This window comes from Gavia stellata, chromosome 25, assembly GCF_030936135.1.
Source record: "Gavia stellata isolate bGavSte3 chromosome 25, bGavSte3.hap2, whole genome shotgun sequence".
NCBI lineage: Eukaryota > Metazoa > Chordata > Aves > Gaviiformes > Gaviidae > Gavia > Gavia stellata.
This window is the reverse complement of record NC_082618.1, coordinates 659,782-904,171: the sequence shown is the minus strand read 5'-3', so window position 1 is coordinate 904,171 and position 244,390 is coordinate 659,782. Positions and strand designations below refer to the sequence as shown.

General features: G+C 52.5%; 10 protein-coding genes and 2 non-coding genes across 13 annotated transcripts; 7 read left to right on the top strand and 5 right to left on the bottom strand.

The window, feature by feature from the left end:
- The first annotated feature begins 5,081 nt into the window (after positions 1 to 5,081).
- TSPOAP1 (TSPO associated protein 1) lies at positions 5,082 to 75,853 on the top strand. The gene is made up of 31 exons (XM_059829472.1): positions 5,082 to 5,138; positions 17,649 to 17,756; positions 19,379 to 19,507; positions 21,600 to 21,776; positions 25,078 to 25,347; positions 30,861 to 30,968; positions 31,841 to 31,924; positions 33,352 to 33,441; positions 34,760 to 34,882; positions 35,288 to 35,392; positions 35,752 to 35,802; positions 38,472 to 38,492; positions 42,136 to 42,319; positions 42,661 to 42,881; positions 45,231 to 45,340; positions 46,936 to 47,045; positions 48,488 to 49,303; positions 49,836 to 49,987; positions 51,015 to 51,608; positions 53,561 to 53,863; positions 54,154 to 54,333; positions 57,609 to 58,736; positions 59,336 to 59,462; positions 59,619 to 59,770; positions 59,946 to 60,114; positions 62,214 to 62,285; positions 62,663 to 62,698; positions 63,739 to 63,842; positions 65,809 to 65,880; positions 67,040 to 67,168; positions 74,536 to 75,853. Exons 1-31 carry the CDS (start codon positions 5,097 to 5,099, stop codon positions 74,746 to 74,748), a joined length of 6,180 nt encoding a protein of 2,059 aa, XP_059685455.1. The 5' UTR covers positions 5,082 to 5,096; the 3' UTR covers positions 74,749 to 75,853.
- A 6,694-nt stretch (positions 75,854 to 82,547) lies between these two features.
- LOC104256813 (eosinophil peroxidase-like) lies at positions 82,548 to 102,631 on the top strand. Its single transcript, XM_059829249.1, has 13 exons — positions 82,548 to 82,638; positions 84,260 to 84,344; positions 85,226 to 85,401; positions 86,953 to 87,076; positions 88,491 to 88,620; positions 89,742 to 89,948; positions 90,953 to 91,268; positions 93,733 to 93,893; positions 95,733 to 95,979; positions 96,373 to 96,543; positions 98,796 to 99,033; positions 100,682 to 100,905; positions 102,609 to 102,631. The coding sequence occupies exons 1-13, from the start codon at positions 82,548 to 82,550 to the stop codon at positions 102,629 to 102,631; spliced, it is 2,193 nt and encodes a 730-aa protein (XP_059685232.1).
- Positions 102,632 to 109,613: 6,982 nt separating this feature from the next.
- Positions 109,614 to 115,513, top strand: AGPAT1 (1-acylglycerol-3-phosphate O-acyltransferase 1). Its single transcript, XM_009807486.2, has 6 exons — positions 109,614 to 109,798; positions 111,155 to 111,288; positions 111,740 to 111,915; positions 112,196 to 112,291; positions 112,798 to 112,870; positions 115,368 to 115,513. Exons 1-6 carry the CDS (start codon positions 109,614 to 109,616, stop codon positions 115,511 to 115,513), a joined length of 810 nt encoding a protein of 269 aa, XP_009805788.1.
- A 3,480-nt stretch (positions 115,514 to 118,993) lies between these two features.
- Positions 118,994 to 130,398, bottom strand: LOC104253887 (myeloperoxidase). The gene is made up of 12 exons (XM_059829270.1): positions 130,298 to 130,398; positions 129,621 to 129,713; positions 128,580 to 128,749; positions 127,827 to 127,950; positions 125,758 to 125,887; positions 124,949 to 125,149; positions 124,540 to 124,855; positions 123,187 to 123,347; positions 122,552 to 122,804; positions 120,812 to 120,982; positions 119,722 to 119,959; positions 118,994 to 119,192 (listed from the first exon to the last, which is right to left on the bottom strand). Exons 1-12 carry the CDS (start codon positions 130,396 to 130,398, stop codon positions 118,994 to 118,996), a joined length of 2,157 nt encoding a protein of 718 aa, XP_059685253.1.
- An 8,094-nt stretch (positions 130,399 to 138,492) lies between these two features.
- On the top strand, positions 138,493 to 138,574 carry TRNAS-UGA (transfer RNA serine (anticodon UGA)). The gene has a single exon. It is a non-coding gene; the product is annotated as a tRNA-Ser (tRNA).
- Positions 138,575 to 139,364: 790 nt separating this feature from the next.
- On the bottom strand, positions 139,365 to 139,436 carry TRNAE-CUC (transfer RNA glutamic acid (anticodon CUC)). Its single transcript has one exon. It is a non-coding gene; the product is annotated as a tRNA-Glu (tRNA).
- Positions 139,437 to 143,973: 4,537 nt separating this feature from the next.
- On the top strand, positions 143,974 to 145,353 carry LOC104252481 (C-C motif chemokine 5). Its single transcript, XM_009807258.2, has 3 exons — positions 143,974 to 144,049; positions 144,537 to 144,648; positions 145,266 to 145,353. The coding sequence occupies exons 1-3, from the start codon at positions 143,977 to 143,979 to the stop codon at positions 145,351 to 145,353; spliced, it is 273 nt and encodes a 90-aa protein (XP_009805560.1). The 5' UTR covers positions 143,974 to 143,976.
- Positions 145,354 to 156,738: 11,385 nt separating this feature from the next.
- On the bottom strand, positions 156,739 to 157,876 carry LOC104258534 (C-C motif chemokine 4). Its single transcript, XM_009813668.2, has 3 exons — positions 157,804 to 157,876; positions 157,212 to 157,323; positions 156,739 to 156,826 (listed from the first exon to the last, which is right to left on the bottom strand). The coding sequence occupies exons 1-3, from the start codon at positions 157,874 to 157,876 to the stop codon at positions 156,739 to 156,741; spliced, it is 273 nt and encodes a 90-aa protein (XP_009811970.2).
- Positions 157,877 to 167,253: 9,377 nt separating this feature from the next.
- LOC104264740 (C-C motif chemokine 4 homolog) lies at positions 167,254 to 168,201 on the top strand. Of its 2 annotated transcripts, none has more exons than XM_009821929.2 (3): positions 167,254 to 167,323; positions 167,679 to 167,793; positions 168,126 to 168,201. In XM_009821929.2, exons 1-3 carry the CDS (start codon positions 167,254 to 167,256, stop codon positions 168,199 to 168,201), a joined length of 261 nt encoding a protein of 86 aa, XP_009820231.2. The 2 variants fall into 2 exon arrangements, with proteins under 2 accessions (XP_009820231.2, XP_009820230.2); XM_009821928.2 differs by having other exon boundaries at positions 168,114 to 168,201.
- A 6,402-nt stretch (positions 168,202 to 174,603) lies between these two features.
- LOC104264739 (E3 ubiquitin-protein ligase TRIM39-like) lies at positions 174,604 to 180,050 on the bottom strand. The gene is made up of 6 exons (XM_059829112.1): positions 179,613 to 180,050; positions 178,839 to 178,934; positions 176,941 to 177,171; positions 176,781 to 176,803; positions 175,955 to 176,067; positions 174,604 to 175,428 (listed from the first exon to the last, which is right to left on the bottom strand). The coding sequence occupies exons 1-6, from the start codon at positions 180,048 to 180,050 to the stop codon at positions 174,857 to 174,859; spliced, it is 1,473 nt and encodes a 490-aa protein (XP_059685095.1). The 3' UTR covers positions 174,604 to 174,856.
- Positions 180,051 to 180,865: 815 nt separating this feature from the next.
- On the bottom strand, positions 180,866 to 182,612 carry LOC104261462 (C-C motif chemokine 4 homolog). Its single transcript, XM_009817493.1, has 3 exons — positions 182,540 to 182,612; positions 182,145 to 182,259; positions 180,866 to 180,965 (listed from the first exon to the last, which is right to left on the bottom strand). The coding sequence occupies exons 1-3, from the start codon at positions 182,610 to 182,612 to the stop codon at positions 180,866 to 180,868; spliced, it is 288 nt and encodes a 95-aa protein (XP_009815795.1).
- Positions 182,613 to 191,508: 8,896 nt separating this feature from the next.
- On the top strand, positions 191,509 to 244,085 carry HIP1 (huntingtin interacting protein 1). The gene is made up of 31 exons (XM_059829110.1): positions 191,509 to 191,625; positions 226,136 to 226,199; positions 226,854 to 226,996; positions 227,263 to 227,319; positions 227,808 to 227,888; positions 230,185 to 230,261; positions 230,539 to 230,600; positions 232,000 to 232,140; positions 232,657 to 232,714; positions 236,085 to 236,160; positions 236,573 to 236,704; positions 237,358 to 237,455; positions 237,659 to 237,731; positions 238,147 to 238,330; positions 238,426 to 238,514; positions 238,606 to 238,722; positions 238,807 to 238,908; positions 239,719 to 239,844; positions 240,065 to 240,212; positions 240,372 to 240,458; positions 240,578 to 240,685; positions 240,891 to 241,027; positions 241,134 to 241,244; positions 241,358 to 241,416; positions 241,551 to 241,644; positions 242,031 to 242,131; positions 242,249 to 242,354; positions 242,595 to 242,718; positions 242,950 to 243,011; positions 243,598 to 243,709; positions 244,050 to 244,085. Exons 1-31 carry the CDS (start codon positions 191,509 to 191,511, stop codon positions 244,058 to 244,060), a joined length of 3,057 nt encoding a protein of 1,018 aa, XP_059685093.1. The 3' UTR covers positions 244,061 to 244,085.
- Positions 244,086 to 244,390: the final 305 nt, after the last annotated feature.

Genomic DNA, 244,390 nt, shown 5'->3' with positions numbered 1-244,390 from the left:
AGTTCACCTCCTAAGAATGAATATTCAAGTATTAGGAAGGATAAATACTGAGTGTTTTTGATTGAGGACTATTGTGGTTATGAATATTACAGGAACTCACCGTTCACTGCTGGGAGAGACGTTTCGAAAGGTGTTTGTTGCTGAGCGCAGCAAAACAGAAACTGCTACTTTTTCTTTTTTTTAAAAAAAAACAACTCCATTTTTGGTGCCTTCCCTCCGTACTGAATGCATTTTGGCAGGTTCCCGCAAGGAAACATGTCTTCTCCCTATTGGCTGAGGTCTCCGAAGGACCTCGGCTCGTTTATCCTTGACCCTGTTTGATGCCGCAGAGGCGGGCGGGCTGTGCGGTCCCTGGTCCCTGCTGCTTTGCAGACCCAGAAATACCCCAAGCGGGGCAGGGGCTGGGGCTGAGACCCCTCCGGGTGCTGCGGAGGGTGCGGGTGCCCGTTCCAGTGCTGTGGGGTCAGCTCTGGGGAGGGCTGTAGGCACCGACAGCCACCCGGCCAGGCTCTGCCGGCATCCAGGGTAAGAGCCAGGCTCTCCCACACCAGCCCCGGTGCACGTAATGGTGTTTCCACGCTGCGCGGTGCTGGGCCACCACGACTGGGGCTGCACCGTGACCCCCGGCAGGGCCAGCCCATCACATCCCCTTCTCTGCTAGGTTATTTTTAACCGGGGTTGGGTCGCCACACTGCTCCATGGCATGGTCCCACCAGCAGCCGTGTACTGTTGGGGGTGGCAGAATCAGCGGGAAGAGCGAGTGTGGGCAACGCGGCCACTCGCTTTTCCTCCTTGGAGCTGCACCAGGCTGAGCAACCCCTTTGCCACAGGGTGGGTGCACGGAGGTGGGAAGCAGGAGCTGAAGGACTGCTGGGAGAGCAGGCGCCCACTCGTGTCACTGCCAGTTCCTGCAGTCACCAGTGTGAGCTCATGCACAGAGGCAGGAGGGGCCGTCTCACTGGGGCCATCCCCAGGGATCTGCTGGAAAGAAGGTGGAAATGGGTTGGCACCCACCGGTCACCTCAGTCTGGAGGTGCCCATCAGTGCTGATACGTGTGACCGTCCCTGCACCCATGCGCAGGTCCCCCAGGGCTGGCATGGCCCTGGGTGCTCATCTTCATGCTTCCTTCCCCAGCTGAGACCACAGTGGAGCTCCCATGAACCCCTCCTGGTCCCTTCCAAATGCCAGAGCCAGAGGAGAAGCTCAACAGGACCCAGAAGGCACTAACGGGTCCTAATTGCCCTGAGCAGCCCCACCTGGGGCCCCACCACCGTGGACCTGCTGCCCCTGCGCCAGGAGCATTATTTAAGCTCAGCCCTGGGTCTTCAGCCCTTGTTTGGACTTTCATGCAGGTAAACTTTTGGTCTTATCTCCTAGATGGCCCCTGGATCTATATTGTAAGAAGCTTGTCTCCAGCCTGGTCTTCTGGATGGACCCTAGGTCTGCGTTGCAGGTAGGTTGCCTCTGGCCCCGTGCCCTGCATGGACCCACACCTAGGCTGTAGCCTTGTCTGTAGTCCTGGCTCTGCCTCCTCTTGCTCCTGGCTGGGGTCCCTGGTCCTGGTTCATCTTATCTTGTCTGGGGCTGCCAAAGGACCCTGTTACCAGTGTCCTGCTCAAAAGCTCTGGGATGCCTCCCTGGTTTTTGAGGACCCTGTGTGTGCTGGGGTCACACTTGGCTTCTCATTTGTTACCCACTGCGGAGCAGCTCAATCCTTGCTGCTCCCTGACAGGAGAGGGCAGGAGGCCCTGGGGGACCATGCACTGTACCCCTGTCCCCGCACCGCTGGGCACAGGCCTGGCTCCTTGGAGGCCTTTGGAGAGCAGTGGGTGCTGCTGGAGGGCTCTGCTGGGATCCTTTTTCATCTCTCCAGACTTCAGCTGTTGATATGGAGCTCTCCAACATCGCCCATTTTTCATCGGTTGCTGTGTATCATCACCTCTTTCCCCTGAGCCTGTAGTTTCCCCTGTCCTGGGAGAGCTCCAAGGATCTTTCTAGGAAGCGCTTTGGCCATCTCCTCCACAGGGAGCACTGCCCCACAGCAGATCCTTGGGTGACTTGGAGGACCGGGATTGCCTCTAGCACCCCATCCCCATAGCTCTCATGAAGACTGCATTGACTTGCAGCTCAGGGAGCTCCTGAGCCACTAAGTCTTTTTTTAATAGCCCAGATTAATTTATCTTCTCTCTTTTCTAAGGCTGGTCTGTAGCCATGATTTATCCAGCTGGCTAAATAGCTGTAGGCTGGCCAAGGCGTGAAAGACCATCTCCAGCTTCCCAAGCTCTGGGCCCCAGGAGACATCCTTTCCCCAGGGTTGGTGGCGGGGGGGTGAGTGTGGACATCCCCTCCAGGGCCTTCACCTCACCTAACTGGGGCCTTCAGTGAAGGCTGTGGGAGATCCAAAATTGAGCCTGGGTTGGCCGGGGGGGTGTCCCTGGCCCCTCTTTCTCCAGGGCAGCAGGTCCTGGGAGAGCCATGGAGCCACGTGGGTCGGGAGAAGCAGAAAGCTGCCCGGGGGGGGCTGTGGTGGCAGCACGTCCCAGATGAGACGAGCAGAGACCGTGAGCAGCACGTGGCAGTGGAAGCGTAAAACAAGACGTGTTGGAGCAGGGTTTCCAAGGAGGATGTGCTGCGAGCGGCGTGCGCGCTGCTCGCAACCACGCGATCTTATCAGCACTGTGTTTCCCTTCCCGCTGCTGGCTCTCGCCTCCTGATAATTAAACCCTCTTGTTCTGTCTTGTCAGGGAGCTGCGCAGCGCCTGCCTTGTTCCATGCTTGGGCAGCACCCGGAGATCCTGCCTGGTGTCTGCCCAGGGGGGAAACAGTCATGGGCAGGGAGTGGGGGGATCCCGGTAGGAACCGGGGGGATCCCAGCAGTGGGAGGTGGTGGGACTCATCCTGAGCTGTTCCTGGAGGGGAAGGGGGCACTTAAGCTGCTGTTTTGAAGGTAGACAAGTACCAGAAAATGCAGGAAGGGGGGATCAGTTGTCTGGAATCTTCCTTCTGGTCTGCTGGCTGCATTTGCTGCTCATCACCAGCTTAGTGCTTCCCCCCCCCCCCCCCCCCCACGCACACACATTCCTTAAAAACGGGTAACTCGGAGATCTGGGATTCGGGTGGGATGGCAGGCTCCTGCGTGCTGGGAGATGTAAGACTGTTGGGCCTGGTGGTAACTTCCCCACAGTGCAGGACTCCCATCTAAGTGGGTCATCTACACCTTTTGCGTTCAGTGGTGAGAAACAGCTCTCTTACTGGTGATTTGCCTGCGCCGTCTCTGCTCAGGCAGACGTGACGCATAGCCATGGCATCTGTTTCAAGAGCTGACACATCTGCACAGTACACATCTGGATGTGCTGATGAAGCTCTGAAAGGAGGCGCTCACAAAGCGGTGTCTGAAAGGGGCACCGAAGAACCCCTGCATGTACCTCCCCTGGAGCAGGAGGCCCAGAGCAGGCTCTCCTGCTGCGGGAGCTGTGACCACAACGGGAGCAACACGCTCTGACATGCCAAATGCTGTTCCCACCCTGCGGTGGGGAGGCACCGGCAGCGGGACCGGGAGTTGTTGTCACACATGAGGGTGTGGGAAGGCAGGACCTGTCCCCAGCCGCTCAGCAGTGGTATGAGGTCTGTGCCACCCATCTCCCTTTTGGGATCGTCAAACTTTGCTCTGCACCGGGTCAAGCTTTGACCAGGGCTGGGGAGCAAGGACAGACTGATGTCCCCAGGGTGGCTTTTCCCTGAGCATCACTAACACTGCGCAGCCTGATGAATGAGGTGATCTTCATCAAAGACGCAGCAAGGCAGGGAGAGACGGCACACGTCTGCCCGCTCTTTGTGCGTCCGCTCGGCGATGGCAGTGCCCCGCTTTGCCCTAGCTGCTGGCTCCTGGATCACATCAATCCTCTCCCCCCCTCCCTCCCTGCTCACACCCCCCCTCAGCTCTTGCCCACGCTGCGGGCAGGGCCCAGCCTGCCTGTTCAGCAGCGGGCAGTTTCCCGCACGCTGGGCCGGGGGGGTCCGAGGTTTTGCCCGCCCGGAGGGAAGGTGTGCGAGCACCCCCGGGGCAGAGCCGAGCACCCCCGGGGCAGAGCCGAGCTGCCCCTTCTCGGGAGGGAGGGAAGGGGAGGAACCCGCTGCCGTTCCCGGGAGCGGACCCGCTCGCCCTGCGGGCCGGTGCTGTCCCCAAAAACCCCATCCCGGCGGGGTGCGGGGCCCGGAGCGGGGATGCGATGCGGGGTCACCCCGGTGCCGTCCCCCCCCCCCCGATCCCCCCCGCTGCCTCATCAATAGGCAGCAAGCCCCATTCCCGCACCGTTGCCATGGAAACCGGCGGAGCCGCCGCTATTGGCGGCCCGGGGCGCGGCGCGGCCCCCCCGGGGTGCACGGCCCGGCTTAATATTGATGACTCGGCAGCGTCTGCGCCGGGGGCTGCCCGAAGCCACGGTGAGGGGCTGGCAGCTCCCCCGGACCCTCCGCTACGTCATCCCGGTCCGGGCGGGCGGCGGGCATGGGGCCGGGGTCGGCGGGGGGCTGAGGGCAGCGGGCAGCGGCCTTTGTACGGGGGGGGGGGCGCGGCAGCCGCCCGCCCGCCGAGCCGGCGGATCCAGGCGGGGATGGAGCCTCCCCCGGCGCAGGGATGCTGCTGCTGCCGCTGCCGCCGCCTCCGTCCCCGCCGGGAGGGAGTGCGGCCCGGGCTGCTCCCGCCGCCGCGGCTCTGATGCGTTCGGGTTTTCCGTGCCGGCTCCCGGAGCCGCGGGGAGCCCTCGCCGCCAGCGGGTGAGCCCAGCGCCCTGCTCCAGCCATGCAGGAGCCGGAGCGGGGGGTGCCCGGCGCGGAGCCGCCGCAGCCGGCAGCGGGGCAGAGCGGTGCCCCGGCAGCGGGCGATGCCGTCCCCGCGGCCTCCGCCTGCCCAGACCTGGCCACGCGTAAAGGCGTGCGGGGTGACAGCGACGGGGTGAGCCGCCAGCTGTCCCCAGGGCCGGAGGGGACCGGAGCACCCCAGTCCCAGGCAGAGGCCCCGGGGACCCTCCGCGGCCCCGCTCCGGACCCCCAGCGGGTTCGCTCCGCACCGGAGCTCGTTAGGCCGCTGCGAGTGATGGACGGGCTCGGACACGACCGGACAGACAGACCCCCCCAGGTAAGGCGGCTGCCGGGGTGCGTTGGCTGGCAGGTGGGGTGTGGCGGTGCGCGATTTGGGGGGAGAGGTGTCGGGGCATCGGGGGGATGCTACCCTGGTATGAGACGGGCATGGGAAATAGCTGCGCTTGGCTGTGGCTGAGCCACCCACAAAACCTTCCCCGTGGGGCTGGGAGCTGCCAGAGCCGCCGCCACGCACCGGCATGCAAGAGAAGGAGCTGCTGCCTTCGCTGCCCTTCCGCAGGGATTCCAGCCGCCTCTCCCCTGGCTGGTGCTGGAGCTGGTGCGGGGTCTCACCGGAGCCCTTACGGGGCCAGCGCTGGGCAGAGCCCACCTGGTGCAGACACAGACCCTGCACCAGCAAAGGCTGAGCCGTCCCTGCGGCGTCTACTCGCTCCGGCAGCACCAATGGCTCTGCAGGTAGTGACAGGGACATGATTCACTGCCACCCCCTTCCAGAGCATCCCCTCTCTGCTCAGGGTAGCCCAGGAGGGCTTGGGGCACCTGCACTGCAGGGGGAACCTGTCCCTGCAGTCAGCACCAGGACACGCCGAGGCAATGCAATGCCCAGCCCCTTGCAGCATCTTTCTAAAAACAGCCCAAAATGCTTCCTCAGAGTCTCACCTCCTCAATCCAGGCCACAAAAGTTCATCAGCTCATCCTGCTTAGGACACCTTGCCCTCCCTTCCCATGGTAAAATCAGCCATCTTCCTGGGATCCCCTGGGGTCCAGGATAGCTCTGTTGTGCTTTTAAAATAGGGGAGCTTTTGGTCTGTTCTTGAGCACGGGGAAGAAGAGCTGAGCAGAGCTGATGGGGGTTTAGCAGGAGGTTTTTGAGCCAAGCCTGTGCCGTGCTGCTGAGCCCGGCTGGAGAGCAGGCTGGACCGGCCCACGGGAGAAACGGTGCTGCTGGAAACCCACCAAGAGAGAAAATGGTTTCACTCAAGCACAGTTTCTTATGGGTCTTTTTTGAAAGACTGTTTATCGTGATGCTTAGGGAAAGGCCACGTTGAACCATGCAGTCCTTGGTCTGCCTCTGACCACAGCCCCTGGCCGTTCCAGAAGCACCCTAGCCAAAAAATGGGGCAGAAGAATGGGAAGGATTTCTGTTCCCATCCCTCTTTTCTATCCATCCCGGTTGTGCCAACCTTACTGCCTTCTCTCCCATTGGGAGAGCTGGCGGGCAGGCACTGTGTCTTGGTGGGGGAGCCTGGGTGGGAAGGCTGGGAGTGGTGGGGGGGCAGGGGGCTGGTTCAAAGGGGTGTTTGTGGGTGCTCCAGCAGCCAAACAGCATCCTTTGGGGTGGGGGCCGTGCACCCAGCTCTAGCTGATCCCTGCAGTGGGTCCCCCATGCACCAGCTGTGCACATAGGTGGTGGTGGAAGGGGTGATGACCCCGCTTGGTTTCTGTGGCGGTGGCTGCTGAGCACCTGCCATCCAGTTTCCCTTGGTCCTTGGGCTGCTTGGAGTGTTCCCCCATGATCCCAGAGGCTCCTGGCTTGGTGGGTGACTAATATTTCCCTTCCCACTCCTGTGGGGTTGTGGCAGCACCATGGTAGTATCATCATCGTACCAGTGTACCAGGGCAGTACCATGGTGGTACTTGATGGTACCGATGGTGCTGTGGTACCTGGTGGTACTCTGTTGTATTGTGGTAGTGCCACAGTAGTACCGTGATGTTATTGTGGTGGTGCCATGGCGGTACCATCCTTAACATAGATGTTGAGCTCCCGAAAGGTTAACTTGTCTTTTCCTGGGAAAAAAAAAATCCAGCATTTCCCTCTGAAGTCACTTCGCTTTAGTGATGCGAAAGGCTTCCAGTTCAGACCCAGGAGGGAGCTCAGCACTGCTGTCCTCGGCAGAGCAAGTGCTGTTGCTGCTGGGCTGTGGAAGCCACATCCTCAAACCCACTTCCTAGGGAGCAAGGGTGTTACAGCTGGGGACGAGGGGATGCTTACATAGCTCCCCTCCAAAAGCATGGCTTTTCCTGGCCAGGCTGGGACAAGTGCTACGGATGCTGTGTGTCCTGCTGCCAGAGCTGGGCTTCCTTTAGGACATTTGTCCTTGGGATGTCAGAGCTGTATTATGCAAACAGGACAGGTGCCTCCAGGGAGTAATATCCTAGCGTGGGGAAGAGCCTCCTGAGGGCTCATCACTGACAGAGTTGATTAAAGATGTTGATTTTATAATGAAGCTCTTGCCGTGTGTCCCAGCCTCCGCCACTATTGCTCTGCTATTCCCTCAGGGACAGTCTATGGGCAGATGTTGAGACTATCCATAGGTCAAGTTAATCTCAGCTTTCTTGCTCAGGTCCCTCCTGAGTGCCGAGGGTGAAGAGCTTTGCCCTTCTCCCATTTGGGAGCTGGCAAGGGGTCTCTGGAGTTAGGGAGGTGGGTTGGGGGACACGCCTGGAGCCTCCTGTCCAGCCCCTGCCCCGAGCAGGGCTGGCTCCAGAGCTGGAAGAGGTTGCTCAGCACCTGTCTAGGCGAGTGTTGAGTATCTCCAAGGGCTGGGGCATCTCAAACCCTGTCCCGAAGCTGCAGCACTCACATAGAGAAGAACGTTCTCCACAGGGCTGGTGGGAATTTCACTTGTTGTAATTCATGCCCGTGTCTTCCCATCCATTTGTTGCGTGTCTTTGCGTCCTGCAATGCGCTGCAGGGTTTCCTAGCTCCTCTGTAGAGTAATGGCACAGACGTGTGTCCCACCGTGTTACCAGTGCTGCTTGGGGGGGCTTGCTCTCACGAACGTATTCTTGGTCCTGGGCCTTTGAAATTGCTCTGGTCTTGCTTTCCAGAAGTTGTGTGGACACAGGAGGTAAGAAATTACTTTCCTGCTGAGAATCTCCAGGCACTGCAGGTGTAGGATCCCAATCAGAATAATGAATATCAGAGAAGGAGAAAAATGTTGTCTGTGTAGGAAGAATGGGGTTAAAGTGGCACAGATACAATCTGGCTGGAAGTTGGAAAGTTCCCATAATGCTGTCAGACAGATTTTAGAGCACTTCCCACAAGAGCTCAGTTGTCTGCATCTCTTATGGGATGCTGTTCCAGTGGGATCTGTTTTGGCCCTGGAAACTCAGGATGGTTTGGGAGCGGGCTGCTGAAGTGAAGGCTCTCTGCTGGTGCCCTTAACTGGAAGAGGGGAGAGGAGCAAGGTCATTTACTTTCTGCGTATTCCCTGCATCCTTCCCTTCCAGGATTACTCGTACCCCCAGCCTCTCCACCTGCACTTACAGAAGGGATGAGCTCAGTGGCTGACCACATCCCTGTTCTGGCATCCCATGAACTGCACAAGCAAGAAGCAGGTCTAGGGTGCTCAGAGTTGGCTATCGTGACTTCTTCTCAATCTCAAGAGGTTGCTTTGGATCTGAATTTCTTAAAAGCCAAGCCTTAGCTTCCCTTGAGGTCATATGGAGCTGAGAATATTCAATAAATCTGTAAAACCCAACTGAAAATGCTTAAACCAAGGAGCCCCCCAATCAGTAGGAATTTAAATACCCACAAAAGAATCTGTTGCTCCCAGTGGACCTTAATAACACAAGGCACAGATACAGTAAGAATTATAAAATGCTGGTAGAGATCCTCCACATCAAGTGTTCGGGCCAAGCTGCGTTTAACAAGCAGCTTAGTGCCTTTTGCAGGAATTCGTGGCATTTCAAGAGCTTCAAATTTTCCATTGGCAAAGGTGGAAAACTATTAATTTAATGTCTGAGGGTGCGCAGAGCTGTACCCTTGACTAGAAAGAGTAGGTCAGCAGAATAAAAGATGGCAATGAAGGGCAATGAAGCCAGTTCTTGCTGTTACAGACACCATTTCCTGCAATCCCAATTAGAACTCCATCTTCTTCAAAACCTGAGTAAATTAATTTTTCTTGCCTTGGCAATGCTCAGCCTCATGCAAATGACTTAGTGCTGTTTTCTGCAAGCACTATGAATGTACGGCCAACCTCTGCTGCCCGCCATGAAGAGCCAGTGAGACTTTATTTGTAGGAATGAATGGAGGAAAAGGCAAAGCAAGACTGCATGAAGGGGAAGGTAATTTTCATTTTAACTGTCTTTCTAAGGAAGTTCATACTGTCTGTACAAAGGCATGTCCAAATGGCTTGGCCACATCACTTGTGTGGGACATGGAGGACGAGGGACACCAGCCATTGCCTCCTCACCGTGTCCTTGGCTCCTCTGGACTGGTGATGACCGACTGGTTTTGGGACAGGGCTGTCACACCGTGTTGGTGTTGGTCATTTCTGCACCCTGATCTTTCACCTCAGCATCTTTCTCATTTCACCCTCTGTACATTTTCGGTAAGGGGACTCACCAATGTCTTTGCTTCCTTGTTTGTTTTGGGTGTCCTACGGCTGTAGTCTTCCTTCCTGCTGGAATAACATGAAAAGAAATCGCATGTGACATGCCGGCAGCCTTGTTGCCCTCCTGCTGTGAGTGCAGACTTTCTGCATCCCAGCCACCTGCTTAGCAGTTCTCAGAAAATACCCTTTTGAGCATCAGTTCATAGGTCTTCTGCTGCTCACATACCAATATTGACCACTAAACAGCACCTCTGGCTCTTATGAGTGGTGCAAGGGGATGATTTTTTTCCCTCCATCTCTTAGCTACTTGTTAAAGCCATTGGAGACTTGGGGCTTCTCAGCCCAGGACCAACTCCTATAATTGCCCCAAATGAGTTCTTGATTTACTGAGACGAGCAAGGAATGCTGTTCCCGACATAGAATCACAGAATCATTAAGGTTGGAAAAGACCTGTAAGATCGTCAAGTCCAACCATCAACCCAACACCACCATGCCCACTAAACCATGTCCCGCAGTGCCACATCCACACGTTCCTTGAACCCCTCCAGGGATGGTGACTCCACCACCTCCCTGGGCAGCCTGTTCTGATGCTTCACCACCCCCTCAGTAAAGACATTTTTCCTAATATCCAGCCTAAACCTCTCCTGGCGCAACTTGAGGCCATTTTCTCTCATCCTCTTGACATGCCAGAGTCTGGGCAACTAGAAAAGGTTTTAAGCCAATGTGACCCAAGCACAAAAGGTGCTCTTGGCCCCTGGGAAACTGCAAGCAATTTGGAAAACAGGAACAGGATGGGGGAGAACTGTGGAGCAGATATCTGGGCAAAAACTGAGCTGTGCATACAAAATCTGCCGCTTTAGCTCCTTGATGTATCTTCCAAGGTGGAAGAGCGCATCTGCCTCTTCAGAGCTGAACGTGGTAGGTTATCCAGTCTCTCCACTCAATAAAAGCAAACTTGTGGGACCACAAATACTGTTGCTGAGGCTCGGAGGTGGGAAGAACACCTGGTGTTAACTTTTCAAGCTATGATCTGTTAGAGGGCAGTGGCACTTCTGTATGGGTAGGGCATTTACTGACCTGCAGCTCAGTGGCTTCCCAGGGTGAAGCCCTGACACAGCCTGGGGCCACGCACTGTGGACAGGCGCTTTGTTCCCAAGTGCGTTCATCAGTACCGAAGTCTCACGCCTTTCTAGGGAGTGTTTCTTTGGATTAGAGTTTCTGTTACAAGAAAGATGAGATATCAGAGAACAATCGTCCCTGCTCCAGCCATTAAAATACCAAACCTGGAAAGAGCTAAATTTTATCATTCTTCCCCAGGGTTTTTAGTTTTTGCATGCTTACAAAATAGAATTATCTGACGCGTGGCATCCAAAAAGAGTCCAGATGCTCCACAAAGGCCTTGGAGTTGTCTGGGCCTGAGCCTGCAGTGCTGGGAGCTCCAGGCTGACCTTTGCTCAGAGCTAAACAACAAAAAGCCCCCAAAATTTCTATAGGAAGCCAATACCCATGGTTTAGCTCAAATGATTGGCAACACGCATGAGTATGCAAGAAGCAGAGGTTGTGAAGTCTTTCTGTGTTTGCGCTGAAGATGTTAACACATTTACTTCCCACTTCTACGTTTTGCTTTTTTTCTAGTGGAAATACTGTTGCTCGAGCCTACTTCTCTGCAGGTTTAATGACTTGCTCAGCAGCTCCCAGAAAAATCTGCAACGGGGGAAAAAGCTGTCCTGGCTCCTGATCAGGCACCTGAATTTTATGACCAAACTAGGTTTTATGGCGCATAGCCCGGCTTTCACACATTTCCAAGCTGTGCAATGAAACAGAGATGCCGTTAGTGTCCCCTGATTGTGGTGGGGATGGAGCACATTCCTGCTTTACCAGAGTGGGGCAAGGCCAAATCTTTCTGAAAGCTGATAAGGGACAAGGGAGAAGCTTGTACATCAGTGTTAAAATGGTAGTTGGTAGAACAGGCTTTGTACGTGTTTCTCGTCCTATGAAAAGCAGACATCTTTTTCACAAGGTGTGTAGGTGGGAAAAGACCCTACAAGGGACACAGGGGGGCCCAGGGGTCACAGAGTGACCCAAGGGCAGGAAGGTGATGATGTTGTCTTACTTGAGGAGCTTGCTTTGCACAACCCTGTGCTGCAGGTTATCTGGTAACCAAGATGGATCATATCCCAGCAATCATCAGCTGCAGTTTCTGGCTGCATACACCCTGGGTTTGCAAAATGATTTGTGGTTAACATGGGGAGAGGTTGGGTCACAGCTGGGGAAAGCCCGTCCGGGGTCACACACGCCTTGTCATGCTTCTGCTTTAGGCAGGTAACGGCCAGCTGGAAGGAGTATGGGTTACAGGCCTCCGTACCACGCTGGAGAGCAGGGCGAGGAGCAAATTGAGGACTGGTGATTCTGGCAGTTGTTCGGCCAGATGAGCACCTGTACCCTGAGCAGGACCTTTTCCCTGTGAGAGTCCCCACTGGGTCCATCCCTGGAAGGACTGCTTGCTGTGGGTGTCTGTGCTGGGCTCCGTGGCGTGGGGACAGGCTGGCCTTTGGGGAAAGGAAAGGGTTTCTCCCAATCCTTTGTCCCTCTCAACTGACTGCCCTGTTTTATGTCTGATTGTGAAAGTTTTATGTCTGATTGTGAAAGATGAAGAAATGCATGCGCAGTACGTCAGGAGCGGTTCAGAGCTGCCTTTCCAGCAGCTGTGCGGTATTTTGGTGTCATTTTCTCTCGTCTGCTTGCAAAACCTCTTGTGTTTTGGATTTGCTGTTAAAGGTGAGAAATCGTGCCACATTGCACGCTGGACCCGCCTGCAGCCTTGGATTTTGGAGCGCTGACGCTCTGCCTCTGCCCTGAGAGTTTATTTTCCACTTGCATTCCTCCTTGTCTCAGTTTTGCAGGAACATTAATTTCTTCCTGGTTGGGGAGACTGGAGAAGCTGAGCTCATCAAAGGACAGTGAGCCAGGGCGGTCAGGGCTATTGAGCTGATTTTTCTCCTCCTGGAATAGCTGGGTTTCTTTTCCTGGGACCGATGATGGTGCTTTCATAAGAGGCTTTAAAGACAGAGAGGACCAGAATTTGTAAGACTCCAATTTTAGCTGCATATCTCATTTTAAACACACTGCGAGGAGTATATGAAGAGCTGGCTGTGGTCAGAGGGTGTGCAGGAGACGATGCCTGGGGAAGCGTAAGAAAGCACAAATATATAGTGAATGTTCCCTTGAATATTCTCTTAATATCTTGCAATTTGCGGCTCCAGCGCTTCCCATGCTGGAGGCAGTATCTTTGAAGTTAATAGCCTCGGATGGATTTTTTCTTCCGTGAATTTGTTACATGGGGTGATAACAATCAGATAAATGAGGAAATCACATAAATAAGGGCAAGTAGAAGGCTGGAAGAGGGATGGGCGGTGGGAGAAAATGCTGACTCATGGAAACAGGAGTTGGCAATGTGCAGGGCGAGGAGCTGGTGGGGAAGTGCCATGAAGTCAAAGGAAGAAGAGAGATGTTTGTGTCTGAAACCAGGAACCCGGCGCAAAATGAAGGAAGCAGAACAAGTGCTGTGGGACACAGACTGCCTATCAAAGGAGTGGCAGAATAACCACGACTGCATCCCAGGCATGTCTCTTACTTCTCTCATACCTTTAACAAAAATATCCCTTTTACCCCCGCTGGGATGATGCTCGCCGCGGTGCGAGGCGTGCTCGCTGTGCCGCCAGCAGCAGCGGATGGGTTTTGCTCTCGCTCACTGACCGAACAGGAGGTGATGCTATTTTTGTCTTGCTTTTGACATGCAGCGAGTGCACTGCAGAAGAGCAGCCTATGGAAAATAACTTTGTTCTGCGAGGGAGCTGATTCCCTGGAAACTGGATGGAAGAGGAGAAAATGGATTGGCAATGACAGGTTTCATTTCCAAGTGGCGAGGAGGGAGAAGTTAAGCAAACTAATTACCAAAGTCAGCTGGAACGAACAGCTAAAGGGCTTTGACATGGTGGAGGCTTGGTGACAATGATTTCAAATGAAGGAGAAGTGAGGGGTTTAATACATCCAAGATAGCAGGAGAGCTGGTGGCATTTCACCTAGGAAATAGGTCTGCAACGTGTCTGCAACAGCGGGGTTGGCTTTCGGAGACGGCTTTTGTGAAGCAAACCCGCAACCGGACCCATATCTGCTGGAGATGGGGAAGTCGCTGCAGGGACATCTTGAAATTGTGTATGTTTTATATATCTTGAAATTATATATGTTTTAAAATCAGTCATGAGGCCTCCTGCATGTGGGGCCACCTGGGAAATTCCTCCGCCCCGTCTGGCTCTCGGCAGGGATTTTAAAACAAGGCTGGGCTTAGTCTTTGGCAGGTTCCCCGGGGCTGGCGCGGGGGAAGCCCTCCTGGCCCGTCCGTGCCAGGCCGTGCTGCGAGACACCGGCAGCCCGAGCCGCATTGCAGAGCAGCCGCTGCAGGCAGCGTCTGTCGTCCTCGCTGTGGTTTGATTTACTGTCCCCCAAATGGCTTCCTGCAAGTTTTCCGCAGGACTTTAAAGACTGTGCTGGATGCTGGGTGCTCCAGGGGGATTTTGACTGCGTGACCCATTTAGCAGCTCCGCTGGGCACCTCTTCCTGCAAAAGCTGCTGCATCTCTCTGTTGTGTTTTGAAGTTTTCAGGTGAAACAGCAGCAGCTTTCTTGCAGCTGCCCTGCTGAGGCTTTTCTTTGCTCGTTCTCAATGCATCCTGAAGAAGCTGTATTTTGGGTTCTACCTGCCAAAAGAGGCGACAGATGATGATGATTTCCCTGTAACAGGAGGCTTCAAAGCTCAAATGCTCTCCTCCCCCAGCATCCCTGCTGCTCTTCTCCTGCCTTGCTCTGGTTTTAGAAAATTTCCCCCATGGCTGAAGAACATGTCACTTGGGTTAATTTTTTAGTGGCCAAGGATGCTGTTGATCTGGGGAACGTGACTTCTCGGAGACCCTCCCCACCGCCCCGCGGTGTCAGCTCTGCCCCAGTTCCTGACGACTCCAGCTCACTGAAAACCTCCCTGACTGCGGGATGCTTTTGGATTTCGGCTCCTGCCGGCACTTCTGCTTGTCTTTATCAAGAAGAGTCACTTTTGGGGGCAGCCTCTGTGCCTCTTCTCCCTAACGAGTTCCTCAGCTCCCTTTGAAAAGCACCGTCCATGGGGCCACGAGTGTGGCCTGCAGCAAGGCTGCACCGTGCAGCGCAGGAACCTTGAGGAACAGCGGAGCGGTTAATAAATTAAAAGCTATTTCATTATAGGAAATGAATGTTTAATGAGCATGGGATGACGTCTAGACAGTCCTTCAGTTCCAGGCTCTACGCGGTCTTGGAGGAGGGTTCAGCCGATGCAGCCGGCGCCGGCTCAGCGCCGGGGGAAGGTCTGGCAAAGCTTTCCTGGGCAGTGAGGTCCCTGCATGGGACAGACGTCCTGGCATGGCAAGGATCTCCTGCCTCCACGTCTCCTCACTGCAGATGCCCCTTGTGCCTCTCTGGGCAAAGCCCCAAGGAGCTGCGGCCGCAGTGGGACGTGCTGGAAGAGGGGAGGCTTGGCTGTGTGCCTGGCCCCAGCCTGGAGCACACAGCCACGCTCTCCTGCTCCATGGCACCTCGCCCAGTGGTCCTGCAACACCCAGGGAACTGGAAAGGTCTCTACGTGGCCTAGGACATCCCAGCCTTTGCCATGTCATGGGCTCTGGAGTTGTGGCAAGAACGATGGGCTGAACTGGGGACAGCCTGGTAGGGTAAGGGTGAGTGGGTGTGAGTCTTTGCATCCTGCCCCAATGAAGATGTTGTTTTGTAACTACAGAAAAGGTGTTTCAAATACAGAAATTTGGATGTAAGTCCCCAAAAGATCCCCCTGCCATGCTGGAAGTGCTAATTGTCCCCTGCAGAAACCCGGTGCTGATGATGTCGAAAGTCCTGGCTGCCTGACGGGGAGAGGCAGGAGCACATCAGCTCCTCTGCAAAAGCTCTCCGGCTCCTATCCCAAGCGCAGAGGTTGCTGGCTGAGTTCGCTTGGCCTATCCCAGTGCAAGCAAGCACAGACAAGAAGCTTGAGGCCTCTTGGCAGCAGCAAGAAGATGGAAATAATGCATTTTGACTTCATCCCAGGGGCTGTCTGCTTGGCTCTGGGGATGGCGGCAGTGAACCAGCCCAAGGCGCTGCCGTGCACGGCATGGGAGATGTTGGTAGGACCCCCCCACCCGAGCACCCACCCTGCTCTTTTTCCCCATCAGTACCCGCAGTATCCCCTGCATGGGTGCCCAGCCCAAGGAAGTGCTTTGGTGTTCCTGGAGCCAGCGATAGGGAAATATTCTCGGGGACACCTCGCTGTCCCTGTAAAGCAGCAGGGATAAGACCGATGCCACAGGATCTGGTACTGGGTCTCGGCCCAGAGCACTGCACCGGGCAGGGTGCTTGGCTCTCAGGGGAGCTGCTTGGCTCCCCCAGGCCGCTGAGTTTGGGGAGTTCCTTGGTTCCTGGGCCTGCTTTGACCACCCTTGGGAGCAGCCCCGAGTCATTGGAGAGCGGGAGAGGGCACCCAGGTGCCTGGGGGCTGCTGTGGTGCGATGTCCTCGGGGACTGCGGTAGTAACTGCGCCTTCGTTTCCCAGGGGAGGAAAAATAAAAGAATCGAGGAAAATAAATACATTTTTGCTTTTCCACAAGTGGAAAGCGGTACAATCCCTTCCCATGTGGCATTTCACTCTGGCTTTCTCAAACCCTGGGATTTCTGCAGGGTGGACACCTGCAAACCGCTCTGCCCAAGGCCTGTCAACTCGTGGCACCTACCATCCCCTTCTGGTGGCTCAGAGGGCTGGTGGGACCTGGGGACACTGCGTGAGGCCAGTAGGGAGGGCTGGGTGTTATCTTTTGAGGGTGGTTTTATTTTGTTGTCAATCTCTTTCATTTGTGTTTTCCCTCCCCACTCTGCCAAGGCATTTCCATACAGGCACGAGAGGTTGGGAGAGCCACGGCATGGGCACAGCAGCCACGCCAGGGCGCTCGATGGGGTGGACTTTGTGGCACTGGTCTCCTGCCCTTTTTCTCCAATGGCTGTGATTGAAAAGCCAAAATATAGTATCTGTCAAAAGTGTAGTGAGTTTTAGCCAGTCTCAGACTTCCTAGAGCTTACCAGCACCGGAGTGCTGTGAGCTGCTTGTCTGACTTGCTACCAAAAAAACTTGGGCAGCATTTCTTTGGTAGCCGAGGGATGTTTCACTCAGCCTTGGCTTGCAAACTGCAGAAGCAGAGCTGTGCACTGGGAAGGTCGCAGCCGTTCAGCAGCACCAGCAAAGACTTGCCAGGCACCGGAGCGGGTCCTGCAAGACCTGCCTGGCTGCTGGAAAAACATCTGGCCAGGCCTTCCCGAGGTGAGCGGCTTGCTGCTGCCATATGGCAGCTGTGAAGCAATAGCTTGGCTACGAGTTTTGCTAACACACAAAAATACTTTCTGGGAGCCTGCTTCGGCAGCGAGCCTGCGGCGAGCTGCTCTGAGCAGGAAGCAGTAACCACAAAGCTATATATACAGCTCCCGGCAGAGCTGCTGCTGCTTTTGATGTGACAAAATTAAGGTAGTGTTTTGCAAAGAAATCCGGTATGTCCCCTTCTTCCGGAGCTGAGGCTGACACAGAGAGGGCAGAGCCCGGGGCCTGGCCCCGGGGCAGGCTCCTGGGCCAAACCGGGAGAGCTGGCACAGGGAGATGGGCGAGGAGCTCTCGCTGTTTCCAAAAGCCGTGCGGTGCTGGAGGCCACCGGGTCCCTGAGCCGTGGGGAGCAGCGCACGTGTCCAGGGTGTTATGGCTTGTGCTCTGCCCGGCTGGCTCTGGCTGGCTCTTGAGCTGGTTCAGATGGTACCATGGCAAAATGCAAGTGGCTGAGGACGACACGAGGGTCTGGGCAAGTTGAAAGCATCCTTAAAGCTATGGAGACAGTAGCTGTCACCCACCGGTGATGTAGCCTGGCCCTGAAGGCCACTCATCTCCCAAAGGACGTGCAGCACCTCGCCTCCTCCTAAAATGAGCCTCTGCATTCCACCCTGCCCCTTCGTGGCCCGCACCCTGATCCTGCCAGCCTCCCTGCACAGCCAGGCTGGGCACGCTGCGGGGCCAGGGTGGGCATGCGTCTGCGGTCCCCCTGCCCCTCGGCCCGCGCAGGTGAAGCCCTGCCTTGCCTCTCTCGCACTGTTTTGCAGTGCGGGGCTGACTACGGCTTCCTCGTGAGCCAGAACACGAAGCTCCTGAGCGCGCTGGAGGACCTGCGGCACCGCTGCTCCAGCCTGGCCGAGGAGAACAGCTTGCTGGTGAGCAGAGGATGCAGCCCCGTCCCACGCCCTGGCCGGGTGCTGGGCTGGCTGCTGGCATGGGATGCTTTGTGGGGAGGGAGTCCCGGCCGGGGCGAGCTGCCGTCTGCTGCCAACTCCAAGAGATGCCGGCACACGGGATCGGCTGGGCAGGGCCAGCGGGGAAAGGGGTCTGGGTGCTTTGGGTCCCCTGGGTGCCTTCGCAATGCAGCCATCGTTGACTCGAGCAGGACCCCTTCCTCGCCACGCAGAGCGGATCCGGGACCCCCTGCTGCCCTCTCTGCCATCTTTGTCTGGTGCTACTTGACTGCTGGAAACCACAAGAGGCTTTAACGCAGCTGCCCGCGAGAGCAGGCAGCGAGCAAGGCAGCAGCGAGCTGACGGCAGGGGAGGGGGAACTCGCCCTTGTTTCCTCTTTAATTGGAAAAGCAGAAACACTGATTCACTAGGCCTCGGCTTTGGGTGACAGTGCAGCACTGCCCCCTGCTCCCACGGGAGCTCGGCACCCGGTTCCTCCCCAGCTGCACCCCCAGCACCCAAAGCCAAGCCAGGCTGCCCCAGGCTGCCCCGCGGCGTGGGGACGTGGCCACCCCGGGCTCCTGAAAGTTTGATTGCTCAGCATTTCAGATTTATATCACCAAATTCAAAACACATATTTTAGATAATTTTCTTACACTAAAAGCATAAATCCAGTATGACCTGCATGCTGGGGGGTTAACCCTTATCAGTCATCTGGATTTTAGCAAAGCACTATCGTGTAAGCTCTCATCAAATCTTGCTCTCAAAAATCAGCCTCGATCTTCCAGCTGAAGAAAAGCAGTGAAAGCAGCAAGCACCCATGGTGGCATCTCACAGGGGCAGGGAGGAAAATAATGGAAAGGATCAGCTGACCTGACATTTTTGCTGATGGGAAAAGACAGCACAACACATCTGGGTACGACCTTGAGAGAATGAGCCATCGGCAAGGGGCAGCTTATGGAAACAGGCAGATAACAAATAAAAGGGGATTAAGAGCGGACAGAATCAATAGGCAGAAAAAGGAAATTTGCTTTGCAAACATCAGAAGGTCCTTTGCTGCATTCTCCCTGTTCCCCCAACTCATGCTTCGGTGTCGTGAGAAAAAGGACAACCGCGAAGCTTGCAGTGGCAGTGCAGCACAAATCCGCAGCAATGTGTTGAGTCCTGTAACCCCAGGGAAATAAACTGGGAAGACTTTGGAAGAGAAAGCCCAAAGGGTGGGTGGCCAGGCCAGACTGATGCTGGAGACTTGCCGAGTCCCAGCCGGCAAAGGCAGAGCCTGCAACGAGCGCGTTGCGGATGGAGAGGGACCTTGCAGGATGGCCTGGAGTGGGGTGAGGGGCATCTCATGGGGGCCAAGTGGTCACTAACAAAAAACTGGGAAAAACACAGGTTTCAGTGGCTGGAGAGGCGACAAGAGCAGAGGTCGGTGTTTAACGGTTGGGACAGCCATAGGAGAACAGGCCAAGCCCTGGCTGGGAAAAGCCCTGTGGGCACAGAGTGGGTCAGGCAGGGATGGGGACCTTGCGTCCCCTAACCCCCTCGGTGCGCAGCTTCCCTCTGAGCGGGGGGCTTCACCTCGAACCTCTCCTTCTGTTACCTAGCGCAGGAGCTGCTTCCCCCAAACGGAGGAGAAGGTGAAGCACCTGAAGAGGAAGAATGCGGAGCTGGCGGTGATCGCCAAGCGCCTGGAGGAGAGAGCCCGGAAACTCCAGGAGGCAAACCTCAAAGTCGTGAGTGCGGGGGCTTGCCGCTGCTGGGCACGGCTGGGACGGGAAGCTGAGCTAGGAGAGCACCCCATCGCTGGGACTTCTCCTTTGCTACTTCTATTGAGCTAGAAAGGCCTTTTCTTTCCCTTTTCTTAAACCTACAGCAAACGTGCTTTGCACATCAGCAGCACGGCAAGAATCACGAAACCCAGCCATCGCCAGCTGCTTCTCCTGGTGTGTGGGGAGCTGGCGTTGAGCAATTTCCTCCTGTTTGGTGTCTTGCTGTAAATGTGCTGACCTACCTCAAGGTGTTAATTTAAGGTAACTAGCTCAGCTTTCCCTGGGCAAGTCGTGAAAATAATTCATCTGACTTCACCGAAAAGAAACAGGAAGTATTTGAATAAGAGAAGGAGTGTGGTAAAGCAAAACAGGAAGGGGTGAGAGACTCCGCTCTGCCCCATCCACACCTCGCTTGCGTTGCTGTGCAAGCCGCATCGGTTTTGCTTTCTCCAACCCAACAGCAGCTTGCTGCAAACCCTGTAGTATCTGGCACGGTGCAGGAGTGGTGGGAGATGGCCGTAGGATGTGGGATCTTGGGGACAAGCACTTGCATGAGCTTCCTGATTGCAGTGGAGTAAGGGAAAACTTTTCTTCCATTGGAAGGAAACCAGGGATTGTGATGGGGAATTCAAGGCCTTTAGGATAGAAAGGAGGAAGTGAAAGATTTGCTGAAGAGAAGGTAGGGGGTTTTCCTGGCACTGCCTGTCCTCTCTGTCCCCAGGCACTGTGCCGCCCATCTGTCACGGGGTTTTGGTACTTGCAGGGTGACAGTTGCTGCCAAATGGACTTATAAGATATTATGTTAAGAGAAATCATTTGACATACATCCAACAGCTATACAGACCCTCCAGCAACTATACAAATACTGGGCTTTTTTCCCAAGTGAAACTTTGGGGTGGTGACAGTTTAAGACCTGCGCGAGCCCTGGGAGAACCAAGCTGCTGGGCTCCTGGGCTGGCCCAGGTCTCCCAAGAGCAGAAAGTGCTTGGACAGCGGAGGCTTGTGGAGGGTGGGCTGGAGGCACGACCAGGCAGCTGCATGCCCAGAGCAGGGACCCTGAGGAGCTGGGGTTAAGCTGGCAGCGGTTGCCTTCAGTGCCTGGTACGCAGGTCCTGTGGAGCCAGGGCCCATCATGCAGCTTCTGCACATGGGCGAGAAGCTCGGGAAGACCCAGGGAGGAAAAGTTTGCACAGAGGATGCCATGTTCCCGGTCAGGCAGGGGAGACAGTCCCCCCTCGCCAAATTATCAGGCTTTGTGCAGACAAAAACCGCTGGACAGGGAGAGGCAGGGTTTGATAAACCCAGGGACTGGATGTGGCCTCACTGCCCAGAGGGTTGGGATGAGCAGGGGGGTGTGAGCCGCCCCTTCGTCCAGCTCCACAGTGCTGGTAGCCAGTGGGATAGCCGGCCCCAGGGATGGGGGTGCATGTTGAGCACAGGAATCGCAGGGAGACTGCAGCCAGGAAGCCTCAGCTCCTGCCCGATGCCTCTGCCCAGAGCCTGTGCCCAGCCGGCTGCCTCTCCCTGTCTGCCCTGCTTCCCCTGTAGCACACTGCCATCCCCACCCTCGCTCTTCCCTCCCAGTCCTCCCCTGGCCACGCTGGCCCTTGCTGGGCTCTCTCTTGCCTCCCCCTTTCCCTGTATCTTCCACCCATCCGTGCTCAAGCCCTCTTTCCCGCTGCCTAGAAACCCACAGAAGCTCCATTTCTCTTCCTGGTTTGGCCACCTCCATTCTTGCTCCCGTGCTCATCTTTCCTGCCATCCTCCCCTCCTCTTCTCTGCTGCCTTCTCCTGCCCTTGTTATGTTTTTCTCTCCTCTCCCCACCCACTGTTCCCCTGCCTGCATCCCCTCTTCTCTGATCCACTTCTCCATCCAGGCCTTCATCTTTCCTCCCACTTTTTCGTACATCATCTCTCATGCTCCTCTGTCCGCTTGTCTGTCCTTTGGGGCTAGGCTGCATCTCTGGACAGCGTTCCCTATCTGATGGCTGTTGGGGTGATGGTTAACAAACACCAACGCATGTGGCTTTCTCACTTACTGCTCTCTCCGGTGTAGGTAACTGCTCCGGTGCCTCTGAAGGGCTCCAGCCTGGAGCTGTGTAAAAAAGCATTTGCCCGCCAGCGTGCCAAGGACCTGTCGGAGCAAGCCAGTGCTCTCCTGGCGAAAGACAAGCAGATCGAAGCTCTGCAGCAGGAGTGCCGGGAGCTGCAGGCTAAACTCATTGCAGGGAAGGTGAGACACTTTCTGGGACATCACTCAGTGGCTGGGGACGAGCAGTGCACCAACAGTGATGGGAACCAGGCTCCAGGAAGGGGTGTGAGGGCAATTAGTCCCAAGTGCAGACCGAAAACAGAGGGCATTTGATGTGTGATTTGAATGGGGGACATTGGGTGAGTGTGTGGCAGAGATGGTGTCCAGACTCCTCCAGAATAGTGTGTAGGGGGACACCCCGCTTGTCCCTCTGTGAATTCATGGGTCTGAGCTGCCATTTTCAGCAGTGACTAAAACTCTCCCCCTGGAAAACCCCAAGAAGCCACAAATACAGGATGACTTTTCACAGTGCTGAGCTTCAAGCAAGATGTAGAAGCAGTACCTCCTTTTAAAGCGTTTCTTTAAAAAGTAAACAAGCTAAGCATGTTCCTAAGAACCAGTCTAAATCCCATGTCTTGAGCTGCAGCTTTCTGAGCGCTCACAGCCACCACGAGACTGGTGATAACTAGGTGCATCCTTGTACGACTGTGACTAAGGGTACAAATCATTAGACAGGGGTGGGTGTTCATGAAACCATCTACAATGCTGATGCCTGCACCTGGGCTGGTGACCTGCATTCCCCTCAGCACCAGCACAGAACTTGCTGATATAAATGATGGGATAAAAGGGATAATTCAGCTTATCCCAAGACAGATGTCTAAAACTGGTTGGATATGTCGCTCCCTCAAAGCACTGCTTCTCTGCGGTGACTCTGAAAGGAGCCTCTGCCGACATCTGAAGCTAGGTGACATGATTCCCACTCAAGGTGACTAAAGCAACCTGTTCTGGGCATATCAGATACATCTTTTGTTCACAAGCTGGACGTTTTCAGTTTCGGTCAGTTAAAGTCTCATGAGAAGCTCAGCAATGCTAGGGCTCGCACTGGATTCCCCCCGTTTTGCTAATGCAGATGTGGTCAAGTGCAACCCTACGTTCCTGCACCCAGCTGAGCTGAGTGAATACTTACATTTCTACCTACCCTACTTACATGATATTTAGGTGACAAATACTTCCTCGCTGAAAGCACCTTTATTTCTGTCCCTGACCTCCCCATATGTTCATTTTAACTATGGGTTTGAGGGTAGATTCTCAGTCTCTCCCTGATGTAGATCTCATCAGGACAAGAATGATCGGGGGTTTGCTGTTTGTACAGGTTGCCTCACTGATCCCTTCTGGCATTAAACCACACGAGAAAGTTATCCAGGTCTGACTGTGCTCTACGGTGTCACCAAGAAGAAATTCCCTTCCTGTCCCCTTGATTTCTCACCGCAGCCCCCCCCAGAAGTGGGAACAGACCCTTTCCAGAGCAGGCTGATTTTCCTAGCAGAGCATGCTGGGCAACCTGAATCTGCCAGGGACAGGAGAGTGACAAATTGTAGAGAAATGTGACAAAGGCGGGTGAGCAAGATTCATTACTGGCCAAGGAAATACACACGGGTGCAATCCTCAGGGCTGATGAATTCAGCCGCTGCCTTGCTAGGGCGTGGGTGACCACGCTGGCTCAGGCGGTGAGGCCGTCTGTTTGTGTAACTGCCGAGGAACCAGTAACGGGGGGTATCGATACACGAACAGGGAATCCACAGAGAAGAGAGCAAGAGAGGAGATCATTCTGTCTGATCTTGGTTTTCCCATTTCTTTTCCAAGCAAGCCGCTCATTAAATTTTAATTTTCAGCTAGTTAAAATTCAAAATTCACGTAATCTGTCTGCAGCATGCAAAACGCATTATGCCAATGAAGGGGTTTATATGCAGAGAGATATTATGTGCACGCTCAGAGTTTGTAACCAAATCAATTTTAATCTAGGGTATTTAAATCAGCACAAATTTTTCGGTAGCTATGAAATGGATCTACTCAGTACCTTTCCAGTGGCAGGACAGACACCCTGCATGCCGGGCTGCAAAAGCATTGGCCTTGTTTTGCAAAGTCAGGGCTCTTAGGGTAGGATAAAATGATTTCCTGAGATCATGCTCCAGTGACGGGCTTCCAACCAAACCCCAGCTCCAGCTAAAACCAGGCTGCAATTTCTTGCAGCATGGATTCTTGGAAGCTGGGGATTGCGGGGAACAGCAAGGCAGCTGCAGGGGATGTGTATAATAGAAACTGTGAGTGGAGGACTGAGCTTTTTTTCTACTCCCTTGTTCCCCCAGGCTTCGAAGGCTGTCTGTTGGGAATAGCTGCCTTTTTTTGGTGGGGGAAGGGAGATTTTATACAGAGCCACAGCCAATTTTGTTTAAAGAACTACTACCCTGATAGCCTGAACGTGGGTCTGGCACAGAGGAGGCCCAGCTGCTCAATTCTTGAATCTGTAATCAGTTCCCATTAATGCTGCCTCAGTTTCCCCCTTGTAGTGTGAGAGTAACCATGGTTTTCTACACAAATTGTATTTAAAAAGCACACGCTATTTTTAGGGTGAATAAGAAGTGAAGGGGGAAACAGATTAAATTTGTCCTGGATACCAATTACGTGTTGAATTCACTGGCTTAGGAGCTTTCCAGGGGAATGAGCAACGTCTCCTCCAGCAGCATATTTGTAAAGACAGGTTTTCATAACCAGCTTTTGTACGTATGTACAGACATGCAGGTACGTGTTTCTTCAGCTTCCTGAAATCTGAAAACCTTTGAAGAATTAAACAAGCTGGTGACATATTCTCACCGTGTTTCTGAGAGTAAGATTGCACTGGTTTCCTTCAAAAGCTGCTGGTTTTGGGTCCGGAGCGGATGGGAGTGACCCCTTGTGCTAATGATAGGGGCCCATCCACACGTACTGTCTCTGAAAAGGTTAGAAATCAAGAATGTTTGAAAACCAAACATTATCCTGAGCGAGAACTGAACAGATCCCAGACGTTCTTCATTCTTTCCAGCATTTAAAGCCCTAACCACTGCTAGGGCTGCAGAGAATGCCAGCGCCCACATCAAGGAAGTAAACCAGCTCAGGCTCTCACTTGGCTGGGAAATAAATTATCCTGACACGCTCTCTGCTGGCAAGCACTGAGAAAGCACACACTTAGAAAAGCCCTTTTGCTTTGCGCTGGGAGAGCGGCAGAAGCATTACAGGCTAGTTTTTCTCTGTGGGAGGAATAACGTAATTGCGTAAGAGATGCAAAGTGACTGCTTTTGAGGCTTTGGAGACCCAGGAAACAGAAATCTTTGTATGGCACATTGCCTGGTTTTTGCCAGTGTCTCCTCAGTAAGGCTTTTGGAGTTTGCATGTTAAATCACCATCCTGACCTGTTCCACCTTTTTAGAGCTTGTCAGCGACACGATGCCGTTTGCGTTTCCCGCAGGATGACCCTCGCTGCTTGAACGTCATTGAGTTTGATCGCCTGTTGCGGGAATCCCAGAGAGAGGTGTTACGGCTGCAGCGACAGATCGCGCTGAAGAATTTCAAGGAGTGTCTACGTTCCTCTAAAATCAGTTCAGGCGGCGCTTTGCCAAGTGCTGCCGCACGCTTGGGACCACCCGTACCAACGCTAAATACCTGCATCAAAGGTTCACCTCTACCAAAGGAGGCCTGCTTGGGAGACCCGGCGCTTGGAGGGGAAGCACACAGGGAGGTGAGACAAGTGGGTCAGCGATCTAGAAGTTTTGCTGTTTAATTACTCAATTAATTACTGTTCTTAGGAAAGTTCTTAAGAGTACATGAGCGCTGTGGTTCGCATCCGCTGCGAACAGGTGCTGTGCTGGTTTCGAAAACGAGTGATTTAAGCGCCAGGTCTCACCGGGTGAGGGGACGCTGAGCCACGCCGGGGGCTCGGTCCCGCTCATCCTCCCCGGCACGGGTCTCCCGCACTGCGTTTTCCAGCCCAGGATACCAGGCGACCCCTCTTTTTAGCCTCGTTTGCTGAAAACACACTTTTTTGGTGTTTGCAGAGGTTCAGACGTTGGCTCCCAGTGGGTGAGCGATGGGCACCCACGGCCATGGAGGCGGTGGCGGGGAGGCCTCTGCTCCGTGAGGGCCTTCCCCATCCCCTGCCAGGGGCTGGCTCGTCCCCCGCAGCGCCCCGTCCCCCGCACGGCCCCTGCGCCGTCCCCCACCTCCGCCGGCGCAGTGGCTCCAGCCGGGGCGAGCCCCCGAGGCGGGCCGGGCCTCACGCCCAGCCCGCGCTGAGGAGCAGGGCCGCGGCCTGGCCGCCGTCCGGGCCCGGGTCTCGGCCCAGCCCGGCCCCGGCCGCCCCTCCGCGGCCGCAGTGGTACAGCCCGGCAAATCCGGGCCGCCTCAGGGCGCCGCCTCCCCGCTGGCGGGCCGCGCAGCCGGCAGGTAAGGCCGTGCCCTCCCGCGGCGCCCCTCGCCGGGCCGGGCCGGGCCGGGGGCGGCTGCGGCGCCGCCTCCGCCGGGGGCCGGGCCCGAGGCACCGCCGGGGAGCGCCTTTCCCGCTGGAGGGGCCGAGCCGCTCCCGGGCCGCCGGGACAGGCCCGCTGGGGCCTCCGCTGGCAGCGGGTTGGGGCAGCGGGGCTTTTCCTCAGCGCTCGGGGCTGAAATCCTCCGCAAAGGAGGTCCAAGCCGCGGTAAGAGGGCCGGGGCCGGCCGAGGGGCTCAGCCCGCCGTGGGGGCCGAGCTCTGGGTCAGTCCTGGTGGGTGCCTGCGGCGAGGGCCGCCGGGCCGGGGGCGAGGGGCCGGGAGGGGCCTGCAGGGCTGCCCGCAGGCCGGGCTGGCCGGCGGGTGGGTGCGTGAGGCCGGGCCTCGGGTGCCAGATGCGCCCCGGTGCCCCCCAGCTCCGGCGGTTTGTGGGTGTCCGGAGCCCGGGGCGGCACCGCGGGGCCCGCTGGCTCCTGGGGGGGTTTGTCTTGTGTGGGTTCACCCGGTTTCTTTCCGAAGTCTCCAGTTCCCACAGTGTCCCCTGGCAGAATTTCACGGCTGTAGGCTGTGCAAGGACGGGCTACCCACCTTCCCTCCAAACTCCCACCAGCTGCTCCCATTTATTGCTCCCCAGCTGTTACAGAAGATGTATTGAATATTCATTCCTTGTTCGTCTTTTCCAAGTCACTTGTGAGTTTATAGGCCTCTCTCCTTCAGCCATTTTTTTTGTTTCTAGCCTCTTCCATTATTCAGTGTTAATCATCTTTGTATCCTTCCTTTGTACATTTTGTCTCGCATTTTTGTGTTGGGGGAAGCAGTGCTGCACGCAGTATTCCAGACGCTGTGTCATTGATTTATGTGGTGGCATAATGAAGTTTTCTCTCCCTTTCCCAATAGATCTCTTTGCCTTTTTGTCTAAGCATTGGGTTCTATTAAAACATCATTTGTCTGACGGCCCTCTGTAATCTCTCAGTGTCACGAGGCCCTCTTCACCATTTGTCTTTTTGCTGCATCAGTACTTGGAGACCACGGTTCCTGCTGCCTCTCTTTTAGTCCTCTCATTTTTACCAGATATTTACCCAGAGAAAGCCTTTACCCTCATCCCGTGGTGGCTCTGTGTCTGCGGAAGCCTTTCAATGCACCGTAGCTGAATGTGTTTGGACTACCCACGCAGATTGTACCTACTGGATCTCACCCACCCGTTTGCTTGCTAACACCTTAGAAAAACTCTTTATAGATTTGTGAATGTGGGGTTTTTTTTCCCAATATACGTTTGTTTGGGGTTTTTTTTAAGTATCTGCCTAATCTTTGCTGCAATTTCTATCAGTTTGCCCAGAACAGGTGTCAAATGTACTGGTCTTTGTTTCCCCAGATCTCCACTGGAATACTCTTAAAACAAGACATTTGCCACCTTCCAGTTATTTCATATTAAGCCGCTGTCGGAGAAGTGACACACTGCACATCTTGATGCAGTTACTGCTGAAGTGAGAGATTCAGTTCATGCCAAAGGGGGTTTTTGAACTCTTGGGTGAATATTGTCTAATCTTGGTGATTTGTTACTGTTTATTTTGTTGACTTCCACAGTTGTTCTTATAGACAGTTCAGTTTGAGAGAGATCCTCAGCTCTCTTCTTCATAGTTTGAGATTTCTGCCCTGGTGACCCTTCACCCCCCCAAATTCCTCCATGATGACAAAGGGATGCACAGACTTCTTTTTTTTTCCCCTCTGCTCTGCTTTTGTCTTCCTTGAATGGCTCTTCCATACCTTGATTTTCAACTGACCCTGCAGATTCTGTCAGACAAGAACATGTATTATGGTCTTTCTCATGGACGCTCTTTAGTTCTCTGATTCAGGAGAGTCTGTCCTCATTTTCTGGCTGATAAATAGCAATAAGACTAAGCCCAGCAGCAGTAGTGAAGGGGGAGCAAGGAGGCTGTTGCCAGTCTCAGCTGAAACCTGTAGCGCAGACTACCCCGGGCTCACCGGGCTGTATTCATGCGGGCGCAGTGGTGCCATGCTGAGGATGAAGTCAGCTCTCAGGGCAGCAACCGCAGTTATCGCAATTAAAGGAAATTACTTTGCTCTTCTATCCTGCTCCCCAGCACAGTGCGTCAGTGCAGTATTCCCCAGCTTTCAAAGAACTTCCTCAGAGTATAAAGAGCAAGCTTCTCCTCTAAGTGTCCTTGGAAAACCCCATTTCTCTGTTCTTCTTTTGATTTCTCTACTTCTTTATTTAGGGTTTTGGGGTGATGCTTATCTCTGTAATGACGAATCACCGTTTAGCAGGGATTTCTTTCAGTGGTGGTGCTGGCTTAAACAGCCTCCTGTTCCCCACTGCTTGTTCCTGCTGCCCCTTCAGTTGTGTCGGTGCAACTCATATTGAGCAGCAGGATGTGACAGATCTGAGTGAAAGACAACCTAGCAAACCCAGCCTGCCTCCCCCCTTGTCCTGAAACCGGCATCAGTTTTCTGGTCCAGCTCTGCCTGACCCTGCACAGAGCTGCCCTGGCACAGCTGAGAGAGTGGGTCATGGTTAGGCGGAAAATGCTGTAGCGATTCTTTTGGGGCAGGATTGCAATGACGCTTTCTGGGTGCCAAGGGCAGAGCTTTCTAGAAAGTCTACAACATTTTTAATTTACTCTGCTGCGTGCTTTAAACTTGCTGGTCATTTGCCAAAACGCAGGTACTTCTGTGCTTGCTGTCTCTTCGCCTTTAGCTGATGCAGCCTGGGCGTGCTGATCAGTCGTACAGCCCCATCCTGCTCTCTCGGCAGGGTCCCTGCCAACGTCGGTGCACACTGCGGATAGCGCTGGGGCTGGAAAGCAGCTGGTTTACAGTGATTTTTAACTGTATGGTTGAACAGATTCCTTGCATCTGGCTCATTCATTGAGCCATCTTCCAGGCCCTGCTGTGAATGAGGTGGCACAGCTCCAGGTCACAGCTGTCCTCGTGATGTGTGCCAGTCTCATCTATCAGTTGTTTAATACGTGATGAGTCTGGGTTCTGTAGAAAAATAACAGTATATGAGCATGTGGCTGCAGGCATGTCTTTGTTCTTGGGGGGAAATTAGGCCCATGTGGGCAAATTTGTAATTTTTGTAAGTTGTCTGTAATTAGAAATGTCATCATTTTGTTTAGCTTTTTGCTGGGAAATGATCACAAACAAGCAAATTTTTCTTGCATATCTATTTGCAAGAGAGCATGACTTGTGAAGCATAGTGCATGGTACTGTGCAGTGACTAACCTTAGCTGGCATCCACCAGCATTGCTTGGGACCTGATTTCATTAAAGTTGATTAAAATGCAACATTTTCAGCTTGTGAGGAAGCATAATCTTGGAGGGGAGGTGTGAAATACAGATTTGAAACTTAGTATGTGCCGGGTGGATTAAAAAAAAAAAAAGTCTCAGAAACATATATGCATGGATATTCCAGAGTTAATTACTGCTTTCGCAGCATGTCTAAAAGCTCCCAAGGGATGGGGCTTGTAAGGTACTGTGGCTTGGGTGGAGGATCTCAAGATTTTCAGCTGCTGGTTGATGCTCAGACTGCCAGACTCCCAAGTGAACCTTATTCCGTGGGTGGTAGGGCATAAGGTTCACGTGGGAGGTGGTTTCAGAATTTTCCTTGTAGCAGAAAATGTGAAAACCTTGCTAGCCTGGGCTTGAGTGTAGCCTCTTAGAGTTTTCTGGCTTTCAGCAGTGGAGCCACGAATATAGACATAGTTAAAACCGGTGGCTTTCAAGCCTAAAATAGGTAAAAGAAATCACATTTTAGGTATAGTGCTTAGACACTGTCCTAATGACTCACTGTAAAGGGAGCTCAGACTTAGTAACGTCAGTCCCTCAGCACTGTAGGTGTTCAAAGTGAAATAAGAAATTCCACTTCTGACGAGAGGTCAGCCGAAGGTTAAAGGCTGAAATGGAGTCACAAAATCCTGCTGTTTGTTCACTGTGCAAGTTGGCTTTGGGGATCTTAAAGATTTCCCAGCCCTAAAATCTATTTATCAAAAATAACTTTAAATTCAATGTTTAAAACGTTATCAAAGCCCTCTTCTGTTTATCTCAGGACTTGCCCTGCTGTCAGGGATTACTCTAGGTAGACATTGTCAAGTCATGTATCAGTTGAGAGTGAAAATTCAGAGGATTAAAGATGTGTTTGTCTGTAGCCCAAATTAAAAGGCATTTTGTTACAAACTTGTGTACAAACCTGTCCTGAAAAGTGTCTCCTTTCATCTGGTTTGGTGGTGGCACATAAGCCATAGCACGTCTGCTGCCATTTCGGTCCTTCTCAGCTACCAGCTGAGGTGGGATGCTCCAGTTCTTGGTTTTTTTTGTCTGCTCTTCCCTGTCTTTAGATTCTGACATCGTCACTGATTTCTACTTTCTGCTGTTTATGAGGGTTGTGTTCTCCCTTCTGACCATCTTCCATGAAAGGTGTTGCTGATGCCTCTCATGGAAACCTTAGATGAGGCACAAATGGGAACTTGGATCTCAGCTTTCTGGAGCCCGTTGTTGCATGTGGGTGGTTTAGTCAAGCTGGATTGATGGGCGCTGGGCTCCAGAAGGCTCCTGGCACAGGTCTCTGGTGGCTGAGAGGTCCCTGACATGGTGTTCGCCTTTCTCCACGTCCAGTGGTGCAGTTCAGGGATCAGGGTTTTTCATGTGGAGCGTTGCTTTCCCAGGCGGTGCTGCCAGGAGAGCCTCTTGTCCCTCGGTGTGCTCTGTGGTCCTGGCTGTTCCTGAGCTCCCTGGCATCTCGCTTGCTTTCCAGGTGGAACCAGGTGTGCAGCCGCTGGGACCTGCTTCTGAAGGACATGAAAATTTCCCTCCCAAAAATGCAATAACAGACCAAGAGAGCAGCCAACAGATACAGCAGCTGGTGAGTTGTGAACCTGGTTTTGAGTGAAGGTGTGCTATGCTTTTTCTTGGGGTTTTCACCCGTGCAATCCAGGCAGAGATTTTGGGGACTGCAGTCTTTTTAGGTGCAGCTGCTCTGCAAAAGTGGGAAGCTTGTGGAATCAGTGGGAAAACACAGGCCGTCTGCATGGAGAGTGTTGCTGGGTGGCAGCTGTAGGTATTGGGCTGGTGGGGGAATATGTCACACTAAAATGAGAGGGAAGCATGCCACAGGATTCTGTGCTGTGTTTGGTTTAGTCTTATTTGAACTGGGAAGAGATATGACTGACCTGGGACAGATGTGCATGAGGAATATGTCCCTTGTGAATTATTCCAGCGAACTAGGACAGTTCACAGTGAGGTTTAGCAGTTCTTACCTCTCTGAGGAAGCAAAAGCGGTAGCAAATAACTGCAGATAAAGGTACATAACTACAGGATGTCTGCTCTCTGTTAGATGTCATTTGGATTAGAATAGGAGCTAAAATAGCACAGCTAGTGTTTCAAGCTGAATATTTTGCACAGCTCTGTCTTTTTGTCCCCCGCATCCTGTCCTCCTTAGTATTCTATACAAATAGGAACAATCTGTGCAAATGGGAAACAAGAGAACTGTTTCCAGAAGATGAAAGTCTTGGGGAAGAGAGGAATAGCTGTTTTGCTTGAAAAGTTTTTTGGTTTTACTACCTTTTAAAAAAACAATCTTCCTTGGTTTCTATATCGTTTATGTTCGTCACACAAAGATTTTCTTAAGAAAATAAAAATAGCTAATACAGCATTGGGTCTGAGAAGCTGGGCTTGAATTTCTTATGCATTGTAAGAATGTGGACTTGCTGATCTACTTATGCTTGTTTCATGCAGGAATTTGAACTCAAGAAAAAGCGCAAAAAATGTGAAAACCTTGAGCATGAAGTGAGGAAAAAGCATAAAAGATGCAAAGAACTGGTGAGTGTTCTTGTTGCCTACTGTTGTGAGCATAATGGTAGAAGAGGAGCTAGGTTGTTGCGTGCCTCTCCTGCATTCTCTTCAGTTTATCTTAATAAGGAATCACCAGTCTTTCTCTTAATTTGAACAGTGTCACAAATTTTGGGCTCCAGCCCTTGAGGCTGGAATTATTTATTTAGTCTTTCAGCTAGCTATGGGTTGAATATAGCTACATAAATCACTGGATGAAACTCCATGACCTTTGCTTGTTTGAGGAGATACCATTTTCACATGCACTCCAGACAAGTATCAAAGGATTTCTGCATCTTGAGATGATAATTACACAAACCCATGGTCATTTTCTTGTGTTTCTTATTCGTTGGATGGAATCTCGCCTCTGTTTAATTTCATAGAGGTTTTGCTGGTCATATCACAGCGTCTGGATTTCTCCCTTCTGTTTCTACTTTGCTGAGCAGCACTGGTGGCATTAGTGACTATGACAATGTATAGTTTCACCCAAGAGTCCTTACCTTCTGCATAGATGTTTTATGTCTTGCATAAATCTCAGTTCAGGTCAGTTTTAATGCATAGCTCAGACTCGTTGTCTGGGTTAGAATGGGACTTTTAAGGAGTAAGTTGGTCATTGTATGTTGTTAGACAGTAGCTTTTCAAGGTCTAGGAGGGACCAACTCACCTTGAAGTACTGGGACTTAGACTGCGTGCACAGGGAATTAGCTCTTGGGATAGCCGGAAAATATTTGATGATCTGTAAAACGTTGGGGTGGGGAAATGTTTGTGTGTCTATGTGGAATCATGTGATTATGCAACTATTAAATTCCTCTAATGCTGTACAGAGTTGCTGCAGGTGGACTGGACCTGACAAATTCGGTCAGTGTCTCTCCATATGTCAGTGGTCTCCTGTCTGCTCAGAGACAGTGTTCTCTAAGGCAGAGTGATAGCTGGCTCATGTTGCTTTCTTAACTCTGGACTGAATCCTGGTTTCAGAGTCAGCTGTTTAAAACTCTTGAGTTTGCAGTCTAGAACTCTTTAGTATCATTCTTCCAAATAATTTTTCTTCCTTAACTGAAATTTGTCAAGAAGACACTGATCTTGAACCAGCAGTGAAACTTGAAGGTAGGTGGAGATGGAGTTCTAGACAGGAGCATGTAAATAATGTGACACTGGAGCTGTGAAGTAGACAAGGAAATGTCTTTCTCATTCTGGGCTTTGAGGCTACGTAAATGGGAAAAGAAACTTAAGAGATCGTCTGGCACAGGCCTGGTATCTGCTTGAGCAGTGCTGCGTGCTGTTGCCTTTCACCTCGCGAGCAGCATCCCGTCAGCATCCTGCACCATCAGTCAACAGGAGCAGTGGAGCTGCTCTGCAGAATAATTTGGGGGAGTTAGACTGAGTGCCTTGGTGTAGTAATGCCTGCTCTTTCTGGACAGGAGATCCAGCTGCAGGAGGTACAAAGTGAAAATGCACGACTGGCCGAAGAGAACTTGCAGCTGAACGAGAAGGCTGGATGGGCAGGACAGGTAAAAAGCAGTATCTTTGTTTGTCAGGTGGAGCATTAGCTTCTGGAAAATGTTGCTGAGAAGAACTTGCTAGCATGCTAGGTTTTCAAGTTGCCAGCTGAGTAATGGTCGCGTGCCCATCTGTGTACCTCTCTGTCCTGCGTATCCCATGGTAACTGCAAGCGGAGCAGTTAACTGCCCTATTTTTATTACAGAGTTTCCCAAGACTTGAGTGAGATGCTTTGTCCTTACTTAAGTTCATACTTGGTTTACCTGTGGTAACTAGTTAATGAGTTCATAACGAAAGATGGACAGTGTTTGGTGGGGAGCAGTGTGCACCGGTTAGAGTGGTAGTAGGGCAGAACACGTTGCTGCAAGTGGTGCAAGCATATGGTGTGTTTGAAAGTCCTCAGTCACCTCTGGCATTTTTTTGTTATCCTTGAAGAGGGGTTTTGGTGGCTGATGATGGGGCGGGGGAGAAAGCCACCCCTGCGATTCAGAGCTGCCCTTGACAGATGGAAAACCCAAAAGCTTCAGGTCTTGGGACAAAGGCAGGATACTTGCATTGTTCAGTTTGCAGAGCGGATTTTGGGGGAGGGTGGCTGCACTGCGGAGGGTTGTATTCTAGGAACATGTTGTTGCGTGTGAGAATGGTGGAAGAGTTGGTACTGCAGTGAAGATCCTCTATGGGTTTCTGTTCTGTTCCAAGCTGCTCCTCTGGACAACTGTAATGCACAAGAGTTAGAAAGTCACTTGTCTGTCCCATACATCAATGTTGCCACCATGCATAAGGCTTCCCACATATTTAATAACTCTGTTCTAAGTGGAAATGTTCATCTTTGCTTGATAATCTGCATTGCTGATAGTCATCAAGCCATAGTGCATTAAAATATGTTGCTGGAACTTTCTGTAGTAAGTGGAGGAGGTAAACACGATTTCAGCAGGCTACTGAACTTTCTGTACCATTCTCTGTGTTTAATCCTACCATCTAGGATTAAAAAAGCTTGTAGACCTTTGTGCTTTTTTCGTATCTCTTCAGCATGTAGCCTGTTCATACCCCAGTCCCTTCCTCCTTGCAAATGGGGAGGGAAGATGAGTCTAGTGGGAGAAGCAGTACGTGCAAATAAAGTGTTCATCACATTGAGGATGGATACAAATGCTTGTGTATTTGTTTTGCGTGAAAGCCAGGGGGAGAGGAGGTTCATGATTTTGGTTTCATTACAAGTAGAAAGCAGGTCTGCAAAACAACGTATTGAGATACATAAACAAATTGTCCTCCCTTATTTATACAAGGTATACCTAGGGCTACTTGTGCTAATTGAAAATACTTTCTCTTCAGGTTGAATCTGAGAATGCTGACCTGAAATTGCAGGTTGTTTTGGTTACTAAGGAACGGGATTCAGTAATTCAAACGAATCAAGGACTCCAAACCAAGCTGGAGAATCTAGAGCAGGTGCTGAAGGTCAGTAGAATCCACATGGCTGGAAGGGCTGCCCAGACACCTAGTGCTGCTTTTGGATGGCACATGTTGTTTCTTTGCTTTTTTTTGTCCATTCTTTTTTCTCTGTGCTTCCATTGGGAATTCTTCTTCTGCGGGATCCAGGAACATGGCCTTCCAGAGTGGGCAGAGGTGCTTTAGAAAGGCTGCTTCAGGGATTTGGGTGGGAAGGGAAATAAGGTGGCCATCACTGATTTAAGGATTTTCTTTGACTGTGTTGCTCTGGCTTGTGGTGAGAGTTTCTTACTTTCTCTTGTGTTTAATGATGACATGAAATACAGGCCATGTTTTGACTTCATGGCCCATGGTAGGACACAGGACAGTATTTCAGTAATGTCGCCCTTCAGCTGTCTGTGAATTGTTCTGCAGCACATGAGAAATGTGGCTGAGCGAAGGCAGCAGCTGGAAGTTGAGCACAAGGAAGCGCTGCTAGTCCTGCAGGAGAAGCAAGAGGAAGTCAGACGGTTGCAGCAGGTATGCAGTGTGTGAGAGGATGGATATTTTACTCTCTGAATCCCTGGAAAGTGATAGGACTCCTGCACCTTGTTTCCTTGGAAGTGCGGTGTATGGAGGAGGTATATGCGAGTTTACAGGGTGAAGTAAACCAGGGAAGAGTGGCTGTGTCTAGGCGAACTCTGGTACCTGAGCAAAGTGAAGGGCTTTTCTCATGAATGGCAGTTCTGATCTCTCACTGCTGTTTGTCCAAAGACCAAAGATGCTTTGAGTCTGTAGAGTGTTTTAAATCTGTAATGGTCGGTCAAGGTGGTGATGATAGCAGAAGTTAACTTAGGTGGGCTGCTTTCTTATTTACTCCATTTCTTATTTCTTTTTAGGCACAGGCAGAGGCAAAAAGAGAACATGAAGGAGCAGTACAGCTTCTAGAGGTAAGACAAAAGAAATCAAGATGGATTAGTGGCTGCAGATGTGGTATCTTTTGCTCTTAATGTCAGCTTTCTTGATGCCCTGGGTTTTGTTGGTTCTTGAGCAAACCGCTTTAACGTCTTGATCGGACACAGCATGTTGCTGCCGTGAACAGGTATCGGTTGCGCTGGCAGAGTACTCTCTGGGGTCAAAGTTTTCGGGGATTAAATCCTGGCCTGCTCAGTCCTCAGTAGGTTACTTCATCAGATTGTGCCCAACAACTCTTTCAGGGATGCATTAAGTAACCAACCTCAGATCTGCCTGCTCCATTTTCCAGGATTATCTGCAGGGAGGAAGAATACTTGTGTCCACGTGATTTGCAGTTTCTTTTGTGTATGTGTGCTCTATGCTTTTTATTAGGGGGAAAAAAGGAGAAATGTGACCTTTGCCTGAGCATAATGAGTGAGGAAGTCTGAGGCAGCTCCCTTGTCCCATTTGCTAGGCTGGGACCAACTGTGTGAGCGCTCTGACATCCACACAGAACACGCTTTGCTGTGGTGGCAGTCAGCTTAACGGTGCAGCCTCGCAGATGTGATGAGCACTGTTTTGGTTTTGATTTGCATTGTCTCAGTGTTTATCAGGATGACTTTGGAGAAAACCTTGGCTGTGGATTCCTGGAGCTGCAAAGGCAAAGCACCAAACCCTGGAACTTGGTGTGGTGGTGTAGTAGCTGCCAGAGAGTTGGGTTAGCTGTGGTGGCAAATGGGGCAGCTTCTGCTCTCTCAGTCCACTGAGGTTTTCTGAGTACTAAAACATCTGAGACCAAGAAGAATGCCTCACTGTACAACACCTGGACAGTGAAATCTCATGCTAATTAATGAGGCCATAGCCTTGTCTTCAGTGGTGACATACAGTCAGAGATGGCAGGCTGAATTGCCTGTGTCCACTGTTGTGCTGCAGCTCGGTGACTGTTAGGAGCCCAGGAGAGCTGAATGAGATGGTAGGTGTCCTTGATGTAGGAGATTGCTCCATGGCTGCAAATAGCATCTCCTTTGAAGGGGGCCTGACCTATATCTGAATGGGAAAGCCTGAGAGTGCTGGGCTCCTACTGAATGGGACTGAAACTGTTGCAGGCTGGGGGAATATCATGGGGAAGTGACATTATGTACTGCCCCACTTCCACGTCCTTTCTAGGACATCTGCTTTTGGCTGTAGAGACACAGGATCAGAGCTGATATGGGTGCTGCTTTTATGTCAGTTGATATTTAGCTCACTTCCTAGCAGCCTTTAAGGGAAGGGAGGTTAGATGCTTGCCAAATTTTTTCTGAACTAATTCATTGAAGGATGGGAGAAGCTACTTAGGTTTAAACTAGACATCTACCTGTGGAAAGGAAGAAGGGGACAGTCATTTTGTTCTATGTTTTGAGAGGCTGGCCGTGTTCTTCTGCAAGGGCCTCATCAGTTAAATATTCTTGCTTTCATGTTACTGGTACAGAGATGTTTTATAAGTCAGTGACACCAGGTGGACCAAAATAAGAGAAATTGTCATTAAAAGCTAGTTTAATGTGGAGCAACAATCATTTAAACGACTTAACTATAATCATAGTCATTCCAGAATACCAGTGTAGGGCAAAATTAGGGGATTTGGGGTGCCTACACTGCATATTGTCATTTTTACATGTGTTTGGATTGCTTTTTGATGTAATATTAATGAAGAATGAGTGTGATCCATTTCTCTGTTGGAAGAGTTCAGTCACATGATGGATGTAAGTGGAGTCTCCCTCCTTGGAGATGTTCAAAACTGAACCAGCCAAAGCTCTCGACAACCTGCTCTACCTGACCCTGCTTTGAGCTGAGGGAGTTGGACTAGGCGATCTCCAGAGCTGCCTTCCAACCTCAGCTATTCTGTAGTTCTGTGATAAGGCAGTTATGGGGGTGAGTAGAGGTATGGGATGCTTTCTGCGTGCAGAGATGCCGTGGATAGAAAGACTGTCTCAGCTTGGAAAGAAAACCTTGAGGGTTATCATCATGGGAATGAAGGAGTTCAGTAGTGGTTCCAAAGTACATGAGACGGGATTCTGAACTGCCTTTTGCACTGCATAGATGCAAAAGATGACAGCCTGATTTCAGGAATCCAGCGTAGAATTTTGTTGGGAAATACGGTGAATAGAGCTTAACTTTGCTTGTTTTCCCTGAGCGAGGAGCAGGGTGCGTGACTGAGCAGGCTGTTAGCAGCTTGAAATCATGTCAAAGCCAGGTTCTGAGCTGTGCCTTGATTCCCAGCACTCCATGGTCTCAGACCTGGGGAAAGGTCTGGACACAACGTGTCCATTCTGTTGATTTTGTGGGTGGTTGCAAAGTGCTGGGAAAAGAGGGCTTGAAACTTAGCACTGACACTCAAAACGTATTGTGATCTGGCTCAAAGCATACTGTGATTTGGAGGCCCTCAGACAGTGTATGATTATCTTATTCGTGCATTTGGTATGTGGGATTTGGCTTTTGTTTAGCAAGCAGATGCTTGTGGGAATGAGGTGGGAATCTCAGTATGGAGCAAGGCAGACACTGTAAGTCAGTGAGAAAACAATTTCATTCAAACTGAGGGTTGGGTTATCTTTGGCAGATTGTTGATTTTTGGCTAGTGTAACTGCTGATGTGGTTTTATATCTCTTTTTGCTTTTCTTCTTGCTACCAGAGTACTCTGGATTGCATGCAGGTACTGCTATAATCCTGTCAAACAGGACATTTTTCTCCTCTGTCCTGACTTTGACAGTTGCTTGATATTCTTGTTTAACTATACTCTGGAAAAGATTGCAAGAGTGTCACCTCCAAGCAATAAATGTAATTAAACGAGCTAGCACTATGAGTTTGATGGAGCAGCTGCTCCACTGTTTAAATGTTTTGCTTTCACGACTAATTAGAATTAGAAGGTTTATTTTTTTGGCATGCCCAGATTTTTAGATTTGTCCAACTGTGCACCTCCTCCACGTGTCACATACATTTGAAGGTCTTTTGGGAGCTACTTGCAGTCCAAGAGTGAAGTGTTTCCTTCAAAACTCAGAAGCAATGGCGATACCATTGCAAATGAAAGTGCCGCAGAGAAAAAGAGAGATCCTGCTGTCTTTGTAATTGGTTGGAAGATGGGAAGCAGAGATTGTGAATAATAGTTTTCACAGAAGAGGTAGAAAATAATGAAGTTACAGTCTGGGAGCTGTGCTAGCCTGCCTATCCACAAATGATTTGGAAAGAAGGCTTATATGGAGGTGATGGGATTTGTAGCTGATAGAAAACTGCTTTCAGCAGTCACCTTCAGATCTGACTGCAAAGAGCTGTGAGAAGATCTCATGAGTAACGGGGAGATTAAGTGACAGGTAACACTGACTGTGCAAAGGCATGCACCTGGAGGAGAAGCAGCTGTGACTAAACGTGCACAGTGGTGGGCTCTGAATTAGCTGTTGTGGCAGGAAATGCAGTGTTTGAGGTCGGGTGTTTTTTTTAAAATGTCAGCTTAATTCACAAGTCTGGTCAAAAAGGTAAGTAAAGTGTTTGGAACTTTTAGGAAAGCAATTGGCAACAGCCCAAGGACATTATTAGGGTATGCCCACATCCTGTAGAAGTAGCACGCACATCTATGTGGTGTTATGGAAGTTCCTTTAATCCCTTTGGTGTTAGCCCTGCTTTGAGCAGGAATTTGGACTGCAGACCTGTAGAGTTCCCTTCCAGCAAAATCATGATTCTCTGATCTCAAAAACGTATGTCAGAAGATACAGAGAAAGGTAACAAGGGACATCTGGATGGGGAACGTCATCTGTAGGAGAAGTGTAATAGACCAGCTAAGAAGGAGAGAGTCTAAGAGGACAGGGCTGAGCTGGTGGTGTTTGGATCTAGCTTGGTGTGGAAAATCAGAGTAAGTTCCTGAATTGGTGGTTAAACTGACCCCACCAAGCTCTGCTCCCTGCTCTTGCAACCTCTTCTGGTAATCATGCTACTCAATCTCAGTTGGTGTGAGGCACCTCTTTCTCCCCCTTTTGGGTTGGGCATAGACACAAAAGTCTCCTCTCTTTTCTATGTCTGGGGCTTGATTCCTGCTGGTTCCCTGAAGCTCCTGGCTGTGTCCTTAGGCTCCTTTTCCTTATCCCCCTGCCCCCTAGCACTGCTCTGGAAACTTGCTGCTTGCCCAGCTGCGTGTAAATCTCTGCAAGTAGTCTGCTAGAAGTACGCATTGTGTATGGTGTGGCAGTAATACTTAAGGGCTGTTTGTACATTGTTTTGAGTAACACAAGATCTAAAAGACACCTGACTAGTTAGGTATCTCAGCATTAAACTGTGGATTAGCCATGTTATTGGCTTGGTCACCAGTATAAATGGATTTAAACTGTGATTAATAAATTTACAGAACCAAGGTACTATGATGATGCTATTAAACACAATATCCAGGTGCATCTGCTGGCTCAGGTCTCCAGACAAGATGAGAAAACCCTCTCTGGTCCTGCAGTCATTCTGTACCTTTCTCTTGTCATAGGCTGCATCCCAAGGTGGGGTCGGGGACAGATGTTGGTCTAGATGAAGCCCTACTTTGATCCAGTGCAACTGTTCCTACTGTTCATGGTTTCTTTTCTCTATTAAGTTGTAATGCGTAGGGGAGAAGCGTTTATGTGAAAAATCTTAACTGTAAGTAGATTCAAACACTCATGCTTGCAGAGGAATCCCGTACAACATGACATAGTGAACAAGGAGTTGACTCTGAGCAAGTGGAGAATGGGGACACTTCTGGAAGTTGCTCATGGCATCTGATATTCTCTTTCAGTTCACAGACAGTTACTTCTTGCCAGACTGCAGAGACTTCACCAGGCTTCTCTTAAAGACTGAGAGCACCTAGCTAGCTGTGGAGAAAACAAGTGATAAACTTGTTTAAAACAGATATGTCACAAGAAAATAAAAATGCATGCACCCTCGTAAGTTGGTAGGGAGTGGGCTAGAAAGATTTTATGGTACTCTGAGACCAGAAAGAAAACTTTTTCTAGGTCAGATGTGTTATTTTTAGAGCTGCTTAAAACCCAGACTTTCTGTCTCACATAATATTTCAAGGCGTCATTTATTTTTTGGGTTGAAAGGAGAAAAAGACACTTCAAAAACATTTTGTAGAATGGAAAATTTTGAAGAGCACAATGCAGTCACCTGTTTTGATGCATCTTACCTACGCAAAATGAGTGACTACAAAGCCTGGTGTGATCTCAGCCCAAAGAGAAAAAAGGGAACAAACGTCATTTCTTGCAAGGGAGAGCCTGCACCTCAGCCAGATGCACTAATGCCAAATTAAATATCGTCTGCATTAACTCAGCTGAAGAACTGCTGATTAGATGATATATTCCCATCCAGCACTAATGTTTTTTGTTTGCTTATTACCTGAAGTGCATGAGCAGGGTCCACACAGGCTATCTGTCTAGGAAGCCGGAGTAACCTGTTGCATGGTGGAAGAGTGAGAAGAGGGAAAGGGGCAGTTGCATTCTCCTGGGAATTGATTTACCTACAACTATGGAGTAGGTGGGGATGTGTAAGGACAGCCAGGACTCAGCAATATTTTGGAAGGGGAAGGGCTAGAGATGGTAGAAAGAGAATACTCAAAAATACAAGTGGTTCTCTAGTAGGAATGTGTCCTTCCCTCTCTCTAGTATTTCCCCAAGGCTCCCTTGCATCTCATCTTGCTGACATGTAGCTTTCTTGTGCTCAGCATGCATTTCCCTGGAGCAGGTCATCCCTGAAGGACCTGGTGGCAAAGTGTATGGGCTTCCTGCATCAAAGAAATGTCCTGCAACATGGGCCAGGGTGCTGATGCTCTCTGCCCTGGAGGAGCCAAGATCTGGAGGGACAATCGGGGGTCCTGCCCAGAATGGTAGGGAGGCCAGGGTAAATTTTTGGGAGCTTGCTGGAGTCTCTGGAGTGATGGACGAGATAGAGCATTGGGAGAGCAATTCCTTTTGGAGACGTGATTTTAATGCTCCAATAAACATGCAAAGCCTTTTCAATCTTTTTCTTTTCCAGGCTTATTTATCTTTGACTTACCTCATCTGGTCTTGTGCAGGGCTTGGATAGGATATTGAAGTTCAAACCCAGCATTTCAGGGATAATTCCTAATTGAGCTTGCAGTCAGTCTCCTAACAGATGATGAGTCTTAGGTTTTCAAAGATACTATAGGTGCGGAGCTGCCAGTTCCTATTGACCATTCCTGGGCAGGGCACACCTTTAGGTTCTTGGACTCTGAGACCCACTGAAAAGATGCAGCAAAGGCAAATGCTGTTTGGAGCCTCACTGGTGGTTTTGATGTGGGTTTGTGCCTCATGTTGTGTCTCTCCTGTCAGGCCCGGGTGAAGGACCTAGAAGACCAGTGTCGCAGTCAAACAGAGCAGTTCAGCCTCCTGTCTCAGGAACTCAAACAATTCCGGCTTCAAACAGGAAAAATCGACCTTCTCACCTCCACGCTGGTGACTTCTGAGCTTCCTCTTGCTCTGTGCAGCTCTACCCCACAGCCCCACTGGGAGAAGGGTAATTGCTGGAAATGCCTGCAAGTGTTTTGACAAATGAGTTGTTGTTTGTGTAAATGGAAAGGTGTAATGGAAATAATGCAAATGTTTAGTTAACTTTTGGGATCTCTGTCTCTATCGCTCTCTTTTGTAAATACCTTTGGTTTATTTTGTAGTCATAAAGAGAACTTGGCATTTCTCTGACCAAAGAGAGCACAGGGTGTCCCATCTGTTGCGCTGTTAAATGAGTCATATTTTTAGAGATTTGAGCTGCTCTAAAGACTGTTTGCTCACTGTGATGCTCACTGCTGATCTTGTATTCTGCCTGTGGCTAAAAGTAATGGACAGATTATTTCATTTCAGAATCGACTGTTCCTGGATTGCTCACTCACCAGAGCGCAAAGAAGGTTCACAATGAAGAGGCAGATGAGTTGGAGTCATCACAGCGGGCGCCTGATGCCACTGTTGGCTCCCCAGTTGCTGCTACCAGTTCTCAGAAACAACCCAAGAAAGTGGAATCTCAGTCAAACTCTTCAAAATCAGAATCCATGCAGAACAGTCCAAAATCCTGCCCAACTCCAGAGGTCAGTATGGGAGTCCCCTCTGCGGCCTGTGCTTTCTAGCCTCAAGGGAATAAATGCATTACTGAGAGCACCAGTAATGTCGCATTCATTGCCTCCTGGCTGCCTGAAGAAAACGGGGGAAAAACAAGAGAAAAGCTGTAGGAGAAAATTGAAAAGACCTTGGATGCCCATGTCTGTAATGCTCACTTGAACATATTGCAGTGCTCCAGGAAGGAAACAATTGGCTAGACAGAGTGCTGGGAGCTTGGAGAAGGAGTGGGGTAGGGAGCTCGATTGGTGGGAGGTGTGGGGAAGCTCTTGCTAAGCTTCCTTGTGACATCTCAGCTACCATTAAAATACACAAAGGCTAGGAACTGTTATTTTTAGCATGCTGAGGAACTGTGTCCAGACTATTTTTGGCCTTGAGCTGTGGATGAGGGGCTCAAACTTCTTTGCTGGTGCTTTTAGGTATTAACGTTTTACTTGGTGAAAGAAACAATGGAAAGATGCTGAGTTTGTGCCAGCAGAGGGATGAAATTAATAGGCTTTACTTGTTTGTGTCACCAAGATCTCATAGACGGTTGTTGCTTCTCCTCTCCAGGAGCTCTTACATAGTATCATAAGGTTCACTTAAGCAGTCTTTCATGCTCCCTGCTGTACATGACTTGATGTGACAATTTAGGGTAAAGTGCTGCTGTAGGTGGGGCTGGGTGTGATGGCATAGGAGGCAGTGTTTGCTCTTTTGGTCCACTGATGTTTCCTGAGCGCTAAAACCTTTGAGGCCACATGGGGTGCCTCATTGTATGTGTGGAGGACACTGAATTCTTGAGCTACCGAGGCCAGGGCACTAATAAAGGGATGCTGCTGTGGCAGGCAGTGCCTGCCACTGTGTCAGAGCTCTGAGAAGCTGTCATGTTCAGAGGTAAAGTGAAGGTCATACCTGAGGACGAACAGGTATGTGACTGCTATCAATTCTGTAGTGGGGAAAAATTACTATTTTTTAGTTCAAGAGAAGGCTTGGAAGCCACCATGCCTCCATGGAGAGATAAGGCCAGTAGTGAGATCAGTGTGGGATCCTTGGAAAAGAGCCAGTGTGTAGAGCATTTGGCTTCAGCAACACATGGTTATGGGAACACTCCAGAGTGTTAGCCAGGCTACTAAAAGCTACTCCTTTTGTGTCTGCCTTTAGGTGTTAGAGGGTGCAGTTGTTTGTTATCCTAGGATATGATGCGAGATTGCATTACAGGGAGTACGCTACCTTGAAAAGGTGCTCTGGACTCTTTCAAAGATCAACTTTGGCAGTTCATATACTAGAAAAAATACCCACTTTGTGTTCTGGTGCCTACAATGGGTCTTCCCCAAAAGCATGTTTGCCTTGAGGTCTGCTTTAAAAAGGCAGCTTGAATTGGTTCATTGGCACCATTTCAGACAAACACAAGGGAAGTGCGGTTCCTCAAGAAGTGTGATTGCATTACATAACTCATTGCCACTGGATGTAAAATTCCAAAATGTCACTGGGACCAAAAAGACTGAGACAAATTTCTCAAAGGTGCTTCTGCCAGTAGCCACCAAATGCATTCAGGGTGCAGGCTCCAGCTTAGGAGGAGTAGCTGATTGCTAGAAAGCGAGAGGCTATACCAGGCAGATGAGTTTCGTGCTTGCCCTGTCTCTTCTACGCTTTCCTTCACCATGTGCTGCTGGCTGTTATCAGAGCCAGCTGTTTGGACTAGATGGCCCTACCAGTTCCAACCAAAGCTCTATCTAATGTTCTGAAAGTACATAAACATCATGTTGAAGTATTTACAGGTGCTGGAGGGGAATTGCCTGAACAAAAGCGCTTAGAGACTTGGACATCTATTAGAGCTGTAAGGTCTCCTTTGTTCAGATTACCATTTATGTTGCGCACAGGGACAACTACCATTTAGAGGTAGCAAGAAATTAATATACTGAATTATGGATATGTAGGGTGGAAGGGGCCTCCAGAGTCTCTAGTCCAATCTCCTACTCCAGTGGGACTATCACCAACACTAGACCAGCGTGGCCATGGCTTTGCCTAGCTGGTGCTCTAAGTTCTTCAAGAATGGAGATCCCGCACTTCAGTGGGAACTTGTTGCAAGGCTGCATCACCCACCCGGGCAAGGAGTTTTTCCTGATGTCTGACTGGAACCCCTGAAGCTGCAAGTTGGAGCTGTTGCCTCTTATTATTACTTCTTCACCTTAAAAGTCATTCTTCCAGATGGTCCTTAGCCCAGTGGCCAGACTGGCACCATACATGAGCTTAGAGGACTTGTTCACTGATGTTCGAACCTTTTGAGTGCTCCTTTACTCTGATTTGGGCCATATCATATCCTTCATCTTTAATGTTTTTAGGTGGACACTGCAAGTGAAATGGAAGAACTGGATGTTGACAGCATCTCTCTAATGCCAGACCCAGGCAGCCAAGGCCCTGCAAAGCTCCAGGTGTTCTTAGCTCGATACAGGTACGGGGTCATTTCTTGTGGTATATGAGATCAGACAGGTTATCTCATAGTTGCCTACTTCACACTCTTCTCTAGGATTCACCACTGTTAGGGGTGGGTATTAGGTTAGACCATGTATCTTATTCCTCCATGGGATTTTTTGAGACCTGTTATTTCCTGCACAAGCAAATCCAGTGTGCTTAGCTTAACCAAAACATAGTAAGCTCATCAGTTGTTCAGTGAACAGCACTGTGTGAAACTTTTTTTTTAAATATGATACTGGATGGAAAATTGAGTTTGAATTGACACTTTTCTTGAAATGTCTGATTTCTCCAGAATAGTTGAAGAAATTTTCTCCAAGAAATCTTATTCCAGCAATTAAGAAAATTTCAGCCCAGAATTTCTGAAGCTTTTGGCCAAAATCTTTCTGGCTGTAATTTTAAAAGGACGAAAAAAAAATGCACAGAATAAACCCAGATTTTTCTGCTAACTGTTGCTATCCACTGAGCCATCATGGTCAAACCCAAATCACTATTTACAGTTCAAAGAGTATTGACATATTCTTTAGCTTTTACACTGTGGATTGGGAGGAAGAGAACTGGGATGATTCTGTGCTTGTGAGAAGCAGATCAAACGTGATCTGTGTCTTCATGTCAGACTTTTGGGCCCATAAGGTCTTGCTCAGCCTATAGAGAGGATAACATTGCTTTGACATGTTGAAATCCCTTTTAAAGACTAAACAGCAGGAATTGGCAGCAGGTGCTTGCAAAGATAAAGGTTTTTCATGAGGCATTTTCCTGTGATAGGTGCTTTGATCAGCTTGAGGATCACTGGGTAGGCAGGTTGGAACTACCTGGAGTCCACATCCTATCATCAGTGTATTTATTGTTGTCATGATAGTGAAGCTTTTGGGCTGCTCGTTAAAATGTGGAGTTACAGCACTGAGAGTTTAATAACTTGGAACCTGAGGGCTGGATAATTATGAAGAAAAAGACTAGAAACCTTTTTTTTTTTTTTCCACTCATGTAACATTCTTCTTGCACAGATCAGCTCATTCTTAGAGTTTTAAATTGGGAATTAAACATGGGAATTTTGAGATTCTGTGCTGTGCTTGTCCATGACAGTCATATGGCAAGTGAAGTGTACCTTACAAGTTTGGGGCATTTTTTATTCCCCCCCCCCAAACTATTAAATGCATGAAATGTAGAGAGCTATCTACATAAAATAGTTAAGGGTGCAGGTGAATTTAAGGATGTCTATTTTAGAAATGCAGAGTCTTACAATGGTACACTCAGAAACACAGCAGGCGCTCAGGTAATTCAAGTCTATTCTCAAAGATTTTCTTGAGTCGCTCGGATCTGTTCCTTCAGATGTCACAAGACATCTGTTCTGCTACTCAGAAAATTATTCCTACCTACTCTTTCAACATGGAGCAGTATGTTATTAGTTATATATAAAACAGTAAACTAGAGTCTCCACCCTTGTCTGTGGAATTTGCTGCTTGCAAAAAGTGGATGCAGTCCCAGTGAATTGTAAGCTGATCTAACATCACAGCTTGAATGTGTTGCTGTGGAAGTTCCTATACAAAGTAAGTCTTCGTATTGTAAATATTTCAGCTACAATCCTTTTGATGGACCTAATGAAAATCCAGAGGCAGAGCTTCCGCTTACTGCTGGAGAATATATTTACATCTATGGAGACATGGATGAAGATGGCTTCTTTGAAGGTGTGTTTTAGTAGAATGAAATGTGACCGAACTGCTGTGGAGAGTTGATCTCTCTTAAAAAAGCAAGAGAGGAATTTAGTGACTCTTGAAACTTCAAGGTAAAGGTTTCCTGCCCAAAGGTAGTTTGTTAGAGGGAAGAGCAGATTCTGTTGGAAAAAGGTTTATTTATGTCATGATTAAATTAAGTCTAAAACATGAAATCCTGGTCTAGTGATTTCAGTGGGAATTTTGCCACTGCTTTCAGCAGAGCTCCAGGTTTCATCCCCATATGGTTCCCCCCTAGCCACAGAGAGGAACATGTTCAGCCCTGGGCACCTTCTGCAGATGGTCTGTTTCCCTGTTTCCAGTGACTGCAGAGTCAACCAGAGACTGTAGGCAGTTGATGGTCTAGATTACCTCTTGCTCTTATGGCAGAGTAGGGTATAAGATAAACAGTCCAAACTACAGTTGTTAGCCTATGTGGTGTCATACAATGTGTTTCTCTTTTGGCACCTTTGAAAACATGATCCTCGTTGACTAATAGGCAGATGGAATTGAAACAAAGAATTGTGGACTGTAAATTTGTAGTGAAGTTTCTTTGTGGAGCTGGCTTACTTAATGGGATGAAGGATTCTAATTTACTGAGGTGCTTTGCAAGAGCTGAGGCAAATGCATGCCATGTTGCGCTGCTTGCTCCTTGACTGTTCTGGCTTTCTTTCTTTCTATTTCCAAGCTTCTCATGTATTTATTTGTTTGTTTGCTTGTTTATTGTTTAAAGAATAAAAAGGTTATTCTTTACTAATGTTTTCTGCTTTCCCTGCTTTCAACTGATTTGCTGTAGGTAGAGTTTGAAAGGGGAAAGTAAGTGCAATCCCTACGCACTGCTCATTTGACTGTGATTCGGTGGTTCTTGCACGTACCAAGAGTCCCCAGTCATCCCCATGGGTCCTTTTGGGACATCTGTATTACAGAAGCTAGCATAACAAAGGAGGGAACTAAAAAGAAGGCCAGAGCCGAATACAGAGCTGGAAGGATGAACTTTCTTGAGGAAGTACTGCAAAACCCAAATCTGTATGGCTGGGAGAAGATGTAAAATCATCAATCTGCATAGTTTTGGAAGGCTAGAAAAAGACACTTAAGTTAGTGCAAGAGCTGTGATGAGGAATGATGGGATAATGAAGAAGGAAAAACCCTTACGCTAATTACACCAAACAACTTTCTAGTTAGTTGGCTCTGGAATGTGTGGAGCAGTGAGTCTTCTCACTGTGGCCATTAGGATCTAACTAGGGAAGCCCTAGGAAATGCAGGAAACTTTGCCAGGAATAACCTGCCAGAGGGTTTCTTTCATTCCTGCCTGCAGTGCAGTTATGACCTAGCATAGATGTTGTCACGTTGTCTTCACAGATGGGTTGGAAGGCTGAACAGTAGGTGCAGTGGTAACAGGTTTCCTGTTTTTTGTTTAGGGGAGCTGATGGATGGCCGGCGAGGGCTGGTCCCCTCCAATTTTGTTGAGCGAGTTTCAGATGATGACCTCATGACGTTTCTGCCTTCGGAGCTGAACGATCTCACCCATAGTTCATACCAGGAGAAAAGTTTTGTCAGTGCAAGCACCAGCAGTGGAGATAAGAGTGATTTCTCCATTGAAGAGAGTAGCATCAGTCCCTTGGCCAGTAGAGCAGAAGGAGACCAGGAGGAACCTGTTAGTCATACAGCAGTGCCTTACCCAAGAAAATTGACTTTGATCAAGCAGCTTGCCAGAAGCATAGTTGTAGGCTGGGAACCACCACTTTTGCCAGCTGGCTGCCCAGACATACAAAGCTACAACATCTATGTGGATGAAGAGCTACGTCAAAATGTGAAGAGTGGCTTTCAGACCAAAGCAGTGATTGAAAAGCTGGATTTAAAGACAAAGGCTTACCGAGTATCTGTGCAGACTGTGACAGAGCAAGGCAGTTCTGATAAACTGCGATGCACTTTCTTTGTGGGGCAAGATTTTTGTGTGGCACCAACTATGCTGAAAGTCAGAAGCGTCACTGCCACATCAGCAGAGGTCATGTGGCTTCCCTGCAACAGCAATTACAGTCACACGGTGTATCTCAATGGGGAGGAACGTGACATAACAAAACCTGGGGTCTACTGGTACACCTTCCGCAACCTGCAGCCAAGCACTCAGTATGTTGCCAAGCTGGAGGCCCAGCCCTTGAAAACACCTTGGGAAGAAGTCCCAGAGGGGCAGGAGCAGAACTCAGCTGTGATACACTTCACTACCCCACTAGCAGGTATCAGAGCAGTCATGCCCGTTGCCACTGTGCCTGGAGTGCTTGTAACAGTGTGCTCTGTCATTACTTTGCTACGAAGCCTTGGGGCGAAGGGAAGCAAGGTTTATTAGGTCCCAAAGCCTGAGGTGCTGTACTGTTTTGTCTTAATGTTTTTCTTCCTTTATTTTAAAAATTTATTCTCTCTTCTGTTTTCATTTGCTCTGAGAAGACATCCCCTTTGCTGATTTGAGCAGCATGCCTCTCAGGGCATGGAAGATCTGGTTTGCCATGACCTTGCTCTAAGGGTTGCTGCATCTTGGCCTCAGCTACTTTTGCAAAGTTCTGTTTACTGTATGTTAAAGCTTTCACAGAACAAGAGCACCTGATTTTCTCTGGTTCGGTCTATCATTGCCCAAGACTAGCCTGGCTGTTCTAGTACGGTTCTGCAGTGGCAAGTCTGGCATGGGAGTTTTCTCTTTGATTCTAACCAGGGTTTAGTTTAGCTTTATGCTGTAGTCAAGTAAGCAAGAGGAAAATCTGTTTGGTCTCGCAGGCACACCTGACGCTCCTTTGGATGTCCAGGTAGAAGCTGGTCCCTCGCCAGGTATCCTCGTTATCAGCTGGTTACCTGTCACCATTGATGCTGAAGGATCTTCCAATGGAGTTCGAGTCACTGGTTACGCTGTGTATGCAGATGGACAGAAGGTATTGTGCTGATGCTGTGCAAGGCTGACGTTTGTGCAGGTGGGTGGCTGGAGGCTGGTGCAGGGGTAGCGGCCAGTTGCAGAGCTTCACTGGAAAGCTTGATAAGTAAGCATGCCATGAGGAGGCTCTGACAGTCCTTGGTCTGGAAAGGAATGTTATCGGAGAAGGGACAATGCCTGGGCTGTTTGTTTTGACTGATGCACACCAAAAAAGACATCTGTCCAGATTTTTGATGCGTTCTTGATATAACTAAGTTAGGAGAGTTCCTGTGGCAGCACCCTTCACTAGCAAAACAGGACAATTAGTGTCAGCCTCCTCTGTCTCACCCTAGGCACCAGCTTGATCCTTGGGGAAGCAATGAGCTCAATGAACAATGAGTCCACAGGGCATGGACAGAGTACAAGTACACAACCTTGCCACCACTTGGGGCTTGTCTCTGGACTATGAGCAGTGAGGTGTAGCTCTCCAGCCCTTTCTTAAATTAGAGACAGGTGAAGGGAGAGGTGCACAAACACCCCAGGGTCCAGTACGAATACTGATAAAGAACCTCCAAGTGGCCTATGATCTTCTGCACACATGATGTTGTGCCATTGGCCATGGGAGAGGCAAGCCACAGCTGTTTAAAGGAGCACAGTGCAAAACAGAGTGGTGCTTTGTTGGATGATTGCTCTTTTATCATGGAAATGCTTTTTCCTCTACACAGGTCAAAAAAGGAGTCTGGGAGGGTAGGCAAAAGGGAGGCCAAAAAAAGGGATAGCCTTTTAAAGCATAGGGAACAAGGAGAGTTAAAACCTGGAGTAGGAGAGAATATAGTAATATTTTATAGAATATCCAGTTTCTCAAATAGTTATGATAACAATTTCTCTCTACTGTTCATTCTTCGCGGATATTGTGCGGAAGGGTGAGAATTCTGCATGCTTGCTCAGAGCTTTGGAGTCTGTCGTTAACTTTGGGTTCAGAAATTGTCATTCTCACAAGGGCTGAGCTGTGCACAATAAATAATTGTTCCTTGTTTTTTTGCTTCCAGGCGATAGAAGTTACTTCTCCAACAGCTGGGAGTGTCCTGGTAGACTTGTCCCAGCTTCAGATGTTCCAGGTGTGCCGGGAGGTTTCTGTGAGAACGATGTCTCTGTATGGGGAGTCGGTGGATTCAGTTCCAGCCCAGATTTCCTCAGTGTTGCTGCGAGCCTCTCACTGCTCATCACCTTCAGATTCTGCTGTTTCTACCACTTTTACCTCTAGACTGCCCCGTGGAGAACCCAGGGGGTCTCTGCCTGCACGCAGCCCACCCACGCACCAGACGGCTGCACGCCTACTTCGACAAAATGTTCCCACTGATAGCTCAGATGCCAAATTGACTGATCTCTCCTCCAGCCACGACGGCTCGGCGCGATCTCTGCCAGAGAAAGCCTCTTCACCGCTGCACCTCTCCTCTCCCAGTGCTTCCTTGGTGCAGGTTTTAGGCACATCCCCACAGGGATCGGACACTGCACAAGACAAGAAATGCCTGACTGTGCCTCCTCAGCAAGCTGGCAGCACAGTGCTCCCCGGTGAGGGCACGGAGCCTTTCCCTTCAAGGGAAGAAGAATTGCAAGGCCTGGGTGAAGGGACGGAGGTGCAGGTAAGTGTTTACATCTCCTGCCCAGTACCATGTGTGCTGGGAAGGAGAATGGATCATTTTGGGGAATGGAATGAAATGCCACTGAGCATCTTTCTGTGCCACACTGTTGCCTTTGGGCCATTGTCCAGTGGTCAGCAAATTGGCAGGGAGTATTGGCTGATGTTGTGTACCTCGAAGAGCAGATGAAGCTCACCACTTGATCGCATGTGTGCAAACATCAGGAATAGAGTCAGGGAAGCAAGAATTAACCAGAGATAGAAGGTGAAAAGGATGTTCCCACTGATGATGATGTCAATGGTAGTCTGGCATTGCTGTGCTCTCTGACTTGAAGGGGTCTTCCCCAGTCTAGAGGGTTTGTGCAAAGCAGAGTAGGCACTCTAGCACGGTGGAGCACCTTAGTGGACTGCACAGCAAGGCAGCCATGTCTGGAGAAGAACTGGCAAGCTGTCGTGACACTGGGTATTTGGAATCCTGTATGGTGGGTGAATGCTTTCAGGGCTTTTTTAGGACAGTGGTGAGGACGTCTGAGAGCCCCATAAGAAAACAGGTAAATGATCTATAAGGTGCTCACTCTGTGACAAGAGGGAAGTGGGTCATGTTGGTGTGTGATTTATTATATCAGGAAAAAGGACCATTTTCCCATTCTGGCCTTTGACATCGGGGACTCAGGGGAGTGCTTCAAACTGTTAAATTCAGCATGAATAGTAATCATGGCAGTGTGAGCCTGCAAAGGCTCAGAGTTAGACAAAAGTGGGGAAGACTTCTGATAATTGCTGGAGCATCAGCAGCTGTGTGCGCCCAAGACCAAAGGCCAGGTAAATACGCAGAAGAATTGAGATGTTAAGTCCAAAATTTCTATCATCGTTCTTCAACCCCTGGTTATTTGCTGCTCACAGTACCTCAGGTCAATTGTTGTGATTCATTTGCCTGCATTTAGATGTCTAGTGTAGATGGCTACACGTGGGTGGGTCGCTTTGCCTCCTTTGTAGTCAGCGGAGTGAAATGGGTGCTTCCAGGATGCAAATTGTCCTTCTTGCTTGACATGTGTGTCTTCACTTGGCTGTTGACAAAGAGAAACAGGGCAGAAGGACCTGGCTGTCAGATTAAACATGAGATCTAGACCTGTCTGGCTTTTGCCTGAGCCCAGGGGACATTCAGAAACTAGGCACTGCAGTGTCTAAATGTCCCTAGGGGTCTGATCCTGTAAAGTGTGTCTAGTACGTAAGGACAAGGTTGTGCTCATTGTAAAATACAGTGGAGGCTGCCTTATTTTAGAGGGAGAGTTAGAGAAAGGGGTGGTTGAAGGCCCAACTGCCTTACTCTCCTCATTCCTAGGGTTCCGCTCCTCTGTCTTCCAAGCGTTTTCTTAAACACCAGACTGAACTGACTGGAAAACAGACGAAAACTTAAAATTTCTGTATTCCAACTAGGTGACCTAACCACAAGTCTGTGCAGTTTTACTATCTGTGTATATTCTTCTTCATTAATTCCCCTTTTTTCACAGCCCTTACCAGCTCCAAGAAGCGCTGGAGTAGTGTCCTCACTTCCAGCTCAAGCTAACCTGCAAGCTGGTGTGTAGGACATTCCTGTGGCAGAAGAGAGTGGGAAATGACCGTGTTGTATAGCCTGGGCTCTTCTTGCTGCTCTAAAAGTAGTTATTGTCAATACATTTCTGTGGTTTACATGGTCCACGTGTGGTGGCCAAAGCTGCAGCAGTGGAAGGACTGTGTCTACTTGCAGCTATTGTCAGGGAAGGGTCTGATCCAGGGCTGGCCAACCTTCCCAGCTGCAAATTGCCTGCCAGAATATTCATATGCCAACAGCGCAGAACGCATAGAGTTTGTGTCAGAGAGTTTGGGGTGGTAAGGACCCCCTTTTGGCGCACAAGTATTGCATGATATCTCCCCCAAGTTTCATTGTTTGGCATGACCTTTTTATGGTTTGTTTCCCAGATGGAGCAATCTGTAACCGAAGCGCCAGAGCTGGAAAGCCCGTCTAACGGTAGTCTGAAGATACGTATGGAGACCTGCCATGCGTGCTCTGTGGAAGAGTCACCAAAAGGTCCCAATGCTGAAAGAGAGAAAGAGGCAAAGGAGAAGCACTTGAGCCCAGAGCCTCTGCCCTCCCCCAGCCAGGCTGAGGGAGCAGAGGGCACCTTCCGAGATGCAAGTGCGGGTGGGAGCAGCTGCCAGGAGTTCCTGAGGTTGTCCCCTGGCAAGGAGGTGATGAAAGAAATATCCAGAGTGAAAAGAGAGGTTTGTTTAACCTTGGTTGAATGTCTCTGCCCATGGAGGGATGTGGATTGTATTTGACACCCCTAGGTTTTACAATCTCGTGCAGTACTGTTCTTCTGCAGGCTATAAAACGTGTTTGCCAGTTTTGTGTGTCTGTGTGTACCCACCTGCCAATTTCTGCATTGGGTGCTGCCCAATTTATTTCCTGCCACTCTTTAGCTGGATGTGTACTAGAGAAAGGTAAAATGCTATTTCATTGCTGAAATAGAGTGCCTGAGAGGATTGAGGAAATCTGTTTTGCTTTTCAACAGCAAGAAGAAAAAATGTCTGAAATGGGAAGACGACAGCTGACCCTTTTTGCTGAGCACAACCGTAGCTCTGACCTTTCAGATATTTTGGAAGAGGAGGAAGAAGATGAACTGTCTTCAGAAGCTCTGGAAGAGAAGAAGTGGGAACAGAAAGAGCCATGTTACCGGGAGAATGGGGAAAAGGTAACTTGTAGCGAAGTAATGCTTGCGGGGAGTGCCAGTGCAGCCATCCCATGTCATCAGCTCACAGAAGGAGGTGCTGGTCTGAGCCCAGCACTCTCAACAGTGCTTGGCTAAGTTCCTGCCTGCTCTGCTTTTACTCCCAGTGTTGTCTTAAGCTAGTAAAAATGCGGGTTCTTTGTGAGAGGGAAGGGTGTTCATATGTAGTGAATGTACCCAGGGTTTAATTAGTTGGAAAACCACGCAATGTGATGTGAACTTTAGAACCCAGGGTTAAAAATCAATCCTATTGATTAAATTCTTAATATAGATATAAACAGGAGTCTGTGAAGTCCACCCATTTGTAGATCCTGTACCAACCCACCTTCCCTCCTAAGGCAAAACAGGCATGTGTAATATTTTGGCCTCAGTCCTGCAAGCACTCCAGAATGTGAATAACTTAGTGCAGATTATTTTGCTTAGACCTTGATGCGCTCTGTAGGAATGGATGGTTCATAGGAGCGGAGCCGTGGCGTTGCAGTTCAAATGTTGCAAGTGAGGAAATACTGATTGAGCTGAACTGTGAGTGATGATGTTAATTCATGTTACAAGTTCAAACAGTTAAAGCAAGTTAGTGTGTTATAACGCATCTGTGACAGGTAATGTGCTTGAAACTGCATGACTGGAAAGCGGTATGAAATCATACAAATTACGGCAGTTGAGATGAATGTTCATGAGGGAAAGTCTTAAGGTTGAATGACTGAGAAATTAGAAAGATTTGCAGGAAATGTGATATGCGTGTATAGCAAGAAAGCACCCTCATTTTTTTCTCCTGTGACCAAAGAACATCTGTAGTTTGTTGATGCTGAGCTGTGTGGCTGCTAGCCTGCAGCACAGATGGGACAGGTCTGGTGAGCATTAAATGATCAGTAGCAGACAGTGTAATGATTCTGGAGTAAATTTGCTGCTGCTCGTTTTCTCCTTCTGAAGGGCATTCTGCTTCCTGGGTGGGGAGGTTGGACGTCAGTGCAGCGTTTCAGGAGCCCCAGGAGAGCCTGGTGGCTGGAGATGCTGGGGCTGCCTGGGAAGGAGTTGTTGAAAGGGCTTCCAGTTGTTCCCCGGGCTTCCAAGGGATTGCACTGGGAAAAAATGGAAGAAAAACAGTTTTCCTGGAAGGAAAAAAGAGGAAATAAGAACAGTCAAGAACGTCATTCTTTGTCTCTTTTTCCTGGATGTTTTATTGGCCTGAATGTTTTTTGTTTTGGGTTTTTCTTTCCGAAAAAGAAACACTGAACCCACCCCCCCCACCCCCCCCCCATCCTGTTGCATTGAGCAAACTGGTGCTTCTTGACCTGATAAAGTGATTGTTTTCTGTTCTGGCTGTGGCAAGTTGAGGGTGTGAGCATGACAAGATGCTGAATGGGGAGAGGGCATCTGGGGCAGGAAGCTTCAGGGCACAGAGCTTGCAACACTGCTTTATAGAGTGAAGGAAAATGGTGACTGAAGCAGGCTAGGCCTCAGCAGGGCTGTTTTCTAGGATTCTGCGTATTTAGTAACGTTTTGGGTTATCTCAAGACTCCTCAGCCAACTGGGATGAAAGAATGGAGGGGTGCTGCTTTTAAAATGTTTAACCTCAAGTAAGTTGTTTAATTTCTGAAAGCATTTATTATATTAAAACTCAAAAGCAAAAGCCACAACTTTGTACACAGCTAAAATAAGTCTTACTGGACTTATTTTATGGTTGCATTTATAAATTCTGCATATTCCTAATTGGTGCTAACAAGGTAGGAGCCTAGAGCGCATGTTCTGTAAAGAGAGTTTGAGGAAGCTGAGCTTGTTTGGTCTGGCAAAGAGGAGGCTAGCAGGAGATCTTGTAGCTGCCTACAACTACTTGAAGGATGGCTAAAAGGATAAGAAAGCCAAAGGTGCCTTGTTTGTGGCAGATAATATAAAAAGAGGCAGCAGTCATGAGTTGCTGTTTTGAGAGGTTCATGTTGGAGATGAGTACAAACTTCTCTCCCAGGAGGGTGGTGCAGGCTTGGGACAGGTCCCCAGAGAGGTGGGGGATCTCCATTCTTTGGCGTTTTCAAGCTTCAGCTAAGCAAAGATGTGGATTTGCCGTTGGCAAGAGTCCTGCTGCAATTAGGAGACTGAACTGGAGACCTCTGGATGTCCCTTCAAGCAATTCTAAATATAATTCAAGACCAACTTTTGCTTGGACAAAGTTATGGAGGTTAGAATAATCAATAGGCAGCTTACAGCTGCCTTTTTTTTTCCCCCACTGTGGTTCAGTTTTTAATTCTCTCTGAACAGGCCTGCTCATGCCTGTAGCTTAAAATATCAATAGCTACATATGCTTTGTAAACTATTTGTAAATGTTTTTAGAACATGTCATGGTATAAATTGTCAGGGAATTTGAACAAGAGCCTTCCAGAGGTACCTTCCAACCTAAATTATGCTGTGCATTAGGGATTCTACCTTTTTATTTTAATATGAATGTATTAAGAGACAAAACATAAATTCTACAGTTGGTCCAAGACACATTTTAAAAATCAGCAGTGTTTTCCCAAAAGTTTTATGTAACCTGATAGACCTTTACCCAGCTGCAAGTGAAATACAGATCTGTGTGACCCCTTTGAGGTAAAAGGTTTTCACGCGTATTTGTGGCAACTCTGTTCACCCGGATTTGCAGGCAGTAAACTGCTGTAGAGCTGGACCTTGACAGATGATGGGAAGGGCTTGAGGGAAGGTCCTCCCATAGCAGCAACACCTCCAAGGGGTGTCTTGCTGCACAGGGTCACTTCCTTCTGTTCCAGTGCGAGGACAGAGAGGTAAGGGAGGACTGCGGGTCCTTGTGTGAGCACAGGCTGTGAGACTCGTCCCCGCGGAGGGAGGAACCCAATGAGCTCTAACGTGCAGTGAACAGCCGTGGAGGAAGTGTGCCTCTCCTGCCCCGTCATCCCAGGCTGGGGATGCTGAGGCTGTGGGGAATCAAGTGGGCAGGATGAAAGGTGCTGCAGATAGTTGTGTGTGTAGAGGCAGAGGCTGGGAGGGAGCTCTTCCATGCATTGGCCTTTCTTGCTTTCCGCTGCATTGCTAGTTCATCTGATTGTTTTGCCAGAAGACCCATTGCTCTCTTTTGCTTCCTACCCTTGCTTCGCTGCAGACCACAGTCGCCGCTCCATACTGCTGTGCTGGGAGGGAATCAGCTTTAACTTTGCCTCTCTTTTTAATGTTTATTTCCTCTCTTTTTTCTTTTGCTTGTCCTGGCTGTGGCTTTTCTCGGGGGCTGGGTACAGATGGATCTTTGTGATACTGACAGCGATGAGGAGATTCTGGAGAGGATACTAGAGCTCCCGCTTCAGAAGAACCACAGCAAGAAATTGTTTAGCATCCCTGAAGTGACTGAGGATGAGGATGAAGATGAAGATGAGAAGTGTGTTATGGAGGAAAAGGCAGACCCTCAAGACTCCTTGGAAACACTTACCTACCATCCAGGAAGGACAGAGGAGCCGCTCAACATCAAGGAGCCATTTCTAAAGGCAGATGGTAGTAATACCTCCACAGATCTGTCTGCTCAGACTCCGCGGGAGGAGCATGGTATTAAGGGGAGTAGAGGGGATGCTGACCATGCAAATCCTGCCTTTGTCCAGCTGGCCTGGAGTCATAAGAAGGCAAACTGGAACTGGGGCTACCGGGAGAACGATCCCAAGTCTGGGACTGGGGCAAGTCCCACTTGGAGCAAGAAGAAGGGAAATAATTATCGAGAGAAGATGCGGAGTCGGCCTGAGATGAGTAGGAAGAGACAGAATGATTTAACAGAGCACTGCAGTCGTCTGCTGGGCAACTGCAGCCAGATGGGAGGCGGGTTATACAGAGCTCCTAGCCTCAGGGAAGAGCTGAACATTGTCAGCAGTGCTGGTGGTAAGGAAGGGTTTGATATCTACAGTCGTGCCAGACAAGGCACCTTACAAAAAAACCACATGAAAGCAGTGGTTTCAGGATTTGCAGAACCTGCTGTGATGGCAACACGCTGCTCCAGCCCCAGGAGCCTGGAAATAGACATCGAATATGACTCCGAAGATGATCAGGATTCGACCTGTGCATCACCCCCTGAGAGCAGGCTGTGGCCAGAAAGGTCCCAGAGCTGTCAGGGGGACTGGAGTGATTGCTCCAGTCAATCTGAGCTTGCCCACGCGGATGGCAGAAGGGACCTGACCAGACTGGAGATGATGGAAGAGCAGAGTATGGAGTGGGCTGGGTCTCCGAGCCGGCGCCTGCAATTCTTCTGCCGGGAGAAGGAAGCACTGAGATGTGAGAGCAGTTCTGAGGAGCAGGGCTGGGAGCTGGACTGTAAGTCACCTGGCTGGAGAAGGAGGCTCGAACATCCTTCGAAGGGGATACGTAGCACCTCCTTGCACAAAAGGGTTGGGTGACTTTTCCTATTCTGGCTTTGAAGCAGCTTGCAGTGGCGTTAGCTTCCCTCTGCTTCCCTGGCCTGCCTGTATCTTGCTTTGTTCGGTGTTGTCCAGGGAAAGGACCCTCCTCTAGGATTTTCTGGAAGAATATCTGAGAGATTCTGTAGTTCTGTGCTGCTCCGTGGCTTTTCTTGTATTAGCTGCTTCTGCTTTTCCTGCGTCGCCGATGCAGTATTCCTTTTCGCACTGGGTCTTCCTCCCCATGGCAGGAGGCTGTGGGACCCAAATGAAAATCCCTGGTGATTTGTGAAGCTGATTTGTGAAAGCTTTGTGTAGATGATGACTGTAATGTCATTGCCTCCCTTCGAAATGCTCTTTCCTGCATCCTCACACTCACCAAGGGGATCATCACTGGTGCCTGGCAGGGTGCCTGCCTGTACTTAGTTCTGGTTTCCAACTCCCTTGGTATTTTCAGCTCTAGAGTGTCCCTGAAGAGGAATGTTGCATTTGGATGCACTGCTCTTTGTGGAGTGCGTTTGGGCTGAGCGCTGTTCATGCGAGTTGGAAGGCAGAGGCTGCTACTAACTCTCTGGTGGTTCCTGTTGCAGGCGTCTGGAAATAAAGATCCTAGGGGCCAGGAGCTGCCTGGCACAGCCGCCTGGCAGGCTCCCAGCAGAAGAGCGAACAAGAGCGTGAGAAGAAGCCAAGTGCAGAAACCTTTGCTCTCTAGTCCAGGTGAGTGTGCAAGCGGGAGAGAGTTGGGCAGCGGGAGGGAGGGAGGCTATTGGAAATGGCAGGGGAGAGGCTAGCAGGCAGTATTTGAGCCATGAAGAGCTATGGCAGGGGAATGGTGCTGACGTTATCTCTGGCATGTCCCCTGTCTGTGCACAGGTCCTCCAAGGAGCACCGCTTCAGAAACCTCTGTTAAAGATGATGGCATTAGAATATTTGTGGCTCTCTTCGACTATGATCCCGTTTCTATGTCTCCTAACCCTGATGCAGCAGAAGAGGAGCTCCCATTTAAGGAGGGACAGATCCTGAAAGTAAGAGCACACCTTAGTGAACGTCTCCTGCTCTGTATGGATCCAGGGATGGCGTAAACCTTGGGAGGCAGAGCCTCCTTCATCTTGGGAGTTTCCTTAGCTTCCCTTTCTCCTTTTTCTGTGCATCTCAGTCCCTGTAGCATAAAGAGACTCTGACCTGTTTTTTCCCTTGCAGGTATGTGGAGACAAGGATGCTGATGGCTTTTACAGGGGTGAATGTGCAGGAAGGGAGGGGTACATTCCCTGCAACATGGTATCAGAAGTCCAGGTGGAGAATAATGAAATCAAGAAGCAGCTCCTAAAGCAAGGGTTCCTGCCTGCTGACACACCAATGGAGAGCATAGGTACTGTGTCTCCTTTATGTGTGTGCTTGTGCTATTGTCAGCACGTTTCTTTGCTGAAATGTGGAAAGCTCAGTCGTGCTGTCAAGCTCTGTGGCCAGCGCAGCCCACCAAAACAATCTCTAGGGCTGGTCCCCAGGATCTGAAGGCCTGTTTAGTGGCTGTTGCAGTAGCAACATCGATGGATGAGGGAGGCAGGTGTTCTGAGGTCTCAGTTCATACCTGACTCTACTGCAGCACAGCGCTGCCCAAGGCTGCATTTGCAGCTGCTGGAGCTGCGCCTGTGCTTGAGGTGTTGTGTCCGTGAACTCAGCATGGAGTGTGAGTGAGGCTGATCCTCGCTAGAGAAGGGAAAGCAAAGTTTGAAGAGCAGCTGAAGGATGTGAACAAGAGTTTGCACTTCTGTGTTCTCTCCTTTGTTTTGTGAGTCTGTATTTGAGCCCATAAGGGTGACCCTGCTTTTGGGTGAGAGAATCTGTGACTTGGGAATGGAGGAAGATGGGGAGAGATTCATGGGGAAGGAAGGATGTGAAACAGCAAGGTAGGCAGTCAGGAATGTACAAGGAGCAGATGTGGTCCTTGGGCTCCTCCTTACTCACTCCCTGAATTACATGGTTCAGTGCTTTATGCACTGCAGAGGCTTTCCTGTTCCTTCCCACTCCTGTACTCAGAGTGAGGAGGGGAACCTTCCCTGGGATGTGCAGCCATCACAGCTTGGGCTGAGTTAGGCTGTGAGCTGCCCCAAGACTGCTGTCAACATACTGGTGTCCCAATGCCTGTCCCCCTTATCCCTCCCATCTCTTATCCTGCACCTCTTTGTGTACTCTCTGCTACCAGAGGCAATTGTTTGACGTACTCCACTTGTTAAAACAAGAGGAAGTTCTTTTTTCCCTAGCAGTTCAGCAGGGTAAAAGAGCACAAGTGTGGACCTGATGGCAAAGGTAAGCCTTGGTATTGACTGAGCTGTTCCACTGCCTCTCACAGGCAGAGGAGGAAAAAAACCAACCAACCCCCCAAAAAATAAAAAACACCCAAGAAAAAAAGAAGCAATCCAACTTGTTTCCATTTCCCTGCAGTGAGACCCAGCATCCATCCCTAGAGGCTAAAAGGGCTGGCAGTGCCCAGCTCCTGAATGTGGGTCTCTGGAAGGTTGGTCCTGAGGAGCACAGGGGTCGAAGGAGCCTGTTGCTTTCACTTTATGGCTATGTGGTTTTTTGCTATGTTTGTGTCCTTTGGCCTCTGTCATGTCTAGGGAGAGGAGAGATTCTTTTGAACTTGGGACATTCATAATGTTTCTCCTGCCTGTATCCTCTGGTGCCCAGAGATGGCTAGATGCCTGTGGTGGCCTTTGTCCCTATGCGGATACACAAGGCTCTCTGTCCCCTGCCCCACTGTGTGCTCTTGGAAGAATAAAGGAACTTAATAGCTCCGAGACGTCATGAAACGTAGTGGGTTTGAACATTTTCAGGAGGGTGGTGGTGGTGAAAAAGACATACCTTATGCGTGCATGCAGAGAGTAAACCTTGTTTCCTTAGGCAGCCGGGCTGTATGTACCTCTGTTGTTTTCCTGCTGCCATAAACCCATATTACAGCCTTGTAACTAAGAAAATGCCTTGGAGGGGTTGGTCTGGGAACTCCTTCGGCAGGCTCGTATGGGGACTCATCTAGTACTGACCCTGCTCAGTGCAGAAGCTTTAGCTAGAGACCTCCCCAGATCCCTTCCCACCTGAGTGAGTTGATGGGGTGCACCTCACCTGGCATTTTTCAGGTGTTAATGGTACAAGGTTTTATTTTATCCTTATGATGCTGCTTCTGAAAGATAAAGTGCAGCGAAGTTTGTCTGATGTGTACTGTGGTATGGCTAATGGGCATAAATATAATGTGGATTTCTGTGCTTATTTGGGATGTGGATCGTGCCTCATCTGCGTCCACATATGAGAAATGGACATTTGGGCTTTGCCCGTGGAAGTCACGGTGTCTGCTTCCCAGGGGAGGCATGTCATGCTACTCTGTTGCCTGTTCACTCTTCAAGATGCTTTTCACTTTCCATTCACCGTCTGTTTCTCTTGTCTATTTATTTGCTTTTTTGGATTTTTATTAAGGAAATGGCACATTTTCTCCACCTCCACGCCGCCAAACCGTCCCTCCTCCAAAACCCAGACGCTCCAAGAAAGGTCTGTGTCACCCACTGCTTCCTCTTTGATTTTTGCAATAGGATTACAGACTGCATTGAATTTTTACTACTTGCTTACAGGACCCTCAGATGTTTGTCTCTGTACGACTGCTAGGAAGTGGAAAGAGAGCCCATCCCTGTGCTGGTGTTAAGTTTTTAACAGCAGCAATGTCTTTTATAGTTTTGGAGCTTGACCTCTGCTTCTTGTTACGTCCCTGAGTCATGATTACTGGCATAGTGTTTGAGCTGCATGAATGGTTTGCTTCTGTTGTTTGCTGCCTTGGTCTTTGTTCTTTTTATTGTTGTTTGTCCATTGTGTTGTGTGGTCACTGTTGAAAGATGAACTCTCACTGATGAGACATTTTCTTCCTCCAGCAGGGCTGGATAAACAGGAGAAGTACAAGTCTCATCCAGGTGAGACTTGCTCTTTCTTACTGTGAGTAGATAATGCATGATCATAATACCGACGTGTTTTGCGGTCAAGGCCAATGCAAGTGCTGCTTCAGAGCACTGTAAGAAAATGGTCATTCTCACAAAAGAAGAGTTTTAGTTCTTTTGATTTAGTAGTGGGTGCAGTGGCCTTTGACTGAACAGGGAGTGTTTGAAGGGGCAGGGCATGCATGGCTGTGCTTTGGAGGAGCAGGGAAATGTCTTACTTATCTGATGCCACGGTCCTTAAAATCCAAGGTCCCTTGAGGGTGCTCACTCTGCTTAGGTGCGCAGTCATCTGTTGATGTCCAAAGGCCAAACCTGCAAACCCCTTGCTAGCCCATCCAGTGTTGACCTGAAGCAGGGTTTAAATCCATAAGATGAAGGACTGGACAGTGTGTGTTTTCTGTAACACCAGACTTTGCTTTTATAGACTCAGAGCCAGTCTATAAGGTTTGGGGCTGAGCAGGCAGGTGGTTGTGAAAGTGCAGTGTCTTCCCTGGGTGATGAGGCCTGCGCTTCCCTTTGTGCTGAGCTCTGTGCTGCTGTGGCTCGGCTGCTGGTCGATGCTGTCCAGGGCCCTTGCTGTTCCCCTGACACTTGGAGGATAAATTTTGTAGCTCAATAGCAGATCATTGCATGGAGGGAGGAGAAATGTCCATTTGAGACACTATAATGACACTGCTGTCCTCTGTGTGTGTGTGTATATATATACATATACACATATATATGTGTGTGTATAAATAGAAAACATAAAATAAAACCTCCCTGTATATATAGGCAGGACACCAGGATGCTGGAATGGGGACATGTCCCCACTTTTGTGCTTGTGAGGTGATACAGGAGATCAGAAAACTGCTTTACCAAATGTCTCTAGGGCCTCTAAGATTTCTCTCCCGTTCAGTTTCCTCCTAGTATTCTTTTTGCTCAGTCCAGTCCCAAGAATGGTGAAGGAGCTGCTGTGATTTGGGATTTTGTCCTAGAACTTCCAGGTCAGGAAATTTTGTTTTATTTTTGTCCTGCAGGACAGAAGCATAAAGACTTTGAAGCTGAACTGCTGACTCCTCAAAGTATGGTGGCTGTCTTTGACTATAACCCTAAGGAGAGCTCTCCAAATGCAGATGTAGAGGTAACCACCAGCTGCTCACTTCTTTTATGGGTTTCTTTTTCCTCTCTCTTTTTTTCTTCTATCGCAAGACAGTTAGCACTTTGGTCAAAACAGAGACGATTATAGCTTGGCAATATTACTGCTGAAAAGGGGTTGTCTGAAGTCATAAAATGTAGAGTTTGCTGATATGTTCTCTCATGCATTCTCTGATAACAGTGTTCTGTGAAGAATATGAAGCAATATACCCCTACTGATTTTCGGTATGTGTCTCAGTGAAACTATATGAGGACCTCATGGCCTCGTAGCATCCTCTAGTGATTAGACAGGACTAAGCAGATCTAGGGCAGGAGGAAGCAGCCCCTGCTGTTAGCAACTGATCCAGGGCGCACTCTGGTAAAGGGAAAGACCTGCTTAAGGGTTTGAATGGACTTCTGATACTTAAGATGAGCATGTCTTGGAGCATGTCTTCTGTGTTAAAGACCTGTGTAGGTCTTTGTTCAAGCAAGAAGACTTAGATCCAATTTAATGGATCAGTCTTCTAAGTTCTTGCTTTTCAAGCAGTCTCTACATAGAATCCAAACTTTTTTTTTGTGGCTAAGGCTGTTTCAGGTGGAAAGATTGCAATGCAGAATCCTTTCTGCAAAAAAACCTTTCTAAATTAGAACATGCTCTGTTCTCTGTTCCTCCATAGCAGTGTTAGTCTACTCTGAGCAAACATAAACATGGGGTTTGGTTTCAGATTTTTTCCATGCATCCGGAAAGGACCGTATGGCCAAGAGGTGGCACAGTTCACGTAATGCTTGCCTCCCAAACTGAGTGTCTCATGAGCAAGACAGACTGCTTCTGAGGACAGAGTGTTTTGGGGATGGTGGATTATCTTGGGAGAGATACAATGAGAGCGTGTATCTGGCCAAAGAACTCTTTCGAGCCCTTGTCAACAGAAAGATGACTATTTTTTGCAGTGATTTGGTCTTCCTGGAACCTTCCCTGGGGACAGAGCTCAAATTATTGAAACAAGCTGGTGCAGTTCTGTTGCATTGTTGGAGATGCTTCCCGTTCGCACTCATAGAAAATTTCGTCACCTGTTCCACTAGAAGGCTGCATCTGCTGTTTGTGAACTTGCACCGAGACATAGTAGGATCAGCTGTGCCATTCTGTATGTCTGTGGGTGAAGTTCCCCACAAGTGTCTTTCTGCTAGAACAAAGTAATTCACAGCCAACAGGAGGACGCTGCAGCCTCCAGAGATAGATTGAGTACTAGGGATATAATAAGGTAAATACATTAGAGGTAGGTCCCTTCCAGCTAACAATTCTGTGAAGTGCATATAAAGCCAGTGTGTCTTGAGTGGGACACAGCCTGTTTGGAGACTCCACCTTTTCTATCTTAGAGCAGCTTTTTTGCTGTAACTGGGCAGTTTCTTCAATTAGAAGAGACTGCTTACACCTTTGTCTTTGGTCTTGTGCTCCATGCAGCGCATGCTGGGGTGGCTGACAGGACAGACGGATGTGATGGTGAAGGGTCACGTGTGTTGTGCAGTAATGTTCTGTTTCCAGGTCAAATCTTCCCATTTATATGCATTCCTGCTAGTGACTAATCCCTGAGCACTGCATACAGAACAGGCTCATCCAAGGGAGTGGGATTTAGTACTTGTATTTAAAGAAATGAAAGGTATTTTTGGTGCTTGTTCAGCTTGTTCTCAACACACCTTTCCAGAACAGGTGGTAGGTACTATTTTGAAGCCTTATTAAAAGTAGTTCAAGAAGCAGGCTTTGCTCTTGTCTTAATTTATGAAATGCTTCCTTAGCACTGAATTCCACAGTTACCCACTTCAGTTGCTCTTCTGCATCCTGGTCCTGCAAGTCTTAACACAGTGGCCTCCCTCCCTCAGGGTGAGATTGTGCAAGAAGCCCAGGGCGACCTTGTGTTTCCAGTGAGAAATTCAAGGCAGTGCTTCTCCTGTGACCGTTGTTCTCTTGCTCTTTGCAGGCTGAACTGACTTTCAGTGCTGGGGACATTATCACTGTGTTTGGGTCCATGGATGATGATGGATTCTATTATGTAAGTACAGGGGTTGGGAAGTTCCTGTGGCTACATCTGAAATCGTTGGAGTCCATCTAGTGGCAGGAGAGAAGAAATCAGGGAACAAAATATTCTGCTTTTGGAAAAAAGATACAGCCATATCTGCTTAGTGCAGAGCAGATTGTTTCTGGCAGTCCATGCTCCTCCTGTAAACCCAATATCCAAATGGCTCTGAGTTTATTTCTTGGCATAACTTGACTGCAGGTTTCCCAAAGCCTAGGATGCATTTTTCTGTACAAACATCAGCTGAATCAGCATCTGCTATAAGCTGATTTGTCACCAGGTGCTCAGACACATGGTCTCATCCAGGGCAGGAGGCTAAAATGGTAACGTAAGAATAAAAATGTATGATGACACCCATCTGGCCATACTTCAACGTATCAACTTCACCAAGCGCTGGTATCTGTTTAGTTTACTGTGCGTACCTGGGGACTGTGCCTGCCAACGAGCTGTGTGCTAGACATGATCCTTGGCCCTTGGATCATCCACCTTTTCCTGCACAGAAAGCAGCGTGTCTTCACACATCAAAGTTGATGTTCAGCTCCAGGTAGAGTCTGGAGGGGATCACTGTGAATATTTTGTTTGAATTCTTTTGTAGTGTTGGCCGAACAACATTGCTGGGGTTGTTTTTGTCTCACCCAGCCACCTGCTGTTGAACTGGAGACAAGTTTTTAGGAATACAGCCAGGCTTGGTTTGCAGCTCTGGACCTCAGTGAACATTGAGGCAATGCCTACAGGACATTGTACCAGTGGTACCTCATTCTTTAAAAAAATAAATACTGGAGCAAATCAAAGGCCCTTAGAAAGCTTGTGGCACAGTCATATTCCAGTCACTTCCAGGATAGCAGTGGAAATTTTTTGTGTTTGTAGAAGTGACCATGTTGCTGGAATACGTTTGTCACAGCTTGCTGCCATCTTTTCTTCCTTCATTGTCTGCTGTGTTTTTGTGCTCTGAATTGTTCCACAACTAAGCAAGAATGTGAGTCATGAAATTTGCTGAGGATCCTTCCAACATGAGTGTGTTCCTGGGCTTCTCTCAGACCACAGCCTAGCCTTCTCTGCATGGGACTGCTCCTCTATTTACTCTTTCTCCATCAGCCAGGAAACCTGATGTGAGAACTGAATGTTGATGTTGCAGGGAGAGCTGAACCAGCAGAGAGGGCTTGTCCCGTCTAACTTCTTGGAAGCTGTAACTTCAGATGGAGGCACAGTCGAGGAACTTCATTCAAAAGATAAAGAAGCTTTTCCGCTGAGTGCTGAGAGCCAGGTAAGACTATGTGACTCTGCATAGTACAGATATCCAAACTGTGAGGTGGCTGGAGATTGGTCATTGTGCAGCATGCAGCATCTGATGGAATCATTTAAATTATTGCATGCAGCTCAGTTCATCCCATGGGAGATACTCAAAAGTTTAGAAGGGACTGCTAGGAGCTCTTCTTGAAGACTTAACCTGTAGTGAAAAAGAGGCACAAAGCAACAGCATCCACTGGGGCCTCAGTCTCATTATGGTCAGGTGAGCAAAGAGCATCCCAGATCCCACCAGAAAATTCTTTAGATCCATAAAAGGGTCAGTGGTGAAATCCTGCTGCAGGCAAAGCTGTTCAGCCAGCTCCCCAGACACATAAAATTGCTCAGATATGCTCATATCCATGCCAGAGAGTTCCGACACCCAAACGCCAATGCTTTTCCACCCATCCTGAGTTAGATGTATCAATCCTGTCTGAGGCGCTTCCAGATAAATTCAAAACACACTGGGGAATTTCCCAAACACATCTGTGAAATGGATCCTAAGGCTTTGAAAGCATCCCACAGATGCAGGGAATTCAAAGGCTGAGCTAACCCCTTGCATTATATTGCTGATACTCTTGAAACAAATGCTTAAGCGGGAGATTTGGGTCATTTGCCAGATTCAGTCAGTCGTCAGTGAGGCCAAAAGTTTAGCACCTCCCTGGTCACTCCTGGACCTCATATGCTGTGTCATTCTAGAGGGTGGGAGGCAGGGAGGGACATAGCTTGGTCCCAGCTCATATGTACTCAACCTTCAGTTCTTCTTGGGAGGTTATTGGCACTGTCAACTGGTGCCAGACCCTTAAAAGTGTGTAAGAGCAGGCCCAGATTGGCTTTGAGCCAGTCCTTAAGGAAGTATGTGGCCCTAAATCCTCCTCTGTTGAACTCTCCACTGGTGCCACCCTAGCTTTCCCGCTCTCTGCAGCATTCCTTGTCCTGTTTTTCATGCTCAGCTCTTCCTTTTCTCTGTACCCACCTCCCATTTCTATCTTCAAATGCTGCCTGATCTCCCTTAAGCTTCACCTGCAGCCCCATCTCTTGCTTCCAGGCATTTCAAGCTTCGTGGGTACAGGGTCTGCACTACAGCCTCAATGCCTTCTTACAAAGAGCAGGTGACTCAGAAATAAAGTTTGTGGGTAGCTTGCTGGATCATCTTCTAAACTCAGAAATTGTCTGGGTCTCTTCTGCTTACCTGTTTAAGATCAGTCCCTTTCCTCCCAGCCCATAAGTGCTGGTCCATGCTGGGGCAAAACAGGTTAATAAGCTGTTACTACCAGGGTTTAAGAGCCCTGAGGTTACACAAGTCTAACTTTCCTGGGGGGAAACAAGCATTCAGAGTGGGTTTCCTTCTTCAGTTTCCCTCTCGAAATGATTTACTCTTCCCAAATTAGTCATCTATTGGAATAGAGGGTGCCAAAGGAGACCTGAACCAGTAAAATTAGAACAGCTTGAATTCATAGTGTAGCTTATTACACATCTAATCCTCCTGTCTGGCATCAACCAGCAGCAACAAGGGCCCGTTTCAGATGCCAGGGGTCATTATTCCAGCCCCAGCCTGGGTCTTCCCAGAAACCATGGGGAAATTCAGGTAACCTTCAGGGGTCAGAGAGCTGATCTGCTACTTGCAGATGTGAAGCGTTCGGCTTAGCTGATGGTGTTTTGTCAAGAGCAAGTAAGAGAGAGGAACTTGGCTGATAAACAGGGTAACATATACAACAAATCTGCCCTTATTTCAAGTATTCCTATTTGCATCCCTCTTTTCTGTTTTATTGGTGAGGAAACTGTGACACCAGTTTGACCTGCTGTGTCCCAGGCTTTGTCACGGGCCTTAGAGGGTAACAAGGTCCTGTCTGCTCTGCTGCTGAGCAGGCAGCATGAACTGCTCCTGCTTGCTGCCCTGCAGCTTGCTGCTGCTCCACTTTCCTCTCCACTTTCCACTGGTGCTGGGTTCAGCAGTGGGTGGCTGTTCCCCTGGACACAGCAGTTTAGCCCAGATATCCCTGCATATGGTCAAGGCTGTAAGCTACGGTTCATGACACCTTTTCTTTTTTTAACAGAAGTGCCTTTCAATGTGATAAAAACAACCCATATAAAATAGATATGTTTCAGGCTTGCCTGCCCTTCAGACCTTTCGATTTGTCTCCACTTGTCTCTGCCAGAGATCCAACAGAGCTTCCCCTTGCATAGGCTCTGACTTTGGGTCTGCAGAGTGGGAAGCTGTTGCCTTAGGTCAGGATCGATTTGGTAGTTTTGGTACTCGGCCGATCCATGAGCTCCTGTTCTTCAGAGCCTGAAGTCTGGGGACTTGGAAAATTCAGTTGATGATGGTTAAGCCAATTTTATTTCAGTGGGAATCCACGTTAACTATGTAGGCATGACTTTGTGTTGGCTGCTTCTGTGTAGTACAGACTGCCTCCTGTCCTGCTGCCTCCCTGCTTCACCAGGATTCCTGTCCTGGGTGATTCTGGCTTAGCGCTCTTTAACAATGTGCAGTCCTGCCTCCTGCTTGTGCTCTGCAATCCAGATCTATCTAAACAGCTTCCAAATATGAAGGGCATGTTTGGCCCCTGTTAAAAGTGGTACATTTACCTTGCTCATAACCAAACTTGTAGTAGTTAACTACATTTAAGTATGTTTAGTCATTACCAAGGAGAGACAGAACCTGACCCCTCTGAGTTTTTGGCTCTGTCACAGCAATTGCAGCATCCCTATCTATGGGCAGAACACCTGAAGGGTAAAGCAGAAGAAATACCTCCTCCTGTAAAACATACGTATTCTAAGGGCCATCCCTGAGCTAGAATGAACTTTCACAATGATACAGCCGTGCCTGGTGCTTTCCAAACTGCAGCAACATCTTCGCTCCATAGAGTTAAGCAACTTGCTTGTTAAAGTGTGTTGTTGGTGTATACAACACAAACAGAATCACCTTTGCTGCTGCTGTTTGGGATGGAGGGAGTGGGGGCTATGCAAAAAGTCACCAAAGGCAAAAGGTGCATGGCAGCCTCTGGAGAAGTATTGTTTGAATCTTCTGACAGACAGCATGGCAAAACAGATTCCCATCAAATTTGCCAGTCCCAGCTTGAGACCTAACACGTCAGGGGGTGTGCACCGTGATATTATAGCAGAGCTTTGGGCTTGTATTAAAGCTAGTTCCAATCTTAACCGAAGCTTCTCCAGCATGATCATGAGTGATTTTTAAATTGCTTGTAACTTCTTGGATTTGATGTTTTCACCCTGTCTGTTCTTCACACTTCCCTTCTCCCTGCTGCTATGCCAAAGGCCTGAGAATAAGGACAATTTACTTTCCAAATTGAACTGGGGAAGGTGGATCATTTTGAATTATTTGTGAGTAAATCTTCGAATGCTGGCAGCTGAAAAAGATGAAGCAGTTTAGCTTTCAAACTGACAACACTGGGGATTAGATTAAGCAATAAAAAATACAGCACAAAGAGGAGTATCCAAGAAGTTATGGTCACAAGCTAGGGCCCTGAAACACTCATGCTCACCAACTTAGAGCAGTTGCTTTAATGCTGCGGCTGTTGAATGAATATTTTTGCATCAGTAATATGCAGTTTCTGTCAAAGACTGATTGTAAAGCACCTTCAGAAAGTGTTTGATTCTAATTGATTTCATGTATTTATTTCTGCCTGTATTATGCACCCGTGATGGTTCTTTTCTTCAGAGAATGAGGAAGAGGAGAGTCCAGTGATAGATATGAATGATACATAGAGAGAGAGAGCAACCATGTAAGTTTGTGTGAGAAGACCTCTTCAATCTCCTACCCAGCCTAGCATATTAAAGGGTCCTACACCTGTGGTTTACTCCTTTTCTTGCTTGCAGTTTGACAGGCTGGTTTGGGGCTCTGCTAGCAAGTCCACCTTCAAATCCTCTGGTGGCAGACCTTTACCTGCCAGATTGGTTCTATATTAAAGACAAGCCGTGGTCTGTTTAGCACATGAAGTGCAATTGTTTGGAACAATTATCTGCTGGTTTTGGGGACCGTGATGGGACTGTGCTGGATATTCAGGTTTTAGAAAAGACCTGCTTTGTAATTCAGCCTGGCCCTTCTACCACTGTTCAAGCACGTCAACAGCCAAAGCTTCGTTTAGCCTTTGCAAGATCCTGCTCAGGCTGAGCACACCCCATAGTCAGCATGTTGTTCTTTTCTTCTTGATTTTATTCCTTCCTGAGTACAGTCCTGAAAACCCCCTGCACATCATCAACTCAAGAAAGTAGTAACATTTAGTCCCTAAAACCAACCTTGTGTGGATAATTGTTCTGTCTGACAACACTTAAAGAAACAATTTTGGGGGTGGGGGGGTGAGACCCCTGGTTCCTGGGGGGCAGTGGGAGCAGATCTGTGTTTTTCTTAGTTTCAAACGTTGTTTTCCTGAAACTGTGCAAATCAGTAATACCTGAGACAGCACTGAAAAACGTCCCCCTGAAAACTAACGTGACTCTTCTGTATACAATATATAACCCTAATAGCTTTTATCAGGATCTTGACAGAGCAATTTTTCCTTCATGTTTCTCTTAGAGAAGAAACCCTAATTTTAGTATCATTTCTCTCTTACCAGATGAATCTGTGAACTGGTTCTGTTGCTTTTCTGCCATATAGAGACCTCTCAGAATATCTGCACATGCTTGTGTGCGAGAGTGCCTCTGGGTGTGGAAATCTGCCTGGACATCGTATACCACAGCTGGGAATCAGCAGGCCTTTCAGCCACAAAGACAGGAAACTGCTAGTCACTTCCTTTTAACTGTTCGATATTTGATAATGACATTGATACTGCACTATCCTTATTACAGTAAATAATTGTGACATTTGTGAGCTGGTCTGGATACTTACCTCTCATTTTGCATCCAGTCTTTCATGCACAGCTCTACAGGAGAAATTGTGTAAGGTTTGTCGGGCGACTAAAACTATCCCACCTTTGCCAGAAAAATGGTTTCCAGTGGTGCATGGGCACAAAGCCTCCGCTGCCCTGGCTGCACAGGGGCCTTTTACATCACTCCCACATCCTTTGGGGCTGCTGAGCCAGGTCTGAGCTTCATAGGGGACATCACTCCCTGCATGTTGGTGAGACCCCTTCTGATGTTAGCCCAATGCTTTTGTGCATTTTATCCAAGGATTCTTTGTTGCACAACACATAGTTTCTGGAGCAGAACCCAGAAATTCTTACTTTTGCACACAGCTAACCCAGTAGGCTGCCAAATTAGCCCTCATTTGACTTATTTTTTCTCTTTGCCTCCCTAAATCTTGCATTACTGGCTGAAAATGGTTCATCTAGATTCATTCAGATTTATTTCCAGACTTCTCAGACCTGACTATCACTTGAGCCATCAACACCAAGCATTGCACCATGCATGTGCGTGCTGCCAGGAGATACAAAGATTGCAGCTGATGCTGCAGCATCAGTTGGAGGAGCAGACCTTGCAGGCAAATGGCAGCTTTCACAAGGGCCAGGCTGTGCCATCAAGCCCTCTGCAGCACGTCCTTAGCAGTAGCTGGCCTTTCAACACAGTGCTGCGTATCTGGAGAGTTGCAGAAGTGCCTCTGAAACCGTGTGGAACAAGATTTCCAGGTGAAAATAGAGTGTGAGTTCAGGAAAAATCAGCCACTGTGTTGTTTACTGTAATGGAGGGAGGTGGAGAGGAGTTAGGTCTCTGTCCCTGTAGCCAGAGACCTTAGTTCAGATAAGAGAGAGTCTGATGGCACTGTCACTTGGGACAGTTTAAAGCGATTGCTGCAAGACAGTAGTTGACTCAACTTTCTGGAGTTGGGAGGGGTTGTATATTCACACCAAGAGAGGGCTCTCTAAAAGTCCTGTACTCCTGTCTGCTCGGGGTTGACTTGAGAGGTATTGCACGTACTGAGTCTGACTCTAGAGAAGATGTTTCTGCTCGTCTTGTACCAAAAGTGCTTCTTCCTGCAGCAGAGTGAAGCGACTGGAATACAGCAGCGTAACTTCAACCTGTGAGGGGAGGAGAGGTCACAGCCACTTTTTGTGCTCTTTATCACACAGGAGGTGGGGTGCTGAAACAGCAGTAGGGTGATAGAGCAGTGCTGCTTTGGCTTTTGACCCCAGGAAACTTTAACTAAACTAACCCACAGCCCATAAAGCGCAGCTGTGCTGTAGCTATGGCAGTAATGTTACATCTGTGCATCTGCTTGATTCAGCGGCTTTCCCCAGGCACAGTGTGGGACCAGGACCAAAGCACATCTTCTCCTGCCAGTGAACTGCATGCCAAGGTAGGATGTACAGTTGGGAGCTTGGAAGATGCTGGTTTGTGAAAGCTGTGTGGAAGAGAAGGCAGCGGGACAAGTGCTCTCCTAGGCCTCGGAAACCCAGAGCCTCTTCCCTGGTGAACTTTGCAGCTTCTTGGGAAAGCTTGCCCTGCCAGATCAGAAATGGTCACTCTCCGGACACCTAAACCCAGTGAGAGGAGATCATGGAAAGAAGGTTGCTGCTGGGAACTGACCTGCCATTAGTATTTTGTGAAGAGGAAACTGAGCCCAGGACTAGGGCACTTTCTGATTTCTCAAAGCCCTTTCCAAAAGGAGCAGCATACAGTGCATCATTTGGGACTCTGGATCCCAGTTAACATTCTGAAATGCTCAGGTGACTTAGGAACACATCAGTTGCTCTGTGCCACTTGATCCAAGACTTCTCCATGTCCTGCACCATCATGAACTTTTTCTCGATTATTGGTGCCCCTGCAGAGCATCAGACTTTGCTTTCAGCCCCTCCTGCGACTAGATCTCATGGATGCTGAGCAGCCTTGCAAGACGCCAAATTTCTCTTTGTACCATAACTGTTGCAGAAGCCTCCCAGCTTAGCCAGCCTCCTTGAACTTCTGAAGGTCTTGCACAGCCCTTGTTCTTATTAGGTTGATTTTTTTCTTAATGTCTTGCCTTCTGTCCTGGAGTGTGCTGGGAGCCCACCAGGCTGCCCAGGCAGCCAGCAGGCATATGTGGATGCATCAGTATCTACCCATCCGTGCTCTCGGGAGGTGCTTCATTTACAGCGTCTTTAGCTGTGAAGCAGCATCTTTCACCAAGTCCTCAGTGGGGCTTTTCTGCTGTCCTATTCTTAGCCCAAAGTTAAGGAATTTCAGAATGTCTGAGCTCAGGCAGGGTCTGGGTAGCAGGTACAAAAAAGTTTAAATCCACTGGAAACTTTCTAACTGGATCTGCAACTGCATAGAGGAGCTGAGCCTTGCAGGGTGAGGGACAGACTGGCGGGGAGAAGGCAGGGTTCTCTGGCTGAGGTTTATGTTGGTGTGATGTCCTTCATCAGCTCTAACTTCTGCTTTTTTCTTTTGTTTTCTCTTTTTCCCACTCAGTTAAATCCAGATGGGTCTGTTGATCAGAGCGACTCCTCACCAACTCCTCCTCTACCACCTTCCTGCCTTGTCATGGGCGAGCAGTGTCCAGAGCAGGCATCGCTGGCCGTTCTCAAATGCCGTGATGTACCTGGTCAGAGTAAAAAGAAGAGAGGCTTCTTCTTCAAAGGAAAAAAGCTCTTCAAAAAACTTGGGTCCAGTAAGAAAAATTAACAAGGGATTTATTGTTCTGTAAAGACTGCGTGTGTAGTCCACACAGGGACTGAAAATTCAGGAGAAGCCCTCTGCAATAAGCTGATTAGAGTATTTTCATAGGGGAAAAAGTGTATGTTGAATAGAGAAAACTCTTCAGTGGGTCTGTGAGCTGTGGTCTCTGCTGAGAGCCCAGCCGTGGGTGCCCACCCAGCGTGGGCAGCGGCTCTGAACACTGTCATGGCACTGGGGTGTGTGAGGCCTCAGCTCTAGGATACAGCTACCTCCACAGTAGTGTGTCCTGCTCCATGCAGCCCTCAATGCACCAGTTCCCTGTAAATATTTTAATTTTAAAATTATATTCTGGCTGTAAGTTAGCTAAATGGCTTTTCCCAGCAAAGCCCCAGCCCCTTAGGAAGAGATCCCTTGTACTACACACCCTGGTATTTCTCTGGTCCAAAGGAGGTTGTGTCAACTCCTTCACTTCCTGCAAAGAACATTTGCACTTTTCTGTTCCCATGAATCCCCTTCGCTGTCTCTGGGCTGACGAGTGAGTTATTTGTACTGTAAACCTGTAAATATGCAGCTGTGCCTAGGAGCATCCCACACTGCCTCAGTCATGTTTCGGCACGAGGATTCCCATGGAGGAAGGAGCGATACCCTCAAGGGGGTCGATACTTCTGCCTATAGGGGTGGGCTGCTGTAAGCTGCTCTTGGCTGGTTCACCTTGACCACACACTGGCTGGGGACTCCGCCTTATTTATTTATTTATCTAGCTATTTATTTATTTATTTTCCGTCTGCCTCTTCCGCAGTTTTATTTGGCTGTTTCAGTGGGCTGCTCCTGACTTGGAGCATTTGGAGAGCAGAGCTGGGGATGGAGAGTTTGCAGCTATTTTCATATGAGATGATGTGTTCCTTCAGTTAAGACACATCCCTTTCTAAGCCACGGAGAGTTTTGTACTACATGGTTTCTATCCTTTTCAGTGTCTCTTTCTTTGCATGTTTCAGTGGGTACTTGTTTTGAGAAGGACAGTTATGCGAGGTATGTGAATGATGCCAGCACAGTGTCCATGAGTGTTGGTGATAACGGTATGTTTTTATTTAATATCAAATTTTATTATAATAAAGTCTATTTTCACAAAAATACATTTTCCTTAAAAAAGCAAAAGGTTCAGTGATGCCGCTTCTTGGGGGGGTGCGCAGAGGGGAAAATGATACCAATCACTTGCACTTTGAGGATGCTCCGCAGCACTTCATATAGGAGCCCGCCTTTCCTGTGATCATGGTGCAAGCTACCTTCTCTGGGAGTGAAAAGTCTTTGCCTCTTCTGTTGCAGAGACCTAATCCTGGAGGAGAAAGTACCGAGGTGCGGTTACACAGCGTTATACTGTGCCTGAGCGCAGTTACACCATGGCCAGACCTCAGCTGGACATGCATGTAGCCCTGCTGCACTGCCTGCGTGGCTTCATGCGGCATTAGTCCCTGAATCTGGGCACTGGATCCCTTCACTGTGGGTGCCACCAAGCCCAGGGGGACCTGCACAGCCAGATTTCTTCCCGCAGTTCTGTCCTCTGCTCTTCGGTGTTACCTGTGTGTGCGTGCTCCTGGATATGAAGTGAAGGGCATCGGGGTGAAGTGGCCATGTCGCTGTAGCAGAGCAGTGAAAGCAGCATCAGGTGTGGTGGCTACATCCAGACCACAGTGTTTCATTCCCTGATGATTTCATTTTTAGAATAGGGAAAAAGTAAGAGGTCAATGATGGGTTTTGTGGGAAGAACAGCTTTTCCTTTTTAAATTTCAGATGCTTAGGCGTTCTCAATTTTTTAATCGGCTTCTCTACAGCGAGCCACCTTCAAGCCAGGCTGGGAGCACATACCTGTGGAGATCTGCGTATCCCTTGCAGATGTTGGCTTCTTTTCACGCTGTGCTGACAGGGCAGGTTGGCTGGGATAGAGCAACTCTCTGCAGTTACTGTGTCTTCTGACACAGCCACTGCTGTGCTCGGGTGATGGGCTGAGATGATAATCTGCTTTGTCAGGACAAATGGCCCCAACAGAGACCAGCCCCACCACAACAATCTTGTTGGTGGAATCCACAGTCCACTTGCAGGCTTCCCGAACATCTGATCCAACTTCCAGAGCATCCAGGCACATCTTGTGCCAGCAGTGACTGGTCCTGTCCAGCCAGCAGGACCTGTCCAAGCACCACCAGCAGCTGCTCAGAGGTTGTTGCAAGGGTCTTCTCCCATGTTTTTTATCCAAGAGATTAACAGCCTACTGCTAGGAGCCCTGAATCAGTGCTGTGCCTAGAGGAGAGGCTTTGCTGCCTTTGTGTCTCCCAGTTTGGGGTTGTTCTGGGGACTGCTGCCCTATGCAAAAGTCTAAATAGGTATTATCAAAAATGCTGTTGCTATTGGTGTTGATTTTTGTAGTGCCACCACAGCAGACACGAGTCTCGTGCTACTCAATGTCCAGTCCTGTGTGGACCTGCTCTAGCTGCTCAGTTCTGCAGGGCTTCAACCCTGTGTGGTCTCTCTGATGTGGCAAGAGAGGAGTGGAGATGCTGGAGGCAGACTGAGCTTTCCTCCAGTCTTGCTATGAGTTGCTGTTTTTCTGCCTGTTTGCCTAGAAGACATCCGGAACTAAGCAAAGCTGCTGTCTGTGGCATCTGATCCCAAGAAAGGAGAAGAAAAAAGGTTGTTTTCCCCTCTCATCCAGCTGGACCAGTTCAGCTGGATGATGCTCTTCATATGCTTCGATATACTTCGGCTAAAAGAGGGAAAAATAGGGAAACCCAAAAGCTCTGGGGTCAGACCGCAGGTCTTGGGTCTGTACCTTGCTCTTACGACTCAGTAGCTGATGCCTTATAGTCCCATCAGTGGAAATGTGAGCACTTGAAACTGCGATCTGCAGTGTTCTGTGGGGCTCTGCGAAGGCCACTGGTGTGTAAATGTTGGGTCAGTTGTGTGGAGAGGCAGTTCTGTACCTTGGTCCTCTGGGAATTCAGCCAAGGTGGCAAAAGTCACTGTGGGCTTTTCTGGGGATTTTGCAAGATTCCCCTGGCAGGAGGGACTCAGTTAAGAAGCTGCTGCACCTTTTAGAGAAATGTTTCAGGAGGATCTTGATCACAGATTCATTAAGGTTGGAAAAGACCTGTAAGATCATCAGGTCCAACCATCACCCCAACCCCACCATGCCCACTAAACCATGTCCCGCAGTGCCACGTCCACACGTTCCTTGAACCCCTCCAGGGATGGTGACTCCACCACCTCCCTGGGCAGCCTCTTCCAATGTCTGACAACCCTTTCAGTGAAGAAGTTTTTCCTGATATCCAGCCTAAACCTCCCCTGGAGCAACCTGAGGCCATTTCCTCTCATTCTATTGCTAGTTACGTGGGAGAAGAGACCAACACCCACCTCCCCACAACCCCCTTTCAGGTGGTTGGAGAGAGTGATGAGGTCTCCCCTCACCCTCCTCTTCTCCAGACTGAACAACCCCAGCTCCGTCAGCCGCTCCTCATCAGACTTGTGCTCCAGACCCCTCACCAGCTCCGTCGCCCTTCTCTGGACACGCTCCAGCACCTCAACTGACACTGCAGTGAACCACTGTTTCCTGTGGTGGACAGGAGTCAGGGCAAGGACAGACTGAAAGCTTTGAAGTAATAAAGTTGCTGCAGCTATGAATGCTGGAAGGAGTTTCCATGGCTTCTGAAGCAGACTTAAACAAAGAAAGTCATCAGCGACCCAGTAATTTATCTTCAGCTTGCCCTGCCACGGAGGAAGTTCGTTGCCGTTCTAACCGAATTTACCAGCTGGAGTTTCCTAAGTGAGTTGTTTAAGGTCTTTTGAAAGAAACTATCGTTGCTTTTATCAGTTCATCGGGGATGAACTGAAGAGCAAAACCCTTAGGAAGAAAAGCAGCAGCTGTAACGTTTTGGGGTCTGCCCAGAGCTGGAGGCCGTGTCTGCAGCCGGTGCCTGCAGGATGGCTCCCTTGCTCCTGGTGTTTCCTCCCTCCTCAGCTGAGTCCTTGTGACCAGAAGGTGCATGTTGTCTCTCCGCTCCCCAGGCATGTGCTGGGCTGCCTCCTGGCAAATTTTGCTGTGATAGACACAGACTCTCATAATTTAGCAAAGTCACCCTATTTCAGTTGGTTCCCCAACACCAGGCAGGCTTTACAGCAAAGCTGGGAGAAGTCTTCTTGAGAAGGGTTTAAGACCTTCAGGCTTTGGTAGCTAAATGCAAAAGGCTACAAGAAACAAAAAAATAAGATAAAATGCAAATATAATCTAGATGTTCTGCTTTGCATCCTCTGCTTTTAATTGCTGTGCTGTATCCCAGGTGTTGATGGCATGTCTCTGCTCTGAGGCACTGTTGCTTCCATCGACACATTCTTGTTTCCTTACTCTAGAGGAGCAGCGCATGGTCTCTCCTTTGCTCTGAAGGTGTTGAGCATGAGGGCTTGGCATTTGTGTTGATGCTCAGTGGAAGGCTCACCCAGACGCATGGCCTTTCCTGCACACCGTTATCTGGGAGCAGGGTCATGGTCTCTGGGGAAAGTGAACATTCACGAGCAAAGCATCTCTCAAAACCTCCCACTTTCATGGTTTCTAAAGCAGTTCTGAGAGCAATTAAGTAAGTTCCTAATTGTGAAATGCAATTATCAGCACAGATATGCACTAACTGTCTCGCTAGCCTTTGAAAAATCCTTATCCTTTTCTAACGGTGAGCTGCGTGACACAGCAGAGGAAGCCCGCAGATAATGGCTTCGAAAATCTGCCAGCTCTGCCCCTTTGCACAAGAGCAGTGCTGTGCTCACCGTTGTGCAAGCAGCTGGTGGTGATGGCAGCTCGGGCAGATACTTGGCTGTCTCAAACACGCTGAGCTCGCAGGATCACAGAAGGGTGTGGGGTGGGGGCACCTCCTGAGTCTCTGGTTGCCCCCCGGCCCGCAGCAGGGCTAACTGGAAGGCCAGGGGAGGTTGCTCAGGGGCTTGTTCAAGTGAGTGCTATCTCCAAGGATGCAGATCTCACCCCTTTTCTGGGCCCCGTCCCAACACTGCACCACTCTCATGGGTGTTTTTCTTAACGTCTAATGGGAATTTTCTTTGCAGCACCACGTGCCCATTGCCTCTTGTCCTTTCACTGTGCACTTCAGAAAAGACTCTGGCTCTATCTGCTCTACAGCCCTCCCACGAGACAGTCGAAACCAACAGCGAGGCTCCCCTGAGCCTTCTCCCCTCCAGGCTGACCAAACCCAGCTTTCTCATATGTCCTGTGCTCTAGGTGGATTCCCTCCAGTTTGTCAAAACCCGTCTTGGACTGGGGCTCTGCAAAGAGGACCTGTGCTGCAGGTGCAGCCTCACCTGTGACTCACTGCAAGATTTGCAATTTGCTTTGCAGATTTTCTTTAAAGCACTGAAGGACCAAGACAGTGCGTCAAAAGGAACGGCTCCACCTGCAAGTAGCCCAGCTTCGGGTACGGGGACTGGAACATCTTTCTTATGAGGACAGGCTGAGGGACTTGGGTCTTTTTACTCTGGAGATGAGAAGACTGAGGAGGGATCTTATCAATGCTTATAAATACTGAAGGGGTGGGTGCCAGGAGGATGGGGCCAGTCTTTTTTCAGCGGTGCCCAGTGACAGGACGAGAGGTACTGAGCACAAACTTGGTCATAGGAAGTTCCACCTAAACATGAGGAGGAACTTCTTTACTTTGAGGGTGGCAGAGCACCGGAACAGACTGCCCAGAGAGGTTGTGGGGTCTCCTTCTCCGGAGATATTCAAGACATATTCCTGTGCAACCTGCTCTAGGTGACCCTGCTCTGGTGGGGGGGTTGGACTAGGTGATCTCCAGAGGTCCCTTCCAACCCCCGTCATTCTGTGATTCTGTGATTCTGTGACACCTGCAGAGTCACTGCTAGAGGCACTGTACAACCACTGCGGTCCCTGGAGTGCCCCACGCAAGGAAGAGTTCAGCTAATAGATGTTCATTTAGCCAACCCTGGGGGAACACCGCCAGAGACTTGGCTGCTCTCAGTCTGTGCTGCTAAACCAGGGAGTGTCTGTTACAGAAGGAAAAACACAATTGCAATGCGCAATTAGGAGCGAGCTGAAGAGCTGCGCTGGTGAGCAGCTCTTTTGCTTCTCTGTACTCCAGCTTGTTCAAGCACATCATTCGCCTGATCCAGCAGTATTCCACTGCCCTGCCTCATCGGCACAGCTGTAACATGCTCAGGATTTGTCCGTCAGCTAGATTAGCACTCAGACAAGGAGAGGGGCTTTGGCCGGGGGAAGAGGTGGTGCTTTGCCAGATGAGCTCCCGGTGCAGCAGCAGTTTGGGCAAGGGCAAGACCCTACCTGAGCTGCCCTGTGCTCAAGGCCAGCAGCTGAAGGTTGGTGAAGCCGGTTCGAACTATCATCCAGGTGCCTCCTCCTGGTGCTCCTGTCTATGCAGGGAGGTGCACAAGGAGCAGCATTTGTGGACCCTTCCAGACCACCACAGGGACATGGGGCAGGGCGGGTTAGGGAGGTGAGATGGGGAGTGCTGCTGCTCAGCAGCACCCTTTAGAGCTGGTGCCTCCGTAGGTGGATATGAAGACATCTTTTTCGACCTTTAAGAGCAGCAAAGGTTGAAGAGCACCATGGGGGAAGGAACCCTGTCCCTGTAAGACATCCCCAGGACTCAAGACTCTCAAACCATGGCAAAGTGCTGCTTTCCATCTCCCCTGCAAAAAAACTGGGGAAGCTCTGCTTGAGCATCACATCAGGCTGTGTCTCCAGGTGAGTGCAGAGGAGCCTCCCTGCTAGGCAGCTGGGGTGGGAGGTGGGTGCTGCGCTGCCTTGGCCCCATGCACCCGTGGGGGCGTTCCCAAGCCCCGTGGGTCAGCCCCGCTGGGGCACCTCCTGCAGATAACGCGCTGCTGCAGATAAAAGTGCAGGCGCGGAGGGGGCCGTGGTGAGGACAGCAGAAGATCGCAGGTGAGAGCCTGGCCCCATTGCACACTTGTTTTTGCTTTCGTGGAGCACTTGTTTCTGTACTGGGGGTGGGGGACTGGGGGGCTGGGGCTGTGCTTGGAGCATTCAGCATCCCGTGATGGCTTCCCCCACCTTGCTCCAGGGCTGGCAGAGCCTCTCTCCGCCTGGCACCAAGCACAGCTGGAGCACAGCAAGGATGTGGCTGGACCACATTGCTGCTGTCACCGGGGCCTCCTCCACAGGGAATGGGTTTAGCTTGGCAATTTAGGGTGGACTCTGGGCTACCTTTGCCGGTAGCTCCGTGGTGGGTGCTAAGTAATGTGCAGTAGGCACAGCCCACAGCTCTGGGCTCATTCTGAGAAAGCTGATTGCTTTGGAGGTGAGTGGGTCAGCTTTGGGCAAAAACATCCCAAATGTCTATGTGTAGAGGACCTCCCATGCTGCCCTGGCTGATCCCTCTTCCCCTGCAGCTCTTCTAACCCCAGGCACCAACTCTACCTGCACGCTCAGTGTTGCTGCCTGGGCTCCCTGGCAAGCTGCCTGCCTGCAGTGCTGGCAGTGTGTTCTGCCCCCTGCTCCCTTTTGTGTTGCCCCCGTAGTCCCAAAGCGGTGTGTTCCCACCAGTGCCTGAGGTCCCTGGGACAGGAGGCAGCTCCCTTTCCATGTGCCACTGCAAGGACCTGCCAGGCAGCACACTCGCTCTTGGGCAGCATTGCATTGGGAAGGGGACACGTCATGAGCTCCCTTAACACGTGCCATCAGCAGTGTGGGCACTGACCTTCCCAATGCACGGTGAGATCCACAGATCCCTGGTTTTCTTCACTTCTTGCATTTCTTTGCAGGGATGAAGGCAGAAATCTTCCTGGGGTTGCTGGTGATCCTCAGCCTGTTCCAGGCATCTGTATCTTCTTCCTATGGTATTGCCCTTTTCTTAGGTTTTGCAGATCAGGGGCTTTTCTGAGTAGGAAAGATAAAGTTAAGTCTAGAAGAGCCTGAATTATTCTATTGTAAGCAGCAAAGTGCTGAAGAGGTGTCAGAAGGAGCATAGTCAGTTTGTATCTACCATGGCAGCAATCCTGGCTGTTTCACGTTTTCATCAGTTAATCTCCTATCTGATTTCTTAAAATTATGTTAAAGGGGAGGGGGGGGTCAGGTCTCAGAACCGCTCCATCCCCATGGTACAATGGTCTCCCTCCCTGCACGCTGTGCAAAGCGGCGAGCGCAGACTCTCCAGGGAGCGCGCAGATCAGCCCTGGGGGCTGCAGTGCCGGCAGCGGGCAGCTCCCTTACTGCGTTCATGCTATTTTTTATGGAGGCTGAAAACTGAAATCCCCTCTTCTCGCGGGGGGAGGGGGGCTGGTTCCTGCGCTCAAAGTGAGGAATGAATTATTGTCTCTTTCTGGAGTGAACTTGCTTCAGCTGCCGCAGCATTTGGTGAATTGGAGCTACCAGGGACTGTGGAGTTTGGGGATGCAGCAGTCACTCGGCTCTCTTCCAGCCCTAAATCACTGCTCCAAACCTTATAGAGACCTCTGCCTGTTAATTTACAATGTAAAATCCTTATGGAAATCACATGCCTGGCCTTTCATTTGTCTCAAATGGTGGTCCAGGCAATAATTTTTCTCACCAAGGTTGTCAAAGTGGTGAACTCTGGGTTGATCAGGGAAGATATTTTAAAGAATCTGGGGAGAATTTGGAGATATTTATCCCCTTTGTGCTGATTTCTGAAGTTTTCTTCTTCCCTAGAAGCTGTAGGAAAATGCTGTCACTCAGAGAAGCCCACCAGGGGCCGTCCCCTCCTGTTCTGTGTCCCGCAGGCAGCAGATGATGGGGACACAATTCATTTTTGGGAGCTCCCCCGAGCAGGAGCGGGAGCTGTGAGGGCGGCAGGAGGCTGCAGAACGGACTGGGGAAAGCAGTGGGGAAATCGGGCTGCCCATCCTTCTGCCTTGAGGTGTAGGGGGATATTTATGAGCTTTGGCCAGCTGGTGCCATGGGGAAGGACACAAACTCACCACAGGTGTATTGGCAACATGGCTATAACCAACCTAGGATAAAAATGGGGGGAGTAAACACAGTGATGAGAAAAAACAGCAGACAAAAGCTCTTAATGCTGGGCTCTTAATGCTTGTCATGGCAGCCAGCAGTACCTGTTCAGGGTCTCTGAAGGCAACTACGGCTGGAGGCGTAGAAATAAGATGAATCACATTAAATGGGGTGGCAAAATATCTTTAAGAAATAGCAATGTTTCCTCTGTGAAATGGCAGGAGGGATGATGCCTACATCTCTCACGTTGGCTATTTGAAGCCTCCATTGATGGAGATACCCTTTTCGTGCCTGGGAGTGACTCTCCCAGACTCCCCTGAGGAATATATGTATATACAGATCTCTCTCTCTCTAGAGAGTGAGCAGCAGCAATTACTTCCAGCACTGCTGTGCTGATATCCCTGGGTGCTGGAGGCACGAAGATAACCCCACTGCAGCACAGGAATGCTCCCAAGAGGGAGACAGCACTCTCATCTCTGCTCTTTCCTTTCCCTTACCGAAATCTGCCAGAGGAGCTGTTGGACGCGTCCCTCCTGAGCAGCGTGGATGAGGCCAAGCAGCTGGTGGATGCAGCCTACAAGCGCACACGCGACCGGTGAGAGTTGGGGCTGGGTTTGGCTGCTGGCATATGCTGCGTGTCCCGCCTGCATCACCGGCTTTTCCTCCTCAATCCGGCAGAGCAGGCAAGGGTGCGAGGTCCTCCAGGAGCGCGGTGGGCTGTAATCCAGGATTTTACCTGCCTTCACCCTGTTTTCACACCACGTCTCTGGTCTGTTGGGTCACTAAGAGCTGTAACTCTGCCCCCTTCCATGCGTGCCATTCCTCCCTGCTCAGTATTGCTTGGCTCTGTTTCATCCCTCAGGGATACTCTGGGGAGGACTGGAGTCAGCGCAGGCTCCTGCTGATTTCTAGTGGTTCTCTCCTACGGAGGGAGCAAAGCGCTGTAGGCTGCAGTGAGGACAGTTTGTGGGATCTGACAGGAGAGCCCAGCTTTTGCCACCACGGCTTGGGAGTGTACAGCTTCCTACCAGCCCATCCATATCCTCCTTCAGTAGCCATCCTCTGAAGCCCCTCATGGCTTGGGGCCCCCTCCATCCAAGAGGAGGCTCCAGCAGCGTTAAGACAGGGTGACTTGGAGACGTTTGGGACCTCTGGATGGAGACTGGCACCTGCAGACATTGATGAGCTGGGTAACAGTTGAGTGAGGTTTGGTTGCCTCAAGGATGTAAAGACCTAAGATTTGTCTTCTGGCAGGTGGAGCTGGGCAATTGAAGAGATTGCCTTCCTGCAACTCACTCTGCTCCTCTGCGGAGGGTGGCAGGAGCAGCCCTGGTCTCTTCCAGCTTCCTTTGTTTGCAATTCAGACCAGTAAGACACCAGGAGAGCCGGAGTCCCGACGCTCAGGTGTGTAACCTGCAGGACTCTTGGCTTTGCCCCATTTCAGTCCTGCAGATTTTGTTTTATTCTCCCTTGCAGCATAAAGGAGCACCTGCAGAATGATGCCTTGACCCCAGTAGAGCTTCTGGGATATTTCAAACAGCCGGTGGCGGGGACTCGGGCTGCCGTTCGGGCTGCAGATTACATGGAAACCACCCTGTCCCTCCTCAAGGAGAAGCTGCAATGGGCTGTGAGGGGGGACTTTAATGTCACAGGTAGGGATGTCACTTTGCTGGGAGGAAGGCAGAGGAGGAAGATATGGGGCTTGATCACTGGGGCTTTGTGGGGCTTGGGAGGAGGGAATGAAAGGGGATTATGATGGGCCATGACTCAAATCCCTCCCACGCGACTGCAGTGAGGCAAAGCTGAGTTATTTTTCTGTACTCTCTTTCCATCTTAAAAAATTACTTGGGGGTTTATCAGTTAATGAAAGTTCTTTGTGCACACCCCTGGCTCTTTCTGCAATAGAGGGGTTAATGTATCAATGGGTCAAAGCTTGTAAGACTTTGATAGATAACATTCTTTCGCTTGAGTAGGGAATGAGCAAACACAGAGGACGTGACTCACAATAGGTCAACCCCAAGGTAAGTAGTTTTTCTGCCAGACTTTAGCCAGCAATAGTCAAAGCCACTGCCAGATTGTTCTGCATCGGGAACAGGATGCTGCGAGAAAGGCACAAATAGAGAACGAGAACAGAGAATTGTGAAAAGACATTTCAGCATGTGTCTTGAAGGAGCAATGTCCTCCATGAGGTGGCAGTCCTGGCCTCCCGGCACCACCAGTTTGCCGAGAGCAGAAGGCAAGTTAGGGGCAGTGAGAGAAACAGTTCAGGGAGGCACAGGGAGGGCTCCTGCGATGTAAAGATGAACTCACGGGGATCCCCAGCATTACAGCAAAGCGCTGGCAGGCCAAGACACACATCATGGGTGCTCCAGCATCGCTCCAGCACGGGCTGAGCGGGAAGAGGGAGGCAGGGCTGGCTGTGCTCCGCTCCAGTCTCTCCATCCAGGAGTGGTGTTCCAGCACCGCTCCAGAGACTTGCCAGACCACCCGGCTGCCCCCTCTCATCCGCCTGCCCAGGAGGCAGCAGTGGCTTCTTGAACCATCCTGTGACCCAAACTGGTGGTGGCAGCAGTGACTAGGAAACCTCCAAGGGACTCAGGACCTGGTGTGCTAGCAGCAAATAGCCAAGAAGGCTTTGCTGGTTCAACTCTGCCACTTATCTCCCGCGCATGGGGAAATCTGCACGGTGGAAACGCAAAGCCAGCGTCCCCTCGTGCTGCTCAGCCACCTGATGGTTTCTTCTCCAGGCAGCTCTGGACAGTGGTGATGATACACACCGGTGGCTGCTTCACAGGGGGAAGAAACTTGTAACACACCCCTGGGATGACTGTAGGTGGTCACAGTTTATGGTGGAGGTAAAAAGGGAGGGGAGAGAAAGGAAAAAGGATTGCTCATGCTAGAAAATCATTCCGCCGCTGCACGGGCCTAACGTGTAATTATAAACAAGATTTGACCACAACTTCGTTGGGTTTAATCCTTTCCAAACCAGAAAAAGCAATCTGCTGCTCTAGAGAGCATCCTCAGCACGTCTTTGAGCAGGAAGACCTTAAAAGACAGCCCTTTGTGCTTTCCTGGATGATACCGTGATAAGAAACCATTTCAAGGGTACAAGAAGGAAAACTTTTTCCTGAGCCTGGGAGGTACTGCAAACCCAGCAGGGCCAGTATGTTCCTGCATGTTTATTCTCTGTTGTTACCTGCCAGACTTGCTGACACCAGCTCAGCTGGGGATGATTTTCAAGGCAAGCGGATGTGACCAGCAGGATAAGAAAATAAATTGTGACGCTTCTCACCGCTACCGAACGATCACTGGCGAGTGCAACAACAGGTGAGGAGGCTGTGTCAACAGGAGGACGGATGGAGGGGTCCTCTATCAGTAGAATTAGACCCACGTCCCCAAGGATGGTCCATGTAGGATGCCTTCTTTAGGGTTTTTACACCCCACAGTGTTGTTTCCTAGGTGTGTGGAGCTTTTAATTACAGTCTTGCTTCGAGGGTTCTTGGTGATGTACATGAACTAGCTCTTTAGCCAAAATGCGAACAGATCTGTGTTGGGGACTGACTCTCCAGCCCAGGGTCTCTGTCATCAGGCTGCATCTTTCTTCTTTCTACCGGGCTTCATCTGGCTCTGCCCCTTTGCAGGGTCTCAAAGGCCTTCCTTTGAGACCCAAACCCGTACTGGGGCACGATCTGGCTGTCTCCCTGCCTCACATTGTGCGTAGGAGGAAATCTGGGCACACGGGCTGGGAGAGAGCACCTTCTGCATGTCCCATGGGTGGACAAATGGAGAGGCAGGACTGTAATGTGAGAGACAAGGGAAGCTGTGCTAAACAGCGGAGTGTTTTAAAAGGGACAGTATAGGAGCCTTCCCCATCCCTCCCCTGTTACCAAGAACCTGGTAGGCAGACCATCTCCTGGGAGCACCTCAGGCAGAGGTTCAGACAGCTCTGCCTGCCTAGGGGATGCTTTAGCCTTCAGCTGTCCGTATAAGAGGTAGGGAGAGAGCTACCTGCCTCCTTTCATTTTCAGACAACAGTGTCTTCATTCAGGAGAGGGCTCTGGGCTCTGGGATAAGGACAGGTCCATCACACCTGACCCAGACCCTGAAGCCCTGGAGAAGGTGGGCTCAGCTGTGCCCTGTGCTCGGTGTCTCTCCATTGCTTGGCCCTAGACCAAGTGTTAGGCCCATGGTGTATGACAGGCAACCAGAGAACACATCTTATATACATGCACTCCAAAATTAAATGTATTATTAGTCTAATTAAGGCTTTAACGGTCTAATCAAGCTATAATAACCACTTACTCCAATTACAGCATAGTAACACCCACAATCCAAATCACCCCATTTCTATTGAAGATCACTGGTAATACCATTAAATGAATGGGCATAAGTCTCTGCCCCTTTTCCCTGACTTTAAGCTTTCGCCTTTGTTTTCCACCCATGGTCTGAGGCTGAGGGTTCTTCTTCAGGCTGGATGACACAAGGAGTCACCAGCAACCTGAATTCTTGCCTGGGAGAAGCTGAGGCTTGGTTTGTATTATTATTATTGTTGTTGTTATTATTAAACCTGAGGCTTATTGATAGCACCAAACCCACATGGCTGCAGCAGCTCCCTGACTGTTGTACATCGCTGTGTGGTCCCATTCCCAGGTTCCTGCCTCTCTCCACATCCATGAGCTCTTGGCCCTGCCACAATCCTAATGTCACTAATAGTTTGCTGTTCTGCTATTCACTCTGACAGGAGAAACCCATCCCTAGGAAGTTCAAACAGAGCCCTGGTCAGATGGTTGCCAGCAGAATATGAGGATGGCGTGTCAGTCCCCCACGGGTGGACAGAAGGAAAGCGTTTCTCTGGATTCCCCTTTCCACTGGTAATGTTTGTAACAGTCATCTGAAAATGTCGTATCAGGTCTTAGGGATTGCCAGTCCTTGGATAGACCACAGGTGTCAACGTGCACGTCCACCAACTGGCGTGGTGGTGATCAGGAGGAGGAAGTTAAATTCACCAAATATAGGTTGATCATATGAGAATCTCTAGGGTGATCTAACAGAAATGCTTTCTAACTCCCATGCTTTCAGGAAAAACAAAGGAAAATTAATCTGATTACTGCAGAAGCATTGGTTAAAGAAAGAATTATGCAATGCATTCTTTTAAATTAAGTGCATTTAAGCCAAAGTATTTTATTCACCCTTTTTGATTTGGTTTGTGGAAGCTGGTTGTCTCCTGAAAAGCAATATGCCAGAAGATAAAATGAACAAGTGAATCCCCAGCATAAAAATATCCGGCTAGAAATTCTGTGTGTGGGTCCATGGGTGGGGTAATCTGTGAGGGGGTGTGTGGTTCTCATGGCGCCTGGACACTGTGATGTGGCTTCTGGTCACTTGGGCTTGGTGCAACAACAGCACTAATGAGGAGCTCTGCAAATTTCTGGGTTGTGTGCCTTATGCTCGTGCTTTTATTGTACTTCCTAACTGTGCTCTACAGCAGTGTCAGGGCTTGAGCAGAGTTTTGACCACTTTTTCTGTAGTAATACATGAAGGAAGAACTGGTGGGGGCATTGTCATGGAAGGGGAAGGGATGAGAAGGGAGGAGGGCTTTGGGACAGTGTCCTGCTAGAAGGAGTTTAATGAGATAACTTTCAGAAATTCCCAAAGACTATTTTTTTCCACACTTCTATTTCAAAGGGGTCTTTTAAAATCTTTTGCCTCCCGTTCCTAGGCTATTCAGTATGGCTCTTGCTTAGCTGCTTCCACATGCCCATCAAGAGATACTCTTGGCCTAGAGGCTCAGAAAACTGGTTAGAGCCAGAACAACACAATGCTCAGTGAAGGGGGCACTCAGTAATGCCTTCCAACTCAGAGAGAGATTTGGGGTTTTTTCTGTGAAGTACAAGCAAAGCCTTGTGAATTTTTGCTGATGACCCTATGAACTGATGCACCCATTCGTACAAGTCATTTCCTAACACACGTGTTCTGCCTTCGTCCCCTGCAGGTTCGAAAAGTGTCAAATGAGATTGTCCGCTTCCCGCCCGGGCAGCTCAGGATGGACCAACAGAGATCACTCATGTTCATGCAGTGGGGCCAGTTTATTGACCACGACCTGGATTTCAGTCCGGACACCCCAGCCAGAGTCACCTTCAGTGGCAAAGTGGACTGTGACACCAGCTGTGCCAAGCAGCCCCCTTGCTTTCCCATCAAGGTACAGCCAGCCACCTTCTTGCAGGGAAGAGGGGGAGAGGGTATCTACCGTCCAACCAGGAGATGTTGGTGGCTCTCCCGGCCCTTGGCCATGGAGGGACATCCCCCCAGAGCAGGCCAAGGGGCTCAGACCGCTCTCTGTAAGGTGGCGGTGCTGTGTCCCAAGGGCTGTCCCCAGATGTCACAGTCACAGCCTGTCTTTCCCCCCTTTCCAACCATTTACCCATCTCCCTTAATGATATGGCTTTGCTTTGGAGGTATGGTGCAAAGGCAACACGGGTGATGCCTGGGTTGTAGTAAATGTGTCAGAGACAGGAGCTGACGGGTGTCAACACCCCAGCAAATCCATCCCATTTGATGGTTAAATGCTCAGCAGTGCATGGGGCAAGGAAATGATGAGCATCTCTCAATAGTGGCTAAGGCATTAGCACGATAGTCACATCGCAGTCTCTGATCCAGTAAATGCTTGATGAGGTACATGTCCACCCTGCAGCCCTGCTCTCCTGCCTTTGAAGATGTACTGCAGTTCTGGTTCTCCCACGTACCCATATTTCCTGAAAGGAAACATGTGAAGGGATGGAGCATCACTGAGTATTTGCCCAACATGCATTTGAGAATGCAGGCAGGGTCACAAGTTCTGGATGACAACTGTCCACAATGTAGATATGGACACTAGACTCCAACCTGAAATAGAAACACCTGAGCTTTAAAGATTCAATCCCATATGTATATTTTCAGGGGAAAAAGTTTAGGTATGCATAGAACTTCATGGAAATTTAGGCATCTCCAGGCTTTCATGCATATTTGGGACTTGGACTCCTAAAATAGCATCTCTGCTATCAATCTGACCCTTCATATCTGGGATTTATGACTGATCTCCACGCTATCTAGCATGGGGACTGTCTTTGAAATGGCTCCTGCCTGGCTTTTCTTATGGCTGTAGTATCACAGTGCAGTTTCTGCATCCCTGAACTGGTGATGAATTATTCTTTTATCTTTCTGCAGATCCCTCCCAATGACCCACGAATTAAAAACCTGAGAGACTGCCTTCCTTTCTTCCGCTCAGCTCCTGCTTGTACCAGCGGCAGAGCAATTCGAGATCAGATCAATGCGCTCACCTCCTTTCTTGATGGCAGCGTGGTGTATGGCAGTGAAGTGCCTTTGGCCAACAAACTGAGGGATCGGACCAACCAGCTGGGCTTCCTGGCTGTTAACCAGAATTTCACTGATAGGGGGAAGGCATATATGCCCTTTGACCGCATGCAGAAGGACCCCTGTCTTATAGTCAGCAGGGGAGCTAAAATCCCTTGCTTTCTTGCAGGTAAGTTGGGTGCTGGCACCCCTAACCCTGAAATCCAGACAGAACAATTCCACCAGCTCCGGTTCATTTCTTTAATTTTTTGGTTTTCTTACTTAAGTAGAAAATGGAGCAAAGTAAAACAACATGAAAGACTGAGACAGGCTGTGCAAGGTAGGAGAAAGGTCTTCACCGTCTCCAAGTCTCCTTTGTGACTATATCCCTGGAGTGAAACTTTCATATCTGTGCTCAGCGGCTCCGGTGTAGGGCCTAGAGAGCGCACGGGGCTGCTGGAGGTGACCTGGGAAGCAGTGCCATGATGGAGCCGAGCAAACACAGCAATAGCAGACTGGCCTGAAGGCAATGGCTTGTCCATACTTGTCATTCGGTGGCTGTCTCTCTTCTGTCAGGATGGGTACAGCTGTGTTGGTGCTAGGCTGGGTCACCGCCATGAAGTATTTGCCTGTGCTGCTGCACATCAGTGCATCTGCTGCACTGTGAGAGGAGCTTAGATCCCAGCTGGATTGAGAATGAGGTTAGCCACAGTGACCTTTTAAGATGTGTCCCCGTCACTGAGAAGGCTGGGGGTGCACTGGCTGCACACCGTCCAGGACATCAGCACAGGCCTTCAGTCCATCAAGGCAGCCTCCTGCTCCATTTATCCTTTGTCACGCTTTTGGTATCCTCTTGACCACTTCTTCAACCCCAAATAACTCCTTTTTTCCTGGGCACAGCCTCCCAAAGCCGTGCCTCCCCTCCAGCCAAAACACTGCACTGCCACCACAACCTTCCCATCTGCTGCCATTTGCTGTCTTCTCCTGTCCCCAGTACACAGAGACAAAATTACTGACCTCCTGGAGCCCTGAGCTTTGCTCCCTTCTCCCTGGCCTCTGCTGGTGAGGACCGGGATGTTGCCACCAGCCTGCAGGACCCCAGAGAGGGATGTTTCTGATATACCTTGTGAATTAGTGTCTCACTCCCTTGCCCTTTTCTTTTGGTGAGCAGGAACTCCTGGGTAACTCCTGCTGGCTCTGGCCATTCTGGGCTGCTCATGGCATTGCCGGAGAAAGCTTGAGGGCACAACAGCTGTGGAGCTGATTTCTATTCCCTACACATCTGGCCCAAGCTCCTCTGGACAATATCCCCGTGATCCTTGGATACCATCAGGACCTGGTGGTGGGAGCAGTGCGAGAGCTCTGCTTGGTGTCATCCTCCAGCACCCTCCTTTTAAGCTTTTGGTGTTTTATGTTTCCTTCAGCCTCTCACACCTGTCCCATCCATTGTTCCATGTCTTCAGCTGCTTCCCCGGCTCTGTGCAGGTCTCTCCTTGGTGAGGACCACTCAGGACCTGTGGCCAAAGGCAGATGCCCAGTGAGGAGCAGAACGGGCAGGCGTAGCGGATGCTTCCCAGGGAGGGTTTCCAGTCCCCAGGACTGTGCAGCCAGGGCTGCTGGAGCAGTTGCCGTTCCGTAGCTGGGTACATAGCCATCAATGAATTTATAGTGAACAGTTCAGGCTGGCTCGGAAGCTCCTTTGAAAATTCAGTGTCTTATTTGTGACTTTTCCGGTCCCTGAGAACTGGGGAAATTTTATGTGTGCAGTTGCCTAACAGGGTTCAGTGATTTCCTACTGGAGCTCTGTTGGAAGCCCTGGGTGGATGCATTCTGCTCGAGGAAACCTCACAGTGCTTCTTTTGTTTCTTCTTCTGCAGTCTCTTACAGACAGCCTTTGACAGTAAATGAAAAGGGCTCTGTGCTGAATGCAAGAGCAAATCCCTCTATTTACTAGGGGACTAGGGGACTAAATACGACATATTTACTTTTCTCTGAGTGTCTCTTTATACTCTCATCACCTGCTTGCTCTTGGGTTTCCTGCCCTAGATGTTTGAAGAAGGATTTAATATTTCATTGTGATGCCATTTGTAATTTATTCCTTCAAGTTGTGACTCATTTTGCTTTTACTTTTACTCACCAGAGAGCTTGACTGTGACTGTCATCTTGCTTTGGCCATAGTTTCAGCTGGTTTGAAGGATGCCTTCTGACTTTCAGAGCTCTCTTGGCCATACTGACTTCCCTCTGCCCATTTTAATTTCTCTTTTGAGCTGTGAGACTGCCTCTCTGATATGGGAGCCTGGAGAACACCTACTTGTATGTAGCTTCTTAAGTTAATGCTCCTAGCCCTTATTTGAAAAAAACCTTCCCCATCTCTCTGTGATGCTGAGCACAGCCATGGTGGCATCTTGGCTTTTGCTGTCTCAGCAGAAATTTGGCTTTTCACTGGTGCTCTCCAACCCTCAGGGCCCAGACCCTGGTTTCCTTCTCCTCTTGTGTGTTTCTTACCCATCTGTTTCACGAGGCAGATATCGAGACATCTAAACATTTCTCTGTGCTTGGTTCCCAAATGTGAGATTCGCCTCCTGCCAGCGGGAAGCAGCCAAGCACAGGCAGGTCACTGGCGGTACAGGTCTGCTCACTTGTGATACTCCTAGGTGATTCCCGAGCAAACGAGATGCTGGAGCTGGCATGCATGCACACGCTCTTTGTGCGGGAGCACAACCGCCTGGCGAGAGGGCTGAAGAGGCTAAATCCCCACTGGAATGGAGAGAAACTCTACCAGGAGGCACGAAAGATCCTGGGTGCCATGATCCAGGTACCAGCCACCATGTTGTATGTCCCGGCTCCGCTGTCTCATCCTGCAGTCTGACAGAATTAATGTGATGGGCCTTGTTAGTGTGGGGTGTCCGAAAGGTGCAATATTTTGGGGTGCAAATGACCAAATTCTTTCCACCAGCCCCTTTCATCCAAAGCAAAATCACACAGAGATACCTGAAATAACAAGCACAGAGGGGTCCCCCTGAATCTTTGATGTCCCTCTACTGTTAAATTTCCAAATTGCTTGCTGGGTTTTTAACTGCACATTTTTGTTTGAGAAACATGGAGACAGAAAGTCAGAGGAAAAGTTTGTCTAACCAGAGTTTGGTACAGGAAAAAAATGGTACTGCAGATTTGGATTAAAATTCCTCTGGGTTGTGAGTCTCCTCCTCTCAAGAAGCCCCATGTGCTGGTGGGTGCAACCAGCCATGGCATTCCTCTGTCCTTCCTGCTTTGGGGCAAAGAGCCCCTTGGGACTGTGCTGCACCACAGACTTCACCCTGAATGAGATCGTAAGGTCACAGAAATATTTCTGTGCTTGGAAGGGACCTCTCAAGGTCTCTTGTCCAGCCTTCACTTTGGAGCAGGACCAGCTTCAAAGCCAGATGAAGTTTCACAGCCAATAGAAAAGACCGGCTCCTGTGAGAGAAGACGACATGGGGTTTCCAAAGGTAGTGCTTGGTCATACCTAATTGCAAACCTGTCTTCTGAGTTGGCTCAACAAACAAGCAAACAAGCAGAGAGCAGGAATATAAAAAGGTTTAAGTTTTTAAAACTGTCAATTTAAATGCTGTAGTATTGTTGAACAAACATGTTGGGTAAGCCAATGTGGAGAGACTCAAAGAATTGTACTAAAAGCATTGTCTCCACATCATGTTTAGATCAATGGTTTCATCTTTTTGCAATTTTCAGACAATTAAGACACTTTCACCTGTTGACAAAGAATGTGGGTTTTTTCAAATTATATTGTGCAACCTCCTCAATATCCCAAAGAGATGTGGGCGCAGGGTTGGAAACCTCTGCTATGGGAGGCCTAATACAGCTGCCCATGGGTGGTAATATCATCTGTGCCAACACTGTTGACTTTGTCATCTGAAGCATGTAGAGTGGGCGGGAGGAGGAAACGCAGTTCTACCTGGCTGATGGGAATGGCCTCTACCTATAGGACAAGGAGGGAATATTTGGGAGGATAGGCTCTGATCTGCCAAGCTGTTGAGGCAGGGAGGAGCATGTCTGGGGACACCTGAGTGCCAAGTCCTCAGCACCAAACGGCAGAGGATCCCAGGGCACAGGCAGAGGATGAGTGTGGGTCAGGCACTAGCAATGTTTGTGCTTCCTGATGTTCCTGGAGCAGTTATGTCCACTTTGCATTTTCATGCAAATGACTGCATGCTTATGCAAATCTCATCACTGCTAGAGAGTGCAGAGCTCCCACCATGCATGGCTGGAGAAACCAGGAGCCAGGGCAGTGGCCTGCAATGCCTGTGTCTGTGCCTGGAGCTGCACCATCTGTGGCATGGTTCAATGGCCAGGTGCAGAAGAGGCTTTGAACCAAGGCCACAGAGCTGAAGAGACAAAAATGTCACTCAGCAGTGCCAGAAAGGATCCACACCGGACTGCCAGAGCAGCTGGCTGAAGGTCTGATGAGGTGAAAGAAACATAGGACCTGGCGAGTCTCTCTGCTCCACATCTGTGCTAGCAAAATCTCCTACATAAACCCCATCAAAGATGTTCAGTGTGACAGCACCTGTAGTCTGAGACATGAACAATATCTTTGCTTCCAAGGAAACTGATGGCCAAGCAACTAATGATTCACACTTTCCTTGTTTCCCCCGAGATTATAACCTACAGGGACTACCTGCCTCTTCTGTTGGGAACCCATTTCCAGAGATTGATTCCTCGCTACCAGGGCTACAATGAGTCTGTGGATCCTCGAATATCCAATGTCTTCACCCTGGCTTTTCGTTTTGCTCATGCTTCAGTTCCCCCAACCATTGACCGCTTAAATCAAAATTACAAGCCCATAGGTCCCAAAATTCAGCTCAGAAATGCCTTCTTTGCTGTCTGGAGGATTGTTAAAGAAGGTAAAGCCTTTCTTGCACCTCTGCAGTGTAAGTTTATTTCTGCCTTTTCTGCCCTCTCTGGATGAGCTCCTGCTTCAGCCAAACTTAAAAGCCGTTTGCATTAAATGCATTAAATGACCTTTATACCAGCCAGAGTTTTTCCCAACATAGCTGTTCTCTGCAGTCAAATGCGGCCCATCGTATTATAAAGCATGCAGCCTGATTGCTTAATTGCTGTAGTCTCTAAGAACGTTATTCAAAGTATTTTCTTTTTAATGCTTTAAGTGCAGGAAAATTGATTCTCTTGTAGTAGAAGCTTATAATTAAATATAAGCAGTGTTCAGCTTTCCTGAGCCTCTTACACGCGCACTTGCCACCCTGCACTGCTGACAAGTCCCTGTGTAACCCTTGCAGGTGGTATTGACCCCTTTCTCCGGAGCCTGATGGCTAATCAGGCCAAGCTGATGACACAGCAGCAAATGGTCGTAGATGAGCTCCGGGATCGGATGTTTGAGCAGGTTGAAAGGATTGGGTTTGATTTACCCGCGCTTAACATGCAACGTAGCAGAGATCATGGCCTCCCAGGTAAGTTGGCTGCAGGAGCAGAGCTTCCAAAGAAAAACAAGTGGAAATCAGGCACTCTTGTGACTGAACATTGAGAAACATCTCCAGCCCATGCTTGGCACAAATTACTCTTTCCCAAACCTTTTCATCATTTCTGTAAGTGGGTAGGAGGTTGAGCAATGAAGTCAGAGCCTGGCTGGAGCTGGAGGAGATGCATGGAGGCACACGGCCAGAAGAACACGGGGCATTGCACAGACCGGAGTCAAGTGTTCAATAACTGACTGATTTGTATTGTTGTTCAAATGGCAGAATTGGGAAAGTAGTTCAGCAACAAGTTTGCAGAAATGGAATTAGGGCCAGAAGTCCCCTGTGGCTTCTCTCCAAGCATCTGTAGTCGTCCAGCCCAGCCACACATGACTGGAAGAGCAGATCACAGTATGTGAGGAAAATCTCATCGTAATTTCTCTATAAAGACTGTGTCCCAGAAAAAAAAGCATGTCAGAACCACTCTCAGGGCTCTGCAAGATGCAAAACCAGTGTAATGGCATTGCAAGATGGTCTTGGGAAATAGATTGTTGATAGGACTTTACAACTGGCTCGTGGGTGTGTCGTTGCCTAACAGTGTTATTAGGCTGATGTAAGTGCCTGGAGCTGCTGTGTCAGTAACGTCCTGGGAGAGGCAATAGGGCTCACTTTGAAACTGTGATGAAAAGCATGCTTGATTCATAGGTTTTAAGCCCGGACAGAGGCTTTGCAATACAGCCAGGTTCATGGGCAGCTCACAGGGTTGCTCTGCCTTTGCTGCAACAGAAGGTTGCAATTTTGCCAAGCCTCATCTAGAAACACTATTGTGCAGAACCTGATCTGAATCCTGAATTTATAGCTCTGACTGCTGATCTGCTGCAGCGGAACTGACATGTATTTCTAGCGTGAATCTGTGTTTAGCTCCTAGCCTTTAGGTCTCAGCCCACCCCTGAGTGCTACTTTACTCCTTGATGTTAGACAACCTATGAAGGTGATGACAGTATAGCAAGATCAAAAATCTTCCTAATTCTTTTTCTGATAAAGCAAATTCTCGGTCTCCTTGAATTGTTTGATAGTGGTGTCACCCAGGCACTATATGCTGTATCTTTTTCTCTGAATTCTCCCCAGTTTTTAGACATCCTGCTCACAGCAGAGATGTATGCTGCAGCATCATCTCTTCTCTGCACCTAACAGTTCACTGAGTTGGCAGGTAGGAGGGCGCATTAGGGTTCCATAGACTTTTCCTCTACGTAAGCGGTTGTTTGATAAGACACTGAGTCGCAAATTGCCTTTTGCTGGGTACGTGCCCTGTCCACCAAGATGCAGAATTATGCACCAGTTGTGGTGCAGTGTATTTTCAGCTGTTTGCAGTATAGAAAAATCGGTCCAGCTGGCAAAGTCCGGTGGCTCTCTCCCACCTGAAGTAACTTGGGCTGTGTAGAGCTCTCTTTGCAGCGTGGGGTGGCTTGTCCCTGTGGCTAGACAGGGACACAAGTGAGACCGGCCATGGGGAAGTACTTGGCCCCTGTCCTGTTGTACAGAAAGAGGTAGCATCAACATCTTGTCCAGATTCACTTTCAATGAAGGCAACATCAACGAGTTTTGTGAGGACCTCTCTCCTGTGGCTCTGTCTGAAGGTATCCGAGACTGTATGCTCACTGAGCTCCCTTAGGGTTCCTGGGTCACAGTGAAGGTGAGGCAGCCATTAGGCATGCCCAGACCCTTCACCCAAGCACCCACAGCACGGGGTTAGGAGCAGTCACAGCACACGCAGGACCAGGTGCCTGAACACAGGTCTCCTTTGCCATTTGAAATGCCCTGGGGTCGCTCCTCTGGCTCTCTGCTGCAGCTTCAGCAGGGCATGGGTCTCCCGTAGTTCCTCGGTCACATCACCAGGAGGTTGTTTCAGACACACCACGGCTCTGCAGCCAGTGCAGAGGCACCTGTGTTGCCGCTGAGTGGAATAGCAAAATGGGGCTGGAAGGTGGTGGAGCAACTCCCACTAGCAGAGATCACTTGCAAAGACACGGCCCTTCCACAAACAGCATTGAAATGCCAGGCAGGATGAACTGGCTCTGGGGGAGTGGAAAGTCAATGGCATTAACACAAATATAGAAAAATTTAGAGAAATGTTTTAAACATATTGGGACCTTACTTGTGCCCTGGCTTTGGGAAAGAGAGGATAAAATCATTCCAGGAGGGGGAAACACATTACTGATCTGTCTGCTCTGATACCCAACTACTTGCAGGTTATAACTCCTGGAGACAATTCTGTGGGCTTTCACAGCCTTCCGGATTGAAGGCACTTGCTCAAGTGTTGAGGAATCATGGTCTGGCGAAGAAGTTCATACAGCTGTATGGGACACCAAAGAATATTGACATTTGGATTGGGGCACTTGCAGAGCCCTTTGTGAATGGAGGCAGAGTTGGGCCTCTCATGGCTTGTCTCATTGGCAAACAATTCAGGAACGTTCGTGATGGGGACAGGTAAGAGAGGAGCTGGGTATTCAAACCCCAAAGGACAGAGGGAGACTGGAGTTTACGCGGATTTCTTTATGCAGATTTGGAAACTGTTCCAGTTGTTGCTTTTTTTTCATTACTCCTCCAAATGTTTCCTTCCCTTTCTGGTGATGTTCTTATTCCCTGTCTAGATGATGGTTGAGGTCCTAGGCTAAGATCCCTTCCCAGCCATTTGTTTTCACTCTCAGCCCATTCACTGGCAATCACTACTTGTGCAAATTGAATTGTCCTTCTCCATGCTGATGGTTCACACCAGTGTGAATATTTGAGCTCTTTTTCTCCTTCAGATAAGTGGTTTCAAGGAGGCCCATGTTACTGTGTGTTCAAACAGCAGCTCAATCCAGCAAAAGGAAACGTATAAGTACCTTAACAAGAAAAATAGGTACAGGTCTAAAGATGGGAAAACCAGGATATAGATGGATTGACTTCACCAATTAGAAAAGAATCTGTCATGTTTAATTGGCCTAAATGGCTGGCACTGACAGCAGATGCTCAGCATCTGTCGATATGGTGGTTCGTGCTTTGCGTAGTTTTGAAAATTTGCCTGGAGATCAAGGGATGTTGCTGAAGGACTAACACACTTTCAGGCTTTGCAGGGAGTAAAAGAGATTAATTGTTCTCTCTTGGTTAAGTCCCAGCTCAGCCCAAGCTGCCTATCCGGCACTGGCAGTATCCCTGTCCCCTCTTTGTGGAACTGCTCCTTCTGGGCTGCTGTGCCCTGCAAAAGTCAAACATCTGTCCGCCTTCCCATCTCCTGAGTTTGCAATACACAGCTTTGCACCATTGCAGTGCCTTATGCACTTCTCAGGGGTCTTAGAGATTATTTTTCACTATTTCTCCTTTCCACCCCAGTTCTGAGTTGGAACCCTGTGGCCTGACATGTAGCAGTGTTTGGGCTTCGCTTGCACCAGGATATGGGTGGGTTGGGGTTTGCTTGCCAGCCAAAATCATTTGAGCAGTGTTGTGCTTTCAACACACCTGAAGTCCTCCTCCCCCTTGAAGTTGCTCAGAGGCATCAGGTGCAGAAGTGAGTTATGTGCTCCATTTTAAGCTGCATTTCTGAATCAAGGTCCCTGTACTTGCTGGCAATATTGCCTGAAAATGGCCGATCCTATTTCCCAGAAACCAGTGTTTCTGGGAAACTTTTCTGCCTAAACAGACTTACTATGAGCTCAAAGCCCAGTATTGGGAGCTTAAAGGCAGTCTACTGCACATCTAGAAATCCTATTCTTATGGCAGGATACAAGAACCCATTTTTTTTTAAGAGAGTAATTATAGGGCTGGTTCCAGGATGGCAATCATGTGGATGTAACCACAGCCTGTGTACAGTATGTGCAGACTTTTCTATTTGAAAGAGGGTGCCTGTGCCTCATCTGAGGGAACACAGAGCAACGCTTTAATTCAGTTGCATCTTTATTATATGTCCATGGCATAAAAGCAAGTTAAATTGTCCAGCTGGTGAGTCAGGGGTCTTGATTTAAAAACCAGAAATTTAAATTTGTTCTTGGCAAAAGGAATGCATTATTGGTGTTAATGGGAAATAATGTTGCAGAAGTCCTGAACGTGAAGAAGGCAAAAAGCAAAAATCTGTTGCGTCGTCTTCTTTCTCCTGCAGGTTTTGGTGGGAGAACAGAGAGGTTTTTACTCCTCAGCAGCGCTCTTCACTGGCCAAAATCTCCTTGTCACGAATAATATGTGACAACACCCACATCTCTAAAGTACCAAGACATATCTTCCGGGCTAACAGATACCCTTGTGGCTTTGTGAGCTGCAGCCGGATCCCAAAGCTGGACCTCAGAGCCTGGAAGTCAAAGAGGACCGAGGAAGCTACGGAGCAAGGTATAAGCTTCAAACAGCAGACAGTTCCTGCCTGCAAAAGTGAGAAATTCAGACCCTGAGGCTCTAAAACAGAGCTGCCTATCACAGGTCTGAACATATGTGCCAGGAACATATGTAGCACATGTTTATATACACAATTTCATCAGGTCCACTGTGAGTAGATCCTCCAGCACGCCGATTTTCAGGCATTGGCATTGCAAGACCAAGCTAAGTGCACTGCTCTGGGATTTTTCTGATTAACAGACTTTTCAGTTCATCTCTTTGCTGTTGATACTCTTGCTTTTCTGCATGGGAAGTGATGCCTGGACCAGCAAGGCTGGTCTTTCTGTCTAGGTGGTTGGTCTGTCTTTTGCACAGCTCTGAGCAGGCTGTCAGCACATCCTGGTCAGGCCAAAAGCAGCTCTGCACTTGAATAGAAATTCCCACTTTATGGAAAAGATTGTGGTGGTTGATTTCTGCTAGGAAAGTTTTTGTCTATATTTACAGGATTTCCCTCAGCTGCCTTCAGGATTTGTAAAATTCTTGAGGTTTAATGCTTTTCTTCCAAAATGCTCTCTGAAATCCCTGGGAAGTAGATGTAGGGAAGAGTGGCTCTCTTCTGGGAAAGGTAGGCTTCCTCAGTGCTTAGGGCCATGCCTTTTCCTAACAAAATCACAGAATCACTATGAAAGAGACCTGTAAGATCATCAAGTCCAACCACCAACCCAACACCACCATGCCCACTAAACCATGTCCTGCAGTGCCACGTCCACACATTCCTTGAACCCCTCCAGGGATGGTGACTCCCGCACCTCCCTGGGCAGCCTCTTCCAGTGCTTCACCACTCTCTCAGGAAAGACATTTTTCCTAATATCCAGCCTCAACCTCCCCTGGAGCAACTTGAGGCCATTTCCTCTTGTCCTGTCACTTGTCACTTGGGAGAAGAGACCAACACCCACCTCCCCACAACCCCCTTTCAGGTGGTTGGAGAGAGTGATGAGGTCTCCCCTCAGCCCCCTCTTCTCCAGACTGAACAACCCCAGCTCCCTCAGCTGCTCCTCATCAGACTTGTGTTCCAGACCCCTCAACAGCTTCGTCACCCTTCTCTGGACACGCTCCAGCAGCTCAATGTCCTTCTTGTCATGAGGGGCCCAAAACCAAACATAGGATTTGAGGTGCGGCCTCACCAGCACCGAGTACAGGGGCACGATCCCCTCCCTACTCCTGCTGCCACACCATTTCTGATACAGGCCAGGATGCCGTTGGCCTTCTTGGCCACCTGGGCACACTGCCGGCTCATCTTTCCTTTGCTCTGGCAGTCAGGCCCTGCCACGCTCTCATGACGATATCCAGGCTGTGAGAAGGAGCAAATCTCTGCAGCTAACAGCAATCATTAAGAGCTCAGACAACTCCATCTGCAGTCAGCTCCCACTTCCCATGAGGATGGTTCATCATATTCTCTGCAGGGCTATGGGATTATCAGCTTGAAAGTGTGGCAGGGTACGACCATAAATGTCATCTTCATGGTGCCAGGAAAAGTGAGACTGTAGGATCCTGTAGTCAAGGAGAGATCACTGGAGGTCTTTAGAGCGATCAGGACTAATACCACAGTTATTGGTCCCTCTTTTCCAACTTAAGCTGTGGAAATAAATCACACAAGATAATGGGGAGCTATGGCATGTTCTTTTCTCTTTTGTTAATGCATTGCTTTTTATGTCCTGTAGAAGAAGCATCTGGTGACTTTTAATGCTGAACGTTGAGAATTCCCCAGAAGTCTGGACTTGGGAAGCTGCTGAAATTGAATTTTTTTTTTTACTGTGTGTATGCTTTTACTGCCTGAAATGTTTGGGCATGATTGCTGTCATTTGCTCAATTTAGTTTGCATGAAGCCTCTTCAGTGAGATGGAGTCCAGAGATAAAAGAACTTAATGAAAAGATGTCCCAGACCTGTGCAGATCACTCAATATCACAAAGCAAAGCAAAATGAGTTATCCAGAGACTGACTCCCAATCAAACCAACTTAGGCAGCTTCACATACACTGTGTTTCAGTAAGCTTTACTGTCAAAAAACACGTTTTGGACCCTCCTTTCAAAGTTTCCAACCGACACAGAAAGATTGGGGCATTGGAATGACTGCTTCTTCTTGCTCTCCAATTTTTTTTGCTTAAAAAAGTACGTACTTCAGTTTCCAGAGAAAATCTACTAATTTCATGGTGCCTTTGAGTGAAGCAGTAATAGCTGTCATGTACCCCAAACAGACTTGTTTAAATGCCCTGTTTCAGGTTTTGCTTGAATATGGAATGAAGAAATTGTGCACATGGAAGAAAGCTGTTCTCTCAACATTTTTTGCCCTTAGTCCAGAATGCCTAAGGCATCATCTAGTGTGATGGAAAACTGTGACAAGTTATTCCTGCAGTTACTCAGCTGGAGGCGATGGAATGTGTCCTGGCAAAGATAAGAACAGTCTTAAAGCACAAGAAAGTAAAAGCTAATCTAGTCTTACTCCAACTTTGTCCCCTCAATATCTTTTCTTGAAAGGGATCAAAACCGCTTTCTCCTTCTCTGTAGTTTGCTGTGTTACTGCTATCGATCAATAAATTGCAATTTTGAGCTGAGGCCAAAATGTTCCTTGCACTTTGTAAAAGGTGTGGTAATCACAGGTCAGTGGAGGATGGTGGTAGGTTTTGCATGGGGATATTGGACCATGGTGGTTCAAGAACCCGTGTATTTTTAATGAAAGAAGATATTTCTTGCTGAAGTCTCTGACCCATACTCCTGTGTCGTGTGGCACTCTGAAATAGTCCTCAGAGAAAGGGGCTGGTGCAGGATTTAGTTCCAACAAACATTTGACAATAATCTCCTCCTTATCACCCCTAAAATGGGAAGAGTCCCCAGATCCTCAGAGAAAAAGGACAGTCACAGGTACCGACTTCTGCCAGCACTTGATCAGGGTGGAGGGGCCACGCTGGGGCTGCGTAACACCCTGGGTGTGTAGGCTGATAAACATAAGCCTGGACATGTTTTGAAGGCAGAAAGCATGCAAGCTTGCCCCAAGAGTGTGTTGAAGCCCACTGTTTCTTGGGTAAGTTCCTGGTGCTGAGAGCTTCAAGGGAGTCAATAGATTTGATGGTTGTGAGATGCCTGACTACATGGGGGATGTGTGTCTCGGTCTCTCTAGCTTTAGTTCTCTAGTATTAGTTGTGTAACTCTTAATGTCTGCACCTCCAGCATCTGTTCAGCCCCTTGGTGGCAGAGGAGGTCTCATTCATTATCTTTTGACTTCAGCAATTAACTTAAAGGGGAGGAAATGACTGGCTCGAAATCACCCACAATCTTTCTGTGTGGACTAAGCACAGAGAACCTGTGTTTTCAATTTTAGCTGAGCACAAGGCTGAAATTTGGAAATTTTAATCAAGCTCATCATCAGTTTGATCAAACTGCCTAATCAAACTCATGGAAATGCGCGTACGGCAGGATGGGGGCTGTTGCAATAGGAGTGCCCGGAGCACGCCAGCCCTGGCGGGGGTTGTCGCTGAGACGGGGAATGCAGCCTGCAGGATTCGTTTGCCCGGGATCGTTTGCCCTGCTCCGACACAGCTGCTGATTTCAGAAACGCAGCTCTCCCTCCCAGCTCTGTTGGGGCCTCTTATACACTTTCTTTGCCACCTGCAGCCTCCCCGCCTGTTTCAGCTCTGGGAACGGATGTCCAGCCTGAGTCCGTCTTGCTCAGGACCTTCTCCCAGTGACGACTACACTTCACCTGAGCGGAGGCCTACCAAGGCGGTCAGTCAGTGGGCACGCGATGTACAAAGAAAGACTGAGGAAGGTGGATTTGCTCAGTCTGCAGAAGAGAAGGGGAGAGGGGGCTGATTTTTTTTTTTTCAGTCCTTGAGTTCCTGATGAGTAGCTATGAGGCCAGACGCTTCTCAGAGGCACGCGGTGAAAGGATAACAGCTAATAGACACAGGTCACAACATTCCCATTAGACAAAGTAAAACATTATTCCCCATGATAGTGGTGCAATGCGGACACAGGGATCAGAGAGCCAGTGGGATCTCCATCCTTGGAGATTCTCCAAACTTGCCTAGACAAGGCCCTGGGCGAGCTAATCTGGTTTTGGACTTAACCCTGCTCTGGGTAGCTGGTTGGACTGCAGACCTCCAGGGGTCCCTTCCCACCTCAATTTTTCTGTGATTTACAGCAATAAACTGATTTATTTTCCAGCCCACAGTTCGCCAGGCTGTACTGTGCACTGCCTCCTTGGAGGCAAGTCCTATAGCACAAGCTATTCTAGCCTGTGGCATTACATTTCTGTCAGGGCTGTCTGGATGCCACAGAAATCTTCATGAGTTGGGAGATGCTTTCTTGTAGAAACTCTTCTCCCATCATTACGAAAATTTCCAGCTATGTCTTTGCTCATAAGTAGATATCCAAAGCTAATCTGTGCCTTGTAAAACTGAATTATGCATGGATTAATCATGCAGCTGCAGCCAGAGCATGATAAATACAGTTTCCTCAGTCTTGATGACCTGTCTCTAATATATTTACCCCGGAATCCCTCTGAAGTTTTTAATATCAATGTTAATGCCTCTATTTAACTGAGTAGTAACTGCGTGCACTAGATGAGTTCCCTTTAGTACTGTTCTCCTTTTGAAGACTGGGTGGCTGATGTGGTCCTTGGCACTGAGCAGTCCCAACACTTTGCCCTTTGATAGCTTGTTCTAGTCTGTTCCAGTGGAGCTATTTCTGCCAGCAGTTTCCAGTGGGAATTGCTCCCATTTTAGAATCCTGTCCTCTTATTTTGTCCTGAAATCACTGCTTTCACACTTTCGCACTCAAAGTCAATTGTGATCTTTAACTTAAGCAACTCTTCTCTCTCTCTGGCATTGCTGTATTGACAGTCACTTTTCTTCTGAGCCTTCATTTGCTTAACATGAATAAGATAATTTTCTTAGCCTTTTCCCATTAGATTAGATCACCTTCCCTGCCTCCATCTCTCTCTTCTGGCCAATGTGTGGCTTAGCAGAGTTGGTGAGTAGGAGACTCATTAAAGCTGCATGATGAAAGCTCATGATATGAGCCAGCCCCTCCTCTCCCTATCTCAGATTCACTTAAATTGGGCCAGGCTCTGAAAACGGTGCAAAGACCCAGGGGCAAAAGGGAGTCAACTGAGCACAGATGCATTTAGTCTGGAAACTGGGAGCTTCATTAGAGCTATAGTTTCTGAAAACGCCTTGCAGGTTAGGCAAGACCTGACTGCTTTTGAAATGGAAGCATGATGGATCTAGGTGCTAAGGATCCTTGCAACAGAAGAAAATTATAGCTGAGGGTTTCAATATCTGGGGGTTTGGAGCCTAAGTGTTTTGTTAGATCTGAACTGACTCTCTCTGTGGTGAGTTGGGAATGACATAATTTTTATTATCTCTTTATGTCCTTGCCCTTTCTCAAATCCATCAGAGATACTTACCAGCTGTTGAAAGCCCCAAATAACCATTAGCCTAGCTTCAAACTCTTACGTATCTGATGTCTTCTGGAAACCATGACTGTCCTCAGTGCTCTGAATGTGTGGAGTTACCTTTCTGCATGGAGTAGCTCGGTGATGCCCAGCTGATGTTGGTTATTCCTCAGTTTGGTGGTGCTGTGGAGAAGCAATCCTCTCATAAACTGGCCACGCCAAGGGTCTAACAGATCCTCACGCTTGTAAATCTGCTTATGTGGGTCCTTCTCTGATTACACTTTGTTTTGACCATGTGGAGACCACCATTTGTGCTGGAGACTTTTTTCTGTCTTTCCCTCAGGTTCAGGATCATGTATTCTTGTAGATCAGCTGTATTTTAAGGTTGTTGTGTTCCTTTGGGTAAGTCATCAACTTGCTACAGCTTAGTAGCTGTTTGGTAGTGCACTGTATGCTGCAGGAACATAATTTTCTTACAGTCTTGATGAAAGCATTTGTAAATTACTGTCAGTGACTTAAAAATAAAGCTCGTCAGTGATTTGTGATGATTTCCTATTTGCACGCTTCCCTGTCCCTAGACGTTCTGGATGAGTTTTCATGTGCAGAGTTGTGTAAGATGGAGCCTGACAACGGCAGGCTTGATTTGAAAGCTACGGGTGTCCTTGCAGGACAGCCATTCAAAGTGCTTTTCACTGGCATTACGTTTTAGGAACCTCTCTTCTGGTAGGTCAGGATGAACCAGTTACATGTCAAATCAACCTCCACCCTGCTGTGAAAGGCCATAATAGATACTGTTGAGATATTAAGGAGGTTAATAGGCATTGGGAGAGTAACTGTTTGCTGGATCAGACCTTGGATAAGCACAAAGCAGCCATGTCTCTATGAATTGGCTCCAAAAGGGAGCTAGTCTCTGCAGCGCCAGTGCAGAGGGGTCACAGTGCCTGGGTCCAATGTGCGTACATGAGGTGCTTGTCTTTTCCATGTGCTGGTGCCGGGACAGTGAGGAGGCTGTGGAGGAAGCTCTTTGCTTTGACTCTCTCTGGTTGCAGGGAAACCTTGGGAGAGCTGAGCAGCAAGGCCTGCCGTCACTTCTCTCCAGTCTTCCCATGGAAGACAGGAGAAGATGGGTCCCTGGCTAAGTCAAGGGAGCAAGAAGCATGGCCAATATCTTTCTTTATTATCATGCCTTTCCTCAGTTTCTTCATGAAATATTGCTAAGCCTTGTCCATTTTACTGTTCTCAGGGATTTGGTCTTGTTCTTTAGGTTGCAGGCGACAATGTGGTTTTGTGGGTCCTCGGACCTCCCCATTCCCTTTTGAGTATCTGCAGCTTTCAGTCCTGGCCTGGAACAGGCTGCCCAGGGAAGCGGTGGAGTCACCATCCATGGAGGGGTTCAAGGAACGTGTGGACATGGCACTGTGGGACATGGTTTAATGGGCATGGTGGTGTTGGTTGATGGTTGGACTTGATGATCTTACAGGTCTTTTCCAGCCGTAGTGATTCTGTGATTCTGTGATTCTGTGAATTTAGTATCGTTACTCGTCTTAAGTGATAGCTGCTTGAGCAAGGCCTGTCATGCAGATGATGAAACATGAAGCTTTTGTTTTTCAGCCTAGGCATTGTACTTGTTGCAAAGATCCTTTTCATGCAGTGGTTTTAGGAGATGAAATGCAGCTGGAGCACTCCCAGGTTATACTTGTGTTTTCCTGATTTACTTCTTACATATGCAGATGCTGTCTAAACATGTGCCTGCCTCTGGCCATGAAAACATCGGGAGTAGCTTCTCTTGCTTTGTTTATCTTTTTGTCTAGACAGTGGCACTTTTTCCACTTTTCCCACTCTCCTTGAGGAATATCATAGAATCATAGAATGAATCATAGAATGGTTAGGGTTGGAAGGGACCTTAAAGATCACCTAGTTCCAACCCCCCTGCCATGGGCAGGGAGACCTTCCACTAGACCAGGTTGCTCAAAGCCCCGTCCAACCTGTCCTTGAACAATTCCAGGGTTGGGACATCCACAACTTCTCTGGGCATCCTGTGCCAGTGCCTCACCACCCTCATGGTGAAGAATTTCTTCCTTACATCTAATCTAAATCTACCCTCTTTCAGTTTAAAGCCATTACCCCTTCTCCTATCACTACATGTCCTTGTAAAAAGTCCCTCTCCAGCTTTCTTGTAGGTCCCTTCAGGTACCAGCAGGCTGCTCTAAGTTCTCCCAGGAGCCTTCTCTTCTCCAGGCTGAACAACCCCAGCTCTCTCAGCCTGTCTTCATAGGAGAGGTGCTCCAGCCCTCTGATCATCTCCGTGGCCCTCCTCTGGACTCACTCCAACAGGTCCATGTCCTTCTTATGTTGGGGGTCCTTAAGCTGAACACAGTACTCCAGGTGGGGTCTCACGAGAGTGGAGTAGAGGTGGAGAATCACCTCCCTCAACTGGCTGGTCACGCTTCTTTTGATGCAGCCCAGGATATGGTTGGTTTTCTGGGCTGCAAGCACACATTGCTGGATCATGTTGAGCTTCTCATCAACCAACACCCCCAAGTCCTTCTTCTCAGGGCTGCTCTCAATCCATTCTCCGCCCAGCCTGTATTTGTACTTGGGATTGCCCTGACCTATATGCAGGACCTTGCACTTGGCTTTGTTGAACTTTATGAGGTTTGCATGGGCCCACCTCTAATGTCCAGTTGCTCAACTTAGTCCCTCCAATGCCTAGATGTATGGGGCAGGAGCTGGCTGCTAGGATCACTGGTTTTCTCTTTCCTCCATAATACTAATTTCTGATTTCCTGGACATCTTGCAGCCAGCTCACTTGTTGGTGAAGTTCAATGCTTGCACAGAGAGTGAGATAGCCTGGTGTCTGCGCTGTCCTACAGATCCCACCCCCTCCCATTAAAGATTTTCTAAGAAGTTCTCAGGGCTCCTATGCCCAGAGCCCCCCTGAAGGGGGGCTGTCTCTCCGTTGCTCTACCAGCCCAGGGCCACACACACCCTGCACATAGGCAGCCTTGCTATTGCGTGTTTGCCCCTGCTTGCCAGCCAGCTCCTACACACACTGCTGTTGGAGATCCCTTGCTAAACCGGCTTTCCATGGTTCGTTTAGCTCCGAGCAGTGAACACAGCCTTTCTGAAGCATCGCTCCTGAATCTTGTTCCGGCTTTGCCCCACCCACATGTAGCTGGTCAAGGGAATCTAAACTCTGTTCCACAACATCGGGTGCTCGTGACTCATTTACGGCTCTGTGCAACACTCCTCTGGTTAACTCTGGGCTGGAAGGATGGAGCTTTTGCTCCTTCATTACCCATTTACTTTTCTGTTCATCGCGTTTCTAGTCCTTTACCAGCTGAATCCTGCATTCAGATACTTCTGCAAGATGACCTTCTATAAGTTGTGGCTCTTCACCCTAAGCATTCCGGTTATTATGATCAGTATTCCTCGTGGTCGTAACATGGAAAACATGAAGTAAGTTGTTTGTGGCTTCTTTCTGCTCTGGGCATGGCTAGAGACAACTCGCACTGTTTTGGAGGGTCCTGGGAGCTGCGCTGCAGAGGGAAGGAATGAGTTGTTGTATATTGATGTGGAGAGTTGCCAGGCCCTGTAATTCAGAGAAGGGCTGTGGGTTTCAGTGTTGTATTTGACTGGAGAGAAAGAATAACGAATGATGGAAGGAAAGGATGTAAAAGGTGACATAAATCTGACAAACTAGGTATGACAACAAACTGGATGTAATGCACAGGTAAAGTAAATTGCTTTTTTGAGTAAACCTCTCCTATCTGGTCTTCCGAGCTGTATTTCTCTCCTCCATGTGGCACGCCATTCCCCTTCTAAGTTGTGTTGAGAAAGCCTCTGCAGGATCTCTTCTCTTTCTCAACTTTATTCTGACCCAGTGCCCACCTGAACAGGCACGAGCAGACATTAACACGGTGCAGTGCTGGCACCTGCATTGTCACCGGTGTCCCCATCATTGCAACTACAGCCTGGTGCCCCCAGGTCTGGCAGTCTCTGAGCCCGTCCCCTTGCTGCTCATCCCCTCTCTCCATCTGTTACTGCCTCTGCAATGAGCTGCCGGACTTACCCGGAGGCTGCGCAGCTGGATGTATGTGTGTGATTAGCAGCAGTGGGCATTAGTAACTTGGGGTGTGGGTTGAGTGGGGGCTAGAAGCTGAGTCTGCTATATGGCAGCATAGTGCTTGTAGCCTCCTGAAGTGCTGCAGAGGCAGTATTTATAACTTCATTGTTGTATGCTGCAGTGGGAGTTTGTATCTCTTAACTGAGCATCAGACTTTCACGTTAAGAAATTGTTCTTCAGTTCTTGACTTTTGTGCCTGACTTTTATTCTTTTCTTTATTTTTCCAGTATCTGTTAAAATATGGCTACCAGAATTGCGGTCTAATACCCAGAGGCAAAATCATCACTCTTTCCACAGTGTGGGCAATAGTGGAGTTAGGTGTGTGGCATGTTTAGGGCAGCCTGTGTTCACGATTCAGCAAGGTGGACAGGAAAGTGGAGTACAAACGGGTGCGCTATGAATTTGGGCATTATCTAATATTTGGCTGATCCACGGAGTTGCTAGGCCAGTGGTCTAACCTGGCTTGAAGAAAACCTACCAGGTGTATTTGTCTTCTCTAATGAAGTGATGAGCTGAAGAGATGTACTAGTTGCTCTTCTCCAAGTCACAGGTCAAATCTAGGAGTGCAGAGAAACAGGCTACTCTGCAGAAGCAGTCTGTGAGACAGGCTGGTTTGGAAGAATGGTGTTTGATTCCTTTGGTTCCCAGTTTCAGCATCTCTTTGGCTTACGTCTGTTCCCCTTTTCCAGGTTTTTGCGCATGACATTCCTGCCACTCAAATACATCTTTGGACTCAAGATAGTGGTGAAGGGCAAGGAGAACCTCAGGACTAAGAAACCTTTCATCCTTGTGTTGAATCACCAGACCTCCCTTGACATTTTGGGTATGTGGTGATCCTGCCTCCTGCTCCTGGCCCCAGTTGTCTGTATGGGAGGGTAGTTTGAAATCCCAAGTGCCACAGGCAGAGGGACAGGAGTGGCTGCTACATAATCCATTACCAGCTAGCCCCAAGCCAGGGCTGTTCTTCAGGGTATTAGAACCCAAGAGGAATTTTCAAGCTAAATCAGCTTCAACCTTTCCAAGAGAATGGGGATGAGAGTGTCAGCTGACCACAGCCATGTCATAGCTGCTCTCAGAGTCAGCAGTAGTCCTGCTCTCAGTGGGTGGTTGGTCTGGAGACCCCCAGAATCCCTTTCCCAACATGTTTCTGATCCTATGAAGCTGGATAAGTGCTGCAGGCATGGCATCTCCCAGAGCAGAGGTCTGTAGCCCAGAATCTGGAGGAAACCTCAGTGCAGATGACAACTTGTTCTGTCCTTGTTGTCTCTTTCCAGTGATGATGGAGATATTACCAAGTCGCTGTATGCCCATTGCAAAGAAGGAAATCCTATACATGGGCACTTTCGGCCTAGCATGCTGGCTTTCAGGAGTCATTTTCGTAGACCGCAAGAAGAGGGAAGAGTCTATCACTACCTTGACAGAGGTGGCACACTCCCTGCACAAAGAAAACGTGAGTGGGGAGAACTCTTTGGTGAGGAGCCACTGGAAAACATGAACTTTGATGTGGCTGGAAAGGGATCTTTGTCTCTGGGCTGGGCACTGAGCAGGACAGAAAGAACATCTCTGGTGGGTTCAATGTGTTGTGTGTCCATAAAGTGCTTGAATTGGAGGAAGTAAATGTTTCTGCACAGTCAGGATCAGACAGATCAGCCCCAGGGGAGTACACCTGTGCAGTGGTTTAGGATAGTAACTGGAGATCCCTCTATCTCAGTGTCTTCTTTCTCCTGCAGTTCTGCATCTTGATCTTCCCTGAAGGAACTCGCAATCATGGTGGCTCCATGTTACCCTTCAAACGTGGGGCCTTCCAGCTGGCTGTGAAAGCCCAGGTGAGAGCCACCTTCCTCCTGCCCCTTGGGGTGCGGTTTGCCTGCCATGGTCCACCAGCAACCAGAACTACGTAGCTTCTGGTCCCTGGCTTCCCTTTGGATCAAGCACACACCCAAGAGACCAGCAGGAGCTTGCCGATGGCACAGGAGGGGGCTGTTTCTGGGACAGGTGAAAAACCTTCATGACTCAACTTGGGAAAAAAGTGGGGGGACCTTGACAAGAGCCCTGGACTTGCCCGGGGGAAACTTCTGCTGAACAGGCCTCTGTACATACTAGTTTGGCAATCCATGCATTGTTGTCCTAAATACAGAGACGAAAGTGCAAAAAACAACAGCAAGGACATTGGGTGATACAGTTAAATGATCTAAATATCCTCTGAGTGCCTACTATGAAGCTGACTGGGATAATTATCAGCAAGGTGCAGGATTCACCTAAGAACACCAGTTCTGTTTTGGGGGAGGAATGGGGAAAGCTGTAGATTCACTGTAGACTGCCTCCCCTCCAGGTCCCCATTATTCCTGTGGTGATCTCTTCCTACCGGGACTTCTACAACCAGAAGGAGAAGAGATTTACACCAGGTGAGGATGACTTGGTGCAGAGAGCAGGCTGGATGTTAGTGCGAGCTCAGTCCTTGGAGGGAGCCATGAGGTGGGTGGGCAGAGGACCATGTGCGATGTGGAGATAGCACCTGGACAATGGCAGTTTCTGTCTTCTTGGGAGGAGAAGGAATGGGGGATTTCAGGCATCACTTTTGCCTCTCCCGTTGGATTTCAATCATAGAATCATAGACTATCAGGTTGGAAGGGACCTCAAGGATCATCTGGTCTAACCTTTCTTGGCAAAAGAACGGTCTAGACCATTCTCGCAGCTTGTCCAATACCCATACGAGGGAACCCGAAGAAGCAGCAAAGTCCTGAGGCAGGTCCTGCCCCTCGCCCCACCATGCTGTCCTTGGATCTGCAGGTGCATGGCAAGTTGGGGACCAAAAGCAGACATGGAGCTCTCAGCAAAAGTCATGCTGAGAGCATGTCTCCTCCCAGTTACTCTATTCTTTCCATGTTTCATCCATTTATGGTGACAAAAATTTCTGCTGGTCACCAACAAAATTTTGTGGAGAAAAAAAGACATAAGTCATGGGCTTCAGAAGGAAAATGCAGAAAAAATTCTTTCAAATTCCAACAGAGGAACAGTAACCCACCCTGTTCCTCCACTTTCTTCCCTGATGCCCACCCCAAAATGGGCTTCTGCCACTTCCCACTCTTCCCCAGGCCAGTCCTGCTCTTTCCTAAGGGGAGGCTTTGCATCTGAAATTCTCATTCCTCCCATTTTTTGTACCTGGGTGTAGTCATTCCTTGCAGGCAGACACCTGGAAGAGAGAGTCGGCGCAAATGTTAAACACTGCGTTGTCTGTTTCTACTCATCTTTCACTTGCTGGGTCAATCCTGTCTCTGTTGGCCACACACCAAAGCCTTTTGGTACTGGAAGCATTCCCGCACGTGGGGGGCCAATAGGAGCTCAAGCAGGGCTGTCAGCCCTGCTCTGCGAGCCAGCTCCCTCCCCATCAAATCCCTGCTCAGTTGGGCAACCAAGATAGAGCGCTCCCCTGGGAAATCGGAGAAGAATGTGGTGGGGAGGGATCTCTGGAGCAGCTGAACCTTTTGCTTTAAGCAAAGCCAACTCCAAAGATAGATGAGTTTGTTCTGTGCCTTGTCCAGCCAAGTTTGGAATAACTTGAAGGAAGGAGATTCCACTACCTTCCTGAGCTTTTTAGGAAAGACTATTTGCAGTTGCATGTACATTTGCCTTTATAATAACCTCACTCTGGGAGTTTGTGGTTAGCTGACGTCTAAGCCCTTTTCCTAATGCAGTTAAACAGGTAGGACCTTCACTGCTGAAGAAAGAACCACAGTTAGCTTTTTTCATACCTCCCCACTTTTACCACCTGCAAGTTTTGCCAGGGCTGATTCTGAAACTGTGCTACACATGGCCAAGATGTCTGCACCTGATTCGCAGGTCAGGACAGCTCGCCATGTCCACAGTGGCTCTGGGTACGCTGATGAGCTTTTGGAAAGCCGAACTCTGTGTCCAGCGTGCGCACACTGGCATGCATGGAGCAAGTCTGGTGCTTGCTGGAAGTCTGTTATACCCCAACAGAACTACATTTTCAGCACAGCCCTGTCATCACTCACCTTTTTCTGTAGGACCAAGTGAAGCATAGTAGACTTCTGAGTTACTGAGCCTAGCTTTGGATGTAAGATGTGCAGGCAGGGAGCATGCCCTCTTCTTTTGTGAAGCTTTTCTCTACGCCTCTGTTTTGCCTCCCTTGCATGGCTCTGCTAGCAACATTTCTGGATCTCATTGCCTAGCACACGTGTAAAGGCAAGCAAGAAAGTTAGAAAATAACACAGACACTCCCCAGATCCTCAGGTGGGTGCCTGTGCAGGCAGCGTCTTGTCTCCGCTGGCCAGAACAAGGGCGACTGGGTGCAAGAGCAGAAAAGCATGATGACAGCTCCCCAGTATATTCTTCCTGTTTGCACCAGTCCATTGCTTAGGCGCTTCCCAAGAGGAGTATGACACACCTTGGCCAAACAGGGAGTCCTGGGTGCAATTTCTCTTATCCCAAAGCGTGTTTCTGGAAGGAAGGACTCTGCTGAATTCAGTGTACATAGATCAGAGCATGGCCAGTTTGGATGCGTTGTATTACGGACATCTCATTCTCTTTGCTGTGATCTGGACAGGCACTGAGGTCTTTCCACTGTGAAAACTTATTCCATATGAATCATTGCATTGCATGTATTTGGGGATTAGCATATGGGAGAGATTCACCTGTTTCTGTATTTATGATTTTTGTAGTCTCTGTGAATGGGAAAAGTGTGGTTTGGGTTTTTGCTGTGTGCATCTGGGAGGTGACTGGGTTGCTACGCCACTGTGGGTGTGGGAAAGAGGGCATTTCCCTTCATTTCTGTCTTGTTCCTTGGTTTGCACAGATTCCTCTGCTATATATTCTCTTGCTCTTCTACACCACTCATGTATTTCCTTCCCCCTCTCTGACCCTTCTGTCTTACTCTTCCAGGGAAAAGCATCATCCAGATCCTGCCAGAAGTGGATACCGTCGGTTTGGGCCCAGATGATGTTCCCAAGCTCACTGAGCAGGTCCGTGACTCCATGCTCACCACCTATCAGGGGATATCAGGAATGACGAACGGGACTTCCCATTAGCCATCCTATCTTCCAGCTCCAGCTGTGTGCATAGCAGCTGACGGGGAGGGCATGGCAACCACAGGAAGGTCTGGCAGCAGAGACAACCGTGGATTGCAACCCTGGCATATCAGAGACAGGCAAAATGTCCCCGGAGGAAGAAAAGCTTGTAAGTGGAGGTGGTGAAATGGTTGCCATGATCCTTCCAGAGAACTGTGCCACCTGCATGGACAGACACACGGTGGGTAGCTGGACATTTCTTTGTAATCATAACCCTGAGAACTTCTCTCCAGCTGGACCCCAGGCAGAGCTGGACCCTTCCTGTGAGCATCTTATAATCAACTTTTCCTATTCCAAACCAACAAGGTAGAGGCCTTTATTCCTGAGCCCGTGGCCATCCTGCCTGAGGAAGTAAGTGGCTGTTCTGGGGTTTGAGGGCTGCCACATTCCCCTGGAAGCACATTCAGGAGAAGGCACTGTCTCCTGCCTCTTTCCGTGGCGTAGACTTGGGAGGTACCTCTGCCATGAGAGGGAAAAGCCAAGGCAGCTTTGGGAGAGGGGAATTAAAGACCTTACATGTGTCTGCAGGAGTTGGTGGTTTCTTCATTTGTTCTTAGCCTTCCTTTTAAGCAAAGCAAGATTTTGCTTTCAGTGGTTGGGCAGATCTTAGAAGCATGAGGGGAACATGCCTGGGGACTTAGAAACCAGGAGCAAGCAGCAGAAATGTATTGCTTAACATCCTTGCCGTGCCCTGATAATCTCATGATTTTTGACACAACCTGGATATTTTTCAGTCCAAATACACTCTGGGAGCTGCAGCTCCTGATTTCTGAATACTGCCTGGTTTTGCCCTGTCTTCTATGTGCCAGAGGATGGCATCTTGCCTTCCTCTGCCCAGGGTCACCACAGCCTTTCCCCGCTCCCCACATGCTGGCGGCTCATGGAGCAGCACGGTCCCCAAGCTCCATTGCTCCTGTGGGCTCCCCGGGCGGGCAGCATGGGGCAGGGGCACTGGGCTGAGATGGGCATGACTTGCCAGCACACACCCCCCCCATGGCAAAGCACGCATGCAGATGCTGTAGCCGTGGGATTTTACCAAGCATGTCCTTTGTTAGTCCTCATGAGAGAGGCACCTGCTCCACCCAGAAGCTTTACTCATGACTCTACCTGAGGCTGCCACCTTCTTGCTCCCAGCCCCCTCCTTCCCTCCCCGTTGTGCCAAGGAGAGATGGAAACAATATTATTTTTACATGTTGGTATTTATTGACTTAATACAGTCTTTGGAGTGATCATCCCAGCCAGACAATTAATTTTTAGCCCTACTGCTTGTGGTTTACATACCAGCCAGCTTATGGTTTGCTTTTTTATGCTGGTATGTTTAGCTATGAACCATAGCCAAAGAATGTTTTGGACACGTTTGACATACCAGAATTGATGCCAAATGTAGAGGAGTGCATACAATGTATTTTATTAATGCCCAGCACACCCAACCACACACATGTTCACTATAGGATTTAAATAAAAGATGTCTCTAGGTTTCAAGATGCAGCTGCCATTCTCCAGTGTCTTCAAAGACTGAAAGCTCACTGCTAATTAGAAACAGCCTAAACAGTTTATGGTCTGTGCAAAACAAGAAGGAGATAAGAAAAGTTTTGATAAAGATTACATGAACTTACTAATTTCTGAGCAGGTACAAAGGATAAGGAATTTGATTCTGAAATGCAAGCATGCCAACTCCCAGATTTGACACCCATTCAAGATGGGAAGTAAAAAATTTGTCTTGATTGTGCCTTTAGAGAGTCATAAAGCATCCAGCACCTAACCAAGTCTTGCACACCTCTGAATATTTTTTTAGGGCAACAGACAATAAAATGTCATTACCCTTCTGCCTGAAGACTTACCTTACTGGAAGCTTTTACGAATAAAAGATACAAAAATCACAGTATAGCAAATAAAACAGTAGACATCATAGTCTTGAGCTCCTCACTGGGAAATCATGTGCCGCAGTCAGTTGACAGCAGTCAACTGAGCATGACGTACAGGCAGCAGTTTCCCAAGAGCAGCCCAGTGCCACCGTTAGTCGTTTCCAACGCTGGTCTGATGAGCAGGGTTAGAAACTGTCAGTGAAGCAGAAAAAGCTACTGAGAGGCAGAAAGTCTTTCCGGGACACAATATTTCTCCCCACATTTTTATTTGACTCCATAGGTTAAAATAGTCCCTGGTAAATGTGCAACCGAGTATGAGGTCACCCCTGTAACCTCGTACCTCTGAGACACAGCGGTGCTTCCAGCCTTGTCAAAAGGTACCTCCAGTGACCTAACATCAGGCAGCCCTTAGGACGAGTGCCTTTGGGGCAATTTCTTGGCACTTGAAAAGTTAAAAACTTTTAGCAGTTGCTTTTTAACACCCTGGGATTTCACTATCTCTGGGTTACACAAACACAGTTCAGCTTCCTCCCAGCCTGGTGATAAAAGAGCCAGAGGAAGCGGCTCAGCAAATTTTAGTGACCATAAGACTAAGTTAATAAGAGAAATCAGGAAGCCTCTACAGTTCAGAGAGAAGGTGAGCATCAGCTGGACAATGTTCCTAAAGAAAGGGGTGAAGCCACCATAATTTAGCCTTTATATCAAGTGCAAATGTCTTTCCTAAACGGCAGTGTCTGTCTCAAATACAGTTAATCAAAGTCAGTACAGGAACTGCGTGGAGATGCTTTGTGGGCTGCGCCTTGCAGAAGGACAGAGTAGGTGATCCCCAAGTACTGTGATCATCTATAAATGGGTTGCCAGAAGGAAAAATTCAATCCAGTCCATTCTGCTCAGGCCATACCTGTCTTCTGCAAGTCTCTGTTCTCCCTACATTATTTCCAACTGGGAAAGCCCATGGTAAAAATATATCAGCATGACACAGCTGGTTCCTCATCTCATATATGAGGACACTGTTTTACTGTTTTTCAGGACGTGGCACATCATAATCTCTGACTATGCATTTTAAATTACTGATGTGTCAGGCCATACGGTCTCAAAAGAACTCCAGCTGCACCTTAAAATGCTTTAAAGCTTTAGGGAAGGCAAAGGGAGATCAGGGGCTTGGAGCAACAAAGCAAGAATTCGGAGCAGGTTGGCTAATTCTGATTGATTTCTTCATGGATACTCTTCCTGTGAAGGAAGACTCCAGTTGTCCTGGAATAAGGTGCTTAGAGAAGGACACGTTCACAAGGACCAGAACAGACTGGATTTTCAGGGATTTCCCATCTAGTTGAAAAGGAAGAGGCAGGCTACTGAGAGATGATGAAGGTGATAGATTTCAAGGAGACTAGGCTAATGACATGTCTACCTCCAGTGGTGTCTGAGTGAGGCTGGGTCAAGGTCTTTTTGAGGGCAGAGTCATTGTGATGACCTGAATTCTTTTCTTTCTTTAGGCACACAACAGTCTGACCTTGTAGGACATTTATTATTTTTGACAGACCTCAGGCAACTGCTTACCTTTTGTGCCACTCTCAGGCTAATCTTTCCAGGGCGAGAGGTCAAGTGCATCGATCTCATGGCAGTCAACGAAGTCCTCAGGATAACTGTTGACCTTGAACACATCCCTGGGTATCTTTTTGATACGAGTATTGTGGCAGATCACTGTCGACAGTGAGATTTTTGTCAGTGCATGCAACTGCTCCGGAGTGAAAACTCCTGGTTTCTCCCACCAGAATCTGCAATGATATTTTCAGAAGCAGCTTATAGTCTCATTGAAGGTGTTTGGTCCTGGTTACTTGCCAAGATGGGAATCTGGCCAAGGTGAGTCTTTGCTCAGGTCCCCCTTGATTCATCAGGCAGCTGGCACACCCCTTTGGAAAGAGGTGTCTCCAGGTGTGGCCAGGTCTGGATTGTGCCACTCATCTGCCAGTGCAGAGAGCCTGCCTCTTCCATGCAGCATCAGCGGGCTGCTGGGATGCAGTGGCTCATCCTCCCCTTTTGTACCCTGAGAGCAAATGTCACCTCAGGCAGAGACTACTGCAGATCACCCATGGCCTGGAGCTGGTGCTCCTCAACCGCATGGGTCTGTAGAAATGGGCTGCAAAAAAGAGCCCTTTTGCAACTGGGCTAAAATCAAGTTGTGAGCCTTGCTGGGAGCACTCACTGGCATGTTGGAGATGGGCTGGATTAGTTTGTCACATGAAATGTCGGCATTTTTTCTCATAATAAACGCCATGGGGAAGATTTGCTCTCAGAGCTACCTACCTGTCCCCATCACGCAGGTTCCTGAACTGGGTGCCAATGATGCAGGCCAGGAGGGGTCCAACTCTGCCCCGGGGAACAAAGGGCTCTATGACTCCCCCAATCCAGACGTCAATATTGTCCGGTGTCCCATACAACTCCATGAACTTCTTGGCCAGTTTGGAATTGCCTAGCACCTCAGAGAATTCATCCAGGTTTTGAGGTTGGGAGAGCCCACAGAAGTGCCTCCAGGCATTATAACCTGCAAAAGCAGGAACAGCAGCTGATCAGGACCCATGTCTCCCCACCATCTGCCTAGGCTCAGGAGCTAAACAGAGCCCTTGGCCCACAAGCAAGGTCTGCTTCTTCTCATGGCATTAAAGGATCTGGAAGATATTATTGCCTAGACAGCCACAACAAATGCCATGTTTTCAAAAGTCCTTTTTGTATGCACACACTAAATTAACAGTTTGGGTTGCCTTTGCATGTGACTACAGGTTCATGGCATCCTGTTGGTTAGAGTTACCTAGTGCTGAGGGTGAATGCACCTGTCTTTGCAATTTGGGGAGGCAAAATTTCTACGATCAATGTCCTAGAAAAGAGCAAAATTTGATTGTGCTTAACCCAAGAGCACCCATACTTCTCCAGTGACTGGGGGCAATCATACCTGTGGGTGCAAGCCACTTCAGCTCAGAGCTCTGGGTTGTCTGAAGACGCAAATTAAGCATTGATGGGCAAAGAACAAAGCACAGATGGCCTGTCTAGCATACGTGAAAGCTGAACTTAGTTGCTTGCATCTGTACCTTCTGTACCCCACAAGTTCTCTCTTTGCAATACACCATTGTTTCTATGCCTCTTTATTACATTATCCCAACTATCATCTTTGCTTTCCAAGACTTCTGTCCTTGTCTTAAATCCCTCAGAAAAAGATCTTTATAATACAGAGACCTTTTCTTCCCTAAGCTTGACTGTCTATCCATCCTTTCCCCTCAAATCAAGGTACTGTTTCTTCCCATTGGTATGGAAAAAGCTTAGTACATTTGTGGAACTACTAAAAACAGCAGCAGAAGAAAAGAGTATTGTTCACAGGACATGTGGACTTGGGTCTCCTTACCTGGAAGACCATGGTCTCTTCCCCGTTGCATGTTCAGGGATGCTAGATCCAGACCTATTATCTCTGTCTGTTCAAAAAGGCGGTTCTGGAGCTCCTCAACAAGCAGTTGATTCTGTTTCATCAGCTTTGCATGATCAACCACCATGCCCCGTATGAGTGGGTCAATGCCACCTGCATTCATTGCAAATCAGGAAAAGACTTTTTGTACTAAGTTCCAGCTTTGATGGTCCATTTTGTGCAGCTGGAACAGTGCTGCATTAGATGTCTTTTCTACTCTGGGCTGTGTGAGGTTCACCTGGCTCCATATTTCCATTTCATTTTATACTAGCGCATATGTACATACCTGCACGTGCCAGTAGCTGCGGCCTCCCTTTGGTAACTGGATTCCCCACCCCTCCCCATGTCCGTCCCTCAGCCTTCCCTTCTGCAGCCCTAAATCTGCTTGTTGCCCACCTGGACCCCCAGGTCACTTTCTGCAGAGCTGCTCTTTAGCCTGTCAGTCCCCACCACGTCCTGATACATGGGGTTCTGTCCAAGGTTTAGGTTTTGCAATTGATTTTTTTTATAGTTAGCTATTAATTGACAAATATTTACTAAAACATTAAATACGATAGAATCAATTCATGTCTGTTTGTCTATGTCTTTTTCATAGCCATTAGGAATACAGTATTAGTAAAAGACAGGAAAATTGGCAGCACGCGTGTATTTTGGGATGTTTTCTGTAATTAGTTAGATAACTCATTTTGGAAGAGACATTTGTCTTCCTTGGAAAGATTCATGCCTGCAGATATCAGCTGTATAACAGTAGGATCCCATAACTCCCTTTAGAGTCACGAAGAGAGATGGCCACCACTAGGAAGCAATTATGCTGTCTTAGCTCAGTCAGACTGGATGCATCACCCTCTGGCAATGCCTACTAATTACAGGGGGATGTAATAGCTTAGAGTGACCTAAATTTTGGTTGACTGACATTTGGCGCCATGAGTCTCATGCCTCCTGGAACAGCATGAGCAGTTGCACTATTTGAGTGAATGTGCCATGCTCACACTGTCAGCTCTCGCTGAGCTGAGAGATGTACGGCAACCTGAGAAGGAGGTTTAATCTGTTACATATTCTGGTTATTTACTGACATGTTCAGAATACGAATGCAATTATCATGCAATGAACTGAGGAAGACAACACTGAAAAACTGTGCGAAAGAAGCTACAGAACTGTATGTTCTGATGCAAAATCCTGCTCCAATGTGGCTGCTTCTGCAGGAGCTGGTGCTTGATAACATTCAATGATTGGAGTACAACAGCACGTAATTTTTGGCAGGGCTCCTTTGCCTAGCTATAATCACAGAATCACAGAATCATTAAGGTTGAAAGAGACCTGTAAGGTCATCAAGTCCAACCATCAACCAACACCACCATGCCCACTAAACCATGTCCCACAATGCCTCATCCACATGTTCCTTGAACACCTCAGAACCAGTATTTGGTTGTGTTTGGTGACAATTCTGCAGGACTGTCCTGCTGCCCCACATTTAGTAGACCATCGATTTGTCTGCAGCCCCTTGGGTAGACATGTCATGAGCACCTTCCAAGCTGAATGGCACTGTAATTTGTGTAAGGTCAGTTAAATAAATGGAGCTAAAGCAGTTTTTGGAGGCTAGGCTCATGCGTCTTACCAGATGACCTCCACCTGCATGTCTGCTTGAGGACCAGACCAGGACTGCTGGTTGCCCCACGTTCTTACCTTCCATTATAATTCTCCATGTAGCGCAAAAGGTCAAATGAAGAGGGACAGGGGATAATGAACACAAAGGCTGAAAACTGTCATCCAAACGGGATACAAAAGGCCGTACTGAGGCATGACCAAACCGGAAAGCCAGGGAAAAAACATTTGAGGCCGTAGGATCCACATTCTTATCGTAGCCACTGTACAAAGGGATCCACTTGCTGGTCTCCTCCCCAAGCAGAAGTGGGAGGTAATGCCTGTATGTTATTATCTGAAAAAGCACAAAAGCAGAGCAAGTTGTCAGCAGCTGTAGCAGAAATGCCATCAAAGTCAAGTGCAGAGCATGAACATGGACTCTCTGTGCAGTAGCAGAATTCATTAAGATCTTCAGAAAAAAAGAGCTGCAGCAATGGCTTGAGTTTGGCATAATATATTAGAATTATTTAATATAATCAATAATTGATAAATTGGTAAAATAATGGATAAAAAAAGCTCTGGATACCCATGCTGTCTTAGATGGACCATCCTTATTGACAATTTTCAACTCCCTCAAATAACTCCACTGGATCTGCAAAGCATGGTTTTCCTCCTTTTCCTGGAGGAAAAACCATTCCTAAGCATGCAGATGATAAACAGCAAGCAGTGATCAGTACCTGGTTTATGGCACCTACAATCTTTCGACCCTCTTGGTAAAGCTTTTCTCCATCCCAGTGAGGATTTAATTTCCTCAGCTCTGTAACCAGGCGGTTGTGTTCTCGTAGAAAGACCGTGTGCAATGCAGAAAGTCCCAGGTTTTCAGTTACCCGTTTGTCACCTACAAATGAAAATATTTTAGGAATTTTGTAAATTCCTTTTTATTTCAGCAGCAGCTTTTGTGTTGGGACAGACAAGTAACAACTGATAAGTCAGTGTTACTGGCAGTAATGCTCACGATTAAGCTTCCTAGCAGTCATCATTCATGCCAGATATTTTTTTCCAGCACAGAGTAAACATTCTTTGTCCAAACCATTTAGCTAAAACCATTGGAGAAGACACCATCTTTAATTTTAATTTAATTTTCAATTTAAACTATCTTGCACGTGGTCATGAAGCAGCTGTAAATGTTCTGTTTTGTGAAAAATCTCATGTCTGCCTTCTTTTCGTACCTCAAGGATACAATCCTCTTTTATATCAGTCCTGCGAATGTTTGGTTTTGAAAATTTGTCTCAGTTCACCCAAGTTGTAAACACCTCTGAGAGGTCTGTGAACGTGCCTTCAGCAGAGCTGCTGAGAGAAGATTGGAGGGGATGCAGTGAAGTCCCTCTGAGAGCTGATGGAAGAAGCACTGAGCATCTCCTCACTCAGCAAGGAGCTCTTCTCATGTGCAGGGAATGAGAAAATAATGTGCAATGGCAACACTATAGTCTTATAATTGACCTTGCAAGCTTCACATTTATAATATTTTTTTTAATGTTATGCCTATGATGGATCACTTCCCATTTTAAAAAGAAGCTCTGTGTTTTGAGTGATCAGTTTGTTTGAATTTCAGACAAACTTCTAGACTTGTCTTTTGATGTAGGTTAGGATATTTGAAATATTAAAAATTTAGAATGTGGTACCAGGGTGAGTTAACTAAATTGATTAAGAGCATTTAATTGTGAGTATTGATTGAATTGAAAACTGAACGGTGAATTCTAGGTAGGAGGTGAAAAAAGCCACTGAGAAATTTTAAACACGGGTGGTTATTCTATTGAAAGTTTCTCCTACCTTTGAAAAGACTTTTTGAAGGGAGGATTATTTGCTGTAACTTTTTTTGGAAATTAAAACAAAATAGTTTTTGCATTTAATTAAACAATTATTATTTAATTATTATTCTTTTGTAATTTTGGGGAGGGTCCCCTGTCTTCAACTTACACAATCATGTCTTGCAGCACCTCATACAAACACAAAGAGGCATCAGACACCTGACCATAATGATCCATTTTGACTTTATGGGCCACTGAAAACTACGCACAGACGCACCTTACCTGCTTTAAAACAGGGGATGTTCAGGTTCTCGTTGGTGAGAACACAAACACTTTTTGTTTTGTTCTCAAAGGGCAATAATTCCAGCCCCGCATCAGTAAAATTCTGGTTCACAGCCATCAAACCCAGCTGGTTTGTCTGATTTCTGATACTCTTTGCCACGGAGTCTTCACTGCCATACACCATGCTGGCATCCATGAACGAGCTGACGGCATTGATCTGCTCACGAGTAAACGTCGTGGGATTGCACACGGATGCCGACTGGATGAATGGCATGCAAACGTTTGAATTCAGCATCCGTGGGTCATCGGGGGGAAACTAAAGCAAACAAACATATGATGCCTCAGAAATTCATGTGGTTTTATTTTTACCACCTTAAGATAGCGTGGGATGGAGTGAAAGTCAGGGTACCTTAATCGGGAAGCAAGGGGACTCGAAGGCGCAATTGGTCTCACAGTGAAGCTCCGGGCTCGCTCCTGCACCGCTGGAAGGGGATAAGCCTATGTCATGGTCAATCCACTGGCCCCAGTGCATGAAGAAAAGAGAGAGCTCTTGATCATTAGTGATGTTCTCGTTGGCTGTGTGAGCAATTTCATTTGACACTTTTCGAACCTACAGAAAATCAAAATGAAAATGTGAATTTACCTCTCAGTGTAACACCCACTATGAGATCATGCATAAGATGATCTTAGATAAGCTCCTAAGAGTTAATTATGGCATTAAACAGACCCATGCCATGCCCCAGCTCTATCAAAACAGATGTGATAAGTAGCACCTTCTTGACTCCACTGCTGTCCAGCCAAGCCCAGCTTCATGGAAAGCCTTTTACAGCTGAAACTGATGTAGGTGCACACATCCAGAAAGTCAAGAAGACGGCTGGGGAACACCCAAGCTTTATGCTTTGTATAAACACCCCAGTGTATCTGAGCACACTGTGGTGCTGTCTGCATCAAACCTTGGGATGCACTTCTGAAAATGTTACGTTGTCCATGCTTTGCTTAGTGAAGTATTCAGAACCTTTTTGCTCATGTCTGTCTCCAACAAAAAATACCGCCCCAGGCCATAGCTCATTTGTAGAAAACAAGCCTGAAATTAGCACCTGAGATCAGAGGAAAGGATCAAGCAATTGACACTCTAGACATTGCCACAGTTTCATTTCTGATGGACGCAGCGAGGCCAGTGTCCGCTGCTGTTACATGGAGAAGAATAACAGTTCTCACCAGCGGGAGTGGAAATCCATTGTACAGCTTTCCTTCAGTTGCTCCTCTGGGAACAGACACCCCATCTTCATACACTGCTGGGAGCCAGCGAGCAAACGCGCAGTTCGAGGACCCCAGGTGAGAATGCTTTCTGGAGCATCACAAGAGGAAAAGCAAACACCGGTATTATTTCAGAATGAACAGGCTTGTAGAGACTTAATGTTTTGCAGCCCTTTAATCCATGTCTGATTACTCTGGTAACAGAGGTGACAGCTAGAAAACACTGAGATATAGTAATATATACTAATATAATATATAATAATACCAAGATTATTACTGCAGAGAAAAATGAACTTTTTGACATTAAGAAAAGATTCCTCATGCCATTGTATTAATTTTATTTGGTATTTAAATCTCTGTAGCGCCTCTGTCTCCACTGCTGCTCCACACAAAATCAGTCTCACAGTAGGGCCATCACCAATGATCAGGGTGGCCACGCCTTTGTCCACCTGAGTGCTGGAAGCTTCCAAGGATGAATATCCTCCACCTCTGCGGGGACCTGTGCCAAGGCTGCCCCTTCAGGGAGTTTTTCCCCATGTCCAACACAGAACCTCTCAACTGCAACCTGCGGCTGTGGCCACTGGTTGTATTGCCTCATACTGCTCAAAAGAATTTGTATCAGTAAACTCAGCAACACTTGTTCAGAAGAACAATCACGCTGATTGAGCCAATGATCCATGGCCCTAAGGACACAGAAACACAGGTTATTTTGGGGAAACCAGTTACGGAGTATCAGCTGGTGCACAGCAACTTTCTGTGTTTAAGCTCTTAAATCCACAAAACCTGGGTAATACCAGTTTATACTGAAAAGGGAGAGGTATACCCAGAATTTACGGCAGTGTGCTGTGAAATAAAAGCACGCCCTAGAACAATTGCCACACCATAGCTGAAGCAATTTTACCAAATATCAAGAACCCAGTACAACCACAGCTCTTGCTTCGATTGCTATTACTGTCCTTGCAGGCAGATTTTTGCAATATACTCAAGTGCTATCTCACAGGGTGCGTCTCAAGCTGCGCAAGATCCTTGGAAAAATGTTAATCTATCAGAGTCCCCTCGCTTCCGAGTGCCTCGTTTTCTCACTGGCAGCCCACTGGATCAGCAAGCCCAAGGACAACCCTACCCTGAGCCTAAAAGTCAGCAGGGACACTGCTGTCCTTGGGGAGCTGAAGGCTGCGGGGTCTGTGGGTAAAGGTACAGACTGACTGTAACACTAGCACCGTGAGCGGGAGCTCCCCGCACGTGTGTGGCAGAGTTGTTGTCTTCACATCTGGCACATCTGTTTCTTGCCAGATGCACATCGGATGCAAGTCCCACTCAGACTTGCGGGCCAGGGTTAGCACACTAGGCAGCAAATCTATGGCAGAACAGGACAGCGAGCCTTGACTTCCAAGTACTAGGCTAGAAATTTTGCCGTCTTCTGATCAAAAAAAAAAGCTAACAAGGAAATAAATGAATGTATGATCCCAGGTTTGAACCAGGAGAGAAGCTATGTGCAAAAAGCTGAAGAACTCATTTTTTCAGATTAAGGGTACACAATACACAAAGATAGAAGAGCTAAGAATTAAAGTCTTATTTACTTCCCATTCTTATGCATCGCAACAGTAGCCACACAGATATGTTTGATAGCTGAATATTTTCGTATGAACTAGCCTGGGGAAATTAGTATTACCCATGCTACAGAAGAGTGGAGGGGTGATTTCCTGAGCCTCAAGCTGAGTGAGAGTCTAGCTGTCATAGCCCCAAAATCTGCCTTCCTCAGCTTTTCACATCCCCCCACCCCAAGAAGTCCCTTCCTTCATCCAAAGCAGCACATGGAGGGCAATGGGCTTAAATCTGAAATTTTGAAGAAATGACCTTTTTTTCCTGCCAGGCATAGGTAGAAATGAAACATCTGTTATAGGCACCACTAAAACAAACATTTCACTCTTCTTGCCGTGTTGAAAGGCGCTTACGCAAAAGACCTGAAGCCATCTATCCTGGGTCAAAGCGCAGACTCGAGACTCTCCTTGTCGAGACGCAAATCCTACCTGTTGTTGCACTCCCCAGTAAAGGTCCGGTAAATGTCATGCTTTGGGCATTTAATGGAGCGAACCTGATAGTCACAGCCGGTTTCTTTGGAAATCATCTCCTTCTGTTGTCTGTCTAGTAGGTCTGCAAGAGAAACCATGCAAAATAACATCTGCTTTTACTCATTTTTATTTTAGCTTCTTGGTATTCTATGGCAACGTTTGAGTCAGCTGAGTCAGAGCTGTGGGTATATAACATCTGGATTTGAATTGTTAATTTGGTGCCTAAACACTTTTGTGGATCAGCTCTCACCTCTGGGCTGGGGAAACTGGGTTGACATGGAACAACTTTCCAGGGGAATATGGGGAGCATCATCACCAGCAACGTTTTACCCTACACTGGGAACAAAATTATGAGCATGCAGAGTGGTACAACCTGGGCGAGTGGGCGTGAAGACCAGAAGTGGAAGATGGGCTTCTGTTCTTAGCAGTCAGAGTCTCCCGGCATTCAGCGCGTTTCGTCCCAGGTTTATCACACTTATTGTTAGGCTGGTTTTATCATCAAAGGTATGAGAGAGGCACTGCCAAAGATGATGATTAAAACACCAGGTGGTCTGGTCTGCCTCTGAGCATGCTTAAAGTCTATTCACCTGGGGCTGTTGTGGGGAAGGGTTTTATCAGCAGTTATTTGGATCATGGCAGAGCTGCTCTCTGACATTGGTAGATTTTCCACTCTTAGTTGTTTGTAAGACATTTTGGTCTAAACCTCATTACCTGTAACATTGAATCTCCATTTCCCACGCAGCTTTCTTTTGAGGAGTTTCAAAGTAGTTTCCAAGTAATCGGCAGCACGGACTGCAGATCTGGTTCTTCCTACTGGGTCCTTTAAGTGCTTCAGGAAATCCATTGGGTTGGCAACCTTTTCCTCTAGTTTTGCCTTTAAGCTGAACATAAGAGTTCCATGAAGTGCCTTCTCTGAAAGCAGATCTTGTCTGTCACGCTAGGCTGGGTGCATTTAGATGTGACAGCACTGCTGGGTCCCAGGCAGGCTCTGCTCACCTAGGACAAGCTGGCTGCTCATCAGCTTTGCACATCATCTCAGACAGATTTTGGCAAACAAGTCATTGTGATGCCCTATTTCAAGTTTGTGTTACATCCTTGTCATGATAGATTTTGTTATATCGTGAAAAGCTAGATCAGTGGAAAACTAAGTTATTCAGTGACTGGATAAAATTTTACATTTAGTATGTCATGAGATGTGTTCTGTGACCAGAGAGACAACCTTGGTCCTGTTGCTTCTCGTCCTGGTCCCATGGCCCTTTTTTGCACAATGAGAAACTTTCCACAGGGTGGGTGGAGAGAGACTCCTCCCCAAAGCATCCTGCTGCCTGGAACCAGCCTTTTGGGACAATACACAGAGGGGTACCTGGGGTTTTGACTTCCACTGAAACTTATTTGTGACAGGGTGCTCATCTGCGCAACTGTCTCGTGACTGTGGTCCTTCCGGAGAGGGGCAGAACTTCAGCAGCTGGGAGAGGACTCAATGTGTGTTCAGCGTGACCACTATGGACTACTGAGAGGTGCCCATGGCAGCATAGGTGAGGAGGCAATAGCTGCCGGTGATGAAGGGTGGCCCTGGGGACGGGATACTAGAATCCAGACAAACTGAGCAAAAGATTCTCTTCAACTACAACAGGGAGAGCCCTTGAACAAAGGCGTCTCCATAATAAATATGCATCGGAAAACAGAAGAAACACACATATATTTTCTCTTATTTCCTTATAATGTTGGGGCCACCATGCAAAAAGGACTCACCTTTTTCGGGCTTGTAAATATGCTGTGTCTACTAGCTGCCTGGCTTTCCAAATGCTGCTCCAAAGAGATGAGTCTGATATCACCTTTAAGCCCCTTACTAAAAACAGAAGAAAAAGCAGAAATTGAGGATGCTTTGTAATGTGCACCGGAAGTTACACATCCCACCCCATCGCTGGGTGCTGTGTTGCACCGATTCACTTTACATGCAGTTCCTCCTGCATGTTTAGTGCTACCTGGACACCTTTATCTGTGCTCCTCTTGCTCATCTGCTTCACCCCATTGCTGAGGTCCTGAAAGTCACAGGACAAGAAGGGACTGTGAAGCGGTAGTTTATTATCCATTTCACAGAATTGGCTCTGATGGCTTTGGGAGGCTTTTAGGGAGTTATTTTTCACCCTTCTCTTTGAAGCCATACTTCCCTCTAAGAAGGGACATGCACAGAAGCAGCCAAATATATGATCTGTGACCCAGGTTCCCTATCATAAAATGATCATGTGCTTGGAAGTCCTGTTGGTTAAATAGACAATTCAAGTTTCTTAGGCATTGCCTTCACTGTTAGTGGGTCAGTTTACAGGATATTTCAATTTTATATTGGAGCTATATCTAATTAGGAACTCAGACTGAGTTTTGACTCATACCCTTTCAAGCACAGTAGCAGCAGAATGAGAGACAGAAACTTACTATTTAATGAAAAATCCAATGCTCCAACTAAGCAGAGAGTGATGATGGATCCTAAGAAAGTGATTCTTGGTTTTATGCCTAGAGAGAAATGCAACATAAATCTTCTGAATGGGCAGGGCTTCACTGAAGCATCGGAAGAGACTGACAGGTTTGGTTTGAATATTTCTTTCAGGATCTAGGAATAAAATACAGCACGCCTCTGATGAGGTCCGTAGGTGGGACTCTGGCTTGCAAGGGCCGTAGCTGTTGGCAGGACACAAGGACAACCCTGTGGTGTGGGACCTTCAGTAAACTGGGCCGAGTAATTGCCAAGGAGGAGGCAGCCAAGTACAGTCCAGGCTTCAGGGATGGAGACTATTGGGAAGGTGCATTGGAAGAGGGCAGTGTCCTGGTGCCCTGCTTTTGGGAATGTCCTTCTTGGGTGGCTGGTTTAGAGGAGGTTAGACCCCACATGTCCCTCTTTGCCCCCTCTCAGTCTTGTTACTGAGCAAAACAAGCTGCTATGTCTAGCATGGGTCCTCCAGCCTTTGACCCTCTTTCTTAGTCTTCTTTATGCTCCCTGGAATTTATTTCTATTCCTTTTTCACATTAACGCTAGAAAGGTGTATCATTTTGTCTCATCAGTGTAATACACAACGGCAGAGTGCCTTCCCTGAAAGGAGATCTTTAACCAAAAAGTTGCAATTAGAGATATTTTAAGTAATTTAGTCAACATTTTAATGGTTTAGAACAGGAAAGAGAGACAAAATTTGGGAAAACTAATAAACTTCTCACAGTGGGACAGGTTATCTTACACTTACAATCTGTGGAAATACTTCAACCACCTTCACAGAGATTGAAGGCTGCTTATTCCTTGCAACCTTGCAGGGTATTGCTACATGAGGCAGGAGAGCTGTCTTTTCTCGCTTCTCAAAATAAATGTATTATTTCACATATGGGGGGAGAGGGAAGTATGAAGGACCACCAGCTCCTAACACTCCACTCTGTCTCCTCATCTCCTTGGGCTCACCCATGGAATGCACCAATACCCACACCAGAAATATCAAAACAGTCAAATACAGATATAAAATTAAAAAGCACTGATCTTACCTGCCATCACTGCAGAGCTGGTAGGAGTGGGAAACAAGCCAGTCCTTTATAGCACCTGCACCAGGGCAGAAATCAGCTGGATCTGACCTGGGTGTGGCCAAAAGGGAAGAAACTGGGAGCAGACTGAGCCAAGAGGAAATATCTGCTGGTTTGCTTTCCTGGATCAAGCAGAAAGGTGCACGCTTCTCCCTTCCTTCTGAGTAAATGTTGAGTTCCTTTTTGACAAGTCAGTAAAAAAGGAAAAAGAATAAAGGCACGCGTTTTGTTTCTGCAAGTGAAAGAGATCAGCTTAATTTTATAATGGTAAAACATGATGGTGGAATTTGGCTCCTTTTTCCCTGCTGGTTGACATGTCTGATGGTTTGCGGAGCCAGAAATGTGTTGTTTTGCCAACATGCATTTATAGAGTACACCGAGGTCCAATACAGTACGTTTGAATGGTGGACCTGCCAAAATTTGTATCCAGGAAAACCAAAGTTGCGTCCCATTTAAAAGCACTTAGTGAGATGGTTTGTATAATTAAACAGTAGTCAGATCATCAGTGATTTGGAAATGCATACAAAATAACTGCTGATCATTGTGGATGACAAAGACTGGACAAAGAACAAGGCAGTTGCACAGAGCAAGCTTGAGTAAAATCATATGCATAATACAGACAATCACAAAGTTATATCTGTGCAAATAAGAACAGGCCAGAGGTACAAAATAGGAGACTCCATCCTGAAATATCCAGAAAGGAACAAAGTGTGGGGTCAGCCGAGCTCTTCAACGTGGATTATGACAGCTATACAGTCGGAAAAAGGGCTGTACTTCAGCAGACAAATGGGAAGGTAGCAGAAGTAATTTAATCCTTTGAACATCAGTCAGGCTGATCACAAAAGACAATGCTGAATTCTTACTGACAATCAGCCATATAAATCTCAAAAGATTAAGTAGCCAATCCTTCCTACTGTTTAAATATTTTCACAGTTCTTATTAAGCCAAAATAAATAAAAAGAAAATACGAGACAGGAAACTGCTAACAAACATGTGCCATTTTAAATATGAAAAAAAAAAAAAAGACTTGTGAAGGTCAGATTTTCAGAAGCTGAAGTACAGTGTCAATATTTCTCCCCTAAAGAGAAATTCAAAACCAAAAGCAGAAGCTGGCCCCTGATATCAGAGGGACTCTGATCATCCTGGCAGGCGCTCTACCTTGTCCATCCAGCTTTCTGCCTACAAATACACGTAAGCAGAAGTCCGGGTACCTGAAGGGTGGGTTTGCCATTACTTTTGTATTTTTGACAGGTATCATTACAATTGCATTAGTGCCTCAGTGACAGTTTGGGAACCTCCGGTTCCCTCAGTACAGGGACACCGTCTGCCTTCAAGGTGTGCACCGTCATTTGCAGGTGGCCCGATGCTGCTCCCAAGATTGTAGTCGCCTGCCACGCAAATGCTGCATTGACATTACATGTGTCCTACCAATGACTCAAGCCTGGGTGTAAGTGCAGCACCCAGGGCTTTCATGTGTCCATAGGCAAGCTGTCCTATGTCACCTCCAACTAGGATTTATGGTGGTTCGGTGCAATCTTTTGAGATGCAAGAGAAAGCCCACCAAGGCTGGTGTTCATTCAGCAGAACATTCAAGACATCTGGGCAGCCAGGGCACTAATTACCCATTAATTAGCCTACCAAGCAGCAGATTCCTCCATCATATCTCCTCTCTGTCCTGAGTAATTAGAAGCTGCAGATCTTTTCTCTTCCAGGCTCTTGGTATTACTAACATTACTTCTCTTTATTACTATTCATGCTGCAGATCTTCACCTATAAATCCTAGTGTAAGTCTAGCAGCCTGTAGCTATGTGACCGCTGATGGTGTTTGTTAAATATGTGATTAAGCATTAACTGTAGCAACAAGATCATTAAACTTAAGCAACACAAGAAAGAGCTCATTATTACATGTCTTATTTCCCATCCTGATGGCAAAAAGCAGTATCCTCCCCCTCCCCATTTGACACACCTCTGATTTTCCTGCAAATTCTTTTCAGCATCCATTTTCATGACACAGACACATTTATGCTAGTAAAACCCAGGCATGAACCATGATGTCTCAAGGTTAACAATTATTAAGGACTTAATTTAGGTACAACTTCAAACATGCAAAGCTCCTCCTTCACCTGCCAATGGCATATTTTTCCTACATCTCTATCTGTGGATTTATTTACATACCACTGAGAGCCAACAGCCTGCACAAGTCAAGCCTGTCCTTGTCCAGGGCACAGTGGCATGGAAGAACCACTATGGGTTTACAGAACTGTGTCCAGTGCATCTTCTGCTCCAACAGATGAAGGGCAGAGCTTGCATAGGGGTGGAGCGAGCAGGATAAACCAGAAAAATGTAAGAAGTGGTAGGTTAGCAGCACAGAAATTGCAGGACAAGGAGAGGAGAAAAAGTTCCCAGCAGTTCAGGGGTGACATTTAATAAGACCAGTTTGTCCAGCTTTAAAAATATAAAGGCTGCAGCACTAAAAAGTAACTGTAGCTCTTTATGGAGAAGGCCATCTGGTTCTATGCTCAAGGTCAGACACTGCATGGAAATCCCGTCGCTGGACAGCAGAGGACTTTCAGAAGCTGGTGCACGGGGGAAAGCTGGTGATGAGAATACCCTGCACGGCTCACAGTCCAGCTTCCTGGAATAGCTCTTATGGACTCAAGGGTACATCCAGGGTCTGGATACAGGCTCGCTACTGGATGCTCTGCGGGGAACATGTAAGGGGACAACCCCAGAGCAGCAACGTGAATTAAAAACTGAGAAGGTGTGGACTGAGAGATTATTTCCTCTTTATGTCATCATGCTAGAGAGCTGTATCTCTCTCACCCAGAGCACTTTCCTTCTGCCCATGGTTCGACCAAGCTACCCCCATCAGCCAGCAGCTCTGGAGGAGGGGAATTTGCACACCAGGAGGGTCTCACTCTCTAGCCTGGGTTGGTAACTGGTGAGGTTTGCTGAGAAAAAACCCTCAGTCCCCCAGCAGAAGCTGGTACCCATCTTGCAGTAGCTGCACATGTCCTTGAGGGCCCTTTACCCATGGCGTGGTCAGCTCGCTTCTGACTCTTCTCTCAGGGGGACCTTTCACAGTGTTGGTGTGGGAGTCACAGCAACAGCAAGGGATGCTCAGGAGGTGGCACCACAGGTCTTTCCAGTGTCACTGAGGTGTTCGCTTCAGGGGTTCTCCAGCTGCATGATGCCCAGGGGTGAGATTATTACCTCTCCTTGAAGTCCTCCTTTAAAGGCTAACCACTCATCAACAGCCAAGGCCATGAAGACTTCTTAGGGCAGCCCTCCATCAGCCATGAAGACTACTTCATAGCCGCGACAAGGTACTCCAGGCAAGCGCACAGTGGCTCTGCCCACCATGCAGAAATAGGTGAGCCAACAGACTGGGCAGTGCCATCAGTGAGTACAGACTGCTTTGTGCCTCTTTCCAGAAAAGGCACTCATGGGGTGACCATCCGTGGCCTTCGCAGGCTGTATTGTGGGACAGCCCGAGCACTCTAGCTGCCGCCGTGGCCTGCAGTCCCTGCGGTCGCGGGGCTTATGCCAACCCAGCACGACGCAGCAGGGTAGCGTGTGCAGACCTAAGCCTGCCCTGAGCAGCAGGCACAGTTCCCAGGGCAGGAAAACTGTGGAAAGCTGTCTGTGACTTTCTAGCACAGTGGTAGGACCCACCACACCCACCAGGACAAGCTACTGCACATCCATCCGTGGAAAGACCTCAGCTTGCAGGGCCCAGACATGACTCCGGTCCCAACCAGCAGCTAGCGCACCTCTTCCTCGTGAGCAGCTCCCCTTCCCCAGGGGCTGGTCCCTTCTTCCCCTTCCCATGGACCAAGCTCCCTCTCTTCTCCATTCATAAATTCTTCAGCTCCTCCTCATGAACCAAACTTCTTCCTCCCCATCTTTTAGTAAAACCCCCCTTACATTCCTTCCACTTTTCTTTCAGACTGTGACCCCGTGCTCAGACTGGAGTGTGGGACATGGCTTCCCTGGAGATGGGGTTGGCAGGTCTAGAAGGAGACTCAACTTCTGCTTATGCCAAGCAGCAGGATGGTTTCTCCATTCTTCCAGTTTACTTTATCTTCCTGCTCTGGAACCAGCTCCCATCTTATGCGGGAGTCTGGGACACAGCCATACACCAAAGCAGAAGCAATTGTCAGACCCCTAGAAAGCCACTGGGAGAATATATGGCTTCAAAAGTTCCAGAGATTTATTTAAACAAAGAGGGAGTGGAAGAAGGTTTAGATACTCACAGTAGTTTTCATCATGCCATACCAGCTGGGAGACATGGGAGTCATTGGCTGCGGTGGACTCGTTTGCCTGGATTATAGCTTAATTTCTAGAGGGGCTGTATACATAAGTAGATGTAAAAAATTAGCACAAATTTTGGGGTTTGATTCAACGTTTAACCATGTGAAGGAATGTCTGTAAGGACAGAGTTTGCAGGGGTTCATTAGTATTCACAATGCACATGTAGTAGTGTCCTTTTGATCATCATATGCCATCGTATTATGACCAGTGAGATGCTTAAGCACTGTTTTATGGCCCGGACAAAGTGTCTTCAACATTGTATCAGGTAATGGGACGCAGCAGTGAATGGTGACCACTGTGTGCTGGGTGCAGCAAAGCCAGCACTTGAGCAAGGTAGTTGCTATCTTCTGAAACTTGGAAGATGAAGGGGTGAAAACTTGCAAGTAGAAGCAGAGTCTGAACATTTCTTTGCAGAAGAATAAGGTCTGTCTCATGACAGACCTTGTGGTTTTCTATGTTGCATAACACTGAAAAGTGCCATTTATTATAAGAGAAGAGCTGTCAGTTCTCTGTTGAACTCAGACTTTTCTATAAACACATCCTGTTCTTTCTACTAGGCAAGATTGTTTTGTCTGTAAATATCACAAGAATTATAGATGAAAATAGGCATTCACTGCCAATGACATGAGATCAGATAAGAAAAGAACTCAACAAAAAAGCCCAAATTTGAGAAATATTGTGGGAATTCTGGCCAGTGCAACAGAAGTCTGAGTCTGGCCAGGCTGGAAGAACCAGCTGAGGATATGGTGAGGAGACCCTTCTGCCTGGGCTTTGGAGCTCTCCAGACCACACCTTTTGCCCTCCTTAACCCCTTCAGACCTCTCTTTCAAGCTCTGGTCCCCTCCAAGCTCCTCAGTTTGGGTACCACTGCTCTCCAGGTCCCTCTGCTCCCCCTCTGGTCCTCTCCAGGTCCCTCCATTGGGGTCTGGACTGCCCCCCCACCCCCACCCCCCCTTTCCATATGCACTGTGGACCCCTCCAGGCCCCTCTTTTTGGGCTCTGGTAATGTGCAAGTCCATGGACTTTGGTCTCGTCCCTGCAGGTTCCTCCATTTGCCATCTGAAGGAAGTTTGAACCTTTACCCTGAAATGAAACCCCACCTCAACAGAGCTCTTCGGATACCAAATGCCCAGTACTTCATTCTCAAAAGGAGTAAGGAGAAACAGCTCATTCCAGACCATAGACTTCGTCTTCACTAACTGTGCCCATCAGGATGCTAGTGGCTTTCCAGCTCTGAAGGCTGTCCACTCTCATGCCATACCCTAACCTGAACCCCACAGGCACTTCAGGAGATCCAGGGAATGTATCTCCCAGCACTGAACATGAACATGGAACCTAGAAGAGGGAGAAGAAAACCTGAATAACTGAAAGGGATGAATTTAAGCTTAACCTTTCTCCTAAAGGTTGGCTTGCGTGGGTTGGTTTGGTTTTTTTTTTTTTTTTGGGGGGGGGGGGTTCAGGTTGGACTTGATGATCTTACAGGTCTTTTCCAACCGTAGTGATTCTGTGACTCTGTGATTCTGTGTGATTCTAAGTCTGTCCATAATTGCCCAAAGACAGTAATCCCTCCACTCAACCCTCTCTTTGGCTCTATCACATTTGCTGGCCTTGCTCTACTCACTATCTCATGTGTCCAGTGATGGAGCTGGTTTGAGCACCTGATTTCCAATGCATTGATGCATCTGAGCAGGTGGCCACCCATGCCTGGACATCCATCCATGCCTGTGAGACCGTGCCAAGCCTGACTCAGGGTCAGGACTATGCTCCTCCCTGGCCAGTGGAGGGGGGAAATCAAACCACCCAGCGAGGCAGAGGCCGGGGAGGGTGGCAGTGCAGACGGACCCTCCTTTGGGCTCGCAGCTGAGCATGGAGGAGCAGTTCCTACATGGTGAGGTTTCCATCCAAGCTACTCCCTGCTGATAAATCCCCACGGGAGAGGGGTGGGGTGCCCGTGACATAGCGAAGCACTTGCACAACTCTTGAGCACAACACTGAGAAGGCAGAGAGGGCTCTGGATATCTCAGGATGGGTTCCCAAGAGCCAGCTCCCACCCAAACCAGGGACAGGCGAGTGCTTCTAGGACTGTGTTCCAGATAGGACCTTTGTGCTCCAAAAGAGAGACCAAGGTCACTACCAGACCTCGCTCAGCAAGGATTTCCTCTCGACAGTCACCTTTTCCCTTTTCTTCCTTTCTCCAAATCCCCTCTTCCAAAAGCCAAAAGGCAGGCAGCAACCTGGTGAAAACCATGCAAGTCTGCAACACCATCCTGCCAGCTATAGCACAAAACACTCCCTGGACTGTGTGTCGGACTGCCTCAGTTAGCGAAGTCTGGTCCTGTTTTCACAGAGGCAAATGTATGGATACTGGGGAGGGGGAGAAGGGGATGGAGAAGGCTGGCATGTTCCCAGACTGGGAAAGGAGGTTGGGGATGGTCATCCAGGGACAAGTTTCCTGTGGATACAAGGAGACGAGATAGGACATAGACGTCCCACCATGTTCCTCTCCCATGTCACCACCACTGATGTTGTGACTGGTGCCCAGTTCCCTTTCCTGGCACTGCTGGGATGCCAATTTCCATATCAGGCCTAGCTCTGTGCGGGGCAGGTGACAGCAGTAACTGCAGTACCTGTGCTGGGTGTGCAGCAGGGGCCAGGATGGCGGAACCCACATCCAGGGTGGGACTGGATCCTGTTGTGGCCCCTGGGGCAGGGTGACAGCCATGGGCTCCTGCAGAGACACTCTGCGCAAGCTGCTGTGATGGCCGAGCGGTGAAGGCGTTGGACTTGAAATCCAATGGGGATTCCCTGCGCAGGTTCAAATCCTGCTCACAGCGGGAGCTTTTACTGGCAGCTCCTACCCTCCTGTCCCCCGGAGGGACAGACAGACACAGACCTGGCACCCCTCATCAAGGGACCCTGCATTCCCACCCTGGCCCTGGCACTGATCTCCCAGGGACCCCATACCTTTAGGAGAGGGCTGAGACGGTGTTCAGAGGAGCAGCCCTGCAACTCTCCTTATCACAAGAAGAAATCCTGCAATAGCATGTCTACCCCAGAGAGCCGGGTCACCCTGCTCCCTACAGCCGGGTCACCCTGCTCCCTATAGCCCCTCATCCTGCTCCTACAGCCAGGTCACCCTGCTCCCTATAGCCCCTCATCCTGCTCTCTACAGCCGGGTCACCCTGCTCCCTATAGCCCCTCATCCTGCTCCCTACAGCCGGCTTACCCTGCTCCCTATAGCCCCTCATCCTGCTCCCTACAGCCGGGTCACCCTGCTCCCTATAGCCCCTCATCCTGCTCCCTACAGCCGGCTCACTCTGCTCCCTATAGCCCCTCATCCTGCTCCCTACAGCCGGCTCACTCTGCTCCCTATAGCCCCTCATCCTGCTCCCTAGGGCCTGTCAAAGGCTCATGGCTGCCTTCCACCTGGGGTATTTTTCTGCTGCGGGGTGCAGCCTGATGGGAGTGCGGAGAAAGGAGGCTGCTGCCACCCCCCAAAATTCATTCAACCCTGACCCAGGTGTGGGAGCTCCTGAACCCCATGCTGAACCTCAGGAGCAGCTTGAGGGCAGTGCAGCCACCCAGGAAAAGGCTGGAGGACCTGCGGTGGCTGCAGGGACCCGCTTCCCTGGCTGGGAATCGAACCCAGGCCGCGGCAGTGAGAGTGCCGAATCCTGACCACTAGACCACCAGGGATGAGGTGGTGATGGTGGTGGACCTGCTGGTGGCCACCAACCAAGCCCTGAAGGGACAGGGACACTTGGACCCCACAGCCCAGGGAGAGGACCAGATGGGATGGATGCCACAGCCTTTCTGGGGGATTTTCAGGGATACCTGCTCCTTTCTGAGAGCTGTGGCATTGGGAAGACCGTCTGTGCAAGAGGACCCCATCTCTGCCAGGCCTGGGAAGCAGGAGGTGGCTATGCCAGGACTTTGATCACCACCGAAGGCAGGTTTGGGGAAGGCAATGATGGCCAATGGTTCAAGAAAAGACTTAGCAGTCCCCTGGGGGTTCACCAGGGAGGTTCAGTCCTGCTGATGATGGAGCATGGACCCCATTTGTGCTGCTATACATTGCCAGGCTTGCATGACACACATCACACTGGGCACAGGTGATCCAGCTTCATGGACACAACAACCCCAGCTCCCGGTGCACAGCCAGGGTTTCCCCGTCGTCACCTCAGGAGAAGCAGAACAGTGTAGGTGCAGGCTGACTGTTGTCAGCAGAGCCTTCCCTGTTCGGGGGAAACAGGGGTCTGAGCCCTTGTGCTGGTAGAGGGAGTGTGTCTGGAATCCCCATTCCCACTGGTTGTACATTTATTTGCATCTTGTTTTTCTAGGGGAGAACAGCCGGTTGGGGCCATCTTTTGAGACTTCATCTGGAGCTGCAAAAAGTAGGTGATCCCGGTTTCCAGAGAGTCCTTCTGAGGGATCAGAGACTTTTGCCTTCATTTACCCTGCAGAAGGAAGAGGGGACTCGATAGCCAGCGTGCTCGGGGAGCTGTGCTGCCGGAGGGGCTGGGCAGGAGTCACGGGCAGCAGCAATGCGCTGGCATTGCCCAGGCATCCTGCAGCAGTGATGCTTGTGATCCCCCCACCCTTGTCCTGCATACCACACATAGCCTGTTTCCTTGGCCCCATACATTTCACTTCAGAAAATAAGAATACGTTTCACTTAAGAAAAAAAAAATTAAAAAAAGAGGCTTAGTCAGGCTGGGGCAAAACCAAAACCAGACTTCTCCCCACCACCTGCACTCATCTCCTGGAAAAGAGGCTTTCTGCTGAATGGGAAGATGGAGAGGGGCTTGAAATGAGCCCCCCACTCCCCAGGTGGTTGCTACCAGCATGGGCAGGACAACAGGGCACTGCAGAGCCCTGGACCCCTGCCCAGGGCCAAGAGCCCAAGGGCGAGCTCAGGGCTCGAGGTGACAGTACCACTGTCACTCGTCCCTGCAGCACCAGCACAGCGGGGTTCAGCCCCAGAGGGCAATGAGCACTGACGCAGAGGATGACACCCAGGGGGGTGCCCGGCGCTGGCAGGACCCCTGCCTGTCCCCAGCTGTGTGCAGGAGGAGAGCCCCAACCGTGCACTTGGGCAGGCAGGAGGAAGCACTGCAGGGCTTCTCAGCAGGTGGATGAGTGGTGACTGAGGTGGAGATGAATGAGAGGGCTCCAGGAACATTTCCCGCAGAAGACGGCAGAGGGCCCGGTGCTCCTTGGATGCTCATGTGTGGTTGGGAGGAGAAGCAAATGGACAGAGAGAAGATCTCTCTGACTTGCAGGGGTCAGTGCACACAGAGTGGGGGAACCTGTGGCCTGCCTTGTCCCACGCAGCTCCCTAAAATGGCCAGTGCAGCCCCCCTCTCCATCTGAGGCCAAACCCCAGCATGGTCCCCACGGTCCCCCCTGCAGCCCTTCCGTGACATGGTCTGGGGTCGCAGTGGGACGTTTGGCATCCAGCTCCCCTGTCCCCATGGTGTCCCGATCTCTGCCCAGTTTCTCTGCAATGCCTGGCAGATCCCAGCCGCTGGCCGCTGCCTTTGCCACCACCTTTCCCTGAGGAGCTGCATTGCAGTGAGCATCAGAGGGCAAAGGGAGGCAGTGGGTAGCTTTGGAGGAGTGCAGAGTAGGACAGGGAGGAGGGCAGGGAGGAGTTCTCTCTCCCACAAGAGCTGACCTGGAGCAAGGATGGAGCCACAATGAAGGGTCTGGCGTGTTTCCAACACTCTGGCATCTCTGCCACGATGACCAGGGCTGCGGAATACACCTCCAAAAACCTGTACAAGGCCAAACTGCCTGAGTGAGGGACAAGGCTGGGCTGAGCAATGGTCATACAGGATTATGCCATCCCTTGGGCATGTCATGTGGGGGAAGCGGGAGCTCTGCTGGGCTGAGGCGCAGCCACCCTGCGCTTTCAGAAAGATATGCAGATGTCATGGTTTTGGTTGCCTCTACAAGCTCTAACAGAGCGTGAGCTCTGGCAGCCTTGCGGTTGGGGGAGCGTCAGTATGATTCTGTGGTTTCTTAGATCTCTATCTGGACCTGTCAGATATTTTCTCATAGACAGTAACATTTCCTTCCTCTGCCACCAGATCTGGGCACACCAAACCAGGTTCATTTGCATGTCCCATAGCAGGACAGTCTCCGTCCGTGATGGCAGAGGAAGGGGAGATGCGTGACTGCCACCCTACCAGATGCAACAAGGGAGCGATGCAGCCCAGCAGCTGCACGTTGCATGAGCCCAGGAATGTGAGGAGCCATGTGGTGAGGCAGGTAGTGGGGATGTAAAAACTTACTTTCTACAGGCATTGTGCCTTCGAAAGAGAAGTCCCAGCCCCAGGATCAGCCTTGGGGCAGCAGGGACAGGTCAAGGCTCAGTACAAAATGCAACTGCTGTTGTAGCGAGGAGACGAGGCTGAGACACATCGCCTTGCTTTGCACCCCTACAGGGATCTGGGGCATGAGCAATACATACATAAATTAGCCAGAACAATAGACTAATTGCAGTACTGGAACACATGCGATACAGGAGTAGCAATAAATAATCCCAATGCCCATCCAAGAGTGGGATGTCCCTTGGCAAATTCCAGCTGAGATTTTTGTCCCTTGCAAAGCCTGAGTACCTGTTAGCATGTTGCTGTGCTGCCCCAAAATGCCACCACCCCATGTCTGTGATAACCCCATGGTGTCGGTCACTGGGTTCAGCTCCAGGTCCTTCATGTGCTTTTGAAGGCAGGAGTCCTCAGGGTCCCCAGGACACCACCACCCCCAGCCCCATGAGGATGGCTCCTGACAGGATGAGTTGCAAAAGCCATGGGCTCTTGCCCACCCCAGCAGGGTCCCTGGCACAGCCCATGGGGACCCTCCTGTAGCACTGGTCCCCACCCATGGGGACATTGTGGTGAAGGGGACACTGTGGGGAGACAGCCAAATTACCCCCAGACACAAGGAGGTCCCCGAGGGCCCCAGGCAGATCCATGCAGCCTGGTGGGGGAGAAGAAGAGTGGGAGCAGAGCAGCGCTGCCCTGCGATCCCTGCTGCATTACTGGGGCCATGGGGCAGCGAGGAAATCCCGGGGAGATGATCTCATGATGCCTCGTGAACAGCAGTTGTCACTGGGCATGAAAATACCCGGAGAAACCACAGGCTGTGAGCTGGCAAATTTGGTGCCTGTTGCAGAGAAGAGGGAGGTGGAAAAAGGGGAAATGATCCCTGGGGCATCCTGGGCAGCCCATTGCCTCATGGCAGGAGCAATGCCGGGGGACTCTGGGTGGACCACATTCTGAGCCCCGTGACTGTGAGTGTGCACAAGGAGATGGGGGTACGTGTTGGCACGAGAGCTGGTCCCTCTCCACTCCCCAGGCAGGGGAACCTCCTGCTCTGCCTTCTGCATCCCACCTTGTACCAAACCCGTGCTGGCACTTGTGTTTGCCCCATGTCTCTGGGAAAAGAGCGTATTTGTAGAGTCAGACCATTGGGTTGGGCTTCCCAGGCAAGCACTCCCCTTATTGGCTGATGCTGGGGTGTGTTAGGAGGGGTTTGGAGGTCCTGAGCTCCATACTGGAAGCATAGCATTGAGGATTTTGTGTTTTATGGTGCCAAGACTGCCAGCCCACATCTACAACCAGTCTCCAGGGTGCCAGCCATCCTTGCTGCCTGCACAGGCAGAGCGTGCCTGCTGCCCATGTTGCCTGCACTGCTCCCCTTCATCCACCCTGTGTATGTCCCAGACCCACCACGGGAGCAAGGACCTGCACTGTCCCCAAGCCATTTTGAGGGTCTGAGCACCTTTGTCCTCAAGGCCTGAGGAGACTGAGTTGAGGTCCTCCTGGTCCTTCGGGGAGGATGCTGAGATGAGTTTGATGACTACTGCTGTCATGTTGGTGAATCTAAGTGTGAACCTGCTGCTCAAGGGTGGTTTCATATCCTATCTTGGTCAGTACAGTCCTCATGTGGGTGCCGATTTGCTCAGACTTACCTCACCTCACCTCACACAAAGGATATTCTGGCATTTCTTAGACCTGCTACTTCTCTTTTTTCAGCATTTCTGAGGCAAAGGTGCCGTGACATCAGCTCTGTTACGCTTTGGAAACTCCAAGTGTTTGCCTTGAAATCTGACTGACAGGGCTGGCCACCGCCCCTATAAAAAGCGAGGACGGAGCCAGCACCTCACATCAGACACAGGAGGAATCTGCTGTGGTCCTGCCTCTGCCCTTGCAGCTCATCTCTGTCCATAATGAATGTCTCTGCAGTGTGCCTCTCCATCATCCTCGTTGCTGCCCTCTTTTCTAAGGCTTCTCCTGCTCCAGGTGAGTACAGCATCACTCTCTGCTCTCTTGGGGTGGACTTTTGCTCTGCCTGGCAGTCATTTTGAAGCAGAACTGGAAAAAGTTAGCTGCAAAGGTTGAAAACCTGTGTGAATAGCTTCTCCTGCTTTCTTGGGACTGGTCTTCCTTTCTAGCATCCTTTTATCTTAGGGATGAATTTTACTGACAAGCATCAAAGTTTTCAGGCTTCATCTCCCCTAATTTTGCTGCTGAGCTTTAGGAGTGGTCCCAGAGTGACTGAAGAGACTTTTATCATTGGAAGTGAGTGCAAAACATTTACCAAGCAATCCTAGCAATGACTTTAATTAAGCTTTTAGTGTTCACAGCAATTTCTTGCTGAATTTATGGGGAAACAGGAGGAGAAGAGGACTTCACAGCTGATTAAGGGGTTGGTTGCCCACGCTGTCGGCTGGGGAATGTGCAGTTCAGTGAGTGATAGACTCATGCTGGCTTTCCCGATCTCTTCCAGTTGGGCCTGACACAACTGTGTGCTGCTTCAGCTACACCTCACGAAAGCTGCCCCAGAGACATGTGAAGGATTATTTCTACACCAGCAGCAAGTGCTCACAGCCAGCAGTTGTGTAAGTACCGGTTCCTGCTCTGGGCTCTGAGGAAAGGCTCTGCCAGCCTTTGGGCTCTTTGCTTCGCGTCCAACGGGGCCAAAAGCATGGTGGTGTGAGGAACCATACCTGGAGTAAGGGAAGGGGGCAGCCACCACAGGTCCCACGTGCAGCATGTGAGCACCCATCCTCCTCAGCTGAGAAATAAGTACTCTCCTTGGTCTCCTTGGACCATCCTGGTGCTGGGAATAAGGTGTGGAAGGAGGTCCCTGTGTAGCCAGCAGGACCTCCCAGTGGTCATCAGCCCCATGCACATGATGTGCCACCTGGAAGACTTACACTTGATATGCCAGCTGCCCACGTGCTGCATCCAGGCTCACCTGAACATGGCCAGGAACACTTGAGCATGGGGGGGTTCTCCCAGGGGACCTTGATCTCTCCCTGCCCTCTGGATTTTAGCAGGCTCTGCAGCCCCTGATGCTTGGGGGTTTGTGGGATGGGAGCCTGGAAGGGAGATGATCCCCTTGGGATCTAGCCTTTATCACAGGGCAGGTCAGCATGTGCTCAGGAGGTGACCCAAAGCCCTCATGTCCCTTTCCCCCTCTGGGGCTGTAACATCTCCCTGTTTGACTTGACAGGTTCATCACCAGGAAGCACCGGGAGGTCTGTGCTAACCCTGATGCCAGGTGGGTGAAGGAATATGTGAACACCCTGGAGCTGCAGTGAGCGCTGGGAGCTGAGAGGTCTCTGCCCTGGAGAAGTCCTGCAAGACCATCCAGCAGAGTCTTGGCACAGACCTAGAAATCCTGCTGCTGAGCACCAGGACCTGCTGAGCCACCTTGGGACCCCTGAAGTTCCTTTTGTCTTGCAAAGATGTTATTTATCCATGATAATTTAGCCACCCTTACGGGCAGCTCTGATGCTGGGGACCTCCTGGCCTTGCAGACCTGTCTTGGCGTAGCCTGCTGTGTGACATGTGGCTAAACTGTCCCCTCCTTGTGCCTCTGCTGCTAGAATGGGAGGGGGATTTTATCCCCAGAGCTATCTGTGGGAATTGGTCTGTCAAGATTAGGTGTGAGCGCTGTCATGTAAACCCAGGCTGACTTCCAACTCAGCTGGCTGAATTTTGCCATGGTACAGTAGATGCTGTGAGTAAGATCTGTCTCCTTAGCGGATGAAGTGGTACACTGGTTACTTACAGGATGCTTGTTGTGGAACCACGTAGTTCAGCCTTGTTCTCAAAATGCTGTCTCTTGCTGGTACCAAAGAATAAAAATTTTTTTTCTCTGTGTCAGCTCTGGAAGAGGTTGTTCCCCTACTCCCTGGAAAAACGGGGCCAATAGGACCCCACTACAACCCTTTTGGGAGAGGCAGGGGAAGAACCCCAACTTCCCAGCTGAAAATGCCTCAGCCTCCTTAGCCCTAAAAACCTTCCCTTCTGCATCACCTCCCTGCTCCCAGCATCGCAGCAGCAGCCCCATGACAACTCCAGCACCTCCCAGGGCTGTTCCCTCCCAGCCTCTGTGCTGCTGCAGAGCCAGACCTCTCTCCCAGCCCTTTCCCCCCATCAAATCAGTAGCCAAGGCCAGGAGCCACTGCAGCTGGACCCACTGGACTTGCCGTCGCGGGTTTGGCAAAGGGATGTCTGGAAATCACAGGGTGGGGGTGCAGCAGCATCTCCGCAGTGAGCTCGAAGGAGGGTGGCTCAGGGGCTGGCCAGCTGGGACCACGTCCCCAGCACAGGCTCCTCTGGGGATGCAGCCTGAGCTGTGCTCAGCTCTGGGTACGCTCTCAGTGTTTTACTGCAAAAGACAGGCACCAATTATCTGCTGTTCTTCAGCTGCTTTGGGAAGAAATCCTGGATTTGGTTTAAAAAAGCACAAGAGATCTTTTGCACCAAGTAAAACCAACAAAAGCACGTTATCAGGTTTGCATTTAAAACTATCTGATATCTTTGCGGGTAGAGAATGAAACTGCCGGGTCTGATCTCCCTGCCACTGAAGCTCTGCGGCGGGGACGGGGACCTTTGATCTCTGGGCTGTCTCCATCAGAGCTGTCTGAAGCAAAAGCTCAGAAGCTTTTGTATTGCCCTTGACCAAGAGTGTCCTTGACCTGGCGGCTTGTGCATGTCAAATCTTCACCTCCCAGGATGTTTTCCACCACAAAATGAGCTACTCATCACCCCGGGAGTAATTTCTCAGCCCCCCCCACATTGCTAGCAACAAATGATCTCCCATAATGAGGGGCAAGTGTGAGATATGGTGTCTGCAAAACACCCCCAAACCCATTGGAGCCACAGTGGTCTGCAGACGTTCAGGTTGTCTCCTGTTCTCCCCTTGCTCATCAAGGTGTTCCCCAGGGGTCAGTACTGGGTCCAGTCCTGTTCAATATGTTCATCAATGACCTGGGTGAAGGGATGGAGTGTGCCCTCAGCAAGTTTGCTGATGACACAAAACTGGGAGGAGTGGCGGACACACGGGAAGGCTGCGTTGCCATTCAGCGTGACCTGGACAGGCTGGAGAGTTGGGCAGAGAGGAACCTTGTGAAATTCAACAAAGGTGAATGTAGGGTACTGCACCTGGGGAGTAATAACCCCACGCATCAGTACAGGTGAGGGGCTGACGTGCTGGAGAGCAGCTCTGTGGAAAGGGACCTGGGAGTCCTGGGGGACAACAGGGTGACCATGAGCCAGCAGTGTGCCCTTGGGGCCAAGAAGGCCAATGGCATCCTGGGGTGCATCCAGAAGAGTGTGGCTAGCAGGGTGAGGGAGGTTATCCTCCCCCTCTACTCTGTCCTGGTGAGGCCGCGTCTGGAGTGCTGTGTCCAGTTCTGGGCTCCCCGGTTCAAGAAGGACAGGGAACTGCTGGGAAGGGTACAGCAAAGGGCTACGAAGAGGATTAGGGGACTGGAACATCTTTCTTATGAGGACAGGCTGAGGGACTTGGGTCTTTTTACTCTGGAGATGAGAAGACTGAGGAGGGATCTTATCAATGCTTATAAATACTGAAGGGGTGGGTGCCAGGAGGATGGGGCCAGTCTTTTTTCAGCGGTGCCCAGTGACAGGACGAGAGGTACTGAGCACAAACTTGGTCGTAGAAGTTCCATCTAAACATGAGGAGGAGCTTCTTTACTTTGAGGGTGGCAGAGCACTGGAACAAGCTGCCCAGAGAGGTTGTGGGGTCTCCTTCTCCAGAGATATTCAAGACATATTCCTGTGCAACCTGCTCTAGGTGACCCTGCTCTGGCGGGGGGGTTGGACTAGGTGATCTCCAGAGGTCCCTTCCAACCCCCGTCATTCTGTGATTCTGTGATTCTGTGATCACCACCTCTCCACAGGTCTCCCTGGTTATTAACCAGCATTTCCTATTGCAGTTCCTTATTAACTGCCTCAAAGTCTCTATTTCTGGCAGGATCCAAGGCCACAGCTCTCACCCACTGCTCCTGGGGCTCTCCGCAGCCTGGGACTGTATTCCCAGCAGTGGCTGGCTGCATGAGTGCAGGGAATGGGTGCAGAAACATTGCAGCGCCCAAGGGCACAGGGGAGGCTCTCAGTGCCCAGGAAAAGGGTCCCCGGAGAGGAGGGGGCTGTCCCAGACACGAGGCCAGGGTCATCAAGGGAATTTTGCAGCCCTGGCAGACCCTGCCCTGCCAGGCTGAGCTGACAGAGCATCCTCCCAGCGAGAGCAGGCAGCGGAGGGAGACCCGAGATGTCCGTGTACCAAGAGCTGGTGCCACAACCTGAACAGATCTTGTCCCTGCATCCTGGCAGGGCACCTGCCTGCCTGCTGTGCAGGTGCTGAGGGATGGAGGGGGTCCCAAGGGTCCCAGGGATGGAAGGGGTCTCAAATCCTTGGTGATGGGGCACAAGGTGGCACAGCCCCAGGCAGAAGAGGGTGGCTGTCCCTGGGGATGGGGAGGAAAGGTATAGGGGAGTGGAGGTGGGTGCTGACGGGTGGGTGCATGGCACCCCAGGGTGCAGAGGGCAGCGGGCCATCAAGGAGATGCAGAGAGAAAAGAGGCAGGGAGCTGGGAGGCTGGGAGCAGAGGACAGGGGCAGAGGAGGAAGAGGGATGATGCAAAGGAAGGGATCCCAGTGCTTAGGTCTGGGATGGGAAGAGCCCTGTTGGGTCCGTGGGATTTACAGGCACAGGGGCTGGGGCCCAGGGGGGCTGCCCACAGCCCACCCTGACAGCAGCCTTGCAGAGTGAACAAAGACCTGGCAGGAGGAGGTGGGGACAACGTGCTCCACAGGGAGCCAGTGCCCAGCTCCATCCCAAACTGGAGCTCACAACAGGCTCATGGCTGGGTACCCACACCTTTCCCTGCTCATCCAGGGGGATGGGCTGTGCAGAGCAGGGTTTGGGGGTCCCAAAAGGACCACTCTGCTGGGGATGGGTGGGAAGGGGAAGCCTGTGTATCAGGGAGGAAGTCCATCAATGTCCAAGTTCAGTGATGGAGACAGGCATTATGAGCAGCTTCATTCCTTAACGACAGCGTGAAACCATGTCTACAGAATAAGGGTGAAAATTGCTAATGAACAGCCCACCTGAAATGCCCCTTCACAGAGTCACAGAATCACTAAGGTTGGAAAAGACCTGTAAGATCATCAAGTCCAACCATCAACCCAACACCACCATGCCCACTAAACCATGTCCCGCAGTGCCACGTCCACACGTTCCTTGAACCCCTCCAGGGATGGTGACTCCACCACCTCCCTGGGCAGCCTCTGCCAGTGCTTCACCACGCTCTCAGTAAAGACATTTTTCCTAATATCCAGCCTGAACCTCCCCTGGCGCAACTTGAGGCCATTGCCTCTTGTCCTATCCCTTGTCACTTGGGAGAAGAGACCAACACCCACCTCCCCACAACCCCCTTTCAGGTCGCTGTAGAGAGCGATGAGGTCTCCCCTCAGCCTCCTCTTCTCCAGGCTAAACAACCCCAGCTCCCTCAGCCGCTCCTCATCAGACTTGTGCTCCAGAGCCCTCACCAGCTCCGTCGCCCTTCTCTGGACACGCTCCAGCACCTCAATGTCCTTCTTGTCGTGAGGGGCCCAAAACTGAACACAGGATTCGAGGTGCGGCCTCACCAGCGCCGAGTACAGGGGCACGATCCCCTCCCTACTCCCACTGGCCACACCATTTCTGATACAGGCCAGGATGCCGTTGGCCTTCTTGGCCACCTGGGCACACTGCTGGCTCATATTCAGCCGGTTGTCAACCAACACCCCCAGGTCCTTTTCTGTGGGGCAGCTTTCCAGCCACTCGTCCCCCAGTCTGTAGCGTTGCCTGGGGTTGTTGTGACCCAAGTGCAGGACCCCTCCCCCAAGGTAGAAGAGGGGTGCCCCAGAGTAGCTCTCAAAGGAGCCCAAATGCTCTGCAGGCTGGGCAGGTAGTTCAGCGGGAGGGGAGAGGTACAAGGGTCTGTTTTGCATCCCTGCAAAGCAACTCTGGCACAGCCCGCTGTGGCAGGAGGCAAGGGGGACCTGTGACGGAGAGAAAGACTTCACTGTCAGGTTCAAATTAACAATTTATTTGAACTTCACTCACAGGTCCAATACGCCACTGTTGCAGGTTCTTTTATGGATACAATGGAGGAATGCACTATTGCAATTAAATACACAATTCACAAGCGCGCTAGATATTAATACCTTACCAAAAAGAGTACACTAATCGCGATCTTAAAGCATGCCAAATACCATACGTATGTTTCTTAATCACTTACCCTCTCTCTCAGGTAAGGCCTCTCAATCCCTGGGAAGTTACCTTGTACAGTGTCCTGGACAAGGGGGAAAGAATCTCCTACAGGCCAGCTGTATCCTTGGAAAAGCGACTCTCCCCATTTTTCTGTCCAAACCTTACGGTTTTTATTCCCTGATTTGATGGGTGGGGGCAGGCTTATACAGGAATGTTTATCTCTGGTGCCTTGATGGCTCGGCTCCTTAGTCTATATGGTAATTTAGTGATGTCTAGCACACAAAGCTACTGAAGAGTGGTGGAATGGTGCTCAGGGCATTTTGTTTGTTAAGGGATCATTCAGGCTCCATTCGGGTTTCGGCAGTGTTCAGACAACCCCGGGCTGAGCCGTTTCCGCAGCTCCCCCCAGGTCGTCTCTGCATAGATAAGGATTTGTCAAGGTGAGACAAAGCTGAGTCGCATCACAACTCCCTGCATCTCGCCTTTGTGCTCCGAAACAGGTTTAGCCAGGTGATCCCATACAGGACCCTGGGACGCAGCCCAGCAGGGCAGGGATATAAAATCAGCCAGGTTTTCCTAAATATGAGAATAATCAGTGTTCATTTTGGTTTGCTTTCGTACAGTGGCTCCTTGAGCACTTCACAGAAAGCTTTTAAACATTGCTATCCCTCACTTACAGATAGGGAAACTGAGGCACGAGCTTGCCTTTACAGAGTCAGGCTGGGTGAGGTGGGCTGATGGGGTCGGCACTCCCCATTGGGGCCACAGGTCCCACTTCCCTGCCCACAGGACTGTGACGAGCGAGAGGCAAGCAGTCCACGACACCAAAATCATGTCTTTGCAAGAAGAGCAGAAGAAGCTGGGACTGGCCCTGGGCTCTCAGGGGCCAGAGCTGGAGCACTGGGGGACCAGGTGGGGGTGGCCATCTCGGTGTGTCCCCAAAAACTTGACAAAAGCCTTCACCCAGACTGTGTCAGGGTCAGCGCAGACCTGGTGTTTCTTCCTGGTAATGAAGCTGGGAAGTGGGGAGGATCAGGAAACCTTTGTGGTGGGGAAGGGGTGCACCACCGCAGAGCTGCACTGAGTCACACCAGGTTTGGGGAATGTCCTTTTTGTGACCGTTGTCTGGTGTGGAGGCAGCCAGCCAAGGGGAAGTGCTGAGAAAGCAGAGAAGGGCCCTGGGCCAGACTCCTGGCTCTGCCTCCACTTGCTGCTGGCTCCCACAAGCAGGGAGAAGGACCACAGACCGCAGGCTTAAGTGGCCACTGCAGAGCGTGTGGTTGATGTCTCCTGGGGCAGGCACCTTCTGGGAATTTCTCTGCTGCACACCAAACACCTCGCCTGGGAGCATTTTCTCAGCCGTGCCGGGGCGGCTGCACCCCACGGGATAACAGGAACAACCTCTCATCCTCCCTCCACTGGGCTCACACCAGCATCAGCGTGGGCCGGTCCTTCTCAGCCATCTCCTTGCAACTGGAAAGCCTCTCTCCTTGCCAGGGCTGAGTAATGGCCAATCCCAGATAACAGCCCAACAAGTCCCACCCTTGGTCCCAAGAGGGAGAAGGATTTGTGGGGCCGAGCCATAGGCTTCCTGCAGGGGTAAGAGCCCATACCCACACCACAGCTGGCTGCTAGCACCTGCTGGTGGTGTAGAAATAGTCCTTCACGTGTTTCCTGGAAAGCTTCTGCCGAGCACATGGGAAGCAGCAGACAGCTGTGTCAGGGATGGCTGGAAGACATTTGGGGTGCAGGACTGAATCCATGTGACCGGGGGACACACAATGTGGATGCGTACGACCAGCAGAGACTAAGCATTCCCAGCAGGCCATGCTCCAGCCCAAGGAGTCAGAGTAGGTCATGCCTGTTCCTCAGGCATTACAGTCACCATCAAGAGCTCTTCTTCCTCCAGGAGAGGAAAAACCAACCCAAAGACAGAAGTGGGTTCACCTGGAGCAGAGCGGGATTGTGAGCAGAGGGCAGCAACAAAGAGAGCAATAAGGTTCAACCAGAGAGACCTTCTTACAGAATCACAGAATCACTAAGGTTGGAAAAGACCTGTAAGATCATCAAGTACAACCACCAACCCAACACCACCATGCCCACTAAACCATGTCCCGCAGTGCCACGTCCACATGTTCCTTGAACCCCTCCAGGGATGGTGACTCCACCACCTCCCTGGGCAGCCTCTGCCAGTGCTTCACCACTCTCTCAGTAAAGACATTTTTCCTAATATCCAGCCTGAACCTCCCCTGGTGCAACTTGAGGCCATTTCCTCTTGTCCTATCACTTGTCACTTGGGAGAAGAGACCAGCACCCACCTCCCCACAACCCCCTTTCAGGTAGTTGTAGGGAGCGATGAGGTCTCCCCTCACCTCCTCTTCTCCAGACTGAACAACCCCAGCTCCCTCAGCCACTCCTCATCAGACTTGTGCTCCAGACCCCTCACCATGTTCCCATCAGGAGCTAAGCAGACACACAGACCATGTTTGTGCTTAGCACTGATCCATCCAGTCCCCACTTTCCACAGGGAAGCACCAGTGACGGGATGTATAAATGGGTGGGTTTAGGAGAAAGGCTTCCTGAGTGATGTGGAGCTGCCAGAACATGGCCAGCGTAGGTTAGAAAGACAGAACTCAAAGAGGCTGAGCTGTGAGGCCAAGCTCAAACCATCAGCTATCAGAGAGCTGCAGGGAGAGGCCATGTCAGGGTGTAAATCCTTTAATATAGCAGGTGCTTCAGCAATGTCGGCTAGAAATAACCACAACTGCACTCCTCGTGTTGAGAAGAACGTCCAAGAGTGAGAGGAGGTGAGAACTGCCCCGCAAGGGCTGATGGAGGAGGGAGCTACAGAATCAGCTTAGGAACAGGGGCCAGCAGGGACACAACACAGCCGTTGGGTCTGAAGGTCTGCATGGCTCACCTCCCTCCCCAGGGCTTCTCCCAGCTTCTCTGGGAGAAATGGGACAGTCACAGGGTTCATGCTCTCAAAAAGACCAGAGAGAACCGGGCTATCAGGTGCTTTGCCCATGGCACCGTGAGGGTCTTCTGACCTTCTGGGTGCCTTCTGCCACAGCAGGTAGTGAAGGAAAAGCCTGTGGTTCACGGGGTGCAGCAGAGTCAACCCGCCAGGCCCCACGGGCACATCTGGCCTTGGCTTTTGTCCACCTCTAAGCACATGAGAAACCTGGTGGCTGAGCAATGGTCACCTCACAGCAGGGAACCGGGGAGCCCTTGCCTCGCCACTGGACTCTCATTCCTTTGGCTCAGATCTGGCTGGTGAACCACTTGGCCCTGCTGAGTCCTGAGTTGTGTCTTGAGACTGGACACCTGGTTCCACACTTGTTTGCGCCCCGTGTCCCACATGCAGTCTCATGGTGGAAACCATCCCAACTCGCACCCCATTTTGCAGCACAGATGTCCCTGAACTGCTTGCAGAGCAGAGAAACCCCCAGGAAAGGGAGTGTTGGGCTGTCAGAGTTGACGTGGAGAAGGGTGTCATGGCCAGGGACTGATCTACAGCCGAGCCACCTCTTGCAGATCTCTGTGCAGCCGGCAAGAAAGGGCTGGTGCTGCTCCAAGCCTCAAGGCAGGACCATCAAGAGCAGCTGATACATCCCCCGGATTCAGCAGTATCTCTCCCCACAGCAGCTCTCCCAGTTTGTCCCAGTGTCCCCTCCTGGCTGCCCTCCCCTGCCGAGCGCTGGCAGCAGGCGAGGGGCTGCGGGGGGGCTGCTCCCTGTGCGTTTGACCCCTGGGGCTACGATTTCTCCTTTGGTCTTACAGACCCCCACCATGGTGCTGCCCCACACCAGCCCCACCTCCATGGGCCAGCATGGACAGCCAGGCAGTGCAAGCAGGCACGAGAGCCCCGGCTGGGCTGCCACGGTCCCCACGCAGAGGGACCTGCCCTCGCGGTGCCCGGCTGGTGCCAAGGGCGATGGGTCTGGAATAGTGGGGAGCAGGGCTCCTGGAGCAGGCTGGCTTGGCTGCTGCTCCTGGAGCTTCAGGAAAGAAACCAAAACCAGAAAGGCTGGAGAGGGAAATTCCCACATGCACCTGGGCTTCTGGCCAGGGATTGTCCAGAGAAGAGCCGGCTGCAGTGCCGAGTCCTCCTGCCTCTCCGGCATGTCCCCTGCACCCCAGGCCTGGGGCAAACCTCAGACCCCCCCCAGCCTTCCCTTTCACCACGACATCCATCCTCCATCCCCTCGCAGCGTGTGGAGCCCCAGATCAGGGACTGTTTGGGGCTCCTGCAGTTCCTCTACAGCACCAAGCTTGGCTGCTCAGCAGAAAAGGCGTCTGGGTGTGCAGCAGGCATGGGGGCGTCGGGATGCCCCCAGGGGTAGAGGAGACCCCCAGCACCCCCTTCCTGGGCTCCTTGCCTGCTCACCCGCAGGTAGCAGCTCCTGTCCATCCACCACACCTTGTCCCTGCTTGGACCTGACCCTCTCTGCTAGGACCCTGCTGTGCCAGGGGACCATGGGGACCCTGCCGGGGGTGAGCGAGAGCCTGTGCCTTTCCCAAATCATCCTCCCAGCAGAGTGGTCAGGAGCCATCCCCATGGAGCTGGAGAGGAGCCCTCCCTGTGGTCCCCCATCACCAGCACCATCTCCTGGGACACAACATGGTGCCTGGGCTGGGTCTGCCTTTCGCGGAGATGTTGCTCCTTGGGTGCCCCACGGGCCCTCCTGCCTGCAGCCAGTTTTCCAGCCTGGAAATCACAAGACAATGTGGAGGTGCTTTCCCAGCCTCAGGGTTGCCAAGTCTGGTCTATAGCTGCAGGAAAAAATGAAAAAATAAGAAAAGGGGTTTTTTTTGCATTAGGAAGAAGAAATACCAACTGGAACAGGATGGGTGCAAGGCCAGGCAGCTCTGGGTGACTGTGCTGTTGGGGGCATTTCTTCTCAGTGTGCAGAAGCAGATGAGTGCTGAGCAGGATTGCAAAGGGCAAGCTGTGGCCAGCACTGTATTTTCACCCTTGGGACCTGCTCCCTCCCATTCATGTTCCCATGCAAAGCCACGCCCTGGAAATGACTGCAGCAGGTTTGCTGGTGGCTCTCTTACCCCTACAACATATCTGAACCCTTCTCTTTGTTTTACAGGTAGGAAAGTGAGGAACAACCACCATTGGGGTGGTCAGAAAGAAAGCTGGGGCCCCTGCCCCTCTCCAGGCAGCACTGCTGGGCTCGGCAGGACCCAGCTGCACACCGGGGCTGGCAGGCAGAGGTACGGTGATGTCTTGGAGAAACAGATACGTGTAAGGACAGACACCGCGGGGCCGCTGACAGTGTGCATGTGGGTGCCCGTGGGCTCTGTGCTGGGAAACACTGCTGCTTAGCTGGCAGAAATGACTAGCAGGGGTGGGTACGGGCAGGGAATTGGCCCTGCTCTGTGCCCCAGCACCCTCGTCACGAGGGCAGACGAGCAGCTTATGAGCCCCGGGTACCTGCCAGCTCCCAGGGCAGCCCCAGCACCGCGGCAGCTCCATGCCCTCTACTTCCTCCCATGCGACCGTGAGCCGCTCTCCCTGCTCCTCCCCGCAAAGCCTCTGGCAGGATTTTACCCCTTACGGCAACGTGTCCCGTCACCACCCCATTGCACACACAGCACACCCAGGGACCAGTTTGAGCTGCAGCGTGTGGGGCTGGGAGTGGCAAGCAAGTATATGGGATGTGCCTCGGTTGTGTGTAGAGCATATTGATGTATGTAAAAGGCCCATATGTGCGTATAAACATGTCTAATGTGGGAGGCAGGGGGTGTATGTTGCGGGGGAATGAGGTGTCAGAGAATATTCATGTGTCTGCAGTATGGAAACTTTATGGTTTTTTCTCAAACCATTTCCCATCATCACATGCCATATAGAGTGTGCAGATAGGCTCAGGGTAAGGCTCTGCGTCTGTGCTGGTAAAAACCACGCGGAGGCACATAAAGGGAAAAAAGCAGAGGTTTTGTCCAAATTCTTTATTGTCCAGAATCATGATTTCATATGTGATTTCAGAGCCACCATCATCCAACGCTGAGACTCTGAGCCACCTTCCCATAAATACCCTCCCTGACATCCTCCCATAAATCACATTATCCACAGAAGAATGTACTGCCTATCCCATATGATAATTTCTTAAATAATTTAAAATAATATAAGAACACTAGAGGTGCAGTCCCATGGGCCTTCCCAGGCCACAGGCGGAGGTCTCAGGGCAGAGGGATGAGGTTGCAGACTGGTCCTTGCAAGCCGAGGGCAAGTAGCGGCACCCCAAAATAAGGTGTCTCGTGGTGTCCTTCCAGCAGTCCCTTGGAGCCGCCTGCAGATGGCACGGGCTCATGCAGCTCCTGTTGCCCCGGTGTCCTGCTCCATTGCAGGAGCTCAGGATAATGCGACTCGTGCATGACAGCAGCTACGCTTGCCATCTTGCTTTGCTCAGTTCTGCTTCAAGTTTTGCAGGTGACTTTGAACCCAGGTGTCACTGGGATTGGCGCAGACCTGGCGGCCTTTCTTTGTGATGAACCTGTGGAACAGGGATGAGACATATTAGATCTCTGCCCAGACTTGCATCCCGGGAGAGCCTGGATCCCAGCTTTGTGGCATTGCAAGAGGTTCTCCCCTGTGTCCTATGCTGAAACCAGTGGCTGACTGTGATTTCCCCCACTCCCATCCCTTTTCCCACACTGCCTCCTCAACTCCTGCAGGAACATCCTTGGGCCAGGAGCATCCCTGGCAGTCCCTGTGAAAGCCCTTTCCCCTTGGGGTTCCCCTCACCCTGCTGTGTTCCTACAGACCCCCGTGCCCACAGCCACCCTGCAGAGCTGGTCACTCACAAACACACACCCCACGGCAGCCGTCCCCGCACTGCCCCAGCTTGTCTGCACCCAGGAGTCAGCGCTGGTACTTACACGATGGCTGGCAGTGTGCAACTGGTGCTGGTCCTGTAATAACGCAGGATGAGCTTCTGCGGGAGCTTGTGGTGTGTGTAAGATAAGCAGCAGATTGGGAAGTCAGGTCCAACTGGAAGAGACAAGGAGTGGAAACGTGAGCATGTGCTGGGCTGTGCATTGGGAGCAGCCAGGGAGTGAGGAATTAGAGAATAATTAAGGTTGAAATGGACATTGGGGATCATCTGGTCCAATGCCAGGAACAGTATTGTCAGGTACTGGGGGAGATTCCCTCCCAGTCATTGCTTAGAGCTTTGTTTCCCCACCTCCCCCAGCCCCAAGGCAGAGACTGAAGTCCCTAAACTATAACCAGGAATAAGTACTCTGAGCCCAGGATGGATGGATGGATGGATGGCTGATGGATGGATGGATGGATGGATGGATGAATGATTTTCTAATTCTGGGGTTCCTCCATGTAGCTGATCTCAGTGCAGAGTGGAAAGTGGTACAAATGCGGAAAAATTCCCAGTTATCTGCCAGGGGAGCTCAATGAAGAAATGGTAACGAAGGCTCAGATCTGTTCTTCCTTCACAAATGAAAAAGCAGGACTCACCTGGGCCAGAGAAAGTTTGGGAGCAAGACGCTGCAATGAGGAGAAGAGCAAAAATGGCTGCAAAGACCTTCATCTTCCCGTCGGGTGAGGGCAATCGGAGCAGGACCAGAAGCTCTGGCAGACACGGCTCAGACTGCAGCAGCTGGATTCAGCTCCCTTTTAATAGGGAGTCCTGGAGGAGAAGCCCGAGTGGAAATTCCAGAATGATAACAGAGGATGTCATGAAAGTGAAATAGCCAAAGGGAATGAGAAAAAAAAAAAAAGTCAGGAAGAATGGGCTATAGTTCACATTGGAGCCAAGTATGTTGAGCTCTGACTCAGCATTCATTTTCGATTTCATCAAATCAAAAGGAAACTGAAATGTGCCAAGTGCCGCGGCCACAAAGAGGAGAACTATTTATCTGAACTACAGGAGGGATTTTCCCTGTGTGTCTGTATAGCAAAAAACACAATGTTTGCCTAAGATTATGCAACTCTGGAAAAAAAAAAACCAGGCAGGCTCCAAAGCACGCTCGTGCTGTTATGTGTCGGGTGTTTATCAAAGATTGCTAGACTGCAGCACGTGGAGCTGCGAGGTGGCTGGGCTGTGGGCTCTGTGCTACCCAAAGCGCTCTGCCCCCACCAGCCCCGCAGTGCTTGGCTTGACATGGACCAGCAAGGAGCTGAGGCTGGAGGCACCCGTGGAGATTGTCCAGTCCAGCCCCTGCTCAAAGCAGGGTCAGCTGGGAAGGCTGCCCAGGACCATGTCCAGATGGGCTTTGAATATCTCCAGGGATGGAGACTCCACAACCTCTCTGGGCAACCTGTTTCAGTGTTCAGTAATAAGTTTTATCTGCTGTTCAAATAGAATTTCCCGTTGCCTCTTGTCCTGTCACTGGCCACCACCGAGAAGAGTCAGGCTCCATCTACTTTTCTGCCCACACACACATTGATAAGATCCCCCTGAGCCATCTCTTCTCCAGGATGAGCAGTCCCAGCTCCCTCAGCCTCTCCTCCTAGGAGAGATGGTCCTGTCCCTTAATCATCTTTGCGGCCCTTTGCTGGACTTACTGCAGTATGTCCGCATGCCTCTCATACTGGGGAGCCCAGAACTGGACCCAGCACTCCATGATTGGCCTCACCAGGGCTGAGCAGAGGGGAAGGGTCACCTCCCTTGACCTTCCGGCAATGCTTCTCCTCATGCAGCCTGGGAGCCTGTTGGCCTTCTTTGTGGCAAGGGCACATTGCCGCTCATCTCCAGTTTTGTGTCCACCAGGAGCCCTGGGACCTTTTATACCAAACCGCTTTCCAGCTGGTCGGCACCAGCATATACTGGTGCCTGGAGGTGTTCCTCCCCAGGGACAGGACTTTGCATTTCTCCTTGTTGAACTTGAGGTTTTTGTCAGCCCGTTTCTCCAGCCTGATGAGGTCCCTCTGGATGGCAGCATGTCCCTCTGGTGTGTCAGCCACTCCTCCCAGCCTTGCATCACCTGCAAACTTGTTGAGGGTGCGCTTCATCCCACCATCCAGGTCATTAAGATGTTAAACAGTACTGGTCCCAGTATCAATCCCTGGGGTTCCCTGCTGGCAACCTGCCTCTAGCTGGACTTTGTGCCATGGATCACAACCCTCCAAGCCCAGCCGTTCAGCCAGTTCTCAGTCCCTCTCGCTGCCATTTATCTAATCTATGCTTCATCACTTTGCCTGTGAGGATGTTACGGGAGCCTTACTAAAGTCAAAATAAACGACGTCCACTGCTCTGCCCTCTCCCACCAAGCCAGCCATCTCATCTTTGCAGACTACTCACAGTCACCTTAACAGCCACAGGCTTCCACAAAGCAGTCAGATTATAGGATCTCACCCTGCTTTGGAGGGTCTTTGCAGGCAGGAGGGTCTTTTGCCACCCCCAACCTCAGCCCCCCAGGGGACTGGGGAGTGTTTGCTGGAAGAGGCAGTTTGCCACACCGGAGACGTTTTGCCAGCCTGAACTTCTCCCTCCAAAAGCTCCCTTGAGTCCAAGATGGATTTTCTGGCCAGAAAGGTGAGAAACGAGTGGTGGAGAACCTGCCTGGCATGGGAGACACTTTCAAGCCCCGGCAGGTCGCCGGCGCTGGTGCGGTGGCAGCGCGGTGCCGTGGCTCGGGGCGGCTCCTGCCTGGGGAGCAGGGCAGAGCAGCAGCTCTGCAGGGCAAGGGGTGACCTGGGACTTCCTGACGTCCTGCCACAGTCTGGGGGTGCAGCTGGAGTCAGAGCCCCCCTCCACTGCAGAGAGGCTGCTCAGGCCTGTGGGTGGGCTCCAGGGCCTGGATTTTCATCCCCAGAAGTACAAACCCCCTGTTCGGCTGCCCTGGAGCTGCAAGTGAGGGCAGTGGAGACACCGTCCTTCACAAATCAGCTCGTCTCTGGCAGAGACAGAAAGAAGGTTCAAGGCCCCTGACGTCGGTGATGATCTGCTCCTCCGCACACTTAACCCCCCAGGGGGGATCTCTTTTGCACTCCTGTTTCTCTGCATGGTCTTATCCAGGACACTGGTGCCGTCGGCTGTGGCAGGCTGCAGGCTCACCCTGCAGCTGGGCATCGCCAGAGTGGCTGAGGGTGTGCCCTTATCGGGGCCAAAGACTCTGTAAGTCCTGACGTGGGTATCAGGGAAGGTGTTGGATTTTGCTGGATCCATAGCAAGCTCTGGCAGGACCAGCTCTGCATTCCCTGGGTAAGTCTGAGCAGCTCTGGGCAGAGGTGCATGGCAGAACAAGAAGCAGCTCCAGCTTTTGGCTGAATTGCTGCAGAGCAAAACCAAATGATGGCTTTTTGCCATGGAAATAAATCATGCAGAAACCAACAGTGGGAGTTTTATGTTCCTCTGTGCTTGCAACTCACATGCTAGCGTGTGCACAGGGAAATGACAAATGCCGGCTGCCGGCGCTGCATTGCTGGGTGGGAAAGGTTGTGGCTGCAGAAAGACAGCGTTGTGGCTGACACCAGCCAGAGGCAGCTTTGCTCACGGAAACTTCACAGCTTCTGCTCCCCAGTGCCCGCACGGTGCCATCTCGCTCGCCGTGCAGAGCACCCGGGGTGGTGGGGATGTGTGATGGGGGTGCGATGTGATGTGCATCCGGCAGCTCTGTCCTCCGTCTGGAAGCCCCGAGATGGTCAGTGGACGGAAAGGAGCCGTCATTTACTGCTAATGAGTTTGACAGAGCTGGAGGAGGAGGGTCTGCAAGGAGCTGCTGCAGCTGCAGTAGCTTGGTTGTGTCATCGGCACGAACCGATGAGCCCTTACAAAACCGCCCTTTGTCAGCTGTGATGCTGTTTCCCGCAGAGCGCTGAGAAGCCTCCTGGAAGGGGGCACCTCTCCCTCCCCAGCCGCTCCTCTGCTCTGCTGACCCCCTGCCACGGGACTCCGGCTTCGAGTCACTGGCTGCAACCCCGGCTGCAACCCCGGCTGCAACCCCAGCTGCACGCTCCTGCCCGGCTGCTCCCAGAGCAATTCACCCTCGCTGGCCTCCGAGGCCAGCTTCTGTTTTCAGTTTTCTGTTTCTGTACACTGGTTTTCGTTTCTCTGTCAAATCCCAGAGCCCTCTGGTGCCACGGTTCCTGCAGATGAAGTGTGTATAAGCTGACCTCTCTCAAGCTTCCTTTATTATTCCTGGAAAGGAGCCATTTTTTATCGGTTAACCTCACCCAGACTGGGGCATGAGATTCGTTTGGGTGCAGGCAGGGTAGAAAAAGAAAGATAAAATTATTCAAAGAGGAAGACAGTAGGGAAGGACACTGAGTCTTCATCCCCTGGGATAGACGGTGACAAGGATTAGCCCAGAGGCTTCGGGACTCCTTCAAGCCCCCCCTGAAATCCTGCCCTCACCAAGAACTACAGGTCACAAAGCACATAAACCCAGAGCAGAGGGACGCAGGCTACTTTGCTCGTGCGCAATGGTGAGGGCTGTGCCCAGGCTGACGGGGAAGCCCTGTCTGCCTTCCCCTGGGGGTACAGCTCACCCGTGGGGGCTGCACCACCACAGCCCTGGCCCTTAGCACCATCAGAAGGACCCTGGAGCACATGAAGGGATATTATCCCATCCCTGTCACTCCTGCTAGCCGTTTGATCCTCTTGCCCATAAGCCCACAAGTGGATGTGAGCTGTGGGGTGTGGGGTGCTCTGTTTGGGAGACGCTGGTGGTTTCGCCTGGGGCAGAGGTGCGGTGCCCCAGGGGTCACAGCCTTGTCCCTCTGCTTGGCCAAGTCCAGCTTCCCTCCACTCCCACTCGCAAACCATCCCCAGCAAGTCCCTCCTGTGGCTGCACCTCTCTGCACAGTCCCTGAGGGGTGCGGGAGGCCGCACGGGGAGGCTGCGGGGCCGTGGCATGCTGGCGAGCGGTGCTGGAGCTCCCGAGCCCTCCCCTCTGCCCCAGGGGACGCGGGCACCAGGCAGAGCCCGTCCTGGCTGGGGTGGCCGGACAATGGCCCTTTTGAAGGGCACAAGCCCATCTGGGGTGGTAAAAGCCTCAGCATCACAGGGAGCAGGATGGGACCTGCGCTTCAGAGAGACACTGCAGAGCACCCTAACCTACAAACAGCCCCCACACATGGGAAGTGGTTTGCAGCCTTGCACGAGCCCAAAATAAATTGTGAGGCTAGTAAACATCCGAGCTCCACTGTCAGCCTCCGTGCATGACCACCGCAGCTGGAAAGCTCACACCTCGCTGTGGGAGCGGGGGCTCACACCTCCTGTGGGGTTTCCCATCCCCTGTCAGCGCTGGGAGGGTACGGACACCAGGCACATCCCTGTCAGCACGCTGCAAAGAGAGGGGCCAAGCCGGCGCTGGTAGACATGGGGTCTTCAGGAGGTCCGAGGGCCATACACTAAGGAGGTCCCCCAGCTGCAGCAATGGCCCTGACATAAGTTTAAAGGTTAACCCTGGTCTCAGCCCGCTCCGTGAGCAGGGGAAGGTTGTGATGCTCAGCCATCCCCGAAGCACCCGTGGGTTGCAGCCGGGCACCCTGTGCTCTGCGGGCCACCTGCATTTAGCCCACCCAAACCTACTGGAGAGCTGGGCTCCAGGAGCACTAATGAAAATGAAAACAAGCCGTTTATGGCTTGCTTCTTGTTCTTTTTGCTTGATTACGATGAGCACACAAGGCCCAGTGGGTTCCTTTATAAACTGGTTTTGTTTTTCATCCCAGCAGAGCTCTCAATTTTCAGCCTGGTCTTCCTTGCTCTTTCTGGAGGACTCACCAAAGATCTGAGCGGGGTGGGCTGTCCTCCACGGCAGAGGACGCAGCCCCAGCAGAGACACCTTGTCTGGTCCTCCCAGGCATTTGCAGGTTTGAGGGATGCTGAGGGGTGTGGTTCGGGTGTGCCCCAGCCCCTGGAGCCGGCTGTCCGGGCAAGCCAGGAGCACAGCCCCACAGCCACCTCCCTAAGGCTCAAAAATGGCTAACGCTCAAGTTTTCCCAGTTTCTTTCTTTTCCTTTCATGCCAAGGATGAAGGGGGGGTTCGAGCTAGGAGGCTTTTTTATTTCACTTTAATTTGCTTTGAAATACTGTACACTTAATCCTCTTTGGTTTGGTTTGTTTCAAAAGGAACTCCAGGAAAAATTTGAGGCATCAGCCTTTAGAAAGCAATAGTATTCCTTGGGGTATTTTCTTCAGAAAATGCTCTTGCTGGAGGAAAATTGAACCTTTAATGAGATACATTTTTCTTATCAGCTACGAACATCTTCCTGGCATGACACAATTTCGGGGAAACATGACAGGGTCTCTTGTGCAACGCAGCCGGCGGTGGCCGGCGTTCGCCCGCGCCGCCCGGCCAGGATGGCCATGCTGGCCCTTTCACCCGGTGCGGTGGAGACAGATGGTTCCCAGTCACTCCCACAGGCACAGGTTCCCACTGGAGCCAGTTCTGGGACATGACATCATGTCAGAAATTCCAACGTTTCTCCAGAAATGTCAAGAATGGCGGGGGCGAAATTTCCGGATGCTGATGGAAAGCCAGCGGTGCCCGAGCTCTGAGCGGGCAGGATGGAGACCGCTGCAGGTGGAAGCAGAGCTTGTCCTAGAGGCAGTTTCTGATCATTTTTAATTACTTCCTTTTCCGAGCGAATCCTGACTCTTCAGCATTAAAACCTGCTATAAATAGCAACTTACATCAGCCAGTCTCACCATTTTTTTCAGGGTTCCCCTTTCATTCAAGATGGATAATTTCCCCGTTTCTGCTATTACCGAATTTATTTTGGGCATTTGCTTTACTTAGCACTTTCTCCTGGGATTTTTTGGGGGCTTGCAGAAAAGTTCTATCATATCCCTCTATGTAAATTGGTGCAACATCAGCCAGACTGTGTCGGACGGCCTGTCCTGCTGACTCCAAGCACTGCCTGCTGGCAGTGGGGGCAAGGGGACACCACAGGCTGAGTCATGAATCCTGAATCCACCTGGAGCCACGGTGGGAAAACTTCCCTCTTACACCAGCGTTTTGCTGTGCTATGAACCTAATTCCCCCTGAGATGCTCCAGCCCACTTTGGCCACTCTCCCGTGGCCGTCTCTCCACCTCAGAGAACCTCCCAGGTTAGATGGTCCTTCATCTGAAACAGGCAGCATCCTCTTTTTCTAGAAGGGGGAAGAGCTAGAATAAATTACTTTCTTGTTTCATAATGACTGGAATGCAGGGGAGTGGGTATGGAAACATTTTTTAGGAGTGTATTGCAACATCTCAGGGCATCACTGATACGACTATAGCCTCCCATCTCTATCCAGCCTGCAAAAAGCTGGCAGAGAGGGGGCTTTTGTCAGATTTCTAAGGAAAAAACAGACCCCTAGGAAGCAAACACCCTGACTTTGGGGTTATTTTTCGCTTTCAGTAGCAGAAAAGTTTCAGCCCTTCCCTGGCCCCTGTAACACACATTATCTAGGCTAAACTGATCTTAAACTGACTCAGCTAAATTGAAGAACTTTTTTTGATTAATGAAAAAATGGTCCCTGAGAGTCCAAAATAATTTGGCATCTGCTTGCATGGAGGTTTTCAGCTGCCTGAGATGGAAAAATATCTCATCGAAAACATTTGAATAATCAATGCAGATTTCCAACTCATTCTTCTGTTTTAATGAAACTTGTTTATTACCAGAACACTTCTGCACCATAAATGGCATTTCGCCTGCCTGCCCTACCCACATCGTGGGCCTTGGGAGCAGGACAGGACCAGATGGCTGTAGGTGGCAGATCTCAAGACATGACCCATGAATGCTTGAAGGTACAATCACAGGAACAGCTCAGAGGCAAACCACGCTCTTACGTACGTTTACAAGTTATATTCCCTGAGCAACCAGACAGAGGAGCCAAGTAAGCCGACGCTAGCTCAGAGCCGATTTCTGGTCCAGCTGGCGTCCGGCTGAACACCGGGTTCCCACCTCCTGCCTGGCTGGGCGCCCTGCCGGCGGAGGCAGGCTCCCTCCTCATCCTCCCAGGATATTTGGGGACAGGCAAGCTGACAAGTGGAGTGTGGGTCTGAACTGATGGGTGAGCCCACAAGGTGCCTCTCTCTGCAGATGGCAAAGGGAAGGATGGAGAGGGGACCGGCTTGGCCATGGTGTGGCCAGGAAGGAGGTGATGCTCAGCTTGGCAAGAGCCACCTTTGCTCCATGGGGTAGATCTGCCCTCCCCAGGCAGGGCGAGGGGCAGGCATACCACCACAGCTCTCATCAAGAGCCTCCTTGAGGGTGGGCCACCTCTGGGACTTCTCCTGTGCAAGTCCAGGGCCACATTGTCCTCCAGACCCCTCTCTGCCTGCGTGGAGCAGAGCAGTTAACCTGCACGGAGCTAACCTGCCACGGCTGCTAGAAGGGGAGGCAGGGCAGCCCACAGCTGGTGGAGGGTTGCACACACCATGCGGCGTTGGAGCAATATCTGGAAAACACCAGGTTATTTACAGAAGGCGCCTGGGTGAATAGCCGGGAACCTTTAATAGAAACACAGTGAGTCAGTGCCCAGCGCTGTGGTAGGGGTGCAGAGGTGCTGGTGGTGCGGTTGGGTTGCTCTGCTTTACGTTATAGTCCTTCCTCTGACTTTCAGGCAGCATCTGCCAAAACATCACCACTCGGTGATATCTGGAAAATAACGAAATGGAAACATTTCCCAGAAATGCGTCTGCTTCCCCATTGAGAAGAGATGTCCTTCTCGGAACACCTTGTTATGGACGCACAGCCCTCAGCTCTTCCCAGAGTATCCATCACCTCCCTGCCAGGCCTTCCCTCTCATTCTCGGGGACAGAGAGGTGTTTGGTAGACCTCCATGGCAATCCATACATAGGCTGGTGACTTCTTCCTAGTGAGCCATCCATGGTCGCAGCCCTTGCCCAGCCCTCAGAGAGCTGTGAGGTCTTACTCTCTCCCACGCAACGTGGTCATTCCTCCCTGTCTGTGGTCATTACAATTTTATCTTTTCTGCTGAGACCAGGTACTCTTTTCTTGCTAGAAATCCCTATTTCTGCCCCCATCCTCCAGTTAACCTGCTCCTAGTCTTCAGAAGCAGTGTTTTCTTCCTCACCCTGCTCCTGGAGCCCCTCCTGCCTCATCTTCAGGGTCACAGTCAACATCTCCATACTTCTTTTGGCTCTCTGCATCTCCATGCCCAGCAATGATAGGTCTCACCTATCAGTAGCTGCTGAAACTTAAGTGTCTAACCTAAATTGGTCATTTAGGGCCTCCTTATAGGACCTGGAGTGTGGCAGGCACCTCCAGGAGACAACGCCCCATCTCAGCTCTTCCTTCCCTTAAACTGAGGAGGAAACTCAAGTGCTTCAGCTTCTGGGGCTCTTATTTCATGCCCACCACTACCTGTGCTGGTGCCTGCAGTGCTGTCACGGCTGCAGGACATGCCCTGAGTCCCCTCAGACTATGTGAAGCATGTACAGGACATGGAGCCCACTGGTGACTGCTCCCATCTCCTGCTACCGGGGCAGCGCGGGCTGTGCAGATGTGGGAAGGAAACAGGCCAGGGTAGAGGAGAGCTCAGCCCCTTTTTCCCTAACCGGCCTCATCCCATCCATGCTCTTCAGCCCATTTGCACAGCTCTTGGAAGGGTGCATTCTCACCTCCAAGCTGCTTGGGCAGGTTGGGTAATAGGGGCCTGTTGACAAATGCAGGAACCTCCATGGGGGAACTTCTTACTAAGGGACATGCATGAAAGGAGCAGAAATAGCAATGGTGACTGTTTCATATCCTCTGTCACTGGGGAGGCTCTGAGTTGAGGGGGGGAGCTTTGCTCTTCCGGGGCTGGAGCTGCTGCTCTGTTCCACCACGAGATTGCACCATGAGCAGCCTCTTCTCTGGGGGAAATTCCACCATGCCTACGCAAGCCACTGCACGGATCTCCTCTGCTCATAAATTGGGGAGTTGCTGACTGGCTCAGCATCAGACAGAAAAGAGGCTTTCAAGCTCCACTCGCCTGCTTCAGCTCCGGCCACCGCTTCTCAACTGACATGAAGGTCTCCATGGCTGCCCTCGCTGTTCTCATCGCCACCTTCTGCTACCAGAACTCCGCTGCGCCAAGTAAGTCCGAGTTCTCCCCCTCCTCTCTAAATGGGTACCGAAGAGATGTTGCTGCTGGGACAGGGTCCCTTCTGCCAGGCCTTCCGCCCCTGGGTCCATTCCCATGTCAGACCACAGGGAGCAGGTGCTCCAGCGCCATTGGGGTTCTCCTGCCGTGGGAAAGGCACAGCTCAAAGCACCAGCTCAGGGTGAACCCAAACGAGAAAGAAATAAAGGAAGAAGAAAAAAGACCCTGTCTTTTCTCTTCGTCCTCCATATCCACCCCACTCCCCAGTCCCAGGGATCTGTGGTCCCAGCCCCCTGCCCCTGCTCCTCATCCATTGCCACTGCTGACGACTGTCTTTGCCCTTCACAGTTGGCTCTGACCCGCCGACCTCCTGCTGCTTCACCTACACCTCCCGGCAGCTGCCCCGCAACTTCGTGGTAGAGTACTATGAGACCAACAGCCTGTGCTCCCAGCCGGCCGTCGTGTAAGTCCTCTCCCCCAGGGCGGTGGTGGGCTCTCCCTTTGGGCTGAGGATCCAGAGAGGGAAAGACCCCTTTTCAAAAGACAGGGAATGGAGGCTGGCCCCGGGGGCAGGAGGGATGGGGGACCAAGAGGTGGAAGGTGATGCTCCAATGGGCTCAGCGCACAGGGGGCTTGCGCCTGTCCTGCTCCACCACTGCCGACATGATGGGCACGATGGGCTGCATGCCCACGTTCTGATCCTCGTGAGAGGCTAGGTTTGGGGCAGGGCTCCCCTCCATGCATTGCTCTCCCACTGAAAACTTACCTCTCTGCACCCCACAGGTTTGTCACGAGGAAGGGCCGCCAAGTCTGCTCCAACCCTGACCAGGACTGGGTCCAGCAGTACGTGAACGAGCTGGAGCTGAACTGAAGTCCCGGGACAGACCCTGCCGCCCTGCATCCCCCGGCTGCCAGGATGGGCAAGGCACAGCCAGCTGCGGGCTCCATCAGAAATGCTTCAATGTCATTTAGAGCTAGTTGAGCAACTGGAAAAGTTCCAGAATCTGACTTTATTGTTTCACTATTTATATATTTAATTTTTTATAGGGGAGGGATCAGGTGCAATAGCTCCACTCCAGAAAAATAAGAGTATTATTTAATAGATGTATTTTTTTTAATGAAGACTTATGCTGAGATTATATTTTCTGTAATTAATTAATTGTATTTTTGATATAAAATTTAATTCAAATTTCAAGAAATAAATATTTTTGTAAGAACTTTCTGTCTTTGCCTCTATTACAATTCGTTGCGACGACAATAGCTGAAATTATAATAGTGGCAACACGTTCTTTATTCCCTTTTCTACGTCGTCAAAACCCCCACAAGCTTTCCCTGTCTGAACGTCCTGTTTTGCAAACTAAGAAGAGAAAAAACATGAAGGAGAAGGTATGAGAAGGGCATAGATTACATTCAGGTAGCTTGGCTCACTCTTTTTATATGGTATTTAATCACGACTCAGGACTACTGGCAGCTAGTTAAATTGCATCGCTGGCCCCATTATAGTCAATTAAAATGTTACCTTTAGGGGCTGAAATTTAACATGCTGGCTGTTTCAGGGAAAGTTTTCTGAGAGCTGCAGCTAAAATGGATCAGCTATTCCCAGAGCTGAGCACGGAAAAAGTATGTTTCACTACAAGATTTTTAGAACTATTTCATTAAACTCTCATATAGCTGGGACAAGAAAAGGTGCTTTTTCTCCATCCCTCCAAAACCTGCCCATGTCTGGAGATGCCCGTCCAGAGATGCAGTGTCCGGAGATGCAGTGTCCTCTGGACCCGCCCTGCCAGACCTCAGCCCCAGGGCAGGATCTGCCCCTGCAAGGAGACATCTCCACTGCAGCCCTGGGGCTGGTCTCCACTGGAGCTGAAGGAGATGGAGCCCACACCACTGACGGCATTTAGATTGCTCTGATCAGCTCTGGACACACACTGTTGGATGAACAACAAGGGTTTGGGTTCCTCCTCCCTGGACCTCTGGTGCCTGTAGGGAAGCCCCAGGAAAAAGGCTGAGGTCAGAGACTCAGCTCACCCCACAGCATTTACATACTGAATTTGGGAGGGCAGACATGAAGATCAGCGAGACACGGGGTAGCAAGGCAGGAAGGGGGCTCCTGGGGAGGGGGTGAAGATGAGAAGGCAGAGGGCAGAGGTGGGGTGGGAGCTGCGCAGCGCGAGGAGCCTCAGGTGGGGCTGGAAGGGACCAGGGGGATGTGGGTGTGTTTGGGGGAGGAAGGAGCGTACCGGTTATGTCAGGAGCCTCGTCACTTCAGGAACTGCAGCCCCCAGCTCCTCAGCCCACGGGGCGATGTGCACCCCATCAGTCATCCTGCTACAGTGCTGACTGCACCCAGCTTAAAATAGCAGCCGAGGGCGGGGGGGTGAAATGGAGAGCTGTGCCAGCAATCAGGACCCGAGCCCCCTTCCCCGAGGAGCTGCTGGGAGGGAGCCCATGGCTGGGTGATTCGGGTGGGCATCACCATGAAGGCGACCGTGCCTTGGTGACAAGGAGCTGCTCCTGCATGCGAGGGCAGTGGCGTTGGATTCCCTGGGCACTGCGTGCTCCAGGGCCAGCTCCAGGAACAGGGCTCATCATGGCCACGCTGGAGGTGAGGACGCCTTGGATGCGGGGTACCAGCCAGCCCTGTATCTGAGTGCCGGAGCCCGGTAGCTTCACCCTCAGGACTGAGATTGGCACAAAGCTGAGTGCCCAGAGCTGCCCTCGCTCCAGGGAACAGCAGGAGCAGGGGACAGGAGGGGGGAGACCTGCAATGGGGTCATCCCAAAGTGGCTTGAGCATCCACAGCCCCTCTTGGGTCCAAGCCCCACCCGTCCCTGTGGCACTGGGAGCAGTCCCGCAGCCTTGGGGTTTCTTGTCGAAGGACACAGAGTGCAGGGTCACGCGGGAAGCGGCATCCAGCCTGTGCTCTGTTCGAGCCTGGTGCCAACAACCCCCGTGCGCCAACGTCCTTAACAACCCGGGTCACATTCAAGCCGCCCACAGCAGACACCTACCGTGGGTACCTCAGCTAACTCCTCACCACTATTCTGGGAGCCTGCAGGGAGTCCTGAATTGCTCATGTCTTTCTTAATCTTACACCCACCTACGCGTGACAGCTCAGAGGAGCCCTCAAAGTGCATGAGAGGAATACAGCACGCTCGTTAATCCACACCCCCGGGCACAGAGGTGTGAACGAAGCCCGCACGAGCCAGGCAAAGGCAGCCAGCAGCTTTCAGCAAGCTGGCAGCTGCCTCCAAAGCCCACAAGTCGCAGTGTGTGCACGGAGAAAGCATCCCCTGCGATCTTCAGAGCCGCCACGTTTTGCAAAGGAGGAGGAGGAGGAGGAGTGCAGGAAGGTGGCCGGAGCAGGGACAGGCAGGCAGGGGCTGCAGTACCCATGTTGCCGTTAGCTCAACTCCGCACCCAGGGATTACCCTGCCCAGAGCAGGGGATATATTTGCCGTATACGTTGATGCAGCTATTTGAGGCTGACCTTGCTGCTAGAGCTGAGTTGTGCAAGAAAACCCTCCCACCGTGCAGCCCTTAGAGGAGCCCCGGAATGCCCCGGTGCCCGTGCATGGGTCTCAGGGGCTAATCATGATGCTCATCCTTCCCAGAAACAGCCTCGCGGGGTGCTCAGGGAGCACCCACTGGAGACGGAGCAGATGAGCGCAAGAAGCAGAGGGCACTAAGCCAGAGGCAGCAGATGAAGAGAAAAGGGAGGCTGGGACCTGGGAGGAGGGTGGCATGCAGGGGGTTTCCTCTAGATTCAGACCAAGAGAAGAGCAATGCTGTCAAGGCTTTCAGAATTTGTAAACTGCTAAAAGAGAGACTCATCCTGAAACCAGAGTGAGGTATTTACTGAATATTTCGTGCAATGTATATAAAAGTAAATATTTTTAATGAAAACCCTGGGAAAGCCTAGATGTGAACAAAAATTAATTGTTACTGTGATAAGAACATCATTATTATAATATACATGCACATCTCTATATAGTTGGTGTGTATATCACCCTGGTGTGTCCGTAGGCATTTTGAGGTATAACGACAGCCAGGGGAGTTGGAAGTCAGAGTCTGGCGTTGCACAGAAGGAGGAGCTGGGCTGTGCTGATGGAGATATGGATGGATGGCAATCAAGGTTGATGGTCTTTTACATCTCCACTTTTTCAGAGAGGAATTAGACACCACGAAGGCAAAATGCCCATGCGCTCAGGAGTGCCAGCTCTGTGCCTTCCTCGCCGACCGGGCCCAAGGCTCGCCGCAGGGAGGGCAGGCTCAGTCCTCCACCCAAAACAGATCTTCCCAGAGACACCAAGATGGGGGACTGTGTCTCTTCTGGGGGGCCAGCACCCAAAAAAGGCACGTAAAAGTGGATGGTTTTGCACGCTGCATACAAAAGTAACATTTTCCTAAGGTAGTGATATATCTCAGACTTCCAGGGCTGCGGAAGACACAGAAGTATTATGCTAGAAATGGTGCCTGGCTATCACCTAACCTGTAACGGCCAATAGAAGGCAGAAGTGGCAATGAAGACTGGAAAGAACATGTCTGCTCAGTTCTTAGAAAGACGCAGATGACTACTCACATCCTCCTAAGAAGACGGAGCATTTTCCACTATACTAGAAGAGAAAGAAAAATGTTAGTGTTTGTTGAGAAAACACATTTCTAAATCTCCAGGTCTGTAATTTTTGCTGTGGAGAATCTTAACAGGGGACACAGGCAGTGCCTCTGGGTGACCAAACTGCCCCAGGAGCTAAAGCCTAAAAAATGTGACGTTAATCTACTGATCGCTCAGAAAAACAGCTCCCTGATCACCCAACCCCAACCCATGGCTGTTCAGCCAGATGTGGCATCCGAGGGATTACTGCCTTCAGTAACACCAGATACCTTGAGCAGATCAGTCCTGGGACCCACTACAGCAATAGATTGTCTCAACCCAAAATGTCCCTGCAAAATATATGTATATGCATATGTATATGCCCATCTTCCTTCAGCATATGGAAATCAAACGGAAATGGTGTGACTGTGATTAGCCTGGCACGTGCAGGTCAGCCCCTTTGGTAATAAATAACCTTATGATGCTGTGTGAAGGTCACCAGCTTGCTTGGAGCTGGAGAACTGGGGAGCAGGAGCGCGTGTGGGAAGACCCAGGTGCTCGGGTCGGACTGTGCTGTGCCGTGCAGCCATCCCTCACGGCTGGGGTGGGTGGTCCGAGCGGGACCTGGTCCTTGCTGGGCAGGATCTGGGGGGAGGCCAGAGGCAGGCAATGAATGCACTTCCACCGAGGACAGGGGCAAGCTCAACTTGTCATGACTTAAACAGAAAATCTGCTTGCAAATAGCTTTAGGAACAGCTTTAGTTTTAAGTCAGGAGGGAGCTCTAAAAGCCAGGTCCTGGCCCTCCTGGCTTTTCTCTAGCTGCCCATTGCTAACCAGTCTGGGCATCTCAGGGCAGAGTGGTATCTGCCCCGAGCAGTTTCTTATTTGCAGGTGGTGCAGAGTCCACCAGATGGAAGATTTTATAGCATGTTCAGAGCTATCTCGTGCCTTCAACATTTACTCTCCTTCCTGAGAGAGGAACATTCATGATTTCTAGGAATGCTTTGGCTGCTGCATTGGGGTGAGTTCACATCCTTTCTGTTCATTCATTTCTTCCCCCTCTTTGCAAGATCTCCGACTGTTGCACTTGCTTCTTCCTCTCCTGGAAACATTCTTCGTTCCTCCAGTGCCGCAGCAAGTGCCTGTCATCGGTCAGCTTGCCACGGTCAGATTGCTCTTGCTTTCTGGACAGTTTCCATCTCACCACCTCCTCCCGCCCCTGGTTCGGTGACATTTAGCCTGGTCCCTTCCCAACTGTCAATCTGCACAACAGGTTTCCCTGGCTGTCCTCATCGCTCCCCCCTCCAACTGCCTCTGCTTCCAATCCTCTGTCAAGACCTCAAAGTTCATGTCCTTTCTTATCTTCTCAGGCTCCATAAACTCCCTCTGTAAGATCTCCATGGAGGGCCATGAGCTGCAGAGCCCATGGAGACCCATTGCTCTTCTTCCTGGGACATGGCAAAGCTGGGACTGGGCTCTTGTAGCTGGTCTCATCTCTCTGCCATGCAGCCTCCAAAAGAAGGAGCCTGCAGCTGAAGGGAGGAGCATGGGACTCCTCAAAATGCAACAAAACTCAGCTGAGAGGAACTGCTATCTCAGGTCCAGCATCATTTTTCACCGTGAGACTCCTAAAGCATCATTCAGGACACCCCCAGAGAAATTGTGCTGAGCATTTAAGAATGGTGCTTTATCAAATCTCATTTTATTTGAATTGAATCGGTCTTTAAATTAAGCAGCTTCATTACTTTTGCCTGAAGGTCAGGCGCTGCAGCCACTCCAGCTGGCAGTCCAGAGCTGCTGGCATCGCCTCCGCCCTGTCTGCCCCCAGGGCAGTGTCCTCTGCCTCCTGGCCCTGTGGACCACAGGCACTTTAGTTTAGATGAGTCGGACTGGCTGATGCCACAGCTGAGCTTAAGGACCTGAGAGCTTTTCTTCCAGCAACACGGTGGCAGGCTGCTTGAGGCAAGAGGCTGGGGCAGCAGTGCAGCCTGGAGGAGGAGGGATGTCCCGGGGACAGAGAGACCAAAGGTGACCTTTGGAGACATCAGCCAAGGCTGGGTTATTTTTCTTTCCCTGGGTTTTGCAGCCCCTGAAGTGCCCCCGTCCTGGGCTGTGCAACGCATAGCTTCCCATGCTTGGAGATTTCCCACCCACGGGGCTTGTGAGGGGAGGCAGAGGGGACAGACCTACCGAGCTGGAGGTGATCTCCCTTCCAGGGGACACGAGAGAGCAGCCCAGGAGCCACCAGGCAGTGCAGCACCCGCACCCATACAGGTGCCCCCTTGCCTTCACCCCAGGCCCACTCACTGCGAGGCTGAAGTGTGGCCAACTACACAGGCAGCTGCTGCTCCCAAAGCCCTGCCTGGCGGGTGCCCGGCTTGCTGCGGTGTCCCACTGATGCCACAGAGGGACCTCTCGAGGACCCTCTCTGAGCCGGAGAGGACCAGGTCCAGCAACACCCTTTGCCCTCTGAGATGTTGCCAATTAGCTAGGGCTAACGAGCAGGGACGGACGCACCACAAAACCACACTGCTAACCACACAAGGCTCCCCCAAATCAACCCTTTATTGCCTTGTTCCAGTACAATTCATACCAAAATCAGCACTACGCAGCAGGCTGGGTGCGCACCCTTCTCCAGCAGCCTGTGAGATGAGCGGCAGGGCAGCGGTGGTCTGCGGGCTCCCCTGTCCCCATTGGCAGCACAGAGGGTTATGGCACGTCCCCGCTGCAAAGCACCCTTCCCAGCACGGGCATTGCACACAGTGGGTTTCACACTTGGCGGGTCACCCCCAGCAGCCAGGAGCACGCGGGGACCCTCCCATGACGCTCACCAAGGCACACAGCTATTTCCCCGGTGCTGCCCCACTCACAGGAGGAGCTGATCAGGCTCCCGGGTCTCTGTCCACCGGTGAGAAGCCAGGGCAGCCGCTGTCACAGGATGATGCACCCGGTCCCCTGCGTGTCCCTGACCCAGGAGATCACCAAGGGCTCTGCATTTCTGCCCCCCAAAAAGGCACCCAGGAAGAAGAGAGGCCGGAGGTTCCCTGAAAACTTGTCAGTGAAGGTGTAAATGTGGGAGCGGTCGCTCACGTTGTAAAAGGAGATTTCTCCTGCCTCATAGTCCAGGAAGATCCCGATGCGCCGGGGTCTCACGCTCAGGGTCAGAGGGCAGACGGGTGAGGTGAGGGCCTCATAGTTGCCCCCGTTTTGCAGCCGCAGCACCCAGTAGCCGTTGTTTGGGGAGAAGAGGATGTTGCCTTTCCGGTTGGCAGACTCCCTGCACAGCCCCAAGCCCCACTCGGGCTTGTCTCCCACCTGCACCTCCCAGTAGCAGCGGCCCGAGAAGAAGACCTGACTCCCCAGCACCACCGGCACGGTGCCAAACCTCTTGGGGTTGTCGAAGAGGGACAGAAGCAGCTTCTTGCTCCCGCGCCGCACGCTCTTGTGGTCCTCGGACAGGGTGAGCTCAGGGTGCGCCGTCTCGGGGTCCAGAGTCACGTCCACTGGAGCGAGAGAAGGGTGGAAGGACAGACGGGGCTTCAGGGGTCTGCAGGCACGGACACGAGCGGGTGCCTGCATCCTGGATGCTAGGCTCTTCCAGATCTTCCTACCTCCCACATTTATCTGTGTGCGTTCGTGGTTTTGCACAGCTCCCAGCGCTGCCCAGCAGTGGGGAAGTGAAATACAGAAAATCATGCTAACCATAAACCACATCAAAATATTTGGCACCTGGCTGCAGAGCAGGAACAGAATGAGGGTGGCTCCACAGCCCCCGGCACAGCTTCAGAAACAGCCAACAGTGAAAGCAAGAGTTTGTGGGCAAAACGGAGCCTGAAACTCCTGAGTGACCTCCTAGGCTTCAGGGTCACCTCACAACAATCCAAGACCAGAACGAGGAAGGTCTCCCGGCCATGAAATCAGCCTAAACTCATCAGTACACAAACTGGGACCAGCTGGACAAAGCTTGTTGAAAAAACCTCCCTGTGCCCCAGGGTATGGGGGTGAGGACCGGAGAAGCAGCCCCCTTACCTTTGAACTTCTTCAGCATGTCCCTCATGCCCAGGCAGCGCTCAGGGATGCTGTAGTTTTCCTTCAGGGTCACAGACACAGCCTTGGGGGACTGGAACTTTACTGCCTCGCACCTGAAAGGAGAGCAATGCCCGTGGGCTGTACCCAGAGCCCACAGCACGGCCAGTCTCCTGCTGGGGGCGGGGGTTAATGCCTTTCTGTTGGCTGCATAGATCACAGAATCACAGAATCACAGAATCACTAAGGTTGGAAAAGACCTGTAAGACCATCAAGTCCAACCATCAACCCAACCCCGCCATGCCCACTAAACCATGTCCCGCAGTGCCACGTCCACACGTTCCTTGAACCCCTCCAGTGATGGTGATTCCACCACCTCCCTGGGCAGCCTCTGCCAGTGCTTCACCACTCTCTCAGTAAATCAGATGCATCTCCTCCCTTGAGCTCTTGAGCTGTGAAGAGCACTAGGGTTAACCGCTTGCTTATCAGTAAGCGCGATGGGACCAGAGCTAAACAATGCAGCGAGCGGCAGTGCCGGTCCCTGGGAAGGAAGGAGCAAGGCCAGCCAGGCAGCATGTCCCTTAGGAGGGGACGCGTCTCACACGCCACAAGGTCAGGCAAGACCTTGGCTCTGGGGCCCTGGAAGAAGAGGATGGAGTCTCTTCTCCAGCCCCTGCTGGTCTCAGTCCCTCCTTTGTCAGCCCCAAGGAGGACCAAACCAGCCGCTGGGCAGGGAGGACAGGGGTGGCTGGCATGGAGCAGACACAAACATCTCACTTAAAGCCTGGAGGCAGCCAGGATGGTAGTAGGAACGAGCACGGGTACCTACCTGCACAGGACGCTTTTCATGTCCTAGAAGGAGAAGAGAAAAACCATTCTGGGTGTGGGGCTCCACAGCCTCGTGCCCACCAGCCAGCCTGGCCCCAGCCACCCGCCCAGATGGCAAAGGCATCAGGGCTGAGTTAGTAGGGCTGGTGGCGTAGCCTGACCTTGAGCAGCCCATCGGCTGGCTGCTGGGTCTTCTCCTTTATCTCCAGGATCAGCTCCTCCAGCAAGGACTTCTGCTCCACCAGCCTGGCCAGGTTTTCATTGATCAGCAGCAGAATCTGCTTCTCCTCCTCCTCCAGCTTCTGGAGCAGCAGCTTCTCCTCGTCGGCCAGCAGCCGATGCAGCTTCCCGAACTCGCTCACAATCCTCTCTCGCTTTTTCTTCACCGCCTCCTTGCAATAAGAAGATACACAGGGTGAAGCGAGGCAACGTTAGCCAGGCAGCCGAGACAGGGACAGATTCTCCGGCATCCATGCCCGGCATCAGGCCCTGGGAAACCACCCCATTTTTTTGATAAGCGCATTTATTTAAGAAAACAGCCAGAGGCTAACCGCTGTGCTTTCACCTTGCCTGAGTTCCCACTCGACATCCTCAGTTTACCAGCAGTAGGACTTTGCCAGGGGCATTTCTACTCAGCTGGACCTCAGATGTCTAATGATGTCTCGGTGCAGCATGGGGGGACTGGGGGGGGCTGCTGGGCTGCAGGGAGATGCCATCAGGTGTCGGGGTAGGTTTTTGTTAGATCTGGTACAACTCATCCTTCCAGCTAGATTCAGGCTAACCCACTGCTCGGGCAGTCCGGAGGAAATGCTCCATGTCTGGAAAAACCCACAGCAATGGGAAAGAGGTGGAAGAAGCCCCAGGGCTAGGGAGGGATGGAAAGGGGTAGCCAGGGAGGAGTCCCCGGGTGTCTGAGAGCTCTCACTACAGCCAGCAACAGGCAGGGTCTGCCAGTGCTTTTGGGTTTTTAGCCTGAGCCCTAGAAATTGGCACTGCTCAAAATCTGAAGCACCAGGAAGACATGCTGCGGTTAGCTAGGACCATGAAACCTCAAAATGCAGAAGATAAACAAAAGGAAACTGAACTGCATTTATTTTTCTGTCCAAGCACATGATTTCTTGGACCTGAGTCACGAAGGCTTGATAAGCCAGGACAGTCACAGCCACTTCCCCCCCACCGCTCGCAAGGGACATATTTTCCTTTTTACTAAAAAAGTGCAACCAGCGCCAGGCCGGGAGGAAGCCGGAGGCAGCTGCGCCGGGGCCCCGGAGCCCTGACTCAGGCGGGCAGGGGGAGAGTGACACGACCCTTTCACAGCCTCCGTCCCCAGCCCCATTCCAGCCCCGAGGGGGACAGCGGGCGCACAGGGGCACCCCAAAAACCCACCACCCGCTTGGCCAGGCCGCGGCGGGCGGGCAGGGGAGCTGAGCAGATAACTAGGGGAATCCGGAGAAACCTGTTTTCCCCGCCAAAGCTGATTAATCATCAACTCTAGCTCAGGGCTGGATAACTCTCGCTCCAGCAGTTTCGTTTCCTTCTCTGCAGTTACTTTTACTTTCCAGTTTCCACCCCAGAGAGACATGAAATGCAGCTGTTCTGCTGGCATCGTATCTCCCCGGGACTGCCTGGGGTCAGGCAGAGGTGCGGTAATTCAGTTTTTCTTTTTTTTTTTAATGAAAACAATCCTGGTTCCTATTGCTGTGAAGCAGAGCTCACCGTACGGCTCACGCCTGGCTTGTAACTCAAGCACAAGTTGTAAAACAAAAGGCAAATAAAAAATATCCAGTGTCTATTTGTTTAACCAGCACACAAGCCTCCATGGTTTCGGTGGAGCTGGCGTGCTGCTCTTTGCAACGCATTTCCTTGCAAACCTTTTTGATTTTTTTATAGAGCTGCACACAGTCACTGAGCCTGGTTTCCAGCACCAGTCCTCCATACAACAGCAGGACATGGGGACATGTCCCATCTGGAGGACTACACCAAATTCACGGCCCCAGACAAGATAATAATTGCTGATATCTCTGAAGCTCATTCATTAAGAGTTAAGCCAGGCACCTGCCTTGCACTCCTGAGTTTTCATCCTTTCCGCTGATTCACGCTTCTTCACATCCTCCACTTCCTTCAAAAGATGCTCCAAGGATTTCTGGAGTTTGACCTGAAAAGAAAAGAAACAGGCTCAGCTCACGCCAGCAGCACCCGCTGAGCGCCACAGTTTGGCCGGGCCCCTCTGCCCTGGGACCGCTGGTGCCAGCGGGCAGCCAGGGGACAGTGACCCCGTGCCAGGCGGTGCCAGCCCTGGCACCAGAACCCAGCAGCTGTGCTCTTTGCTCGGCTCGCAGCGTTAACCCTCTCTGCGCTCCTTGGGTTTTCCCCATATTTTTCTCACTATTTAGGATTTGGAGAACAAAGTGACGGCTCCCTGCAATGCCAGGGCATGGGGCGGTTGGCAGTGTGCTGCCGGGATCATCGCTGGGACGTGGGGCTTGGGTACACCCCTCCACCGAGGTGAAACGTCCCCAGGGCAGGACCCCCCTTCTCTGGGGGCGGTCGCAGAGGGGCAGGGAGCCAGGCTGCCTCCATGCACCCGGACGGACAGGGGTGAGCCTCGGTGCCTCCACAATTTAGGAACCAGTGGGTCCAGCCTCATACCTGCAATGAGAGCGGCTGGGTGGGTGCCACTGTCTCTGCCACCCCTTCCTCTGCTTTCCCAGAGGTGCCGCCAGAGCTGTTGGGAGAGGGGCGGTGGGGTCCTGGCAGCCGATCCCCCCGGCACCAGCATGCCCAGGGTGCATCAAGGCAGGATGGAGACCCCCAGAGCACCAACCTCCCCTACCTTGTACACCTGCGCAGCCTCCTCGATGGGGTAGACGGTGTGCGAGCGGTGGTGCAGGGACTCCCGGCACACCACGCAGATGGCCTCCTCATCCTCCTCGCAGAAGAGCTTGAGGCGCTCGTCGTGCTGGGCGCAGAGTGGGGTCCCCGGCTCCGGCTCTGTCCCCGGGCCACCCCGCAGCCCCAGCTGCCGGATGCTCTCCACGATGTTGGCCAGCTGCCTGTTGGGTCGGAACCCACTGCGGTGGCAGGAGGCCCGGCACTGCGGGCAGGAGAAGGGCCCATCGGCCCAGAGACCCTTCTCCTGGCAGTGCTTGGCGATGCAGCCCCGGCAGAAGTTGTGCCCGCAGTCGATGCTGACGGGCTCGCTCATGTACTCCAGGCAGATGGGGCAGATGGCCTCCTCCTGCAGCCGCTCCAGGGCACCCGCCAGGGCCATGGTGGCCACCGTGGCTGGTGACCTCGCCGCGCACTTCCTTCCCCTGGCGTCAACCAGCAAAGGCAGGCTCGCAGGCAGGCAGGGTTGCCGTAGCCTCACGGCAAGGCAGCACCAGCAGCACCACGGAAGCCCGGAAGAGACACCGGACGACACGCCGGCCTCGCCGCCGTGCGGCACCGGCCGTGGGAGCCTCCGTGCAGGCTGGGGGAGGAGCGTGGTGTCGGCTGGGAGAGCTGCAGCCAGCCCTAAAGGCTGGGCCTTCCTCCGGCCCAGGCGGGTCAAAGCAAAAGAAAAACCCTGCCGGGAGAGCAGGACAAATTAGGAAGTGCCAGAAATAATCTGTGCCCGTAGATAACCCTGGGCATGGGGATGGCAGAGGAGACGGTATCGTCTCTGGTGTCTGCCGAGCTGAGCAGCCCCGCCGTGCTGGGAGGTGTGCAGCACAGAGGGGCTGGGGGGGCAGCTGGGAGCCCCACTGTGTCATCTAGTGTCAGCCTGGACCCTCTCCCAGCCGCCGCTGCCCACCACAGCCTCCGTGAAGCATCCCAAGAGTCAGTGGGAGAAGTTGCAGGTTTTGTTCCTTTTTATTATATAAAAATAACTTCGACACAATCAGTACAAATTAGAATGAAAAGTTTCACTGAAAATGCCAAATAAATTAAAAATACCTTTGCATAAACTTAAATAAAAGAGCTAAACACTGTATTAAATAGTCTGCCAAATTCACAGGCAATAAGAAAACAAGGATGTGTCTCGGAGGTGCCCATGAGAGCAGGTCCTTGCAGAGGTGATGCTTGGAGGGAGCAGGGCGTTGCTCATCCACTGCCTGCCTTGTCCTTTTGGTGATTCACGATGTCCTGGACCCACTTATCATCAGGTTTGCCACAGACCATCTTGCCTGCGACTGTGGTAAATCTGCAGAAGGAAATCCAGTTAAAGGAGGAGGAGGGGAGAGAGAGGAGAGGAGAGGAGAGGAGAGGAGAGGAGAGGAGAGGAGAGGAGAGGAGAGGAGGAGGAGAGGAGAGGAGAGGAGAGGAGAGGAGAGGAGAGGAGAGGAGAGGAGAGGAGAGGGGAGAGGAGAGGAGAGGAGAGGAGAGGAGAGGAGAGGAGAGGAGAGGAGAGGAGAGGAGAGGAGAGGAGAGGAGAGGAGAGGAGAGGAGAGAGGAGAGGAGAGGAGAGGAGAGGAGAGGAGAGGAGAGGAGAGGAGGAGGAGAGGAGAGGAGAGGAGAGGAGAGGAGAGGAGAGGAGAGGAGAGGAGAGGAGAGGAGAGGAGAGAGGAGAGGAGAGGAGAGGGGAGAGGAGAGGAGAGGAGAGGAGAGGAGAGGAGAGGAGAGGAGAGGAGAGGAGAGGAGAGGAGAGGAGAGAGGAGAGGAGAGGAGAGGAGAGGAGAGGAGAGGAGAGGAGAGGAGAGGAGAGGAGAGGAGAGGAGAGGAGAGGAGAGGAGAGGAGAGGAGAGGAGAGGAGAGAGGAGAGGAGAGGAGAGGAGAGGAGAGGGAGAGGAGAGGAGAGGAGAGGAGAGGAGAGGAGAGGAGAGGAGAGGAGAGGAGAGGAGAGGAGAGGAGAGGAGAGGAGAGGAGAGGAGAGGAGAGGAGAGGAGGAGGAGAGGAGAGGAGAGGAGAGGAGAGGAGAGGAGAGGAGAGGAGAGGAGATAGGAGAGGAGGACCACCTGCTCCTTGCCACCGGTGAACCCCACTAAACCAGACACCTCTATAGCTGCAGAGTAGCCCCAGGGAAATACAGGGTGGGGGATTGGCTTAATGTCATTACAGGTGTCCTGCTCTCTGCCACTTAAGCCACTTCACCCCCAGCATGCCTACTCCAGCCAGGACACTGTCCTGCCTGGGTCCTGCTCTCTGGGATGAGGGGGGTAACAGGCAGAAGCTCTTTTGCCTCAAATCTAACAAGGGGTTCCAGAAACTGGCTGCCTGGGATGTGGGATTGGCCTTGGAGATGATTCCAGGCTGTTCTCCTAACATGGGAGAGCCCAGCCTGGTGTTTTCCCTTGCCAGGATGGGGTGTGATGTGGGGTTTCCTGGCACTGTCACCCTTCAGTGGAGCAGGGGCCCCCAGGATTTGGGCAGGAGATCTACTCACATCACGGCTGGCTGGAAGCAGTGGCTGCCCGTGTGCTCATACATCACCACGCGGCTCAAGGGAAATGCTTTGGTGCTGTATTGGATGCAGCAGGGACCAGAAAAGTTGACAGAAGCTGGAAGAGAAGTTAAGTTTTCTGATTAAACCAGACCAGGAAAAGTGCCAGGGGGAAGAAGCAGGGTCAGAAGACCAGAAGGTCCCCGCTGGAGGAGGTGCTGCTCCCACTGTGGGCTCCCACCACAGCCATCCTTCCCTCAGGAAGCCAAAGAGTATCAAGATGTGCCTCTCCTTTCCTGCAGCAGGTGCTCAGAAGGAAAAGTTGCCAAGCATTACCAGACCTTATAGGGCAGAAAGAAAGAGGAGAGACCTCCTCGGAGAGGAGAGCTTGGACTCACCTGGAGAAGAGGAGACCTGGTAGCAGAGGACAGCCACAAAAAGTACAGCAAGGGCAGCTGTGGAGGTCTTCATGCTCCTGTTGGGTGGAGATAAATTGCAGGAGTCAGGCTAGACTGCTGCAGAGTGCCCCTTGCTGTGTCTGACATGGGATCCCTGGGTTCAGCCCGCTTTATATAGAGGGAGACAGTGAGCAAGGACGGAAACATGACGGAAACATTGCTACATGACATGACACAGTGGAAGAAGTGCTGTGTCAAGTGTGCCGCGCAGTCCCACAGAGGGAAGTGCCCGAGACCCAAGGAGACAAGCGCCCTGTCGTTGCATATTTTAGAATGATATGATACTGTGAAATGATAGAGAACAGGATATGACTTCTCTTTTCCTTTTCCCTGACCAAAGGGCTCTGTAGAGAACCTAGACTGGAGCAGGGAGAGTCCGTGAGTCAGGCAGCCCTCCCCGGCTGCCTGCTCAGCAGGTCGGCAAGGCACACAGTGTCCATGCCCTGCTCCACTTGCAGCACTGCCCCAAGGAGATAGGGGCTTTCTCCATGGGACCCAGAAGGCCATCGTATGTAAGCATGCAGAGTAGAGGGTAGAGCGTGGTGCCACCCCAGCTCTCAGCTCCTCTTCTGCCCTTGACCACCACTTGCAGTAAGTCATTAGGAAACTGGTTCTGCTGCTGCGTTGCAGTTTCACAAATACCAGTGACAGCTAAAATAGCACTATTTGGACATGGACATGAGAATTGGCCATTAATGTTTACAAAGAGCTTTAGAAGCTCATGACCGTGTTGGCACAGCAGAGTTGGCTTAGATGATGATTTGGTTCCAGCAGTGTAGAATCGACACCCTCCTGACATTCCTTTGTCATTATCCCAGCAGCCACAAACACATACAGAAGAGATTTGCTCCCGTCCATCCCCACAGCCAGTTCAGCCATGCTGAACCTCCAGCCTAGCCATAAGTGACTCCCCTCACCCTGCACCCACGCTTCCCCCACCTCCGGGAGCTCTTGGCACCTTTTTTCCCCAGTTTCTGCTCAGGGATGCTGGGGAAGGTGTAGGTGAAGCTGGGCTCCTGGGCAAGGAGCAGGGAGTATGGGCAGAACCTCCCTGGACTGTGCAGGCCCCTTGCACAGCCCTGTCCCCATGGGGCTGGCCAGGCACAAGTGATGGACATGCCGCCTGAGACAAGAGATGCGACAGCTTGACATGCCCAAGATAACAGACCAAGACTGACACCCCTGCCTGAGGCAACAGACGGCAGATTGAGGCTGGGGGTGCTAGAAACAGGCTTAGAGACGGATCTGACTGAGTGGCAGACTGGGAAACCACATGGAGAGATGAGATTGAGATCAGATTGAGATGAGATGAAACGAGATGATCATGATGCACTGATGACCTGCTAACCTAGGTGCCACCAAGGTCTACCACTCTGGTAGCCTTGCTCCTGCCATTTCTATCAGTGCTTTCAGACCCAACATTTGTACATGTTTCCTGTTCTGACCAATCTTAATGTTCCTGTTACACGTCTCCACACAGGGACCAGAATAAAACTGAGAGGAGGAGAACAGGCTGGGGAATGAGCTGGAGACATCCTTGCTGATGCAGCTCACACCAACACAGCCCAGCTTGGAGCTGCTTTTAGCTGAATGTTCTGGATGTTCCTGCAATATTCAAATATGGGTTTGATGGAAATGTCAAGATTCATTCTGAAAAAACAATGTTTTCTATCAGGAATATAAATGTGCCTAGACATTTTCAACAAATTCTCTCTCCTTTCAGATATGCCGGGCTGTGTTTCCTGCTTCCATTCATCGTAAAAGGAATTCTTGGAGGTTTTGACACCTCTGTTATTCCCCCTATTCACTGTTTTCCTCAACTCTGTTGCTTCCTTGAAGGAAGATTTTGTATTTCAGTCTTGGCTGCTCCTTCCTGCCAAGACAAATAATGCAAATCTCTAAATATTTTGATTTCTAAAACCTCCTCCATATCATACATCCTAAATAGTAGCTATTTATGGAGTCTGTAAAACCTCTGCCTTATGCTGTGTTTCAGCTTTCGATAGAAACCACACATGGTATCTTTGGATCCATCACCAGAACAGATTTGGGATGCGGGAGGAAGTCTTTTCTTAGCCCTGAAGGCAGTCTGCTCCACCACACTGACTTTTAGGTTGGAGTCATGTCTGGGGGATCACATTATCACAGTGCTCCTGGGAGCTGCCAGATCACTAATGTGGGAAACTGTGGCTTTATCTGGGAGCAAATCAGCTGGAAACAGAAAGAGAATGACTGGGGGAAGTCAGCAATCGCAGGGTAGTGTGGCTCCAAGAAAGACAAGCAAGATCTCAAATGAGAAGAGGTATTTTCCAGAGGGATCGAGACTTCCCAGCACGGGAATTGAAGTCTGAAAAATTATGAGTGGCCTAGAAAGAGGGACAAACAGCGATTATTCACTGCCTCTCCCAGAGCAAGAACTGTGGACCATCAAATGAAGCTGGCAAGAGCCAGGCTCAATGAACAGAAGGAAGCAGCTCTTCATACAAGAAGCTCCTTGCCAAGGGACATGGTGATCGCAAGGAAATTTCCATGTGTCTGAGTCAGGCCTTGCATCTCAAAGCAATAAGCTCAAGAAGATTTGTAAAATGAGAATGGTTGGAGGCTGGGAGTGCACTCGAGGGAAGCAGCACAAATATTTGCCTTTCTCTTCAAGGGGTCTGCTGTGGCCACATCTGGAGATACTAAGGCTGGGCTAGATGGACCCTTAGTCTACATCCTCTGGGATTCTTCATATGTGATTCACCAGGACAACTGGTCCTACAGGACTGCAAGGTCTATAGAGTAGCTTGTGAAATCGCATTGAAATCCCTGGACTTAAATTTATATATCAGGATATGCCTCCAGATTAATATTTTTGGTAAATGTCAGCAGAAAGACACCAACAGTTTCTAAGCACACAGCAAGGCAGAAATATATTGCTGCAGTTTGTGCAATTTTCCAAGACAAATTTGGGGCACCTAGAAAAGCCTCTCTTTTGGACCAAGAGCCTGAAGAGTGGGAGGTGGCCGGCTGTCATGGCAGGAGGTGGCCGGCTGTCATTTCAGGATGTGGCCCTCGCAGAAATTTGGTAGTACTTTCAAGGACAGACACAGGCTGCCTTTGCCAAATTACAGCCACGCATATCTACCTTTGTTTGCCTGAAGATGCCCTCAGCACCAAGCACCAACCTGCCTGGAGCTGAGCAGGGTTTGCCCAGCAGCTATAGCCTTGCCTGACTGTTTTAGCTATGGCAGCTGACGTTCAAAGAAACTAAGAGAAAAACATTTGGGTGTTAGCTTTGAGACACCCAGGACCTGACATTTCTGACCACTTGGCATTTTGTGGTACTTTGTACTTGCAAAGTCTGCCTCCTGTTGTCTTCAGCTGGAGGTACGTGTGACATCTGCAAGTCAGACCGTAGGATTTCAGGGATCTAGAAAACAAGACAATGCTCCTCAAACGCACTAGTGAATGTTGGGTTATGCCCATATCATAAAGGGAAGACGGGGATAGACTGGCTCCCCAGATCTACAGCCCATGCCTTCCTGCAGCCCCTGCCTCATTCACCACCCATGCTCTTCCGCAGCAAGCACAGGGGTCCTACACACAACCCTGCACACCCCAAGTCATACACAGAAAACCTTTTCTCAGTGATCACGTTCTGGCAGCCAAAGGCTGTCTCATAACACAGAAGCAAAGCAAGCTTGCCCTATCTTGGGAGCGACCAGCCTTTCCCACCACCTGCCCCTGGCACAAGCAGCCAGCACGAGGTGGTCACCCCCAGGGTTGCGTGTTAGGCTCAGTGCAATGCTCCAGCTGGACCTGCTGCCCATGCAATGGGGACGTTCTCCAGCAGATGGCAAACACTTCCCACCTCCAGGTCCTGCTCCAGAGCAAGTTTCTCACCTAGGCAGCTACACCTGCAGAACGGCAGCCCAAGGTTCGGTTTGGGTCCTTTGCTGTAGATCCAGCTGGAAACCATGCTCAGCTTTGCTTTTGAATTCTTGGACAAGCAGAGGCAGTTGCTGAGGCCTCAGTGCAGAGAACACACCTGGTGATGTTCTGGGGTTACCTCCCTCCTTGTAAAAGCTGGGCAAGCAGGAGACCTCGCCCAGGACAGAGGTAAGGGCCCCACAGACCCTCACGCTCCTTAGCTAAACAGTCCTCTCCAAGACCTTCTCCGTGTCCCCTTTCAAGCGGCTGCTCTGCCTCAGCCGCTCTCCTGGGTGGGAGCTGGCCTCCTGCACCAGGACTGTGCCTTCCCTTTGCCGCTCGCTGCCCCACGTAGCAGCCCAGGGACTCTTTGACAGCACAAGCAGACAAGGACTCAGCAGCAGCATCTGGTTTGCCCAAAGCATTCAACAAATGGGATCAAAAGATGAAAACACACACACACAGAGGCTCCTCCTGGTGCAGTGCTGTCCCAAGTGCTCTTTGCTCTACCAGGGACCCTCGTGCTGGATCTGGACCACCACCCTACACCCGAGACCCTGCCTTCTCCCTGCACTGGGTGGGCACTTTGGCTCATAAGATGTTTTTGTCCCAGGGTCCGAGCAAATACTGCTGTCACCAGGGCAGGGTTGTATTTGCGGCTGCAGGATTGCATTTGTGGAAGGGTTGTCACGGCCACTGCCCTCCCACTGTCTGGCTTTCCAGAAGTGCCCTCCAGGGACAGCTCGTCTGCTCGGGTGGGCTCAGAAGATTGTGCTTTGAGGCATCTAAAGGGGTGACTGATGGGGGTCCATTTGGGAGCTCACCTCTGGCGGGGAAAAGAGAGCAGGATCTTTGCACAGAGCCCTGTGCCCGCCTGCTCCGGCACAGCCAGCTGGATAACAGAGGAAGGACTGTGGCACTCTCTGTGCCTCTATTTTCTTGCTGAAACAAGGGGGGGTCTGTGCTCTCCCTGAGCCTGGGCCAGGCCATGGGAAGGCGAGGAGTGTTGCAGAAGCACCCTGGGACTCTCCCGACTCTGGCTGGGGAGGGGGGTTGGAAAGGGAGCCTCTAGCTGTCAGCTCCTGGGAAAAGAGCAGCCCTCAGCCCCGGTCAGAGCCCACAGCCCCCGCAGTCCCTTCTGGCCCCTCTCCTGCCACTTCTTCCCCTTTGCTGGCAGGTCCTTTGGGTTGAGACCAAGCTGAGAAGCAATGTCCTGGTGGAGAGGGAGCAGCCCCCTTTAGGGCTGTTATCGGTGAGAGCCTCGGAGCATATGAGCAGCAAGGGGAGGCTGCCCTATGGAGCCCTGCAACGGGCGGAAGGACCAGCTCTGGTACCCCCTGCCCAGTCTGAGCCAGCGTTTGATGGGTGTCACACGCTGCTGAGCACCAGGCTGCCCAAAGGGAAGAAAAGAGGGGACACATCATCCTCTCCGTGTCCCAACAGACACTAGACCCGTGGTCTCCATCCTGCAGAAGATACTCCGGTGCAGACAACCCAGGTTGCTACTGAAAGCAAGGAAGGTGACCATGCTCCACAGGCCAAGCCCAAGGTCTCCTGTCCCAGAAATGTGAAACCAGCTGCACTGGGATGGGTGGCACTGGGGAAGCCAGTTTCTGTCCCTGCACAGGCCAGACACCCCCATGACAGGCTCTCCTATCACTCTTTGCCTCCAGGCTGCAGTCAAGCCTCTTGAACAGGAGCAAGAGGAGCACAGAGCAACCAAGCAGATGAAACCCAGCCATGGCTTCCAAAAAGGACCTGCTGGGTGAGAGGAGTGGTGCCCAACCCACCTTTCATCTGCCCTGCACACTATCCTTTCTCCATCATCTCCCCATGGAACCTGAGGCAGAAGAACAGATCCCACACAGGAACAGCCCTGTGCCTTCCCCACCTCCAGAGCAACTCTCAACCTGTCTAAAAGCAAGGCACCATCTCCCACCGGAAAGCAGCCCCCCAAATGCCTGCAGAGCAGCCTGAAAACAAAGCACATGGTCCCACCAGAAGGGAGCCTCCCAAACCCCTGCAGAGCGGCCAACCCTGGGCCAGAGCCCCAAAGCACAATCCAGCAGAGTCACTCCCTGGATTGGGCCAGTGGTGTTCTGACCAGCTGCCCATCAGCTGGATCCTGGCTCCACCCTGTCAGAGCTCCTGTCTTGGAGGAAGCAGGAGCAGCCGGTAGAAACAGCCCATTTTGGCCTGCATCCAGCCAGCTTCCTCTGCTCCTGCCCAGGCAGAAGTCTCCCAGTTTACCAGCCTGGGTCCCAAAATGGGCACTCAGCCCTGGCCATGGAAGAAGAGGATGTGACTCTGCTTTTCAGTAAGAGGGAGCAGGTAACACAAGCCTCGTGGTCCCTCACTTTGGGGTTGAGGTCCAGCCCTCCCAGCTCCAGGCCTGCATGCTGGAGAGGTCATGCAGGAATGGGATGCTTTTAGCCAGGCGGAGGGGTGGGAGAGGTAGGCAGATCACAAGGTCCTTGCTGTCCTTTGTCGAATGCCCTCCTCTGTTCTTTCTTTCCTTCATCTCTATTCGGCAATGACTTCATTTCTTCAATTATTAATCACCTCGCTGCAATAGTGGCTGAATTAAACCCATTAAACCTCCTCTGGGACCACTCCCAAGGAAGGAGGCAGGTTTCCAGAGAGTACATTAGCGAGAAGGCAGACAGGGAGTCAAGACAAGCTGGGGTGGGAGGAGATGGCCTTCCTTCACAGTGTGGGCCATTTCCCATCAGCTGTGAATCTGATATCCGAGGCACAGAGACGGGTAAGACCTATCATGCAAACAGCCTGTTCACACATCCCACTGGGCAGCTACAGGAGAGTGCTTGTGTGGCAATTATTTCAGCTGAAAATTAAGCCACAAAAGTGAGTTATGCAGGGAGAATTGCTTGCACAAGAGCTCCTGACAACCCACATCCTAACCAGTTGTTCCCAGATTGCTCCATCACCCCTGGCAGCAGCAGACAGGATGGGTTTGCAGAGCTACTCCCCACCTGAAGCAGAGACACTGATTTTGTGAGACCTGCTTTTAAGGATTCAGGAACCCAGCTGGCATGACCCGGCACAGCCCCCTTTGCCATCCTTGGCTATTAACAGGGAGCAGCCTTAGAGAGTTTCAGTCTCTTTGCAAGAATGCTGATTTGTCCGAATTTTACAGAAACGTTCAAGTTCTAGCAAAAGTCCCAGTGGGAAATTCATCTCCAGAATGGGATGGGATTCCTGGTCAAAACCACAGGAGCCAGCCACAGTCTGGCAATTCGCCGGGTTGAGAGAGGGCAAAGATCAGGCCCCAGCACATCTCTGATGAGTGAAGGGACCAGAGACATGAGCCTGGATCAAGTTATGCAAAAGAGCATCTCAGCCATCAATCTGCCAGCTGTTCAGGGGAAGCGAAAACCTTCTCCTGCTTCTATTTCCTTGTTTTTCAGACATCTGTAACCATTTTTTGCCGTTCTGCCAATGCTACCAGAGAAATGACCTATCCTCCTTGCTCTACGCTGCGAGTTGTGCCCGCGGCTGCCTCCTGCCCGAGCACACAGCTCTCCAGAGCTCCCCATCCACAGCTTGTATGACACAAAAGGCAAAGGCCCACACAACCCTCCTGCAGGCTGCAGCTGCCCTCTCCCCGCTGACGCCCCAGGGATGCCTTCTCCCGACCTCCCCCCCGGCCCCAAGCAGGACTGTGAAGCCCTGAATCCATCCGGATTCTGAGCGAAGCCTGATAAATGCTGCTCAGTGGGATACAGGGAGTGCAGCTCAGCCCAGGCAGCACGCAGTGCCCAGGGGGGGCTGACCCCGGGGGTGACCTGAGCCTCTGACGGACAGGAGGGGAAGGAGACAATGCGCAGGAGACCCACATGCCCAGGGCTCCCCATAACCACCCCCAGGGAGCCGGCAGGGCCGCATGCCTCCATGCTCCCCCGTGGCCTGTTTATATTTTGGGCCAAGCTGCGGGGGAGAGCAGATGCCACATCCCGCTGTGGGGCTGGGCCAGGCCGGGAGCCCGGGGCAGGGCCTCAGCGCAGCAGGAGCCGTGTGGGCCGCACGCCTGGGCCTGTGGGACCCCCCGGGCCTGCGGGACCCCCCCGGGCCTGTGGGGACCCCCCGGGCCTGTGTGAGCCCCCGGGCCTGCGTGAGCCCCCGGGCCTGCGGTACCCCGGGCCTGTGGGACCCCCCGGGCCTGTGTGAGCCCCCGGGCCTGCGGGACCCCCCGGGCCTGTGGGACCCCCCGGGCCTGCGGGACCCCCGGGCCTGTGTGAGCCCCCGGGCCTGTGTGAGCCCCCGGGCCTGCGGGACCCCCGGGCCTGCCCACCCAGGCCGGCTCCGGCCGCAGCTCAGAGCCCTTCGGCACCGGGTCCCCCGAGCCCAGCGGGGCTTGCTTAGCCCCGGTGGGTCGGGCACTGCAGAGCCCTTCCCGGCCGGGGCCCGGGCCCGAGCGGCCTCGCAGTCAGCCCGAGCCCCCGCTGCGGCCCCGGCCCCCACCGGCCCTGCCCATCCCCGCCAGGGGGCGTCACGGCCTGCACGGGCGGGGCGCGGGGAGGGGCAGCGAGGTGTGAGCGGCAGGCACGGAGGCCAATCATCACAGCGCGATGGCACGGAGGCGTGACCACAGGGCTGAGGTGGGCGGTGCTAAGAGGTCGGTCCCTGAAGGCGGGACAGAGGGCGGGACTCTCGCGGAGGGGAGGGAGCTGGCATTGAGTGGCGTCCGCCCGGACCAGTGAGCTTGGTGGTGGTTACGTGAGCTGGCCGCCTGAGCCGGCTCGGGGCCGGCCTTCCCGGGGCTCTTCCCGAGTGGCAGTGAGAGCGGCCAATGAGAGCGAAGGGGCGGGACGGGGGCGGATCCGCTGGGGTGGAGGCGGTGCCGGCGGGGCGTGCCCACGCGTGAGTGGCAGGTAGGCGGGCCAATGGCGCGGGGTCCGGCCAGCGGCGGCGCCGAGCGGAGCGGTAGCGAGGGCGCGGCGCGGCGGGGCCGGAGCGGCGGCGGGCGCGGCGGGGCCATGGACCGCGTGAGCAGCTCCATGAAGCAGGTGTCCAACCCGCTGCCCAAGGTGCTGAGCCGGCGGGCGGGCGGCGGCGGCCTGGAGGCGGAGCGGGAGAGCTTCGAGCGTGCCCAGGTACGGGGCGGCGCCGCGGGGCGGGGCCGGACCGGTGGGTGATGCCGGCCGGGGGGGGGTGCCGCCCCAAGGGGCGGGGCCGGCCCGGGGGGGCGGGGCCGGCCAGGTAGCTGGAGTGGGTTCAACCGGGCAGGGTTGGCCCGCGTGGGCGGGGCCGTTACAGGTGGGCGGGGCTTACCCGAGTGGGCGGTGCCAGCCCAGGTGAGCTGCAGAAGGGCGGGGCTGTCCCGGGTGGGCGGGGCTAGCTCGGGTTGGCCAGTAGGCTGGCGTTGCCACAACTGGGCGGCGCTTGGGTGGGTGGGTGGAGCTTTGCTGGGTGGGCGGAGCTGGCCTGAGTGGGCGGGGCCGGCCCAGGTGAGCTGAGATGGCTCCAGTGGGCGGGGCTGCTCCAGGTAGGTGGAGATTGCTTGAGTGGGTGGGGCTGGGCTGGCTCCACCCACCCGGGACAGCCCCGCCCAGGAGGGCAGGGGGTTGCCATGGAGGGCAGGGATGGGGTTGCCATGGAGGGCAGGGATGGGGTCGCCCTGGGCTCCCCCTGGGGCCGCCCTGGGCCCCCCGGGCTGTGGCTGAGCCTTTCCCCGGCGAGGGGGGAACCCGGCAGGCGACGTGTCCGGGGACCTGCGGGCGGTGGCACCGGGGCGGCCTGGGCCCTGCTCAGCCTCCCTGCTCCCAGTCCCAGCTGGGGCTGCTGGCGGGGGGCCGGGGGGCTCGCCTCTGCCCTTGGCTGCGGGGCGGGGGGCGAAGCCGGCTCTGCCCGGGGGTCACCTACCAGCTGGCTTGGGTTGCTGCCGGGGTTTGGCCTCCAAGCCCAGCCGGAGCTGGGCGTTATGCCCAGGCCGGTGCCCTCTCCACCCTGGGCTCCATCTTGCGCCCTCTCCTCAGAGGCACCCTCGGGACACGACAGCCTCTGCCCTCGCCGGCTGGAGGGGACGCGCTGCAGCTCTGTGGCACGCGGGGTCGGTCACCCCGTTGGGTGTTATGCCCCGGAGACCTCCCGTGCCGCTCGGGGACACCTGGCACCGTCAGGGCACGGGACGGGGACTGCCCCTGCGGGCGGCTCTTGGGAAGAGGCACCACCATGTTGAAAAGTGGCCGTAATTTGCTCCCCAGCAGCCTCTCTGCCCTTCACCTGTGTTTTAAGTGATGGCTCCATGTCCCGTGCGGAGGGGAAGGTGGTGGCAGAGCTGGGGGTGCAGCAGGGGTGTTTTGGGGTAAAAAGCTGGTGATTTGGGAAAAGGGCATGCTTGGAAGCAGCTGGGGAGATGCCCGGACAAGGCACAGGGAGGGTGAAGAGACAGCTCGCCCCTGCTCTGTGTCCAGGGGTGGAAAGCAAAGGCGAAACGGTGCCGTCCTGACCTGCTGTGGGAGAGGAAGGGAAACTGAGGCAGGAGAGGGGCAGAGGTGGCAGCCAGCGGGATCACCTGCTCTGGGAGCGGTGCAGGGGGGGAGCAGGACCTGGATGACACCAGAGTGGGAACGGCATGTGGGTGACGGCTTGGTAATGAAAATAAAGACCAAGGATCAGCTCTGAGGGGTTTTTTTTGCAGAAAGAGAAACATCGGGACTTAAGGTTGGATGTGAGATTATGCACAGGGAGTCTTCTTACCTTCCTCGCTCGAGTTACCTCAAAAATCAATTATTTATCGCACTGGAGGTGGAACTGGGACTAGTTTGTGTATGGAACTGCCTGCCTGGTCCCGTGCGTCAGCAAATGACCCCATGGGATCCCCAAAGCTCCCATGTGCTCCCCGAGAGCTGCTGCTCCCCCGGGAAGGGCAGACCCGGAGAGGGCGGCGGGCTGGGTTGGAGGAGCGGCACACGCGGCACCCAGCACCGCGCCAGCAGCACCGCGAGCCCTCGAGCCACCTGCCACATCCATTCTAGCTGGATTTAATCTTCCTTGTCTGATTTGCAGACAAATGACACAGCATGTGTTTTTAGGAGCTCAGTCCCTGCCTGGCTTTTTGTTCTTCCGTGTGTTCAGCTCTGTGCAATTTCCTTTCTTACTCTTCCCCCTCCCCGCCCCATTTTTTTGCATAATTCTCCCTTTCTCTCCAGTTTAGGGAACTTGCCAGGCACCCCTCAGATCTTCCACACGTTGGTCATCCACGGTTTTTGTCGAACTTCTTCTTTCTGAGTTTTTTTAATAGAAACTTTGTGGTTTTGTGGTTTTTTGGTTGGTTTTTTTTGAAAGTGACTTTTCTTAAGAAAAGTTTAGTCTGTTAAATGGCCTTTAAAATGAAGATTTTACTCATGTTTCTGCATGTACAGCCTCATTCCCTCCTCACCTCCAAACCTGCCCGTCTTGTGACAGCAGCACACTCACCAGAAAGACTATTCTGGGCTAAAAGAGCCTGAACAGGGTCAAAATGGGTCTTTGATGAGCCCGAATAAAACCTGCTTGCATTTGGCACCACTCGATTTATGTGGTTTGAGACTCAGCTTGGAAAAACAAGAGCACCCTACGAAGCTCTGGTGGTGGTGGGACATTCTGATGATGGGAAGGTCTGGTGGTGGGACATTCTGGTGGTGGTGGGACATTCTGGTGGTGGTGGGACATTCTGGTGGTGGGACGCTCTCATGGTGGTTGGACACTCACATGGTGGTGGGAAACTCTGGTAGTGGGATGCTTTTGTGGTGGTCATCACATTGCACAACAGCTCTGCCCTGACAACGTCCATCTGTTAGCTTGGGGACAAATGGGAATAAATTTCCAGGTGGCCTCTTTTCTTCTCCCACGGTTGGTCAAGTGTCTCGGTTTTCCTGGTGATGCAAATGTGAGAAACCTGAGGACATGCTGAAACACGGTGTCCCTGCCGTTGTGCTGCTGTGTGTGTCCTTGCTGCCTGCTGGGCGAGAGCTGCTCAGTAAGAGCCGCAGAGATCGGGCCGTCTGGTTTGGACATCCGCTCAAGGGCTCCCTTTTTCTTTTGCCATCAATGCTGATAGTTTTCATGGGAAGTTGAGCAACAGGGACACCAAATCCTGCAGTTCTGCTGTCCTGCGGATGCACAGCCGTAAGGGGTGCATCACTGCCACGAAGGGGACAAGTGTTGCAACGACTGTCTCCCTTTTGCTGGTGTTTCACTTGCTGTGATTCACCACTGCTCATTGCCTTCAAACTCGGTAGAATAAATTTTTGGACAGAGCAAAGGTCACCGAGGGAGGAGAAAAACAACCAAAAGTGAAAATTCCGCCATATGTTGAGATAAATACTTGTATTTCACATGGTATCTGAGTCTGACGTTTGCATCCCCTGCAAGTTCTCCTGGTTGTATTGAGGAGCATGTCCTGGTGTTGGAGCTCTGCAGGGAAGGTCTGACGACCTCCTCATTTAGGGTGGTGCATTGGGTTCTTCCCTCCTTGGGTCTCCCTCCCCTTCTCCTCGCTGCAGTTGTCCACAGCAGATGTCCTTGTGCCATGAAGGTGCCGAGGAGCGAATTTCGTTCTGTGCTGATTTGCTTGGCTGGTTTGGCAAAGACCAGATGTTCAGTGGTTGGATGAGCCAAGGTCTTGAGGGTGAAAACGGAGTCAGAAGGACGCAGGACTTCTGCAGGCCACGGAGGATGCACGCTGGGGTGAGATGCTGGGCTGTGCTGCTTCTTCACTCGTGTTTTGGACTGCCGTGGGGAATTTCCCTTCGTTCCCAGCAGGGACGTGGCCAGCGAGGCCAGGCGCTGCTCGGCATCGGAGCAGGCACAATGATGGACTCACGGAGGTGGTGCATGGCATCCCTGAGCACCAGCTGGCTCCTGGAAAGCTGAAGGGGTGGGAAGGTCTCCTTCCTGACCCAGCGTGATTCTGCTCAGCTGCTCCTGCACCGGCCCCTTCCCTCTTTCGGGAAAGCAAACGCTGGAGATGGGCAAATGTGCTCAGAAAGCGAAGACGAGGGAAGTGTCCTTGGAGTCCCAGCAGGACGTACGCTGAGCTCCAGTCCTTGCTCCTGCCCCCGTGGCTTCTGGGTGGAAGGAAAGCAGTATATTGCGATTGCGTGTTGTCTTCTGGGCTGCAAAGACAATGTAACTCTCCTGTATTTCCCCCTGTCCTGAGCGTTGCTCCAATGTCCCGGCCATGCTTCATCGTGAGCCATCATGCCCCACACCACTGCAGGCTTCCCGGTCCGGAGGCGGTGCTGGGTCCCAGTGCTGAGGACATCCATGCAGCAGCGGTGGAGACAGTGCCTGGGGTTGTGGAGGGGGACAGAAGTTTCGTGCTTGTCCTCCAGAGCTCGAGCTTGCTGGGGCAGGAGACGCGGTGCTGCCTTGTACCAAGGTTACGTGCCCATCAGGGTCCCTGTGCACTTGTCCACTGGGGACAATCCCAAGGGTGATCCATCCTCATAGCGGTGAGTGTTGGGAGAAGACACTGCTTGTTTAAAATTCCTCCAGAAAATCTAAAACACTTGCATTTTATCTTATTTGATTGTAATTTTTTTCCGAGGAAGTCAGCGAGTAGCAAAGAGAAACGTGGACCCCTTGAGTTGCCCACAGCCACCACCTTCTCTTGCACGTTTGCACGCTGGGTCCTTAGGACTGTGTGTTGCTGCTGGACCAGCAATAAAAGCGATTTATGACTCAGAAATTACCCTGGAAAGACATATTTGCAGCAGAAGGTGATTGCTGTCTGCATCACTGCTCCTATCGTAAGAGGTCCCCGACGTGGTGCAGAGGTGCTTCCCGGTGGGGAGCTGCAGCCCGTTCCCAACGGGGAGATGCAGCACGCTGGATGCAGCTGATGCCACGTCTCCTCAGAAAGGTTTTTAAGGTCCCGAGCATCCGTGAGCCATCGCACCAGCATCTCGCAGGGGATGGAAAGCTGTTTTCTTTCCTGCTCTGCTGCTGGAGGAGCCCTCTCAAAAACCAGGTGGGCAGAGACTGTGTGGAAGAAGGAGAAAACATATCGGGCACAAAGTGATGTCAAATGAAATGGGCTTTTTTTTTTCCCTCCTCCAGTCTTGGTTAGTAAATCCTTTTGATGTGGGAACCAAAATTTTTCACAGCCAAATGCAGGTTGAAAGCAGCTCTGGGCCCATCCCAGTCCCTACGATGGGCTGTGCTACCTTCGGGCACCGTTGCAGCCTGACCACCACTATTAATGCAATTAATCCCTTTCCCCCATTATTTACGTAATTGGGAATACGGCACCATATCTCCCATCCACAGCAGCCCTGTTGGTTTCAGACCAGACCCGGCTCGGTACGACTTGCAGTCACGGAGGAAATACCATTTTACTACTGAAAAAAACAATTTTTGTGGTTCGGATGCTGCAGCCGCCAGCAGCTTTGCCAAGAACTTCAGTTCTTACACAGGAAATGAGGCTCCTTTCAAAGCACCAGAGTGGGGCTATATATATAGCCTCTCTGAAAAGATATTTAAAGAAACATATTGACACTAGCAAGAACAGGAAAAAATAGCTCCTGGCTGCGGGGAGTGAGGGCTGAAGGCAGCTGAGCCCATCCTGGGGGAGTAGGTGATACAGGGGATTAATTCATGGCTCTTTCATCTCCAGGAAAATGAGCTCTTGTGCTTTGTGCTGTGTGAACCTCCAGGCTTTTGGTCTCCTGTCTTTTAATCGGAATTAGAGGTGCTTGGGATTGAATACAGCTTCAGCAGTGAAGAAATGAGTCATCTCATCTCTTTTCAGCGAGTCCCTCTTAGGAACTTATTTCCATCCCCAGGGAAAGAAAATAGTTTGTCTTTTACCAGATTAGGGGCTACTTTTCTCTTTAGTGCAATCTGGGATGGAGGGGTTTGGGGTATTTCTAAATATATGCAGAAATAACTGAGTTTTTTAATGTGGTGATGGACTCCAGAAGCAGCCGAGCCTTTGGAGGATAAATAGGTTTGGTGCTGGAAGTGAGGGACATCTGCCACCGAGTCCGGGGGGTGGCTCCAGATGGGGACGTGATGGTTTTGGACCACCGAGCGACAAGGGGGGACCTTGCTGCAAATCACGCTGGAGGCTGAGCGGGAAAGCAGGGGTGCCAAGGGCTGGGGGACGTTGCTGCCCCAAAAACCATTTGCCCTCGCTCAGCACGTGCTGCCCTCATGGTTACAGGAGGCTCTTCAAAATCTGATCTTTAAAATACAGGTCAGCATGAACGATGTGAGCCGGGGTGGTTGTAATTCAGTGGCTCTGCAGTTCGGAGAGGGCTCCCCGCCAAGCGTGTCCTGCGCTAATGGGCGCGGGGGCTCTGGCCCTCTGAACATCAGCCTGTTTAACTCCATCCGCCCGCAAACTGGGGAGAAGCAGCCAGCCAGGCGGATTATTTTTACCAAATTCCCTGTCAGAGGACTCTGGACTGAGTGTGGTCCCCTCCACCGGCACTGGCAGTGATCCTTGAGGGAAAACGGTGGGGAAGGGCAGGTGGGAAGCAGGCGCCTGTCACCAGGAGGGGTTGTCTCATCCCAGCTTTGCTCTTCCAGGGGGAAAAACCTCTGGAGAGACCAAAGTGAAGGGGCTGAAGCTGCAAGAGGGACAATTTTGGTTGAAGATTGAGAAACTAAGGATGGGGAGAAGCTGCCCTTTGCAGCTCCCAGCGCATCGTCCCATGGGTGTGACACGGGACCAAGGCTGAGCATTGCCTGCTCCGGCACTGTGCGGCACGCAGGCACCGAGGCATGAGCCCCAGCACCCAAATGCCATGCCCATGCTCATCCCATCGCCCGCCTCCAGCTGTGTATCTCATTCACGCTTCTGGCTCGTGGGCTAAAATGACTGCCCCAGCCTTGGCACAGATCCTGAGCTCGACAGACGCCCAGGTCCTCGGACACATGTATTTCTGAGCTGGAAAACTGGATGTATTTGTAACTCAACGCAAGCAAGAACAGGGGCAGTGGCTAGAGTCAGAGGTTGCCACATTTTTGCAGGCTTGTTCTTGTACAAACCTGACACTTCAGTTTTAAAAAAGTTCTTTTTCATTGAAAAATATTTTTTTAATTCAGAATATTGATAATTGTGTTTAAAAAAACATACTCAGCGCAGAGCAAGCAACGCTGGGAGGGCTGGTGAGGACTGCCCCAGGGACACCCCGGTGCAGGCAGGAGAGGAGGCTTTGCGGGCAGCCCCGTGGCTCAGCACTGGTGGGCTGGGTGCTGGCGCGGGGTGCAAAGAATCGACATAAAACCCCTCTGTCCTAAAGGGATTCGGTCCCTCTCCGCTTTGCCCCGAGGCTGACCCACGCTGGGGCAGTGGGGGACACAGGGCCAGTAATCGGGGGGGTCACACAGCAGCACGAGGGCTGGAGGAAGGGCCAGATCCTGGCCCTAATCTCTGCCACCGGCTATCGCTGATTTATTTGGCAGTCACCAAATAAGAAAACTTCCTGGGGACAGACTGTTCCCCGGGTGACAGCAGAAACCAGCAGCACAGCCGGTATTTTAGCCCGGATGTGCAAGTCTCAGCCCACGGCTGGACTAATTACACATTGTGTGCTGTTCCAGGCTAATCACGGGGGAAGGTGAATGATCCCTGGTCTACATGCAAAAGGTGAAGTTACTTACTCAAAGGCATATGCAGACATTTAGTATTTTATCATGGACTCACAGGGTGGTTTGGGTTGGAAGGGACCTTCACAGATCATCCAGTCCAACCCCCCTGCCATGGGCAGGGACATCTTCCTCTAGATCAGGTTGCTCAAAGCCCCGTCCAACCTGACCTTGAACACCTCCAGGGATGGGGCATCCACAGCATCTCCGGGCAACCTGTGCCAGTGCCTCACCACCCTCATCGTCCAACATTTCCTCCCTATGTCCAACCTAACCCCACCCTCGTTCAGTTTAAAACTGTGTCTTAGCACATGGAGCTTCCTTTTGTAACCACAGAATTTTCGTCCCTTCTTTGGTGGGATGTTTCGGCAGCTTGACAAGTCTCACGCCGATGGAGAGTGCATGGTGTAGGTTGGTTGTGGTCATGGTTGGTGTTGTACCATGAGGATGGGCTTAGACTTGCAGCTACTGTAGGGTATGGCCCTGGCCATGGCTTCCAACAACATCTTCAGTCCAGCATAGAGATGCTCCCAGATGGTCCCAGTCCCCACCGCAGGCTTTGAGGTGGGTATGTCCTTCAGCTGTGTCTTGGAGCCTGTGCCCTTCCGCGGGGCTTGGCGCACGCTTGCTGATCCCTTCTTGCCCTGCCTTTAGCCCGCCGTGCTGGTTTGGTGCTCGGACAAGCAGACACCGTTGCATTCTCAGTTCCCACCAACGCAAAAAGCATCAGCGTGGTGGCTGCAAAAGCTGTGTTACTGAGAAATTGGGTAGCTCCAGAGCTCAGTCAGCTTTATGCATCTCCTAGTGAGGCTACCAGGCTTTTTTTATGACTTTGTCATGAAACTCAGGTTGCGAGGTGCGCTTGAGTTGCCCAGATCCTTTGAGTCTTGAGGTGGAGAAGATTCTTTGTTTCCTGGCTGTTGAGCAAACTAATATAAAACTCTGCTAAGCATGCTTGCAGATCAGATTGCTGAAGCTGTGGTTACTTTATTCCGGGACTTTCATAACTTTACATGCTATTTTTACCTAGTCTGACTGGTAGCTAGCTTGATGTGATTGCAATAAATTCTAATTTAACAGCATCAGCCTGTGTCCTTCCTGGGTGGGTTTTTGGTCCCGCTGCCCCAAATGCTCCATCAGAGGCTGTTGGCATCTAGGTTTCTGTTCCTTGGGGGTCTCCTGTGGTCTGGTGTTCACTGCCCGGCTTTCCACTGCGTTCACCGCTTTGCCAAGTGACCCGATTCCTGCGTGGGATGGCGCAGCCCCTCGGCCAGCACTGCGGTGCTGCCGGAGCTGGGCTGGCAGCCGAGGCGCTGCCACCGAGGAGGGCACGTTATTTTCCATGCAGAAAAGAGGCAAGTTGCGGCAAACAAAGGGACCCTTTGGGAGAAGAGGCTTCTCTCACCAGGGCTGGGCTGGAGACTTGCTATTTATTGTTACCATTTGTCTCTTTTATTCCATGCGAGCAGCTCAGCGCTCTCTAGAGAGTGCATGGCATCGCTTTTTATTTTAATTAGCAGATGCTGGCTGGAAAATAGTGTTTTCCAGTCATTGTGTTCACATGGAAGTGAACAAGAATACAGGGTTTCATAAGCGCAAATGGTGTTGCAAGGGGCTTGTGCCAGAATATCAGGGACACCCAGGAATTGTCCCTCCTCCTCCCGAAAGCCCAGAAAAGAGGTAATGGCATGAGTGCTGAGACCTCAGCAGTAGACCTCACTGACCTAGTGATGCGTGTCCTGAGATAACAGCTCCCAGCAGGCAGCCTTCCTCTAGGATCAGGCGTCTGGGCGCAGGAGGGCTTTGGGTACGGTTGCAAAGAGCAATTTGCATCTTCTGCACAAGTGAGATGTGGCCCTCAGGTCCCCAACCTGCTGCTGGTGAAGGTCACTGTTCGTCCAGGTGTGGACTAAATGCAATCTCTGCAATCCACTGAATCGAGCACCGATTAGCACTTCTGCATCTCAGTGGGTTTGGCAGCAGGTCACACTGGTGCTGGCCCTCATCCTTGCTGGTCCATGGACATCGTGGTTGTCCCTTTCCTCCTGAGCCACGGTTACTGCATGCACCATGCGTGCCATCTTCAGGTTGCTCCTTGTGGGCCACCCAGTCCAGCTCTACAACCCTCAGAACGGCTCACAGCGGAAGTCCTGCACCACCAGTTAGTGGTGTGTGAAGATTTTCCCAGGTCTTAAGGCAATGCTGAAGAGGAGGCAGCGGAAGACTTTGACTTCTTCTGCGTTGAAGAAGTCAATGTAGACTAGGAATGGCTCCACCAGAAGAGATGACTTCTGCATTGAATAAGTCAATGAAGTCATTGAAAAAGTCATCTCTTCTGGTGGAGCCATTCCCAGTCCGTGACGTGGTGGAGACCTTGTGTTTTCCCAGCCAGAAAGGTTTTGTGCACTTCACAAATGGGAATGAAATGTTCCAACAGAGTCAACAAAGTTTGACTGTTTCTGTGGAGATAAATACTTGTCTGGAGAGGGCAAAGGTAGGTTTGCTGAATTTTATGGCCTCATTCTGTTACCTGGAACTTGCATGGTCCATACTGTCCTGCTGGGACATGTGGAGCCGGTGTCAGGCAAGGTTTTTAACACCTTTAGCAGCTCACCTGGAGAGCAAGGAGCTGCATTTTGGTGTGGGTCATTCCTCCCTGTGGTCTCAGGAAAGGCTTTGTGCCCCAGCTCTGCTCGCTGTGGTACCTGCCACGGATGTCCATGAATGTACCTGTGCCTCCCCCCCAAGGAACAGAGCATCTCGTTGCTCCAGGGACCCAGGCTTGTGTCAGGGTGACGGGGGGGGAGGTCACACACAGCACAGCATGAAGCTGGACCTTCACCCCCCATCCTCACGCAGGAAGGGTGAGAGGTGGTGGGGTGACTCGGGATGTGACACAGCCAACATTTCAGTGGTTGGGATCCAGCCTGGAATTTATACTGTGCCCCACAGCCCTCCCTCCTCATGGGCACCTCAAAAGGTGACGTTAGCCGGGGACGTGGGTTGAGCAAGACCATCTCCTGGCTTCGCTCCTCTTCTGGTGAGACGCTCTTGGCCTCAACGGGAGGACACGCTCCTCTCTTGTTTGTCTTCCCAGCTATTGCAGTCCCGCTCCAGCTCTTTTTATAGCTCGGAAAGAAGTGCCTTGAGTTTCTGAGTCGTCTGGGAGGCCAAGCACACAGGGAGGAGTCGCAGCTAGAAATAGGGCTGCTCTCTGCTTATGCATTCCAGTTTTATTATTTTTTTAGCTGAGATGTCCAAGTTTGAAGAGTCCCACTGCCCCAAGTGCTGAGTTGGGAACCATGTCCTGCATTTTTTCCACTCGGATTGGGTCTTCTTTCTCCTTTGCCTTATTCCCAGTGCCCTCACACCAGCCGTTGAGCCAGCGTGGGGTGGCTTTCCCAGGGAATGAGGTCTTCCACCCCTGCCTGTATTTTCCGTAACCCCCAGATTTCACGCCTCGACGCGGCTGGTTTGGCAGAAGAGCTCTCTGTGTGCCGGCGGCGTTGGCCGAAGCTGCAGAAATTAATAACGGGGGGGAGGATGAGTGATCAGGTATTTGCTAAAGCTGCTGGGTGGTGAGCGAAAAGCTCGGACAAAATGTTCAGCAATTTCTGTCCACTGGGAGGGAAGCGAAGCTTCGTCTGCTGCACGGACGTGAATAAACTGGAGCAAAAAGGAAAGGACAATTTGTTTGCCAAAACCTGTGGTTTTCAGCCTCTTAAAATTAGCTGGGATTTTGGCTGCGGTGCCCAGCCAGGGTAAGGGCGCACGGGCAAAGCTGCCCTGCCGCTGCCCGAGGGCTGGCACGGGCTCCTCCGGGCATGCCGGTGGGTCTGCTCTTCTCCCCCACGGGAGAGGGGTATAATGAGCTATATCACCTCTCGACTTCTCCATTAATCCCTTAATACTTGGATGCCATTTTGGGGCATGCTATGGCTGCAATCTCCCTGTCCGAGAGGTTTTTTATCACGGGGGAACCGTTTCGGGTCCCTGCTGCCACTTGTCTGCTGTGCGTGTCCCGTGTGTGTGCAAGCATCGTTCAGGCAGCAGGGCTGCCTCGGCCGGGAGGGGCTGACGCGACACCGATGCCTGATGGGAATGGGACATAGCTGGGAAAAATTCATCTGAGGTCAAATCTGAACCAATTCTTTCTTCTAATTAGCCATCATGTGGAAATGGCAATTAGCCGGGATGTGTCTGTTACATCATTTATCATTTTAACCCTTTTTCCTCCCTTTCTGCCACATGTCCAGAGAAGGGCGACGGAGCTGGTGAGGGGTCTGGAGCACAAGTCTGATGAGGAGCGGCTGAGGGAGCTGGGGTTGTTCAGTCTGGAGAAGAGGAGGGTGAGGGGAGACCTCATCGCTCCCTACAACCACCTGAAAGGGGGTTGTGGTGAGGTGGGTGTTGGTCTCTTCTCCCAAGTGACAAGGGATAGGACAAGAGGAAATGGCCTCAAGTTGCGCCAGGGGAGGTTCAGACTGGATATTAGGAAAAATGTCTTTCCTGAGAGAGTGGAGAAGCACTGGAAGAGGCTGCCCAGGGAGGTGGTGGAGTCACCATCGCTGGAGGTGTTCAAGGAACGTGTGGACGTGGCACTGCGGGACATGGTTTAGTGGGCATGGTGGGGTTGGGTTGATGGTTGGACTTGATGATCTTACAGGTCTTTTCCAACCTTAGTGATTCTGTGATTCTGTGATTCACTAGCCCTGGGAGTAATTACTCTCTAGTTATCCAGCTTCTCTTCCCATCATCAGGAAAAAGGGACTTTGCACCTTGTGGAAATGCTAAGAACTGCTGATTCCTATCAGAGGGGATGAAGTCTGCCAGCTCCTTTCTTCTGACGATAAGCAAATTTTGGGTATCTGATCCCAGCACCTCCAAAGGACTGTTCCTTTCCAGCCTGAGAAGAGAAGCAGCGTGTTTACTGCTCAGCGAAATAACCAGCATCCTGTGAGCAGCATGCGTGGCCATGGCAAGAGCTTATTCTTCTTATCCTAGAGATATCCATCTTTTCCAGCCCTACAGGGTAAGAAGGACTGGTGCTCGGGCTCCTTCCACAGGACTGCCCCACGTAAGGACTGCAGCACCACAGCAGCGATGCCCAGGCGGTCCCGGCAGCCCGGGTGCTCTTGTATAGGAACGTCTGCTTCTCACCTGCATTTTTTCCTGGTCCTGGTGTTTAGTTGCAATACGCTCTTCTCCCAGCTAGCAGCATCGTGCAAATTCTCACCAATTCTCACTGTGCGGTTTCTGTTTCTCTTGGGTACGGCACAGGGGACTGGCCGTGGCAGCTGGGCTGTGTTCAGGGCTCTCTGAGTTGTTTCTGATAATATCAGTCAGTAGATTTCTAGCACAATCTTCTTTATTTATCTAAAAATGTAAAAAACATCCTGATTCCCTGAATGCCATAGGAACACGGAGTTTTTTCTCTGCAGAAGCTCTGGGTGCCGCTCCCACGGTCCTCGGCTGGTGCCTCGCTCAGCCATCCATCTGCCTTCGCCCAGACAAGTCTCATCCCTGTGGCTTTTATGCCCAAGAGGCTGGCTGTCACCTGCCAGCTTTCATGGGAGCCCTTGTCCCCGCATCATGCCAGTCACACAGCAGCCCTTGTCCCCGCGGCACGCCGGCCAGCCCGGTCACCTTCCAGCAGACACTAGCCCTTGCCGGAGGATGCCCCGGGGGCAGCGAGGACCGGGGTCGCCTACGCTGGGCTGGCCTGGAAGTGTCTGATAACTGCTGAAAAAGAATGAAATTGGGTGTGTTTAGTAGGATGTTTGATTTTAAGTACTTGGAAAACTTCAGGGCTTTGCTGCACCAGTGGGACCCCTTGTTGCCGTCTCTGGGAGAGCGAGGTTGAGCTGCGGCACGTGGCTCGTTTGCTGATGTGAGTGCTGTATCACGGATGGGGAGGGTGACTGATGGTTTGGGAAGAGGCGCCTGCTTGCACTTCCGTTCCAGCTCAGCTGTCGATACGTAGCCAGGAGCACACATTTTGTCTCTCGGAGCCGATACCTCATCGTTTTGGTATCCTGTGTGCCCCTCTGCCAGCGATGCACGCCCAGCATCGGGCGCGCAGGAGGCGGTTGGCAGCGATAGTGTCGGGCATGCTCCGGGTGCTGTGATTTGCTTTCGAGAGCAGAGATTCCCCTCTCAGATTATACCCTCTGATTTCCTGAAACAACATGGAGATACTGGGGCTGCCCTTCCCTCTGCCCTATTTAAGGCTGGCAGGGGCATCCTGGGGGTGCAGAGCCCTCCAGCTGCCCTGCCTTCCTGTCCTGCATCGGGCTGGCGCTGTGCTGCTGCCCGCAGCTGCAGTGTGCGGGCAGGGCGGCGGTGTGCCGGCAGAGCGGCGGTGTGCCGGGAGGGCGGCAGTGTGCCGGCAGGGTGGCGGTGTGCTGGCAGGGCAGCGGTGTGCGGGCAGAGCGGCGGTGTGCCGGCAGAGCGGTGGTGTGCCGGGAGGGCGGCAGTGTGCCGGCAGGGTGGCGGTGTGCCGGCAGGGCAGCGGTGTGCCGGCAGGGCAGCGGTGTGCGGGCAGAGCGGCGGTGTGCCGGCAGAACGGTGGTGTACCAGGAGGGCGGCAGTGTGCTGGCAGGGCAGCGGTGTGCCCGCAGGGCGGCAGTGTGCCGGCAGGGTGGCGGTGTGCTGGCAGGGCAGCGGTGTGCGGGCAGAGTGGCGGTGTGCCGGCAGAGCGGTGGTGTACCGGGAGGGCGGCAGTGTGCCGGCAGGGCAGTGGTGTGAAGGCAGAGCGGCGGTGTGCCGGCAGAGCGGTGGTGTGCCGGGAGGGCGGCAGTGTGCCGGCAGGGTGGCGGTGTGCCCACAGGGCAGCGGTGTGCAGGCAGGGTGGCAGTGTGCGGGCAGAGCGGTGGTGTACCAGGAGGGCGGCAGTGTGCCGGCAGGGCAGCGGTGTGCCGGCAGGGCGGCAGTGTGCCCACAGGGCAGCAATGTGCCAGCCGGGCGGCGGTGTGCGGGCAGGGTGCCGGTGTGCGGGTAGGGCTGTGTCCAGGACTCTCCTACCCCGTGTAGCCGTAGGGCCAAGCACTGCATCCCCCCTACCTCCATCCTACAGCGGAGGATGCATCACCCCGCTCGCGGGGCCGGCGGGGGGAAGGAGCAGGGGGGGTGCAGCCCCTGCCCCCCAAGCCTGGCCCGTGTCTCTGTGGGATCACACGTGGGTGAGCAGTGGGGCACCAGTGGCTCCCAGCACGGGGGCATCTCCTCCTGCTGCCGGAGAGGCTCCCGACGGAGCCGCCTCTCGCTGCCTGTGCCCAGCCCAAGTGCCTCTCATCTGTTTTCCCCATCCTGCCAGGAGGCACAGGCGTGTTTTCCACACCCGGAGCTGAGTTTTACGCTCTCAGTTCCTCTCCAGCCGCAGTGCCGGGGCTGGCAGGAGCGGAACAGTGCAACCCTTTCTTCTTGGGCTGGGTAAGCCGAAGGGCGTGCTGGCACACAGGCCAGCCAACAGTGTTTGTTTTTGAACAAGGAAAATGAGTAAAAACTAATATTTAGATCTCAGGAAGGGATTTCGCAGCCTTTTGCACGGAATCGTGCCCGCGATTGCCCTGTCGGTAAGTGTCAGACAGGCAGAATAACACACGAAACACAGTTTCCTTTATACACTGGGGTTTTTTCCACCTTGGGCTCCACCCTGCATCCCAGTGGAGATCCCTGCTCTGGCTCCGCGTGCTCCCCAGGCGCATTCCACACCCAGCGAGCAGGCGGCGTGCCAGATGCCCGCAGCCCGGCAAAGTCATGGAGCTCCCAGCGGGGAGCATCACCTGTGGTGGGGAGCATCCGCTGACACAGGAGGGGTGTCGAACACGGGGAGCGTGGCCTTGCTAGTACTTTAAAAGAGCACAAAGAAAGCTTGAGCTCACATACCAGAACGGGACTGGTTTATTTTCCAGTTATACATCCATCAGAGAACATCCCTTGTTCCTCCTCTGTCTCATCCTGCTCCTCTGCACGGGGAACGGACACCCCATCGCTGGGTGCTGAGCTCCGGTTACAGCCAGCAGCGCGTGGTGGCCTGGGCGCTGGGGAGGGCTGCTGGGGACCGGGGCTTGGGGACCGCGCTGGTGGCTTAAAGAAGCTGGATGCTGGTTTCTAAAGTCCTGGGAGATCCCAGAGGGATGCACACGGAGCTCCATCCTGCTCCAGTGCTGACAGCCCTCTGTTGCCTTTAGGCTTAGGTCCTATGTATTTATTAAATATCTGTAGGCTTAGGTCTTATGTATTTAGTAAAACAGTATTTATTAATTATAAAGGTCAAACGTTCCCAATGGCAGAGATTTGGACGTCGGGAGTGAGCTCTGTCCTTGCTGGGGGAGAGGAGAGCAGGTTCAGCCACAGGGTATCATCCCGGCACTGGTCGCCCACCGCACGGGGGGACGGACGCTGAGCAGTGAATTAAAAATGTAATTTTTATCTGTCATTTGGACATCAGTTCATTTGCGCTGCCATTTTCCCCCCGGACTGAAATGGGCACGTTGATCCCGCTGGGTCTGGTGGGGGGGAGACGAGCCTGCCGCCCCTTTGCAAGACCAGAGGCAGCAAACCCCCAGCTCTTCGGAGCCCACGGCATGCCGGCACTTCTGGGAAGCAGCTCTCTGGGAGACGGGGAGGTGGTCAGAGGTCTCGGCAGCTGGGTTGGGGGTTGAGAGAGCTGTTGGGAAGTGACCTGCGACACCAAAGAAAGCGGAAAAACCTCCGGGAGCACACGGCGGAGGAGGCGGCGTTGCTGCAAGCCGGCGTCACCCGCTTTGCTCCAACCTCTCCCTGCAACCATGCGGCGCTTAAATATGAACATACTCAGAGCTGGAAACTTTCCCGGGGCTGTAAATATGTTGCCTATTTCCTATAAATACTTTTGCCCGTTACCCAGAGGCAGGCTCGGCGCCTGCCGCGCTCTGCGTCCCTCCAGCAGTGCTTTGCAGACTGCGGGCAGGGTCTGGCAGGGGTCTGGCAGTGTCTGGTCCCATGGGGTGGGGTCCGGCCGTAGGGAAAACATTTGCCGTGGCATTTCCCAACCTATTACGTCAGGTGCTTTCATTTCAGGCGAGTTTGTTCCTCGCTCGTTATGTGGATGTGCCGAAGCTGTTAACAGTCAGGGCTTCTTGTAGGTGTGTGTACGCGTTGCAAATCTGCCAGGAGCATCCGCTCGGCCCCTTTCTCCCCCGTCCTTTGGGTTTGTGGGGAAATGAAGCTCAGGAGAAGGTGTGAGAAGGTCCCGGGCGGTGGGTGTGTGAGTCTTGACTGGGCATTGAGCTGAAACATCACGCACTTGGCATTGCCACCGGGTCTGCCGGTCTCAGTTCAAGGGACGAACAAAGGGAGATCATGAAAATGATTCCTCTGGTGGGGCAATTTGAAGATTGCCTAAGGCAGAGGTTGGGACACTACGGAAGGGAGGGGGCTCCGTGCGCTTTGGGAGAGGGAGGAAGGCGTGCAAGGGCAGATGCTGAAGGTGTTTTGGCATGGCTTCGTCTCTGGCCCCACGGACACCAGCCGTGCTCCATGTGAAGCCTCCAGCTCCCCATACATGAAGCCTCCAGGGCAGAACTTGGGGGCTTCCGAAGGAAATTAGTGGGAGCAGTGTTTTATCGACTATCTTCTGAATCATTGATGGCGCTGATCCAGATATGGAGGAGCTGCAAAGTGGAAAAGTGTGGACAAAGTTGGCAGCCATTGATGGCCAGCAGGACTGGGGAAGTGATTGTCCCCCTGTACTCGGCGCTGGTGAGGCCGCACCTCGAATCCTGTGTTCAGTTTTGGGCCCCTCACTCCAAGAAGGACATTGAGGTGCTGGAGCGTGTCCAGAGAAGGGCGACGGAGCTGGTGAGGGGTCTGGAACACAAGTCTGATGAGGAGCGGCTGAGGGAGCTGGGGTTGTTCAGTCTGGAGAAGAGGGGGCTGAGGGGAGACCTCATCGCTCTCTACAACTGCCTGAAAGGGGGTTGTGGGGAGGTGGGTGTTGGTCTCTTCTCCCAAGTGACAAGGGATAGGACAAGAGGAAATGGCCTCAAGTTGTGCCAGGGGAGGTTCAGGCTGGATATTAGGAAAAATGTCTTTACTGAGAGCGTGGTGAAGCACTGGAATAAGCTTCCCAGAGAGGTGGTGGAGTCACCATCCCTGGAGGGGTTCAAGGAACGTGTGGACATGGCACTGCGGGACATGGTTTCGTGGCCATGGTGGGGTTGGGTTGATGGTTGGACTTGATCTTTTCCAACCTTAATGATTCTGTGATTCTGTGATTCTGTGATTCTGTAAATGGCCCCACTGATGGGGATAGATGCTGGGGGCATTTATCCCCATAGACCTCTGGGACTTGCAAGGAGCTGGGTGACAGAGGAGCTCTGGGTGCTGACAGCCCAGGGAGCAGTGAGGTGGCAAACACAGTAGCGGTGAGCACAGCGCTGATGGTTCAGTAGCGTGGTTGTGACCTTTGCCAATCCTGTTTCCTTCTTCTGGTCATTTTGTTTATCTTGGTGGTGTGGGCGTTAGGCTTACAAGAAGGAAGCGACTAACTACAGCGGTTCTTTGTATGTGTGTAAAGGAAGACGGAGCCTCAGTTGCAGTTCAGAAGGGTTTCCCGGTAACCTGCGCATACGGATGGGGCCGTAGTGGACACAGAAGAGATCTGCAAGCGATGAGCAACTGGTCATGTACATATTAGCTGAGGTTAAGCCTGCAGGTTTACATCCCACTGCCATGATTCACTTATGTGGCTACTGAAGGCTGTCCTTTTGGATCGAGGGCTTCAGGTAGTGCCTTCCACACCTGTCATAGGATCATGGACTCACAGGATGGTTTGGAAGGGACCTTCACAGATCATCCAGTCCAACTCCCCTGCCGTGGGCAGGGACACGTTCCACTAGATCAGGTTGCTCAAAGCCCCGTCCAACCTGACCTTGGACACCTCCAGGGATGGGGCATCCACAGCTCCTCTGGGTAACCTGTGCCAGTGCCTCACCACCCTCATCGTCCAACATTTCCTCCCTATGTCCAACCTAACCCCACCCTCGTTGAGTTGAAAACGGCTGCCCCTTGTGCTGTCACTGCAGGCCCTGGGCAAAAGTCTCTCTCCCTCTTTCCTCTGAGCCCCCTTGAAGTATGGAGCGGCCGCAGTAAGGTCTCCCCAGAGCCGTCTCTTCTCCAGGCTGCACAACCCCAACTCTCTCAGCCTTTCTCCATAGCAGAGGTGTTCCAGCCCCGGTACCATGTTGGTGGCCTCCTCTGGCCCCGCTCTACCCAGTGTGTGTCTGTCTTGTGCTGGGGACCCCAGAGCTGGACGCAGTGCTCCAGGGGGGTGTGAGGAGAGCGGAGCAGAGGGGGAGCATCCCCTCCCTCGACCTGCTGGCCACGCTGCTGGTGATGCAGCCCAGGAGACGCTTGGCTTTCTGGGCTGCAAGTCAAGGTTGCCCACTCATGTCCCATTTGTCACCCACCAGTATCCCCTGGTCCCTCTCCACAGGGCTGCTCTCCATCCATCCATCCATCCATCCATCCATCCATCCATCCATCCCCCATCTGTGCTGGCCCTGGGGATTGCCCCAACCCACGTGCAGGACCTTGCACTGGGCCTGGTTGAACTTCATGAGGTTCTCATGGACCCAGTCCTCCAGGCTCTCCAGGTCCCTCTGGATGTCCCCCCTTCCCTCCACCGTATCGACTGCAACACTCAGCTTGGCATCATCCTTTCCATGGCTTCCTAGCCCTCCACGCCAGGTGGGGAACCGGGGTTTCTTCTTCTCCAGGTTTGGATGGGAGGATCTGCCTGGCTCCTTGCAACGTCAGCAGGAGGGTGAAGCAGCGAGCGGGAAGGATGCTGCTTATCCCGTGTCTCTCTTTCCCTCTTGTATTTTTAATCCCGTTGGCTTTGCAGAGCTGCTCACTGAGCTCCTGCTAACCTTGGACCGGCCCCGTCTGCAGGCGCTGTCTGAGCGGTTACACGAGCCTCGTGCGGTTGCTGTAACACCAGCGGCTATAGATTGAACAAGGATCTAAAAATAACAAACGATCAATAACGGCAGCATGAACCCCAGCTTATTTATGACTTTTTTTTAAGAAAATCTGTATATTGACAACCCAACAAAGCGGCTTCCTGTCAAGGCAGGAGGGATAATGGAGCCGGGCTCCCTGCCCGTGTCCCAGCCTGGGGCTGGCAGCTGCGCCGGCTTCGCCCGCGCCCATCGGTTCCGCGGGGATTGCGTGGTTCTGCACCCCGGGAGCCCTTCATTTACCTTCTGCTTGGGGCGATGGGGAAGGGCAGCACTCCTCCCCGACTCCCCGCGCTGGTCCAGCCAGTGGTGAAGAGCCGGGGGAGCTCAGTACCCGCTGAAATAACCCCCTCACCGGCAGCCCCAGGCTGCCCGCTCCTGCCTGCGCTGCCTGCTCCGTGCCGGCACAAGCCTTCGGTGCGGCCGCCAGCCCTGGATCCATGCCCGCGTCAGACTGATCTGCTTTTTCCTCTCGCTTTCACATGCCCAGGAAACTGCGGCATTACAAGGATTTGAAAATGGCCTTGAGCTTTTTAAGCACTGTTCTGGAGCGGATATTTTTCCTAAATCAAGATTTGCAAAAGTATTTGGGCATTAGTCGGCTGGGGGGATTTCCAGAAGAATCAGAGCACTAAAACACCCTTTAAATCTGCCTCCCGTGCGAGTGCAGATGTGGTGGCGAAAAGCAGCTGGTTCACCAAGTCTGTGACCATTTGGGGGATTTTTTTTTTTATATCACCGGTATTAGTGTAAGGGTTTTCTGAAGGTTGTTCGTTGCTGGAACCCTTCTGAAAATCACAGTGGTGCGGGATCAGCCCAGAGTGGTTTGACCGTACTGCGTTGTCTGAGTCCAGAGAAACTCATCACACCTTCAGCTTCTGCCGATGCGGCTGCTCCGTCCCTCTATCCCAAATAACCCGTGGTGTGATGCTGGCTGTGGGAAGGGTGCCTGGGGCAGGTCTCGGCTCTGTTTGGGAAGGATGTGGAGCAGTGGATCAGTCAGGAAAGCTGTTCTGTGTTACGATGGTCCCGGCTCAGTGGAAAAAAAGCCACTGCCACAAACAGCAACGGCGAGGTGGGTTTCTCCTCTAAATCTCACTCGTACAAATAGACCCCAGTGCCCGGCATTCGCTCCCTTCTCCTAAAAAACCAAAACTCCTTGCACAGCGGTGATGCTCACCCAACTCCATGGACCAGAAACTAAACCCAGCCTAAGGAGTCCTCGAAGGCGCATCCTCCAAGTAAGTGCTCCAGATCAGGAGAGATGCTGAAAAGAGCTGAAACCTGCAAAATAGAAAATAAATAGTTTTCTAAGTGCTCAATGGTTTTCCCAATGAACCTGCTTTCTGCTTTATACCTAGAGCTCTGAAAACCCCGGGATCCTGGAGATCCTGTGCTGGAAAGATGCTCCAGCGGCATCTTGCATGTTTAAGCCACGGGGCAGGACTAGTTTATCGTGAGCCAAGAGAGCTGCTCTGCGGAGGTGGGTTTAAACTGCTCCTGCACTGGAGCAGCTGGAAAAAAAGTCATTCCCCAAGGAAAATGAATTTAAGAGACTGCGAATCCGAGGGGTGGGTTGAAAGCACAGTTCCTGTTCCGTTCCTTCCCTTGGGGAAGACTTGGGAAATACAGAGAGATCAAGAGGGAGCAACAGATATTATTAGTCATCCAGGAGGGAGGCGGCTGCGGGGGAAGAGGGTTTAAAAGGCTTCGGAGTATTTTTAGACCCGGTAAAATGAACAGAGAGGGGGGGAAAGAGGCAGGAGACCTTTGAGAGAGACGTAAATGCTTCACGGAGCAGAGCGGTCTGGGCTTTCCGCTCCATCCCGCCCCGAGCGTCAGCTCAGGCGGAGATTCGCTCAAATAAAAGTAGGGGATGTAAAACCAATAACAGAAAATGCCTTCTAGATCATTACCCGACGAACCTCATCAAGCTGGCTGTAATGACAAAAGGCCACATTTGCCAAGACATTTTAGCCCTAATTCCCTTCGTTTTAGCGGGAGTTGGTTGCCAAAATAGAGTTTAAAAGCTGCTCGTGGAGCCTCCGGTGGGCTCGGGGAAGATGCTGAATGTCTCTCCTCCTTCATCCATCACGGTCCGGACCGCACGTCCCGGCCCGGCAGCTTGCAGGAGAATAACGGAGCTGCGGGAGGGTGGAGGGTGTTTCCAGGGTGGTGTAGAGGGTCTTGGAGTGAAGCACGAGAGGAGATTAAATACAGCCGGGGGGGAGAGGAGGGGGCTGTCCGCTGCTCCGGATCAGCTGGGAGGATGATGAAGGCACTCGGGGGACAGGGTGAAGCACGGGGCTGCCTCCCCCCTGGTTCTCCAGGGAAGCAGCCCTTGCTTTGCCTTCCCTATTCCTTGCTGGGAAAAGTCCCTTCCTACCTCCCGAGCCGGCGGGGTTGGCGGAGGCAGCGCCTTTGATGCCCTGCGGTTTTTCAGCAGCACCTTCAGCGCATCCCCAGCATCCCCCCCACCGCCTTCATTCGCAAGGTAATTCCCTCCATCCCAACTGGAGCGCATCTGCTCCGGAGAGGCTTGCTAGGGCTGGTCCTCTGCAAGCTCATCCCGAATTGCTGGGATGGGATGCAGCCCTGGAGAGGGTTGCTGGAGCCTGGGATGAAGTGTGTGGGTTTGCACACCCGACTGGGATGCTCTATATATCCTCCCCAGCTCCTGCCGCAGTGGCACGGAGATTTAGAGCGAGTTCGCTTATGGCACAGCCTTCGGTGGATTTGTGCGAGTGAGTTAAGCGTAATAAATATATATTGGCATCTATAGCAGTTGAAGGAAAGTGGAAGCAGAGCTGATGCTCCTGCAGCTGCAAAGAGCAGCAGGTCAGCGCCTCGGCGTCTTTACAGGAGACCCTGGGAATAACCCGGGAGCACCGTGCAGGGCAGGAGCGGTTCTCGTGTGCCAGCACCAGCGTTTCTCCGCGGCGATGAGGTGAACCACAGCAGGGAACTCCCCTGGGCTCAGTAAAGCAAAAAGGAAATTCCTTTCACCCCAATGCACCCCCATAGCAGTGGGATTTGTCCCCACGGGTCACACCAGCCCATGCTGAGCCCCGGCACGGTCACGGGTGCTGCCGTCCCCACTCAGTGCTTTCAGCTTGGGGAGCGCAGCTTTGCTTGCCACTGGGGAATTTGGGGTTCCCTTTGCTGCGGGGACCCTCCCGAACTTGCTTTTAAATTAATTTTCAGGTGTTCTTCTAGAGCTGCCTTAGCTCTTATTTTTACCCTGTAGCTGAAGACCCCCCCTTGCTGTGAAGCCGGCTGGACTTGGAGCTCTCTCCCTTTTCCCCAAGTGCTTCCTGGCGGCCTCCAAAATCTGGGTTTTGCTGGCCGGAGTGGCTCAGCCGTGAGGAACCACGCAGCGGCCGTGGCCGTGCCGCAGTAGCCCAACACTCAGAGCTCTGGAGCATCCACAGGAGACCATCGGTAATGGGAATTACCATCGTCTCTCTGAAGTGGCTTTAGCATCAGCTGAGATGTTTGGTTCAGGGGTGAGCTTACGTGAAAGCTTGATTTTGAAAAATAAGGTTAATGATGACGAGCTGACTTTGTTTGTGGGGTTAAGGAGGGATGTTGGGAGCACAAAGCCTGTACGCGGGAGGTGGGCAGCTTGGCATGGCTGCACAGGGGTTTCGATGGTATTACAGGGTGTCGCCAGTGAATACGGCTGAAGGGTGGATCCTGCGTATTATTTTACACGCTGTGTATTTCCCGTGCAGGTGGCATAGGAGGAAAAGTCACATCTGTCCTGTACGTGTGGTGAGGGGGATTGGGTTTTGCTCCAGAGGATGCTCTTTGATTTTGGCTGCGCCTTGCCAAGTGTGTGCTCTTTGCATACCTGCCTTAAGGTCTCTTCATGCAAATGAGGCATTAAAACCTGATGGCCACGTGCTAATTGCAGGGCTGTGGCCTCTGGAGACGGTGCTCTGGGAAGCGTGGACCGCATCTGCAGGACATCCCGGGACAGCAAGGCAGCAGCGGTTGCGGCACTGGGTTCAGAGCAATGCTAAACCCAGCTAAGGGTGAATTAATTAAATCCAGGATCCCATTAAGCCAGGGGGAACACCAGGCTGGGCTGCACCGCGAGGACCCAAGCTCCCACTTTCCATGCCGGGAGCACGGCTGGGAATCGCTCGCCGAGGGGCTTTGCCGTGGGGAGGGCACAAACCCCGTTGCCCGTTCCCAGCCACAGTGCTCGGTTCTGGCTTTGTCCCCCCTTGCTTTCGGGGCCTGGGCGCCCTGTCCCAGGAACGCTGGCGTTGCTGCCGTGCCTCCCGTGGCTGGTGCGGCAGAGACCATTCCTGCCACGCACACGTGCCGTCGTGGCTGTTGTGATAGGGGCTGTCGAGCCCCGTCATGCCCGGCGTGATAGGGGCAGGTATCCACGACAGGGACAGGTATCCACGACAGGGACAGGCATCCGTGATGGGGGCCGGTACCCGCGATAGGGGCCGGTACCTGCGATCGGGGCAGGTACCCGCACCCAGGGCGCTGCCTCGTGCTCACCCCCAGGCTCAGAGCAGGGACCGGACTCTGCTCCCGGAGGAATTTGGCGGCTGCTTGAAACCATCCGGTCCAGCAAAACACATTTGGTGCGGCAAAAATCCGATGAGCCGTGTACCTGCATTGCTGCCGAGCGGTGCGTCTGTCTGTCCGTCCCAGGAATCACAGCAGAGGCTTTAACAGCCACCTGAGGAAAACACGACCTGGGTCTTGACCCTAAAAGCTGCTCCCCCCAAAGCCAGGATTAATTGGGTGGGGTGTGTGCGGAGCTGGGTGCTGGCAGGGCGCAGGGGTGGCAGTGCTCCATCCCTACAGGTCCCCGCAGGGATGTGGGATCCCATTATCTTATTAAGAGTGACCAAGTCACCATCCTGGAGTAAGTGGCTGAGCCGTGACTAGACGATGGTAATCCTGGGGGATTAGTGTGTTCGGCCAGGGCTGGCACCACAGGAGCGTTTTTTTCTTAGGGCTGTGAAGCTTCTCCTCCGCCTTCAGCCGAGGGGCAGCTGCGATGCTTTTCCTCCTCCCGGCTTTGGGGCTGCTTTTAGGGGATTCGCAGAACGATAGAAGGATCGTTCGGGTTTCTTCCGTGCCTCCTGTTGGAAGATGCTGAAGTGCTTCTTGAGCACCGGTGGGATCTGGGAAAAAACAAAATACTCCTGCCTGGGTGTTTGCCTGTCCCGCGGCGGGGCGGCAGTCCCTGCTCGAAGAACGGGCAACGCGGGCAGTCAGCGTGCGGTGCCTGCCCGAGAGTGGTGGACTGTCGGGGGACTCGTTTGCCACGGCAGTTTAATTGCCTTTGTTGTTGGAACCGAGATTGCAACAGCCGAGTGGGCTCCTGTGCAAGGGAAACCCAGTGCAGGTCACCAGCCAGCCCCCCAGGTGTAGCTTCCCCCCCAGGCACAGAGATGGGGCAGAGGGGTGCAGGAGGTAGGGCAGGGGATGGAGTGGGGGGAAGGCAGTGGGGCAGGGGATGGAGTGGGGGGAAGGCAGTGGGGCAGGGGATGGAGCAGGGGGTCAGGTGGTGGGGAAGGGGATGGAGCGGGGGGGGGGGGAAGGCAGTGGGGCAGGGGATGGAGCAGGGGGGCAGGCGGTGGGGCAGGGGATGGAGTGGGGGGAAGGCAGTGGGGCAGGGGATGGAGCGGGGGGAAGGCAGTGGGGCAGGGGATGGAGCGGGGGGTCAGGCAGTGGGGCAGGGGATGGAGCAGGGGGGCAGGCAGTGGGGCAGGGGATGGACCGGGGAGAAGGTGGTGGGGCAGGGGATGGAGCGGGGGTCAGGCGGTGGGGCAGGGGATGGGGCAGGCAGGGGGGCAGGGGGGCAGGTGGTGGGGCAGGGGATGGGGTGAGGGGTCTGGAAGTGGGGCAGGCGGAGGGGCAGGGGATGGGGTGAGGGGGCAGGCAGTGGGGCAGGGGGTCAGGCGGAGGGGCAGGGGATGGGGCGGGGGGGCAGGCGGGGGGGGCAGACTGCCCCGGGGGGGGGCGGAGCCCACCGCCCTCTCTGCCACCGACCATCCCCTCCGCAACCGCTCGCCGCTGCCCCGAAACCACCCCGCGGGCGGGGGCCGCGGCGGGGCGCTCCCGCGGGGGCGGGCGCTTCGGCGGGGGCGGTAGCGTACCGCCCCCCCCCCCCCCCCACGCGTGCCCACCCCCACGCGCGCCCCCGCGGGGCTCCTTTGTTATTCCGACGGAGCGCCGCGGCCGCCCCCCACCCCCCCCCCCCACCCCGTGCCGCCCCTCGCGGGAGCGCGCCGTGCGCGGGTGCGCGCCCCCCCCCCCCCCCCCCGCTCCGCTCCGCTCCGCTCCGCCGCTCGGCAGAACCTTCCAGCGCCGCCGCCCCGCGGGGCCGCCGCCATGGGCGCCGCCGCGCCGCGCTGAGCCCCGCACCCGGCGCCCGCGGGGCCCCGAGCCCCCGCCCGCGGCCGCCCCTCCGCCATGGAGCTGGGCAAGGTGGTAAGTGCGCGGCCCCGGGGATCCCCACCCCCCTCCCCGGGGTCCCCCCCCCCCCCGCGGGGTCCCCCCGCAGCACCCCGGTAGGGGCAGAGCGCGGCATCCAGGTTTATTCCCGGAGTAAGGGTCTGCAGGCAGCGAAACTCCCTCCCGGGGAAGTTTGGGGTGTTGGTAAGCCCCCAGACACCGGTGTCCCCGGGTGTGAAATGGGGGGGAGCCAAGGGACGGGTTTGGGGTGGCAGTGGGAGCAGCGCACACCCCCCCCTCCGTTACCGGGGGGCTCATCCTCCCCGTTACGGCTGATCCCCCCTCCCGCGCTGCTGCAGCCCGGGTCGGGGTTTGCTCCCACGCGCCCGTTTTAACTCGCTTTCCCCCGGTCTTCCACCCGGGCTGGGTTCAGGTGGTGCCACCAGCACCCACGTCCCCGTGTCCCCACGCGCGGTGCTGCTGTCACAGCCCCTTCGGCCCGTGGGGGCAGCCCCTCACCCGGGCGTAGGGGATGGAAACAAGTTTGGGGTGAAAAGTGGGGTTTTTGGGTCCGTTCCTGCAGGGAGGCGTGTTCATCCCCGGTGCCGCTCACCTGGGAAGAGGGATTTTGCTTTTCGCGGCGCTCCGGCAGAGCCGGGTTAGGGATGGGGAAGGGCCCTTGGGTGCAGCGTGGAGCCTGTATGGTCCTGGCTGGTCCCAGCTCCGTTGCAGGATCCAGACATCCTGGAGGGATAACGGGCGAGGGAAACCCCGATCTGCTCGCAGGAGCATCGCTTGGCGGGAGGCGTTGCATGGAAGGATTGCCACCAAAGCTATCTTGGCACCGCCAGGCTCCGCATCCCCGCGGCATCCCGGCTCCGCAGAATTCGGGAGCATCCCGCTAGGGCGATACGCACCCCGGGTGTTCCCAGCGGGGTAAAACTTCCAGGGGAAGGTCGGTCCTGGGATGGCAGCTGATCCCCGAAATGCGCGTCTGGAGATGAGCTCTCGGCGTCTGCTCCCCGCATCCTCCAGCCTCGCTCCTTTACTTCCTCCTGTTCCAAAAAATGCCCAAATATTTGCATTTGCTGGGAAGCAGAAGGCTCCGGTCGGGACCGTTGGGAGCGTTTCAGGGATATTTGAAGGCGGTGGAGGACCTTCCTGAACCACCAACCGTGGAAAACACAGCCATCCTCCCTCCCCAGACAGAAATCACCGCTGCTGGAAGGGATTATCTTCGCATAAAATCCCCGCTTAAATTAAAAGCCTGGCTAACGGGCAGCTCATGGGAAAGGCTCCGGCCGTGGCCGAGCCGGCTGGGCAACGTGGCGCACAATGATGGATTGGATCAATAATTAAGCGCGAAGAGTAACGAGTGTTTTTCGGGGGGAGCAGCCACGGAGGGGTGCGGGGGTCCTGGGGACCCTCCTGGTTTTCTGCCTCTAATCGGATCCAGCCACGCCTGATGGGCTCTGGTTGTTCCGCGGGGTCTCCGGTTGCGGCGGGTCGGAAGCGTCCAGCAGCAGCAACCGGGGCCTGTGGTGGCCCTTTGTGGTGCTTGAGGTGACCAAAGCGCTGCCCAAGTTCTTCCGCAGCCTCGGCTGGCTTCTCTTTGGCTGTTATTTCAGCTGGGGGGTTCAAAGGGAGCCGAGTTTTATGGCATCAGCTGCCCCAATGGTCTTTGGTGAGGTTTGGCTTCTTCTGTAGCCTCACTTCTTGCCAGCTGTCCTCCCCAAAATCAGTTTTCTCGCTGTCCGATTTTTTCCCCAAAGGTTTATCTGTGTATTGGAAAAGTCCGTATGCCTTAAACTAGGTTTAAAAAACACAGGTCCAAGGAACTAATCTGCATAAATTGTTTATGGCACTGGAGAAATCCAGTGGCCCAACTCTTTGGGTGCTGGTCCCCCGACGGTGGGCGGTGATGTGTTCGGCGTTGGTGGAAGTGGAACCAAACCCTTCCAGCCACTGGTGACCAACCCGGCTCTCCCCTCCTGGCATCAGATGTCTCGCTCGAGTCCGTGGGACCCACTGTAAGTCGGTTGGGTGGTTGTCTTTGCCCTTTCCCTTTGCTTGCCTGGAAGGTGGAGGAGCGATGGGGTCGCGCTGTCTCGTCCTGCCCCAGCTCTCGTGATGACCTCTGCTTTGATGCCACCCTGCTGCCCTTGGGACGAGCGGAGAGCTCGTGGGGTGGTCTGTTCAGATACACTCAAAATGTGTATCCCTCAACTTACTTTCATTTTTCTACCGTGATAACGGTACTACAGCTCATGAGGCAAAGGCATTGGTGGCAGTCGGATGGCAGCTGCCTCCTCGCACGTCTCCTTCTGGTGTGGAGACCTCTGAAGACCACGTCACCCCTCCCTGGCCTGGCCCAGGTGGTTTCTCGCCTGGAAGCACCGCGTGTGCTGGAAGAGCTCCTCCGTAACGCTCACACTGGGCTTCACCGTGCGCCGGAGAGCGCTGATGGTGGGTAGACCAAGCATGACGTCCATCTGAAGTCGTCGTCCTCCCAACCTCGGGAGAGCAGACCCGGAGGCGGCGATGCCAGGGCAGGTCCCTGCCCGGAAGAGCCTCGCAGCAATGCCGTCGGCTTCCAACGGGGCTCACGGACCCCGTGGCCGTCTTCCCGGTGGCTCCGGTTTGGGGTGTCCCATGTGCCGTTGGGTGGCAGGGGGGCAGCAGGGCAGGGTGTGGGGCAAGGTGTCCCCAAGCACCTCCTGAGGTCCCCATGCTGGTGTCCCTTGGGACTGAGGGCTGTCTCTGGTACACCTTGGTCCTCCTTCTCCTGCTGCCATCCGAGCTGGTGGTGTTGGCATCTCCTAGAGAGGTACCTCTCGAGCCACCGCTACTGGGAGCAAACCCTGGCGCAGGCAGTGAGGTTTCGGGGTCTCTAACGCTGGAGGCCAACATTCCTCTGGGGAAAATGTGGCTGGTTTTATGGCCCAAGCGCAGGGAAATCTGAGACTTGCATCATTTATTTCTCATCTGGTGGGAGCAGGAGGTGAGAGGAGCAGCAGCACCTTCAGGGAGATGCTCACACAGACGTGGTCAAGGCGCTTTATTCCTGGAGCGGCTCCGGCATGTAGCTGGCTGGGAGAGGAGCGCTTTCTTTCTAAACTCGCGGATCCAGCAGCGGATGCAGCCAAATAGCCCGGATTAAATGATGGGAAGGTATTTCTAATGTCTCCTCTCACAAAGGAAGCATTTAGGACTGAGCGGGAAGACTGGTTTGTGCTGAGCATCCTCTTATCCTATACGTAGAAACAGATCCATGCGCGTACGAGGCACGCAGCACCTGGCCCCGCGCGGCCGGCCAGCCCTGCCGGCGCTGCCTTTCTGCTTTCCTTTCCCTCCGGCTGCACAAAGCCGGGCTTTTTCCCTGCTCCCGCCGCGGCTGTCGAAGGCCACGGGTGCCCGGCAGCCTTGCGGAGCGGGGACCGCGGCTACCCCGGCTCTCCCCGGGAGCTCTCGCCAGTCCCCAGCATGGCGTTGGGCACCCCCGGCGTTATCCAGCCGGCTTTGCTTCAGGATTTTGCCGGAGGAAAACCTTTCCTGAGCCCCGGCGAGGCTGTGATTTGCTTTTATCTGCTATTGGCGAGTGATGTTTCAAGAGAGATGTGTGCCCTCCAAAAAGCCCGCCCGCAACCCCGCGTCCTGCACACCTCTGGGGCCAGGGCGAAGCTTTGCTACACTGAGATTTGCGTTTTAGTTAAGCTCAGGGATTTTTTTTCCCAGGCTTGTCGTAGTCGGGTCTCCCTCCTCGCTCGCTTCCCCCGCAGCCCCTGCGTCTGCAGGGCTTGGTTGCGAGCCGTTTTCCAGAGGTATGCTCCATCCCTCTCCATTTATAGAAAGGAATTAAGGAGAAATGAAGGGAGCATTACTAAGAGGATTTGCGCTGCGACTTACTCAGTTTCTCCAAGTAATTTGCAATAGCTCTGGATTCTTTAATCAACACTCATTTCCTTTTGGAAATGAAAGGAGAAGCGGGAAGGCGCTGCGCAGCTCCTGAGCTCTTCGCCGCCGAACCGGAGACTTGCAATTCAGAGGAGACTGAGAGCGTAATTTGGGGAGCTCTGGCAGGGAGATGAGGGTGTGTGTACGTGCATGTGAAGGTGAGAAATGTTTCTCAGTGCTCAGAAAGCCTCTGTCACTCTGTCTCGGGTCCCTCTGTGCATTTTTGGGCTCCCCTGTCCCTGTCTGGAGCCTGCCGTCGCGGTGTTTTAGTTGACGTGAGCCACGGTTGGGGGGGTCACCCCGGTGCGGAGCTGTCGGTGGCTGGGCTCTGGTGTTGCATCTCCCTGTGAGAGTCAGGAGACTTGGGGGTCCTGCGGGACGTGATCCGGCTCGCCCCAAGGTCTGGCAGCGCTCCTTGCCAGCGGGATTCCCGGAGTCCCACTGGAAGGGCGCTAAATTCCCCCGGGGCAGGGCTGCGGCGGCATGTCAAGCCACAGGAAAAGACCTTGCACGGGTTTTTGGGGATCCCCTGGGTGCTGCGGAGGGAGGAGAAGCCGCTCAGGCAGGTCCCACTGCTCTGGGGCAGAGATGTGGTCGCATGGTCCCTGGTCTCTATTACCTGACTCTGGCCCTCCCCTAAATGGCCTGAGCTTTTCTGTGCTCGTGGCGGTGGGGTTTCCTTGAGCCGCTCGAGACGCGCTCACGGCGTCGACAGTGCTCGCGGCATCGACAGTGCTCGCGGCGTCGACAGTGCTCGCGGCGTCGACAGTGCTCACGGCGTCGACAGTGCTCACGGCAGTAACGGTGCTGCTCGCCCAGCCTTGGCAGAGCACCCATGGCCCAGCCCTGCCCTGGGTGCTGTTCCGCTGAGGTCTGCCCCACACCCCAGCCCCATGGCCCTGCCCGGGGGGGCCGGCATGGCGGCGTCACCCCCTTGCAGCTCTCGTTGTGCAAATGGGGCCCCGCTGGCCTCTCCTCTCGCTTCCCTCCTGACCTCGCTGCCTCAGCGGCGTTGCACAAGAGGAAACACCGGGGTTTCCTTTCCCGGCAGCGGGGAGGGGTGCGGGGCTGGAGGAAGGGCCTGGCTGCCCCACACCGGCCGTGGTCCCCTGCCCCACTGCCCGTGGTGGCGGGGGGCAGCAGCGGGAGAGGAGCCCTTTGGGCATCCAGGTGGGTGCAGGGACCGGGGGCCGACATCCCTCCATCGGCGAGAAACCGGAGCTGGGCCAGCGGCGCTGCCGAGGACACGCTTGTGGCCCAGCGGGTTAGAAACAGCCCTTGGGGTGTAGAAGCTTGTAATTAAATGAAAAATAAAATACCGTCAGCTGTAGGTGCCGGATGGTGTTGAGAAGCGGCACCTGTGGGTCGGGGTGAAAGACCATCTCTGTGGCAAAAAGATCTGAGCTTTCTTTCAAGGCAGCCCCAAATTTCCCTCCTTCTTGACCCGGTTTCGCAGCCAAAACTCGTGGACAGGAGCATATGCCGCTGTCGCCCTCCCCAGCCCTGCTCGTCCCTTGGAGGTGACACTTGCAGCCCCGGTCCCTCGCTGCTGCCCTGCGCTCCTCCGGTTCGCTTGCGCCGATGCTGCCGGAGCCGCTGGCGCGGCAGTTTGGGCATCCCGCGAGTCCTGGTGCCTGCTCCGAGCGGCTCCCAGCATGGGAGCCCTGTCCTGCCCTCCCGGGGGATGCAGCAGGGAGGGGGGGTGCCCACGGCACCCGCCAGGACAGAAACGTGGGATCCGGCTTTTCCTCGGAATACCTTTCTGCCATCCACACGGACATCGCATGCGCTTCAAAGGGAGCGGGGGGCTTGGGGTGGAGGGTCCTGGAGGCCACCGCCCGGAGCCAGGGGCTGCCAGAGCCCTGTCACCCCCCCCACTGTGTCTCCCCACTCTGGGGGGTCACTGGGGGGCCTCTTCGTTGGGAAAAACATGTCCTTGCTTTACCAGGAAAAGCTGGCAGGAAACAGCACTTAAACTGGGAGCTCCATTTCCAGCTTTCCCGGCGATGCGGCAGCCCCCGGCACTGCTTCCCTCCAGAGACCACCCCTGTCCGGTCTCTCAAGGACGGGGACTGGATGTGTGCCGCAGGGAAGCCACCGGCTTCAGGAGAGTGGTGCTCCTATCCTGCCTCCGGCTACGAGCTTCCACTCGTCGGCTCTGGCTTTGCGCTTGGCTTGTTACTTGTGGTCCAGGACTCCCATTTCAAGGCGGGATGTGTGTTTAAAGACGGATCCTGGCGCTCCTCACCGTGCTGGGTGGTCGTCGTGACCATCCTGCCTGCCTGCGCCTTCGTGGCTGCGGACTGGGATTTTGGACGTGGGCAAGTTGCACCTGGAGCTGGATCCGTGGCACGTGTCGCCGATGGCTGTTGGGACGTGGGTATCACCCTCCAGGCTGCCGCTGCTGGCAGAGAGGTGCCTTCCTGAGGATGCCTGTTGGGATTTTTTTAATGTTGAATTTTATTGTTTTCATAAACGACAAGGCGCTGCGGCCGCGGGGACGGGCAGAGCTGCAGAGGTGGCTCCCACCCTGGGTCCCCTGTGTTGGGAACCTGCTCCCCTCCATCCAGCCCCTCAGGAAGGGACATCTGATGGGGTCAGATTTCTCCACTACCAACGTTTCTTTCAGCTCTCCTTAAAACCCAGCTGAGGTGCAGGTTCTGGTCTGTGTCCAGCCCACTGCTGGACTGGGATGCTCGTCCCTTGCAGCCAGCGATCCGGGTCCCCCGCCACCCCGAAATGAGCCTACTGCTCTTGCTGGTCACCTCTATGGTCCTTACTGGTCACCTCCGTGGTCAGCTGGTGGTGAGCACGGTGACCAGCTCAGCGCAGCTGGAGACCCGCTGTGGTCCCCAGCAGAGCCAGCGCTGTAGGGATGGGGCTACGAACACCCCGGGGCTGCACGGACCAGTCCTGCTCGAGAGCAGCCGGCATGGCCGGAGCGAGCAGCAGCATCCCCCCAGCAGAACTGGGTTCATACTGGGACATCAGGACCCAGACCCCATGTTTCAGCTAAGGGGGTGCTCGGCCCTGGGATAGGGGTGCAGTTGGCAGCTGTGGGTGAGATCAGAAGCTGTCTCAGCCCTTAAGCACGTTGTCCCTGCTCTGGCTGGCGGATGCTTTGGTGGCAGAGGGGCTCTCGGGGCAGGTGGGTCGGGCTCGACGCCGGGGGTCTGGGCCGTGCTCAGCCATACGTGGGGTGCCCGTGGCTCGTGCCCATGGTCCCCCCAGCCCTGCTCAGCACAGTCATCGGGGTCGGCCGTGATGAAGCCGTAGCGGAGCCGCCTCGGAGAGGGCCAGCAAGTGGGGATGCAAGAAGGATTGCAGTGAGGAAGGTGCTGAGATTAATCCCACTGCTTTAATTGGTTTATATCAGTAATTAGGTACTTCTGGCAGTGCTGAGCCAGCTGGTTTCTTCCGTCGGCAGCGAGGTCCTCGCGGAGCAGGCGACAGGCAAGCGCTCGGTGTCACCACGAACGACGCAAGAGCTTGGGGAGAGGGCAACCCTGTGCCAGCATCACCGCGCTTCCCCTAAACCATGGCCAAGTAGCATCAGCCAGTGTCCCCCCGCTGCCGGCAGAGCTCCCTGAGGGGCAGGAATGGGGTAGGGTTAAAAATCCTGCCCGGCAAAGGCTTCCAGCAGCTGCCGCTGCCTCTTCGGAGGCTAAATGGAGCCCTGGCTCTGCCCAGGCTCCTCAGCGTGGGCTTCCCGAGGTCCCCGACGTCTGCATTGCAAGTCTTGCCTTTCCTGGCAGAGAGCACAAGGGCAGCTCGCGGGCAGGGTGGGCAGGGTTGTGCTGGGGAGAGGCTGCCTGCAGCGCTGCCTGCCCCACGGAGGGTTGTGCCGGCTCCCAGCAGGATCGGAGCGGCCGGGGAGCACCGGGCTGTGGGCACCGGTTGTGCCGTGTCCGGATGCGCCTGTAGCCAAGCTGAGATGTGCCGGTTGGCGGTGGGGTGGGGAGGTGGCAGCGGGTGCCAGCCAGGGCAGCTGCCTGCACTGTGGGCAGCGGGTCCATCTCCCGCCCCTCTAATCCCACAGTTGGGGCCGTGTCCGGCCGTGGGGTGGGTGGGCTGGGGTAGAACACCCGCGACTGCAGAGCCGCTCTGCTTCGGTGCTGACTAAGCTGGGACCTGCCCTTTGCTGCCAGACAGCGCGGGCAGCCCAGGTCCTGCTCCGCTCTGCAGCGTGCGGTGGTCTCGCTGTCCTGCTACCAGATTCCCTGTGCTCCCTGAAACACCCTCTCTGCTCAGCAATCCCCAAAAGTGGAGCAGGAGCCTCCCACTGCTGCCTGTGATCCGAGGGCAGGGGAGGGATTTGCCTTCCCTCCACCCAGCCCACCGCTCCAAGGGCGGGAGAGGGTCCTTTGTGGTCGCTGCTTTAATTGCGTCGTTATTATGCGGAGTAAATGAATCCTGGCAGCAGCTGAATCTGGCGGATGCCAACCACATCCCAGAAAGGCATCCGGCAACAGGCAGCATCCAGCTGGCACGAGCAGGGACTGGGGACCTGGATGGGACCCAGCCACCCACAGGTGCCGCAGAGCCGGGGGGGGTCCCAGCAGGTGAGGGGGGACCAGGGGGGGAGCCCGAGCCCTCCGCAACTCACCTCCCCTCCACCGCCTCTCTTTTGCAGACTGTCAGCATCAATAAGGCTATTAATGCGCAGGAAGTGGCTGTCAAGGAGAAACACGCCAGAAATATCCTTCCCAAAGTTGGCTGCGGGACAAGCGAGCATGGGACCGGGACCGGGGCCGGCCGGGAAAGGGGCAGCAGTGAGGCGGCGCATGGGGAGAGGTGCTGGCGCAGCCGGGCCGGTACCACAAGCCGGCTGCCGGGCTGGTGGGGGGGGCTGGATGGGATGCTGGGGGGATCTCAATGATGGTTGGGGTTTTTCCGGCACGGCACAGGGTCCCTGGTCCTGCTGCTGCAGCCTTTGCTTGTCGGTGGATGTTCAGCCTTGTGCCCCCAGCGCTGACATCCCATGGGACGGGCAGACGCCTGCAGCAGATTGTCTACCCTGGGGCGAGGATGGTAAATCCCCAAAGGTGCTTGTGAGCATGCTGCCACTAAAAGTGGATCCCCAGCATCCCGGCAGGGCAGCTGGGAAGGCTCAGCGGAGGCACAGCCCTAGCCCCGAGCATGCCGCGGTGCTCCCGGCACAGCGGTGTGGGGCTGGAGCAGAGGGGACGGCATGTGCCACCCCTGGGGACAGCACGCACCGGGGCTTGGCAGCTTAGTGCTCCCCGTGGTGGCCCGGCTCCCCTCAGCTCTGTGAGTACCAGCCAGCTTTGGGGTGGCCGCTCTCCGTCACCGCCAAGGGGGAGAGGAGCGTTTCCTTGACCGGCCGCCACCATGCATCCTGGGCACGCACCATGAGAAGGGGGCACAGACCTTCTGGTCGGTGGTGAACCGGCTGCCGCTGTCAGGCAATGCCGTGCTCTGCTGGAAGTTCTGCCACGTCTTCCACAAACTCCTCCGGGACGGCCACTCAAACGTGAGTTCTGCGAGCTGGAAAACCGTTCGACGCGGGGCATCGGTACAGGAGCCATGAGCAAGGATCCTCCTGTCCTGTGTGCAGCTGGGGAAACTGAGGCACCCTGGGGCTGGGGGTAATGAGACCTTCGGCGGGCTGCAGGGTCGTGAACGCATCCAGACCTCCCATTCCTTATCCCAGTTGCCGGCTCCAAGTACGGCACGCCTTGCCCCAGTGCTCTGCCTGCTGCCTGCGCTGCCTGCTTATTTTCATCATCATTCTTCCAGGTCTTGAAAGACTCCGTGAGATACAAGAACGAGCTGAGTGACATGAGCAGGATGTGGGTAAGCGTCTGACCCCGCCAGCCGCCGCAGTGGGGACACCCCGGGGGTCCCTCGGCAGCACCTGGCACCCCGGCCGGGCTGGGCGATGGTGTTGGCGTGGATGGTGGTCTCGCCCAGGAGGAGCCAGGTGCCGAGGGCTGAGCAGATGCTCAGCCATTGTGGCCGTGACCTGCCCACGTTGGGTTTGCCGGTCATGTTCAGTGTCCCCTTCCACCAAAATCAAATGCGTTCTTCCTGTTTTACGGCAAAACCCAGTAAAACTCGGCTCTGGTGGTCAAAAGCGGCATTGAAATCTGCAGAGAAGGTGACAAGATTCCTGACCAAATCCCTTCGACACGGTCACTGCAAGCCAGCCTGCAGCTGGGGTGCTGGCGAGGAGGGTTTTGGGTGTGTTTTTGGGGGAGATAAGGGAGGAGTCTCTTGTACTGCAGGGGAAGACGGCTTTTTCACAGCCTGCCCAGGTCTCAACAGCTTTTTGGTGTCCCCAGGGCCACCTGAGCGAGGGCTATGGGCAGCTCTGCAGCATCTACCTCAAACTGCTGAGAACCAAGATGGAGTTTCACACCAAGGTGGGTGTCCCTGTCCCCGTCCCCATGGCCACAGCAAACGGTGGGCGACGGGATGCTGAGGCAAAAGTGGTGGCAACGCTACGGAGCAGGACAGGGGCTGGCAGAGCCGTCCCGGTGCTGTCACCGCCACAGGTTCTCTCCTCCATCCTGGCCATCCTGCTGCCTCCATGAAACATGTCCCAGGCTGCCAGGATCTGTCCTTAGCCTGGACCGAAAGTGGCCCAAGGACCAACACCTCGGAGATGGACGGTTTCATGGTGGATCAGGGCTCCTTGGAGGCGCCTGGGCTGGGCTGGAAGTTGGGGGACTACAAGAAGCAGTAAGGGATCCCCGGCTTTGGGGGTGCATGTCCCCTCCCAGGTATCCTAGATGGGCAGAGGTGGAAGAAGCCGTGGGGTTCTGGAGCGGGGAGGGCTTGTGGGGACCATGGCATGCCACACTGTAAGAGCAGCTCCTACCCATCCACAGCGCTGCCCTGGCAAGATCGGCAAGGGCTAAAGCAAGCCCAGGCAGCAGGGACAGGCAGGAGGCAGCACGGGCAGGACAGGGGCCAGCGCCGAGGTGTAAATCCCCCGAAAACCCTGCAGCGGAGCCTGGCTTTCTGCGTCACCACGAATGCAGGGAGGGATGCCGGGGCGTGTCCCTGTTGGTGCATGGAGGAGGACGAGCAGCAGCGCCTGCTCCGTCCGGCGTGCGAGTATGCAGGATTATTTGCCACAGTCAGCAAAGGAGAAATTAAATAGATGTGTATGGAAACCTGCCTTTGATCGGGACTGAAGTTTGAATGTAAGGCGCTCTAGTGCTTTTTGAAATAAGGTTTTTATATGGGTGGGAAAAGCGGAGTGGAAGCAACAAGTCAGCCTGGAAATTTAAGAATGACGGGGAAATAATGATTAACTTAATCTAAGCACTGCTGACCCCGCACAACCTGAGTTCTCAGCAGAACTTTCAACAGAGTCGCAGATTTGAGGTTTCTTTATGAACGCCCAGTTCATCGCAGACCGTAAATCGCACCTTAGATTTATCAGTAGAGGAGGACGAGGTAGCACAGAACAAACCCCTTGGTCCCCAGCAGCCTCGGTGCTCCCAGGGCTTCTGCCCTCCCTCGCCTGCCCCGCTTGATAAACATCGCTACAAACGGGATGCTGCAGTTCGGTCCCGGCTGGTGTCCCATCCTGTCCCACCCAGTGCTGTCCCCAGCTTGAAATAATCAGTGCCGGTCACCAAAATCCATTTTTTCTCTCTCCCCATTGGGCTCGTGGGCCATGGGTGCATCCTGGGGGAATCCCAGGGGACCATCCCAGCGTGGGTTTTTTCCCCATCATCAGGAGCTTGTTTCCAGTCCGGAGACTGGAAAGGAGCTTGTTTCCAGTCCGGAGCAGTGCTGCTGGGCAGGTCCCTTCTTTGGGCTGGCCTTCGGAGAGGATGCACCGGCTCCGGGTCTGCTCCATGCTGTGCCGGCTGCCAGGGGTGATGGGGAGTGTGTGTTTTAGAAAGGGAGAAGTGGCCTCTTGTGCCTCAGGAAGCTGCCCTCTCATCCATGGAGCTTATTATTTAGGCAGATGCTATAGGATAGGATAGGATAGGATAGGATAGAATAGAATAGAATAGAATAGAATAGAATAGAATAGAATAGAATAGAATAGAATAGAATAGAATAGAATAGAATAGAATAGAATATGCTTGTGGCATTAAGATAAAGGCATGCTGCCAAGAGGAGAATGGGAAGTCATGGTGGGCTTGGAAGCTCTGGGTGGCTTCAAGCGCCCTCACCCTTACAGTAAGCGGCTGCGGCAGGTTGTTACCCGTGGTGTTCCCTTCCTTCCCGAGCTCTGCTGGAAAGAGGTGTTTTCTGAAGCCAGGCTGTGCCCATCACTGCGATTTAGTTTGGAGCTGTGATGTGACCTTCCCCGAAATGCCTGGGCGGCACGAAGAGGTGTTGCCCCCCGGAGCAGATATTGGCTCCATCCCTTCCAGTTCTCGGCAATGCCATGCATGAGCTGGCAGCCCCGTCTCCTCCCTGCTCAGCAGGTTTCTAAGCCCAGGGAGAACTGGCTTTTCTTGCTGGGGAGAATACGGGCACCATGGATTGGGGGTGCTGCGGTCAGCCGGGGCTCAGCAGACCTCGTGTTAGCCCCCTTTCCCCCCGGCATCACTCCCTTGGCACATCCAAAGAAACATCCCAGTCTCTTGCACCAAGGCCGCCGGTCGGATCGGCAGCCCTGGTGCTCCCAGAGCTGTGGTCGGAGCAGGAGATCCTCCAAAACCCTTTCTCGACTCCGGTTTCCCCACGCAGAATCCTCGCTTCCCCGGCAATCTCCAGATGTCCGACCGGCAGCTTGACGAGGCGGGGGAGAACGACGTCAATAATTTGTGAGCGCGGGGCAGGGGCGGGAGGCGAGGGAGGGGGGCGGATGCAGGCAGGGTGGCACGGCGCTGCCCAACTTCCCCCGGCAGCACGACCGAGCTGGGGACGGGACCTTGCACCTTCCACTGCCACGGGTGCTGGGTGCGGGCAAAGCCCGTGGGCAAGGCTGGTGCATCCATGCCGGAGCACCCGCTCATCCCTCTGGGGTGGCGCCTGGCCCAGGTTGAGGCCCATGGGTGGCCACGGGGACACTCCCCAACCATCCTCATCCCTTTTTCCTAGTTTCCAGCTGACGGTGGAGATGTTTGACTATCTGGAGTGTGAGCTGAACCTCTTCCAGACAGGTAAGCCCCTGCGCTGCCCCGCGGGGTGGGGGGTCTGCGGGGGCTGAGCTGCGCTGGGGGGAGGCTCCGGGAAGGACGCTGTCTGAAGGCATCGCAGCTCATCTCTTTTCTGGGCGCTTCACCCAAATTATTATTAGCTGAAGCCCCTGCGTGCCGTGCTGCCTCGTGGCAGCCCTCCAGCAGTGCCGTGGGGCTGGCCACATCACCCCGCTCCACTCCCTGCCACGTGCATCGCTTCCACTGCCCAGGCTTTGGGCTCTCCTGCTCTGGCAGCCTCCCCGGCCTGAATTTCTTCTCGTCTTACCCGTGGGCTTGCGACAGGTTTTCGATTTTATTAGCGGCGAACACAAGCTGCCGTGGGTGTTTGCGGCGGTGCGGGAGCTGAGGGAGGCGTGGGGACACCCTGCCTTCCTCCTGCGCAAGCAAGCGGAGGGGTAAAAACAAACCAGTCTCATCCCTCGGGACTGTCACGCACCTCTGTACGCTTGAGCAGGATCAGACTTGGGGTAAACTAAAGCAATTCTTCGTCTGCTGCGTGCACCAGGCTGTGGGTGCTGGCGGGACAGGGCTGTGTTTCAACGGGTCTGGAGCAGCACCCTTGTCTCATGGCCGCACGCTGGCACAGCGGGACGGTGCCGGTGCCCGTGGGCTCACCCATGTGGCACAGCCCCGTCCCCAGAGTGCTCCCAGGAGCTCTCGCTGCTCTGCCTGTCGGAGGGGAGCTGCTGGATGGAGGGAGATGAAGCTGCCGTCTTCTCCAACCCCCCTGCTAGCCTGCTTGCTGGAGCAGCACGCTTTGAGGGCAGGCGTCCCACGACTTGTGGGAGACCCACAAGGCTGGACCGTGAAGATGGTCACTGGATGCTTGTCCAGCAGCCCGGCATCCCATGCCCCAGGCTGCCCCCAGCCCTGGCAGAAATACCTTCGTGCCCTGCTGTCGTGGGGTACATCCTGCAACCCCGGCACAAGATCCAATTTGACGTGACATGGACAGAGGATCATGGGCGTGAGGCACCGCCAGCTGCTGCCGGCTGGTTTTGGAGCATCTCCCCACTGGCACGCATGGCACACCTGAATGCCAGCGATGGGCAGAGCACAGGGCTGCATGTACTCGGGAGGCCGGGAGCTCTGCCCAGGGACCCGGCTAGGGCTCGGGACCGGGCACCTCCAGCCCATGATGCCAGGCTGAAGTGTTCCCGGGCCTGCGTGGGAGTCCTGGGTGGGAATTTCCCCTCCTGCTGAGCTTGCAAACGGCTGCAGGGTGGCAGGCAGGGTCCCCAAGAGGGTATCTTGCTCCGGGGGAAGGTCTCTTGCTCTGGGTGATGTATGCGGACGCGACGGACACAGCGTGGCACCCGCTGGTGCTGCCAGAGCCTGATCCCGTGCTCCTTCCCCGCAGTGTTCAGTTCCCTGGACATGTCGCGCTCGGTGTCAGTGACGGCTGCGGGGCAGTGCCGCCTGGCCCCACTCATCCAGGTGATCCTGGACTGCAGCCACCTCTACGACTACACCGTCAAGCTGCTCTTCAAGCTCCACTCCTGTGAGTGCCCCCAGCGCCACCGCCTCAGGTCGGGGAGGGGGACACCGGGGGTCACCACCCTGCTCAGCCCCCCATCTCCTTCCCAGCCTTTCTGGGGGCTTGAAGGGAGTCACCAGGGCAAGGGACAAGGAGGTGCAAGCGCTGGGGGACCGAGCTGTCCCAGGAGCCTGCCCTGCCGAACGCCCCTCCGCCACAGGGACGGTGACCAGCAGGAGCTCCCTCGGCTTTGGCCAGGCACTGGCTGCAAAACCCACATCCCCCAGGACCTCGGATTGTGGTGGCAGCCGCCGGAACGCCAGCTCGCTGCCTTTCCCTGCCCTGCGGGTGTCTGAGGGGAGACGTGATCCCCTCCTGCAGCGGGATGCTGAGCCTGGAGCATTCAGACCCCGGGAGGAGGGTGGCCATCTCTGGGAAAGACCCATCCCCACGTGGCTGTGCCAAAGGCTTGTCCCCCGATCCACGCTCCTTCCCGGCATGGAGACACCCAGTGACATTTCTACTTGCTGCTTCTTCCAGGTCTGCCGGCGGATACACTGCAGGGCCACCGGGATCGCTTCCTGGAGCAGTTCAGAAAGTAAGTGCCCAGAGCCGGGGCGCTGGCTCTCCCCGCTGCCGGCGATGCTCCAGGGGTGCTCCCAGGGCGGAGGGGTGCTGGAGCCCCTGTGCTAGGGCTTAGAAGCCGAGCAATGGAGACGAAGGAAGTGCAGGAGTCGGTCTTGCTTGGGGCTCTGAAATCCAGCCCGCTTCGACCTCTTGGCTTTCCCTGGAGCTTCCTCCAGGACAGCTGCTCCGCTTGGCTAATCCACAGCTATTGAATTACTAGATAATGGCGTTATTAATTCTAACGAGGCGTTCAGCCGCTGACGGCACGTCCAACGATTTAAAACCCTCAAACCTTTTAATTGCAGTTTTAAATGCAATTTGCAGTTGACGTGCTGAGATGAAAGTCTGGGCACGGGCTGAGAAACTGAGCATGGGGGGTGGCTGGTGGGGACACCCCAGGGATGCCCCAGACGGGGTGTTGGGTGAGCAGGGTGTTCAGCACGCTTAGCAGCGTTTTCTGCTTGCGATGGGTCCATTGGCTTCGTTGGGAGAGGGATGCGTTGGTAGGAGCAATGGGGTAGGAGAATGCAAACGGCACATGGAGGTGGTTTGAGATGCTGCTGCGAGAGGGAGGGTCTGCACAAGCCCTGCGTGGGACTCACGGTCAGGGTGCTGGGGGCATGGGACAGGGAAAAGAGATTTCCCCCCCAATTCTGTTGAATTTCAAAAAAAATGACAGTTGCACAAACCCGAGGGAGCTTGTTAAAAGGGGCAGCCAAAGGATGAAACCTTTGGGTGTTGCAAAGCTGAGGAGAGGTCCGTGAAGAGCCTTGCAGAGAACGTGGGTGCCGGGGGTGCTGCTGGGTGGTGCAGTGGAGCAGAGGTGGCTTTTGGGTGGGAAAAGCCATCCCTGCAGCAACACAGGTAGAAGAGGAAAGGGTAAAGCTCGTGGCACCTGAGTCAGTCCCAAATTAAGATATCAGTAAGAGATTTTAAAAGCAGCAGATAAAAGGTGTAGGAGGAGAGAGCCAGAACCAAGTCATGGTCACCCAATTACCCGAGATCTTGGACGTGAGGGTGGCTGTGCTGCTGCGGGAGTCTTGGCCGTGCCCAGGGGCTGAGAAGGCTTTTGGTGCTGGTTGATAAAAAGGGCTCCAGGGAGAGGGGAGGGAGGCAGCAGAGGGGCTGACCCAGCGCTTGGCACAGCAGGCAAATGAAGAGTGGGCGAGGGTCTTCGTGAAAAAGACAGCATGGGGTGGTGTGGGAGCTGCTGCCTGTGGGAGGTGGGTGTTGGGTTCATGAGAGGCCATGAGCTGCTGCAGGGTGATGTGCAGTGGGAGCGAACATATTTATTTCCAAAACTTCTGGGATAAAATGGAACTACCCTGAGAAATGCGGATGACGCCAAGCTGAGTGTTGCAGTCGATACGCTGGAGGGAAGGGGTGGCATCCAGAGGGACCTGGAGAGCCTGGAGGAGTGGGTCCATGAGAACCTCATGAAGTTCAGCCAGGCCCAGTGCAAGGTCCTGCGCCTGGGTCGGGGCAATCCCCAGGGCCAGCACAGATGGGGGATGGATGGATGGATGGATGGATGGATGGATGGATGGATGGAGAGCAGCCCTGCGGAGAAGGACCAGGGGATACTGGTGGGTGGAAAATGGGACATGAGCTGGCAATGTGCGCTTGCAGCCCAGAGAACCAAGCGTCTCCTGGGCTGCATCACCAGCAGCGTGGCCAGCAGGTCAAGGGAGGGGATGCTCCCCCTCTGCTCCGCTCTCCTCTCCTCACACCCCCCTGGAGCACTGCGTCCAGCTCTGGGGTCCCCAGCACAAGACAGACACACACCGGGTAGAACGGGGCCAGAGGAGGCCACCAACATGGTCCGAGGGCTGGAACACCTCTGCTCTGGAGAAAGGCTGAGAGAGTTGGGATTGTGCAGCCTGGAGAAGAGACAGCTCCAGGGAGACCTTACTGCGGCCGCTCCATACTTCAAGGGGGCTCAGAGGAAAGAGGGAGAGAGACTTTTGCCCAGGGCCTGCCGTGACAGCACAAGGGGCAGCCGTTTTCAACCCAACGAGGGTGGGGTTAGGTTGGACATAGGGAGGAAATGTTGGACGATGAGGGTGGTGAGGCACTGGCACAGGTTGCCCGGAGAAGCTGTGGATGCCCCATCCCTGGAAGTGTTCAAGGTCAGGTTGGATGGGGCTTTGGTCTAGTGACACATCAGGCAAGGGAGTTGGACTGGATGATCTGTGAAGGTCCCTTCCAACCCAAACCATCCTGTGAGTCCATGATCCTATGAGATGTGAGGACAGGTCTCCGCTGGATTTGTAACTGCACAAAGGAGAGGAGACAAATGGTCGGGTTTTGTACCAGCGAGTGTTTCAGGGTGTTCCCCAGTGATGGTGCTGGCAATGGTCCTCTCGCCATATTTTAAATGAGATCGAGAAGGAGCGAGCAGTGAAGTGCCATGTTCTCTGGTATGCGATTATTTAGGGTAGTTGAAACAAAAACTGGCTGCCGAGAACAGGGGGAGGATGTCATGGCACTGAGGGACAGCTCAATTCAAGGTCACAAACTGCAAACCAGTGCCTGTGGGAAAAACACAAGGCACGGACGTCAGTGGATAGCGGGGCTCTCCGTGGGCTCTGACCGCCCAGGGCAGAGACCTTGGTGTGAATATCAACAGCACCGAGATACTTACTGGGATGCCAGGGTGGCTGGAAGGGAGGGGAGCCAGAAGTGGCACGGCTGGGCACTGCCGCTCCTCCTCAGAATCGGAAATCCTGAAGGGAGGTAGCCCTGCTCCTGGGGGAGATGCTCCTGTGGGGAGCTGAAGGTGATGGTGCGGACGTGGCCTCCAGGCAGGAAGCCCCCAACCCGCTGATGGCCGGGGCCGTAGTGGGAGCAATGGTGCTGTTTCTCAGCTGTCCTTTCAAGCTTTGGCTGCGTCGAGGACAGCACAAAGAGGTAGCTGTGCCTCGGTGCCACCCAGTGCAGCCATTCTGCTGCGGTTCATGGTTTCATAGATGCACGGAGTGGTTTGGTTTGGAAGGGACCTTTGAAGATCATCCAGTCCAACCCCTCTGCCATGGGCAGGGACATCTTCCACTAGATCAGGTTGCTCAAGTTTCGGGTCCTTCTTGCTGCTCATCAGGTCCTGGGTTTACGGGAGAAAGCCTCCAGCAGTCAGTTTTTGCCAGAGGTGGAGGCTGGCGGTGGGGTCTTCCCAGGACCTGCCATGGGTTTGGTGGCAACACACATCACTGTCCCCTCCGGTGCGGTGCGGTGGCCCCGTGACACCCTCCTGGGGCCAAGCGAGGGGTTGGAGCTACCCACGTTTGGGGTGGGATGTCTGGGTTGGGTAAGAGCCGTCCCTAACCATTCCCTGCCCCTTGCAGGCTGAAGGACCTCTTTTACCGCTCCAGCAACCTCCAGTACTTCAAGCGGCTGATTCAGATCCCACAGCTGCCGGAGGTGAGACCCCGTGGTCCCCGGTCCCCACACTCGCTGTCCCCATGGCTAGGAGTGGCAGTGGGGCCGGTGGCGCTGGGAGAGTGCCCAAAAAGGGTCACCCGCTGCCTTGCCCGGCGCCGGTGGCAATGTGGGGCTCATGGGGCCCGAGGCTCATCCTTGTATCCCTCCCTGGGTGGGATCCTGGGGGACAGAGCTGCCCCTCCAGCCAGGGGCTGGGATCCCCTCTTGCACCAACACTCAGCCCTTGCCGGGATCCGTCCCCGTGGGTCCTGGCTCCATTCCTATGGGTCTTGGCTCTGTTTGCACGGGTCTGGGTACAGCCCACTCAGCGCCGGGGCAGGATCTTGGCCAACCAAAGCCCTGCGGCAGTGCCGGTCCTCCCCAACCCAGCCATGCTCCCCTCTCTCCCCAGAACCCTCCCAATTTCCTGCGCGCCTCGGCACTGTCAGAGCACATCAGCCCCGTGGTGGTCATCCCCGCAGAGGCATCCTCACCCGACAGTGAGCCCATCACAGACCTGGTAGAGATGGACACGGCCTCACAGGTGAGCCGCCACGGTGCTGCCTGTGCCCCCCGGGCTGCGGAGAGGACGGTGGGTGCCCTTCGGCTCTGAGACCGAGGTTATTTTTCCAAAACCATGCCATGGTGGGGGCTGAGACAGTGGGGATAGCCTCAGGTGCTGGGGAGCATCACTGCAGGGGGCCGTGTGGGTGCTGCGTGTCGCATGTGGGTGCTGCTAGGTCTGAGCAAGGCTGAGTTTATCTCACGGTGCTTCTCTTAGTGGTTTGGTGCCCTCCAGTGATGGCCGGCTGGAGATGTTTGGCTTCCCAGCATCGCACCTCAGCTCTGCGTGCTTGCGTTAGGTCTTCACGCCCCTCTCCACCAAGGGTTGTCCCCAGGCGCTGAGCGTTTCGGGAGGGGAAGGGGCGTGCGGTGACATGGCTTTGGGGATCTTCCCCGCCCTGCCACAGGAGTTAGGTGGGGACGGACCAGAGATGCTCCGTGTTCAACATGTTCAACACATTCAATGCCCTGGGAGCAGCGGGGAGGGTCCAGCACCGGTGTCCGGGCAGCACGAGCAGGCGGCAGCCCTGGCGGCATGTGGGCTGGCTCGGCAGTGCTGCCGGGGACGTGGAGGGGACGAGGGCTCCCAGGTGGTGGTGGGTTCACCCCAGGTCCATGCTGCTCCCCCCACAGAGCCTGTTTGACAATAAGTTTGACGACATCTTCGGCAGCTCTTTCAGCAGCGACCCCTTCAACTTCAACAGCCAGAACGGGATGAACAAGGATGACAAGTGAGCAGACCCGGTGATGCCACGGAGGCGGCCGGAATCCGACCCGGAGCTCCCTCCCTGGCACGGCACCTCAGCCGCCTGCCAGGCTGCTGCGGCACGGCAGCCACAGTAGCACAGGGGATGCCTCCCCTCTCAGGATGCGTCCCCGTGGCACTGGCACGGCTGGTGGCACTGAGTATGTACCCGGTGTCTCTCCTTCCCAGGGACCGGTTAATCGAGCAGCTTTACGGGGAGATTGCAGCCCTGAAGGAGGAGCTGGAGAACTTCAAGGCCGAGGTGGGTGACAACCATCCGGGGGTGTCACACAACACCCATGTAGCAGTCCAGGGGCAGGATGAGACCCGGCGGCTCACACTGGGAATGGGGCTGTGGGGTGGTGGCTGTGTCTCCAGGTGGGCAAGGCAGTGACCGTGTCTGTCTGTCCTGCCCTGTCACTGATGGCTGCTGCATCCCTGGCACAGCTATCCCTGCCCATACGGGAGGTCCCTAGATGTGCCGGGGGGGCTGCGTCCCTGCTGGGGGGGTCAGGCTCACCCCCACTGCCCAGCATCCTCAGTGCTTCATCCCGCTGCATTTGGGGCTCCGGGGGATGCTACCCTTGGGGTTGCCGCCGGATGGTACCGGTGGGCATCGGACAGTGCCAGCAGCCACCGAACAGTGCCGGGAGCTGCCCAACCTGCCCTCCCCGCAGAGCGCACGGGGTGCGGTGCAGCTGCGCGGTCGCGCCAGCGAGCTGGAGGCCGAGCTGGCCGAGCAGCGGCACTTGAAGCAGCAGGCGCAGGACGAGAGCGAGTTCCTGCGCGCGGAGCTGGAGGAGCTGAAGAAGCAGCGGGAGGACACCGAGAAGGCGCAGAGGAGCCTGACGGAGATTGAAAGTGAGCGGGGAGAGCCGGCACCCAGCTTGGAGTGGGGGTGAGCCCCAGGGTGGGTGTCCTGGGTGCTCACCTCGGCGTCCCTGTGTGCGCGGCAGGGCGGGCGCAGGCCAACGAGCAGCGGTACAGCAAGCTGAAGGAGAAGTACAGCGAGTTGGTGCAGAACCACGCTGACCTGCTGCGGAAGGTGGACTCCCCAAACCCCCCCCGGCATCCCCTTTTCCTGGCCATGCCCCCCAACGCTGCGGGTCACTGAGCTCCCTCTCTGCTGTCCCCAGAACGCAGAGGTGACCAAGCAGGTGACGGTGGCCAGGCAGGCCCAGGGGGACGTGGAACGGGAGAAGAAGGAGCTGGAGGACTCCTTCCAGCGGGTGAGCGAGCAGGCTCAGAGGAAGGTGAGTGGGGACGGGGGGGACATGCCGGGGTGCAGTGGGGGGGCTCCCCCATGGGGCACCAGCAATCTCTCTTCTTGCCCACAGTCTCAGGAGCAGGCAGAGGTGCTGGACACGCTGAAGCGGGAGCTGGCAGCCAGCAGACAGGAGCTGCAGGTCCTCCAGGGTACCCTGGAGTCCAGCACGCAGGTGAGACCCCATGGGTGGCCCCTGTCACCCCAGGAGGGGCAGCCCGGGCGAAGGGGAGGTTTGCCCGTTGTCACAGTGCCTGGGTGAGGTGTTTACCCAGCCAGGCATTCATTACCCACCGTTGGCCTGATAACCAGCTCCCTGTCTTCTTCCTCCCCACATCTAGATGGGTTTAGCGATCGTACCAGGGGTTTAACGCTTCTGGCTGCAAGGGTGTGTGGAGCAACGGCCTCCAGCAGCAGGGATCGTTGAAGAAAATCCCTGCGAGAGCCGGGTCAGGCAGGGCGGCTCTGCCCCCTGTAAAACCCAGGCAGGGAGCGTGCCATCACATCGCAAACCTTTTGCACGGGCTTGCTGCCGTGCCAGCGGGTATTTCATGCCTGCGAAGCTGTGGAGGACAGCAGGGCTTTCCAGGCTTCTTGTAGAGGGCAGAAGCTGGCAGGGAACTGGAGCTGCCCGTCCCCAGGGTGGGCAGACACGCTGCAGCAGGATGGGGCAGAGTCAGCTCCGGGGCTGGAAGCCAGCACCCTTCATCCGCTCCTGTATCAGGATAACAACAGTGATAATAAAAGTGAATTTTCACCGATAAAAGTGAAAGGGCTCCCCAGAGAGCCTCGGCCGGCCCCAAGTGAGGGCATTGGTGTTGCAAAAATGCTGCTGGGCAGCCCGTGATGCAGGGCTGCGACCTGCATGGGCTGGGATGCGCTGAGCAGGGACGGTCAGGGTGGCACGAGCCTGGACCATGAGCAAGTCCCAAAACTTTTGGTTCGCCCTCGGCACAGCCCCAACTGCTGTTTTGTGCTCACCCAGGCGGGAGCGGAGCAGAGCACCCGGATTGCCGGCCTGGAGCAGGAAAGGGACAGCCTGAGCCGGGCAGCGGAGCAGCACGGGGAGGAGATGGCTGCCCTGCGGGCCGAGCTGCAGCAGCTGCGGGACGCGCTCAGCCGCGAGCAGGAGAGCAGCAAGATGGAGCTGGAGACATTGCAGACCCAGCTGAGAGACAAGGTACCCCGGCGGCACTGCCGGCACAGGGCGTCCCGGCATCCCCCTCCCTGCCGAGCTGCAGGGGTTCGGCTGGGCTGGAGGCAGCAGTGGGGTGCGGGGGTGATTCCCAGCCGGTTCGGCGGGGGCCCGTGACATCTAGCCGGCTCGGCAGGAGAGCGCGGAGCAGGCGCTGCAGCGACGCCTGGCCGAGGAGCAGTTTGCCCTGCTGCAGGGCACCGCGCAGGAGGCGGAGCGGATGGTGCAGGATGCCCTCGGTCGCCTGGAGGATCCCGCTCACATCGGCTGCACCGGCTCGGCGGGTGAGTTCCCCAGTGCTCACCAAACCTGGCGTTATCCCAACCCAGCGCCGCACAAAGCCCCTTTCCCCACTGTCCTATGGGCTATGCCAGCGGCAGAGAGCAGCCGTGCCGCGCACAGGGATGCCCCATGTTTGAGTCCTGCCTGCCATCTCCCTGCAGATTGCCTCCTGTCCAGGACACTGGCAGCTTCCGAGTGCGTGGAGCGGCTGCGGGATGCACACAGCAAATACCTTTCCAATCGCGCAGGTGAGAGCTGGCAGCCCCAGGCAGGGGCTGGGCTGGGGGAAAGGCGCAGCTCCGGCTCTTGTGGGCCGGGTGGGCAGCACCCGCTGGCGCTGAGGTGTGTGCCCGCTCTCCCACCGCAGCCGTGGGCTCCCTGCTGCCCTGCCTGGCCCTCTTCGCCCACCTCGTCAGCGACACCCTCCTGCAGGGCAGCGCTACCTCCCACGTGGCCCCCATGGAGCCCGCTGACCGTGAGTGCTGCCCGACACGGGGTGGGCAGGGACCGGGGTGGGCAGGATGCTGGGGCAGGTAGGATGCTGGGGTGGGCAGGGGCCGCAGCAGGCAGGATCCTGGGGCGGGCAGGATGCTGGGGCGGGCAGGATCCTGGGGCAGGCAGGGGCTGGGTGCCTCTGTCCCCGCGTGCGGCACCCACAGCCTCTCGTGCTGCCCATGCAGGTCTGCTGGAGATGTGCAAGCAGTGTGGCAGCGAGGCCGTGAGCTACCTCAGCGCCCTGCAAGACCTGGGGACGGTGGAAGGCGCCGACTGCAGCCTGGTGATGACCTGCCTGAGCCGGATCAGCGCCATCGGGGAGGTGAGTGCCCCGGGAGGGCTGGTGGGACGGGGTCAGGCTGTAGCGGGCACCACTGGAGGGGCTGTGCTACCCCTGGACGGTCCCTTTCGTCCCGTCCCATCCCCAGGAGCTGCGGCCCAGAGGGCTGGATGTCAAGCAGGAGGAGCTGGGTGACCTGGTGGACAAGGAGATGGCGGCAACGGCGGCAGCCATCGAAACGGCAGCTGCCCGCATTGAGGTGAGGGTCGCTGCATGCCACGAGGCACCCATGGGCGCCGTGCCTGCCGGGACCACCGGCACAAGGCCAGGACAGTGCACGGGGCTCAGCGCAGCCTCTCCCCCCTCTACCAGGAGATGCTGAGCAAGGCACGGGCTGGTGACACTGGGGTCAAACTGGAAGTGAACGAGAGGTGAGCGGTGGCCAGGGCGCTGGAGAGAGCTGGGCAGGCAGGATGGGGCCCAGTGCTGCAGGGCAGAGCGGTTGCCCCACGGCTCTGGGGTCTCCCTGCCCCACAAGTGGGGCTCAGTGGCATTTGTCTCACAGGATCCTGGGCTCCTGCACGGGTCTCATGCAGGCCATCCACGTCCTGGTCCTGGCTTCCAAGGACCTCCAGAGAGAGATCGTGGAGAGTGGACGGGTGAGCCAGGGGCAGGGAGGCAGGCGGGGGGGCGGGCAGGGCACGGGGCAGCAGGTGTTTGGCCAGCGAATGTCACCACGCACTTGCTGGGGACGTGCTGCTCCAAGCCTTGGCCCCTTGGGGCATCAACACCGGCTGCCGGGAGCTCCTGCCCCAGCTCCGGGGTCTCACCCTGGCTGTGGTCCCCAGGGTGTCAGAGAGATCCCCGATCTCCCCTCCCACGTAGGGGATGCCATGACCCCCCGGGTTCGGTGTCTCCCCATCTCCCACACACATCCTAAATGAAACCCTGACTTACTCTGTTCCCCCGAGAGTGGGGGTTTGGGGGTCCCAGGGCCTGTCACCTCCCTGTCCCCAACGCATGACCATGCCTTTGCCGATGGCAGGGTGCGGCATCCCCCAAGGAGTTTTACGCCAAGAATTCCCGCTGGACCGAGGGTCTCATCTCCGCCTCCAAGGCCGTGGGCTGGGGTGCCACCGTCATGGTGTAAGTACCACCATCACCGGAGCGGGGAGAGGAGTTGTCCCGCTGTCCTGCCGTCCCCACAGGGAGGGGACCGGGGGTGGTGGGAGGATGCTCCAGCCCCTCTCTGCCCTCCCGCAGTGATGCTGCCGACCTGGTGGTGCAAGGCAAGGGGACTTTCGAGGAGCTGATGGTCTGTTCCCGGGAGATCGCAGCCAGCACCGCCCAGCTGGTGGCAGCCTCCAAGGTAGGAGCTGGCACCTCGGGAGGCTCCCCCGCCGCTGCCCGCATCACCCGGCAGCTCCCCTGCCACTGCCTGCACTCGGCTCTGGGAGATGCTCCATCCCCGGGCAGGCAGCAGCAAGGCTGCTCCCCTGGCCATGATTTGGGGTGACCCTGGGGCACCGTGTGGTCACCCCAAGCCATGGGGCTGGTCATCTGCTCGCCCGACGGGGCGTAAGCGCACCCCTCCTCGCTGCCCCGGCAGGTGAAGGCAGACAAAGACAGCGCCAACCTTTGCAAGCTCCAACAAGCCTCCCGGGGTGTCAACCAGGCCACGGCTGGCGTGGTGGCCTCCACCAAGGCCGGGAAGTCGCAGGTGGAGGAGAAAGGTGAGCGTGGGGCTGCAGGAGCATAGACCTGCCCCGAAACATCTGCTCTTTGCGCTCGCCGTCTTGCTCTTCGGTTGGCTGTGCCCCAGTGGTCTCTACCTGTGGCTGCCCCTCGCTGCCCACGTAGCCCATGGTGGGGGTCATGGTCACTGCCAGCGGCGTGGGAGCTGCCGGGGGGGTCCGAGCTGGGGAGCAGAGCTCGAGGGGGGCTGGTGGTGTCTTTCTCCACAGACAGCATGGACTTCTCCAGCATGACGCTCACCCAGATCAAGCGTCAGGAGATGGACTCCCAGGTAGGAGGTTCCCCCGCTCTTTGGGAAACACACCCGCTGGTGCCTCATTTGGGCTAACAAGAGGCTGCCCAGGCTGGAGCAGAGGTGGGTGGGGGCATTCTGCCGGGCTGCCTGGCCCCAGGCACCTCCAGCTTGCAGGGAAAGCCCAAGGCATGAAGGCAATGGCCAGGTTTGCCCAGGAGCCGCATGCAGTTGGTCCGTGAACCTTCCCCGACACTGTTTCCATCATGGCACAGCAGCCCCAGGCCTCTCCTTGCTCCTGCGTGCCTGCCGGACTGCCCCACAGCACCCACCTCCACCTGGCACAGGGCATCCCCGGAGAATTCCCCTTCCCGGTGTGCCCACGCGGGTCACTCTGCCTTCACCTGCCTGCACAGGCAGCACCCACCTGAGCTTGGTCCCCTCCCCAGGACCATTTGCCATCAGAGCACTCATGGGATGTACCTTGGTGGTCTTTAGGCTTGATATCGGGGAGGTAACGGGGTTGAAAGGGGGGTGCCCAGCCCCGCATGGCTCTGTGCCAGCTGGAGCCCTCGGGTGCTGTGCCAGGGCATGGGGTGGCCATGGTGTGCTTGATGTCCTTCAGGTGCGGGTGCTGGAGCTGGAAAACCAGCTGCAGAAGGAGCGGCAGAAGCTGGGGGACCTGCGCAAGAAGCACTACGAGCTGGCAGGAGTGGCGGAGGGCTGGGAGGAGGATGGTGAGTGGATCCCAGTCCTGCTCTGGCTGGGAAGCTGCTCCAGGAAGGAGTGGGGTAGGATGGGGAAACCCTGCCCGCGGTCTGGGCAGCGAACGGGCATGGGTTTCACTCTGGCTGGCACGAGCAGAGCCCGGGGATAGTCGGCGCATGTGGGCAAAGCCACGGGGACCCTGACCTGTGCAAGAGCCTGTGGGACCCGCATCACCCCAGGGCGCGGTGCTCAGGTGCTGCTGGGGCTCTGCCGCCCTGCGAAGCCCCGGGGTCCCGCAGGGGTGGGGTGGAAGGATGCTGGGGGGCACCATGTTGCTCTGCACCCGCTTACCCTCTCTCCCCACTCCAGCTGCGGATTAATGCCCGTGGCAGAAGCAGCCCGCAGGGGACACCCCCATGGCGGGCTGGGACCCAGCTCGGTGCAGCCTTTTGGGAAGATCCACGATAAACCGGTGCAAAAGCCACCCCGAAGCACACGTCCTCCGCGTACCCCCTGCCGAGAGCCTCCTCCAGCGCCGGAGCACCGAGAGCCGCCTGGCGAGACCGGGAGCAAGGGCTCGCCGGCCTGACGCCAGCCGCAAACCGCACGTGTATTTATTAGAGCTGCTTGGGGTTGGGAGGGTCTCGGGGAGGGTGGGGTGGGGTGTCTTTAACCCTTTAGTTTTGTTTTTGCACAGATTTTCGGGACTC

Bases quoted from the DNA above. Each gene is read 5' to 3' on its own strand.
- TSPOAP1 (XM_059829472.1), top strand. From the start codon at position 5,097: ATGGACGGGCTCGGACACGACCGGACAGACAGACCCCCCCAG. The intron at 42,320-42,660 runs GTAATTGCTGGA...ATTTCATTTCAG, and splicing joins ACAGCCCCACTGGGAGAAGG to AATCGACTGTTCCTGGATTG. The intron at 59,463-59,618 runs GTGAGTGTGCAA...GTCTGTGCACAG, and splicing joins ACCTTTGCTCTCTAGTCCAG to GTCCTCCAAGGAGCACCGCT.
- LOC104256813 (XM_059829249.1), top strand. From the start codon at position 82,548: ATGAAGGCAGAAATCTTCCTGGGGTTGCTGGTGATCCTCAGCCTGTTC. The intron at 84,345-85,225 runs GTGAGAGTTGGG...TCTCCCTTGCAG, and splicing joins TACAAGCGCACACGCGACCG to CATAAAGGAGCACCTGCAGA. The intron at 100,906-102,608 runs GTATAAGCTTCA...TATGTCCTGTAG, and splicing joins CGAGGAAGCTACGGAGCAAG to AAGAAGCATCTGGTGACTTT.
- LOC104253887 (XM_059829270.1), bottom strand. From the start codon at position 130,398: ATGTTGCATTTCTCTCTAGGCATAAAACCAAGAATCACTTTCTTAGGA. The intron at 125,150-125,757 runs GTGAGAACTGTT...GATTTTCTGTAG, and splicing joins ATGGATTTCCACTCCCGCTG to GTTCGAAAAGTGTCAAATGA. The intron at 123,348-124,539 runs GTAAGGTGCGTC...TTTCATTTGTAG, and splicing joins CATCCCCTGTTTTAAAGCAG to GTGACAAACGGGTAACTGAA.
- LOC104252481 (XM_009807258.2), top strand. From the start codon at position 143,977: ATGAATGTCTCTGCAGTGTGCCTCTCCATCATCCTCGTTGCTGCCCTC. The intron at 144,050-144,536 runs GTGAGTACAGCA...GATCTCTTCCAG, and splicing joins TAAGGCTTCTCCTGCTCCAG to TTGGGCCTGACACAACTGTG. The intron at 144,649-145,265 runs GTAAGTACCGGT...TTGACTTGACAG, and splicing joins TGCTCACAGCCAGCAGTTGT to GTTCATCACCAGGAAGCACC.
- LOC104264739 (XM_059829112.1), bottom strand. From the start codon at position 180,050: ATGGCCCTGGCGGGTGCCCTGGAGCGGCTGCAGGAGGAGGCCATCTGC. The intron at 177,172-178,838 runs GCAGGTGCCTGG...TCTTATTGCAAG, and splicing joins TGAAAACTCAGGAGTGCAAG to GAGGCGGTGAAGAAAAAGCG. The intron at 176,804-176,940 runs GTCAGGCTACGC...TTCTCCTTCTAG, and splicing joins CAGCCGATGGGCTGCTCAAG to GACATGAAAAGCGTCCTGTG.
- LOC104261462 (XM_009817493.1), bottom strand. From the start codon at position 182,612: ATGAAGACCTCCACAGCTGCCCTTGCTGTACTTTTTGTGGCTGTCCTC. The intron at 182,260-182,539 runs GTGAGTCCAAGC...CTTCTCTTCCAG, and splicing joins CCAGGTCTCCTCTTCTCCAG to CTTCTGTCAACTTTTCTGGT. The intron at 180,966-182,144 runs GTGAGTAGATCT...TTCCTTCTGCAG, and splicing joins TGCTTCCAGCCAGCCGTGAT to ATTTACCACAGTCGCAGGCA.
- HIP1 (XM_059829110.1), top strand. From the start codon at position 191,509: ATGGACCGCGTGAGCAGCTCCATGAAGCAGGTGTCCAACCCGCTGCCC. The intron at 227,889-230,184 runs GTGGGTGTCCCT...TTCCCCACGCAG, and splicing joins AGATGGAGTTTCACACCAAG to AATCCTCGCTTCCCCGGCAA. The intron at 240,213-240,371 runs GTGAGTTCCCCA...ATCTCCCTGCAG, and splicing joins CGGCTGCACCGGCTCGGCGG to ATTGCCTCCTGTCCAGGACA.
- LOC104258534 (XM_009813668.2), bottom strand. From the start codon at position 157,876: ATGAAGGTCTTTGCAGCCATTTTTGCTCTTCTCCTCATTGCAGCGTCT. The intron at 157,324-157,803 runs GTGAGTCCTGCT...TGTCTCTTCCAG, and splicing joins CCAAACTTTCTCTGGCCCAG to TTGGACCTGACTTCCCAATC. The intron at 156,827-157,211 runs GTAAGTACCAGC...CCTGTTCCACAG, and splicing joins TGCACACTGCCAGCCATCGT to GTTCATCACAAAGAAAGGCC.
- AGPAT1 (XM_009807486.2), top strand. From the start codon at position 109,614: ATGGAGCTTTTGCTCCTTCATTACCCATTTACTTTTCTGTTCATCGCG. The intron at 112,292-112,797 runs GTGAGAGCCACC...CCTCCCCTCCAG, and splicing joins AGCTGGCTGTGAAAGCCCAG to GTCCCCATTATTCCTGTGGT. The intron at 112,871-115,367 runs GTGAGGATGACT...TTACTCTTCCAG, and splicing joins GGAGAAGAGATTTACACCAG to GGAAAAGCATCATCCAGATC.
- LOC104264740 (XM_009821928.2), top strand. From the start codon at position 167,254: ATGAAGGTCTCCATGGCTGCCCTCGCTGTTCTCATCGCCACCTTCTGC. The intron at 167,324-167,678 runs GTAAGTCCGAGT...TGCCCTTCACAG, and splicing joins CCAGAACTCCGCTGCGCCAA to TTGGCTCTGACCCGCCGACC. The intron at 167,794-168,113 runs GTAAGTCCTCTC...TGCACCCCACAG, and splicing joins TGCTCCCAGCCGGCCGTCGT to GTTTGTCACGAGGAAGGGCC.